This window comes from Bufo bufo, chromosome 2 (genome assembly GCF_905171765.1).
Source record: "Bufo bufo chromosome 2, aBufBuf1.1, whole genome shotgun sequence".
Classification (NCBI taxonomy): domain Eukaryota; kingdom Metazoa; phylum Chordata; class Amphibia; order Anura; family Bufonidae; genus Bufo; species Bufo bufo.
Genome location: NC_053390.1, coordinates 401,545,015 through 401,833,372, shown reverse-complemented (window position 1 = coordinate 401,833,372; position 288,358 = coordinate 401,545,015). Strand labels below are relative to the sequence as shown.

The following is a 288,358-nucleotide window of genomic DNA, read 5'->3' as shown; positions in this document are numbered from 1 at the left end:
GGCGATTGTCTCAGGTAGGGGCTCATTTTTTGCGGGATGAGGTGACAGTTTGGTACTATTTTGGAGGGAAACCGCCTTTTTGATCGCTTGCTGCTACTTTTTGTGATGTAAGGTGTCCAAAAAATGGTTTATTTTGCACAATTTATATTTTTTATTTTTTACGGTGTTCATCTGAGGGGTTAGGTCATGTGATATGTTTATAGATCCGGTCGATACGGATGCGGCGATATCTAATATGTATACTCCCCCCCCCCCCCCCCCCCCCCCCTATTTTTTTGCAATTTTTTAGCAATTTTTTTTTTACTTTATTTGGGGAAAATTACGTTTTTGTTTATTTTTACTTGAAACTTAATTTTTTTTGGGGAAAACTTTATTTTCTCAACTTTTTTTTCCCTTTATTTTTTGTCCCACTTTGGGACTTGAACTTTTGGGGGTCTAATCCTTTACAATGCATTCCAATACTTCTGTATTGGAATGCATTGGCTGTATGAGTAATACTGTGTGTATTACTCATACAGCTTCTGGCCTGTGAGATCCAGGGGGCTGGTTCTCACAGGCTCGTCACCGGAAGGCAGCGCAATGCCTTCCTTAGGCATTGCGCTGCTTTCCATGCCATCGGGTTCCCCTACAGCCGCATGGGGACCGGATGGCACCGCCGCAAACCGCAGGTAAAGCCGCAAACCGCAGGTAAAGCCTCAAACCACAAGTCTGAATTGACCTGCGGTTTTCGGCGATCGCTGACATGGGGGGGGGGGGGTCACGGGACCCCCCCGCTCATTTAGCCAAGGTGCCTGCTCAATGATTTGAGCAGGCACCGGGTTCCGATCACCGCCCGCCTTTACAATGCATTCCAATACTTCTGTATTGGAATGCATTGGCTGTATGAGTAATACTGTGTGTATTACTCATACAGCTTCTGGCCTGTGAGATCCAGGGGGCTGGTTCTCACAGGCTCGTCACCGGAAGGCAGCGCAATGCCTTCCTTAGGCATTGCGCTGCTTTCCATGCCATCGGGTTCCCCTACAGCCGCATGGGGACCGGATGGCACCGCCGCAAACCGCAGGTAAAGCCGCAAACCGCAGGTAAAGCCTCAAACCGCAAGTCTGAATTGACCTGCGGTTTGCGGCGATCGCTGACATGGGGGGGGGGGTCACGGGACCCCCCCGCTCATTTAGCCAAGGTGCCTGCTCAATGATTTGAGCAGGCACCGGGTTCCGATCACCGCCCGCCTTTACAATGCATTCCAATACTTCTGTATTGGAATGCATTGGCTGTATGAGTAATACTGTGTGTATTACTCATACAGCTTCTGGCCTGTGAGATCCAGGGGGCTGGTTCTCACAGGCTCGTCACCGGAAGGCAGCGCAATGCCTTCCTTAGGCATTGCGCTGCTTTCCATGCCATCGGGTTCCCCTACAGCCGCATGGGGACCGGATGGCACCGCCGCAAACCGCAGGTAAAGCCGCAAACCGCAGGTAAAGCCTCAAACCGCAAGTCTGAATTGACCTGCGGTTTGCGGCGATCGCTGACATGGGGGGGGGGGGGGTCACGGGACCCCCCCGCTCATTTAGCCAAGGTGCCTGCTCAATGATTTGAGCAGGCACCGGGTTCCGATCACCGCCCGCCGGGCGGCGGTGATCGGAAATACACAGGACGTACCCGTATGCCCTGTGTCCTTTAAGTACCAGGACATCAGGGCCTACCGGTACGCCCTGTGTCCTGAAGAGGTTAACTTTCATTTTTTACATTATTTGTGGGATACGCCCTTTAAGTCCAGTTATATTAGTACGCCCACGCCACACCCACTTTTTAGACCTGGCTTGAGCGGGGAAAAGTTACAGATTGTGGCACATCTTACCGTTGCGGTGCAATCTGCCTGTGAAATACGGCTAATATAGACGTATTCCAGGATAATAAATAATAATAAATAACCCCTAAATACTTTAGTAATGTGTAATGGCACTGTCATCTTATAGTCATATCCATTATTACAGGATTGCACTTATATTAGTGGACAAGATGAAACAAGAATACATTTGTTGAACAGGCTTTTACTTTGTTCGCATAGCTGCCAGTGTAGACCCAGATTCTTTTCTTCTGATGTAAGCAGTGTAATTTCATCAGGTTTACATGCTTCACAGTCACAGTTCCAGTAATCTACCCTGACAAGCTGTGTGTTGGCACAATTCTAGGTACCACACCTAAACCACACCCCTATTTATGTATTGTTATATAATAATGATATGGGATATCATTGCGTATATGGACATTTGATATTACAGGTAATTTGCATTGCTTTAATGACTGTGACAATATTAAGTCATTTTAAAGAAGACCTGTCACCACTCCTGACTAGTCTGTTTTATTAGCTTCATGCATTTCTCATGTAATAACAATTTTGGAGAATCAATTTTTATGGCTCTGTGTTGTACCATTCCTTTATTATTTCTACTAGACGTTATGAATGAATTGCTAGCAGTCTGCAGTAAGGGTATAGAAGGGTGGTAACAAGTGTGTACCTGCACAGTCTGAAAATGGCAGCACTGATTGGATAGAGTGAGTCTATGCAGGTACACCCCCCTTCCCCCAACTAGTTGCCACCCATCTGTACCCTTAGTGCAGACTGTTAGCAATTCATTTGTGACTTATAGTAGAAAGATTAAAGGAATAGCAGAACATAGTCATAAGACTAGATGTTCCAGAATTGTTATTACATGGGGTATGCATGAAGCTAATTAAACAGGCATGTCAGGAGTGGTGACAGGTCCTCTTTAAGGGTGCCTTCACATGCTGCTGATTTGGTGGCAAAAAAATTGTGCGATGGAAAATAAGTTCCATTCACCTTAATAGTGCTTGCTGAAATCCATGTGCTTGCTGCCCCATTCAAATGAATGGAACTGATTTTCAGTTGCAGAATTTTCTGCCACAAAATCTGATGCAAGTGAAGGCACCCTGAATGTCAGTTTTGCCTAAGCTGAGACTAAGGCTACATGCTCACAACCTGTATGTAGGTGCACATCACTATGGAGAAATACATATACAAACAGAAAATACAAATGTGATAGCACTCTGCATCCAGCATTCTGCCCTGCCTCCATGCTGGATGCAGAGTGCTATCACATTTGTATTTTCCGTTTGTATATGTATTTCGCCATAGTGATGTGCACCTACATACAGGTTGTGCTGACTCAATCCCCCACATTTTTTCTTTGTAGTATATATTGGAGGCGTGGCGATCTCCTTGGAGTCATGCACACCTGACCAGTCAATCTGTCCTGGAGGCTGGTTTTAAAGTCAGTATAAAACTGAGTCTGCTTATATAGAACCTACCAGTAGCCATTTGGCTCCAGGAGAAGTATATGGTGGGCTCAGCGTGCATGTTGGTACTTGCATCCCTGGATCCGATGAAAGCTGTAATGGCACCGGACGGGGTTAAAAGTAGAGTGTGCTTGGCGTGCATGCTGACCTGCATTCCCTGGACTTTGTGTGGCTGTCATGGCCCATAAACAGGTAGGAACTAGTGTTAGGGACCACTCAATAGAGGCGACCTTGACGTGGTGAGTGGCTTATTACGCTTTGGCCAAAATGTACACCAGTGCCTCATCCAGCATGGAGGCAGGGCAGAATGCTGGATGCAGAGTGCTATCACATTTGTATTTTCCGTTTGCATATGTATTTCGCCATAGTGATGTGCACCTACATACAGGTTGTGCTGACTCAATCCCCCACATTTTTTCTTTGTAGTATATATTGGAGGCGTGGCGATCTCCTTGGAGTCATGCACACCTGACCAGTCAATCTGTCCTGGAGGCTGGTTTTAAAGTCAGTATAAAACTGAGTCTGCTTATATAGAACCTACCAGTAGCCATTTGGCTCCAGGAGAAGTATATGGTGGGCTCAGTGTGCATGTTGGTACTTGCATCCCTGGATCCGATGAAAGCTGTAATGGCACCGGACGGGGTTAAAAGCAGAGTGTGCTTGGCGTGCATGCTGACCTGCATTCCCTGGACTTTGTGTGGCTGTCATGGCCCATAAACAGGTAGGAACTAGTGTTAGGGACCACTCAATAGAGGCGACCTTGACGTGGTGAGTGGCTTATTACGCTTTGGCCAAAATGTACACCAGTGCCTCATCCAGCATGGAGGCAGGGCAGAATGCTGGATGCAGAGTGCTATCACATTTGTATTTTCCGTAAGAATAGGCATATCTATCATAGGGCTGGCCGTGTGCAGTCTGCAAAATGTGGAATGCACACGGCCGGTATCCGTGTTTTGCGGATCCATAATTTGCAGACAGTAAAACACATATGGTCATCTGAATGAGCCCTTATATAACAATTATAGTAGATTCTGTCCAAGTAGTCATTTTTAAAACAAAATTTGCCAAAGTTATATAAATTAAGCTCAACAGAGTGTGCCCCAGCCTGACAACTTGGTGGACTCCACTTTTTTAGGAGACTAATGGCGTGTGTTCAGCCTAGATGAAGGATATCTAGACTCCATTATTTCTTTATAAAAAAAAAACTGGCCCTTCCTTTTACTCTCACATTGTGGAGTACATGGGGGCCACTCCTTGGAATTCTTACTGTGTGGCAAGGTGCACGCCACCATCCACATGTGGAGCCACAAATACATTAGAGTACATGTCTTTCACAGCCCACTGGGTAAATGTTTTGCAAAGAGGTGGTCACAATGCACCACTGCTACAAGGTTGCTGCTGACATCTCCACGGTTCTGCAGCTCTGTTCCCACACCAGACGCTTATCCACCACCTCCATTGATAACTTCCTCCCTGAACAGAAACAGGACATAGTGTTGCTTTCACTCTCTTCTTTTACATGTGTAAGGCCTCATGCACACGACCGTTCCGTTTTTTGCGGTCCGCAAATTGCGGATCCGCAAAAACACAGAAGCCGCCCGTGTGCCTTCTGCAATTTGTGGAACGGAACGGGTGGCCCATTGTTGAAATGCTTATTCTTGTCTGCAAAACGGACAAGAATAGGACATGTTATAATTTTTTTTGCGGGGCTACGTAACGGAGCAACGGATGCGGACAGCACACGGAGTCCGGCTCAGATGCGGACCAAAACAACGGTCGTGTGCATGAGGCCTAAGATGAAATGTTGCTATCCAGCCTTTTGACTAATGACCATGGCCAAGAGAATGCTACTGTGCATCAAGCAGAACATTTTCAGTTAGATTTTTCCCTGCCAGCTACAACTGGCACCATAGCCACAATGACATGAATATTGTGGCTGCACTGTATTTGGGAAATAAAACACATGCACCCTGCATGGCACACATAATAAATGTAGTGGTGCTGACCATGTCCCCGAGAGTGTGTGCATATTTCAGCCATTCTTATGTGACTTACAGCAACACAACAGTCTGCCTTTGTGCCACTTGATCTCCAACAAAAATTCTACCTTGCATATGATGGAGCAACTGTATGACCAATATAAAGTTGTCAATAATTCCGTCATACATTAAACCACCACGGCAGGGATGTACTATATGAATTCCTGCTGTCAGGAATTTGCCGAGCCGAGATTGTTTTATGTATTAACCCCTTACATCTACTGATTTAGCTTCTTGCAGTTTACCTGGTATTCTGACTGCGGCATGTTTCTGGATTAACCCCTTGTCCGTTGTTTTTGTACTATCCATCTCTCCTGGTTTTGACTCTGCTTGTCCACTGCTGTTTGCACTCCTGTCATTCTGGCAGGTCTGTTTCTGGCAAGCTTGCACCAGTTTTCTGCTTACTCCGCAGACGTTTCCTGGGTCACTAGAAGCCAAGTCCATCTGATCTTGCAGCAGGTGCTGGTGAAGTATCTAAGGGTAGCTTTCGTTTCCTGCCAACCAGAGTGTTTAAGGAAGACTGGTAGCAGTTTCTAAGTTTGCTGGCTGTGGTTCTAGATGGTGACCATAGTATTTTCAGACAGCGGCAGCTCATCTGGGATCTGTGTTGAGTAATCAGTCTCTTGGAACACACCATCAGATTTGTGAGCAGGGACAACAATGTAAGTAAACATTTACAAGAATAGGTGAACTACTGTGGTGGATGCAATCAACAAAATCTGACTAAACCCTCACTCTGATGTTAAAATGAGACTTTAGCCAATATATCCTTGTATTAAGGACATACCGGAGCCTGCGCACCACGTCAAGGTATCTCAAGTGGCACGGGACCTAACGCTAACCTACCTGTGCCGTATGGGCAGTACCAGGGGCCAGTGGGCGAATTACAGAAGCGTAAGGTCCGACTCACAGCAAACAGCTCCCGGTTGCCTCCAGTGTGAAACCACACATGCAATGGGAGGGGGGAGGAGGCTGTGAGTCCCAACCATGGTTGACTAATATGACGCAGGCCTCACAGGTGTACCTAAAGATGAATGGATGAAAATCAAGGCACATTTAATTTAGAGTTTATACACCTCCAAGCATACATCAAAAAAACTACATAACAAGATAATGTGGTCTTAAGAGGCAGGAAATGCTCAACCCCATATGCAGTTGTGCATCTATACCCGGGGGAGCAAATCCTGCACATGTGGTACATTGCTAATGGCGATCCCCAGAAGAAAAATTCTTACAATGGCGGATGCCCGCAGCGGACCACAACTGCCACAAAGACATCCTACACCAGATGGCAAAATGTGTGGATGTAATTGACTATATAAGTAAACATTTACAAGAATAGGTGCACTACTGTGGTGGATGCAATTAACAAAATCTGACTAAACCCTCACTCTGATATTAAAATGAGACTTTAGCCAATATATCCTTGTATTAAGGACATAGCGGAGCCCGCGCACCACGTCAAGGTATCTCAAGTGGCACGGGACCTAACGCTAACCTAACTGTGCTGTATTGGCAGTACCAAGGGCCAGTGGGCGAATTACAGAAGTGTAAGGGATCGCCATTAGCAACGGACCACATGTGAAAGATTTTCTCCCCGGGTATAGATGCACAACTGCATATGGGGTTGAGCATTTCCTGCCTCTTAAGACCACGTTATCTTGTCATGTAGTTTTTATAGGGAGAACAATGGCATCAATAATGTCAACCCTTTATATTGGAACAAATACTAAGACTAATGCAACAAGGGGTAGTGGAAAAACATCTTCCACATCTTGCTCACTGCCATGTGACTGTTAGTGATCTGCATATGCAGGAAGAAGTGGAGCTAGATCTTGAGGAGGATTAGGAGGAGTTGGTGGTGGAGGGGGACATGGGACATCACAGGCACATCTAGAGAATAATACTGACGCTGTTTGTGGTACAAATGTTGATGATGATCAAGACAATATTGGCTATGACCAACTATTGCAGTATGGGGCAGAGAATGAAACAAATGGGTTCTCAGGCATGATGGCAAGCATGGTAAGCTGCATTTTAGTTGCTGCTGATGAGCATATTGTTAGCATCAAGTAAAGGGATGGCTATTGAATGCCCATGCTTTTAGACAATCATTGTTAAAAGAAAATTGGGAATTTTTTTTCTTGATTCCAAAAAGAAGACTGAACTGGCATATTACTAGTGACGAAAGGCAGGGGCAATATTCGAATTCGCAATATTTTGCGAATATTTGGTACAATATTCGTCATATATTTGAGAATTTGCGAATTCGACAATTATTTTCTTGATCGCGAAAAATCGACAATGTAATATTCGTGTAATGCGCTCAAAATACAGGTGTGGGTCACTATAGCTTCAATTTTCAAGCTGCTAGAAGTTTCCTGAGACTGAAGAAAATGGTTGGCACGGCAGAACATTACAATAGCTTTATATGCAGATAGAGAGCTCCAATAGATTTGCGATTGTGAAATCTGCACCAATGATGTGAATATTTTGGCGCAATACGTGCAACTTCACATTTTAACATGTCTGACTACTTATTAGTGATTAATGCACTAAGTATTGTTGTGAACTTGTGACATGACAGCACTATGTATGTAGCATAAATAAATACATACATACATACAGCACTATGCTTTTAGCATGTATGTATGGACAGCAGAACCTATCAGCTACACTATATCACTATCTAACCTACACTTACTATCTCCTACTAACTATCTATATTATATATATAAACTAACTAACTATCAAATTAATGACACAGGAAAGCACAGAGCACAGCAATGACACTGCTGTCTCTCTCAGATCTGCAAAATACTGCAGAAAATGGCTGCTGGGGAGGTTCTTATATAGTAAAGGGTAGGCAACTTTCCTATTGGTTGCTAGGGATGTTGCTAAGCTCAGACAAAGACATTGCAGCCTTCTCATTGGCCCACAAGCAAGAAGGGAGGTTACTGATGAAAGAAAATCTAGAATATTCAAAATTACGAATATATATCACTATATTCAAAATATTCGCGAATTCTCGAAGTGCTGATATTCGCGAATATTATTCGCTATTCGAATATTCAAGCCCAACACTACATATTACCAGGATATCCTCTGTATCTCAGTTTTCACTGAGAAGATGCCTGCCACATGCATGCCTGGTAGGCCCTTCTCCACCCCTGCTGAGGCACTACCCCACTGTCTCTACCAGTGCCACTGCTTTATCAAGTAGCAGAAGCAGCAGCAACAAGTACAGTTTGATAAACACGATGGAACCGTTTTTTCAACTGCTGCTTCAACAGGCAGCTCATAAGCAAACTGATATTTAGTGTCTGACCAGATTCAGTCATACCTGGGCTGTGCCCTTTCTCTGGCAAATACCCTGATCTCTAACCTTACAGATTTCTCGGTCAGCAGATTGGACCAGTGGCAAGAACAGGCTTAGTTTGTCACTACTATCTGCTTTCCCATAGCCACATACATTGCTGTCACTTTGACATTACTAATACTGCGTTGACCTTAAACAGCTTGAAAGGTATTGGATACAGTCCAAGGAGACCTCAAAGTGACGGACATGACTTTTCAGGGCAATTGTGGCACTTTCAGTTCAGGCCAAATTAAAGTTTTTTTCCGATGTTTTTATATTGATGACCTATCCTCTGTTCAGTATCTGATCAGTGGAGGTCCGACACCCGGGATCCCCACCGATTTAGCTGTTTGAGGAGGCCACGGCCTTCTTTCTGTTTTTCCTAGGCCGGGAGTGACAACACATTCATGTGTGATATGGCCTAGGAGTAGCTCAGCCCCATTCAAGTGAATAGGGCTGAGCGTAATACCAAGCACAGCCACTATACAATGTACTGAGCTGTGCTTGGCAAGCTACAGTACGAGAAGGCAGCGGTGATTACAGCTGATTGGCAAGGGTCCCGGGTTTCATGCCCCAACCGATCAGATACTGATAACCTATCCAGAGGAAAGTTCATCAATTAAAAATCCTGGAAAACCCTTTTAAAATCTTACCACCAAACTGTCAAGATGGTCCCATAAGAGGTGCAACATTCTTTAATGTGCATAACAGTTGTCTAGTTTCCTATTCATGTCATATAATCTAACCCCTAAACTAAGCATAGGTGTAATGACATGTAATCAATATGTTTTATTATTCTTTTTTGTATAGCATGAACTAGAAAACGTATTGAAGCAAAGTGGAAAGAAGCTTGTTGTTGTTGCTTTTACCTCTGATCACTGTGGACCATGCAAAATAACAACTTCCCGCATAGAGGTAACTGGAAGATTGGGGTTTAATACATGTCTTATGTCTAATTTTTTTTTTTTCATGTTTTTTTTTTCACTGTGATTTATATTGTCCCCTGCTAAAAGTAAATTACCTTTCCAGTTTCTTCTTGTAGGCACTGGTAAAAAGGGGTATGGTTTTAGAGTCATGGTTTCACATGGTTAGTAACAGGGCAACAGAATTCCATCAAGCAAGCATGTATTTTCTGCAGTTAGCAATAAGCCCTGAAGTATAGTAAACAGGGATATGTAACTCAGGATCGGTAAAGGATAAGTAATGCAATGTTTGTTTAGGCCTCATTCACATGATCGTATTTTTGGTCCACATTCGATCCACATTTTATGCAGATTGTATGCGGAGTCCGGACCCATTCATTTCAATAGGTCTGCAAAAAGGCTGACAGAACACCATGTGCTGTCCGCGTCCGAATGTCCATTCCGCAGTCCTGCAAAAAAGTTAGAACATGTCCTATTCTTGTCCATTTTGTGGACAAGAATAGGCATTGTTACAATGGTTCAGCAAAAAAATAGGATGCAACAAGAACTTCACACGGGCGTCATCCGTATTTTTAGCAGATCCACATTTTGCGGACCACAAGATACATACGGTCATTTGAATGCACCAATACGGTAACCACACCAGCACAATAGTGAGTGCAGCTCTGGAGTATAATACAGGATGTATCTCAAGGTCAGTACAAGATAAGTAATGTACAGTATGTACACAGTAGCTCCACCTGCAGAATGGTGAGTGCAGCTCTAGAGTAAAATACAACATATATATATATGCAGCACAACTTCTGTATGGTATTTACCTTCTCAGAAATCAGGAGCAGCATTCATCCCCCTCTTGATAAAAAGCTCTACACCTGGATTTACACAAATAGCATCTGCTTTCCCTCTGGGCTGGAGCTCACACTGCGTCTGCCATGCTCCATAACCAGTATTCATTGCAGCTGTAAACTGCTGGTAGAAATCCTGGCACCTGTCTATTAACTAATGATTCCTTAATATGGTATATAAAAACTATTTTAAATAAAACTACATTTTCCAGAAACAGTACCACCTTTGTCCACGGAATGGGTCTGATATTGCAGTTTTGCTTCTCAGACTCATTCACTTGAATAAGCTGAGCTGTAATACCAGACGTGGCTCGTGGACAAGGTGGCGCACTTTTAGGGAAGAAAACCATGTTCCTTGCTTTAACTGCTGATTCTTTCCTCTATTTCAAACTACTTACCTACCTGTTTTCGGACACTAGCTCCCAGCTCCTGCGCTCTATAGCCTCCGCTGCTCCGCTCAGGTCCATGGATTTAAACTTCCACCTTTAAAACTACAACCCCTTTAATAAATTACTAACAGAACACTTTTGTTTCTTTCAGTTGATGAGCAATGAGATGCCTGATGTTGTGTTTGTTTTAATTGATGTTAAAAAAGCAGACGTAAGTAGCAAAATTGAATGGAACAGTAACTGTATAAAATTGTATATTTTTTCCAAAGCTAATGCTGCCCTACTAGAATTATTTTGTGTTTCACTTTTAGGAATTCGTAGAGAGTTATGAGATCGCTGGAGTACCAACGTTTATTTTCTACAGAAATATGCGTCAGGTACAATAGTCTTCTATTTACAAAGTTCTTAGTCAATGACTAGATTTTCTTTCTATTAATAAAGCAGTTGTCATGCCCAAATAAAACAAAAAAATTGCACTTATCTGTCCACAGTTCCACTGTTTGGGCCCCATTAGGACAAGAAGTACAGTAGCTTGGTCATGTGACTGCTGCAGCCATTCACTGGCCTCAGCAGTCACATATGCTAGAACAGAACAGTGGGGCTTTGAACCGGTATATTTCTATCCATGGACACAACGGATCTTTGGGTGCTGCCATTGAGTGCCTCCTTGTGTAATCTCATGGTTCGCTGAAACAAAAAACCTCTGTGTCTCCATTTAAATTAAATGAAATTTTTTTGGGGGGGAAAAACTGTGCTCCAAATAAATAAACCCATGGGACAACAACTGTTGAAAGTACCAGTCCATTCAGCCTACTACCAAGTCATTTCCACCTGGGCACAGACATTAGCCTTGTATGGTTCAGTACATCCACCTGGTGCACAAGTTACTTTAACTTCTGCCCATTTTGCAGCTTCCAAAAAAAAATCTTGTTCTTCTGACCATATAATTGGGTATATTGCACATGTATACTACTTAATATTCCATGACTTTTTTTTTAAACTTTGCAATTTAAAGTAATTTTTTTTCTGGAAAATACTTACGGTAATTTAAGTCCCTGATAGAGCAATTACCAATAGAGACAGAATTTTAATAACTTGTTTGTTCCATTCTAGATGTACAGATTCCAAGGTGGAAATGCTGACTTCCTAAGCAGCAAAGTTGACGAGCTAAGGTTCCATATATAACTTGTTGCAGTTTCAAGTAAATAAAGACATCTTGGAGATAAAAAATATGTAGTCTGTATTTTTTTTTTACCACATATAACCAATATGGTTGACTAATATGATTATGTAAAAAAGATACACCACTATTACCTAACAAAGAGTGAGATAATTACAATATCATATCACAGCATCTGTGGCCCCACATCTCTTCTAATATAAGACTATGGTGGACCATACTATCATTATACATTCTTCATAATGGAAGATGATTGAAGATGGTCTGTAGTGATCCGTGTGTAATCATATTCCAGCTGCATTAAGTGTCTCATTTTAGGCAGCAGTAATGGATCTTGTGCTCACCTAAGAGAAATATGTCTATAGTTCTGCTTGGGCTGAAGCTGTACACAGACATTTAGTTATTTACCGTAAGTTTTTCCTTGCAGGATAATAACATAAAAGGTGCTTCAAAGTAACATGTACATTTCATTTTCAAGTGATTTTCATATTCTTTGGATAAAAGTGACAGTACCTTCTAAAATAACTGAAAAATTCTATTAACCCCATAAAAATTGGAAAAACCCTCCCAAAGATCTCTTTATTGTAGATTTTGAATTTGTCTGAAGTAAATATAGTTGCCGCACAACTGAGGTGAGGGTACATATAGTTATTATTAAATAACTTTTACAATTTTTTATTTTTATTTGGGAGGGGCATTAACAAACAGCAACTTCAACATTTTTTAAGGGATTTTCTTTTACGGCATTACCTGTGTGGTATAGATAACTTGATAACTTTATTCTATGGGTCAGTACGGTTATGATGATACCAAATTGATATTTTTATTATTTTCTACAAGCATAATAACTTGTTTTTACAAAATGATTTGATTTTGTGTCGCGTCGTTCCAAGACACAGAGCATTTTTATTTTTACGATGACGTAACTGCGTAAGGTCATGTTTTTGCGGGCCAATTCATAGTTTTCATTGGTAACATTTTTTTATTGCTTTTTATTCTGTTGTTTATAGTACAGGCCATTATGGATGCAGCCTGTCGAGGGTTGCCACTTTTCCAAGCAAAAAAATACCACCCAAGTTGGCACGGGTAAAAATGCATGTGGTTTGAGGTGGTGGCTTTTGTTCATACTTTGAGTTTTGCAGCATTCTTGTTTATTTTACGTTTTCTGCTGTCATTTTTAAAATAAGATGAAGCCAAAAAATATTGACAAGGTTTCGTGTGTAACAGGCGTTATTGAATAAGCTGTTATGGAGAAGCAAATAATCACAAAGCCATGAAAAATACCCTACACCTCTTTCTGTGGTGCCCCTGTGCCATGCAGAAATGTGCAGGAGGCAAGCTTACTGTGGTTTTCAGAACTAGTTTGCTTTGTAAAACTATATGAAAATAGTTTTTTGGATACAGTCAGTGAGTGAAAATGTATTTTCTGTCAGAAGTCTTTTTCATAGATACCATATTTTTCACTTTATAAGACGCATCAGGTACACATACAGCTCTGATATACACACACAGCACTGCCATACACAGATACAGCTCTGCTACATATAGATACAGCTCTGCTATACACATACAGCCCTTCTACCCATACAGTTCTGCTACACCCATACAGCCCTGCTACACCCATATACACATATACAGTACTACCACACACAGACACCCTTATCTTTAATAAAAACTCATAATTCCCTGCACTACTGCAAGCTGTATAGTTCTTCTGTTCTGACTCCTCCCATTGATGACATAATCAAAGGTCCTTAAGCTGTACTTGAAATTTGTATTTCCTTTCAGTACAGCTGTAAGCCTTTTCTACCCATGTGCTCTCCTGCTGCCACTGATCATACAGATTGGTGTCGGCAGGAAGTGTGTGCAGATGCACAGCTCTCTCAGTGATCGGGAAAAGCACAGCATGTGCACTCTGCCTGATCATTAAGGAAGCAGTAAGGGGGTCTGGTCATGCTGGATCTCCCTGACTGCCGTTTATAAGACACAGGCACTTATTAGCAAGATTTTTTTCTTGCTAAAAAAGTATGTCTTATAAACCGAAAAATACAGTATATAAAACGAAAGAAATATATTACATTCCTCTCTAGTGATAGACATTAGAGATGAGCAAATTTCATATTTTGAAATTTGTTCACGCTTCATTTACTGGTAAAAGGTGAATAGCGTTATGGATTCCGTTACCACGGATCATAACGCAATTCTGTAGAGGAATGCCTTTAGAGGCATTCCGTTATTCATTCCATTATAATAGAAGTCTATGGGCTGCAAAACGGATCAGTTCAGTTTCCGTTATGCAGGGAGTCCTCTCCTGCATAACGGAAACGGGACGGATCCGTTTTGCAGCCCAATATACTTCTATTTAGACGGAATTCCTCTAAAGGCATTCTGTTATGCATTCCGTCGTAGAATTGCGTTATGGTCCGTGGTAACGGAATCCATAATGCAATTCAACTTTTACCAGTAAACGAAGCATGAACGAATTTCATAACCTGAAATTCGCTCATCTCTAATAGTTATTATTACTAATAATGTATCATGGAACAGGTATTGCTAGAGAAGCGGTCTGCATATTATATGGAAAAGATAGGACATGGACAGGATAGGAACAGTATAAAACGTAAACTTGATGGTTCTGTGTGTGGGGGAAGTGCTAGTGTTTGATGTGTGACTTATTTGACACTGTGATCTGTATGTTATTAAGCGCCTGGTTCATGGTGTCAAGATAAAGCCTAATGGGGTGATTAGATGGGTTAGCAATCATATTCTCACTCCTTTCCTGGAAAAAAGACAACCCATATGTGACAGTCAGAGCGAAAGTATGCTCTCTGATTGATGAAGGAGATGGGAACACATAACATGCACAGAAGTCTATGTTACCCTCACCCTGTGGTAATGTACAGTTAGACCGGGGTGAAAGATCATTCTATCCTCCATGCAGCTTATCAGCCCCTCCCACCCCCCCCCCCTTCCACTCTGGCTGTTATTACCGTATTTTTCGCCGTATAAGACGCACTTTTTCTTCCCCAAAACTGGGGGGAAAAAGTTGGTGCGTCTTATACGGCGAATACACATTTTATCTGCATTAAAACTGCCCCTAACTTTGTGTGGTGCTTGCTCGCAGTCCTCTTTTTATGCTGTGTGTGCTGCAGGCTGGATTTGTGGCATGTACTGCGGGCTGTGGAGACTTCTCTGACCCTCCCTGCACGGCCAGGCTCTGTGTGTTCGGGCTTCCCTCTTCCTCCTAAAGCGCGCCTTGTCCCCCCCTCCCGACAGTCTAACCACGTGCTGCCCGGGCACCATGTCAACGCTCTGCTGAGCTGCTTACCTTTCCCTCCATCAGTGCGGGCTGTGCCTCTTCATGTCTCCCCGGGCAGTCTCACTCCTTGCTGGGCAGTGTGGGCACAATCCGCTTCTGGGCATATCTCCCGGGCACTGGGCATATCTCCTGCTGCCCTGAAATGTCTGTACGTCTGCCCCTCCTGTTCCATAAGTTCCGCCTCCTCCGGCCAAGATTTACTGTGTGCTGTCCGTGCTCTGCTCCGCCCTGCTCCTCCTTGATTTCATGCCCGTGATTGATTGATCCGCCAAAGCTCCGCCCCCCGAATCCCGGGGAGAAGACACTGCCCTCCCTACCTCATACTGCTGCTCCTGCTCCGCCCCCACTTTGCCTACTACTCTATTGGATGCCCATGATTGATGGGCAGAAGAATGGCTCCACAAGCTCCGCCCCCGAATCACGGGGAGAAGACACACCCCCCTCCCTACATCATACTGTTGCCAGGCAGCGTGTATGGTGTATGGAGAGAAAGTGTTCAGGCGGACCAACTACAGGGTAAATGAAATGTAAAATGTGCATACACACAGAATATCAGGGCAGCACACCTAGTAAGAGCATAATGAACATTTAAAGCCAAGTATTGGCTGATTTTACTGATTAAAAAAGTTGCAGTATGGCTGTTCCTGTGCCCCCATATGATGATAAAGTCTCCCCATATGTCCCATATGTTGTCAGTGTGATGAATAGCTGTTCCCATGACTCCTGCATGGTCAGTGTAACAGTCTGTAAACCAAGGCTGCAGACTATCCCACAACATTCACTCCAGCAGCATTCACTCAAACTACGGTACTGTAGATGGCATATGAGGGGGTATGAGACCACCAGATGCAATATGGGGGGTTAGAGAGCACCAGATGAAATATGGGGGGTTAGAGAGCACCAGATGAAATATGGCTGGATAAGAAAGCACCAGATGAAATATAAGGGGGGAGGGGAAATGAAGAACATATTGGTAATTTCTGGATTTCTTGTAGAAAATTACGGTACCGTTATCCTTTTCAAGATGTTTAAGCAGAAGAGACTGGCATATAAAGTTGCTTTCAAGCTGGAAGTAATCAAATTTGCTAAGGAGCATGGAAACAGAGCAGCGGAGAGACACTTCGGGCCACCTCCAACTGAGAAAATGATAAGAGAGTGGAGGAAACAGGAGGATCAGCTCCAAAAGTTGGATAAAAGCAAGCACACCTTACGTGGACCAACTGCAAAGTGGCCAGAGTTAGAGGTAGAAGTGAAGGAGTGGATCACCCGTCACCGGCAAAATGGACTTTCTGTCTCAACAAAAATGATAATCTATGAGGCCAAACGCATTGCTGTGGAGAAAGGCATTCAGGATTTCACCGGATCACCATCGTGGTGCTTTAGATTTATGAAGAGATCTGGCCTTTCTATGCGCACCAAAACCAGGATTGCACAAAAAATGCCAAAGGAATATGAATCAAAGATTCTATCTTTTCATAAGTTTGTTATTGATGCGAGGAAGAAGAATAACTTTGAAATTAGCCAGATTGGGAACATGGATGAAGTCCCGCTAACGTTTGATGTGCCATCTAACAGAACCGTAGATAACAAAGGAGCCAAAACCATAACCGTAAAAACCTCAGGGCATGAGAAAACCCACTACACAGTTGTGCTGTCCTGCTGTGCAGATGGTACCAAACTGCCTCCGATGTTGATCTTTAAAAGGAAAACATTACCAAAAGAAATTCCACGGGGAGTCGTCGTGCACGTTCATGATAAAGGGTGGATGGACGAAAATGGCATGAGGCTGTGGATTGACAAAGTGTGGTGCAAACGTCCTGGCGGGCTTATGAAGAAATCTTCCTTGTTGGTGCTTGACCAGTTCAGAGCGCACATTACAGAAACTATTAAAAAGAACTTTAAGGAAGTTAAGACCCAAATAGCTGTGATTCCTGGTGGTCTTACCAGCCAGCTGCAACCTCTGGACGTTTCCATTAACAAACCGTTCAAAGTTCTGATGCGAGAGGAGTGGAACACCTGGATGTCAGCTGGGAACCATGATCTGACGCCTACTGGGCGGATGAAGAGGCCCACTATCACACAAGTGTGTGAATGGGTTAAAAGGTCATGGGACTCCGTGAAGGAGGACATTGTTGTAAAATCCTTCAAAAAGTGTGGCATTAGTAATGCCTTGGATGGAATAGAAGACGACGTCTTATTTGACATCAGTGAGGAAGAAAGTGATGACAATGACTGCGTGGATCTGTCCTTCCACATTTCTGATAGCAGCGAAGAAGAGGAATTCTTGGGGTTCGAATAAAAACATTACAGCCTTATTTTTGTTACTTTCACTGTTTACTGACTTTTCTGACTGTTAATGAGAGTAAAGATAGTTCTTAATATGTTACATGGTTGACATAAAATTGTTCTTAAACTGCTGTTAACTTTATACAGTTGATATAAAATATTTTACTGCAGTATTTGGTTCAGAATCTTTTTTTTTTCTAGATTTTCCTCCTTTAAAATTGGGTGCGTCTTATATGCCGGTGCGTCTTATACGGCGAAAAATACGGTAATATTTCAGGCTACCAGTTACAAATGTGGTCTTTATGTAGCTTTCACTGGGATCCATTTCTGACAGCTATCTTGCACGGTCTTGTTTTACATCTTAGATTGTCAGCTTTGAAACAAAACTAGGTTTACATCTCTATCTGCTACCCAGCCTGAGATACAGTATTAAGAACAGTATTAAAGCACACCGCCCTTTCAGCCTGCTGCTCGAGTTTTGCTCAGGCTGAATTGCTAGTTTCTTTCCACTCGGCCCGAGCAGAGCTCTGACAAAACCAAAAGGGAGTTTATTTCAGCAACTGAAATAAATTTAGCCAGCAAACAGTGAATGGTAGAAAATAATAAAATGTTGATTTAATTTGTAAATACTTTGCTTTACTTATCTTGCATTGCTCCTGATAAGTAATTATAGTCTAGAGGTGCATTAGAAGCAGTTGGTTAGCCTGTTGTCAGACAGTCCAAACAGATCCTATAATGTAGAAGAAGAGCAAGCCTATTCTTCATCAGTTTCGGACAACAGTAAGGGTACATTAAGTAAAGGGTACAGCCACACAAGTTAGGTTTCCTTAAGCAGTTATGGAAGCTAAAACCAAAAGTGACTTTAAAAAACTGCATCAGGAAACCTGATTGTGTGGCAGTAACTTTAGGAAAGGACTGTTTGGAGAGTTAGAATATCATACAATGACTTTGGATGGCAGTAGCTCTTCAGGGCCACTAAGCATGACTGCCGAAGTAGCCACCATTATTTTAACAATCTTAACACATTAATACAACAAAAAGCATTGCAATGATATAACACATCACGTTAAAGTGACCGTCCTGGTGCATGCTACATCTGAATCTGCACTGGCTATTAGATTTAGAAGGCAAGAAGGACCCTTAAAGAAGGAACCTCTCTATTAACTTTAAACATCATAAAATGACATATTAAGAGAACAGCAAAGTATGGTCTTCACATGGTTCCTCTGGTGTTATAGTAAAGCTCAGTATAAAATCATTACAGTAAAAGTCAATGCATTGATATAGGATCTTGCACTATGGAAGAGTTTTCTGGAACTTTAACATTAATCACCTATCCTATCCCCTTCTGATCTGGCTTCTACCTCATGGGTTCTTTTCCCTTTCTGGATCAACTTTGCAGACTGAATTGGATGGACATATGTTTTTTTTCATCCATATAAGCTATGTTACTCTGATTATCATGATGAGGTGCTATGCCTGCTACTGTAGACATTCAATAAGCTAACAAACCGATGTCTACTGAATCTTTATCGTTTTGATTGGACACCAATGCCAAGGTCTGTATTGCACCAACAGATTATCTGACCAAGATCTGTGTGTGTAAATGGGCATCTGACGAATAATTGGTCAGAAAATCTGTCAGATAATCTGTTGGTGTAATACAGCCCTAAATCCTCGGAAAAAAAACAACAATTACTCTTTAATAGATTAGGGAACAGGCACAGTTGATTGGTTAATGACTGAATATTGAAGGGTTTACAAAGTTAAAACTCCTCCCCTCATGAATACTGAGTATCTATGGGATGTGTCTCAAACTATGTGTCCACAAACCATGCAAACAGCTATGAGATGCACTGAACATTAAAGAAATCAGCCAGCACAAATGTGAGTATGCAATGTTATGGGGCTCTGTGGCTTGCACTTTTAGGGAGGCTTTGTAATAAGATCTAATAACCCTTAAGAGAATAGGAACCTTAAAATGTAACTTTTATTATTATTCAGTTAAAATATATGCCCCAGTCTCGGTGGCTGATAATGACACAGACATGGGCAAACCAATTATCCGCCCACCGATTACTGCACATATGGCAGCCACCACAATTGTGACTAATACAACAACAAACAAAAAGGGAAGAGGGTCCTTCAGACAGGGAAACCCCACCATCAGGGGTGGTCCCTGGGCTAAGGTTAGATTAGTTTCTTGCTAGGAAAAGATTTCCCGCAGAGTGAGACACTAGCCTCTACACCTCAACACCTAGTGAAGGACCCTCTTCCCTATTTGTTTGTTGTTGTATTAGTCACAATTGTAGTGATTGCCATATGTGCAGTAATAGTCTGGGCGGCTAATTGGTTTGCCCATGTCTGTGTCATTATCAGCCACCGAGACATGGGCATATATTTTAACTGAATAATAATAAAAGTTACAGTGGTGGAGAGAATAGGGGTAAGGCGGCACTGCTGGACGTCAAAAAATGTATATGTACCCGGTCCTCAACTACCTGTCCCTTTAAATGCATACAGCGGTGCACAGCCTCAACAGCAGGTAATATCACCAAATGAAGAAAAATATAGAAAAGGCGGCACTCACCAGCGTAGATAAAACAATTCTTTATGGATGCAAAAAGATAAAATCTTCGGGCTGGAGCATGCGATGCGTAATACACAGATGGAATCGGCGGCGACGGCAGTTTCGTGCTAACTTGCGCTTCGTCCGGCCAGACTGGCCCGACGAAACGCAAGTTAGCGCGAAATGGCCGTCGCCACCGATTCCATTTGTGTATTACGCATCGCATGCTCCAGCCCGAAGATTTTATCTTTTTGCATCCATAAAGAATCGTTTTATCTACGCTGGTGAGTGCAGCCTTTTCTATATTTTTCTCCATTTGGTAATAATAAAAGTTACATTTTAAGGGTCCAATTCTGTTAAGGGTTATTGTATTTTGATTAAAAGGACTAACTCATTATCTCAAAACATTGTCAGAAAGTGTTAATATTTGTAATCAGATCACTGACTAGTGATCACTGGCCAGATCACTACTTTCATGAGCAACCCCCTTTATTATGTCTATATACTGTACATCTTTCAGATGTGTTGAGTATGATAAGTGTGATAAGTTATTTTTTATTGTCTTCTGGTTTTAATGTCATGCGGCTACTAGATCAGTGTACCATATGCAAGAACAAGAGAAACTGTAGTTTGATTGGACTACACATTGCACAAAAAAAGTTAAGAAAATCGCCTGTATGACATTTTTGTAAACCAATGAATGAAAGCATGTCCCTTATGATAAACCAATCATAAAATACATACCTATGTAAAACACTTAAAAGGCTTGATGTATTAAAACTAGCACAGATGAAAATGCTAAAAAGAACTGGATCACTGGTTTTATTTTCTCAAAGCAATTGAAAAAGGACAGCTAGCTTGATAGCTTCCTATGGACATTTACTTTACTCTTTGAGCTATTACTCATTGAATTGCTAATGCTTATTATATTAGTGAAACAATATTACTTATGATTCAAACCTTTTATTTTATTAACTTTCAAAAGAAATCAAGTCACGTGAAATGGTTATTTAGCAGTTATGATGGCCTTTCCAGTGTTGTCCCCTTTAAGCATCCCAATAAACGCAGCGGGCATGTTGTCAAATCCCCTGGTAATGTGCTCATGGTACTTTAGTTTACCCTGTGAAAAAAAAATCAGTAAATTCTTGATGACTACTATAATCTAAGTTACCTTAATAGTATTTTATTACATAATACAAAGCCACAGTATATACATCATCAACTAGTAGTACTCTGTCACATGTGAGAGGACGAGCTTTAAAAAAATAAAACATTTTGGAAAGGGATAAAAACCTTTTACTTACAGCTAGTAGAACCCTATTTGGATTCACATATAGCCCATATTCGAAAATGGCAGAGAGAATTGAACATAAATATCCCTATGACAAAATGGAAAAAGCTTATCTAACTTCAATACGGAGAACATCATGCGCTGACCATCATGAGGCTTACTCCAAACGTATCTTCAGATGGTATTACACACACAGTGTCGGACTGAGGTACCTAGGGCCCACCAGTAAAATTTATTTGGGGGCCCACCATACGGATACATTCAAATATAATAAATAATTTAACAAGTTTTTTATATGAACATCGGCTGGTTGATGTGCTGTACATTGAATATATGTATGAAATCCAGTAAGTCTACTGTGTTATGTTCAACTTGTGCAGGGGGTGGGAGACTAGGGGCCCACCTTGCTCAGGGGCCCACCGGGGGATTCCCCTGTACCCCTGTGGGCCAGTCCGAGCCTGTACACACACCATATAGGCTCTCTAAAATATATAGAGACTCGCTCCACTTATGTTGCAATAAAGTCCGGTACCCTTTTACATATATTTTGGGAATGTCCAATTATTACGAGTTTTTGGGGAAAAAATAGCACATTTAATCTACTCTACACTTAAGATTAAAATTCAATTCAACCCAGGCACCTTCCTATTGAGACTTGATATTGATAGTTGTTATTCCACTTCCAAAAGAACTGCCACAATTTAACAGCCTTTCTCCAACGTATTGTGCAAAACTGGAAATCTTCTTCAACCTCTCATATTTCTCAAATACTGAGGAAGATGAATATTAATTGTAGCTTTGAGAAAATGAATGCCAGAAGCAACAATACAGCTTGGCTCTCCTCGAGGTACCTCTCATTATTAGACAGCTGATTCAGGTTGTGACGCACTTTTTACATAAGGGACCTAAACAGGTTATCTAAGTTTTCTTCTTTATCTATCTTTCGTTTTATTTCATTTCTATCCTTATCTATCACATTATTATTTTTTCTATACTTTACATACACCATATAATATTTTTCTGTCATAGGAAGTAGACTTCTAGCATCAATAAAACGGTTTCTATATCGTAGTCTAATGAAAAATAGTTGTATTATGACTGTTTGATTATAACAGTACTCTGCTCAACACTGTAACAAATCAAACTGTAATGTATAGTGTTTGTTGGAAACAAAAGAAAATAAATAAAAACTAGTGAAACAAAAAAACATTTGCATTACTCACAACACGTGACAAAGTAGAAGGTTTTCTTTTTTTAAAGCTGATCATCTCACAAAATCTTCTCGAGCCAAGAGAAAAGTTAAGGAAGGAAACATCTGTACATGCTAAGAGCTTATACACACAGCCACATTTTGACTCCTAATAATAGGTTTTCATTTTGAGGCATAAAAAGGTTTCCCTTGTCAGATTCTGTATGAATCCAACAGAAAAAAAAAAACATTTGTGGAATGCATTATTGTCTCCACTTCTGGGGAGAATATCTTAGTATACATGGAGACCCATTAGGGCAGCACATGGTTGTTATATTGGTCCATACTATGGCAGACTTCATACACTCCCAAATGGCTCCATTCCAGTGTGTGCAAGCCCTTAAAACTACTTAACTGACATTAACCACCTGTTATTGATACTATGGGGGGAATTTATCATGAGGGGAATATTTGAAGTCAGTTTTGCTTGAGTCTGGATTTGCGTACGTTGTGCCACATATATCAAATGTTGCATGTTGTGTGATAAACTTATCTTAGGGGTCATTCACATGACTGCATTTTCAGTCCTCATCAGTTCCGCCTTTCCATTCATTTTAGCGGATCCTCAAAGATGATTGTGCGGCCTTGCAAAAAAGATAGAACATGTCCTATTCTTGTTTGTTTTGCGGAATGTGTGGGACCACAAAATGAGGGACGTGCACAGCCAGTATCCATGTTTTGTGAATCTGCAATTTTTAGACCACAAAACGTATACGGTCATGTGAATGGACCCTTAGGGCTCATGCCCACGACATTGTGCCGGCAGGGCCTATGCTGCGGACCGCAAATTGCGGTCTGCAATGCACAGGGCACGACCGTGGAGCAGACGCATGCGGATCACGAACCCATTCACTTGACTGTGGTCCGCGATCCGCATCATACGGTCCGCATCGCAAAAAAGTAGTGCATGCACAACTTTTTTGTGGTGCGGAGGCACGGCCAGAAACACCATGGAAGCATTCCGTAGTGCTTCCGTGGTGGTCCGATCCATGCCTCCGTTCCGCATCTCCGTGATTGCGGACCCATTCAAGTGAATGGGTTCGCGATCTATGGTGCGAGGTGCACACGGCCGATGCCCGTGTATTGCGGATCATCTGTATGCGGGCCGCAATGTGGCTATGGCCGGGCAATGGCCATGTGCATGAGCCCTTATACTTTAACGCTTTTGTCTAGAAAAGCTACTCCACTTTTCCTAATGGAATGAGATTTTTTTTTGCGACTTTTTAAAAAAGTCTCAGTGATAAATCTCAAGTAAAACTCATTAACATAGCTTACCACACCCACTTTCCCACCCAAATTTCAAAATTGGTGTGAGTGGTGTAATAATGCAAAGAGTTGCACAATTTTTGTGGCAAGTTAACCCAGAAATTCGCAAGAGCCCCATTATGCTACTTTTTAAAGCTAGAATTCTGGAGAGAAGGCATGATAATTCAGGGCCTATGTCTAGTATAATATAAATTCTTTATTAATAAAAAAAATAAAATAAAAACTATTATTTTCTAAACAGTGAATATGTTATGACATTGTTTTAGAATAGAATTTTTCTCACACAATAGAAAACGTTGGCTTTAAATAATTGCACCTGATTGCAACAGAGGCCTCTTTCACACGAGCGTGTCAGGATAAGGTCCGGATGCGTTGCGGCAAATTCACGCGAGTAGGTACCCAATTGCAGTCAGTTTTGACTGCGATTGCGTTCCGTTGTTCAATTTTTATTGCGCGTGTGCAATGTGTTTTGCACGCGCGTGATAAAAAACTGACTGTGGTACCCAGACCCGAACTTCTTCATAGAAGTTCAGGTTTGGGTTCAAGGTTGTGTAGATTGTATTATTTCCCCTTATAACATGGTTATAAGGGAAAATATTAGCATTCTGAATACAGAATGTATAGTACAATAGGGCTGGAGGGGTTAAAAAAAATAAAATAAAAATTTAACTCACCTTTTCTGTCTTGTTCTGTGAGGAAAAGGACCTTTGATGACGTCGCTGCGATCATCACATGGTCCATCACATGATCTTTCACCATGGTGATGGATCATGTGACGGACCATGTGATGAACGTAGTGACATCATCAAAGGTCCTATTCCTCACAGAACAAGACAGAAGAGATGCCGGCTGCGCGAACAAGTGGATTAAGGTGAGTTAAATTAAATTATATATATTTTTTTTTAACCCCTCCAGCCCTATTGTACTATGGATTCTGTATTCAGAATGCTATTATTTTCCCTTATAACCATGCCGATCGTCACCTAGCAACCATGCGCGAACATCGCACCGCATCCGCACTTGCTTGCGGATGCTTGCGATTTTCACGCAACCCCGTTCATTTCCATGGGGCCTGCGTTACGTGAAAAACGCACTACTGCTCATGTGCACAGCCCCATAGAAATGAATGGGTCCGGATTCAGTGCGGGTGCAATGCGTTCACCTCACGCATTGCACCCGCGCGGAAATCTCGCCCGTGTGAAAGGGGCCTAAGAAGGCTATGCGCTTTGCTATACTTCTCTGTATGATTTCTTAGAACCCCACATATGATGCCTATGCCAATGACTGCCTATGGCTCTGTAATACAAAGCTGCAGGGATTTCATGTGCCTTTTACAATTGCAAAAAAAAAAAGATTTTAAAGTGATGAAAATAAATATTTTACCTCAACAACCCATTCCATCAGTTTCTTCAAACCCTCATTATATCTGTTTCTCCAGCGTTGAACCGTAAAGCCTTCCATTCGCAGTTCTTGAAAGATTAGAGGAAGGTGGACATATTCTCCTGCAGCAAATCAATGCTATATTAGTTCATACATCCCTCCATACAATTCTTAAACACACTGGGGGAGTTTTATCGAAATAGCAACATAGCAACAAATCAGACTCCACTTATCATTTTCAGAGCTCCTTTGGAAAATGAAAGGTTCAATCTGATTGGTTGCTATTGGCAACTAAGTCAGTTTTCCTTTGCACCAGTTTTGACAACTCTTTCCCATTTTGTTATAAAAATTAAATCAAATTTGAAGGGATATCGGAAGAATGTTGCTCCTGGTATCTGCTATCTGACCTTATACTAAACAGCATTTAAAAGGGGTTTCCTCTCTTAAGACAAGTCAGTGATAGTAGGGACTCATGTTCCAGCACTCAGCACATTTGGTGCAGTAACTCATCCAGGAAACCACAGAAATAAGATAATAATGCACTTAGTAAAGTAGATGCAAACATTATACTTGGACAAAGTCCTCACTCTGATATGATAATATCTGAGACACTTAGTCAATATACACTGCTCAAAAAAATAAAGGGAACACAAAAATAACACATCCTAGATCTGAGTTAATTAAATATTCTTCTGAAATACTTTGTTCTTTACATAGTTGAAGGTGCTGACAACAAAATCACACAAAAATAAAAAAATGGAAATCAAATTTTTCAACCCATGGAGGTCTGGATTTGGAGTCACATTCAAAATTAAAGTGGAAAAACACACTACAGGCTGATCCAACTTTGATGTAATGTCCTTAAAACAAGTCAAAATGAGGCTCAGTAGTGTGTGTGTGGCCTCCACGTGCCTGTATGACCTCCCTACAATGCCTGTGCATGCTCCTGATGAGGTGGCGGACGGTCTCCTGAGGGATCTCCTCCCAGACCTGGACTAAAGCATCTGCCAAATCCTGGACAGTCTGTGGTGCAACGTGACGTTGGTGGATAGAGCGAGACATGATGTCCCAGATGTGCTCAATTGGATTCAGGTCTGGGGAACGGGCGGGACAGTCCATAGCATCAATGCCTTCGTCTTGCAGGAACTGCTGACACACTCCAGCCACATGAGGTCTAGCATTGTCTTGCATTAGGAGGAACCCAGGGCCAACCGCACCAGCATATGGTCTCACAAGGGGTCTGAGGATCTCATCTCGGTACCTAATGGCAGTCAGGCTACCTCTGGCGAGCACATGGAGGGCTGTGCGGCCCTCCAAAGAAATACCACCCCACACCATTACTGCCCAATGCCAAACCGGTCATGCTGGAGGATGTTGCAGGCAGCAGAACGTTCTCCACGGTGTCTCCAGACTCTGTCACGTCTGTCACATGTGCTCAGTGTGAACCTGCTTTCATCTGTGAAGAGCACAGGGCGCCAGTGGCGAATTTGCCAATCTTGGTGTTCTCTGGCAAATGCCAAACGTCCTGCACGGTGTTGGGCTGTAAGCCCAACCCCCACTTGTGGACGTCGGGCCCTCATATCACCCTCATGGAGTCTGTTTTTGACCGTTTGAGCAGACACATGCACATTTGTGGCCTGCTGGAGGTCATTTTGCAGGGCTCTGGCAGTGCTCCTCCTGTTCCTCCTTGCACAAAGGCGGAGGTAGCAGTCCTGCTGCTGGGTTGTTGCCCTCCTACGGCCTCCTCCACGTCTACTGATGTACTGGCCTGTCTACTGGTAGCGCCTCCATGCTCTGGACACTACGCTGACAGACACAGCAAACCTTCTTGCCACAGCTCGCATTGATGTGCCATCCTGGATAAGCTGCACTACCTGAGCCACTTGTGTGGGTTGTAGACTCCGTCTCATGCTACCACTAGAGTGAAAGCACCGCCAGCATTCAAAAGTGACCAAAACATCAGCCAGGAAGCATAGGAACTGAGAAGTGGTCTGTGGTTACCACCTGCAGAACCACTTCTTTATTGGGGGGGTCTTGCTAATTGCCTATAATTTCCACCTGTTGTCTATACCATTTGCACAACAGCATGTGAAATTGATTGTCACTCAGTGTTGCTTCCTAAGTGGACAGTTTGATTTCACAGAAGTGTGATTGACTTGGAGTTCCATTGTGTTTTTTAAGTGTTCCCTTTATTTTTTTGAGCAGTGTATTTTGATCAAAACACATCTAAGCCCGCCTACCGCAGTAACTCATCCAGGCAAATCAACGGGAAACTATGAATGCTTCATATTTCAGGGTTATATATAGCCCACTCATATTTTTGGAAAGATGACAATGCTAATAACATGGCAGCAAGGAATACTCCATTTTTTATCATTCTCTGGATATTGCAGAGAAAGATGTTCTAAGGTTTGTACTACTGTAACAGTGCATAAATCCCCCAATCCTACAAGAAGGAAAACAATTTAGGAATGATATTGTAGAAGAATCATAAAAATTCACAGTACAGATCTAACACCAAATGGTACAGCAAGGCCTCTTTTTCCTTTATACTTAAGACCCATTTTATAGTGATTTGTGGAACAATTGCAATATACTGTACCATAAGACGGCTGTCACGCATTCAGTGTTTGGTCAGTGTTTTATCTGTGAGCCAAATTCTGGTGCAGGCTAAAAACACAGGACAGGTACAAATCTTTCCATTATACCTTATTTCTGTGTAGGCTTCACTCATTGTTTTGGCTCACAATAAGGCCTCTTTCACACGGTCGTGTTCTCCCATGTGGCAATATTGAGGCCCGCATATGGCGGGTCCGCAATACACGGGGCACCGGCCGTGTGCATTCCGCATCACGGATGCAGACCCATTCACTTGAATGGGTCCGCAATGTTGCAGAACTTTTTCTATCTTTTTGCGGAACGGACGGATCGCGGACCCCATTCAAGTTAATGGGTCCGCGATTCGCATGCAGCTGGCCCACGGTCGGTGCACTTGCATTGCGTACCGCAATTTGCACTCCGCAGCACGGGCACGGCCAGCACACGTTCGTGTGCAAGAGGCCTAACTTATGGAAATCACTGATCAAATTTTGCAAATTTTTTTGCGACTTTTTAAATTGTCGCAATAGTAAATCGGTCTAGAGATTCATTTACATAAGAAAACTTTCAGAAAACTGGCGAGCATAGTGCAGAGCCAATAAAAGTTGCTAAATTTTTTTCGTAGTTTAAGCGATTGCGCAAAAATTCACGACTTTTTCACTGCATTATTCTGACTTGAGCTAGCCATATGTGTAAGCAACCTAAAGGAACATTTAACTTTCTGTATATTTGTCGAGTTTCTGAACTTCAGGTAACAAATTATTGAAGTTATATAACCAGGCGGCAACCTTTTTTACAAGGTATGTACATGTAATACTTACAATCAGAACAATTACCTTTTCTAGGTGTTGTATCATTGTACAGGGCAATAGCTCCACAAGCAGCAATTCTTCCATATTTTCTCATCTGAAGTAAGGCCACGTCTGCAAAATGTCCTCCAACCTAAATTACAGATAGGCACAGACACAAGGTCTTCAGTAAGACTTAAGTCATCATGCACACGACCGTTTTCTGGGTCCGCATCCGAGCCGCAGTTTTTGCTGTCCACATCCGTTGCTCCATTCCGAGGCCCCGCAAAAAAATTATAGCATGTCCTATTCTTGTCCGTTTTGCAAATTGCGGAAGGCACACGGGCGGCTTCCGTTTTTTGCTGATCCACGGTTTGTGGACCGCAAAAAACAGCACGGTCGTGTGCATGTAGCCTAATTCACATGGCAGTGTTTTGGTCAGCGATTTCTTTTAGTAATTGTGAGCCAAAACCAGAAGTGGAGCCTACTCAGAGATACGCTATAATGGAAAGATTTGCAGTTTCTGTGTTTGTGACATAAAAACATAGAAACATAGAATGTGTCGGCAGATAAGAACCATTTGGCCCATCTAGTCTGCCCAATATATCTGAATCCTATGAATAGTCCCTGGCCCTATCTTATATGAAGGATGGCCTTATGCCTATCCCATGCATGCTTAAACCCCTTTACTGTATTTGCAGCTACCACTTCTGCAGGAAGGCTATTCCATGCATCCACTATTCTCTCAGTAAAGTAATACTTCCTTATATTACTTTTAAACCTTTGCCCCTCTAATTTAAAACTGTCCTCTTGTGGTAGTTTTTCTTCTTTTAAATATGCTCTCCTCCTTTACCGAGTTGATTCCCTTTATGTATTTAAAAGTTTCTATCATATCCCCTCTGTCTCTTCTTTCTTCCAAGCTATACATGTTAAGGTCCTTTAACCTTTCCTGGTAAGTTTTATCCTGCAATCCATGTACTAGTTTAGTAGCTCTTCTCTGAACTCTCTCTAGAGTATCTATATCCTTCTGGAGATATGGCCTCCAGTACTGCGCACAATACTCCAAGTGAGGTCTCACCAGTGTTCTGTACAGCGGCATAAGCACTTCACTCTTTCTACTGCTTATACCTCTCCCTATACATCCAAGCATTCTGCTGGCATTTCGTGCTGCTCTATTACATTGTCTTCCCACCTTTAAGTCTTCTGAAATAATTACTCCTAAATCCCTTTCCTCAGATACTGAGGTCAGGACTGTGTCAAATATTCTATATTCTGCCCTTGGGTTTTTACGCCCCAGGTGCATTATCTTGCACTTATCCACATTAAATTTCAGTTGCCAGAGTTCTGACCATTCTTCTAGTTTTCCTAAATCCTTTTCCATTTGGCGTTTCCCTCCAGGAACATCAACCCTGTTACATATCTTTGTGTCATCAGCAAAAAGACAAACCTTACCATCGAGGCCTTTTGCAATATCACTTATGAAGATATTAAACAAAATTGGTCCCAGTACAGATCCCTGTGGAACCCCACTGGTAACATGACCTTGTTTTGAATGTTCTCCATTGACTACCACCCTCTGCTGTCTGTCACTCAGCCACTGCCTAATCCACTCAACAATATGGGAGTCCATGCTCAATGACTGCAGTTTATTGATAAGTCTTCTATGTGGGACAGTGTCAAAAGCCTTACTAAAATCTAGACCTGCAGATGGTTTTGGTTTACAATAACTGATGGAAATCACTGACCAAATACTGGCCTAACATGGCATAAGTCGGTAAGGCTCATTTGTTAACATTTCCAAGTAATCACTATAGACTTTTGCCAAGTCAAGTACATTTCTTTATAGTGCAATAATACATTTTACAAAATACATTGTAAAGAAGATCTGTCTTCCTTAAAGGGACTCTGTCACCACTTTCTAACCCCCCCTTTTAAAAGTATTGTTATCTCCATGGCGCCCCTGTGATTACAAAGGTGTTGTTAGAAGATAAATTCGCCGTCTCCTTTTGATAAAAAGAGCTTTTATCTAACCTGTCAATCTTCTTGATAAGGTGCCCAGGGCGTTTCTGTTGGTCTCAAGCTGCCGCCCGCCGCCGCCGCTGTTGGTGCCCAGCTCCTCCCCTGATGCTTTCAGCGCCGCCTGAATGTAATGAAATACGCCTCCGGCTCTCGCTCAGTGCCCCCTCCTCCTTTTCAAAGATCCCGCGCGTGCGCACAGGCCTGTGCCTGATGCGCCCGTGCGGACATTTACAATCAGCCTCATTGAGCGAAGTGCGCATGCGCGCACTTCGCTCAACCTCCTCATCAGACGAGCACTGCAGCATGCGCACTTCGCTCAATGAGGCTGATTGTAAATGTCCGCACGGGCGCATCAGGCACAGGCCTGTGCGCACGCGCGGGATCTTTGAAAAGGAGGAGGGGGCACTGAGCGAGAGCCGGAGGCGTATTTCATTACATTCAGGCGGCGCTGAAAGCATCAGGGGAGGAGCTGGGCACCAACAGCGGCGGCGGCGGGCGGCAGCTTGAGACCAACAGAAACGCCCTGGGCACCTTATCAAGAAGATTGACAGGTTAGATAAAAGCTCTTTTTATCAAAAGGAGACGGCGAATTTATCTTCTAACAACACCTTTGTAATCACAGGGGCGCCATGGAGATAACAATACTTTTAAAAGGGGGGGTTAGAAAGTGGTGACAGAGTCCCTTTAAGTGCCAATGGATCTTGTTGCCATAATTTTTGTCCCCTCCCCTGTTGTCCTTCTATCACCTTCCACCACAATTTGAATTGAAATTAGAAAGTAAATTTTATATTTTGCAAATAATGTTGGATGTCACTAGAGAAGCTAGTCGGACCATGTCCACAATGATTAGACTGAGTGACAGTGGCTAAGGAGCTAGATCTTTTAACACTTGGTAGTTTACATATATAGTTATTTATATGTTAATTAGCATAGCAGGACAATGCGTGACTTTGGGGTTCTTTTATAGTGGATATCACAGGTCCACTTTAAAGAGGACCAGTCACCACTCCTGGACATTCCTCTTTTAATAGCTTTATGCATTCCCTGTGTAATAACAATTCTGGAGCATCTGATCTTATAGCTCTGTTTTTCCATTCCTTTATTATTTCTACTACAGTTATGAATGAACTGTTAGCAGTCTGTAGTAAGGGTACAGAGGGGTGTTAAGGCAGGAATGAAAGAAAATGAAAGATGTTAAGGCCTCCTGTGTGCTGCCCATTGCCGTACTGTGGACCGCATTTGCGGATCCGCAATACACAGGCACCATTCCGTGTGCATTCTGCATCACGGATGCAAACCCATTCACTTCAATGGGTCCGCAAATCCGGAGATGCGGAATGGTGCGGAACGGAAGCAGTGGAACACAACGGAAGCACTTTGGAGTGCTTCGGTGGGGTTTCATCCAGTACTTCCGTTCCGCAAAAAGATATAACATGTCCTATCTTTTTGCGGAACGGCCGGATCGCAGACCCATTAAAGTGAATGGGTCCTCGATCTGCTGCGGCTGCCCCACGGTCGTTGTTTGTACATTGCGGCCCGCATTTTGTGGGCTGCAGCACGGCCACGAGGCACACACGTTCGTGTGCAGGAGGCCTAAGACTCAATTTTGGCAGGAACCTTGTGCTAGGAGAAGCATAGCAGTGGTTCCAAAAATCCAAAGGGTTTGTCCAGCATCATAAATTGGATGTTTTACAAATATACATTTATGAAATCTGTAGTGATATTTCGATTTCAGACCCCTTCTCTTGGTCCTGGAACCTTCACTACGCTCCACTTTTTCATCACAGCTGATGCTGAAACAGAGAAGAAGGGTGCTAGCTTATCTAAGGAACTGAGATGGACCACCAACCTCCAACACAAAGAGTGGAAAGAAGCTCTCTGTATTTGTCGGGAGCAAGTGCAGAAATGGATGTTCTGGGACTATGAGATGGTCTTCGACTGAGACATTACTGGAGATTTCAATTCACATTAGTTAGTTTTAGGCCTCATGCACACGACCGTTGTGTGCATCCGCGGCCGTTGTTCCGTTTTCCGTTTTTTTTCGCAGACCCATTGACTTTCAATGGGTCCGTGGAAAAATCGGAAAATGCACCGTTTGGCGTCCGCGTCCGTTATCCGTTTTTCCAGTCCGTGAAAAAAATATGACCTGTCCTATTTTTTTCACGGACAACGGTTCACGGACCCATTCAAGTCAATGGGTCCGTGAAAAATCACGGATGCACACAAGATAGTCATCCGCGTCCGTGATCCGTGTCCGTGATCCGTGTCCGATTTTCCTATCATTTTCAATGAAAACTTGACTTAGTTTTTTTTTTCACTTTTCATGTTCGTGGATCCTCCAAAAATCAAGGAAGACCCACAGAAGAAAAAACGGTCACGGATCACGGAACAACGGAAATCCGTTTTGCGGACCGCAAAAAAAACCGGTCGTGTGCATGAGGCCTTATTGACTCACAAAACATCCACGCAACATTATTTGGCACTGGAAAACTCCTTTAACTAATAATAAAAATTATAATGATCTTACATTCTCAAAGAAACAGTCATAACCCTCAGGAGATGCTTTTTTTAACGCCTCTTCCAGTGAGCCCACTGTCTTATAGTTGAAAGCTTCATCAAAGCCGATGTCTTTCAGAAACTGAACCTTGTCATCGGAGCCAGCAGAGCCAACCACCTTACAACCCTAAGATAAAACAGCAGATTTCAGTTGACAACATTAACCATTTTTTTGTATTTAATAAGCTTAAAGTGTACCTCTTCCTTTCTGTATACTTTATTTAAATACTATTGTAAATGTCATAAAATAAATTTTTCTAATATACTTAATCTTTTAGCATTTTCCTTTCAATATTGGCATCTGAAATTCAGGTGCCTATTGCCCTTTAGAATCCGCATTCTCAAACACTGCTGTTTATTGGAGTACAGACTCCCCTGTGCCGCACTGAACGCTGTACAGGCTGAAGCATTGCTGCTCCTATCTGCACCAGCTCTGCTTTCCCAAAGCCTTGCATAGATAGTAGGCTATCTCAAGCTTTAGTGGAGCGGGCACAAGCAGAGGAGCAAAGTCTTATGTGAACTCCTTCCCCGCGCTTGCTCTGCCTGCTTACCATATCGGCACAGGTGTACGGGAGTACAGATTCTTAAGTGCAATAGGCACCTGAACTTCAGGTGCCTATTTCCCCGGGAAAACGGCACCTGAACTTCAGGTGCCTATTTCCCCGGGAAAACTTTAAAAATATATATAAAATTTATAAAATTTATATAAAATTATATAAATGTATGATAGTATATTAGAAAAAAATTATTTTAGGACATTTACAATAGTTTTTTAATGAAATATATAGAAAGGTTTATGTACACCTTAAAGGGAGTCTGTCACCACTATATGGGCTTATACAGCACTTACATGGCTCTGTAGAACACCTATACATGATTCTAATGGTACCTTTGTTATTTTCTTTCGGATGTAATTTCGATTATTTATGGTTCTGCTCAATATAAGCCCTTAACCCCTTATGGACCGGGCTCATTTTCACCTTAAAGGGACACTGACAGGCCCAAAAAGCATATTTAGGTATATATATGACAGTACAGGTCTTATAAAGTGTATTAGAATCATCTAAGTATCCCCCCTGTCCACCTTATAACTACAGTAATCTGAAGTTTTATAACCTGCTTGAATCGTCTTCAATCTGCCCAAGGGGCGGCGTTTCATCTCCACTTGCGCCCAGCCAGCCTCGCCACAACTGCCGTTTGAAGCGCCGCCCAGCTCATCAATATTCACTTCGCTGGGCGACTACTAGTGTCCCCGGCCATCTTCAGCGCATGCGCCCGGCACCCTCACCTGCCGGGATCGCATCGCGCCTGCGCACAGTCTGATTCTCAGAGGCAGTTTCAATTTCTCTAGTTCTATAAAACATAGTAATACCTCCAAAAATAGTTATTACTTTATATTCCCCATATGTCTACGTCATGTTTGGATCATTTTGGGAATGCCATTTTATTTTTTGGGGATGTTACAAGGCTTAGAAGTTTAAAAAAAAGACTTAGAAATAAAAAAATAAAAAACTTTTTAAGGACTAGTACAGGTCTTAAGTCACTTTGCGAGGCTTACATAATAGAAACCACCCAAAAATGACCCCATTCTAGAAACTACACCCCTCAAGGTATTTAAAACTGATTTTACAAACATCGTTAACCCTTTAGGTGTTCCACAAGAGTTAATGGCAAATAGAGATTTCAGGATTTCGTTTTTTTTGTTTGTCAAATTTTCCATTTTAATCAATTTTTTCCAGTAACAAAGCAAGGGTTAACAGCCAAACAAAACTCAATATTTATGGCCCTGATTCTGTAGTTTACAGAAACACCCCATATGTGGTCATAAACTGCTGTACGGGCACATGGCAGGGCTCAGAAAGAAAAGGAATGCCATACAGTTTTTGGAAGGCAGATTTTGCTGGACTGTTTTTTTGACACCATGTCCCATTTGAAGCCCCCCTGATGCACCCCTAGAGTAGAAACTCCAAAAAAGTGACCCCATTTTGGAAACTACGGGATAGGGTGGCAGTTTTGTTGGTACTATTTTAGGGTACATATGATTTTTGGTTGCTCTATTTTACACTTTTTGTGAGACAAGGTAACAAGAAATAGCTGTTTTGGCACCGTTTTTTTTAAATGTTATTTACAACATTCATCTGACAGGTTAGATCATGTGGTATTTTTATAGAGCAGGTTATTACAGACGCGGCAATACCTAATATGTCTCCTTTTTTTATTTATGTACGTTTTACACAATTATTTCATTTTTGAAACAAAAAAATCATGTTTTAGTGTCTCAATAGTCTGAGAGCCATAGTTTTTTCAGTTTTTGGGCGATTATCTTGGGTAAGGTATTATTTTTGCGGGATGAGATGATGGTTTGATTGGCACTATATTTGGGTGCGTATTACTTTTTTTCCACAGAAAAATCGCTTGCTATTACACCTTTTGTGATGTAAGGTGACAAAAAAATGGCTTTTTTTACACCGAGGGGTTAGGTCATGTGATATTTTTATATAGCAGGTTATTACGGACGCGGCGATACCTAATATGTGTAGTGCATTTAATTTTTTTTATTTTTACTCAGTGATCAGTTATTTGATCAGTTATTTCCATCAGTTATTTTAAGCCAAAACCAGGTGCGGGTCAAAAACACAGAACAGGTGCAGATCTTTCTATTATAGCTTATCTCTGTGTGGGCTTTAGTACAGGCTTTGGCTCACAATAACTGATGGAAATAACTGATCGAATAACTGAACTGTGAACTCAACCTTACCTGTGTACAACTATCAGTGACTGACAGATATCTATGTATACACACGTACACAGAGAATGCTATCAATTACTCATAACACCTCACCTGTGTACAACTATCAGTGACTGACAGCTATATTTGTATACACACTTACACAGAGAATGCCATCAATCACTGATAACACCCCCCCATGTACAGCTATCAGTGACTGACAGCTATCTATGTGTACACACTTATGCAGAGAATTCTATCAATCACTGATAATACCTCCCCTGTGTACAGCTATCAGTGACTGACATCTATCTATATATACACACTTGCACAGAGAATGCTATCAATCCCTGATTACACCTCCCCCTGTGTACAGCTATCAGTGACTGACATCTATCTATATATACACACTTACACATAGAATGCTATCAATCACTGATAACACCTCCCTGTGTATAGCTATCAGTGACTGACATCTATCTATATATACACACTTACACATAGAATGCTATCAATCACTGATAACACCTCCCTGTGTACAGCTATTAGTGACTGACATCTTTCTGTGTATACACACTCTGTGTGTGAGCTTGATCCTCTGCTCTGGACTTCCAGAAGCGCACGGCATTATCATGATTTATAATGCTGTATGATTCTGCTTGACCTTACTACTACAGGATCATACTGACAGCTTTATGTCACTATTATCCTTAAGAAGTTTGGCCCAGAATGCAGGATCGCACTTACACATAGAGAGTGATTCCTGCAATGGACTCGCTCATGTGAAACAGCCCGTACACAGAGAATGCTATCAATCACTGATAAAAACCTCCCCTAGGGGCAATGTGGCTGCTTGAATGGCCAAATTGAAGTATGGTAGGCAACCAACAAGCATTCAGAAAATAAAATCAGGCTCAGGTTATGTCTATAACCTGCAATAGGATTTGGTGTTTGGGGTTCAGGAGAGATGAGTAGGTTCCCCCTCCACTAACTTAACCCACAGTCAAATTGTTTTTCTGATGTAGAAGAATCCACATGCAATATACTGGTAATTTGAGCGTCATGTAAAACAATCACAGACCTCAAATCATACAGATCCCAACTGAATATTTTTATCTATAATAATAAAACAACAAAACAAACAAGATCTGCAAGAGAAATTACTACGCAGTAATGAGAAATGAAGCAAAATTGCTGAAAATAAGAGCTAGATGGAGCCCAGCACCATATTGTATTATGAATATGTGTGGACTAAGAGGATTGTCGAAAAAAAAGATACCACTTTTATGGTGAGTGCTGGATTTCTACTCTTTTTGCAAGGTATATTGGTCTAAATGTCTCTTTCATTGGCAGCACAGTGGGTCAGTGGTTAGCAGTGGTCCCTTGCAGCACTTGGGTTCTAGGTTAGAATAAAGGACAGTGGAGTCTTCATGGAGTTTGTATGTTCTCCCTATGTATGTGTAGGTTTACCCCATGTACATTGGTTTCTTGCCACGCTACAAAGACTTACTGTACTTCATAGGGAATTTAGATTGTGAGCTCCACTGGAGACAGCATGTGATGTGTATAGTGCTGCCGAATATGTCAGTGCGTGAGTGAGATAAATAAATAACATCTTAGTATAAGAGTGAAAGCAAAACTGTAGCCCAAACCTAAATATCAGAGCCAAAGATGTGTTTACCCCCAGGGTGATGGTACTCACAATGATTTTTGCGATTTGGCCAACTAATGATCCAACAGCCCCAGCAGCTCCATTGACCAAAACTATTTCACTCTTTTTTGCAGAGCAGATCTCTTTTAAGCCAAAATATGCTGTTAAACTGTAAAATAAAAAAACAAAGGGCAGATTTACTAAACCTCTTTAATATTTAGACAGTGGAAACCTTAAGCAGTCTAAAAATGTTTCAGATGTATTAAAAAGAGTGATGCTGGATGCTAAATTTGCTGAGCCTTTAGACTGTCTAGTCCTGTAGCATAACTAGAGTTTTGCAGGCTCCAGAGCAAACCTTGATTATACCCCCTTCCCCTGCACATTATACATTGCCACCTGCCAGTGCCCATCTTTCATACTTTGCTACAGAACACTCAGGTGCCCACAGTTTCAGCACAGTTAGTCTGCTGGCCCAGCTGGCAATCTTTATACAAAACAGCCACTTGGCTTTCATGCAGTAAGTATGTCGGTTGGATATGGTGTTGCATAGTAGGTTACCATGCATAGTAGGCGATCACTGGGTATGTGAGAGGGGTTTACACTCACCTAAAGAATTATTAGGTACACCATACTAATACGGTGTTGGACCCCCTTTTGCATTCAGAACTGCCTTAATTCTACGTGGCTGTCAGGACTCGAACCTGTGGCCAGTCATGTCCCAGGCGGTAGCTCTACCCACTAGGCTACCGTCTCTCCCTGGACTGTTCTCTAGCTAACTTCTAACTACCTCTCTTGTCCTTGCCTTGACCTGCTGATTATTCCAATCTCTTGCACCTGCTACTTCCCTATAAAACCCAGCCCCTGAACACAGCCCTTTGCTGGTTATTGTGCCTCCAAGCCTGTAGCAAGCGTCCTCTCTGCTCCTCCACCGCTATTGCTGATTTACCATCGTTGCCAACCCGGACCGTTTTGACCTCGCTGAATTGCCGCCTGCATTGACTTACTGCTTACCACCGACCACGCCTCCGTCTACTCCTGCTGTTACCTCGCTGCCATCTCTGCTGCTGACCCGGACTGATCGACCGCGCTACCTGCCTCCTGCTTCTGTGGGCCTCTGCCACTGGACTCCATACTTCCAGCTCGGGTGTCCTCAGACTCAGGTGAGCCTCGATTGACACTAACCCCTAACAGAATAACCAGCCCAAAAAAAAAATGGAGTCCGCAGTCGCCACCCTGCGCAAGCAGGTGTCTGAGCTGCAAGAGTTCGGCACCACCTACCAGGAGAAATTTTCGCAAATCCAAGGCCTGGTACAGAGTCAACAGGGGGAGATCATTGAGCTCCAATGGCAACTCCTGGACATACGCGGCGCGGCTGCAGACACCCGCATGCCACTACCCTCGAAATTCAATGGAGATCGTCGCCAGTACCGGGGCTTTCTCAATCAGTGCCGTATCTACTTCCGGATGCATCCGGCCCCCTTTTCCACTGACGAGAAGAAAGTATTGTTCATTGTTAACCTCCTGACGGATGAGGCCCTGGCATGGGCGTCTCCATACGTGGAAACCAATAGCCGTCTGCTGCACGATCTGGATGTTTTCATCACGGCTATGAGCCAGGTCTTTGATGACCCCAATCGCTGTGCGACAGCTGAGGCAAGACTACACAGTCTTCGACAGGGAAGACGCTCTGTCGCCGAGTACGCCGCCGAGTTCCGCCGCTGGGTCTCAGACACCAACTGGAACCCAGCTGCTCAAAGGAGCCAATTTCGGCGAGGTCTATCGGAGGCGATCAAAGATGAACTTGCCAGACTTAAAGCCCCGGATGATTTGGACGACTTCATTCAGGTGTGTGTCCGTATTGATCAGAGGCTCACCGAGAGAAGGAAAGAAAGGCTCTGGTTCCAAGGCGACAGACCCACTTACTCTACTACCCAGCAGGTCGCCCAACCTCCCATCGAGCCGATGATGGTTGACGCAGTGCGCAAAACTCTGTCCGTAGCAGAAAAAGAACGACGACTGGCCGAAGGCCTCTGCCTCTACTGTGGGGAGCCAGGGCACATTGCCATCAAATGCCCCAACAAATCCTGCAGAACCATTGCCGTCACTAAACTGCGAGAGCAGTGGCAGGCCGCAATCCCACCGGTGACGGCAGAGACAACTGAGTTAGCAGCCACCGGGTCCCACTTCACCATTACAATTGTCATTACCATCGGGGATCGACAACTTCTCTGTTCTGCAATGCTCGACTCCGGGGCTGGCGACAATTTTATGGATCAAACTTTTGCTCACGAGAACAACATTCCGCTTGTAACCAAGACAGACCCCATCGATCTGGAAACAGTGGATGGGTCCCCACTCTCCTCGGGACCCGTTACACATCAGACCACAGATTTACAGCTCCACATTAAAACCGACCACCACGAGACGATCCACTTCTCTTTGATTTCCTCCCCCAAGTTTCCGGTGATCTTGGGCATCCCATGGTTAGCCACTCACAACCCTTCGGTGGACTGGGAAACCCGCTGTCTACGGTTCACATCCGAGTTCTGCTCTTCGAACTGTCTGCATGAACCTGCTTCCCCAACACCCAAAGTATCTATCATCTCGGAACCAACGGTCAAGGAGCTGTTGCCTCCACAATATAGTGAGTTTCAGGATGTCTGCGAAAAAAAAAACGCAGACAAGCTGCCCCCGCATCGACCATACGACTGCCCAATTGAATTATTACCTGGGGCTTAAATACCCTTCGGCAGCATCTACTCCCTCTCGGAGCCTGAACTCAAGGCCCTGAAGGACTACTTGGACGAGGACCTAAAGAAGGGCTTCATTCGACCCTCCACCTCCCCCGCGGGAGCACCCTTCTTCGTGGAGAAAAAAGACTCCTCTCTACGCCCTTGCATTGACTATCGCAAGCTGAATGATGTTACGGTAAAAAACCGTTACCCTCTCCCCTTGATTTCGGAACTTCTCGAGAGACTCCGGGCGGCGAAAGTCTTTACGAAACTCGATCTTCGAGGGGCCTATAATCTGGTTCGCATTCGCCCCGGGGATGAATGGAAGACCGCCTTTCGCACACGATATGGACATTTTGAATACTTAGTTATGCCCTTCGGACTTTGCAATGCCCCAGCCACTTTCCAACATTTCATTAATGACGTCCTTAGGGACATGCTGGATCTGTTCGTAGTGGTATACCTGGACGATATTTTAATTTTCTCAGAAAATCTCGATCAACATCGCGAACATGTCCGCAGGGTGTTACAAAGACTTCGCGAGCAGTCCCTTTACATCAAGCTCGAGAAATGCGAGTTCGAACAGACCACCACCCAGTTTCTCGGTTACATCATCTCCCCGGAAGGGCTTAGTATGGATCCTCGGAAAATTCAGGCTGTAATAGATTGGCCTCCCCCTAAGAACGAAAAAGAAATACAGAGGTTTGTCGGCTTCGCCAACTTTTACCGAAAATTCATTCGGAACTTCTCAAAAATCATTTCTCCAATTACCCACTTAACCAAAAAGACTGTGCCCTTTTCCTGGACACCCGAAGCACAGGAAGCCTTCACCAAGCTTAAATCCCTCTTCACGTCTGCTCCAATTCTGATCCATCCTAATCCCGAACTGCCATTCACAATCGAAGTGGACGCTTCCGACACCGCAGTAGGCGCTGTCCTATCACAACGTACGGGAGAAAAGATGCTTTTACACCCTTGCGCCTTCTTCTCTCGCCAAATGTCCCCCGCAGAGAGGAACTATGACATCGGGAATAAGGAGTTACTGGCAATCAAAGATGCCTTCTCGGAGTGGAGACATCTATTGGAGGGGGCCATCAATCCCATAACTGTGTTCACTGACCACCGAAACCTCGAATTCATCCGTTCTGCCAAGAGGCTTTCCGCCAGACAAGCCAGATGGAGTTTTTTTTTTTCTCGATTCAATTTCATTATCACATATCGCCCTGGGTCGAAGAATGGCAAAGCAGATGCCCTTTCCAGGATGTTCTCTGAACCTTCACAGGACAACAAGGGCCAAGCCAGCATTCTACCCGAGAAAAATGTCTTAGGATCTACTTACCCAAAGGAACTCCTGGGGTCAATCAAGAAGGCTTATGAAAAGGACCCCTTCCTCACCCACCCAGCAGAAGACGTCAACCTCACCCTCAAGGGTGGCTTCTGGGTATACCTGGGTCGACAACTGTACGTACCAGAAATGGCACGGCTCGATGTACTAAAATATAACCACAATACCAAGTCGGCTGGCCATCCAGGTACAAGAAAGACCCAGGAACTCCTGTCCCGCTCCTTCTGGTGGCCGACGTATAAGAAAGATACTAAAAGGTTTGTCTCCTCATGCACGGTCTGTGCCCACAACAAGACTCCCCGCTCTTCACCCGTGGGGCTGCTGCGACCACTCCCCATCCCCTCCCGCCCTTGGGGTTCAATTTCTATGGACTTTGTGGTTGACCTACCCCCTTCAAAAGGGATGAACACCATCCTGGTCGTCGTGGACCGCCTTACCAAGATGGCCCATTTCATCCCCTGCAAGGGCCTACCCACCGCCAAACAGACGGCTGACCTAGTATTCCGTGAAATCTTTAGGTTACACGGGGTTCCAGATGATGTGGTCTCTGACCGAGGAGTGCAATTCACCTCTAAATTCTGGAAAGACTTCTGCCTGGCCCTTGGGATCACGGTAAACCTGTCCTCCGCTTTCCATCCCCAGTCTAATGGGCAGACAGAGAGAACAAACCAGACCCCCGAGCAGTACCTACGTTGTTTCATCACTCATTTGCAGGATGACTGGTTGGACCACCTTCCTACGGCCGAGTTTTCCTACAATAATGCGGAACACAGTTCCACCCATTACAGTCCTTTCTACGCCAACACTGGCCTGCATCCAGCTTTCATCCCACGCCTGCCCATCACCTCCACGCTTCCAGCTGTGGCCGAACGCCTGGCAAATTTACAAGAGGCACAAGAGAACATTTCCAATAATCTCCTTGAGGCTCAGAGACGCTTTAAGCGGGCGACAGACAAACGTCGTAGACCCGCTCCGGACTTTCAGATAGGAGATCAAGTGTGGCTCTCCACAAGAAACCTAAGCCTGAAGGTACCTGCTCAGAAATTGGGCCAAAAATACTTGGGGCCTTTCCGGATCTCTGGCCGGATTAATGAAGTCACCTTCCGGCTAGACCTCCCACATTCCATCAGGGTGCACCCAGTCTTCCATTGCTCCCTTCTCAAGCTGTTTGTAGAGAACACCTTCCCTGGCCGCCATCCTCCCCCTCCCCCAACACCAGTAAGGGTACAAGGCGAAGAGGAGTACATTGTCTCAAAGATCCTTGACTCCAGACTCCACCGGGGCAAAATCCAATACTTGATTTCCTGGAAAGGTTATCCTCCAGAAGACAACTCCTGGGAACCGGAGGAGAACATTCATGCCCCCAGACTTGTGAGGGAGTTCCATCTGAGTCACCCAGATAAGCCTTCCCCTGCGGTGCCCGGAGGTCACCTTGGAAGGGGGGGGAGTACTGTCAGGACTCGAACCTGTGGCCAGTCATGTCCCAGGCGGTAGCTCTACCCACTAGGCTACCATCTCTCCCTGGACTGTTCTCTAGCTAACTGCTAACTTCTAACTACCTCACTTGTCCTTGCCTTGACCTGCTGATTATTCCAATCTCTTGCACCTGCTACTTCCCTATAAAACCCAGCCCCTGAACACAGCCCTTTGCTGGTTATTGCGACCACTTATTGCCTCCAAGCCTGTAGCAAGCTTCCTCTCTGCTCCTCCACCGCTATTGCTGATTTACCATCGTTGCCAACCCGGACCGTTTTGACCTCGCTGAATTGCCGCCTGCATTGACTTACTGCTTACCACCGACCACGCCTCCGTCTACTCCTGCTGTTACCTCGCTGCCATCTCTGCTGCCGACCCGGACTGATCGACCGCGCTACCTGCCTCCTGCTTCTGTGGGCCTCTGCCACTGGACTCCATACTTCCAGCTCGGGTGTCCTCAGACTCAGGTGAGCCTCGATTGACACTAACCCCTAACAGTGGCATTGATTCAACAAGGTGCTGATAGCATTCTTTAGAAATGTTGGCCCATATTGATAGGATAGCATCTTGCAGTTGCTGGAGATTTGAGGGATGCACATCCAGGGCACGAAGCTCCCGTTCCACCACATCCCAAAGATGCTCTATTGGGTTGAGATCTGGTGACTGTGGTGGCCATTTTAGTACAGTGAACTCATTGTCATGTTCAAGAAACCAATTTGAAATGATTTGAGCTTTGTGACATGGTGCATTATCCTGCTGGAAGTAGCCATCAGAGGATGGATACATGTTCTCATTCTGTTTACGCCAAATTCGGACTCTACCATTTGAATGTCTCAACAGAAATTGAGACTCATCAGACCAGGCAACATTTTTCCAGTCTTCAATAGTCCAATTTTGGTGAGCTTGTGCAAATTGTAGCCTCTTTTTCCTATTTGCAGTGGAGATGAGTGGTACCCGGTGGGGTCTTCTGCTGTTGTAGCCCATCCGCCTCAAGGTTGTGCGTGTTGTGGCTTCACAAATGCTTTGCTGCATACCTCGGTTGTAACGAGTGGTTATTTCAGTCAACGTTGCTCTTCTATCAGCTTGAATCATTCGGCCCATTCTCCTCTGACCTCTAGCATCCACAAGGCATTTTTGCCCACAGGACTGCCGCATACTGGATGTTTTTCCCTTTTCACACCATTCTTTGTAAACCCTAGAAATGGTTGTGCGTAAAAATCCCAGTAATTGAGCAGATTGTGAAATACTCAGGGCGATATGTGATAATGACCAACAACCATGCCACACTCAAAATTGCTTAAATCACCTTTCTTTCCCATTCTGACATTCAGTTTGGAGTTCAGGAGATTGTCTTGACCAGGACCACCCCCCTAAATGCATTGAAGCAACTGCCATGTGATTGGTTGACTAGATAATTGCATTAATGAGAAATAGAACAGGTGTTCCTAATAATTCTTTAGGTGAGTGTATTTAGACAGGGTAGTCTTTAAATTGCATTTACTCCACCACAGCGGCATAGTTTTGCAGTAACTGCAAAAACCACAGATTGACTGTTCCATTGCCTACAATGAGGACATTTTTCCCCTGTAGTATCTCCCTCTGCTGTGTCTAATTAACTAAAGCCTCCACAGGGGCAGTATCCTCCAATGTCCTTGTTGGCTGTCTGATCTTACAGTCTGTGTCCACTTCTGCTCTGCTACAGTACCTTTCAACTACTGAGTGCCACTCCTGGTACTTCCTTCATTCTTTAACACCACTTTCTGCACTCTTAACAGGCTCTCCTGTCTTGACCCTCACTGGCACTACCAGCCAACTGGCCTCAGATAGGTTGCTGGTAGCTGGGGGAATATACTGTCAGTCATCTCATGTGATGTGGCTGCTGAGTATAGGTGAGCTGTCTTAACAGGCACTCCTGCTGCCCTGGAGGTCAGAGTGATCAGCCAGAGCTATAAAGTAGATGAATCATGATGTGCTGTGTGGAAGCATGCCTTCTTAGGCTACTTTTACACTGGCGTTTTGGTTTCCGTTAGCGAGATCCGTTCAGGCCTCTCACTAGCGGTCCAAAACGGATCAGTTTGGCTCCATTCCGCCTCCATTACTCTTTAGAGGCGGACACCAAAACGCTGCGTGCAGAGTTTTGGTGTCCAGCTGATGAAACTGAGCCAAACGGATCTGTCCTGGCACACAATGTAAGTCAATGGGGACAGATCTGTTTTCACTGACACAATATGGCACAATAGAAAACGGATCCGTCCCCCATTGACTTTCAATGTTGTTCAAGACGGATCCGTTTTGGCTATGTTAAAGATAATACAAACGGATCCGTTCTGAACAGATGCATGCGGTTGTATTATCTGAACGGATGCGTTTGTGCAGATCCATGACGGATCCGCACCAAATGCTAGTGTGAAAGTAGCCTTACCTCCCCACGCTCCTTATCTGTTTTTTTGATTGTTCGTTAAACAACTTTATTAAGAAAAAAATTAGTCATACATTGTACAATACATGACATACCGTGAAAATGCATAGATTGAATATAACATTAAAAAAAAGTATACAGAATCCTAGACTTTGACCTGTAGGTTACTAAATAAACCAAATAAAGTGTTCAGCCCAATCCTGTAAAGTCGTGTTTATCATCCTATGACAACAATTTGTCGTCAATGTCAAAAGGATCCAGTGAACAGAGACATAAAAAACAATACTTACAGTAAGACAACAAAAGTTAGCAAAAGAAAAGAAAAACAGCTAAATCTGTGTCACATAAGTGGTACCATAGAACATTAGCAAATCATAGATTAAAGCACAAGACACCTAGGGGGCTACTGTGTAGTCTAGATTGAGAGAGAAAGAACAACCCAAAGGTATCAATTAGAAACCAATCCCTGTACTCTTTGCGAAATGGGTTCTGAACCATGTGGTATGTTGGAGAGTGAGAGTCACTTCCTGCACCTGGGCTTGGGAGAGGTATGCAGGCATAAATGGATGCCATTTCTTAAATGAGCAGTTTTACACTCCTTGTGTCTCTTCGTCTCCACCTTATCCATCTGTAGATAATATTTCAACTGTTGAGTAATATTGAACATGAAGGGTACTATTTTTTCCAGCCAGTTCCTTAATAAACAACTCTTGGCCACTATCAGGGTGATATGAGCCAAAGGGGATACATTCACAAGCTTACGATCTGTACAATCCAATGGGGTAAATGAGTGAAAAAGAAGAGGCAGTGGGCCAACTGCAATGGTCCCTTCCACAGACATCCCAGATACTCCACCATTGCATGCCAAAAACTTGCACATTGGGGCAAAGCCAAATACCATGATATACATCCGTGCTTGTCGATTGTCATTTAGGACATGCCACTATTCTGTCCAGATAAATGGGAGATATATTGAAACCATATTAGGGTGAGTAAATAAGCTGGAAATGAGTTTCACAATATTTTCAGTGACTATGTGTTTGCGTACCAGAGTCCATCCATCTAAGAGTTGTGAACCCACCTCTGGTATTTTAAAGATTGTGTCCCATTTCGGGAAACCAAACTGCACTTTCACTAAGCTACAAATGTCCCTAATGACCTCATACAGGCTAGACAAAGAACTTTTTTTTGCACTTTTTTTCATAAAGGTGTCAAAAGGTTGGTCTTCAGTCTCTTTAGAATAGTCTTTAAGACAAGAAAGACAGAAAGCTTTCAGCTGCATATACTGGAAGCCTTGGTTAATTGGCAAATGGAAGTTTTGGGTTACTTCATCAATCGTTTTAGGTTAAGACCTGTGCAAAATGTGATGCACCGTTGAGATGCCTGCCGATTGCCATGGAACGAAAAGTTTACTCGGAGTACCTGCTGGAAACTCTGTACGATGCCATAGAAGTAGTTATTTGGAAATCCAGAGTAGTGTTGGAAATGTTTACGGAGTTCCCTCCTTGTGCCTATAGTGTCCCAGATTAGAAGGGTCTGTTTCAGTCTTAAAGGTAAAGCCCCTAAGGTGGTATGAAGCAAACTAAAAGGATCATATAGGCTCGTGAAGGCCTTCTCCAGGTCATAATTGGAATAGTAACATGTATGGTGTATCAAATCTAGAACATGCCTACCCAAGCAGGCAAGGTTGTAGGCATGTACTGTATATTTGGGAAGTTTAGTCCTCCCTGTCTTCTGGATAGCTTGCCCACCCAGAGGAAAGTTTTTCAGACTAGGGCAGCGCTAATGACCTCCCATTAGTGCCAGTGATATCACCGAAACCACTTCTAGGTGGAAGTCTCCACTTATCATCTCCATAATGAGACCCAGTATGTGACCGGATCTAAAGAATGTCTAAATACACTCACCTAAAGAATTATTAGGAACACCTGTTCTATTTGAGAGAAAGAACAACCCAAAGGTATCAATTAGAAACCAATCCCTGTACTCTTTGCGAAATGGGTTCTGAACCATGTGGTATGTTGGAGAGTGAGAGTCACTTCCTGCACCTGGGCTTGGGAGAGGTATGCAGGCATAAATGGATGCCATTTCTTAAATGAGCAGTTTTACACTCCTTGTGTCTCTTCGTCTCCACCTTATCCATCTGTAGATAATATTTCAACTGTTGAGTAATATTGAACATGAAGGGTACTATTTTTTCCAGCCAGTTCCTTAATAAACAACTCTTGGCCACTATCAGGGTGATATGAGCCAAAGGGGATACATTCACAAGCTTACGATCTGTACAATCCAATGGGGTAAATGAGTGAAAAAGAAGAGGCAGTGGGCCAACTGCAATGGTCCCTTCCACAGACATCCCAGATACTCCACCATTGCATGCCAAAAACTTGCACATTTGGGCAAAGCCAAATACCATGATATACATCCGTGCTTGTCGATTGTCATTTAGGACATGCCACTATTCTGTCCAGATAAATGGGAGATATATTGAAACCATATTAGGGTGAGTAAATAAGCTGGAAATGAGTTTCACAATATTTTCAGTGACTATGTGTTTGCGTACCAGAGTCCATCCATCTAAGAGTTGTGAACCCACCTCTGGTATTTTAAAGATTGTGTCCCATTTCGGGAAACCAAACTGCACTTTCACTAAGCTACAAATGTCCCTAATGACCTCATACAGGCTAGACAAAGAACTTTTTTTTGCACTTTTTTTCATAAAGGTGTCAAAAGGTTGGTCTTCAGTCTCTTTAGAATAGTCTTTAAGACAAGAAAGACAGAAAGCTTTCAGCTGCATATACTGGAAGCCTTGGTTAATTGGCAAATGGAAGTTTTGGGTTACTTCATCAATCGTTTTAGGTTAAGACCTGTGCAAAATGTGATGCACCGTTGAGATGCCTGCCGATTGCCATGGAACGAAAAGTTTACTCGGAGTACCTGCTGGAAACTCTGTACGATGCCATAGAAGTAGTTATTTGGAAATCCAGAGTAGTGTTGGAAATGTTTACGGAGTTCCCTCCTTGTGCCTATAGTGTCCCAGATTAGAAGGGTCTGTTTCAGTCTTAAAGGTAAAGCCCCTAAGGTGGTATGAAGCAAACTAAAAGGATCATATAGGCTCGTGAAGGCCTTCTCCAGGTCATAATTGGAATAGTAACATGTATGGTGTATCAAATCTAGAACATGCCTACCCAAGCAGGCAAGGTTGTAGGCATGTACTGTATATTTGGGAAGTTTAGTCCTCCCTGTCTTCTGGATAGCTTGCCCACCCAGAGGAAAGTTTTTCAGACTAGGGCAGCGCTAATGACCTCCCATTAGTGCCAGTGATATCACCGAAACCACTTCTAGGTGGAAGTCTCCACTTATCATCTCCATAATGAGACCCAGTATGTGACCGGATCTAAAGAATAAGCCCTTGTCCTGCGCAATTCAATGCATGGCAAGGGTGAGCATCAGAGCCTAAAATGCTCCGATGCTCCACTCAATCATGCTGAATGAGGAAAGAAAGGGTTTTGTCCGGGTTCAACTCTGAACCCGGACAACCTCTTTAATAGAATGGGAATGGTCTGTAGGGGATAAAGTAACTTCAAGAAGTTGAGTCCTACCCAGAAAATTTATGGGCAAGTGCTCTCTTCACGTTCTTGTTCTATTTTGGTAATCAATAGAGGGATGTTTAATTTAATGAGTCCGTTGTTCTACCATTCCTGATGCCCAAATATTTGATATGAGAAATAGCAATTTCTATTAGTTTGCTTCCTATACCGTTTTAATGCTCTTTTGGTAAACTTTGTCACAATGTTAACCCAGCGCTGTTTCTCTCAGCTCACACCCCTTTCCTGGTAGTCCGTGCCCCCTTGTCAGGTGAGTTGGAAAAGAGTCCAAAACACAATAAATGTGGGCAAAGCACGTTCTTCATATTTTTGGCACAAAATTAAGCTATAATTCTGGTAAATTTTGAGTAGCAACTCTGCCCCACTGTGTTATAGCATTTGTCATAATTTATATTTCTTTTGTCTGTGATATATACATAGCAAAATTCTACACATAATTAAAAACCTCAGGCTTAGCAAAGAAGAAGAGCGTTTGTTTTCTACCCCTCATACAGAAAAGGAATTGAAGCAGAAATCATATACAGAAAAGGATATGGCATCAACTTCTGCATCATGACCATTATCGGCAATAAATACATCTACTGTATATAAAGAAAAAGCTGTTTCTCATGATATGTGTCTCAGAAAATGTTTGTATATGCTTGGAAAATTTTTGCATGTGCTCAAGCAGTACTTACAATGATGCAACAAAGTTCTTCCATGGTTATGTATGCATGTATAAAGTAAGTAGGTCCATTTCCAACAAGTAATGTAATAATAATTAACAATAACTATAGGAACATATTTCAGACTTACTCACCCAGGCATTCCAATTGTTCCAAGAGCCAGGGATTTGGGAATGTGCTTAGGCCAATTTGGTAGTAATGGAGTCAAATCTTTGCCTTGAGTGACTGAATGAGTTGTCCAACCAGCATCTGAAAGAACATGACTGCCAACTGGGAAAGCAGTATCATTACTTTCCAAAACTCTATGGAAATAAAATTATAATTATGAATGTAGTTTGCGTGTATATTGGAATTTCTCGCATCAAAGTGCAATTTCTCTTGAAGGACAGGCTCATCACGGTGGCTATACCCTAAAAACAGCAACTGTTGATTGACTGACATCCCTGAGGCTGGTGTACGTCATCTCATGCCTGCTCTGGCAGCATCTGGTACATGAGTATTATGAAGATTGTGCTGAGGCCAGCACATATCAATTCACTGCGCCTGCACCAGATGATGCCAGGGCAGGCTTAGAGGAGGTATCCTGGTCTCAGTCGAGTGTTTTATGGACACAAATGGTAGTGAGAAGTTCCTTTAAAGGAGTTGCCGAGGATTAGAAAAAGGGCCATTGACTGGGTATTTCCAGAATAGGATCCAGCAGTTCTTGTATCAGGGACCATTAGCTTTAAGTTACGCCACTGTGCTCTGAACTGTAGACTGATGTAGAATGAACACATCTCCCACAATGCAATGTACCAGAGTGCACTGTATTTTAATGATATCAGCCAAAATTTTAGAGTTGTGTCTGCGAGCACCCACATTCATATTCATCAGATAACATTATATTATATGAAGGCAAGCAGGCTGCGCCTTACTGAATGACAAGACAAAAAGGAACATTATGAAACAAAAGCATTAAATGCTGTCAAAAATATACTATTGAAATCGATGGAGACAATATAGAGTTTTACTTTCAAGGTTGTTTGTTTTTTGCTGTAACAAAATAAAACACAAAAAATAGGACACAATAATAGAGACTTAGAAAATGTGGCTTAATAGCTATGATTATTTGCAGTGGGTGGACAACAGCTTTTTGGCAGGAGACATACTTTTGCAAAATATAATCTTTTCTTAATGGAGATCTATAGTTTTCACACATTGCTGCCAATACACCAGACTCAAGAAAGTAAAAATTCTTACTGTACCTCCCAACCTGAGCCCCGATCATGATATCTCCCTCCTTCATGTCTCTCTTACTGTATGGTCTAAAAAAAACAAAACAAAAAAAAAGATATATTTGAACATTGCTCAAAAACCCACTTAAAGGGGTTCTCCTGGAATTAAGAAAATGAAAATACTTAATATTTTTATAATGAAGTAATATTTAACAAATACCTTTCATTAATTATAATTAGTGTTGATCGAGCACCCGAGCACAATGGAAGTCAATGGGAGAACCCAAGCATTAAACCAGACACCCCCTGCTCTGAAGAGGAGAGGGTGTCTGGTTTACAGAAAAAGGTTAGAAATTGATGGAAATCCCACCAAAATGATTTAGAAACATCATGGGGAGGACATCCGGATGCATCTTGGACTCCTATTACCTATGACATACAATAGACAACCACACAAAGGCTATATGCCAAAAGCCGGGTATGTCCAAGCCAACAATCTATCCATGAGACAGATACAGTCAGCACACCTTACAATGGCAGCGTTGTGCACTATGAGACATTCAAAACCAGCTCTCATCTGACTGAGAGCCAGTAAGGGTACTTTCACACTAGCCTTTTCCGGTATTGAGTTCTGTCACAGGGGCTCAATACCGGAGAAAAACTGATTTATTCTAATGCATTCTGAATGGAGAGCATTCCGTTCAGTATGCATCAGTATGCATCAGTTCAGTCCCTCTTACATTTTTTGACTGGAGAAAATACTGCAGCATGCTGAATGCAAAAATCCTGAACACTTGCCGGAATGGCAGATCCAGCATTAAATTCCATTGAAATGTATTAATGCCGGATCCGGTACTAAGTGTTCCAGTAAACCGGATCCAGTTTCCCAATCTGCGCATACCTTTGAAAATGAGAAAAAATAAATAAATACCGGATCCGTTTTTTACGGATGACAACTGGAAAGACGGATCCGCATCCGTTTGCCAGATTCGGCAGGCAGTTCCGGTGATGGAACTGCCTGCCGGAATCGTCTGCCACAAGTGTGAAAGTACCTTAAGCCTCAAAGTTGCTTCATATCTGTTGGATGGCTTGGGTGGACCTGCACACCTAGATCATTATCATTAGGGTGACAAAAAGTTTTCTGATTGTCCTAACATAATATTTAATAACCTTTCTATACAGTTTTGTCATGTAAAATCATTTGCATAAACATGGGCATATGGGGAAGACATGCAAATGAGCAGAATCTGCCTTGTTTTTCAGCTGAAAAACTATTTGCATGGAAAATTTGCGGTAAAAATTTGCAATTACAATATTCGCGATCTACACTACTCATGAACAGCACCATCTATTGGATTCATAGTCTTGTCATAAGACTATGAAACCAATAACATATAAAGCATCATCAATCCTTACATAAAGATGCACTACCATGAGACTACAAGACAATAAATCCACATGAACTCCGAAATGAGACACTGTACACCTCCATGAATACCTATAATAAAAAGAAAACTTTAAACCACATGACCTGTATAGAAGGGGGGAGGGTTAAGGGGAGAAGGAAAATGTTTAGGGAAAGGATTATTGCACTGTTTATTTGTGTTTTATCTTTGTTTTTACTGCACATATCTGTAAAAAAGTACTATAACCTATAATTTGATCCAAAATGTACCTTTGAATGTAAATGTGCATATTATATCAAAACCTAATAAAATGTATTAAACAAAAAAAGACTATGAAACCAATAGATGGCACTGTTCATGAGTCATAAACAGTGCCATCTATTGGATTTATAGTCTTTTCATAAGACTATGAATCCAATAAATGGCACTGTTCATGAGTAGTGTTGATTGCAAATATTCTAATCGTGAATTTTTATCGTGAATTTTCTATGCAAATGGTGTTTCAGCAGAAAAACAAGCAGATTCAGCAAATTTGCATATGCCCACGATTATGCAAATGAGTTCACATGACAAAACTGTATAGAAACTGTATATATATAGTTTACATGACAAAACTGTATATATATTGAATATTATGTTAGGACAATCAGAAAACTTTTTGTCACCCTAATGATAATGATCTAGGTGTGCAGGTCCACCCAAGCCATCCAACAGTTATGAAGCAACTTTGAGGCTTACTGGCTCTCAGTCAGATGAGAGCTGGTTTTGAATGTCTCATAGTGCACAACGCTGCAATTGTAAGGTATGCTGACTGTATCTGTCTCATGGATAGATTGTTGGCTTGTACATACCCGGATTTTGGCATATAGCCTTTGTGAGATTGTCTATTGTATGCCATAGGTAATGGGAGTCCAAGATGCATCCAGACATCCTTCCCATGCTGTTTTCAAACCATTTTGGTGGTGTTTCCATCAATTTCTAACCTTTTTCTGTGAACCAGACACCCTCTTTTGTTCAGAGCAAGGGGGTGCCTGGTTTAATGCTCAGGTCTCCCATTGATTTTCATTGTGTTCAATTGTGCTCGAGCATACACAGTATTCGGCCGAATACTGCGATGTGCCGAGTATAGCGAACTGCTGTTTGGCTGAGCATGCTCGCTCAACACTAGTTATAATGGCTCGTTTTGTCCAGGGAGCAATCATTAGGAAAAATAAAATGGCCGCCATCTTACTAGTCCACACAAAACCTGTCCTAATTATACAGGAAGACAAGTTAAAGAGCTGCTCCATCTTCCTCTCTTACTTGTCAGGGATTATGATCCTGAATACAGTTTAATATGATCTTCTGATGAATCTCTATAGGAATGTGGTTCATTAGGAGACATGAAGTACAGAGAGGATAGTGGGGGTGTAGATAATGAGCAGCAGCACATGTATGTAATCTCCATTACCACAACCTCACATTACCACAGTCTGTCCTGTCCATCCTCTCTGTACTTCATGTCTCCTCATGAACTCCATTCTTACAGAGATTCAGCTGAAGATCCTATCAGCTGTGTTCAGGATCATAACCCCTGAGAAGCAGAGCAGAGAGGAGGATAAGGCAGCTCTTTACCTCAGTGTTGTGAAGTAACTTGTCCTGCTGTTTGATTACGACATCTTTTGCGTGTGCTAATAGGATGGCGGCCATTTTGTTTCTCCTAATGATTGTTACCTAGACAAAATGAACCATTAAAGCTAATAAAATGTATTTGGGAATATATTTATACTAAAGTAATATTTAAGTATTTTAATTTTCTCAGTTCCCGGAGAACCCCTTTAATGAAAGGAAGTGCAGGCGAACACAAATGTTCTCAATACAATCTGAGGATTACCATTAAATCTAGTATGATGTCTAATAGTCAGTCAATGGACCCTCTAGTCCACCAACAGCCAAACCCTGTACAAGTCAGTAATTATAACTGATATTCTTATTAGGCTGAGTTCACACGAGCGTGTCCGGATGCGTTGCGGCAAACCCGCGCGAGTAGGTACCCAATTGCACTCAGTTTTGACTGCGATTGCGTTCCGTTGTTCAGTTTTTATCGCGTGGGTGCAATGCGTTTTGCACGCGCGTGATAAAAAACTGACTGTGGTACCCAGACCCGAACTTCTTCACTGAAGTTCAGGTTTGGGGTCGGTGTTGTGTAGATGTTATTATTTTCCGTTATAACATGGTTATAAGGGAAAATAATAGCATTCTTTAATACAGAATGCTTAGTAGGTGGTCAATTGAGGGTTAAAAAATAAAAAATTATTAACTCACCTTCTCCTCTTGATCGCGTAGCTGCCGGTCTCTTCTTACTTCTTTAATCATGAGCTGCCGGCTAAAGGACCTGTGGTGATGTCAGATCACATGGTCCAATCACATGATCCATCACCACGGTGATGGATCATGTGATTGGACCATGTGATATGACGTCACCACAGGTGATGTGTGCTGATCTATGAGCTGCCATATTACAGGGCTATTCTCCGTAGAAGCTTTGAGTATTACATTGGTAAGACAGAATCTCCTGGAGCATGCTACAATTTTTGAAGGGAACCCAATGAACAAATTCAAAACGAAAAAACTCCAACACTCTATAAAAACTTTACTTCTTTATTGGAAAATCCTTAAAAACGTCTTGTACAAGAATTAAAAACAAGACATGCATTTTGGACATAGTAAGTCTGAAACACGTAGGTCTGTTTTTTTAATTGTTGTACAAGATCTTTTTAAGGATTTTCTAATAAAGAAGTGAAGTTTTTACAGTGCTGGATATTTTTCTTTTTGAATTTGTTAATTGTGGATACACTGAGCACTGACATTTAACAGAGACAAGGCAGTGAGCATAATCAGTTTTCTTCTGTGTCTCACACTAAGGCCTCATGCACACGACCGTATGCATTTTGCGGTCCGCAAAACCAGATCCACAAAAAATACGGATGACGTCCGTGTGCATTCTGTATTTCGAGGAACAGAACAGCTGGCCCCTAATAGAACAGTACTATCCTTGTCCGTAATGCAGACAATAATAGGACATGTTCTATTTTTTGCAGAACGGAAATACGGACAAATGAAAACAGAATGCACATGGAGTAACTTCCGTTTTTTTTTTTTTTCTTGCAAACCCATTGAAGTGAATGGTTTCGCATACTGTTTTTTTTTCCCGGACTGAACGGACAAGGAAAGAAAATATGTTTGTGTGCATGAGCTCTTAGATTCCTACAAAACTCAGAGTTGTGCATTAAGCCTTAATGCTAGATTTTTAATGCATTGTGGCACAATTTGGCACATCTTGGTTGATAGTTTCTGCTCCTAGTACAATAAGGGCTCATGCACACGAATGTATTTTCTTTCCGTGTCTGTTTTTTTTTTTTTCCGGACGTATGCGGAACCATTAATTTCAATGAGTCCGCCAAAAAAAACAGAAGTTACTCCATGTGCATTCTGTTTGTCTGTATTTCCGTTCCGCAAAAAAATAGAACATGTCCTTTATTGTCCGCATTACAGACAAGGATAGTACTGTTCTATTAGGGGCCAGCTGTTCCGTTCCGCAAAATGCACATGGACTTCATCCGTAATTTTTGCGGATCCGTTTTTTGCGGACCGCAAAATACATACGGTCGTGTGCATGAGCCCTAAGGGACATGGCTTAATAGAAAATATGCTTGGGCCTATTATGAGAACAAGCACATGATATGCAAAGCTTTTCACCATACCTGTACCACATATGTGGCGTAAAATTCTATCACAAAGTAAGCCAACCAATAGATGGTATAAAGTTAGACAAAAGTAGCTAGCAGTGCACCAAATTTATCATCCAGCCTAAGGCATTGTGATAAATCGGGTCCAGGTCTAGACAACCTGTCTAAGCTTACACCCTCTTAATGATTAGTAAATCATCCATATTGCAGTACACACCTGTGGGATCAAAATGCTTATTACACCCCTTGTTAAGGCTACTTTCTCACTTGCATTGTTGTTTTCTGGTAATGAGATCCGGCAAAGGATCTCAATACCAGAAAAAAATTCTGTTTAGTCCTCATGCATTCTGAATGGAAAGAGATACGTTCAGGATGCATAAAGCTGTGGTTTTGTGTCCGGTCATAAAAACAATGTAAGTCAATGGTGACGGATGCATTTTTTAGGAACCTAAAAAACTGATCTGTCTCCCATTGACTTTCAATGTATTTAAAGACGGATCAGTTTTTTTTCAGTTTTGATTTCACACAACTGCATCCTAACAGGGTGGATGCATCCTGATGTGAAAAATCAAAACAGATCCATTGAATTCTGGTATTGAGATCCTCTGTTGGATTTCAATACCTGAATTCACAATGCAAGTGTGAAAGTAGCCTAAATTATGTTATGTGTGTAGTTTCTAAAATTGGGTCACTTCTTTATGTGTTTTTTTATTTTATTTCACCGCAGAGTCTCCACATTTGTCAGGCAGTGCTGTATAAATCACCAAACTGGGCCTCAAATACGCATGGTGCTCTTTCTTTTTTTAACCGTACAGTATCGTACTCAGGAAAAGTTTAGTAATACAATTTGGGGTGAGGTTTCTCCACCACTTGTGAAAAATGAAAAATTTGAGGCTAAAACTTCATTTTATTGGAAGAAATTAAATTTTCATTTTCACTACCAAGTTTTTCTAAATTCTATGAAATGCCTGTGAGGTCAAAGCACTTGATAAATTTCTTGAGTGGTACAGTTTCCAAAATTTGGGATTTCCAGTCAGCGTATTTTCAAATGCGATATGGTGCCCAAAAACCATTCTAGCAAAATCTCCCCTCCAAAAATCATATGGTGCTCCTTCCCTTCTGAGCCTCACAGTATGCCCATACAGCAGTTTACAATATAAACATATGTGGGGTTGTACACTTCAGAATCATGGTAATAAATATTTACCACTAACATGAAGTAGTCACGAAAAAAAAAATCTCAGAATTCCATGGATAAGTAAAAGCATTCAAAAGTTATTACCATATAAAGTAACACATCAGGTTTGTAAAATTAGGCTTGGTCAGGAAGGGGGCTAAATGGCATAGTTTGTAAGTGGTTAAAGCTGAAAGCTATGCCAGTTAATAGCTAGTGTAAATTGCAGTTTGGAATGTACAGGGTGAAGATATACCTTATTTATTAAGATGCATGTGCGTCTTATAAATTTGTCATATATTGCTCCAATGGACTTTTGACTAATCTGGCTTATGAAACACCAGCAATCTTAGTACCTTTGCAGCACATTATTAGATGTTAGAACCTGACGGAACACATTTTAAGTCAGTGGGGTTCATCTGGCACTGTTGGTATCTGTTTTGTGATGGTTCTGCACAGCGTTATGGTTTCTGTTGGTTAAACGGAAACCACAGCACAGATGTGAGCTTAGTGATGGGTATGGAGATTTAAGAGAGTAGCTCTACTTTGTCTTAAGTATTCTGTGTGTTAGTCAATATTCAATAACCATATTAATTGATACCTCATGTATGGATCCACACTGAAATACTCAGCTTCCACCAAAACCTCTGTAGAGAAGAAATTCATAATATTAACCTGTGGCACACAATGTTATAAAACAATTCAATGAATTATTCTATACTGTAAGTGAAGGTGACACTATAGTGGCTGCACCTCATTTCTATGGCAATTTTGGTGCAATTTAACATACAATTTGATAAAGCAAGTAAGGCTAAAAGAATAATCCACTGTGCCTCAACCACCGAGCGAGAGAGGCTTAGAAGGAAACGGAAGAACTTGCAAGATAGCGGCATTACTACATATGTCTACATTTTAGGCAGAATTGTTTCATTTATAATAGAGGGAAACCTTTTGTAATGAGCACAAGCATTTATATATGTTGAGATGACATTGTGTGCAGTTTCTCTGTACTATAAATTATAACAGAAACCTCCTAACCTTCTAGACTCCTGACAAAATTTCTGACATGAAAAACTAGGCGTATTTCAGGCACAGATAGCGGAACAAGTTGGCGCAACTAAGCTGGTTAGTTGTGCCACTATCTGCGACTTCACCCCCCTCGTGGCAGGTCTAAAATTGTGGACGTGATGTGGGCGGGGAAGGGGACGAACCAGCAAGCCTGTCTCTTTCACCATTTTCTACGCCTGTTTTAGGCGTAGAAAAAGGTCTAGATGTAAGACTGCTCAGAAGCTGTCTTACATTTAGAACTGGCGCTGGATACACCGAAGTTATGGAGAGGCCTCTTAGTCTTACTCCAGTAGGAGGTTGGCATACAAAAACTGGAGTAAAGCCTCATTCACACAATAGTATTTTCAGTCCGTATCCGATCTTCATTTTTTGTGGATCACTCGCAGACCCATTAATTTCTATGTGGCCGTAAAAAATGTGGGCAGCACACAGATGTCATATGTATGCTATAGCATCTGTGCGCTTGTGTCACAAGTTATACAACATGCCCTACTGTATTCTTGCCTGCTTTGCAGACAAGAATAGGCATTTTGATGATGGGGCCCGTGAAAAGTGCAGGATGTACATGGCAGGTATTTGCATTATGGGGAGCTGCGTTTTGCAGACCGCAAAACGGATGCGGCTGTATGAGTATAGTAACAGCTGTAGACAACAATGTTTTTTTTAAAGATGCACCACATTTATCAAACAACTCCTGTGAACAAGGCAGACATAGCAGAGCTGGAGAGGGTTCAGAGGAGGGCAACAAGTAATAACTGGAACTGGTTTTTCACGTTAGAAAACAGATGACTAAAGGGCGATCTAATAAATATGTATAAATATATCAGGAGATCTATCCTATCATCTATTTATCCCCAGGACTGTGACGAGGGGACATCCTCTGCGTCTGGAGGAAAGAAGGTTTGTACACAAACATAGAAATGGATTCTTTACGGTAAGAGCAGTGCGACTATGGAACTCTCTGCCTGAGGAGGTGGTGATGGTGAGTTCACTAAAGGAATTCAAGAGGGGCCTGGATGTATTTCTGGAGTGTAATAATATTACAGGATATAGCTACTAGAGAGGGGTCGTTGATCCAGGGAGATATTCTGATTGCCTGATTGGAGTCGGGAAGGAATTATTTTTCCCTAAAGTGGGGAAAAATGGCCTCTACCTCACAGTTTTTTTTTTTGCCTTCCTCTGGATCAACTTGCAGGATAACAGGCTGAACTGGATGGACAAATGTCTTTTTTTGGCCATATAATCTATGTTACTATGTTATGGTGTACCTTTCAGGGATTTATCAATTTGGTGCCAACCAAATCAAAAATTCTCCTCATATTCCCTTCAATAAATTCCATTATGTTCACTTACCTCCATTTTTTATCTTTGGTAATTGCACCTCCTTCAATTTGAAGTCTGACAATTTTGGGGCTCCCTCAAAGTGCTTGCTGAGGGTCCAGGCACGAGACAGCACCATTCTGTGTAGGCTGAGAGTCAAAGGAACAAATTCATCTGGTAACAATATTTACTATAAAGTCTTTTATTACTGAAAGGGCAAGAGGGTGGATCTATCAGAATAAATATGTGCTGTTTAATTGGCACAATGAACAATGCTACATTCATTTCACTAAATAACCTTGCCAACAAGCCTATCCCTGTTTACATTTCTCCAAAGCTGATTGGCCATTTTTTGCTTTGTAATGGACTAATAATTAATTCTGTTACTTGGATGATAAACTGATATGTGCAGCATAATAACCTAGTCTGGGAGGGAGCAATGATTTAGCAAATATCATAATAACATATGAATTTTTGCAGTGACTTGGCTCTTCTGTGAATCTTGGGAAACCCCAGGAATTCAACTTAACTTTCATCATGAACATTAGTGTAATTAAAACGTTCTTTTTTCAAGGGGTCGACTGGAAACTTAAAGGGGTATTTCCATCTCAGACAATAGGGGCATATCACTAGTATATGCCCCCATTGTCTGATAGCTGCGGGTCCCACCTCTGGGACCAGCACCTATCTTGTAAACTGAGTCAGCAAAGTGAAGGTGAACGCACTCACGGTCACTCTCCATTCTTTGTATGGGGCTGCCGAAAATAACTGAGCACTGGCTGAACAATATTGAAGTCAATGGAACCTGGGGCCGTGCATGTGCGGTGCGCACTCCTTCACTTTGCAGGCTCAGTTTATGAGATAGGTAAGGGTCCCAGAGGTGGGACCTCCACCCAGTGGCGACTCTAGGAACAATATATAGGGGGGGCACAAAGATACCACAGTCAAAAATGATGGGGGCAAAAACTAAATAAGTATATATAAATAATATTACAAAATACGAGAGAATTGCGGTATGCAGGGATACATTTATAATGAAACAATTTACTTACAAAAGAAGCTATTCAGTCGTCTGCTGTGCCGTCCTCTGCTTGCTTCCGCAGGCGCACTGTTATGGTGGATCTGTGGAAGACACACTGTTATGGGGGCATCTGTTAATGACACATTATGCCTCTCATTAGCCCTCATTATGCCTCTCATCACTCCCATATCAGCCTCCATGCCTCTCATTAGCCCCCATATCAGCCCTTATGCCTCATTAGCCCCCATTATAAGCCCTTATGCCTCATTAGCCCCCATTATTCCTCTTATTAGCCCCCATTATGCCTCTTATCACCCCCATATCAGCCCTTATGCCTCATTAGCCCCCATTATAAGCCCTTATGCCTCATTAGACCCCATTATTCCTCTTATTAGCCCCCATTATGCCTCATTAGCCCCCATTATAAGCCATTATGCCTCTTATTAGCCCACATTATGCCTCTTATTAGCCCCCATATGAGTAATTAGCGCCCATATGCCTCATTAGCCCCCATATGCCTCTAATAGTCTAATTAGCCCCTATTGTCTCTAATTAGCCCCCATTATGCATAATTAGCCCCATATGCCTCCTATTAGCCCCCATATGCCTCCAATTAACCCCCATAGCCCCCATATGCCTCCAATTAGCCCCCATATGCCTCCAATTAGCCCCCATATGCCTCCAATTAGCCCCCATATGCCTCTTATTAGCGTCCATATGCCTCATTAGCCCACATATGCCTCATTAGCCCCCATATGCCTCTAATAGTCTAATTAGCCCCTATTGTGTCTCTAATTAGCCCCCATTATGCATAATTAGCCCCATATGCCTCCTCTTAGCCCCCATATGCCTCCAATTAACCCCCATAGCCCCCATATGCCTCCAATTAGCCCCAATATGCCTCCAATTAGCCCCAATATGCCTCCAATTAGCCCCCATATGCCTTCAATTAGCCCCCATATGCCTCCAATTAGCCCCCATATGCCTTCAATTAGCCCCCATATGCCTTCAATTAGCCCCCATATGCCTCTTATTAGCCCCCATATGCCTCTTATTAGCCCCCATATGCCTCCAATTAACCCCCATATGCCTCCTATTAGCCCCCATATGCCTCCAATTAGCCCCCATATGCCTCCTATTAGCCCCCATATGGCTCCAATTAGCCCCAATTATGCCCCCAGCAGCCACATTTTTTATAAAATAAAAAAAACACTTACCTCTCCTGCTCCTGGACTGATGCCGCCTGCAATTTTCTCCCTCCTCAGTCGACTGTGCTCTAAACTGGCACGCACAGTGTGAGGTCACAGAGCGTCCTCACGCTGTGCGCAGCCCTGCACAGCCGACAGCCGAGGACCAGGAAGTGGTGAGTACAGAGCGTTCACCACTTCCTGGTCCTTCGGTACTAATGAGCGCTTCCATAATGGAAGCGCTCATTAGATAGTATTCACATGGGGGAATCAGCGGGGGGGCAAAGAACAACATAGGGGGGCGATTTCCCCCCCTCGCCCCCCTCTAGCAATGCCACTACCTCCACCTATCAGACAATGGTGGATTATCCTAGAGATATGCCCCCATTGTCTGAGATGGGAATATCCCTGAAAGAGCAATACCATAGTGCAGCATAAAATATTATTCCAGCAGAACTAAATACCCCAGTGCAACACAAAAAACTGCCCAAGCAGAAACAAATACTACCCCACAGCACAAAATATTGCTCCACCAGAACCAAATACCACAGTGCAATGCAAAATGTTTACCTATCAGCACAAAATACCTTTCTAGAAGCCAACTCTCTGTGGTGGCCAGTGCCAGCTACCGTGTTCGGTCCGCATCATCATTTTCTATTTGTCTCTAATTAACAAATGGGAGAGGAGGCTGAGGAGTTGAGACACAGGCCACAACACTGAACTCACCCTACCATCAGCATGCTGACTATTCTTTCAGCACTGCCAAAAGGTACTTTAAAATATACACTATAGACCTATTAAAGCCATTGAGGTCTCAACTAATGTAGAAGTTCTCTTTCCACATCTTCTCTATTTGTCTCAGACTACCATGATTACTTCTTTCAGCCAAGTCTCATCTCTGCAGAGTTTGCCAAACAGACATCTTCAATTCCTCACTTTCCTATCCTCTTTTCCACTTCTCAACACAAACTCCTCACCTTGGTACCCCAACAGTGTCATCCTCCTGCCACCCCCAAAACTGTGCCCACTGTGCTCCCAAATGCCCCAAATACTATACAGCAGATAACTAGTTCCCCCAGTAGTACTAATGCTCCCTATAGTGACTCAAGTAGTAATGTACTGCCACAGAGAGGCTCTATTATAAATAAAGTCCCCTGTAGTGCTTTAGTAATAATAATGCCCCCCTATTATGCCCCTAGTAATAATAATACCTTCATATTGCCTTTAGTATTAAAAATGCCATCCTATTGACAGTGATTAATTATGAGCGGCAGGGGTCTTATTCGAATTCGCGATATTTCGTGAATATTTTATAGAATATTCGTTATTCTACTTTTTTCTTTACTTGAAAAATCGTCAAAGTAAGTATGCGAATATTACACGATCAATACAGGCGTGGGTCCAAAAGGAATATATAGCACTATATTCGATATAGCAAGTAGGGCGGCTACTTGCTGGTAGCAGCCGCATCCTCCGATGGTAATGACGCCCCCTCGGCATGCTGATTGACAGGGCCAGGGAAGGTAATCCTTGGATGGAGCGGTCGAGCAGAGCGGCCGCCTCTCAGTGCGCCTGCGCCGATTGAAGTCCGGTACGGCGCAGGCGCGAGATTTCAAATTCTAACAGCGCCAGCAGAGAAGGATTACCTTCCCTGGCCCTGTCAATCAGCATGCCGAGGGGGCGTCATTACCATCGGAGGATGCGGCTGCTACCAGCAAGTAGCCGCCCTACTTGCTGGTAGCAAGGTAATTAGCATATTTTAAAAATCGTTTTTTAGCAAAATCTACTGAACCAAAATTATTAATTTGAAGAAAAAAAAAAAAAACGGTTTAATGGGGTGACAGAAACCCTTTAAGTTGCTTGTGGGCCAATGATTCATGAGAAAAGTGAAAAGAAAAAAAAATATATATATATATTTTATCCTTCTACATATATACCAATATTATTGATTAATTAATAATACATTAGCTCTTTTCTCATGTTTAATCCCATTGGAGATCTGGTGTTCAGCCTAGAAAACCAGAATGTCTTTCTTTGTAGAATAATTTTTTTTAAATCTCCACCTCTAGGGGGAACACCACTTTTTTTATTGCAAATGTTTGGAAGCTTTTCAAGCTGCGGTCATGTGAGGATATAAAGTGTTTGGCTGCGTTCTATGTACCCAGGCAGGAAGGATTAGTTATATATTTAATATGTTCTAATATTCTAGTTTTACCTTTCATAGAAGAACTGACTACGTACATCAAATCGCAGTCAGCACACCGTATAATATAAACTTATACCCACTGTATTATAGTTAAAGGGGTTGTCCGGGTTCAGAACTGAACCCGGACGTTCCTCCATTTTCAACCAGGCATGCTCTGATGCTCTCATTTTCCCTGCGCTAAATCGTGCAGGGCAAAGGCATTTTCAAGAGTTCCGGTGACGTTCGGGGCTGTCCATGGGGCTGCCAGGAAGCCCGGTGACGCCAGTATAACGGCTAGGGCAGCTCTAAAGCACGCCCATCAGAGCCACTGACGTCACCGAACACACTGCCAGGCGGAAGCTTCCGCCCAGCAGTGTGTTATTGTAAACAAAAGAGCCCGTGTCCTGCGCGATCTAGCGCAGGGCAAGGGAGCGCATCAAAACATGAGATGCTCCGATGCCAACATCAGGGTTGCTGCCTAGGTGAAAATAAGGGTATGTCCGGGTTCAGCTCTGAACCCGGACAACCCCTTTAATGTAACTTTTAATTGGAAACTTCAAGCTATGTTTTAAATCACGAAATATTTGACAGTCACAGTATATTTATATGTTTTACATGGATGACTTCCACATCTTGATAAACCCATGTATTTTAACCATATGTTTGTTTTGGTTTTGGTCACATTAGAAAAGAATGAAGGGGAAAGAGTGTTAGCTAATGTTCGTGAACGTCTTGATACTACCCTGCAACCACTTTTTGATACGTCATATAAAATGCAATCCTCATATAAGATGGGGAGACATTTGAGTATAACATTCTTTATCTAGGAAAATTGTTGACTATAAGTCAATAGAGTTGAGCGGACACCTGGATGTTTGGGTTCGACGGGTTCGGCCGATGTCACGGGGTTCCGAAGGTGCACTCAGTCCCCCATCGCCCGCAGACCTGTTGCTTAGCTTTGGGAATGAGGATCTGTGTTTGACCTCATTCCCAGGGCGGCTTTACTAGCTGGGTGGCTCCCTGCTCCTAAGTCTGCCTTGAGCGCAGAGCTGATCACTCGGTGCTCGACTGGTTGGTCTGTCGGTCATGTGACGCTGGCCACGTCACATGACCCTCACTCCCCACTATAAATACAGGCAGCCTGCTGGCTACAGGTTGCCTGTTAATTTCTATGTTCCTGGCTATCTGTTGGACTGCTGAATACTTACCTGATCCTGTTCCTTGACCATCCTTTTGTCTGATCCTCCTGTACTGCGCATCCGTCCTGGTATTGTGACCTCGGCTCCCACCTGACTACTCTCTTAGGACTCCTCTTGTACTTCTCTGCTCTCCTGGTATTTATGACCCCGGCTTCTCCTGACAATTCTCTGCTTGCTCCATTTGTACTTTGCAGCTTTCCTGGTATTGACTCGGTCCGTTCACGTCCTGTTGTTTGTCTGTCTGTCATCCCTGCACTTACTCCAAGTTAGGGATTGCCGTCCAGTTGTCCCCTGTCATTAGGACTCGCGAGGCAAGTAGGCAGGGCCAGGGGTAAGGGTGGAGCGCAGTGGTCACTTCCCTCCCCCCTGTGTGTGTGTGTACGTGACCGTTACAGCCGAACTTCGGAAAAAAGTTCGAGTTCAGAACCCAAACTTGACCCCGAACCCGAACCCCATTGAAGTCAATGGGGACCTGAACTTTTGAGCACTAAAATGGCTGTAAAAATGTCATGGAAAGGGCTAGAGGGCTGCAAATGTAGTCAAAATGTACAAACCGGATTCCAAAAAAGTTGGGAAACTCTACAAATTGTGAATAAAAACTGAATGCAATGATGTGGAGGTGCCAACTTCTAATATTTTATTCAGAATAGAACATAAATCACGGAACAAAAGTTTAAACTGAGAAAATGTACAAAAAATATGTTGAATCAGAATTTCATGGTGTCAACAAATCCCAAAAAAGTTGGGACAAGGCCATTTTCACCACTGTGTGGCATCTCCCCTTCTTCTTACAACACTCAACAGACGTCTGGGGACCGAGGAGACCAGTTTCTCAAGTTTAGAAATAGGAATGCTCTCCTATTCTTGTCTAATACAGGCCTCTAACTGTTCAATCGTCTTGGGCCTTCTTTGTTGCACCTTCCTCTTTATGATGCGCCAAATGTTCTCTATAGGTGAAAGATCTGGACTGCAGACTGGCCATTTCAGTACCCGGATCCTTCTCCTACGCAGCCATGATGTTGTGATTGGTGTAGAATGTGGTCTGGCATTATCTTGTTGAAAAATCCAGGGTCTTCCCTGAAAGAGATGACGTCTGGATGGGAGCATATGTTGTTCTAGAACCTGAATATATTTTTCTGCATTGATGGTGCCTTTCCAGACATGCAAGCTGCCCATGCCACACACACTCATGCAACCCCATACCATCAGAGATGCAGGCTTCTGAACTGAGCGTTGATAACAACTTGGGTTGTCCTTCTACTCTTTGGTCCGGATGACATGACGTCCCAGATTTCCAAAAAGAACTTCGAATTGTGACTCGTCTGACCACAGAACAGTCTTCCATTTTGCCACACTCCATTTTAAATGATCCCTGGCCCAGTGAAAACGCCTGAGCTTGTGGATCTTGCTTAGAAATGGCTTCTTCTTTGCACTGTAGAGTTTCAGCTGTGGATAGGGAAATGACTTTAAATAACATAAAATACGTAAAAATAAAAAATAATAATCTTGATCTAGGAGGACCAGGTCGATATGGAGTAGGAGGTTGAGGAGGCGGTGGATGTGGCGGTGTAGGTGGAAGTGGCGGTGGAGGAGGAGGTAGCCTACACTGCTTTTTGTTTTAAATTATTATTATTTTTTTTTAAATTAGGGTACACCCCAGAACATTGGGAAATATAACCCTTCAGTCGTGCTAAACACACATTCAAACAATACACCGGCTGCAGGGCAGGCCAGCACCTCCAAGGCGTAAAGGGCAAGCTCAGGCCATGTGCCCAATTTGGAGACCCAGAAGTTGCAGGGGCTGACCCCTGTCAGTTAGTTCGTGTAGGCGTGTGCATACTTACTGCCCCACCATGTCGCACGTCCCCGTGATGTTCACGATCCAATTTGATATCTGCTCTATCAACTTTCGATGTTCTTTTATGCGCCTACCATGGTGATTACGGGTGGCGGGGAATCAGGGTTCCAGGCTGGAGAGGGAGCGTGAGAAAAAGAGACCAAATTTAAGGGAGATAAATTTATATTAAAAAATTGGGATCGAGAAGAAATGTGGGAAAAGCTATTGAGGCGCAAATCTGGGACGAATTACAAAGGCCCAAATGTGGGCAAAAAGAGTCAAGCGGAATTGTGGGAAAAGCTATTGAGGCGCAAATGTTGGCCAAAAGAGTATAGCGGAAATGTGGGACAAAGTATTGAAATTTAAATGTGGTACAACTTGTTTAAGTTTAAGCATTGAATCAAATTAATTAAGGCGAGTGCCCGGGGCAACCAGGTGCTATAAATTGAGCCACTTATACTCTTCAGAGCCTGCTCTTTCTGAGGCTTGCTCTACTAAGTGGCTTCTTATTAAGTGGAGTTAAAAAACAAGGAGTTTAAGAAAAGGAGTTTGGAAACTAAGGTTGGATATAATTTCCTTGTGTGTTGTTGGCTTAATTTTACGTGGTCCTTCAACTACAGCAGACAGGGTCTAAATCTAAATCATTTATACTGTTTTACTTTTTTACTGTTGTAATCCCCATTTAGTATGTGTTGCACAATTTACAACGCAGTCCAGTGCACATCTTGCATGATGTATGCAGTCCTGGAACAGGAGTTCAAGGGTGTATATCTTTGTTCTAGATGTGAGCAAATTACCCGTTTGGAATCGCAGATCGAGTCTCTAAATGGGCAAGTTGCAACACTGAGAGGCATTGATAATTTGAAAAAGAGTTTGCTTCTCACCGAGCAAGCACTCTTTGGGGTAGATGAGGGGGAAGGTGACAGAGAGGAGGCTGAGGAAAGTGAGGTAGCTAGCTGGGTAAAAGTTAGAAAGCGGGGTAGAGGGAAGAGTGCCAGGGAGGCTAGCCCTGATCTGACACACCCCAACAAGTTTGCACGTTTGGCAGATGAGGGGGATGTCAGTCCGGGGACGGCACTGCTGCAGCCAGACACTTCCTCTGCCAGTCAGGGGAATGTCAGCTCCAGTAAGCAGGGAACCAGGAGAGCAGGGCAGGCCAGACAGGTGCTGGTAGTGGGAGACTCCATTATTAGGGGAACAGATAGGGAAATCTGTCACAAAGACCGTGATCGCCGAACAGTGTGCTGTCTTCCTGGCGCTAGAGTTCGACACATCGCGGATCGGGTTGACAGATTACTGGGAGGGGCTGGAGACGATCCAGCGGTCATGGTCCATATCGGAACCAATGACAAAGTTAGAGGTAGGTGGAGAGTCCTTAAAAATGATTTCAGGGATTTAGGTCAAAAGCTGAGGGCAAGGACCTCAAAGGTAGTATTTTCCGAAATACTGCCTGTACCACGAGCCACACAAGAAAGGCAATTGGAGATTAGGGAGATTAACAAGTGGCTCAAGAACTGGTGTAGGAAGGAGGGGTTTGGGTTCCTGGAGAACTGGGCCGATTTTTCTATCGGCTACAGGCTCTATCGTAGGGACGGGCTGCACCTTAATGGGGAAGTGGCAGCTGTGCTGGGGAGAAATATGGCTAGAAGGTTGGAGGAGTGTTTAAACTAGGGACTGGGGGGGAGGGTAATTACGTTATAGGAGGGGAAGATAGTGCAGATAGAGACCGGGGGCAAGGTAATAAGAATGGGGGAGGAATGGAAGGAGGGACTAGAACAGTTCAGAAGGAAAGGTGTAGGGTAAAAAATATACATAAACCTCTCAAATGTATGTATACTAATGCCAGAAGCCTGACTAATAAAACTGGTGAACTGGAATTAGTGATGTGTGAGGAGGACTATGACATAGTGGGAATAACTGAGACATGGCTGGATGATAGCTATGACTGGGCAGTTAATCTACAAGGTTACAGTCTGTTTAGAAAGGATCGTCAAAACCGGAGAGGGGGAGGGGTCTGCCTTTATATAAAGTCCTGTCTAAAGCCCACAGTCCGAGAAGATATAAGTGAGGGACATGAACATGTGGAGTCACTATGGGTAGAGATACATGGAGCTAAAAACAACAATAAATTACTAATAGGAGTTTACTATAAACCACTTAATATACCAGAGTCCACAGAAAATCTACTACTAAACGAGATAGACGAGGCGGCAAATCATAATGAGGTGGTTATTATGGGGGACTTCAACTACCCAGATATAGACTGGGAAACTGAAACTTGTACATCTCATAAAGGAAACAGGTTCTTGGCAATAATCAAAGACAATTACCTCTCCCAACTGGTTCAGGACCCGACTAGAGGGACGGCCATACTGGACTTAGTATTAACCAATAGACCTGACAGAACAACAGACGTGCAGGTCGGGGGACACCTGGGAAATAGTGACCATAAAGTAATAACCTTCCAATTATCATTCAAAAGAGCGTTTCTACAGGGAGGAACAAAAATACCAAACTTCAAAAAAGCTAAATTTAGCCAACTAAGAGAGGCCATAGGCCAAACTAACTGGGACAAAGTCCTCACAAATACAGACACAAAATGGGATATCTTTAAAAACATCCTAAAATCTCATTGTGAGAGGTACATACCGTATGGTAATTAAAGGTTAAGGAACAAAAAGAAACCAATGTGGATAAACAGAACTGTAAAGAAAGCAATAAATGACAAAAAGAAAGCATATAAAACACTAAAACAGGAGGGTTGCACGGAAGCACTGAAAAACTATAAGGAAAAAAATAGAACATGTAAAAAACAAATAAAAGCGGCCAAACTAGAGACCGAGAGATTAATTGCCAAAGAGAGTAAAACTAACCCTAAAATGTTCTTCAATTATATAAATGTTAAAAAGTATAAATCTGAAGGTGTTGGCCCTTTAAAGAGTAATGAGGGGGGAGTCGCAGAGAGCAACGAGGAGAAAGCAAAGCTGTTAAATATTTTTTTCTCCAATGTATTCACTGAGGAAAATAAATTGTCAGATGACATGCAGAATGCAAAAATAAATTCCCCATTAAAAGTGTCCTGTCTGACCCAGGAAGAAGTACATCAGCGACTTAAAAAGATTAAAATAGACAAATCGCCAGGACCGGATGGCATACACCCCCGTATCCTAAAGGAATTAAGTAATGTCATAGCCAGACCCTTATTTCTGATATTTGCAGACTCTATACTGACAGGGAATGTCCCACAGGATTGGCGCGTGGTGCCAATATTCAAAAAGGGGCCAAAAACAGAGCCTGGAAACTATAGGCCGGTAAGTTTAACATCTGTTGTGGGTAAACTGTTTGAAGGTTTTCTGAGAGATGCTATATTAGAGCATCTCAACGGAAATAAGCAAATAACGCCATATCAGCATGGCTTCGTGAGGGATCGGTCATGTCAAACTAATTTAATCAGTTTCTATGAGGAGGCAAGTTCTAGACTTGACAGCGGCGAATCAATGGATATCGTATATCTGGACTTCTCCAAAGCATTTGACACTGTACCGCATAAAAGGTTAGTATATAAAATGAGAATGCTCGGACTGGGAGAAAACATCTGTATGTGGGTAAGTAACTGGCTGAGTGATAGAAAACAGAGGGTGGTTATTAACGGTACACACTCAGATTGGGTCACTGTCACTAGTGGGGTACCTCAGGGGTCAGTATTGGGCCCTATTCTCTTCAATATATTTATTAATGATCTTGTAGAAGGCTTGCATAGTAAAGTATCAATTTTCACAGATGACACTAAACTGTGTAAAGTAATTTACACTGATGAGGACAGTATACTACTACAGAGGGATCTGGATAGATTGGAGGCTTGGGCAGATAAGTGGCAGATGAGGTTTAACACTGATAAATGTAAGGTTATGCACATGGGAAGGAAAAATGCAAGTCACCCGTACATACTAAATGGTAAAACACTCGGTAACACTGACATGGAAAAGGATCTAGGAATTTTAATAAACAGCAAACTAAGCAGCAAAAACCAGTGTCAGGCAGCTGCTGCCAAGGCCAACAAGATAATGGGTTGCATCAAAAGGGGCATAGATTCCCGTGATATGAACATAGTCCTACCACTTTACAAATCGCTAGTCAGACCACACATGGAGTACTGTGTACAGTTCTGGGCTCCTGTAAACAAGGCAGACATAGCAGAGCTAGAGAGGGTTCAGAGGAGGGCAACTAAAGTAATAACTGGAATGGGGCAACTACAGTACCCTGAAAGATTATCAAAATTAGGGTTATTCACTTTAGAAAAAAGACGACTGAGGGGAGATCTAATTAATATGTATAAATATATCAGGGGTCAGTACAGAGATCTATCCCATCAGCTATTTATCCCCAGGACTGTGACTGTGACGAGGGGACATCCTCTGCGTCTGGAGGAAAGAAGGTTTGTACACAAACATAGAAGAGGATTCTTTACGGTAAGAGCAGTGAGACTATGGAACTCTCTGCCTGAGGAGGTGGTGATGGTGAGTACAATAAAGGAATTCAAGAGGGGCCTGGACGTATTTCTGGAGCTTAATAATATTACAGGCTATAGCTACTAGAGAGGGGTCGTTGATCCAGGGAGTTATTCTGATTGCATGATTGGAGTCGGGAAGGAATTTTTTATTCCCCAAAAGTGGAGAAAATTGGCTTCTACCTCACAGGGTTTTTTGCCTTCCTCTGGATCAACTTGCAGGATAACAGGCCGAACTGGATGGACAAATGTCTTTTTTCGGCCTTATGTACTATGTTACTATGTTACTAAAGGAGGTGGCGCGCATCAAATAAAGAAGCGTTTCAGAAATTTTATTCCCTGTCACCTATGAGGAGCAGGGGTTTATTCACGTATAAAATTGTATAATGTCAACCCAAGAATGTAATAGAAAAATTACAGAAATTCATTAACCTGTCTACTTGGTAGAGCAGGGGTCTATAACAGAAAACAATTGTTTATTGTCACCCGAAAATGTGAGAAATTTCTTAAGCTGTCAACTAGGTAGAGGAGGGGTATATAACACCCAAAAATTGGTGAATTTCACCATAAAATGTAACAGACAAATTGTTTTATTGTTTAACCTGTCTACTAGGTATAGCAGTGGTACTTCACACCCAAAATTTTTTTAATTTCAACTGAAAATGTAACTGACAAATACATTTTTTTTTGTTAACCGGCCTACTAGGTATTGCAATGGTACTATACACCCAAAAACTTGTGAATTTCACCTAAAAATGTTAATGACAATTTATTGAATTTTTTTAAACGGCTTACTAGGTATAGCAGTGGTACTATACAGCCAAAAATTGGTGAATTTCACCAGAAAATGTTAAAGGGATTCTGTCACCAGGTTTGACCCCTGTCAGCTAAACATATGCTGATGTTCAGGGCGTCTTCACGATTCCTAATATGGGCTTATAAATGTCATCTGTGGGCTAATTTAGATGCCCGCCGCACCCACCGCCGTTCGTGCCCAGCGCCGCCTTTCCGGACTTCTGCGCCGCCTCCTAATCCTCTGTGCCGCCTCTCGCTCTCCCTCCCTCACTCCCCCCTCCTCCTGCTGTAAGATCTCGCGCATACAGGGGTTGAGCGAAGTGCCGGCGCATGCCGAAAGGGTGAGAATGCCGAAAGGGCGCACAGACTACCCGCACTTTATGCAGCAGCTCTGACATATCGGGGTAATTTTTAAGGAATCTCTGCACCACCAAATTCAACACATGAGCCAGGCAAGGGATGTGCATTAAACCGGCTAGTCCCAGAGCTGCTACGAGATTTTGCCCATTATCACACACCACCAGGCCGGGCTTGAGGCTGACTGGCACAAACCACTCATCGGTCTGTTGTTCAAGGCCCATCCACAGCTCCTGCGGGGTGTGGGGTTTGTCCCCCAAACAGATACGTTTTAAAACTGCCTGTTGTCGTTTACCCCTGGCTGTGCTGAAGTTGGTGGTGAAGGTGTTACGCTGACCGGATGAGGAGCTGGTAGAGGATGAGGAAGCAGAGTAGGAGGAGAAAGCAACAGGAGGCAAACTGAAGTGCCCTGCAATCCTCGGTGGTGGAAGGACATGCGCCAAACAGCTATCCGCCTCAGGCCCAGCCGCCACTGCATTTACCCAGTGTGCTGTTATGGAGATATAACGGCCCTGACCGTGCTTACTAGTCCACGTATCCGTAGTCAGGTGCACCTTGCCACAGATGGTGTTGCGCAGTGCACACCTGATTTTATCCCCTACTTGGTTGTGAAGGGAAGGGATGGCTCGCCTTGAAAAGTAGTGGCGGCTGGGCACGACGAAATGTGGGACAGCCACCGACATAAAGCCTTTAAAAATATCCGTCTACACCAGACGGAATGACAGCATTTCAAAGGCCAGTAATTTAGAAATGCTGACATTCGGGGCTAGGGATCGCGGGTTGGTAGCTGAGCGCTTCCGTGGGACATTGTGAAGATGCTTAGTGACCCAGGTGTTGGCGTTGCTGGCAGATCCTCTGTTTGCGGGGTGGCAGGTGGCATTGTCACTCCAGAGGTGGATGAAGAGGCCGCAACTGCAGAGAAGAGGAAGCAGGAGGAGCCAGCTTTTGAGGTGTCTACTCCACTGCAGCTCGTGCTTTGCACTTAAATGCAAACCACTCACGTCTTGTCGTCAGCACATTGTCTGAAGAACTGCCACGCCAGGGAACTCCTTGGAGCTGGCTTTGGTGTGCTCAGTCCCTTGCTGCGGTGGGCAGTAGGAGGCGTACTGTCTAGAGGATGGCCGCTACGCTTTTGCACCCTGCTCCCTCTTCTGCTGTGCTGGTGGCTCTGTGCGACCACCGCCTCTTCCTCCGAACTACATAGGTCACTCGCATAACCTTGATTCCATGTGGGGTCGAGGACCTCATCGTCCTCCACATCATCTTCCACCCAGTCTTCACCCCTGCCTTCCTTGTTAGTCTGCACACCTTCGAAAGCCCCATCAGTTGGCTCCTGTGTTTCGTCACCATCTGAGACGTGCTAAGATGGTCCTCCCATGTACTCATCTTGAAAAATAAGTGGTTGGGCATCGGTGCACTCAATGTCTTCCACTTCTGGGGCAGGGCTAGGTGGATGGCCATGGGAAACCCTGCTAACAGAGTCATCAAAAAGCAGAAGAGACTGCTGCATGACTTGGGGCTCAGACTGCTTGGCTGATTTGCAAGGGGGTGAGGTGAAAGACTGATGGACATCGGCTGCAGGTGCCAACAGTGGTCTTTCAGCAGGAGACTGGGTGGGAGACAATGTGGAGGAACTGGATCCACTGTCAGCAACCCAATCTACTATCGCCTGTACTTGTTCAGGCCTCACCATTCGTAGAGCAGCATTATGCCTGACCAAATACAGCTGCAGGTTTTGTCGCCTACTCGCACCTGAGGAAGGGGTTTCACTTGTGCGTGTAGCTGGCACAGATCGACCACGTCCTCTCCCTGCAACAGGAGCTCCACCAGCAGCACCACGACCTGGGCCACGTCCCTTATTTGACGCTCTCCTTATATTTTTTGAATTTAGGATCTTGCCCTTAATGGGTGTTTAATTAATAGTAGAATAGATCGACAATATGTAAAGGGTGAATCTCACACGGTCTGAACCAGTGTAGGCCTGAAGTAAATATTTCTTTGCCCAAAATGGCTGTATTTCAAATGGCTATATTTCAAATCCCTGAATCATACCCCTGTATGTAGAGGGAGTATCTTACAGGGCCTGAACCAGTGTAGGCCTGAATTAAATATCTCTATACCCAAAATGGCTGTCTTTTAAATGGCTGTATTTCAAATGCCTGATTCAAACCTCTGTATGTAGAGGGGGTATCTCACACAGTCTGAACCAGTGTAGGCCTGAAGTAAATATTTCTTTGCCCAAAAGGCTGTATTTCAAATCCCTGAATCAAACCCCTGTATGTAGGGGGGTATCCCACATGGTCTGAACCAGTGTATGCCTGAAGTAAATATTTCTTTGCCCAAAATGGCTGTATTTCAAATGGCTGTATTTCAAATCCCTGGTTCAAACCCCTGTATGTAGAGGGGGTATCTCACACGGTCTGAACCAGTGTATGACAGCAGTATATAAGCCTGTAATTTCACACGTGCTGATGCTGCAAGGCCTGAAAATAGTGTTTTTTGTCAAAAAAGTGTGTTTTTCAAACCCCAGAAAATGATGGGTGTATTTCTAGCTCAAATTGCACACTGACTAATACAGATGTTGTAGATTGCCAAAAAAGTGTTTTTTTGGTAACAGAATATGAAAGCTGTATATATTAACCCCTTCACGCAACATCACGTACATGTACGTGGGGGAATGTGGTGCCTCACCGCATCCCCACGTGCATGTACGTGATCGGCTTTCTGTGTCAGCGCAGGGAGCGAAGCGCTGAAGCTTCAGTGAAGCCGGCGTGCTGGGGTTGCTAGGCAACCAGAGAAGCCGGCAGGCACTGTATAGGCGCTCTGACCCGCCCGCGATCGCTGTGATTGGCCCTATACTGCAGAGGGACCAATCGCAGCGCATCGGGGCAGGTAAGGGGGGATTAGGGAGGGACTATGTGCTTCTCCTTCTCTGATCGCCCCAATTCCTGTCAGGGAAGCGATCAGAGAAGGAGATAGTGTGAAAATCTTCCCGACCTATGACGAGTATACTCGTCATGGAGCACTGCTACTTAGCGCGCCATGATGAGTATACACGTCATGGCATTTAACTGTCACCATGTCTGCAGACATGGTGACAGCGCTGAGATCCCGGCTGTCACACACAGCCAGGCACCTTGGGTTAATGCCGAGGTGGGTCCTGTGACCCCCCCCCTATCGGCGATCGCTGCAAACCGCAGTTTTGTAGCGCTTTCTGCAGTTTCTGAAGGGACCGCGGGCATCATAACTTTAGTATGTCCAAAATAAAGCTTTTTCACCCCCCCTTGCACCCCTGAATGATATTATGTGGGCGGGTGGTGCAGGGGGGGTGTCGCAGGCGGTGCGGGAGGTGCGGGAGGCGGGCGGTGCGGCAGGCGGGATCGCGATCCCCCGCCCGCCTCCCCTTGAATGATCGTTGGCGTCTAGTGGTTATACCAGGGTGCCAGCACATTGCTGGCACCCTGGTATAAACGGCTGACATCTGCGATGTGATGTCAGCCGTTTAACCCTTTCCATACAGCGGGCCATACGGACCGCTGTATGGAAAAGGTTAACAGCGCAGGGAGCTCCCTCCCTCTCCCATCGGGGGGCTGCTGTGCCTTTGCAGCCCCCCGATGGGAGAGGGAGAGAGCCCCCAGAGAGCCCCCCTCAGCCCTGTGCTTACCCTTCCCCGTCTGCGCAGTTCTGACCAGAACCGAGCAGACGGGTAAGGTTCCCATGGCAACAGGACGCTGTCTCAGGCGTCCTGCTGTCCATGGTGCTGAACAGATCTGTGCTAAAAGGCATAGATCTGTTCAGTGTAAGTAAAATACAGTGCAGTACAATGTATATTGTACTGTACTGTATTATACAGACATCAGACCCACTGGATCTTCAAGAACCAAGTGAGTCTGGGTCAAAAAAAAAGTTAAAAAAAGTGAAAAAAGTAAAGTTTCAAAAAAACACATTTATCACTGAAAAAAAATAAAAAAAAATACACTACACATATTACGTATCGCCGCGTCCGTAACGACCTGATCTATAAAACGGTCATGTTACTTTCCCCGCACGGTGAACGCCATAAAAATAAAAAAATAAAAATTATGAGGAAATTGAAATTTTGCCCACCTTACTTCCCAAAAAAGGTAATAAGTGATCAAAAAAGTTGCATGTAAGCCAAAAAAGTACCAATCAAACAGTCACCTCATCCCGCAAAAAATGAGCCCTTACATGAGACAATGGCCCAAAAAATAAAAAAAACTATGGGTCTCAGACTATGGAGATACTAAAACATGATTTTTTTTTGTTTCAAAAATGATATTATTGTGTAAAACCCTGATAAATTATAAAAAGGTAGACATATTAGGTATTGCCATGTCCGTAAGAACCTTATCTATAAAAATACCACATGACCTAACCCCTCAGGTGAACACTGTAAAAAAAAAAAAAAAAAAAAACGGTGTCAAAAAAGCTATTTTTTTGTTACCTTACATCACAAAAAGTGTAATAGCAAGCGATCAAAAAGTCATATGCACCCCAAAATAGTACCAATCTAACCGTCATCTCATCCCGCAAAAATGATACCCAACCTGAGACAATCGCCAAAAAACTGAAAAAACTATGGCTCTCAGACTATGGAGACACTAAAACATGTTTTTTTTTGTGTCAAAAATGATATTGTGTAAAACCTAAATAAATAAAAAAGTATACATATTAGGTATTGTCACGTCCGTAAGAACCTGCTCTATAAAAATAGCACATGATCTAACCTGTCAGATGAACGTTGTAAATAAAAAATAAAAACGGTGCCAAAACAGCTATTTTTTGGCAAATTTTCAATTTTAATTCATTTTTTCCCATAACAAAGCAAGGGTTAACAGCCAAACAAAACTCAATATTTATTGCCCTGATTCTTTAGTTTATAGAAATGCCCCATATGTGGTCGTAAACTGCTGTATGGCCACACGGCAGGGTGCAGAAGGAAAGGAGCGCCATATGGTTTTTGGAAGGCAGTTTTTGCTGGACTGGTTTTTTGACACCATGTCCCATTTGAAGCCCCCCCGATGCACCCCTAGAGTATAAACTCCAAAAAATGACCCCATTTTGGAAACTACACCCCTCAAGGTATTCAAAACTGATTTTACAAACTTTGTTAACCCTTTAAGTGTTCCACAAGAGTTAATGGCAAATGGAGATGAAATTTCTGAATTTCTATTTTTTGTTACTTTGCCTCACAAAAAGTGTAATATAGAGCAACCAAAAATCATATGTACCCTAAACTAGTACCAACAAAACTGCCACCTTATCCCGTAGTTTCCAAAATGGGGCCACTTTTTTGGAGTTTCTAACCTAGGGGTGCATCAGGGGGCTTTAAATGGGACATGGTGTCTAAAAACAATCCAGCAAAATCTGCCTTCCAGAAACCATATGGTGTTCCTTTCCTTCTGCGCCCTGCCGTGTGCCCGTACAGCAGTTTACGACCACATATGGGGTGTTTCTGTAAACTACAGAATCAGGGCCATAAATAAAGAGTTTTGTTTTGCTGTTAACCCTTGCTTTGTTACTGGAAAAAAAATATTAAAATGGAAAATCTGCCGAAAAAGTGAAATTTTGAAATTGAATCTCTATTTTCCATTAATTCTTGTGGAACACCTAAAGGGTTAACAATGTTTGTAAAATCAGTTTTGAATACCTTGAGGGGTGTAGTTTCTTAGATGGGGTCACTTTTATGGAGTTTCTACTCTAGAGGTGCATCAGGTGGGCTTCAAATGGGACATGGTGTCAAAAAAAACAGTCCAGCAAAACCTGCCTTCCAAAAAACGTATGGCATTCCTTTCCTTCTGCGCCCTGCCGTGTGCCCGTACAGCGGTTTACGACCACATATGGGGTGCTTCTGTAAACTACAGAATCAGGGCCATAAATAATGAGTTTTGTTTGGCTGTTAACCCTTGCTTTGTAACTGGAAAAAAAATATTAAAATGGAAAATCTGCCAAAAATGTGAAATTTTGAAATTGTGTCTCTATTTTCCATTAAATCTTGTGCAACACCTAAAGGGTTAACAAGGTTTGTAAAATCAGTTTTGAATACCTTGAGGGATGTAGTTTCTTAGATGGGGTCACTTTTATGGAGTTTCTACTCTAGGGGTGCATCAGGGGGCTTCAAATGGGACATGGTGTAAAAAAAACTGTCCAGCAAAATTAGCCCTCCAAAAACCAAACGGCGCACCTTTCACTCTACGCCCCGCTGTGTGGCCATACAGTAGTTTACGGCCACATATGGGGTGGTTCTGTCAACAGCAGAGTCAAGGCAATAAAGATACAGTCTTGTTTGGCTGTTAACCCTTGCTTTGTTAGTGGAAAAAATGGGTTAAAATTGAAAATTAGGCAAAAAAATGAAATTCTCAAATTTCATCTCCATTTGCCAATAACTCTTGTGCAACACCTAAAGGGTTACTGACGTATGTAAAATCAGTTTTGAATACCTTGAGGGGTGTAGTTTCTTAGATGGGGTCACTTTTAGGGAGTTTCTACTCTAGGGGTGCATCAGGGGGCTTCAAATGGGACATGGTGTAAATAAACCAGTCCATAAAAATCAGCCTTCCAAAAACCAAACGGCGCACCTTTCACTCTACGCCCCGCTGTGTGGCCGTACAGTAGTTTACGGACACATATGGGGTGTTTCTGTAAACGGCAGAGTCAGGGAAATAAAGATACAGTCTTGTTTGGCTGTTAACCCTTGCTTTGTTAGTGGAAAAAATGGGTTAAAATGAAAAATTAGACAAAAAAATAAAATTCTCAAATTTCCTCCCCATTTGCCAATAACTCTTGTGCAACACCTAAAGGGTTAACAATGTATGCAAAATCAGTTTTGAATACCTTGAGGGGTGTAGTTTCTTAGATGGGGTCATTTTTGGGTGGTTTCTATTATGTAAGCCTCGCAAAGTGACTTCAGACCTGAACTGGTCCCTAAAAATTGAGTTTTTGTAAATTTCGGAAAAATTTCAAGATTTGCTTCCAAACTTCTAAGCTTTTTAACATCCCCAAAAAATAAAATATCATTCCCAAAATAATTCAAGAATGAAGTAGACATATGGGGAATGTAAAGTCATCACAATTTTTTGGGGTATTACTATGTATTACAGAAGTAGAGAAACTGAAACTTTGAAATTTGCAAATTTTTCCACATTTTTGGTAAATTATGTATTTATTTGTGCAAAAAAAATATTTTTTTTGACTTCATTTTACCAGTGTCATGAAGTACAATATGTGACGAAAAAACTATCTCAGAATGGCCTGGATAAGTCAAAGCGTTTTAAAGTTATTAGCACTTAAAGTGACACTGGTCAGATTTCCAAAAAATGGCCTGGTCCTTAAGGTGAAAATGAGCCCGGTCCTAAAGGGGTTAAACTTTAATTTAACACTTGCAGATCAGGAAAATACTGTTTTTTGGCAAAAAAATTGTGTTTTTAAAACCCCAGAAAATGATGGGTGTATTTCTACCTTAAATTGCACACTGACTAATCCAGATGTTGTAGTTTGCCAAAAAAATGGTGATTTGCAATGTCCCAAAAGCTCAGATGCAGTGCTGGTGCACTGAGCATGCATTAAATGGCCGCCGCCGCCACCTACCTAACTAAAAACGATTGTGCCCTGCACCCACACATCTATTTCTCTGTAGATCGGTGAGTTAGATTTTCTCCTATTCTCTCCCTGAAATCACAAGTCCAGCAGCATCCTCTCTCTACACTTGTAACAGCAGAGTGACGTGCAGCGCTACGTGACTCAAGCTTATATAGAGCCTGGGTCACATGCTGCTCTGGCTAATCACAGCCGTGCCATTAGTAGGCATGGCTGTGATGGATTCTAAGGTCAGACAGTTAACCGCTTGTTGATTGGCTGCTCTGCAGCCTTTCAAAAAGCGCCAAGAAAGCGCCGAACACCGAACCCGAACTTTTATCCTCTATCCTGTAAACGTGAAATAATTTCACCACATTCCCTATTAAAAGAATCATCTGTACTATAATTCCTGCGTGCTCTAATCAGTTCTCCTACAGGAATTGCCTTAATAGTATGCATAGGATGATGACTATTAGCCCTCAGGATCGTATCACCAGTTATTTCCTTCTGATAAGTTTCAGTTTGTATCACATTATCAGGAATGCCAGTCAATGTGAGATCAAGGAAGTTAATAGTATGTGAATCAAAAGAACAAGTAAATTTCAAATTGTATGGGTTATCATTTAGATACATAATGAAGGCCGTTATGGCAGACACATCACCCTCCCATATCAGGAGCAGATCATCGATGTATCTGCCATACCAGCCTATAATCTGAACAAAAGGATTTGCATCATTGTATATGTATCTCTCCTCCCAGTATGACATTACAAGGTTAGCCAGCGACTGAGAAAATCTAGCACCCTTCGACACTCATTTTTTCTTGACATAATACTTATTATCAAACAAAAAATAATTGTGAGTCAATAAAAATCCAGTTATGTCCAGAATATAATCAATCACAACTGTGGAATATTTACTGTATCTATGCAGATGATACTCTAACGCTAAAATGGCCACATTATGTGGAATTGACGGGTACAATGAAACGTCACTGGCTATCCATTTAGATTCAGTACTCCATTTAACATCATAAAAGCATCTCAAAATATCCAAAGAATCTTTTATGTAACCAGGGACTCTTTTTACCAATGGTTGCAATTGGGAAGCCATCAGGGCCAGGGCACTTGTCTTTGGGGGTTGATTTGAGAGCATTTTTAAGCTCTAAGAGTGAAAAAGGTTTGGCCAAAGCGTCATGCTGGGTTTTGGACAAGGTAGGGAGATTTAAAGAGTCTAGAAATGTGGTGATAGAAGGGTCCCTGTCTAGTTCGCCTTCAACTACTTTCTTTTGTGATAGATTATACAGGGCTTCGTAGAACAGTCTGAATTGCTCGGCGATAGCCTCGGATGAAAAGAGTTGATGGCCCAGAGGGGATTTGATGAAAGTTACGTATCTCGCTAGACGTCTACGCCTTATGCGTTGCATCATGAATTCAGATGCTTTATTGCCATGGGCAAAAAAAAATTTGTTGAGAGGATAAGTAATATTTTGCTGATTTTGCATTTAAAAGGTTTTTAAGTTCTGTTCTAAGGGCAGTTAGTTTAGACAGATGTTAGGCTGCTAGGGATCTTTTATAAGGGGATTCTAGATTGTGAATATCGTCTAATAAGGAGGAAATGTGTTTGTCAGATTGTTTCTTTAAAAAGGAGAATTTTCTAAAAAAAATCGTGGCCCCTGATGAACACTTTGTGAGCATCCCATAGGGTTTGAGGGGAAATGTCTGGTGTGTTATTGATGGTGAAATATTCATCTAAGAGAGATGAGAAATGCTTCTTGTGGTCCTCGTTGCTCAGTATGGACTCGTTTAGTCTCCAGATTGGGGGCTTACATGGTACTGATGGAGAACGTAGAATACAAAAAATCGGAGCATGGTCTGAGATTGTGATATTTCCGATTCTCGCCTCAGTACAGAGGTGTATTTGGTCTTTGGGAGTGAAAATGTAGTCAATCCTACTATAGGAATTTCCTGGAGCTGAGTAAAAGGAGTAATCTATGCAGGAGGGATTGAGGCATCGCCATATGTCCACAATACCCAAATCGTAGAGTCTAGAATTAAGTCTTTTCAGGTTTCTTGCTGAGAAAGAAGATCTTTTAGAAGAAGTGTCAACTAGAGGTTGTAAAGCGACATTAAAGTCGCCTGCTAAAATGAGTGTTCCCTCCTGCATAGATTCCACCAAGTTTAGGACGGAAAGTAGCTAGATGGTCTGATCATTATTGGAACCATATATGTTGACAAAGGTATACATCTTTTTTCTGATACTGCCTTTTAAAATAATATATCTGCCCTCTGGGTCTTGTGCATGCGTGAAGTACAAAAAGGGAACATCCTTCCTAAATCCTACACTCACTCCCCTGGAGGCCGCCCCATCAGTCCCACAATGGTACCAGTTTGGGAACTTGGAAAATGATAGATCCGGGTATTTCCCGTGTTTATAATGGGTTTCTTGGAGAAAAACTATGGAACACTTTTCCTTCCACAAGAGGGAAAAGATTTGTGATCTTTTAGAAGGGGACCTAAGTCCCTTTACATTGTATGATGATAATTTGAGGTTTGTCATGGTGAGTAAAGCAGAGAAGTTCTCACGGATATCTGATCTAATCTGTGGAAGGGGTGTCTGATTTTGGAGTAGTGGAGCATCGTGGCAACCTCCAGAAGAGAGAACGTCTGGCCTACATCCTGCCCCATGAATGAAGAGTGATACACATGTGTTCCAGAACTAAGAAAACATAAAAAGAACATAAAATAAATAACAATACTGCAATATAACAGTAAGGAAGCATGTAGCAACAATTTCAACATTTTAAAGCTTGAGAGCTTCTTCGTAGGGGGGTATGGTGGGTTTAACCCTAAGTAAGGTGACTTGCTATATTTTGGACAGAGGAGAGTAAGAAGAATAGACTTCAAGAGAAGAATAATAAAGGAGGGGGTAAGCGGTAGGGTAGTAGGGTAGGGGTAAGGTAAAGGCAGAGTATGAGCAATTTCACCAATACTTTGTTCCCTAGAGGGAAGAAATTAGTAATTAATAAATGGTCCTGGTTATTCTTCTGGGGGTCAGGTTGCTGCTGCGATGTTTCGATCTTTGTCTTTTCGGAGTGGTTGATTTCTCCCATGGGGTCACTTTGGGTAGAACCGGCAGAGTGGCTATATCAGATACTGCGTCCCAATCCACAATGTCCAGCGGAGAGATGTCCATGATGGAGAACGCTTCCATTAGATCCGAATAGGAGGTGATCTTTATCTGTTTGCCAGAATATTTGAATGTTAAACCAAAGGGAAAAGTCCATCTGTAGGGAACTTGTTTGGAGCGAAGATGATCTGTGAGAGGTTTTAGGTTTCTTCTCTTTTTTAATGTGATAGGGGAGAGATCTTGGTATATAGCAACTGAAGATTCGCCAAAGATGATGTGGTTTGAGGCTCTGGCTTCATAGAGGATCTTTTCTTTCTCTGCAAAGCTCAGGAATCGACAAATTACATCTCTGGGTGGTTCAGTGTCTGAAGGTTTTGGTCTGAGAGCTCTGTGAGCTCTTTCTATAATCATCTGGGAGGGTTCATTATTATTCAGGAGAGAATCGGCAATCTGTATGATAGTGTCCTTAAGATCACCATTAGGTACCGAATCAAGTATGCCTCTGAACCGGAGATTATTCCTCCTTCCTCGATTTTCCTGATCTTCCATTGCAGCATGGGGAAGGTTTATGTGGTGCTGACATGAGGCGAGGGAGTTGGAGACCGCTGAGCTGTGTTCTAGGGTGGCCTGTTGTGTGGCCTCCAGGGATTCAACTCTGTGGCCTATATGTTGTATCTCATGTGTTAGCACTGAGATCTCGTGCTTGAGGGGCGACAGGGCCTCTGCTAATGCATGTTTGATACATTTTCTGGATACTGGTAGTGTACGGGAGCATTCTGACTCACCCCCATCGCTGTCGCCTTCGGACCAGCCTTTCTCTGAAATCGCTGCAGCACGTTCGTCTGCCGGCGCCATCTTGGATTCTTTAGTCACAGATGCTGCAGCTTTCTTTTTTAAGTATTTTGCCATCCCTGATCCTGGATTTGGACCTTTGGGGATTACGGCGGGTTCAGTGGGTTTCTGTCCCCCGATTTTTACCATCCTGAAGTCTGGTGGCTAACGTTAGCTTGTCCCTTTAGCAAGGAAGTGTATGGAGCTCAGCCAAGCATGTCTTCACAGCGCGGCTGTTGGCTCCGCCCCCCCCTACTATAGCTCTTTTAAACTGGAACTACTGGCACTGGTGTGGGCCATGACCGAAAGGTTTGCGGAATACCTGACTGGTGCAGAAGTGACTGTGATGACAGACAACAACCCGTTGGCACACCTGGAGAATGCCAAGCTCGGTGCACTCGAGCAAAGATGGTTGGCCCGCCTTTCTAAGTACCAATACCACATCAAGTTCCGGTCCAGTAGGGAGAACGGCAACGCCAATGCACTCTCTCGAGTTCCAGTAGGACAGTCTACTCAGAGAGCCGATGAGTTAGAGGACACTGAAACTCCTGACCTTGGTCGCTTACCTCTGTTACCGGATGTGGCACATTCAAGTGGGGTGGCGTCTGGAATGACCCTGGTGCTTGGAAAAACGTTGGCTGATTGGGAGAGAGTATAGAATGGATGCTGGGATTTGTGGAAAGTGAAAGAATGGGTTCGGAGCAAGATCTGGCCTCGGCCAGAAGAACGAGCCCATCTGACCCCAGAGGGTCAGAAGTTGTTGAGGCACTGGGACAAGCTGACAATTACCCAGGGCCTCCTGTGCTGGACCATATACTTACAGTCAGAGCTCCAGTACCGGCAACAGATTGTCATTCCCATGTCTTTGGGACTGGAGGCCACCAGGGAAGCTCATGAAAAGGGAGCTCATTTCGGGAGCGACAGAACATTCAAGTGGCTCCAACAGCTGGTATACTGTCCAAATCTGTCCGACATGGTGGTCGAGGCATCTCTTAAGTGTCGATCCTGTGGGCTGAGTAAGAGTACTGAATAGCGGGCTCCTGTGCAGACCATCCGCACCTCAGCGCCCCTAGAACTTCTGATGATCGATTATGTACAGATTGCATACTCTACCTCGGGACACTCGTACTGTCTAGTCATGACAGATCACTTCACCAAGTATGCGGTAGCTGTGGCCACCAGAGACCAAACCGCAGACTCGGCCGCCGAAGCTGTGCGTAGCTACCCGAGTTGATTTGGGCCTATAACAACAGGGTACACAGTACAACCGGATACTCTCCACATATGCTCATGTTTGGAAGAGCCGGACGGGAGATTGAAGATCTCCACATGCCTGACCCGATGGAGCCCCCACCGAGAAGTACCACAGCGTGGGTGCAGGAGCACCGCCGTCGGCTGAGACCGGTTCACAGGGTTGTGGAGGAGTGCCTGGGACAGGTGGTACACCCTAACCCAAGACCAGTGCAGAAAAATGGGTATGTCCTGGGTGATCAGGTGATGGTCAAAGCCAAACGGCCGTCTGGGAAGTAGTGATGAGCGGGAGGTGCCATATTCGATTTCAACGAAATTAGCGAATATTCAAAATCGAATATTCATCATTATTCTAGTTATCGCGATTAATATACGATTTAAATAATCGCGTATTGCGATTTTAGCTTAAGGCAGCTTTCCTAATGGTTTGATATCTAGAATTATCGAAGATGACGAAGATAACAAAATATTCTCCATCTTCGTTTTAGCTCCATATTCGTCAACTTCGCTAATTCTAGCAATCAAATAGGAAAGTTGACTATAGAGACAGCTGTGTTTAATTCGCTATGCGATTATATTACTTTGCTTTTTTTAAATAAATAGAATTATAATAATTATCAAGTATTATAATTATTCTATTTATTAAAAAAAAAAGTAAAGTAATATAATCGCATAGCGAATTAAACACAGCTGTCTCTATAGTCAACTTTCCTATTTGATTGCTAGAATTAGCGAAGTTGACGAATATGGAGCTAAAACGAATATGGAGAATATTTTGTTGTCTTCGTTTTGAGGAATATGACGAATACATTCGTCATATTCGTCGTCTTCGCTAATTCTACCAAGCCAACCATAGTAAACCAGGTCTAAGTTGAAATCGCAATGCGATTACTTCAAGTTATATTAATCGCATTGCGATTTCAACTTAGCACTTCTATATTCCATATTCATTAACTTCGTTAATTCTAGCAAGCTGACGCATTAGAAACCCAGCTCTAAGTTGAAATCGCAATGCAATTACTTCAAGTTATATTAATCGCATTGCGATTTCAACTTAATTCTCACATCCGACAGTACATTCTAGTATGGAGGCGTTCCCATGGTGATGGGGACGCTCCATGAGCACGGAAGTCGGCAGAAGCGGCAACGGGCACTGACTGGGGCAGCCAGGAAGCCAGGAATCCTCAGAACAGGTAAGAACTGCTTTTGGGAAGTGGGAAAGAAAAAATATAACAATAAAAAAATAAAAATAAACAAATATTCGAAATAACGAATTTATAGCGCTATATTCGAAATATTCGCAAATTAGCGAAGTGCCGATATTCGCTAAAAAAATTCGCTATTCGAATATTCGCGCTCAACACTACTGGGAAGTTGAATGGACGGTGGGAGGCGGTTCCATACATGGTGAAGAGAAGGGTAGACCCCGCTATTCCGGCCTATGAGGTAGAGCCAGTAGGGACAGGGGGACCCTCACGAAACGTGCACCGTAATATGTTGAGACGTTGCAATTTTGATAAACCGGTGTGCATGGAGGGGGTGCCTCCTCATGCTCAGAGTATGGAGGAAAGTCCCTCAGATGAGGAAGAGGAGGAATGGTGGGTTGTCCCTGCCCAGGTGTCCACAGAGGTTAGGGCCGTGGCAGGTTTGCCACCCAGGTGCAATGCTGAGCAGTCAACAGCTCATCCCTTGTCAAATATGCCTGATGTCCCCAGTATTTCTGAGCCCCTCAATCTGAGAAGGCCAACTAGGCCCAATGCTGGTGTGCCTCCACAGCGCTATGCACAGGATGAGTTCGTATGGGGAGAGTTGCCTAGGACGACGACCTCTAGTGGGGTGGCATGTGAGATTGTGGAACAGCTCTTCCTGTATAATGTTTGTGCATAATTGTATTGGAACTGTCATTTGACATTTTGGACACTAGAGGCCGCTGTTTCCCCACACAGCTAAAGTGACTGCTGGATTTGAATATGCAAAGGAGCTGATGACTCATGCTTATGACTCATGCAGGCTGTTTTCTGAGAAGAACAGGAAGGAGAGAGTCAGACATCTTGGGAGGATGGTGTGTGTGAGACAAGCTGGTCTCATCACGGCATTGGAGTGTCCTGCAGTGATCAGGGTTATAGTAGAGAGGGACTTTATAGTAGAGAGGGAAAAACGGATTTCCGTTGTTCCGTGACCGTTTTTTCTTCCGTGGGTCTTCCTTGATTTTTGGAGGATTCACGGACATGAAAAGTAAAAAAAAAAACTAAGTCAAGTTTCCATTGAAAATGATAGGAAAAACGGACACGGATCACGGACACGGATGACGGACGCGGATGACTATCTTGTGTGCATCAGTGATTTTTCACGGACCCATTTACTTGAATGGGTCCGTGAACCGTTGTCCGTGAAAAAAATAGGACAGGTCCTATTTTTTTCACGGAGTGGAAAAACGGATCACGGACGCGGAAGCCAAACGGTGCATTTTCCGATTTTTCCACGGACCCATTGACAGTCAATGGGTCAGCGAAAAAAAACGGAAAACGGAACAACGGCCGCGGATGCACACAACGGTCGTGTGCATGAGGCCTTAATTTGAGGGTACGGTGTAGGAATTACAACAGTTTGCATATGTGCCTCCCACTTATTAAAGAACCAAAAGTAATGGGACAATTGGCTTCTCAGCTATTCCATGGCCAGGTGTGTGTTAAGTCCCTCTTTAACCCAATTACAATGAGCAGATAAAAGGTCCAGAGTTCATTTCAAGCGTGCTATTTGCATTTGGAATCTGTTGCTGTCAACTATCAAGATGAGATCCAAAGAGCTGTCACTATCAGTGAAGAAAGCCATCATCAGGCTGAAAAAACAAAACAAACCCATCAGAGAGATAGCAAAAACATTAGGCGTGGCCAAAACAACTGTTTGGAACATTCTTAAAAAGAAGGAATGCACCGGTGAGCTCAGCAAGACCAAAAGACCCGGAAGACCAAGGAAAACAACTGTTGTGGATGACCGATGAATTCTTTCCCTGGTGAAGAAAACACCCTTCACAACAGTTGGCCAGATCAAGAACACTCTCCAGGAGGTAGGTGTATGTGTGTCAAAGTCAACAATCAAGAGAAGACTTCACCAGAGTGAATACAGAGGGTTCACCACAAGATGTAAACCATTGGTGAGCCTCAAAAACAGTAAGGCCAGATTAGAGTTTGCCAAACGACATCTAAAAAATCCTTCACAGTTCTGAAACAACATCCTATGGACAGATGAGACCAAGATCAACTAGTAGCAGAGTGATGGGAAGAGAAGAGTATGGAGAAGAAAAGGAACTGCTCATGATCCTAAGCATACCACCTCATCAGTGAAGCATGGTGGTGGTAGTGTCATGGCGTGGGCATGTATGGCTGCCAATGGAACTGGTTATCTTGTATTTATTAATGATGTGACTGCTGACAAAAGCAGCAGGATGAATTCTGAAGTGTTTCGGGCAATATCACTGCTCATATTCAGCCAAATGCTTTAGAACTCATTGGACAGCGCTTCACAGTGTAGATGGACAATGACCCAAAGCATACTGCAAAAGCAACCAAAGAGTTTTTTAAGGGAATGAAGTGGAATATTATGCAATGGCCAAGTCAATCACCTGACCTGTATCCGATTGAGCATGCATTTCACTTGCTGAAGATAAAGCTGAAGGGAAAATGCCCCAAGAATAAGCAGGAACTGAAGTCGCTGTAGAGGCCTGGCAGAGCATCACCAGGGATAAAACCCAGCGTCTGATGATATCTATGCGTTCCAGACTTCATGCTGTAGCAAAGGATTTGCAACCAAGTATTAAAAAGTGAAAGTTTGATTTATGATTATTATTATGTCCTATTACTTTTGGTTCCTTAACAAGTGTGAGGCACATCTGCAAACTGTTTTAATTACTACACCTGATTTGGATGTTAATACCCTCAAATTAAAGCTGACAGTCTGCAGTTAAAGCACATCTTGTTCGTTTCATTTCAAATCCATTGTGGTGGTGTATGGAGCCAAAAATTTTAGAATTGTGTCGATGTCCCAATATTTATGGACATGACTATATATTGTGGGGATTAGCTCTGGTAGGCAGGGTAAGCGGATGCAGTACAGAGGCAAATTATCACTAGTTCTTAGATCAAACTTCAGTGTTTATTCACTCACGAGGCAAGTTCACAAAACAAAACGTCACTTTGCAGTCTTGGTGTTAATTCGCACACAATGGCAAGTTCATACATCAAAAATCACCTTGTAGTTTTTTTGGTGTTGGTTCACACCTTGCTGGCAATTCTGCCTCAAACAGTCCATAGCAGGCTTTAGGGGGCCTATTTCCCCGACACACGGGTCTCATCCCTCCAACCCGGCACAAGCATCAGATCCCAACACAGAGATGGATTGCTGCTGAGCCCAGTTGTCTTTGAAGGACAGCTAAGTGTTGCCTAAACCCGGATCGGCACTTGAGATCCAGTCCGATGTTTGGCCTCCCCTGGCTGTAGATCAGCGCTGCAGCACACGCTAGGAGGAAAATACCTGTCTTCCCAAACCACACCCTACATTGTGTCATATAATCTCTTATATATATAAAAATGAGTTTCTGTCTAGACGTCTGTCTGTCTGTCTGGACATTCTTTATGCGCGGCCAAACGACTGGACCGATCTTCACCATATTTGGCATACAGGTGCATCAGGTGTCCGGGAAGGTTTTAGACCGGATCTCAGCTTTCTAGGACTTGCCTGTTCCTGAGATATTCCCAAAAAATGACCTGCATTATACAATAGAAGCCATCAAGCATTTTACTTAAATCCGAACTGCTATTTACTTGGTCACATGTTCGTTATTAGCAAATAGAAGCTCGCAGGTCCTACTCCAGGTTGCCATAACAACTGATCACAGGTTTTAGCAGTTCGCAGGTCCTTAAATATTCAGTCATATGATGTATGACGGCACAACTACACTGCTACATGCATGGGGGCAGGGGCCACTATTAAAAGGACGGGCGCTGTGAAGTTCACTGTTAAAGGGGCAGGCACTGTGGAGGTCACTGTTAAAGGGGCAGGCACTGCGAAGGTCACTGTTAAGGGGGCAGGCACTGTGGAAGTCACTGTTAAAGGGGAGGTTACTGTGGAGGTCACTGTTAAAGGGCGGCCACTATTAAAGAGACGGGCAATGTGGAGGTCACTGTTAAAGGAACAGGCACTGTGGAGGTCACTGTTAAAGGTGCGGTCACTGTTAAAGGGGCAGGCATTGTGGAGGTCACTGTTAAAGGTGCGGTCACTGTTAAAGGGGCAGGCATTGTGGAGGTCACTGTTAAAGGGGCATATTCTCTGGAGGTCACTGTTAAAGGGGCGGTTACTGTGGAGGTCATTGTTAAAGGGTCGGGCACTGTAAAGGTCCCTGTTAAAGGCATGGGCACTGTGGAGGTCACTGTTAAAGGGGAAGACACTGTGGAGATCACTGTTAAAGGGTCGGGCACTGTTGTGGTCACTGTTAAAGGGGCGGTCACTATTTAAGGGACGGGCAATGTGGAGGTCACTGTTAAAGGGGTGGCCACTGTGAAGGTCTCTGTTAAAGGGGCGGGCACTGTGGAAGTCACTGTTAAAGGGGCGGGTTCTGTGGAGGTCACTGTTAAAGGGGCGGCACACAATGAAGGTCACTGTTAAAGGGGTGGCCACTATGAAGGTCACGGTTAAAGCGGTGGTCAATGTTAAAGGGGTGGGCACTGTGGAGGTCACTCTTAGGTGAGGTCAAGTACCGGACCGAAGTTTAAGTGCCAGTCTTGGTTTTGGCAGCACCTGGCTGTCCTTAAATAGGCAGCTGGGCTCAGCCTAGATGTCTCAGTTTTTTGGGATTTGAGGCTTTGTGCCGTGCTGGAGGGCTGAGAGCCGTACGCTGGGGAAACAGGCCCCCTAAAGCCTGTGGACTACTGGAGGCACATAAGGTGGGCACTGTGTAGGTCACTGTTAAAGGGGCGGGCGTTTTGGAGGTCACTGCTAAAGGGGCGGGCACTGTGGAGGTCACTGTTAAAGAGGCGGGCACTGTGGATGTCACTGTTAAAGGGGCGGGCACTGTGCAGGTTACTGTTAAAGGGGCAGGTGCTGTATAGGTCACTGTTAAAGAGGTGGGCGCTGAGGAGGTCACTATTAAAAGGGCAGGCACTGTGGAGGCCACTGTTAAAAGGGTCAGAGCACTGTGGAGGTCACTGTTAAAAGGGCGGGCGCTGTGAACGTCACTGTTAAAGAGGCTGGCACTGTGGAGGTCACTGTTAAAGGGGCAGGCCTTGTGGAGGTCACTGTTAAAGAGGCGGATAGTGTGGAGGTCACTGTTAAAGGGGTGGGAACTGTGTAGGTCACTGTTAAAGGGGCGAGTGCTGTGGAGGTCACTGTTAAAGGGGCAGGCGCTGTGGAGGTCACTGTTAAAGAGGCGGGCATTGTGGAGGTCACTGTTAAAGAGGTGGGCACTGTGGAGGTCACTGTAAAAGGGGCGGGCGCTGTGTAGGTCACTGTTAAAGGGGTGGGTGCTGTGGAGGTCACTATTAAAGGGGCTCGCACTGTGGAGGTCACTGTTAAAGGGGGATCACTGTGGAGGTCTGTCACGGCTGTGTCATGGTCTGGTGTAGTGGACCATGACACTTTTGCCATGCATGCTTTTTACTGGTGGCAACGTGTTGTTTTGCATGTTTTGACACTTCCCCTTTAAGTTGTGTGTCCCTTCCCATCCTGGTGTGTTCGGGGTTAAGATTTGTCTTCCTTGATGTGGAACTGGGTGTGGTCTCTAGGCTCTATTTATCCTTGTGTTTTGAGCCTGATGTCACGACCATGGTCATGGTCGTGACTCCTTGAGCCGGATGCAGTTGCCCGCGGTCTGGTCTTGTGGTCAATCACAGGTGAGGGCTGTTTGTTTGATGCCTCACGTGTGGTTGCCGCTGGCAACATGATGTTATTTGGCAGTATAGCAGCCTGAGCTGGTTGCTAGGCAGCTTGATGTCAAGTGCATGCGGTTGCACCTGGCAACCTGTCTTTGTAGGTGTGCACTTGGTATGTTTGGTGTGCACGGGATTTTAGTTATGTGTGCATTTCCCCTTTAAGTGACACTTACCTTCTTTGGTGTTGGAAGGGTTAATTCCTTTCCTAGTATGTCTGTGTGGGTGTGGCTACTTCGGCTATTTAGCCTCTGCTGGAAGCCTGTAGTTGAGGGGTACTCCAGGCATGTTATGCTGGAGTCATCCTCCTGATGCCATCTGTCCAGTGAGGGCCACCCTTGTGGTCATAAAACGAATGTATTGATGTTATGCTTATGTTTGTGTGGAGTCTCACTGTAACGGTCGCGTACACACACACACAGGGGGAAGGGAAGTGACCACTGCGCTCCACCCTTACCCCTGTTCCTGCCTACTTGCCTCGCGAGTCCTAATGACAGGGGACAACTGGACGGCAATCCCTAACTTGGAGTAAGTGCAGGGATGACAGACAGACAAACAACAGGACGTGAACGGACCGAGTCAATACCAGGAAAGCTGCAAAGTACAAATGGAGCAAGCAGAGAATTGTCAGGAGAAGCCGGGGTCATAAATACCAGGAGAGCAGAGAAGTACAAGAGGAGTCCTAAGAGAGTAGTCAGGTGGGAGCCGAGGTCACAATACCAGGACGGATGCGCAGTACAGGAGGATCAGGCAAAAGGATGGTCAAGGAACAGGATCAGGTAAGTATTCAGCAGTCCAACAAATACCAGGAACCTAGAAATTAACAGGCAACCTGTAGCCAGCAGGCTGCCTGTATTTATAGTGGGGAGTGAGGGTCATGTGACGTGGCCAGCGTCACATGACCGACAGACCAACCAGTCGAGCACCGAGTGATCAGCTCGGCGCTCAAGGCAGACTTAGGAGCAAGGAGCCAACCAGCTAGTAAAGCCGCCCTGGGAATGAGGTCAAACACAGAACCTCATTCCAAAAGCTAAGCAACAGTTCTGCGGGCAATGGGGGACCGAGTGCACCTTCGGAACCCCGTGACAGTACCCCCCCTTTTACGAGGGGCCACCGGACCCAAGACTTTAGGCGATGGCTTTTCAGGGTGTTCTAAATGAAATTTACGAGCAAATCTAGGAGCATGAACCTCCCTGGCAGGTACCCAAGATCTCTCTTCAGGTCCATACCCCTTCCAGTGAATCAGGTACTGCAAGGAATTACGCACCTTCCTGACATCCACTATTTTAGACACCACATACTCGACAGCATCATTAACAAGAACTGGCGGAGGCGAGGCTTTTGATGGTACTACCGGTTCAAAATATTTTTTAAGCAGAGATTTATGGAACACATTATGAATGTGGAATGACTCAGGCAGCTCCAACCTAAAAGATACCGGGTTAATCACTTCCGTGATCTTATATGGTCCAATAAAACGAGGAGCAAATTTTTTAGAAGTTACCTTGAGAGATAGATTCTTGGAGGACAACCATACTTTATCCCCAACCTGAAAGTTTACCCCCCTTGAACGTCTCCTATCGGCCTTGAGTTTTTGAGAACATTGAGCCTTTTCTAGGTTCGATTGAACCCGGGCCCAAACTGTGCACAGTTCGGAGGAGAGTTTATCAGCTTCAGGGTTAGAGGAGGAGACGGACGACCCAGAATGAAAACGGGGATGAAAACCATGGTTACAAAAGAAAGGGGAGACCCCAGCAGAAGAATTGACACGGTTATTCAGAGCAAATTCAGCCAATGGAAGGAATTTGACCCATAATTGCTGGTCATCAGCAACATACAACCTCAGGAATTGTTCCACAGACAGATTAAGGCGTCTCAGGATGGTAGGCGGAAGAAAAAGACAACGAAATTTTACATCTTTGACAGAAGGCTCTCCAGAATTTGGACACAAACTGCACACCCCTGTCCGAAACAATATTTTCCGGGATACCATGCAATCGAACAATTTCTTTCACAAAAATAGACGCCAGGGTTTTGGCATTCGGGAGTTTAGACAGGGGAATGAAATGGACCATCTTGCTAAACCTATCCACCACTACCCACACTACAGTCTTACCCTCCGCCAGCGGTAGGTCAGTTATAAAGTCCATCGAGATGTGGGACCAGGGTCTACTGGGAATGGGTAGGGGTCATAGGTTACCAGCAGGGCGAGTCCTAGGTGTCTTGGACCTGGCACAAACCTCACAGGCTGACACATAGGACTTGACATCCCTAGTTAGAGTGGGCTACCAATAAGATCTAGAAACCAGATCCTTAGTGTCCTCAACACCCGGATGTCCACAAAAGGCAGAATCATGACACTCACCCAACAGCTGGAGACGAAATTGTACGGGAACAAACAACTTATCTGTTGGGGTGGATACCGGTGCCAGATGTTGTTCCGACCTAATGCGAGCCGAGATATCCTGGGTAAGAGCTGCTAAGAAGATTTTTGCTGGTAGGATGAATTCAGGTGGTACCTCAGTAGGTTGAAAAGCCTGGAAGCTCCGAGATAATGCGTCTGCCTTCACATTTTTACTTCCCGGCCTGAACGTGATGGAAAAATCAAAACGAGTAAAAAACAGAGCCCATCTGGCTTGACGGGGATTCAACCTCTTAGCAGACTCGAGAAACATAAGGTTTTTATGGTCAGTGACAACAGTTACACAATGCCTTGCCCCCTCCAAAAAATGCCTCCACTCCTCAAATGCCCATTTAATGGCCAGCAGCTCCCTATTCCCTATGTCGTAGTTTCTCTCCGTGGGAGAGAATTTCCTGGAGAAGAAGGCACATGGTCTCAGATTAGTGAGGCTGGCAGGACCTTGTGAAAGGACTGCTCCTGCGCCGTCCTCGGACGCATCCACCTCCACAATAAAAGGTTTCTCCTGATCAGGCTGGATCAGAATGGGAGCGCTACTGAATGCCTTTTTTAATTTTTCAAAAGAAGAAATGGCCTCAGTAGACCAATTCTCCAAATCCGCCCCTTTCTTAGTAAGGTCGGTCAACGGTTTAGCAATTACGGAAAAATTCATAATAAATTTACGATAGTAATTGGCGAAACCTAAGAACCGTTGTAAGGCCTTTAAGGATGAAGGTCTTACCCATTCCTTAATTGCTAGTACCTTACTAGGATCCATCTTGAAGGCGTGAGGAGTCAGAACATGCCCTAGAAACAGAATCTCCTGCACACCAAAGACACATTTCTCTTGTTTAGCGGATAGCTGATTCTCCCTCAACACCTCTAATACTTGTCTAACATGAGACACATGGGATTCGAAGTCAGGAGAGAATATCAAAATGTCGTCAAGATAGACAATAACAAATTTACCTAAGAATTCCCTAAGAATGTCATTCATGAAGTTTTGGAACACAGCTGGGGCATTGCTGAGTCCAAAAGGCATCACCTGATATTCAAAGTGTCCTACCGGAGTATTGAACGCTGTCTTCCATTCATCTCCCTCCTTGATTCGGATTAGATTGTATGCCCCTTTCAGGTCAATTTTGGAAAACCAGGTTGCCCCCAGGACCTGGTTAAATAAATCCGGAATCAATGGGAGGGAGTATCTATTCTGGACAGTGATTTTATTTAATCTCCGGTAATCGATACATGGCCTAAGACCACCATCTTTTTTCTTAACAAAGAAAAAGCCCTGCCCCCATAGGAGAGACAGAAGGTCTAATATGCCCTTTACCAAGGCTCTCCTTAATATAATCTTCCATGGCCTTGCGTTCGGGCATAGAAAGATTATAAATTCGTCCTTTAGGAAACTTGGCCCCCTCTACTAGCTCTATGGTACAATCATAAGGTCTATGGGGGGGTAGAACCTCTGGGGTTGGTGATGAGAATACATCAGAATATTTACAGAGGGTAAAGTATCAGACTTTACTGAGACCCCAGCCTGTACCACGGACAGGCACGAGTCACACTTAGGCCCCCATCTCACCAACTCCCCATTGGACCAATCTATAGTGGGGTTTTGTAGTCGGAGCCAAGGCAACCCTAGTACCACCTCAGCAGGTAGGTTCTCCAGGACTAGAAGCGAACATCTCTCTGAGTGGCACACACCCACGGTTAGAGAAATCTCCGAGGTACATAAGCTCACCGTACCACCAATAAGAGGAGTAGCATCAATAGCCATGACATGGATAGGAGTTGGTAAGGCAAACATAGGAATACCCAATCTAACAGCATACGCAGAGTCAATAAAGCTAGCCGCTGAGCCAGAATCAATAAAGGCCTTACCCGCCCATTTATCTACTCCCAGAGAAATCGTAATGGGTACCGAAAGCTTACATTTAGAAAATTCAGGGTGTACCTGGTCTTTAGGTTGCCTTGCCTTAGGAGACTTGACAGAGAGGACCTTCTTAGGACACTGGTTGATACAATGGTCAGAATCTCCACAGTAAAAGCATTCTCCACGTCTGCGGCGAAGATTCCCTCGGGTCATGCCAACCTGCATGGGTTCCTCGGTGGAGACCTCAGCATTGTCTCTGGGATAGGCCTCTGGCTGGACCACCATCTGGGAAGAGAACTGTTGTTCCTGTCGTCTCTCTCTAACCCGTCGGTCAAGTCGGACAACAAGGGTCATCATCTCCTCTAAGGTCTCTGGAAGTTGATAACTGACCAGAAGATCCTTTAATTTATCAGACAGACCTGACCTGAACTGACTCTTCAGGGCTGGTTCGTTCCATCCTGAGGGGACACACCACCTTCTGAATTGGGTGCAATAATCCTCCGCTGGTAAATTGCCCTGAACCAGTGCCTTTAGAGCCGTCTCGGCTACTAGAGCCCTGTCTGGTTCATCATAGAGGGTACCTAGGGCCTGAAAGAACCCCTCCACAGAATATAAACAACTGGCGCCAGCAGGAAAAGAGAACGCCCAGTCCTGGGGATCACCCTGTAATCGGGAAATGATAATGCCCACGCGTTGACTCTCGGGGCCAGAGGACACGGGGCGCAAACGGAAGTAAAGTTTACAACTCTCCTTAAAAGAGAGAAACTTCTTCCGGTCTCCAGAAAAGGTTTCTGGGAGCTTAATCTGGGGCTCAAAATGCGGACTGGAGGCCTGAGGAGTGGAAAAGCCTTGCCCTAACTCAAAAGAGCTGAGTTTTTCCCCTAACTCCTGCACCATTTGCGTCAGATTAGAGACATAGTCAGTCAGGGTCACCAGAGGATTCATAATACAGTGGTTATTGGGCCTGTTAATCTGTAACGGTCGCGTACACACACACACAGGGGGAAGGGAAGTGACCACTGCGCTCCACCCTTACCCCTGGCCCTGCCTACTTGCCTCGCGAGTCCTAATGACAGGGGACAACTGGACGGCAATCCCTAACTTGGAGTAAGTGCAGGGATGACAGACAGACAAACAACAGGACGTGAACGGACCGAGTCAATACCAGGAAAGCTGCAAAGTACAAATGGAGCAAGCAGAGAATTGTCAGGAGAAGCCGGGGTCATAAATACCAGGAGAGCAGAGAAGTACAAGAGGAGTCCTAAGAGAGTAGTCAGGTGGGAGCCGAGGTCACAATACCAGGACGGATGCGCAGTACAGGAGGATCAGTCAAAAGGATGGTCAAGGAACAGGATCAGGTAAGTATTCAGCAGTCCAACAAATACCAGGAACCTAGAAATTAACAGGCAACCTGTAGCCAGCAGGCTGCCTGTATTTATAGTGGGGAGTGAGGGTCATGTGACGTGGCCAGCGTCACATGACCGACAGACCAACCAGTCGAGCACCGAGTGATCAGCTCGGCGCTCAAGGCAGACTTAGGAGCAAGGAGCCACCCAGCAAGTAAAGCCGCCCTGGGAATGAGGTCAAACACAGAACCTCATTCCAAAAGCTAAGCAACAGTTCTGCGGGCAATGGGGGACCGAGTGCACCTTCGGAACCCCGTGACACTCACCTTATTACAGTGATGGATCTGGTTTCCTGTGTGAGTTATGTTGTGTGCTGTGTCCTTTTGTGTTTTGTGTTGGATAACAGCTATTGAGCACGGGTTCCAGTCAGTGTGTCTGTGGCAGGTAGGTGTGGAAGTGGTTTCACTCGCCTGTCATATCCATATGCTGTTGATGTTCCCCTTTCCTTGCAGCTTGGCTAGGGAGATTACTGTTCCTCCGTGTCTAGGAGGAACAGGTCGTCTTACCCTGCTCCTAGTCCAGGGATCTCTTGAGGGCTAGTAGGGACTCGAGGTTCCTGAGTATGAGCCCTTCTACCATCTGGGTTTGCTCATACAGTTAGGAGTCAGGGTCAGAGTTAGGGACACTTTAGGAGGTTACCTGCTCCCTAATTCTGTTGTCCAGGCCTAGCAGCTTCCTTATCCTTAACATCACACAGATGAGGGTTTCCCCCACTCTGGTCCGTGACACCTGAGTTGTAGTTTTGTCTCCAGCCTTGGTGTGTGTGTTGGAGTGTGTATGTTCCTGGATTCCATCTGTCCAGTCTTAGGGCCATCCTAGTTGAACATCTATGTCACCCCCTTGTTTCTATGTTCTATCCCCTTCCCTCACCTGTTGTGTTTGGTGTGGGTTTATGTTATGGGTGTGTGGTGATGGTGAGGTCTTGTTTGGTGTTATGACTGGCATGTTTGGTGTTATGGCTGGCATGGTTGCTAGACATCCCCTTGTCTGTCTATGAATCCAGAAGGGGGCCCCATTGGTTTCCCGGAGGGGTGAACCTAAAGCTTAGAAGAAGCCTTGCCTGGAGCCAGCTTGCATCCGGTGTTTGCAGGAGGTTCCAGGTTGTTTGGTTGTCGTTGTTCCATCTTTGCTGCGGCAGGTAAGTGTTTGTTGTTTTACCTGGTGCTTACCTGCCGTTCAGTTGCAGCTCTATCTATCTTTTCCTTTCTGATACTACGCCACCTAGAGACTCTGGTTCGTCTGTATCCTTGAGGAACCGGTTGTCTCCTATTCCTGACCCCTATGCAAGGGACCATTAGGGTCAGCAGTATCTAGGTTCCAGTGTATGAGCCCTCCCACCTTTAGGGGGTGCTCATACGGTCAGGAGATCAGGGTAAGGATTGGGGCAACTGTAGGAGGTGACCTGCGCCTTTTCCCTGTGTCCAGGCTTAGTATTAGCTCTCTTAATACGGTGGGGAATTTCCCCCACTCCCCACTGTGACAAGGTCACTGTTAAAGGGGTGGGTGCTGTGGAGGTCACTGTTAAAGAGTCGGGGACGGTGGATGTTACTGTTAAAGGGGCATGGCACTGTGGAAGTCACTGTTAAAGGGGCAGACACTGTGGAGGTCACTGTTAAGGGGGCAGGGTCCACTATTAAAGGAGCAACTGCTGTGGAGGTCACTGTTAAGGCAGCAGGGTACTGTGAGGTCACTGCTAAGGCAGCAGGGTAGTTTAAAGGTCGTTGTTAAGGGGGAGGGCCCCTGAGGAGGTCAATGTCAAGGGAGTAGGGTGCTGTGAAACTCACTTTTAAAAGGGCAGACTGCTATGAAGGTCAAAGTTAAAGGGGAAGGGCTGCTGTGGAGTTCCCATTTTAAAGTGGCGGGGCGCTGTGGGGGGGTTAGTGTTAAGGGGTGGGTTACTGTGGAGTTCAATGTTAAAGGGGCGGGGTGCTGTAGAGGTCACTGTTATGGGGGATACTATCGATATCTTTTAACGACACACAGAAATTAAATGAAATAGATGAAATAATAAAATATACCAGTGCAAAGCCGGGTCCTTCTGCTAGTATAAATATATATATATATATATATATATATAATAGAAAAAACCACTGGCAGCACCATCCAAAGGAAAAAAAGGAAAAAAGGCGGGTGCAATGTCCAAGTATGGCAACAGGTGCTTACCCTCTTGTATAGAATAAAAATCGGACTGCACTCCAGAAAGATCTTCAATAAGACAATGTGTTTTATTCACCCATGAAGTGGCAAAGAGCGAAGTTTCGGTTCATACATGGTCAAAAAGGCTTGTATGTATGAGCCGAAACGTCGCTCTTTGCCACTTCATGGGTGAATAAAACACATTGTCTTATTGAAGATCTTTCTGGAGTGCAGTCCGATTTTTATTCTATATACAGTACAGACCAAAAGTTTGGACACACCTTCTCATTCAAAGAGTTTTCTTTATTTCCATGACTATGAAGGCATCAAAACTATGAATTAACACATGTGGAATTATATACATAACAAACAAGTGTGAAACAACTGAAAATATGTCATATTCTAAGTTCTTCAAAGTAGCCACCTTTTGCTTTGATTAGTGCTTTGCACACTGTTGGCATTCTCTTGATGAGCTTCAAGAGGTAGTCCCCTGAAATGGTTTTCACTTCACAGGTGTGCCCTGTCAGGTTTAATAAGTGGGATTTCTTGCCTTATAAATGGGGTTGGGACCATCAGTTGCGTTGAGAAGAAGTCAGGTGGATACACAGCTGATAGTCCTACTGAATAGACTGTTAGAATTTGTATTATGGCAAGAAAAAAGCAGCTAAGTAAAGAAAAACGAGTGGCCATCATTACTTTAAGAAATGAAGGTCAGTCAGTCGAAAAATTGGGAAAACTTTGAAAGTAAGGGCTATTTGACCATGAAGGAGAGTGATGGGGTGCTGCGCCAGATGACCTGGCCTCCACAGTCACCGGACCTGAACCCAATCGAGATGGTTTGGGGTGAGCTGGACCGCAGAGTGAAGGCAAAAGGGCCAAAAAGTGCTAAGCATCTCTGGGAACTCCTTCAAGACTGTTGGAAGACCATTTCAGGGGACTACCTCTTGAAGCTCATCAAGAGAATGCCAAGAGTGTGCAAAGCAGTAATCAAAGCAAAAGGTGGCTACTTTGAAGAACCTAGAATATGACATATTTTCAGTTGTTTCACACTTGTTTGTTATGTATATACTGTAATTCCACATGTGTTAATTCATAGTTTTGATGCCTTAATAGTCATGAAAATAAAGAAAACTCTTTGAATGAGAAGGTGTGTCCAAACTTTTGGTCTGTACTGTATATATATATATATATACACTCACCTAAAGAATTATTAGGAACACCATACTAATACGGTGTTGGACCCCCTTTTGCCTTCAGAACTGCCTTAATTCTACGTGGTATTGATTCAACAAGGTGCTGATAGCATTCTTTAGAAATGTTGGCCCATATTGATAGGATAGCATCTTGCAGTTGATGGAGATTTGAGGGATGCACATCCAGGGCACGAAGCTCCCGTTCCACCACATCCCAAAGATGCTCTATTGGGTTGAGATCTGGTGACTGTGGGGGCCATTTTAGTACAGTGAACTCATTGTCATGTTCAAGAAACCAATTTAAAATGATTCGAGCTTTGTGACATGGTGCATTATCCTGCTGGAAGTAGCCATCAGAGGATGGATACATGTTCTCATTCTGACAAATTCGGACTCTACCATTTGAATGTCTCAACAGAAATCGAGACTCATCAGACCAGGCAACATTTTTCCAGGCTTCAACAGTCCAATTTTGGTGAGCTCGTGCAAATTGTAGCCTCTTTTTCCTATTTGTAGTGGAGATGAGTGGTACCCGGTGGGGTCTTCTGCTGTTGTTGCCCATCTGCCTCAAGGTTGTGCGTGTTGCTGCTTCACAAATGCTTTGCTGCATACCTCTTGTAACGAGTGGTTATTTCAGTCAACGTTGCTCTTCTATCAGCTTGAATCAGTCGGCCCATTCTCCTCTGACCTCTAGCATCCACAAGGCATTTTTGCCCGCAGGACTGCCGCATACTGGATGTTTTTCCCTTTTCACACCATTCTTTGTAAACCCTAGAAATGGTTGTGCGTGAAAATCCCAGTAACTGAGCAGATTGTGAAATACTCAGACCGGCCCGTCTGGCACCAACAACCATGCCATGCTCAAAATTGCTTAAATCTCCTTTCTTTCCCATTCTGACATTCAGTTTGGAGTTCAGGAGATTGTCTTGACCAGGACCACACCCCTAAATGCATTGAAGCAACTGCCATGTGATTGGTTGACTAGATAATTGCATTAATGAGAAATAGAACAGGTGTTCCTAATAATTCTTTAGGTGAGTGTGTGTATATATATATATATATATATATATATATATATTAACAGATAAGGTATGAGTGCTGCAGCAAGTGGACACGATAAACGTGGTGATATATTAGACCACTTGTTGAAACTAAGTCTGACACACAGTAAGTCTATCAAAACCCAAAAATAGAAAAAGGCACCGGGATTTAAAGTATTTGAAACTTTCGTCAATGAATTAAAATACCATACAATTAAAATAACTTCTATAATACTTAAAACTTCTATAGTACTTCTATCTATGTTGTATATCCCCATTATTTATATTAATTGTATGGTAATTCAAATATTTGTAATCCTGATGCTTTTTTTTCTATTTTGGGGTTTTCATATGCAGCAGGTCAACAAGATAAACACGGCGATATATAAGACTGCCTGTTGAGACTAAGGGCTCTTTCACACGCCCTGCGGGTAATCTGCTGCGTGAAAGAGTGCCAAGCCCCATTCCGGACAGCAGAGACATGGAGATTTAACATGATTGATAATGCTCTTTGCCTCTCTGTGATCTTTTTACTACAAAATCACAGTGAGATAAAATTGGCACTGTTTCAAAGAAATCCAAAGATCTCCAACTCAGCATTTAGTCTAGATGGGACCATACTGCCAAAGTCATAGATCCGTCTGGACTCAGCTCTGGACATTCTCTCAATATGTTTTCCTCCTCTCCAATGTTTGTCTATCCTCTCCAATGCCATGAAAGTGAGTCCTCTGGAGTCCTGGTTATGGGCCTCTTTGAAATGCCTTGAAAGTGAGTGTTTTAAATATCCTTTTTTAATATTAGTTAGATTTTTGGATATCCTCACTTTCAAAGTTCTTTTCGTTCTCCCGATGTACTGTTTTGAGCACGGGCATTGGATGAGATAGACAACACTGGTCGAGTTGCAAGCGAGAAAATGTTTGATCTCTAGTGAGAAGGAATTTTGTGTTGAGTGTACCTTTTTTATGCTTTTTGGAACTTTGGTATTTTTACAACCTAAACCCTTAAGGACTTAGGGCGTACCGGTACGCCCTATTTCCCGAATCCTTAAGGACTCAGGGCGTACCGGTATGTCCTAAGTTTAAATCGCGATTGCGGCGCCGCGGGGCTTAATCCGAACAGGATGCCGGCTGAAATCATTCAGCCGGCATCCTGTCACAACGCCAGGGGGGGTCATGTGACCCCCCCGTATCGGCGATCGCCGCAAACCGCAGGTCAATTCAGACCTGCGGTTTGACGCGCTTGCAGCAGTTTCTGATCCCCGCGGTCGATCAGAAACTTTAAAATGCCCAAAATTTTTCACCCCTCCTGCACCCCTGAATGATTTTATGGCGGCGGGTGCTGCAGGGGGGGTGTTGCGGGCGGTGCGGGAGGCGGGCGGTGCGGCAGGCGGGATCGCGATCCCACGCCCGCCTCCTCTTGAATAATCATTGGTGGCCAGTGGGTATACCAGAGTGTCAGCACATTGCTAACACTCTGGTATAAACGGCTGACATCTGTGCAGGTGTCAGCCGTTTAACCCTTTCCATACCATGGAAGAGCAGAGGTTAACAGTCGGGAGCTCCCTCCCTCTCCCATCGGGGGGCTGCTGTGCCTTTGCAGCCCCCAGACAGGATGGGGTGACAGAGGGAGGGAGCCCCCCTCCTTACCCTTCCCTGTCTGCGCAGTTGTGGCCACAACCGAGCAGACGGGTAAGGTTCCCATGGCAACAGGACGCCTTCTCAGGCATCCTGCTGTCCATGGTGCTGAACAGATCTGTGCTAAAGGCATAGATCTGTTCAGACAAAGTCTAAGTAAAATACAGTACAATACACTATATAGTGTACCGTACTGTATTATACAAACATCAGACCCACTGGATCTTCAAGAACCAAGTGGGTCTGGGTCAAAAAAATGTAAAAAAAAGTGAAAAAAGTAAAGATAAAAAAACACTTATCACTGAATAAAAAAAATTAAAAAATAAATACACTACACATATTAGGTATCGCCGCGTCCGTAACTACCTGATCTATAAAACGGTCATGTTACTTTCCCCGGACGAGGAACGCCATAAAAATAAAAAATAAAAACTATGAGAAAATTGAAATTTTGCCCACCTTACTTCCCAAAAAAGGTAATAAAAGTGATCAAAAAAGTCGCATGTACGCCAAAATAGTACCAATCAAACAGTCATCTCATCCCGCAAAAATCATACCCTACCCAAGATAATCGCCCAAAAACTGAAAAAACTATGGCTCTTAGATTATGGAAAAACTAAAACATGATTTTTTTTGTTTCAAAAATGAAATCATTGTGTAAAACTTACATAAATAAAAAAAAAGTATACATATTAGGTATCGCCGCGTCCGTATCGACCGTCTCTATAAAAATATCACATGACCTAACCCCTCAGATGACCACCGTAAAAAAATAAAAACAGTGTAAATAAAGCATCATCTTACGTCACAAAAAGTGTAATAGCAAGCGATCAAAAAGTCACATGCACCCCAAAATAGTGCCAATCAAACCGTCATCTCATCCCACAATGAGACCCTACCTAAGATAATCGCCCAAAAACTGAAAAAACTATGGCTCTCAGACTATGGAGAAACTAAAACATGATTTTTTTTGTTTCAAAAATGAAATCATTGTGTAAAACTTACATAAATAAAAAAATTGTATACATATTAGGTATCGCCGCGTCTGTGACAACCTGCTTTATAAAAATACCACATGATCTAACCTGTCAGATGAATGTTGTAAATAACAAAAAAAAGGTGCCAAAAAAGTTATTTCTTTTTATCTTGCCTCACAAAAAGTGTAATATAGAGCAACCAAAAATCATATGTACCCTAAACTAGTACGAACAAAACTGCCACCCTATCCCGTAGTTTCTAAAATGGGGTCACTTTTTTGGAGTTTCTACTCTAGGGGTGCATCAGGAGGGCTTCAAATGGGACATGGTGTAAAAAAAACAGTGCAGCAAAATCTGCCTTCCAAAAACCGTATGGCATTCCTTTCATTCTGCGCCCTGCCGTGTGCCCGTACAGCAGTTTACGACCACATATGGGGTGTTTCTGTAAACTACAGAATCAGGGCCATAAATAATGAGTTTTGTTTGGTTGTTAACCCTTGCTTTGTAACTGGAAAAAAAATATTAAAATGGAAAATCTGCCAAAAAAGTTAAATTTTTAAATTGTATCATTATTTTCCATTAAATCTTGTGCAACACCTAAAGGGTTAAAAAAGTTTGTAACATCAGTTTTGAATACCTTGAGGGGTGTCGTTTCTTAGATAAGGTCACTTTTATGGAGTTTCTACTCTAGGGGTGCATCAGGGGGGCTTCAAATGGGACATGGTGTAAAAAAAAACAGTCCAGCAAAATCTGCCTTCTAAAAACCATATGGCGCACTTTTCCCTCTACGCCCTACTGTGTGCCCGTACAGTAGTTTACGGCCACATATGGGGTGTTTATGCAAACTACTGAATCGGGGCAATAAACATAGCATTTTGTTTGGCTGTTAACCCTTGCTTTGTTACTGGAAAAAGTGGATTAAAATGGAAAATTTGCCAAATATTTTAACACCATTTGCCATTAACTCTTGTGGAACACCTAAAGGTTTAACAAAGTTTGTAAAATCAGTTTTGAATACCTTGAAGGGTTTAGTTTCTAGAATGGGGTCATTTTTGGGTGGTTTCTGTGACAAACTGCCATTTGCCACTGGGCATTATAGAAAACTTATGGCTAGCCTCCTGCCCTACGACTATGGCCCCGGGACATATTACCCTTCAAGAACAGTGTAACAGAACTATGCCGCATGTCTGCACTGTTAATAGGACGGAACGCGGTCAGCGGTGTATACTAAAGATTCTGTGGAACTAAAATCGGATGCGCAAATACACGAATACCGCTGACCCTTACCTTCTTCCATACTGAACTTTCAGCTCCAGAGACTAAGTCCCGTTCGAAGATGGGACTTAGTCGTTTTTCTGCATGAAATTGACCGACCACACAGCCCAAATCTATGGAACTGTTTTGGGCAGGAAATTGTGCTTGCGGTCGGTCATAAAGGACTTCCACTTAACTTTTGATCCGCTGGAGGGATTTGTGTGATTTTTGGAAGTGTTTATGTTTGATGTATGCTGAGTTTAAATATGTATTTATTATTATTTATTTTTATGGAGATGGAATGTATTGTTTTAAAGTTACAGTGTATGTTTAAAAACTGTATTTTTACTGTCTGTGATAGTTATGTTAATCCATAATTATATCACAGACAGAAGGGAGGATTTTGGATATTTGGGTGGTGATGCCTGCCCTGTTGTTCCCACATGTGTATTGGTGATTTCCCTTTGTCCTGAGAGATAATTGAATTGCTCTTCGGGTGTCTCCAGGGCAGAGAGGAGGAAACCATGATGCATTGTGAGGATGTGTTGTATCCTGAGTGCTACGTGTCTGTCCTGTATCACAGTCCTCCTTCTGGGCCCCTAGGGGCGTGTACACCAGATGGGGACCTGCATAAATACGGGCGGGTAGCCCTCAATAAAGAGTTCAGTTCATGTTTTTCTAACCCTTCAAAATGGAGCCTCGTCTCGTTATTGGAGGGAATTGCTGTATCACGCTGGGGATTGCTATGCTCTGCATATTCCCTGGAGGAGAGATCTTTCCCACACGGTCCTGAATGCTGGAGGTTCATTCAGGGTGGAAGGAAGACGGCGCGGCTCCAGTTAAGCTACGGCGGTTGTGGAGTCCAGTGCGGTGCTTGTGGTCCTCGGCGCAAGCTAGGAAGAGTCCATTAACGGAAGGGGATCCGTTACATTGGTGGCAAGCGGTGGGATGGCTTCCCTAGTGCGAGGAGCAGCATCCTGGGAACACCAAGCAGAGCTGGAATATTGGTATAGTCACGTACGGTTTGACGCTATGCTGAAGAGGCGGTTGGCTATCTACGGGCCCCACCTAACAGAGGAACTTGTACCGGAAGTGAGGAGAGAACTGGCGGAGTATCTGCAGCAGGAAGCAGAATATCGGGCAGAGATAGCAAAGTATTCCGTCCCTGCGCCCCAGCAAAAGCATGAGTTACAGGGGGCCGAAGGTGTCGTCCTTCCCCCCCAGCGGCAGTGTGTACCCCAGGGGGCCGAAGGTGTCATCCTTCCCCCCCAGCGGCAGTGTGAACCCGAGGGAGCTGAAGGTGTCGTCCTCCCTCCCCAGCGGCAGTGTGTGTTACAGGGAGCTGAAGGTGCCCTCCTTCCTCCCCAGCGGCAGTGTGTACCCCAGGCGGCCGAAGGTGTCGTCCTTCCCCCCCAGCGGCAGTGTGAACCCCAGGGAGCTGAAGGTGTCGTCCTTCCTCCCCAGCAGCAGTGTGTGTTACAGGGAGCTGAAGATGCCCTCCTTCCTCCCCAGCGGCAGTGTGTAACCCAGGGGGCCGAAGATGTCGTCCTTCCCCCCCAGCGGCAGTGTGAACCCCAGGGAACTGAAGGTGTCGTCCTTCCTTCCCAGCGGCAGTGGGTGTTACAGGGAGCTGAAGGTGCCCTCCTTCCTCCCCAGCGGCAGTGTGTACCCCAGGGGGCCGAAGGTGTCGTCCTTCCCCCCCAGCGGCAGTGTGTACCCCAGGGAGCTGAAGGTGTCGTCCTTCCTCCCCAGCGGCAGCCTGTGTTTCAGGGAGAGGAGAGGAGCGCAGCACCCTCTCTCCCCAGCGGCAGCTTACCCTAACAAGGGGAGACACCAATCGTACAGACGGCGCAGATGGGACCGTGGTCTCTGCGCCTGACCTACCGGGATGCTGGACTCTGTCCAGATCCCCCACTACCCTCACCAGGACAACAGGAGGAGGGGGTAAGTACAAATTCCCCTCCCCAGTTAACTCCTAACGTGGCCTCAGGGTTAACAGAGGCGATGTTAACCCCTACTGACTCCCATGTTCCTCTGACTACTGAGCCGGACTATGGTCTCAGCACCCCAGCAGAAGAGCTGGCAGCTGGGCAGAGTGCAGTCGGCCTCTGCCTTCCCTCAAGTCCCCACAGCATGTTGCCCCATCACCACAGCAAAATACCCAGGTGCAGTAACTGTTTCTTGTGGATGGGTCACCCTTGTACCTGTTTGTTGTGGGTGGGCTACTCGGGCATTTGGTTACTGTGGGTTGGTGGATCGACTAACGGAGGCACTGACCGACAGAAGGTCAGGTGCCTGGTTAGTCTTCCCCCCAAAGGGGAGATGTGTGACAAATTGCCATTTGCCACTGGGCATTATAGAAAACTTATGGCTAGCCTCTTGCCCTATGACTATGGCCCCGGGACATATTACCCTCAAGAACAGTGTAACAGAACTATGCCGCATGTCTGCACTGTTAATAGGACCGAATGCGGTCAGCGGTGTATACTAAAGATTCTGTGGAACTAAAATCGGATGCGAAAATACACAAATACCGCTGACCCTTACCTTCTTCCATACTGAACTTTCAGCTCCACAGACTAAGTCCCGTTTGAAGATGGGACTTAGTCGTTTTTCTGCATGAAATTGACCGACCGCACAGCCCAAATCTATGGAACTGTTTTGGGCAGGAAATTGTGCTTGCGGTCGGTCATAAAGGACTTCCACTTAACTTTTGATCCGCTGGAGGGATTTGTGTGATTTTTGGAAGTGTTTATGTTTGATGTATGCTGAGTTTAAATATGTATTTTTTATGGAGATGGAATGTATGGTTTTAAAGTTACAGTGTATGTTTAAAAACTGTATTTTTACTGTCTGTGATAGTTATGTTAATCCATAATTATATCACAGACAGAAGGGAGGATTTTGTGTATTTGGGTGGTGATTCCTGCCCTGTTGTTCCCACATGTGTATTGGTGATTTCCCTTTGTCCTGAGTGTCTCCAGGGCAGAGAGGAGGAAACCATGATGCATTGTGAGGATGTGTTGTATCCTGAGTGCTACGTGTCTGTCCTGTATCACAGTCCTCCTTCTGGGCCCCTAGGGGCGTGTACACCAGATGGGGACCTGCATAAATACGGGCAGGTAGCCCTCAATAAAGAGTTCAGTTCATGTTCAGTTCACGCTGGGGATTGCTATGCTCTGCATATTCCCTGGAGGAGAGATCTTTCCCATACGGTCCTGAATGCTGGAGGTTCATTCAGGGTGGAAGGAAGACGGCGCGGCTCCAGTTAAGCTACGGCGGTTGTGGAGTCTGCGGTGGTTGTGGTGTCCAGTGCGGTGCTTGTGGTCCTCGGCGCAAGCTAGGAAGCGTCCATTAACGGAAGCGGATCCGTTACAGTTTCTATTATGTAAGCCTCGCAAAGTGACTTCAGACCTGAACTGGTCCCTAAAAATTGGTTTTTGAAAATTTTACATCCCAAAAAATAAAATATCATTCCCAAAATGATCCAAACATGAAGTAGACATATGGGGAATGTAAAGTAATAACTATTTTTGGAGGTATTACTATGTATTATAGAAGTAGAGAAATTTAAACTTGGAAATTTGCTTTTTTTTTTACTAATTTTGGGTAAATTTGGTATTTTTTTATAAATAAAAATGAATTTTTTTTACTTCATTTTACCAGTGTCATAAAGTACACTATGTGACAAAAAAAACTATCTCCGAATGGCCTGGATAAGTCAAAGCGTTTTAAAGTTATCAGCACTTAAAGTGACACTGGTCAGATTTGCAAAAAATGGCCAAGTCCTTAAAGGGCTTCTGTCAGCCCACTAAACCGTTTTTTTTTTTTTTGCTTAATAATAACCCCTACACTGCGATTTATCCATACATAAGTAAAATAAGAATTTTGGTTCAGTAGAATTTGCTAAAACCCTTTTTTTATAATATGTAAATTACCTTGCTACCAGCAAGTAGGGCGGCTACTTGCTGGTAGCAGCCGCATCCTCCGATGGTAATGACGCCCCCTCTGCTTGTTGATTGACAGGGCCAGCGGACGGGATCTTTCTCCGCTGGCCCTGCCTGTTTTCATTCAATATCTGGCGCCTGCGCCGCGGCCGTACCTATCTTCAATCGGCGCAGGCGCACTGAGAGGCGGCCACTCACTCGGCTGCTTCATCCTCAATGCGCCTGCGCCGATGACGTCACATCTACACCCGGCGCAGGTGCATTGAGGATGAAGTGGCCGAGTGAGTGGCCGCCTCTCAGTGCGCCTGCGCCGATTGAAGATAGGTACGGCCACGGCGCAGGCGCCAGATATTGAATGAAAACAGGCAGGGCCAGCGGAGAAAGATCCCGTCCGCTGGCCCTGTCAATCAACAAGCAGAGGGGGCGTCATTACCATCGGAGGATGCGGCTGCTACCAGCAAGTAGCCGCCCTACTTGCTGGTAGCAAGGTAATTTACATATTATAAAAATAGGGTTTTAGCAAATTCTACTGAACCAAAATTCTTATTTTACTTATGTATGGATAAATCGCAGTGTAGGGGTTATTATTAAGCAAAAAAAACAAAAACGGTTTAGTGGGCTGACAGAAGCCCTTTAAGGTGAAATAGGGCTGAGTCCGTAAGGGGCTAAGCACTGGCCACATCTGTAAAAACCTTTAAGGTTTATCCAATTTGTTATTCCCAGAGTTTTATTGGGTTTTGATTTGATTGATGGAGCAATTTTTCATGCCCAAATTGGGTGCTTTCGTGTATGTAATTTGCGGTGTAGATGGTATTAATGTACCTATTGTTTTGTCTTGTAACAAGTGATGCCAGTTTCGTTTTACTATCTCTTCCATCTCCCTATGTTGTGTGGTATATGGCAGAATAAGTCTAAATTGGGATTCCACTTGTATTTTCTGTCCCGATTTTGATGTAAAAAAGGAACTCCTAGTAAACTCCTCACATTCTCTAATGCTCCATCTAGCAATGAACTTGGATATTGTTTCATCAAAAAATTGTTTTTTAAGGTCAATGCTTCGGCTTCAAACTGAGAGTTCTCGGAACAGTTTTGTTTTAATCGACGGAACTGTCCAAATGGGACGTTCAATAGCCAATTGGGTAAATGACTACTTGAATGTAGAATGAAGGAGTTCTTGGCTGTCGGTTTTTGATAGGTTTTACATATATATCTATTCTCTTTTTTCATAATTAACAGATCCAAGAACTCTACTTCTGCATTAATATTAGCGGTAAATAACAAGTTAAGATCATTGGAATTCAATTTGGCTATGAAGGACCGCAGGTCTTCTTCTTCTCCCTTCCAAATAAAAAAAACATCATCTATATACCTGAGCCAGAGCACCAGTACGCCCCCCCCCCCGATGTGGGTCAATGCACACCTGCTCCCATTGGGCCAGGAACAGGTTTGCATAACTGGGGGCGAACCTGGTGCCCATGGCGGTCCCTTTAGTCTGCAAGTAAAAATTTCCCTCAAAATAAAAACAATTGTCAAGTGTAAAGTAACAAAATTCCCTAAAAAAACGACTGAAATTAAGTCATCACAAAATAATTTCTCTATGACCATCAGTGGGAAGGGAAGCAGAGCTCCCGAAACGCGTCTGGACTGGATCGCTGTTATAAAGAAGAAAATACCTCCGCAATAATCTGCATGGCCATGCGAGATATTTAATAACTTGGAAAAGACCGTTACTTTGTTTATGCTGTTACGTTGGATACAGATCACGTGATCGGACTAACCCGGAAGAGAACCTCAAATCCCGCGAGAAGTGGGTGAGTTCACGAAGCAGCGTGCAGAGCCAGGCTAGCTGCGTCCTGCGGCACCCGCACCGGATGAGAGGAAAGTTTGGGACAGATACGAGGAAGGTAAGATCCTGCTACCCCTGCAATCTGTCCCTATACCGGTAAGGCCGGCACTATATTGGAGACCAGACACGAGGGAGGTAAGACTCTGTTACCTCCGCAATCTGCTCTTATACCGGTTAGGCCGGCACTATATTGGAAACCAGCAAACGCCAAATCAAACTAATTTGCATGACATTGAATGACGTCACTGGAGGTGCCTTTATCTATTATCCAGCACAAATTGCTGTAAGAGACAATTGAATAGGATCACTTATTGAGGACATTGAGTGAACAAATATATATCAACTCATTATTACTGGAGCTGTATCAACTGATTATCCAACTGTTTCAAGAAACAGCTGAATGGGATCACCTATTCAGGCTATTGATTGAACCAACCTATATCAAAAGTCATGTATACTGAATAGGTCTAATGTATATTTATGCATATTTATGCGAATTATGAACACATGTGAATTGTTTATATATGAAATTGTCTATACCGTTTTATCCTTCATCTAGCAGTATATTATTTTATTATATTTTAGTGTTTAATTAAACTTTTAATCTCCAAGTGCCATTTGTCGAGTGCTCACCCTTATTCATTCTATATGTTAGATAGTGTGAGGTAAGTATAGATCAGTGAGAAAACCAACCATGGCTGTGGTGCATGGTGTGCTGACCAGAATAGTAATGCAGAAATTGTGTAAAGTCAGCAGAACAATAAATAAAAGCCAAGTAAGGAATCTCAACATCGGCAGCACAGAGCCGTGGGAGGGAGACTATGATCTAAAACTAGCGCCATCCTGGTTCTCTTGTCCACACTTGGTCCACCTTTGGTAAGTTTTAGATCATAGTTAATTGTTATTTTTGGTACTTTGAGCTTCTTTCCTTCTTCCTTTGTCAGGTGTCTATGTACCTGGATAAGTTAGCTGTTAGAGAACCTATCCCTGATATTATGGGGCGGCCTGGAGGGTTTTCCGAATCCTTGTGAACCTTAGGGAGGCAATAAAAGACCGGAAGTCTTCCAGGCGTCCCCATAATAAAATTTAATTCCTGCTTGGACAAGATGCCTTAACTGGGATCCCTTGCGACAATATTTGAGTAATATCTCTGAAAAAGTTGTCGTTGGATCACATTCTAGTTTCTTGTATGTTGTTTTATCTGAAAGTTGTCTAGAACATTCCTGTATGTATTTAGTTGTTTCTAAAATAACAATTGCGCCTCCTTTGTCTGCAGGACGAATAGTTATATTGTCATTCTTTTGTAATTCTTTGATAGCCATTATTTATTTATTTGATAGATTCTTCCTATAGAATTTTTTCTCTTTCATTTTCCTTAGATCTGAATCTACATTCTTTTGAAAACTGCTTATTTCAGGGCCTATTTTACTCCTCGGGAATTTTTATGATTAGTTTTTTTAGATCTGTGTGTCTAAAACCATTATCTTTTTGTGGGCTTATTAGGATCGGGTTTTTTAAGAAATATTTCTTGAGACAAATGTTTTTGATACATTTTTGGATCCCTATATAGGTGTCAAACTTATTAAGTTGAGCAGTGGGTGCAAATTTCAGTCCTTTGTTTAACAAAGAAATCTGTGCCTGTGTCAAAACTGTACTGCTTAAATTGATAATATTACTTTGTTCTGAATTTAATAGTGTTGTCTGTGATTTCTTCTTCTTCCTTCCCCTTCATGTTTTCTTATTCCTGTTTGGTGATTGTGATATGGTAGGTCTTGTGTTTCCCTTTGGTTGTGTATTGGTGACGTGATCTGATGAATCCTCTGTCTCGAGGTGCGTGTGTGGTTGGGTGAGTGTTGTTGTTGCTGCTCCTGTCTCGGTTGTGGGTTGTTGTATCTCAGATTGTATTGATGTCTCTGTGGAGTTTGTAATCTCTGTGGAGTTTGTGATCACCAACCACAGTACTGTTGTGGTCTGGTGATCGTGACTGTCTGTGTTTAAGTCTTGGTGAATGGTGAGGTGGGGTTCTGTCTAAAAAAGGTTGCTGGGCAAGTGTCTTAAATCTATTTCTTGTCAGTATTTTGTGCCTTAGGTGTTCAGTAGGAGTGTTAATTAAAGTGTCTCTGTTACCAGAATAATTCAAATTTTTCTTCTGTGGTTTAGGAACATTATTATATTTCTTGCTTTTTTTAAAAATGATTTCTAACTTAGTTTTGTCTAGGCTTTTACATATTCTTTCTTGCCACAGATTGAAAGTATTGTCTTTAGGTAATTGTTCTATTATTGTCTTCATTTGGTTAATACTATCTGTGAGGGACTCCAAAATTTGTACTCTTCTTTTAATGATAAGTTCCACAAGTATTCGTGATTGTGCATGGAGGAGGTTATCCCACTCCAGGTTAAATTCTTCCCCACATAAATCTTGTGCAGGTGTTTTAGTTAATTGAAGACCTTTGGGGATTTTATCTTGTTCTAGGTATTGCCGTAATTATCTAATTTCCCAGTGCTGTTTTAATTGTTTTAATACCAGACCCTCTAGTTCCCTAAATATGTCATGAGTAGATTTAGCTTCAAATGATGTTGTTCCAGCTGTCTATGATGTATCAAATAGGAAAGTGTCTACATTTTGTTTTTTCAATTCCATATGGTTCCACATATCCATACTGAAAATGGGATGAGCTAAATCCACACAGTGGGTGATGGCATACTATTACTGTTATCCAGTATTATGTTTGTCAAAACTATCGCTATAGGCATGAACCACTGTAATCTTATGTGACTCATTTTTTGGATCCATTTAGTGTTTTATACTATTTTATTTGTTTTATATTTGTATTTTATATCTTTTATTGAGACTATCTCACAGATTATATATCCAATAAACTGTCATTGTTCCATATGGTACACATATGCTTGAGTGCCAGTCTTATTTTTGTCATTTTGCTAATCTGTTCCTTCTGAAAGGGTGATCAGTTTAGACTAGAGCACCTACTCCACACTGAGAAGGCAGTGAGCTATTCACACTAACTACACTCTATATTAGGGCTTATTTATCTCCCTTGGGACTAAAATCAAGAGAGACAGGGAAAAGGAGATACCTGGGCTTGTCCACCCTGACCAGATGGGTTTTGTGAGGTGCCGAAAGGGCAAACATAATTCAATAAGACTAATGAACTTGATACATTATGCCAAGCTTATGCATACTCCTTTGCTGCTCCTAGTTACTAAGGCCGAGAAGACTTTCAATGGGGTAGCTTGGGAATATATGCACCCCCTTCCCTCATTGAAGCCAAATTTCCCGTTTCCAAAGCCCCTACGGCTACAATAGCCAATGGGACCATACAGGGATGTCCTCTATGCCTCTCGCTATTCATCTTAGTCATGGAGACCCTACTGTTGAGCCTGCGGAGGGACAAGCTATTGCGTGGCCTTGTTGTGGGTTACTCCCCTCATTTGGCCGCTGCATTTGCCGATGGTTTACTTTTAATATTGACAAAACCTCATACTCCACCAATTCAAGCTTTTTGTACCCCTCTCTAATTTCAAAGTCAATTACTATAAATTGAAGATTTTAAATGTTTCTATACCAGAGGACCAGGTAGGACTTATTGAACCCTCCACACTCTTTAAGTGGCTTCAATCTTCAATCATCTACTTGGGCATTCAGCTTCCAGGAGACTTCCTGGATTTACTTCACTTTATACCGAAAACCTTCTCCCTCTTACATTGCTTATATCTCCTGGATGGGATGCAAGAATCTCCTCCAAACTTATGTAATGCCCTATTTATTCTACATTATGCAGATGGTTCCCATCCATTTACCAAAACACTTTTTCTTGTCCATCCAAAGGTGATTTTTCTCCTTCCTATGGAAACAGAGGAGATTACAGCTTCCCCTCTGCCTCCTAATGCAAAAGAAAACCGTTGTTGGCCTTGGGCTACCAGATTTGGAAGGCTATTATCAAGCTATACATCTTCAAAGATGTTTGGATATTGTCTCTTGGGCACCTTCTATATTGGGAGATAAACTAGAATTTCCTTTTTTTTTAAGGTTGGATCTCTTGAATATCCTTTGGTTACATAAGCAGCTTGATGTCACCCTACTCACAAACTCCTTCCGCAGAGGCACCTTAGATGTCTGGTCCCGCTTGGAGAAATTGCAGACCTTATTCCCACCATCCTCGCATTTGACTCCTGCTTCCTCGTATGGTGGTTGTGGACACTTAGTGAGCAGGTGAATTATGGATTCTCCTTTCCACTCATACATTATCAGATCTCACTCTCTCTAATAATATGGCTACTGCAGACCTGGTAAGTATGCTCACTGGCTCTCCCTCCATTTCCTTATTACATATCAACCACTCTTGCAGACATTTATTGGGAAAGCACACAGTTCTCAGGGACTTACAATGGTTTGAAAAACTAATACTCATTAGTCCTCCAGGCACAGGCTTTCAACACTTTATGCCCGATTCACGGTGCCTCCCCTTCACCTCACTTCCTTAGACTTTGGGAGGAGGAGTTGGGGATCAGCAGAGCAGAAGACACTAGTTCTTAGTAACTATGTTACTTCTCTAGATGCATCAAACTTTAGGCAAGTCATTATAAGTTTATGTTTAGAAGGTATATGACACCAGGACTATTGTATCAACTTGGCTTCTCTGACAGTCAATTATGCTGGAGATGTGGCTTGGAAGTGGGGTTCTTGTATCATATCTGGTGTACGCTCATTACCTCTTTTTGGAAAGATGTAGGCTCTCACATTAGGAATATGTGTTCACCTACCTTCAACATATCCACAGAGATAACAATAGGATTCCCGACCACCATATTTCGCCCTTCCATGTGCAACTTAATTAGGCACCTCCTGCCTGGAGCCAAATGTTTTATCCCATTGTTGTGCCTACAGAAGCAACCGACTTTGATTGCTCTATGGATAGAAAAGATTAACCAGATCTAACGCCTGGAGGAATTGACTAGCTGGCAGACACAAACCTATTAGTCTTTTGTACTTATTAGGGGGCCCTGGCAGCAATTTATCTTTATAAAATGATGATATACGCTTTCACAGGCGTGCCCTTTCTCAGGTGACAGTTGGCCAGCCTGGTACATGCCTTTAGGAGTGATATACAGTTGTGTTTAAAATAATAGCAGTCAGACATCACTAACCTGATCAATCACTGTTTTTGGTAGAAATGATATTTTTACATGGCAAATAATTTACTAGCAGGTGTAGTAGAGTAATAGAAATCCAACAGACCCAACAGTCATTACATGCATGCTGCTGATTCTTTGTAATTGAATCACTAATTGAAAGGGGCATGTTCAAAATAATAGCAGTGTGGTGTTCAATTAGTGAGGTCATCCATTCTCTAAAAAAACAGGTGACAATTACAAACCGGATTCCAAAAAAGTTGGGACACTATACAAATCGTGAATAAAAACTGAATGCAATGATGTGGAGGTGCCAACTTCTAATATTTTATTTAGAATAGAACATAAATCACGGAACAAAAGTTTAAACTGAGAAAATGTACCATTTTAAGGGAAAAATATGTTGAATCAGAATTTCATGGTGTCAACAAATCCCCAAAAAGTTGGGACAAGGCTATTTTCACCACTGTGTGGCATCTCCCCTTCTTCTTACAACACTCAACAGACGTCTGGGGACCAAGGAGACCAGTTTCTCAAGTTTAGAAATAGGAATGCTCTCCCATTCTTGTCTAATACAGGCCTCTAATTGTTCAATCGTCTTGGGCCTTCTTTGTTGCACCTTCCTCTTTATGATGCGCCAAATGTTCTCTATAGGTGAAAGATCTGGACTGCAGACTGGCCATTTCAGTACCCGGATCCTTCTCCTACGCAGCCATGATGTTGTGATTGATGCAGAATGTGGTCTGGCATTATTTTGTTGAAAAATGCATGGTCTTCCCTGAAAGAGATGACGTCTGAAAGGGAACCTGAATATATTTTTCTGCATTGATGGTGCCTTTCCAGACATGCAAGCTGCCCATGCCACACGCACTCATGCAACCCCATACCATCAGAGATGCAGGCTTCTGAACTGAGCGTTGATAACAACTTGGGTTGTCCTTGTCCTCTTTGGTCTGGATGACATGGTGTCCCAGATTTCCAAAAAGAACTTTGAATCGTGACTCGTCTGACCACAGAACAGTCTTCCATTTTGCCACACTCCATTTTAAATGATCCCTGGCCCAGTGAAAACGCATGAGCTTGTGGATCTTGCTTAGAAATGGCTTCTTCTTTGCACTGTAGAGTTTCAGCTGGCAACGGCGGATGGCACGGTGGATTGTGTTCACTGACAATGGTTTCTGGAAGTATTCCTGAGCCCATTCTGTGATTTCCTTTACAGCAGCATTCCTGTTTGTGGTGCAGTGTCGTTTAAGGGCCCGGAGATCACGGGCATCCAGTATGGTTTTACGGCCTTGACCCTTGCGCACAGAGATTGTTCCAGATTCTCTGAATCTTCGGATGATGTTATGCACAGTTGATGATGATAGATGCAAAGTCTTTGCAATTTTTCGCTGGGTAACACCTTTCTGATATTGCTCCACTATCTTTCTGCGCAACATTGTGGGAATTGGTGATCCTCTACCCATCTTGGCTTCTGAGAGACACTGCCACTCTGAGAAGCTCTTTTTATACCCAATCATGTTGCTAATTGACCTAATTAGTCTTCCAGCTCTTCGTTATGCTCAAATTTCCTTTTTCCAGCCTCTTATTGCTACTTGTCTCAACTTTTTTGGGATTTGTTGACACCGTGAAATTTTGAATCCACGTATTTTTCCTTTAAAATGATACATTTACTTGGATTAAACGTTTGATCTGTCATCTACGTTCTATTACAAATAAAATATTGACATTTGCCATCTCCACATCATTGCATTCAGTTTTTATTCACAATTTGTTTAGTGTCCCAACTTTTTTGGAATCCGGTTTGTATTTCCCTTATTTAAGGAAGGAAGGCAGCAAATGTTGTACATGCTTGTTACAGTGCATTTTTCTCTGAAATGGGTCGTTCCAGACATTGTTCAGAAGAACAGTGTACCTTGATTAAAAAGTTGATTGGAGGGGGAAAACATATAAAGTGCAGAAAATGATAGGCTGCTCAGCTAAAATGATCGCAAATGCTTTAAAATGGCAACCAAAACCTGAAAGACGTGGAAGAAAGCTAAAAACTACCATTCAAATGGATAGAAGAATAGCCAAAACGGCAAGGACTCAGCCAACAATCAGCTCCAAGAAGATCAAAGAAGGTCTAAAGTTACCTGTGAGTACTGTTACAATTAGAAGACGCCTATGTGAAGCCAAGCTATCTGCAAGAAGCCCCCACAATTTTCCACTGTTTAAAAAAACACATGTGCTGAAGAGGTTACAATTTGCCAAAGAGCACATTAACTGGCCTAAAGAGAAATGGCGCAACATTTTGTGGACTGATAAAAGTAAGATTGTTCCTTTTGGGTCTAGTGGCCAGAGACAGTTTGTCAGACGACCCCCAAACACTGAATTCAAGCCACAGTACACTGTAAAGACAGTGAAGCTTGGTGGCGCAAGCATCATGATATGGGGATGTTTCTCATACTAAGCTGCTGGGCCTATTTATCGCATACCAGGGATCATGGATCAGTTTGAATACATCAGAATACTTGAAGAGGTAATGCTGCCTTATGCTGAAGAGGAAATGCCCTTGAAATGGGTGTTCCAACAAGACAACGACCCCAAACAGACCAGTAAACGTGCAGCATCTTGGTTCCAGACCAATAAGGTTATGGAGTGGCCAGCTCAATCTCCAGAACTTAACCCCTTAAGGACTCATGACGTACATTTACGTCATTTCTTTCCGGGACTTAAAAACCTGTGACGTACATGTACTTCATGGGGATTGGGCGGGTGCAGGAGCTGTGCCCGCCAGATCTGCAGCAGGTGTCCGGCAGTGACTGATAGCCGGTCCCCTGCTGTATGCAGGTGCATTAGCCCTTCATGTGCCGCTGTCAGCGCTGACCGCGGCACGTGCGATGTCGGGCGGGGATCGGTGCTGCCATTGGGTCCCCGTGCTGCTGTGATGGGGACCTGATGGCATGGAAGGCAGCGCGATGCCTTCCTTAGGCATTAGGGCTGCCTTCCGGTGGAGAGCCTGTGAGATCCAGTCCCCTGGATCTCACAGGCAGAAGGCATACACATACAGCCAATGCATTCCAAAACAGAAGTATTGGAATTCATTGTAAAGGGGATCAGACCCCCAAAAGTTAAATACCAAAGTGAGACAAAAAATAAAGTGAAAAAAGTTGAAAAAATAAAGTTTTCCCCAAAAAAAATTTAAAGTTTCAAGTAAAATAAAAAATAAACGTCATTTTCCCCAAATAAAGTAAATATTTTTTTTAAAAAATAGGGAAAAAAAGAAAAGTAGACATATTAAGTATCGCCGCGTCCATATCGACCGGATCTATAAACTTATCACATGACCTAACCCCTCAGATAAACACAGTAAAAAATAAAGAATAAAAACAATTTTTTTGTCACCTTACATCACTAAAAGTACACCACCAAGCGATCAAAAAGGCGTATGCCCGCCAAAGTCAACTCATCCAGCCAATATTTAGCCCCTACCTAAGACAATCGCCCATCGTCATATTTGGTATTGTCGCATCCGTAACATCCTGCTTTATAAAAATACCACATGATCTAACCTGTCTGATGAATGTTGTAAATAACAAAAAATAAAAACGGTGCCAAAACAGCTATTTCTTGTTACCTTGCCTCACAAAAAGTGTAATATAGAGCAACCAAAAATCATACGTACCCTAAAACAGTACCAACAATACTGCCATCTTATCCCGTAGTTTCCAAAATGGGGTCACTTTTTTGGAGTTTCTACTGGGTGCATCAGGGGGGCTTCAAATGGGACATGGTATCAAAAAACCGGTCCAGCAAAATCTGCCTTCCAAAAACCGTATGGCGTTCCTTTCGTCCTGCACAATGCTGTGTGCCCGTACAGCAGTTAATGACCACATATGGGGTGTTTCTGTAAACTACAGAATCATGGCCATAAATATTGAGTTTTGTTTGGCTGTTAACCCTTGCTTTGTAACTGGAAAAAATGGATTAAAATGGAAAATCTGCCAAGAAAGATAAATTCTGAATTTTCATCTTTATTTTCCATTAATTCTTGTGGAACACCTAAAGGGTTAACAGAGTTTGTAAAATCAGTTATGTATACCTTGAGGGGTGTAGTTTCTAAAATGGGGTCACTTTTTTGTAGTTTCTACTCTAGGGGTTCATCAGGGGGTCTTTAAATATGACATGGCAGCTTAAAATTATCCCAGTGAAATCTGCTTTCCAAAAACCATATGGCATTCCTTTAATTCTGCGCAATGCTGTGTGCCTGTTCAGCAGTTTACGACCACATATGGGGTGTTTCTGTAATCTACAGAATCAGGGCCATAAATATAAAGTTTTGTTTGGCTGTTAACCCTTGCTTTGTAACTGGAAAAAATTGTTTCAAATGGAAAATCTGCCCAAAAGAGTGAAATTTTGAAATGTTATCTCTATTTTCCATTAATTCTTGTGGAACACCTAAAGGGTTAACAAAGTTTGTAAAATTAGTTTTGAATACCTTGAGGGGTGTAGTTTCTAAAATGTGGTCATTTCTGGGTGGTTTCTATTATGTAAGCTTCACAAAGTGACTTCAGACCTGAACTGGTCCTGAAAAAGTGGGTTTTAGAAATTTTCTCGCGGACAAGAATAGGCAGTTCTATGGGGGTGCCAGCTGGGTGTATTGCGGATCCGCAATACACTATGGGCGTGTGAATGGACCCCTATATGCTTAAATTGTTTGTTATACACTGGAGAGGACTTCTCTAACACCTGTTTGTTTAACTCATAGTATTGCGATGTATGTTATGTACTTTCTTATATTTATTTTAAATTAAAAAAGGGTTTCTGACTTTTTTATACTGATAACCTATCCTGAGGATCATCAGTATCTGATCAGTGGGGATCCAACACCCAGGACGCTTGCCAATCAGCTGTTTGAGAAGACTGCAGCACACAGTTGAGCGCCGCTGCTTCCTCACAGCACCTCACATTGTAAAGTGGCTGTGCTTGGCATCGCAACTCAGCCCTATTCACTTAACTGGGACTGAGCTAAGCCTAGGCCATGTGATCGATGTGGCCTAGTGTAAAAGAGGTTATCAGTATAAAAAAGTCAGAAGCACCCTTTTAATAAATCTGCCCCTGTATATACACATCATGTGTTGGTTCTTGCAATCAGTTCCAAAGTGAAACCATTCTGATAATAATTCTAAGAATGCTTTGCCTGTTTTTATACCAGTCAAAATTTAGCTGACAAGTACATACAGTTCTACGAGTTAATATTTTTAGCCCTGCGTAGAATAAGTGCTTTATATTAGTAGTGTTAGTGACTTTGTAATTGTAATGGAGAAAGTTGGCATTGGCATACCAGGCAAGGTGTCCCAGGTAGTGGTAGAATAAAATGCTTGCATTCCATTGGTAATTATTCTGCATTTCACAGTTTTAGCATTTAGATATTCTTATTTACATTTAGCAGTTATTTCCCTTTTTTTCTGACTAGAAGACATACTTTCCCCCCCAAAAGGGAGGATAAAGTGGCAGTGCATCTTATAGTCCAAATGCTAATGAGCATGTGCATTATGGAAGTGGTCATCAGCATGCAGGAGGCAGGGGGAGCCGGGAGGCTGCGCAGTACTCGCCTACTCTGGTCTTCTTCTGCATTGTGTCCTGACGGCGTACTGGTCATCGTGTGTTCCTACGTGCACTATGACCTGATGCTGTGCAATGTTAGGTCACAGTGCAGAGCGAACCAGAAGAAAAACAGGGAGCGGTGAGTGATTGACAGCGCCCACTGGAGCAAGTGAGAAGTTTATTTTTAAATTATTTATTTTTTACCATCCAATCTGAGGCCTGACGGGGGTCCGATCTGAGGCCTGAAATATATTTTTTCTTATTTTTCTCCTCCAAATCCTAGGTGCGTTTTATAGTCAAAAAAATATGGTACACTGAACAATTCTTTGTTATAAAAATAAACTACATTGAAAGCAAAGTAAGCTGATTGTTATGGCAAGGGAGAATGCCAGTAGGGGAGAGTATGCCCCATATTTTTTGCAGATTAAAAGACAATTTTCAACAATTTCATTCTCTCTTGTGTTATTTTTGGTCACTCCATACCAAGAGTATGCTCCATTTGTAAAATAAATGCCATGGATAAAAAAAAATAAAAAATAAAAAAACAATATGCAAAATACCTCCTGCATAAAATGACATCAGAACACAACACATTGATTCAGCATAAGGAAGGTCAAAAAGTTGTATTTGTTTAGTGTATAACTTTCTTCATGATCACGTAAGTAACATTCAGAAAATCATGGTATCTTCGAAATGTACATATATTTGCTGAGTTTTTATTCTGATAATAACGTGTGATGTAGGTATAAAATTCTACAAGCAGTATTCATCTTAACAGATGGCAAGCCATAGTAATAATGTAAACTGTATACAGAGATTTTTAAACTTGTATAATTGCTTTGCCGGTATTCTCTCCACGAAGCATTCCTATGAATCCAGCCGGCATGTTCTTGAAACCTTTGGTGATGTGTTCATGATATTTCACCTTACCCTAAAAGAAAATAATGAATGTTACTATATGTAATACATTTTGTAGTTTTATGTGGAAATTTCAGATCCTAAAATACAATTTTTTTGTTTTGTTTGTTAATACGTTAAATTTACATTGATAATACCCATATAGAATATCACAGGTAGGGATGACCGAAGCGAGCTTTGGATCCTAGATCTGAAGTCGCTTCGCTCAAAACTTGGTTTTTAATGCCGTACGGAGATCAGTCTCTGTACAGCATTAAAATGTATGGGCTCATGAGACTTCCGTGAATAACTTAGGCATTTGATTATTCAACTTGAAAACCATTTTAAAACAGGTATTCAAAGTCGGCTTCAGTACCGACACCAACCTTGGAATCAAGTTTTAAAATGGTTTTCAAGTTGAAAAATCTAATCCCGAAGTTATTCACCATATTCTATAATATTAATTAAAGCTGGCCATTTCTGGTACTGCAAGCCCAGTGCTATTGAAGCTAGTATTACATGCTGGCTATTTAAAGGGAATCTGTCACCACAAAATGCAGTGCAATCTGCAGGCAGCATGATATAGAGCAGGAGGAGCTGAGCGGATTGATCTATAGTTTTGAAGGAAAAGATTCAGTATAACTTGTAATTTATACATCTAAACCTCTGCATTTTCTGACTTCAGTTGCATACAGGGGAGATGTTATCAGTGATAGCATACTCTGTGTAAGTGTGTATACATATATAGCTGTCAGTCACTGATAGATGTACACAGGAGAGGTGTTATCAGTGACTGATAGTATTCTCTGTGTAAGTGTGTATACATAGATAGCTGTCAGTCACTGATAGTGGTACACGGGGGAGGTATTATCAGTGATTGATAGCATTCTCTGTGTAAATATACACAGATAGATGTCAGTCACTGATAGCTGTACACGAAGGAGGTGTTATCAGTGATTGATAGCATTCTCTGTGTAAGTGTGTATACAAATATAGCTGTCAGTCACTGATAGTGGTACACGGGGAAGTATTATTAGTGATTGATAGCATTCTATGTTCAAGTGTGTATATATAGATAGCTGTCAATCACTGATAGCTGTACACAGCGCATTTTCTCTAGCGTATATGCACACTATCTACCAGAGCACACTACTCCTTGTTTTCAATCTACATCTCTAAGCGGCAACAGTTTGAAAAAGGCCTGATGGTTGAAAAGTCATGATTTGTACAGCCGCCTTCCAATAAGGGCTTGCTTCCGTAGTGTTCCGTTCCGCATCTCCAGATTTGCGGACCCATTGAAGTGAATGGGTCCACATCCGTGATGCAGAATGCACACATAACGGCGCCCGTGTATTGCGGATCCTCAAATGCTGTCCGCAATACGCAATGAGCCCTAAGTATCACTTTGAATTGCACATGTTCTATTTCATGCTGGAGTTCTTTTTATTGCATAGCTGTACACGGAAGCAGTCTTAAAGGGGTATTCCTATCACATACAATGGGGGCATAACGCTAGGATATTCCCCCATTGTCTGATAGGTGCGGGTCCCACCTCTGGGACCCGCACCTACAACAAGAATGGAGCGGGGAGAGCTGTGGCTGGAGGACCCCGGATTTCCCGGGGTCCGTCCACCACCAAGCGCTTCTCCCATAGAAGTGAATGGGAGCGCACCAAATGAATTAGTCATTCATTTGCCCCTGCTTCCATTTATTTCTATAGGGCAGACAGAAATTTTCGGCGGCTGCATAGAAATGAATAGAGGGCAGCTGCGCATGCGAAGTGCGCCCTCAGTTCAATTAGTACGGTTTCAATAGTCATAAGACTATAATTTCTGTTTCTGGCCGTTTCTCTATTTTTAAAATATAACTTTTATTTCTCTTTTAATAAACAATATAGCCACAAAAACATAAATTTAAAACAACATATGGAGGGCGAAATGCTGTTGGGGGACTATAGGTTTAGCAACCACTGCTTATCTATAGGTGGGCTGAGATCTTTATTTATCTCTTGCAGTAGGATGCAAAGTGCGTGTCTGTAATGTCAGACGACATCAGACACCTTGCAACTGACGCTCTTAGGATTGTTACCCTACCTACAGTGCTGTATTTGTACGTGTCCGATATTTTATCAGGCACTCATAGCGGCTCCTACCGCCCACACTTGTAGCTATTATCTGCCCCTATAATATGCGTATATATGCGGTGTCTGCAGATCGCCGTTCAATTAGTCATTCATTTGCCCTGCCATATTCATTAAAAACTACTGAGTAGAAACCTGAAGTCCCGACGCAAGCGCACATAATAGTTACAACAAAAAGATACTAAGTACCGAACGCAAGCGCATAAGAAACAATGTGATTAGCTGATAACCAGACCATCGTGACTGATGAAACCGCATATGGATTGGCCCGTTTGTATGCTCATCAACACGAGATATAACCTTACTGGACATCATGGATATATAAGATCTCACAAACGAGTGAGTCAGTAGCTCCTTACCCCCCCTGAAGAAGCCGCATCTCGCGGTGAAACATGTCGGGGGAGCTGCACCAGTAGTTTTTAATGAATATGGCAGGGCAAATGAATGACTAATTGAACGGCGATCTGCAGACGCCGCATATATACGCATATTATAGGGGCAAATAATAGGTACAAGTACAATAAAAAAAAAAAGAGGCAGCATTCCTGCCTGCAAAATAATTTGGACTGACATTTTCTTTTCTGTCTGATCCTGTCCCCCTTTATTTTTTATTTATTAATATTTATTAGTAATATTACTTATTAATTAATAATGACATTAATAATGTTGCTTAGTTGTAGAGAGGTGTGTGATGTTAATCAAGTCACTCCAGGATGTCTGCTGTTGTCCTGGTTATAGGGGGAACTCTAGCCACCCCTATATATATATATATATATATATATATATATATATGCACTTTATCATTATATTCAAAAAATATGCGCACTATATCATTAGCACAGGATTGTCCCCTACGAGAAAGGCTAGCTGCCAAATAACAGGAACTGCTATATGCCATTCCTGTAATTTGGCAGGTAGCCTTTTTTGTAGTGGACAATTCAGTGCAGTTAGTAATATAATATAACATGCATATCTATATATATGTAGGAATGGCTCAAGTTCGGCCATTCATATAATTTCATAGATAGCCGTTCTTGTGGTGGACAAATCTGTGCACTTAATATTATATATTTATACCTATTTTATTACTGTCTACTACACTATAATTATGAAATAGAAATATATTATATATAATTATATTATATAATATATTATATATATTACAAAAAGTCTACCTGCCAAATAACATGAATGGCATATTAAACAATACCATACATAATACAATAAGGAAATACAAGGAATCTCTAGCGCTCCCTCCAGAGTCCTTGCTCTGGACTTTGTATCATGCACTCTGGGTTTGTATAGAAAAATCACAGCTCTCACTAAACCTCCAACTGCCGAAATAGGGATTTCTGCTCTCAAGTCCATTTATAACAAATAGGCTTCTTTACTTTTAAGTCTCCTTATGTTCCCAAGTGAACTAATTAACAAAGCCTATTGTTTTTGTATTCCAATTTCCCCACCATCTTTGTATTTGTGGGGGAAGGTGAGTAGAAGGTAGTACTGAGCAGCTGAGGATGTATGACTTTTGGCACTACACATGCTATATTACGTAAATGTTTTGAGGTGGAATAAAATAATACACCAGGGGGCACCACAACAAATATGTAACAGCTCATTTAAAAAAATGATACTAGATACTAGAGTGGTGGTCTAAATACGTTGTTGCAGGTATGGACACTGACTGTCTATGAATTTTATGATATTGTGCGGTCAGCTGCGGAGTCTCATCGTTCTAGTATTACTCCTAAGGATGTGCTGCTATGATCCCAGCACAGAAATATGTTGAGTATTGTCATCATGTGTAGTTAGCAGGGGACCTGTTTCCTTACAGAGCCAGTTCAGTGTATTAGCGAACTGTAAAGCACAAGTGCTTGAATGTATGTCTGAATGTTCTGTAACGATATTTGTAGTACATACCATTCTATCAGCAGCTCGTTGACCACTAGTTAAGGGGAAAGTGGTATATATCATTATTTATTAATATGCTCTTTCTTTATGTGATCCCAACTAGCTCAGTCAGTTAGGTGCACAAATATTGTGCAGGGAAGTGTAGCACCTACCAATTTTAGAAACATCATTTAATAATGATTATTTATTCTGTGGAGACACAGAATTACCAGAGGAGCTAGATTATTTACAATACAATGGGAGAATAAAATATTCTGAATGAAATGGCCCCAAGGTTAGTGGGTAGCAGCAGTGACCTGTACCACTAAAATAAAAAAAGCAATATGGGCTTTCCGAGGTCGGAAACTAATCCAGCCAGGAACAGCAGCCTCCAGTTATATCACTAATACAATAAGAAGCTGGAATCAATGTGGAAAAAGCACACTAATGGAGAAAGAAATGTTCCCAATATTCTCTAAGTAGAAATAATGGAATTCATTTGTAAAAATCAACTCGTCTCATCAAGCAGAGTTCTGCAACTGCGACAGGGTATCCCCAAAGCTGAGGATGCTTCCCCTGCCGCTTGATTGAGAAGTCCAAACATCTCAATGACAATGTGAATCTCGTACCTATGCTTCTGTTCCAAGTAGTGGTGCAAGTACTGAGGCTCTGCTTCTACTAATGGAGCAGCGACTTTGCCAGCTCTGCACCCGTGCTGCTTCTCAGTGCGAGATTGTCATGGCCGGCTCAGCCCGGGCCTGTCAATGAAGAGGCAAGGGTAGTGTCCTTAGTTTAGGGACACCCCGTAACAGGTGCAGAATTCTGCTTGATGAAACAAATCAATTCTTATGAATAAATTCGCTCATCTCTAGTCCAAAATCAGAACCCAAAATTGGTTGGCCAGATTTGATAGAAGACTTAATTTTTTCCCTGTCACTATATCCAATATATTGATATGAATAGAAATCTGTCTCGCCATCTAAAGTCAAGTGACATATACTGGCCTTAGGGCACCATGGACCTGATGACAGATTGTTTGATCTTGCTCCAGAGATAGTTGAGAGTGAGCTTATGGAATGTCCTCTTAAACACAATAGTCATGTCTGTGACCATCTCTGGAATTTTCAAAAGTACGAATAATGTATGCATTATTCATCACCTCAACGAATCAACACTGCACCAGCACCACTCCTCTGCAACAGGATTATCCCTTAATAACAATCCAGAATTTCCCGGACAGTCACACAGCCTTTCTGTGGTGCTCGCCTCCAAAATCAAACATTTATCTTCCATAGAATACATAAAGCTGCACTCGCCGGTCCTGTTTCGACAGCTTTATTCAATCTATGCCAAATTACAGATAAACATGGGGAGACAAAAAATAATCATTGGCCCGGCTGTTTCGCGTTATGTGACGCTTCTTCGGGGCTGACATCACATTAAAGATCCCCTGAGGAACCGTCACATCATGTGAAACGGTCAGGCCAACAATTTTTTGTCCTCCCTTGTTTATCTGTAATAACGGAACACCACAACCATGGCAATGTTTTAACATAGCGGGTAAGGCTACAATGTGCTTTTCTATGTAACTAATTGCATTCACATAGTTGAAAATACCATACCAAATGTTACTAAGTATCGTGACTGCACAAAGAAGAATCCGTACTGTCTAACAACAAACATACAGTGCAAAGAACAAGATCCCTGAAATCACACTGCAGCCATAGACCATATACTTGCCCATAAGCAGGAGGATTTCTTGCCAAACATCAGACACTGCTCCCAAGCAGACAAACAGGAGGGAATGAAAGCATCGATGCAGGCAACACTATAGCCCCTTTCACTCACCTTAATCCACTTGCTCGCGCAGCTCGGCTTCTCTTCTGATTTCATTTTTGCTGTGCACAGGAAAAGGACCTGTGATGACGTCACTGCGGTCATCACATGGTCCGTCACATGATCACCATGGTAATGGATCGTGTGATGGGCCATGTGATGAGCGCAGTGAAGTCATCAAAGGTCCTATTCCTCAAAGAAGAAGACAGAAGAGATGCCGGCTGCGCGAGCAAGTGGATTAAGGTGAGTGAAATTATTTTTTTTTTAACCCCTCCAGCGCTATTGTACTAAGCATTCTGTATTAAGAATGCTATTATTTTCTCTTATAACCATGTTATAAGGGAAAATAATAAAATCTACACAACACCTAACCCAAACCCGAACTTCTGTGAAGAAGTCCAGGTTCAGGTTCGGGTTTGGGTACCAAACATGGCAATTTTTCTCACGCGCATGCAAAACGCATTACAATGTTTTGCACTCACGTGGAAAAATCGTAATAATAATAATAATAATAATAATGTGTATGATGTGTACTATGTGTTTGTAAAATTATAACATGTGTGATGTGTACTATGTAATGCAGCTTCCAGGTTGTTTTAGAAGGGGGATGGAGAAATAAGCTGTTTTATTTATTAAAAAAAAAAAAGTTCATTTCATTTAATTTTTTAATGGTATCTTTCATAGTGTATATAGTATGTATATTGTATGCATATAATAGTGTGTATATATATATATATATATATATATATATATATATATAATTATTCCTATTATGAAATTTTATTATATGGGTACTACAGAAAGATATAGGGTAACACAACCACATGAAAGATACCATGAATAAATAAAATGAATAAATAAAATAATTATCTAGAGAGAAAACGGCAGTCTTCATAAGGATCAGTCTGTCAGCGCTGCAATACAAGGGGGATGGAGAAATAAACCCCCCATAAATACATACAGGAGGAAGCGTTCCTGTTAGTTGTGTATGTGGGGGAAGGGGAACAAAAAAAATAGGCTTGTTAATGCCCATATTACCAAACCAATACACCTACAGTACACATCACATACATGATTAGACACATTCTACACATCATTTTATATATATTTATATATACACAGCCGGTGGTATTTTTTCATAGACGCAGGAAGATGAGTTACAAACTTGATGTTACCGCACAAGACCTTCCAAGAGCAGCAAACAGACAAGTACAAAATGCCAGAAAAGAAGGGTCTCCCCTGAACAAAGCATGCGCCCACAGAGCCCACAGGGAGGAGGGTCCCCACAGTGTCACCGGAGCTCTATAGTCCTTGTACAGTCCTGAGGCTGCACTAATGTCTCAGAATCCATAACATACACCCATATTCCTAACCCAAAATCCACCAATCAACACACTAATCAGGCTAGTGGTGGCATTAATCTGCACCTCAGTATCCAAGTACCAGATGTGAGGAACATGGGGGTATTTTATGGATTCTAAGACATTAGTTGTTAACAAATATGAACAAGGCAATTAACCTTAATTGCCTGTGAACTTGTCTCTGGCTCACATGAGCATGGGAAAATTACTCTCATTCGCTGGCAAAGCTGTATTTTTTTAATGAAACCTATTATGCATTAATAAATGAGTCATTTTTATACATAGTTCCGCATGGCCACAGATTTGAGTGCCGGTCCACTTACTCATTTATAATATTTGTGCATCGAAACCATAGGATATCATAAGAATAACAGCGTAGCCATGAGGGTAGCCAGTTAGTTTGCAGAGGAGTATCAGGCGTAGTGGATTGTGTAGTGTAATTACCAACTTTAGGTAAACACTGCCATCTACTGGGGTTGTGGTGTATTGCAGTTACAGTGGTTGTTTCTTTCATAGCGAAGGATGAGAACTCGCGCTTCAGCAGTAACGTTATGAAGAAAAAAGGAGCGCTAGCGATGACACAGCTGTACAACATAAAACATAAACAAAACATATGTGTCAATACATTAAACATAATACAACAGCCTCACTACATCAGTGAGAGTACTCACAGACAATTCCATCATAAGTCCAGGAATAGATCAAGAGCTCCTCTGCATGCAGCCTGCTAGATCCAGGAGCAGTCATGAAATGAAGGAAATATAGTTCCAGGTTAAAGGTTACTGCCTCTGACTCTGGGAAAAATACACTTCCTGTAAAGTTCTGGCAAAGTAGTAACTAACTTTGACCACTAGATGGCAGCAACGTCAAACATTACATTGCAGTATAATCTTTTCAGCACATTACATACATTTACTATGCACAAAATGGGCAGAACACTCCCTGTCTGGCATAATTTATTATGTCACTACCTAAATAACTACTGCTATGCAGAAAAAACATATAAACAGGAAATGGAATCTTAGCTAATCTGAAACTAAAACTATGATGTCAGTTATAGGTTTAAGATAAATTTTGGAAGTCCCATTTTTTACAATCTTGACCCCCACCTTCCTAACCTTGGCATGCCTGCTTGGTAGAGCATTGACAATTGCAGCGTACTCAAGTTAGGTTTAGAAATGTTCCTGGGTGTTGTAGTGCAATAGACACTAACCTGAGACGGCTGACTCTCTGCAAGGGCAGGTGATGATGAGAAATGTTCGTGACGCCAGTGCCAATTAAACGGTGGCACGCCGTTTGCTGATAGCAGGAATAACTGAGGAACCACGTGATGTTAAAACAGAATTCAAACTTTAGTAGTCATCATATAGGGACATTGACGGAAGCGCAGTTCCTTTGAAGACAGTTGATTTTCAATACAGTTGATGCAGGCAATATATATATAGCAAGGTGACTTTAGAGTGTTAAACACAGGACTTGCAGTACAGGCAGCTTGCACTCTATTCCTGACTGATCCTGGAACATAGAAACTCTTCTCCAAGGTCCAATGCCCTAGCTCTGGCGTATATCCTTGGTTTTATCTCTATCAAGTACCTCCTCTGTAGTCTTGAGTACCTCTTGCTTTTCTTGACATGCCTCTGTCTCTCTCAGTTTCCTCAGGCTCTAAAAACTTCTGAACCCCCTTCCTGGCTAGGCCCTAGCCTATTTATACTGAACTGGGGGGCTCCCTCTGCTGGCTGGAATAAAGATTGCCTGCACCAGGCCTAACTGGCTTAAAGGGAAACACGCATTACATTCTAGCAGTGTCGGGTAACCTACCCGTATGCTGCACACCCCCAGACTTTAACGTGAGTAAGGCCTCGTACTCACACACCTTCCTGAACCGGCATAACATGGTACATAACATATGCATTCCATTATAAATACAATAAATAATTATTTAACATTTGTAACTCAATGAACAAATGACACAAGGGAAAGGGGCGTCTTCTTGCTTCTTAGGCACGGCCGCTGACCTGGCACAGCGGACTTAGGTTAGTCCATTGTCTTTGGTGACAGTATAATAACAGAACTACCCAGGAGTTTCTTGTGGGTGTATCACAGGCAAGGGCTCACGTGGGGGAGTCCATTCTTGCGCACAAATGTCCAGCAAGGCATTACCAGTAGCAACTGTTTGGGAGGAGACACCACCAGAATAGTCTCCTAAACGGACTGGCGGGCGTCCCCTGGTCATCCGGGTAGACCTTCTCAATATAGGGGTCTCTTCTTCCCTTAGCAACGAGGTAGAAGAGAGAGAAACAACAGGAGGGTCTCCATCAGTGAGATCTTGGTCAGGAACAACAGGAACAACAATATCCACTACAGGGGGAACTGGATCCGGGGCATCTCGAACCGGCTCTTCTGGAGGTGAAGATACAGTAGGTGCTGGAGCGGGCACCAACAAGTTCAGCCACGGTGTCAGAAGCCAATGCATGGGATCAGCGTCATATCTTAGATTACTGACAGCCTGCATAGGATCCTCGGGCTGTATTGCTGACTCTGACACAGGATATTCAGATCCAGAACTCTCGGCACTGGGTTCTGGTGTCAGGCAGAGCTTTAACCGGTTTCGGTGTACAATTTGGGATCCCTTGCCTTCCCGGGTGATCTCATAAGTGTGAGTTCCAACATTTGGGATTGCAGTGACAACATAGGGACTTCGCTCCCATTTACTGTCTAGTTTACTGGTACGGCGGTTATTCTTTAACCATACCACGGCCCCTATTGTCAAGGGTTCTGCATGGGCTGCTTGATCATAGTCTCTCTGCTGTCGGTCCCTAGCATAGTCCATACGTTCCTGAACAATGGCTTTGGCTGTATTCAATCGCCTTTGATGTTCAGCAACCCAGTCGGTGTTAGGTAATGGGGTAATGCAATCAGGTACGTGTATGTCCAATGAATGATCAGCAGGCAATGTCCCTTGGCGCCCAAACATCAAGTAAAAAGGGGTATACCCGGTGGAACAATGTATGGTATGATTGTATGTGAACATGAGCTGTGGCAACAGATTAGGCCAATCTCCTCTGTTTTCAGGAGGCACGGCCCTCAGCATCTCTATCAAGGTCTGATTCATTTTTTCACATAATCCATTACCTTGAGGATGGTAGGCCGTTGTCCGGATCTTCTTACAGTTGTGTAAGCGGCACAGTTCATGGAACAGATGGGACTCAAAAGCAGGTCCTTGATCGGTGAGGATCTTTTCTGGACATCCGTAGGGCAGGAGGAAGTGCTTCCAGAACAGTTCGGCTGTAGTCTTGGCTGTCTGGTCTCTCACAGGCACCGCTACAACAAACTTAGTGAAATGGTCAATAATAGTCATGGCATAAGCATACCCTGAGCGACTAGGCTCCAGTTTCACATGGTCGATGGCGACAAGTTCAAGAGGACGAGTACTTACAATGGGTCTCAGTGGTGCCCTCTGATCATGGTGCTCACTTCGTTTTAAGGCACAGGCTACACACTCCCGACACCACTTCTCCATGTCTTCTCTCATGCCCACCCAGTAAAACCGCTGGCGGATAGTAGCCTCAGTCTTTTGGACCCTAAAGTGACCGGATTGATTGTGGTACATCTCCAACACCATACCTGCATCTCGTCGGGGTATGAGAATCTGGTGCACTCTCTCGTTGGACACTGGGTCTAGGCTTCTCCGTAGCAATAGACCCTTTTGTATGAAGAGTTGATGGCGCTGTCTCCACAGTTTGATGAGTTCAGGATCTGCACTCTTACGCCGAATCCTCTCAGGGGCTCTGCCACTAGTAATGAAGTCCAACAACTCACCCAGCACTCTACTTTCAGACTGTAGTTTCACCCACCTTTCTTCTTTAGGATCAGGCCTACTGGAGGGTGAAGGAACTGCAGCTCTGTCATTGGTAGCTCGAGCCTGATCCTGTTGAGCAAATTTGTTATAGAAAGCCGGCATCTCTACATCTTCCCAAGCATCTCGCACATCATCAGGAGCTGTCTCTGTGGGAAGCCTGGATAAAGCATCAGCATTATCATTAGTACGTCCAGCACGATATTTTACAGAGAAATCATAGTTGGCGAGGCGAGAGGCCCATCTCTGCTCCAAGGCCCCTAATTTAGCTGTATTTAGATGTGCCAGAGGGTTATTGTCAGTGAATGCAATGAACGGGGTGGCGGCTAGATAATCCTTGAATTTTTCTGTCACTGCCCACACTAATGCCAGGAACTCTAGTTTGAAGGAACTATAATTCTGGTCATTTTTCTCAGCTCCTTTCAGGGAGCGGCTTGCATAAGCTATCACTCTTTCTTTTCCCTCTTGGATCTGGGCTAACACAGCTCCCAGGCCTCGCTTGCTAGCATCAGTATACAGATGGAAGGGCTTGCTGTAGTCTGGATAACCTAACACAGGAGGCTCGGTCAGTTTCTTTTTTAGCAATTGGAACGCTATCTCTCTTTCCTCATTCCACTCAATGGGCACAGGAGTTCTAGGACTTTTCTTGGGTTGCCCCCTCAAGAGCTCCTGGATAGGATCAGCTATTTGAGCAAAATGGGGGATAAAACGTCTATAGTAGCTGGCAAAACCAAGGAAACCCCTCACTTCCTTGACGGTAGTAGGAACCGGCCAATTACGGACAGCCGCTAGCTTATCAGGGTCAGGTTGCACGCCCTCTCCGCTGACCACATGCCCCAGGTATCTTACTGCAGGTTTGAGCAGGTGACACTTGGATGGCTTTACCTTCAAGCCATATTTGATAAGGATTTCAAATACTTCTGCCAAATGTTTCAGATGGTCTTCATATGTTTTTGAGTACACAATGACGTCATCTAGATACAGCAGCACTGTTTCGAAGTTTTTGTGACCCAAACACCGTTCCATTAGTCTCTGGAAAGTTCCTGGGGCATTACATAGCCCGAACGGCATACAATTGAATTCGAACAGGCCCATGGGAGTAGTGAAAGCAGTCTTTTCCCTATCTGCAGGGGCCATGGGTACTTGCCAATAGCCACTGGTCAAGTCCAAGGTGGAGAAATAGGCGGAGGAGCCCAGAGCAGTTAGTGACTCCTCAATGCGGGGCAGTGGGTATGCATCTTTGTGGGTTATTTGATTAATTTTCCTATAATCCACACAGAAACGGATACCACCATCCTTTTTCTTTACAAGGACCAGGGGTGCAGCCCACGGACTACGGCTGTCCCGGATTACATTAGAGTCTTTCATCTCTTGGATCATTTCTTTTACAGTCTGATATGAAGTAGGCGGTAAGGGTCTGTATCTCTCCTTGATAGGAGGATGAGAGCCAGTAGGTATGGTGTGTTGTATGGCACTCACCTCTCCATAATCAGTAGCATGCTTACTGAAGGCCTGGTGGTACTCTTTGACCAGCTGTAGGATCCCTTCTTGTTGATGTTGGGGGGTAGTCTCGTCCCCTACATGGAGCTCTTCCCACCAGGGCACTTGTGGCTGGGTCACTGACGGGCGTCCACTGTCTGCAGCTGGCGGCTTTTCTGTCACTGGAAGACGAATGATGTCTTGGAAGGACACCTGGGACAGCTGGGCAACACGGCAATGCTTAGTAAGCGCAACAGGATGATCACTCTGGTTAATCAGACGGACAGGTACTTTACCTTGGGAGACGTTCACCAGGCACTTGGCAGCTCTCACATAAGGGTAATCCTCCATCTGGATTGGTTCTACCAGGGCTGGATAATCTCGGCCTTGGACTCCCAGGACAGCACGACACCATAAAAGAGTTTGAGAATTAGGAGGCAAAGTCACAGGCTTAATATCACTAATCCTGGCAGTACAAATTTCTCCTTTCCCATTAGCAAACCTCTGCTGGGCACTTAACACCGTAATAGTCTTTTGAATAACCCTCTTGGATGCAGAGGAAGCAGTGGGTAAAGTCTGGTGTAATACGGCAAGTATTTCTGAATAACAGTTTTTGAAGACATTGGTGCCTAGAATGACAGGATGTCCTCCTCTGTCGCCGGCCTGTACTACTATCACCCCCTGTTGTGGTAAGGTTACTTCTCCCACCTGCAGGGTGGGTTCCCAGTATCCATGAATATTTACTGGTTTGCCATTGCTGGCGATAATTTCCACCCAGGATTCAGGCGGCTGGGTCAATTGGTTGGTGTCCCAGAATCTTTCAAAGGCGGGCAGCTGAATAGTAGTGACCTGAGACCCAGTATCTAATAGGGCTTCAAAGGGGACCCCGTTGATCTCTATATTAATTTTAGGATGGGATCCTACATAACGTGGCATCCTATTTGGATCCTCTGGACCTAGTGTTCTACCTCCCGAGGGGTGGTCCTCAGCCTCAGGGGTTGCCCGTTTAACTGCCAGCACGTGGATTCTGTGTGTCCCAGCTTTTTGCAGTATGTACACACGGGCCTCTTGCGACCTCTATTACGCCTCCCAGGATCCCTGGGGTGAGTCTCTTGGTATGGAGGTGGGAACGGCCTAGGAGGTGACAGGAACTCTTCTTCTGACATTATGGGTTTTTCCCATTCCTCTATTTTTCTGCACACTCTCTCTAGACTTTTAGTGAGGTGATTTACTTGTTCTGTCAGCATGGCGATAGTATCGGTAGCTGAAGCTTGAACAGCTTGACCGGCCTGAGCTTGGTTAGTGATAAGCGGTTTTGGCCTGCAGGCTGGTGATTCAGGTAGGGTGCTCAACTCCGGAGATACTGCTGACCCCAGAATTTTTATAGCCAGTTCTTTAAAGTCCAGAAAGGTACTGTTAGGGTGCTGGGCAGACAGCATCTTTAGTTGGGTCCTTATTTGCTCACTAGACACCCCATTGATAAATTGTTCCCTCAAGGTCTGGTCCTGATTATCAGCCTCTTTGGGATCTATCTGAATTACAGCCCCTAAAGCCTCCTGAATTGATAGGGCATAGTCACGGAGGGACTCACCGGACTTCTGTTTCTTGCCAAAGAAGTGCATCTTTATCTCTGAGGCAGTCCTAGTTTCAAAAGTGGCCCTGAGGCGGGTGAATATCTGTTCTAGAGTACTCCGCTCAGTAGCAGGCCAGGATAATACCTCCCTGCGGGCAGCTCCCTCCAGTTGCGCTAGCAGGATTTTCATTTGCTGATCGGCATTTATGGGGTACAGTTTGAATAATGCCAGCAACTTTTCTTTAAAGTCTCTTAGGGTATGGGTCTCTCCTTTATAGCGGGGAAACCATGGGGCCCCGAAATAGTAAGGCATAGTAAAGGGCATCATGCTGGGGGCTATAGAATGATTAGGAGCCGCAAGCTCTCCCGGGGCCGGCTGCTCGGGAACTCCCGGTTCTGACATGTTAGCTTATTGCGATGTGGCCGCTGGTGACTAAAGGGGCCGGAACAATCCCCTTCCCTCCGCTTACAAGTTCTTACCGGTATCGCCGGGCTTGCGCAGGCCAAGTCTCGAGAGATTCCGGACGTCCTGAGTACGCGATGACGTAGAAGAAACCGGGCCGCGGCGGTGCAATGATGACGAGGGGCGGGATTTTCTGTGTCTTTGAAGGGATCCGCCCACGAAGGTCCTCAGCAGCGCGGGAAACTTTACTCCAGGCGGCCGGTGGCCATCTTTTAGCAAGAAACGCTGTCTATTCACTGACAGCAAGCAGGATGGTAAAAAGTCCATAAAACCACACTCCGATGTGGCGATTTCTTTCCTCTTGATAGCGCAACACTGCACAGCGCTTTTTGGAGGTTTTAGGGACACTTTTAGTATGTTTTTCAGTCCACAAAGTCCACTTTAATAAAACAGGCAATTTGTCACTTTGGTCACAGGGCAACTGTATAAGGCACAAAGTTCACGCTTCTTGCACTAGAAAGCGTGCGTATCCTGTTCGTGACGCCAAAAGAGAGGTGCAGCGTACTCAAGTTAGGTTTAGAAATGTTCCTGGGTGTTGTAGTGCAATAGACACTAACCTGAGACGGCTGACTCTCTGCAAGGGCAGGTGATGATGAGAAATGTTCGTGACGCCAGTGCCAATTAAACGGTGGCACGCCGTTTGCTGATAGCAGGAATAACTGAGGAACCACGTGATGTTAAAACAGAATTCAAACTTTAGTAGTCATCATATAGGGACATTGACGGAAGCGCAGTTCCTTTGAAGACAGTTGATTTTCAATACAGTTGATGCAGGCAATATATATATATATATATATAGCAAGGTGACTTTAGAGTGTTAAACACAGGACTTGCAGTACAGGCAGCTTGCACTCTATTCTTGACTGATCCTGGAACATAGAAACTCTTCTCCAAGGTCCAATGCCCTAGCTCTGGCGTATATCCTTGGTTTTATCTCTATCAAGTACCTCCTCTGTAGTCTTGAGTACCTCTTGCTTTTCTTGACATGCCTCTGTCTCTCTCTAAGTTTCCTCAGGCTCTAGAAACTTCTGAACCCCCTTCCTGGCTAGGCCCTAGCCTATTTATACTGAACTGGGGGGCTCCCTCTGCTGGCTGGAATAAAGATTGCCTGCACCAGGCCTAACTGGCTTAAAGGGAAACACACATTACATTCTAGCAGTGTCGGGTAACCTACCCGTATGCTGCACAATAAGTCCTATGGGCCACTCGTTCCTGCTCTCTTGGCTGTCCTTCAACAGAACAACATCACCCACTTTTACATTTGGGCGATCCTCAGTCCATTTCCTACGGCGTTGCAGATTTGACAGATACTCTCTCTTCCATCTTTTCCAAAAGGTGTCTGCCAAGCATTGTACTTGCTTCCATTGTTTAGCATGAATTTGTGTTGTACTTATGGTTCCAGATGGAGCAGACAAAGAGTTCACCTTTTGAGTCAACAACATTGCTGGGGTTAGGACCATAGGTGTATCTGGGTCTGAGGACACAGGAACTATAGGCCTGGCATTCATAATAGCTGTAAACTCTGCCATAAAGGTGCTTAAAGTCTCATGGGTCAAGTGAGCAGTTTTAGTTTGTAGCAACATAGCGTCCAAGATTTGCCTGGCAATATCTATAAGTCTCTCCCAGACACCACCCATGTGTGAAGAGTGTGGAGGATTAAAGACCCATGTACATCCTCTGTCTTGGAGAAAGTCTTGCAATTGTGATTCGCTGGCACAAATGTTAAGTTCCTTGCAGGCTCCTACAAAGTTTGTTCCTCTGTCAGAATGGAGCAGTTTTGCTGGGCCACGAATTGAGAAGAATCTCCTCAAGGCATTAATAAAGCTTGATGTTGACATGGTTTCAAGTAGCTCTATGTGTACAGCTCGGGTGGACAAACAAGTGAAAAGCACTGCCCATCGTTTTCTGTCTGCGCTGCCTCGTCTAGTCTGGCGGGTTAAAACAGACCACGGACCAAATACATCTAAGCCCACATTGGTGAAAGGTTGTTGAGCAATTACTCTGTCCTCTGGTAGCTGTGCCATCTTTGACTTTGTAACCTTCCTCTCAGCTTGCGACAGATGACACATTTGTGTATAACAGCTGATACCAAGCATTTGCCACCAAGAATCCAGAAACCTGCGGACCTAATTGCACCCTCTGTGATGTGTCACCCTTGTTGAACTATTTGTTCATGATAGTACCTAACAAGCAGTGTCGCAATGTGGTGATCATAAGGTATAATGACAGGCTGTTTCTCTTCCTCTGAAAGTTCTGCAAGAGACAAATGTCCACCTACTCTCAACAACCCATTTTTGTCTAAAAAGGGGCTAAGCTTCCTAAGACGGCTTTGTTTTGGGAATGTCTTTTGTTTTTTGATGCAGTCAATTTCCTTCTGGAAATGTTTGTTTTGAACAGAAGAAATTATAACAGACTTTGCCTGAGCAAGTTCTTCTAGACTGACTTGTTCATGGAAACTTTTCCACCTTCTGACCCGATTGCTGCTGGTTTCCCTCCAGAAGGTTTTAGCGACATGGATGAGTCTGGCTAGGGTCTTAACTAATATCTTCCAGCAAGAAAATCTATCAAAGCAATGTGAGTGAAGTGTGGCTTCAGAAGCTTTGGTACTGAAACTTGTAATTTCCGATCTGATTTCAGGGTCAGCTTCAGGCTCTATGAGTGGATATACATTAGCAGTGTCTATCTGCTCACAGTGTGGTTGGTGCAGAAAGGATGGACCTGAGAACCATATAGAGTTCTGAACGCATGCTGCTTGAGTAGGCCTAGTGGCGTAATCTGCAGGGTTTTGCTCTGTAGATACATAGAACCACTGATCTGGGTGTGTAGATTGCCTGATTCTATTCACTCTGTTGGAGACATACAGTTAGAACCTCCTAGTGGTGTTGCAAATGTACCTTAGGACAGTCTTGCTATCAGTGAAGAATTTTACAGCATCAAAGTCAGTGTCTAGTTCATCTGTGATTAGCTCAGACATTTCGACTGCAAGTACGGCAGCACACAACTCTAAACTAGGAATCGTGTGGGCTGGTTTTGGGCTTAATTTAGACTTTCCCATGACAAATCCAACATGACACACTTCTCAGACGCACCTATAGCTGTGGTGGATGCGTCTGAGAAGATGCAAAGTTCTTTCCTGCAAGCTGATGACAGAGATACGGGCACATAGCATCTGTCTATCTTTAGGTGCTCTAACGCTTGCAAGGATTCTGTCCATTGAACCTACTCACTTAGTCTCTCTTGTGGAAGCAATGCATCCCATTCACTTTTCCCAGTTCACAAACTAAGGCCTTACCTCTTATTGTCACAGGTGATACAAACCCTAGGGGATCATAGAGGCTATTTACGGTTGATAGAATGCCTCTACGTGTAAAAGGCTTTTCCTCTGAGGAAACTCTGAAAACAAAACTATCTGTTTCTAGATCCCAACTCAGGCCTAGGCTTTTCTGCAGGGAAAGGGTGTCTGTACCTAGGCAAAGATCTTTAAAGGGTTTCTACCACCAGAAATACTGTTATGTAGCTGACTGACATTAGCGATGCGCTAATGTCAGCACTACATAACAGTATGTTTCTAACGTTAGTCCCTGCAGCCGTTTTTGTTAAAAAAGCACTTTTATTATATGCTAATGAGCCTCTAGGTGCTATGTGGGCGTAAAATCAGCACCTAGAGGCTCCGTCCACTCACCCATTATCCCGCCCAGGTCCAGTGTTGTGCCCGCCCAGCTCCTCTTGATTGATGGCACGGTCTGCCGCATCGCTGCCAAAATCCCGCGCCTGCGCCGTTCACTTCTGTCTTCGGCGCATGCGCAGTAAGTGAATGATGCGATCCTGGTGCCGGATTCCTCACTGCGCCTGCGCCGACTACGTCACAGTAAGGAAGCCGGCATCAGGAGAGCGGCCTTCACTCACTGCGCCTGCGCCGAAGACAGAAGTGAACGGCGCAGGTGCGGGATTTCGGCAGCGATGCGGCGGACCGTGCCATCAATCAAGAGGAGCTGGGCGGGCAGAACTCTGGACCTGGGCGGGATAATGGGTGAGTGGACGGAGCCTCTAGGTGCTGATTTTACGCCCACATAGCACCTAGAGGCTCATTAGCATATACTAAAAGTGCTTTTTTAACAAAAACGGCTGCAGGGACTAACGTTAGAAACATACTGTTATGTAGTGCTGACATTAGCGCATCGCTAATGTCAGTCAGCTACATAACAGTATTTCTGGTGGTAGAAACCCTTTAAGGTCCTTAGCTCTGTCTGCTACAGGGAAGGCTTCCATTACTTTTTGGCTGTTGGAAGCGATTTTATGAAGACACAGGTTGGATTCTGCCAGCATTTGCTTTGCTTTACTGAGGATGGAAATTGCATCTTCAGGTGTGCCAACAGAAGCAAGTCCATCATCTACATAGAAATGTCTCAATACAAAGTGTTTGGCTTCTTGTCCATAGCACTCTGCATTTTTCTGGGCAGCCTTTTGCATGCAGTATATAGCGACAGCAGGAGAGGGGCTATTGCCAAATACGTGCACTTTCATTCTGTACTCGACAATAGAGATGTCCCGAACTATTCGCCAGCGAACAGTTCCCGGCGTACATCGATTGTTCGCGTTCGCCGCGGCGGTCGAACATATGCGATGTTCGGTCCGCCCCCTATACATCATCATTGAGCAAACTTTGACCCTGTACTTTACAGTCAGCAGACACATTCCAGCCAATCAGCAGCATACCCTCCCTCCCAGACCCTCCCACCTCATAGCAAAAAGCAAGGACAGCATCCATCTTAGATTAATTCGGAAGCTGCAGTCTTAGGCCTCATGCACACGACCGTTTTTTTTAACGGTCCGCAAAAACGGGGTCTGTTGGTCCGTGATCCGTGACCGTTTTTTCGTCCGTGGGTCTTCCTTGATTTTTGGAGGATCCACGGACATGAAAAAACAGTCGTTTTGGTGTCCGCCTGGCCGTGCGGAGCCAAACGGATCCGTCCTGAATTACAATGCAAGTCAATGGGGACGGATCCGTTTGACGTTGACACAATATGGTGCAATTTCAAACGGATCCGTCCCCCATTGACTTTCAATGTAAAGTCAGGAGTTAATATACCATAGGATCGGAGTTTTCTCCAATCCGATGGTATATTTTAACTTGAAGCGTCCCCATCACCATGGGAACGCCTCTATGTTAGACTATACTGTCGGATATGAGGTTACATCGTGAAACTCATATCCGACAGTATATTCTAACACAGAGGCGTTCCCATAGTGATGGGGACGCTTCTAGTTAGAATATACTACAAACTGTGTACATGACTGCCCCCTGCTGCCTGGCAGCACCCGATCTTTTACAGGGGGCTGTGATCAGCACAATTAACCCTTCAGGTGCCGCACTGGGACTCCGATCGGAATCTCCGCTGCCACCAATGATCGGGCGGGGGGGGGGGGGGGGGACAGGGGAGGCCGCACACTGGCCACCAATGAAATTACAATAGAGGGGGGGAGGGGGGCCGATGGAGGGGGGGGGCTATGGAAGGGAGGCCGCACACTGGCCACCAATGATATTAATACAATAGAGGGAGGGGGGGCCGCACACTGGCCACCAATGATATTACAATAGAGGGGGGGGGGCGGGGGAGGGGAGGCCACACACTGGCCACCAATGATATTAATACAATAGAGGGGGGCCGCACACTGGCCACCAATGATATTACAATAGAGGGGGGGGGCGGGGGAGGGGAGGCCGCACACTGGCCACCAATGATATTAATACAATAGAGGGGGGGCCGGGGGGGGGGGGGAGGCCGCACACTGGCCACCAATGATATTACAATAGGGGGGGGGGGGGGGGGGGCGCACACTGGCCACCAATGATATTCAAACTGGGGAGGGAGGGGGGTTTGCCCCCTGCTGCCTGGCAGCCCCTGATCTCTTATAGGGGGCTATGATATGCACAATTAACCCCTTCAGGTGCAGCACAGCCCCCTGTAAGAGATCGGGTGCTGCCAGGCAGCAGGGGGCAGTCATGTACACAGTTCTCAGTATATTCTAACTAGAAGCGTCCCCATCACTATGGGAACGCCTCTGTGTTAGAATATACTGTCGGATTTGAGTTTTCACAAAGTGAAAACTCATCTCTGAAAAAGCTTTTATGCAGACGGATCTTCGGATCAGTCTGTATAAAAAGTAACCTACGGCCACGGATCACGGACGCGGGTGCCAATCTTGTGTGCATCCGTGTTCTTTCACGGACCCATTGACTTGAATGGGTCCGTGAACCGTTGTCCATCAAAAAAATAGGACAGGTCATATTTTTTGGACGGACAGGAAACACGGATCACGGATGCGGCTGCAAAACGGTGCATTTTCCGATTCATGCACACAACGGTCGTGTGCATGAGGCCTTAGTGAGAGGAGGGACAGTGCAGCTGCTGCTGATTTAATAGGGAAATCGATAGCTAGGCCAGTGTATTCTGTGTCCACTCCAGTCCTGAAAGACTCATCTGATCTGCTGTAAGGACAGCGTCCTGACAGCACCCCAAAAAGCCCTTTTTAGGGCTAGTACATCAGTCTGCTTTTTTTTCCCCTCTGTAATCTAATTGCAGTTGCCTGCCAGCGTGTGTTTCAGGCCCACAGCGTATACTGTGCCCACTTGCCCAGTGCCACTACTCATATCTGGTGTCACAGTAGCTTGCATTAAAAAATATATATATAATTTTCACTGTAATATAATTGCAGTTGCCTGCAAGCGTGTGTGTCAGGCCAACAGCGTGTACTGTGCCAACTACTGCCAGTGCACAGTGCCACCACTCATATCTGGTGTCACAGTAGATTACATTTAAAAAATAAAAATAAAAAATTTGACTGTAATATAATTGCAGTTAGTTGCCTGCAAGCGTGTGTGTCAGGCCTACAGCGTGCACTGTGCCAACTACTGCCAGTGCACAGTGCCACCACTCATATCTGGTGTCACAGTAGATTACATTTAAAAAAAAAAACTATTTTTTGACTGTAATATAATTGCAGTTGCCTGCAAGCGTGTGTGTCAGGCCTACAGCGTGTACTGTGCCCACTACTGCCAGTGCCTAGTTGCACCACTTATATCTCGTGTCACAGTAGCTTGCACGCATAGTACAATTAATCGAAAAAAAATTACAGGCAGAGGCAGGCCACCCCGCACGGGCCGTTGTGGTTGTGGTACTGTGACTTCCTTTGGCCCTAGAATAATGCCCAGTGTTCAGAGGCCACGTACCCTGAACTCGAAAAGTTCTGAGGACATAGTTGACTGGCTAACACAGGACACCCAATCTTCTACAGCTTCCGCTCGGAACCTTGACGCAGCATCCTCCTTCAGCTCTCAAGTTACCACTCGCCCGCCTGCCGCCACCACCAACACTAACACCACAGCTGCTTCACTCGATCTGTCAGAGGAGTAATTTACACATCAGTTGGAAGAAATGAGTGATGCGCAACCATTATTGCCAGAGGATGTAGATCACAGGGATATGTCTCAGTCAGGCAGTATTACACACATGGACGTACGGTGTGATGATGATGATGATGTTGTACCCGCTGCTGTTTCCTTTGCTGAGTTGTCAGATACAAGTGAAGCGGTTGATGATGACGATGTGTCCGTGGATGTCACGTGGGTGCCCGCTCGAAGAGAAGAAGAATAGGGGGAAAGTTCAGATGGGGAGACAGAGAGGAGGAGGACACGAGTTGGAAGCAGGGGGAGGTCGTCGCAAGGAGCTAGTGGCACAGTCAGACAGCATGTATCGGAACCCGGGGTCAGCCAGACAGCACGCCAATCAACGCATGCTGTTGCCACCACCAGAATGTCGTCATTACAAAGCTCAGCAGTGTGGCATTTTTTTTGTGTGTCTGCCTCTGATAACAGCGATGCCATTTGCAACCTGTGCCAAAAGAAACTGAGTCGTGGGAAGTCCAACACCCACCTAGGAACAACTGCTTTGCGAAGGCACATGATCTCAAATCACAAACGCCTATGGGATCAACACATGATGAGTACAAGCAGCACACAAGCTCAAGTCCACCATCCTCCTCCTGGTCCAGCATCTTCAGCCACGTCATCCACTGCTGTCCTCCTTGCCCTCTCTCAACCATCCGCCACTCCGCCTCTCGCCTTCAGCAGTTCCTGCTAATCTGCCCACAGTCAGGTGTCTGTCAAGGAAATGTTTGAGCGTAAGAAGCCAATGTCACAGAGTCACCCCCTTGCCCGGCGTCTGACAGCTGGCTTGTCGGAACTCTTAGCCCGCCAGCTTTTACCATACAAGCTGGTGGAGTCTGAGGCCTTCAAAAAATTTGTACCTATTGGGAAACTGCAGTGGGTGCTAGGACAGCCTCTGCGGAGCTGGGTATTTTTTTGCCACGTTACTGGACGCCCATGCGCAATGCCTGTAGGCTCATGCGTCCTTTTGAGGAGGTGAAAAACCTAGTCAGTTGCACCGAAGGCACCATCAGCGACATCATCCCATTTGTTTTCTTCTACAGCAGCGGCTGCAACAATACCTGATTTTTCAGGCATGTGTACATGCCTAATTTTTCTGGCCTTTGGTGCTGCACTGTGGCTGCAAAAACAAAACAAAAAAAAGGCACCTTGTTGTGGTGAAGGGGCTTGCGTATCACAATGAAGCGATCACCTCTATGAGTGTGTTGGCAATGGCAATGTTGGCACACCCCAGATGAGATAAGGTCGTTGCTTCATTGTGAACAGACCAAATGTGATCGGCTGGATAATTTTGCATAGAAAAAACATTAATTTTCTTTGTGATCATCTAAGGTGATCATTAAAGCCTACTAGGCCAACAATGGGCCCACACTTCAGAATCATTGTTTTCTGGGTCACTTAACTGTCACTGAATTCCCTCAGCACGACCAAAGGCTTTGAAAAACCGCCATCGACTGCAATCTCCCAAACGTGCGCACGAGCACAGTCATCACTACACCAAGATTGACGTATAGAGGAATAAAATTTATGTCATGAGTGTGTCAACTATTGACAACTCTTTGCGGTTGTCTAAACTCTATTCCATACACGTCCCCTGATAGGGGACGTAACAGGGATTAAACTGATAGGAATAGTACTACTTAACATACCACTCATATTGGGATTGCATAGTACATTGCACGGCGCACGCGCAGTGCCCCAAATTGGAAGTAAGAGGACCAACCAAGCATCTTTTTCCATCTCCCGGTTCCTAAAATCTATTCCATACACCGGCCCCTGATAGGGGACGTAACAGGGATTAAACTGATAGGAATAGTACTACTTAACATACCACTCATATCTGGTAGCACAGTAAATTGCACGGCGCACGCGCAGTGCCCCAAATTGGAAGTAAGAGGACCAACCAAGCATCTTTTTCCATCTCCCGGTTCCTAAAATCTATTCCATACACCGGCCCCTGATAGGGGACGTAACAGGGATTAAACTGATAGGAATAGTACTACTTAACATACCACTCATATCTGGTAGCACAGTAAATTGCACGGCGCACGCGCAGTGCCCCAAATTGGAAGCAAGAGGAACGACCAAGCATCTTTTTCCATCTCCCGGTTCCTAAAATCTATTCCATACACGTCCCCTGATAGGGGACGTAACAGGGATTAAACTGATAGGAATAGTACTACTTAACATACCACTCATATCGGGTAGCACAGTACATTGCACGCGCAGTGCCCCAAATTGGAAGTAAGAGGACCAACCAAGCATCTTTTTCCATCTCCCGATTCCTAAAATCTATTCCATACACCACACCGGCCCCTGATAGGGGACAAAACAGAGATTAAACTGGTAAGAACAGATTTTTTTAATAAAAAAAAAAAAAGAGGACAGCCTCTGCGGAGCTAGGTATTTATGCCCTTTATGGATTAAAACCCGAATCTGCGTCAACCACGTAATTTTCCATGGGAGTTTTGCCATGGATCCCCCTCCGGCATGCCACAGTCCAGGTGTTAGTCCCCTTGAAACAAGTTTTCCATCACTATTGTGGCCAGAAAGAGTCCCTGTGGGTTTTAAAATTCGCCTGCCTATTGAAGTCTATGGCGGTTCGCCCGTTCGCGAACATTTGCGGAAATTCGCGTTCGCTTTTCGTGAACGGAAAATTTTATGTTCGCGACATCTCTACTCGACAATTTCTTTGTCTATGTCATTGTCTTTGTACCAGAGAAAACTTAGAAAGTCTCTGTGGTCTTCTCTGACAAGAAAGCAATAAAACATTTGTTGCACATCTGCTGTGAAAGCAACGGGCTCTTTTCTGAAGCGCATGAGGACACCTAGCAAAGTATTGTTTAGGTCAGGGCCACTCAACAGTACGTCATTTAAAGAGACTACTTTATACTCTGCGCTGGAATCAAAAACTTTTCTGATTTGGTTAGGTTTGTGTGGATGGTAAACACCAAACATTGGTAGATACCAGTATTCCCTGTCTGTCTCAAGTGGTCCTGCAACTTCAGCGTGATCATTGTCTAGAATCTCCTTAATTAATTCAGTGAAATCTCTTTTCACTTCTGGCTTTCTCTGCAGTGTTTTGCTGAGCGAATGCAAACGCTTCATGGCTTGCTCCCTGTTACTAGGCAAAACATGTCTGGGTGTGCGAAAGGGGAGAGGGGCCACCCAACTGTGATTGTCATCTTGGTAAGCCTCTCTATCCATAATCTGCAAGAAGATCTGAACCTCTATAGAGAGGGTCTGTTTATCATCATCTTTAGTTTTCTGGAACACTGTTATCCCTAGATTGTCTATCTCAATGTTGGAATTGACTTCTTCTTTACCATATAGTGTAGAAGAGTCACAGTGTTGTGTTGACCTGCCAAAGCTTTCCTTGACAACGAAGCTGTTGTGACAGGGACTGAGAAGGGATGTGCGTCCATTTGTTAACACAGACGTCTTCAAAGTGTTGATGTTGTCAGGCTGGTGCACTGTCCCCAGCCAAACTTCTCCTACAATGTCCCACCCCAGGTCCAGTCTCTGTGCATAGGGGGCATTATAAGGTCCATTGATTTGCTGGCGCACCTTGTGTACCTGAAGGATGTCTCTCCCAAGAAGTAGAAGGATAGAAACATCTGGCTCAACAGCTGGGATAAGGTGAGCAATTGAGCGGAGGTGAGGGTGGTGATGGGCTACTTCTGGAGAGGGAATCTCAGTTTTGTCGTCAGGTATCATGCCACACTCTATTAGGGTAGGAAGTGGGAACTGCACTTTCTTATTGAAGGATTCATTGGTAAAGTCAGTAGCTCTTCTCCCTGTGGTTTCAATTGTCCCCGCACATGTCCTTAGAGTGTATGGATCTGCATTTGCCTTAAGGTTAAAGATATCAAAGAAATCTGACTTCATCTAGCACTGCATACATTTTCACTGCCCTTTCTCTCTTGCCAGTGGGATACACAGTCACTTAGAGCATGATCGAGCACTCTTGCCTTGTCCACATACTTCAGTGCAATTAGACATTACAGAGGAGAGTGGTGTCTCTTGTTGCTCCCTGTCCTGATCTTTCCTGGGTTCTATAGTCTCTAGTGGGGCAGGAGCAGGGGCAGGAGCAGGGCCAGGGTGCAAAGCTGCAATATGTCTCTCACTGCCACATTCTGTACATTCTACTGGTATTTTGCAGTCTTTGGCAATGTGATAAGTAGATCCACAGCACTTGAAACAGATGCCGTTTTGATTAAGGAAGGACATCCGCTCTGCAATGGGTTTGCTTCTAAAGCCTTTGCATTTCTTTAGTGGATGTATTTTTTTGTGTATTGGGCAATGTCTATCAGGGTTTTCTAGGGTGTGTACCTTGTGGGTGCTTTGGTAGTCTGTGACTTCTGAAGGTACAGCTGTTTTGTGTGTGGATACAGAGGTCCTACCGTGAGGTCTGTGAGGTCTCTCAGGTCTGTGTGATTGATTGCCGCTGGTGGTGAAGGCGAAACTGGGATCACTTCGGATTTTCGCTTGCTGTCGGACAAACCTAGAAAACAGAGAAAGGGGGAAAAGCGACTCCATAATCTTCTTTGAATTTACCTCCCACAGACATCCACTTGTCTTGCAGATTTGAGGGTAGTTTCTCTACTATGGGATTAGTGCCTCTAGCTGTATCTAGAAACGAAAGTCCTTGCAAGTAGCCATCCTCTTTGGCATATTCTATCTCTAGTAGAAGATCACTTAGTTCTTGTAGCCGCACATTGTCTCTGTAGCCCACCTTGGGAAAGACTTCAAGTTTTTTCAACAGTGCTCCTTCTATTACCTCTGGGGATCCATACGTTTTTTCTAGTCTTCTCCAGGTCATGTTGAGTCCTGCTGCAGGGTTGAACAGGTTTGCTCTTCTCATCCTCTTAGCATGCTCTGCTGACTCAGTACCAAGCCATTTTATCATTAAATTAAGCATTTCTGTTGGAGATAAGTTCAGACCTTCAGTGGCATGCAGAAAGGAAGATTTCCATGCCCAATAGTTTTCAGGACAGTCATCAAATTGGAAAAAGCCTGAGCTAACCATTTCTTTGCGGATGAGATATTTGGTGACATCCACTGCACATTGTTATTCGCTCGTGTAATCTATAGGTTTAGGTGATGGGAACACTTGTTTTTTGTTCTTAGGGGTTTCTGGTGCTTCATTCTTGGTTTGCTGGCAGTCGCTAACCTCATGAGGTTGATTGGGCCTGCTCAGGGGGTATGTTGATCTCGGCCTGAATTCTTTTGCTTCAGGTTTAAAAGACTGTTCCTTTGTATGCATATCAGTAAGGTTCTGGATGTACTCACTTGTATGATCTGCAGGGAATAGAGGTTTTTCTAGAACCTCTAACTCTTTATATGATTTTTCACTTCCTGACCGACTTGTTCCCATGTAGGTAGCGGCCTTTGCTTCAGCAACTGCAGCTGCAGTCTGTCGCTGCAGGATGAGCAATTTTGATTCTAATTCCGCTTCTTCTTGTGCTATGGCAGCTTCCCTAGCTGCTGTCTCTTGTGCTATGGCAGCTTCCCTAGCTGCTGTCTCTTGTGCTATGGCAGCTTCCCTAGCCTCTTCCTTAGCTCTCTCTTGTGCTAGGGCAACTTCCCTAGCTGCTCTCTCTTGTGCTAGGGCAGCTTTCTTTGCTGCTAACTCCTGCATCATAATGGCTTCTTTTTCTGCGTACTGTAGCTGGACGCAGGCAGCTTCTGCTTCGGCACGAGCTCTAAGTGCTGAGGAACTTGCTGAGGACATCTTGCTAGCCCGTGAAGATCTGGACAAATGCGACCGTGCATCGTCTTGCTGGGCACTGGGAATGTTCTCCCTGCCTTGCTGTGTTGGCGGTAGCATGTCATCAGCCTGGTACTGTCACGGATGGTGTACAGGAAACAAGACAATGCAATACAATAATGACTCACTGGATCCACAACTAAGGAACAAAAGGGAGACCCCTACATGAGACCTGCCACTCTCCCTAATTGCTGAGCCTATGCGAACACCCCAAAGGTGGATGGGCGCATATCGGCGTACCTCGGCTATCTAATACCTGAAGACCCTACAATAGTGAGAGTCAGGGTCACCTGAAAATCCAGCAGACAGAAAATCACAAATAAAGGAACAGCACTTATCTTGCACAGGACTGGGAAATAGAAACAGCAAGCACACACACTGCAGGAAGTTGTATAAGCCGCAACCTAATGCATCATGGGGAGGAACTTAAAGGGAAGCAATCAGTCCAACTGCATGACAGCTGAGATAGACTAACGAGATGAGGAACTTAACCAAAACAAAGAAACTCAAGGAGGAGGATCTGGAAAGCTCCTGTCAGAGCTTCTCAACTGTCTGGTTGTGACAGGTACTTTGTCCCTGATCTTAGACTCATGCTGCAGTAATGGCATCTCAATTTATTCCAGACCGCCACGTGGGTTGTCTTTTTACTGTTCTGCTTCGCGTTATTGACTGTTCTATAACACTAGTCAGACAGCTTAACAATAATTCAGAAGTCAAGAAACGTGAGACATCAGATCTGTATGTATTCTCTTTTCTGAATAACTTTGTAAAACTACAACATAAACATAAACAAAACATATGTGTCAGTACATTAAACATAATACAACAGCCTCACTCCATCAGTGAGAGTACTCACAGACAATTCCATCATAAGTCCAGGAATATATCAAGAGCTCCTCTGTATGCAGCCTGCTAGATCCAGGAGCAGTCATGAAATGGAGGAAATACAGTTTCAGGTTGAAGGTTACTGCCTCTGACTCTGGGAAAAATACACGTCCTGTAAAGTTCTGGCAAAGTAGTAACTAACTTTGACCACTAGATAGCAGCAACGTCAAACATAACATTGCAGTATAATCTTTTCAGCACATTACATACATTTACTATGCACAAAATGGGCAGAACAAAGGTATTAAATTCCTAAATTAATACGTTTTACTGAATCTTTTCCCATAAAATTATATATCAATCTGATAAGTTTCTCCTGTTCTTTAACATGTTGTCTGCAAATTGCACTGCATTTTGTGGTTACAAGTTCTCTTTAAAGGGGTTGTGAGACGAAAAATATTCTGCAGTTTTCAAACCAGCACCTGGATCTGAATATAATTATATGCAATTACAAAAGTAATTTAGTGCAGCCACTGATTTATTCAATAAAATGTACCTGTAATAGTGACACCTGCTGTTTGCTTTTTCATTTCTCTGTCCACCTCGCTTAGCTGGACGCACATGCTTAGTTTCACCCTACAACTGCCTTTGAAACTGTGAGAGGGAGAGAGTTGCAACAGAAGGTACATTCTCCCTGAGCTGCCAGCTTGATATAAATCCTGCAGCGTCACTAGAACAATGAATGGGGAGAGCTCGGGATCCATGGGAGGTACATGGCTGGTTCTAGCTTTGTCATGTACTATATGTCTGGTTTTTATTTTTCACATTAACCATGGGATAACTCCTTAAAAGAGGTTATCTGGCTAGGGTAACTGATCCTGTGAATAGGTCATCAGCATCTGATCAGTAGGTATCTGACACCAAGGACACCCTCAGATTAGCTGCTTACCATAGGCAAGTGACATCATGACCATCAGTCACGTGGCTGGTCTCAGCTCAGCACCAATCAGATGCTGATAAACTATCCAGAAGTTATCAGTTACAGATAGCTGGATAAACCATTTAAGTGACTGGCCACAAGCAGTGCCACTCTTTATTAGCATCACTTAACTCTAGATCATATTGTCATAGTGTATGTTACCATGGAATAACATTATTTTAAATTACTATATATAACATTACCATATACCGTACGTATAACATTACCTCTAAAACCCATTGCAGGAGCTGTTTTTGTCCTTCTTGAAATTTGTCTGACCAGCGCAGCACAAGGAAACCTTCCATTCGGAGTTGTTTGAAGAGAATGGTGGGTTGTATATAAGGTCCTATAAAAGACATGCAAAACAAATTGAAACTAAAGATTAAAAGTAAAAAGTTATCTGCAGAGAAATTACACATTTATATAAGAATATATACTGTATTTATCATGGTGACTGCCATATAGCGTATGGACACTGCTATGCTTGACATACTATTCACTGTGTTTCTATGTGCTGTTAATATGACCTTAAATTATTTTAACCCCTTCACCCATATCTATTAGGCACCTTAGTGACTAAGCAGTTATTTAACTTTTTGACCGTCGCATTCCAAGAGCTATAACTTTTTTTTTTTATGTCTATGTAGCCGCATGGGAGCTTGTTTTTTGTTTTTCAGAACAAATTGTAGTTTTTAATGGTACACTTTGGGATATAAATATATATATATATATATATATATATATATATATATATATACAGGGAGTGCAGAATTATTAGGCAAGTTGTATTTTTGACGATTAATTTTATTATTGAACAACAACCATGTTCTCAATGAACCCAAAAAACTCATTAATATCAAAGCTGAATATTTTTGGAAGTAGTTTTTAGTTTGTTTTTAGTTTTAGCTATTTTAGGGGGATATCTGTGTGTGCAGGTGACTATTACTGTGCATCATTATTAGGCAACTTAACAAAAAACAAATATATACCCATTTCAATTATTTATTTTTACTAGTGAAACCAATATAACATCTCAACATTCACAAATATACATTTCTGACATTCAAAAACAAAACAAAAACAAATCAGTGACCAATATAGCCACCTTTCTTTGCAAGGACACTCAAAAGCCTGCCATCCATGGATTCTGTCAGTGTTTTGATCTGTTCACCATCAACATTGCGTGCAGCAGCAACCACAGCCTCCCAGACACTGTTCAGAGAGGTGTACTGTTTTCCCTCCTTGTAAATCTCACATTTGATGATGGACCACAGGTTCTCAATGGGGTTCAGATCAGGTGAACAAGGAGGCCATGTCATTAGATTTTCTTCTTTTATACCCTTTCTTGCCAGCCACGCTGTGGAGTACTTGGACGCGTGTGATGGAGCATTGTCCTGCATGAAAATCATGTTTTTCTTGAAGGATGCAGACTTCTTCCTGTACCACTGCTTGAAGAAGGTGTCTTCCAGAAACTGGCAGTAGGACTGGGAGTTGAGCTTGACTCCATCCTCAACCCGAAAAGCCCCACAAGCTCATCTTTCATGATACCAGCCCAAACCAGTACTCCACCTCCACCTTGCTGGCATCTGAGTCGGACTGGAGCTCTCTGCCCTTTACCAATCCAGCCACGGGCCCATCCATCTGGCCCATCAAGACTCACTCTCATTTCATCAGTCCATAAAACCTTAGAAAAATCAGTCTTGAGATATTTCTTGGCCCAGTCTTGACATTTCAGCTTGTGTGTCTTGTTCAGTGGTGGTCGTCTTTCAGCCTTTCTTACCTTGGCCATGTCTCTGAGTATTGCACACCTTGTGCTTTTGGGCACTCCAGGGATGTTGCAGCTCTGAAATATGGCCAAACTGGTGGCAAGTGGCATCTTGGCAGCTGCACGCTTGACTTTTCTCAGTTCATGGGCAGTTATTTTGCGCCTTGGTTTTTCCACACGCTTCTTGCGACCCTGTTGACTATTTTGAATGAAACGCTTAATTGTTCGATGATCACGCTTCAGAAGCTTTGCAATGTTAAGAGTGCTGCATCCCTCTGCAAGATATCTCACTATTTTTGACTTTTCTGAGCCTGTCAAGTCCTTCTTTTGACCCATTTTGCCAAAGGAAAGGAAGTTGCCTAATAATTATGCACACCTGATATAGGGTGTTGATGTCATTAGTCCACACCCCTTCTCATTACAGAGATGCACATCACCTAATATGCTTAATTGGTAGTAGGCTTTCGAGCCTATACAGCTTGGAGTAAGACAACATGCATAAAGAGGATGATGTGGTCAAAATACTCATTTGCCTAATAATTCTGCACTCCCTGTATACACTGCGTGCAGAATTATTAGGCAAATGAGTATTTTGACCACATCATCCTCTTTATGCATGTTGTCTTACTCCAAGCTGTATAGGCTCGAAAGCCTACTACTAATTAAGCATATTAGGTGATGTGCATCTCTGTAATGAGAAGGGGTGTGGTCTAATGACATCAACACCCTATATTAGGTGTGCATAATTATTAGGCAACTTCCTTTCCTTTGGCAAAATGGGTCAAAAGAAGGACTTGACAGGCTCAGAAAATTCAAAAATAGTGAGATATCTTGCAGAGGGATGCAGCACTCTTAAAATTGCAAAGCTTCTGAAGCGTGATCATCGAACAATCAAGCGTTTCATTCAAAATAGTCAACAGGGTCGCAAGAAGCGTGTGGAAAAACCAAGGCGCAAAATAACTGCCCATGAACTGAGAAAAGTCAAGCGTGCAGCTGCCAAGATGCCACTTGCCACCAGTTTGGCCATATTTCAGAGCTGCAACATCACTGGAGTGCCCAAAAGCACAAGGTGTGCAATACTCAGAGACATGGCCAAGGTAAGAAAGGCTGAAAGACGACCACCACTGAACAAGACACACAAGCTGAAACATCAAGACTGGGCCAAGAAATATCTCAAGACTGATTTTTCTAAGGTTTTATGGACTGATGAAATGAGAGTGAGTCTTGATGGGCCAGATGGATGGGCCCGTGGCTGGATTGGTAAAGGGCAGAGAGCTCCAGTCCGACTCAGACGCCAGCAAGGTGGAGGTGGAGTACTGGTTTGGGCTGGTATCATCAAAGATGAGCTTGTGGGGCCTTTTCGGGTTGAGGATGGAGTCAAGCTCAACTCCCAGTCCTACTGCCAGTTTCTGGAAGACACCTTCTTCAAGCAGTGGTACAGGAAGAAGTCTGCATCCTTCAAGAAAAACATGATTTTCATGCAGGACAATGCTCCATCACACGCGTCCAAGTACTCCACAGCGTGGCTGGCAAGAAAGGGTATAAAAGAAGAAAATCTAATGACATGGCCTCCTTGTTCACCTGATCTGAACCCCATTGAGAACCTGTGGTCCATCATCAAATGTGAGATTTACAAGGAGGGAAAACAGTACACCTCTCTGAACAGTGTCTGGGAGGCTGTGGTTGCTGCTGCACGCAATGTTGATGGTGAACAGATCAAAACACTGACAGAATCCATGGATGGCAGGCTTTTGAGTGTCCTTGCAAAGAAAGGTGGCTATATTGGTCACTGATTTGTTTTTGTTTTGTTTTTGAATGTCAGAAATGTATATTTGTGAATGTTGAGATGTTATATTGGTTTCACTGGTAAAAATAAATAATTGAAATGGGTATATATTTGTTTTTTGTTAAGTTGCCTAATAATGATGCACAGTAATAGTCACCTGCACACACAGATATCCCCCTAAAATAGCTAAAACTAAAAACAAACTAAAAACTACTTCCAAAAATATTCAGCTTTGATATTAATGAGTTTTTTGGGTTCATTGAGAACATGGTTGTTGTTCAATAATAAAATTAATCGTCAAAAATACAACTTGCCTAATAATTCTGCACTCCCTGTAGTACAGACCAAAAGTTTGGACACACCTCATTCAAAGAGTTTTCTTTATTTTCATGACTATGAAAATTGTAGATTCACATTGAAGGCATCAAAACTATGAATTAACACATGTGGAATTATATTCATAACAAACAAGTGTGAAACAACTGAAAATATGTCATATTCTAGGTTCTTCAAAGTAGCCACCTTTTGCTTTGATTACTGCTTTGCACACTCTTGGCATTCTCTTGATGATCTTCAAGAGGTAGTCCCCTGAAATGGTTTTCACTTCATAGGTGTGCCCTGTCAGGTTTAATAAGTGGTATTTCTTGCCTTATAAATGGGGTTGGGACCATCAGTTGCGTTGAGGAGAAGTCAGGTGGATACACAGCTGATAGTCCTACTGAATAGACTGTTAGAATTTGTATTATGGCAAGAAAAAAGCAGCTAAGTAAAGAAAAATGAGTGGCCATCATTACTTTAAGAAATAAAGGTCAGTCAGTCAGCCGAAAAATTAGGAAAACTTTGAAAGTAAGGGCTATTTGACCATGAAGGAGAGTGATGGGGTGCTGCGCCAGATGACCTGGCCTCCACATTCACCGGACCTGAACCCAATCGAGATGGTTTGGGGTAAGCTGGACTGCAGAGTGAAGGCAAAAGGGCCAACAAGTGCTAAGCATCTCTGGGAACTCCTTCAAGACTGTTGGAAGACCATTTCAGGGGACTACTTCTTGAAGCTCATCAAGAGAATGCCAAGAATGTGCAAAGCAGTAATCAAAGCAAAAGGTGGCTACTTTGAAGAACCTAGAATATGACATATTTTCAGTTGTTTCACACTTGTTTGCTATGTATATAATTCCACATGTGTTAATTCATAGTTTTGATGCCTTCATAGTCATGAAAATAAAGAAAACTCTTTGAATGAGAAGATGTGTCCAAACTTTTGGTCTGTACTGTATGTACACACACACACACGTAACAATCACTGATTACTTGTAACTCTTTAAGGGGAGGAATGGAAGAAAAACAGCAATACTGCCTTTGCCTTTTTACATTGTAAATTTTACAACATTCTTTTGCGTCATATACTGTAGGTCTTTTTTAAGTTTTATCACCTTTGCACGATAAAACCTTTTTAAAAATGATTTTGCATCTCTAGATTCCAAGACCAAGATCCTTTTTCTTTTTCTTTATAAGGAACTGTGTGAGGGCTTGATTTTTGTGTCTTGTAATTTTCACTGGTATCATTTTGGTGTACATAAGAGATACTGATAGCTTGTAATTGATCACTTTTTTTTGGTGGTGGATATGCTAAAAATTCTGGCTTCTTTTTTTTATTTAATAATCCTAAAGATAGCATAAACGTAGGCAGACTGTCTAGACCTGGACCAGGTTTATCACAATGGCTCAGGCTGGATGATAAATCTGGTGCAGTGAAAGAATTTTTTTTCTGACTCTATACCAACTATTGGTTGGCTAACTTTGAGGTAGATTTTTACGCCAGATGCGTGCTCAATTGTGATGCAAAATGGTACATATAAGGCCCTTTACCCTTTCCCATGAATCTCCGTCCCTGTCCACTAAGCCCTCCCCCCTTGTCATGTATTTGGAAAAAAGTGTAGAAACATAGATGCACTAATCTTTGCAGACAGATTTCTCTAACAGACATTAATAAATCTGGGCCATTGTGCCTCTTAAAGTGGTGGTAACAAATACATCTATTTTCAGTTGAATTTACTAAAGTTGAAAAGCTTGACATTCATTAGGTCTGCAGATTTCTTTTGTTAAATTGAAGGAAACATGCCACATGTTACGTATGTAAATATGCCTTTCATTTTCAGTAACTACTACCACGGTAGAGCCATGGATAGCTTGACCCTAACCATACTAACCCAGCAATTTTATTAGGTGACTTAAATGTTAGCTGAATATACCGTACAAGTTTTAATTTAAAGGTGATCTCCCACATTTGGGTTTTTCCAACAAGTAGAGAGAATGAATTACATTAATGTGTCTTAGATGTTATTATGGGACTCTCTATAGGACCTTTGCTAGGTAGCTGGAATGCTTTCAGGATCATTAAAGATGAATTTAGCATGCAAGCTGAAATTGGATGATATAACTCTGACTCCGAATGCCGAAGTTCATTTTATTCAAGTAATTATGAAAAAAATATGTGCAGCAGTATCTTGGGTAATAAACCGCCTCAAATTCAGTAGTGTAGCCTAGTCCTTAAATGGAATGTGCAAGAATATTTTTTTTTAGTCAACCCCTCCACTTGGCTGGACCTGTAAAAGTTGTGCCACTGGGCTCCCTTTCTGTAAACATCCGGTTTGACATTGCCTGCAGCCAATCACTGGCCATGGCAATGTCAAAGTAAATGTTTTCAGCAAGGGAGCCCAGGAGAGCAGGAAGAGAAGGAGCAGGGAGCTAGCACCAGGGAGCAGGTAAGTAAGCTTCTCTTTACAGGTCCGGCCAAGAGGTTGCCAAAACCCTCCCCATTTTTGCACAACCCATTTAATACATTAATTAAAATTATTACTAGCCATAGAAATTTACCTGATGGAGGCACTGCATCATTATACATGGATATCACACCACAGACAGCAATTCTTCCAAAATCCTTCATCTGTGGTAGTACAGCATCGGAAAATTTCCCACCAACCTACAGAGCAAAGAACAAAATGTGTTTGTTTAATATATTGTATATTTCTATTCACATCTATTGTTCGTCCCACATCAATTTCTTGACATTGCTACTTCATTCTTCAATGTTTTTGGTTATTCAAAACTAATCTAATTCATCCATAAGGTCTCACTGATATATGCACCCTCGGACATAGGAGATGATAGCTACAGATTAGAACTCCCAGAACAGTACAGACATGATTCAGCAACTAACAGTAATGGTTATTAGTGATGAGTGGCATACGCAATATTCAAATTCGCAATATTTTGCAAATTTTTGGCTGAATATTCGCTATAATTCCACAAATTTGAGAATTCGTGATTGCAAAAATCGGCAATGTAGTATGCACGTATTGCACACACAATTTCATTACCTACAGTCATGTGAAAAAATTAGGACACCCTTTGAAAGCATGTGGTTTTTTGTAACATTTTTAATAAATGGTTATTTCATCTCCGTTTCAACAATACAGAGAGATTAAAGTAATCCAACTAAACAAAGAAAACTGAAGAAAAGTCTTTTCAAGATCTTCTGTAAATGTCATTCTACAAAAATGCCTATTCTAACTGAGGAAAAAGATAGGACACCCTCACATGTATTCCCTCTTAAATTGGCTCAGATCTCACACAGGTATATCACACCAGGTGCACATAATTAGTAGATCGTTACTCTGCATGTTGAATGAGGCTTGCCCTATTTAAACGTCAGACATTTAGTTTGGTGTGCTCCTGACTGTTGAAGTGAGAGTGAGCACCATGGTGAGAGCAAAAGAGCTGTCAGAGGACTTCAGAAAAAAGATTGTAGCAGCCTATGAGTCTGGGAAGGGATTTAAAAAGATCTCAAAAGATCTCAAAAGATTTTGAAATCAGCCATTCCACTGTCCGGAAGATAGTCTACAAGTGGAGGGCTTTCAAAACAACTGCCAACATGCCCAGGACTGGACGCCCCAGCAAGTTCACCCCAAGAGCAGACCGCAAGATGCTAAAAGAGGTATCCAAAAACCCTAAAGTGTCATCTCGAGAACTACAGCAGGCTCTGGCTACTGTTGATGTAGAAGTACATGCCTCTACAATCAGAAAGAGACTGTACAAGTTTAACTTGCATGGGAGGTGTGCAAGGAGGAAACCTTTGCTTTCCAAGAGAAACATCGAGGCCAGACTGACATTTGCCAGCGATAAAGTTGACAAAGACCAGGACTTCTGGAATAATGTTCTTTGGACAGATGAGTCCAAAATTGAATTATTTGGACACAACAGCAGAGGACATGTTTGGCGTAAACCAAACACAGCATTCCAAGAAAAGAACCTCATACCAACTGTGAAGCATGGAGGTGGAAGTGTCATGGTTTGGGGCTGCTTTGCTGCAGCAGGACCTGGTCAGCTCACCATCATAGAATCCACGATGAATTCTACTGTGTATCAGAAGGTGCTTGAAGAACATGTGAGACCATCAGTTAGAAAATTAAAGCTGAAGCGGAACTGGACCATGCAACATGACAATGACCCAAAACATACTAGTAAATCAACCAAAGATTGGCTGAAAAAGAAGAAATGGAGAGTCCTGGAATGGCCAAGTCAAAGTCCAGATTTGAATCCCATTGAGATGCTGTGGGGTGACTTGAAAAGGGCTGTACGTGCAAGAAACCCCTCAAACATCTCACAGCTGAAAAAGTTCTGCATTGAGGAGTGGGGTAAAATTTCCTCAGACCGATGTCGAAGACTGGTAGATGGCTACAAGAACCGTCTCACTGCAGTTATTTCAGCCAAAGGAGGTAACACTCGCTATTAGGGGCAAGGGTGTCCTATCTTTTTCCTCAGTTAGAATAGGCATTTTTGTAGAATGACATTTACAGAAGATCTTGAAAAGACTTTTCTTCAGTTTTCTTTGTTTAGTCGGATTACTTTAATCTCTCTGTATTGTTGAAACAGAGATGAAATAACCATTTATTAAAAATGTTACAAAAAACCACATGCTTTCAAAGGGTGTCCTAATTTTTTCACATGACTGTATAACATATAACAAACAATCACACAAAAGCTGTAAGCCAAAAGCCGGGCATGTGCAAGCCAACAACCTATCCATGAGATAGGTACAGTCAGCATACCTTACAATGGCAGCCTTGTGCACTATGATACATACAAAAGCAGCTTTTTTGATTGAAAATCATTATAAAACACATTATACTGCGACGCAGCGCAGGCTGAAACACAGTACAATAAATACTTACACGGAAAACAATTTGTGCATTGGTGTAGAGCACAGTGCAAGCACAGATCCTGTGCTGAACACCACACACAGCACCACACTAACATTTTAATATCACATGTCAATCAATAAGCATTGGACGAGAGGTAGGGGAGGGGAGTCACAGGCCCAAAGCTTTATTGAAAGACAGACACACTGGGGGGAAAGGAGGAAATGAGAGGGTTTTAATCCTCTTCTTCGTCGACGTCCGGACCGTCCATGATGGAGTAGTCTCTGAGCAGGCTGAGGACCAGCCTGCGGCAGTCCTGAATGGAAATCCTCTCCCAGTTCATCACTAGGCAAGCCACACAGCGTTCTTAAGACCTAAAAAAGCGTCTCAAAGAGAGGGGTTATCCAGAGGGACCACTGAATGAGGATATGAGAAAGGTTGAGAAGGATTGTTCCCAGGAGAGTCTACTTAAGAGGGGCACTGGGAAGAATAAACAGGGGAGTATAGATGCCACATTCACAAGGTTTGCATTCTCATTTAAATACAGTCCCATGGCAGAGCGCATTCGCTCTGTCATTTTTAAGAATTGGGACGTATTGAGGAGAGATGCAACCCTATATGAACTCACTGAGCGTAAACCATTGATTTCCTTCAGGAGGGCTCACACCGTAAAAGACCGAGTGGTCAGAAGCAGGTTCAAGCCCAGTAAGAGTGAGAATTGGCTGAAAAGCAATTTACCTAAAGGGAATTTCAGGTGTGGCAACTGTTCATTTTGTCACCATAACTCCCTCAAAAAATGGATTGAATTTGCGGGTGTCCAACACAAAGTGAGCACCTTTATTAACTGCAGGAGCACATACGTAGTTTATCTGCTGTTGTGCCCCTGCGGACGATTTTATATCAGCAAAACTATTAGGTGCCTTTTCGAGAGGTTCAGGGAGCATCTTAACTCGGTAAAAACAGGGAAGGGATGCCCCAGGTTCATCCAGCACGTTAGAGAAGTCCACAATGGGGATGTGAATTGCATTTCATTCTCCGGCCTAGAGATAGTACCCACCCCTCTGCAGGGAGGGGATAGACACAGCCTCCTCCTGCAGAGGGAAGCTAGGTGGATTCTCCGTACACAAGCACTAGGAGAACTTGGGCTGAATGATAGAAACGACCTCAGCCCGTTTCTCTAAATAAGTTTCTTTAAATTGTTTATTTTGGCTATTGTCTAGTCATAACACGTACTGTGTATCCATGATTGTCCCTGAGTATGTGCTTGTTCATTGTTTTGCATTTTGTTTGTATGTACCTCCCCCTATCCAGGTGCGGTCTGATTCGTCTCCTTCCATGACGGCAATCCGCATCAGGGGTTCAAAAGGAGCGCTGACACAAGCACGCATTTGACGCACAGCCTGATGAAGCGCAGATAGCGCAAAACGGCCGCCGCTGTTAGTTGCATGCTTGGATTGTCTGCCTCCTGCCTTAGTTCGTCTATGAAATAAAAGCTGCTGACGCACACCGGTGAGTGCCGCTGTTTCATTTCTTACTTACCAGAGTACACAGCGTTCTTAAAACAGTACATAAGGCTACAGCCTGGAAAGCCTCAACCGAATGGGTCCCATGTAGGGATGAGCGAACCCGAACTGTATAGTTCGGGTTCGTACCGAATTTTGGGGTGTCCGTGACACGGACCTGAACCCGAACATTTTCGTAAAAGTCCGGGTTCGGGTTCGGTGTTCGGCTCTTTCTTGGCGCTTTTTGAAAGGCTGCAAAGCAGCCAATCAACAAGCGTCATACTACTTGCCCCAAGAGGCCATCACAGCCATGCATACTATTGGCATGGCTGTGATTGGCCAGTGCAGCATGTGACCCAGCCTCTATTTAAGCTGGAGTCACGTAGCGCCGCACGTCACTCTGCTATGATCAGTATAGGGAGAGGTTGCAGCTGCGACGTTAGGGCGAGATTAGGCAGATTAACTCCTCCAAAAGACTTCATTCTGTGATCGATCTGCAGCTGTGGATCATTGAAGTGCTATTATTGACTTGCTCACTTTTTTGAGGCTGCCCAGAGCGTTTTTAGATCACTTTTTTTCTGGGGTGATCGGCGGCCATTTTGTGACTTGTGGTGCGCCAGCACAAGCTATCACCAAGTGTATTTAACCATCGATAGTGTGGTTATTTAGTGCTATATCCTACATCAGCTGCAGGCTGAGCCTGTGTCACTGAAGTGCATTTAACCATCAACAGTCTGGTTATTTTTTGGCCATATACTACATCAGCTGCAGGCTGAGCCTGTGTCACCGAAGTGCATTTAACCATCGACAGTCTGATTATTTTTTGGCCATATACTACATCTGGTGCAGGCTGAGCCTGTGTCACCCAAGTGCATTTAACCATCAACAGTGTGGTTATTTTTTGGCCATATATTACATCAGGGGCAAGTTGAGCCTGTCACCCAGCGCCTAAAAAATAGACCTGACATTTCTATTCAACCAAATCTGTACTGTTTTAGCTGGTCAAGTTATTTGTAGTGACCGTAAAAGCACACTTTTTTTTCTGGGTTGAAAAACCATTCCCAAATTTGCCATTCTCAAAATAACTAGTTTCTGGTATTTGAGGCCTACTTGAAATCTATCCCAAAAAGAATATCTTACATTGAAGCTAGTGATAGTGTCATTCAGAAAAACCTAAGACACACGCTAGCGTGCTGATAGAAATCTGATTCTGTGATTAAACCTATACCTGTCACACAGCGCAAAAAAAAACAGGCCTCACATCTCTATTTAACCAAATCTCTACTGTTTTAGCTGGTCAAGTTATTTGTAGTGACCGTAAAAGCACACTTTTTTTTCTGGGTTGAAAAACCATTCCCAAATTTGCCATTCTCAAAATAACTAGTTTCTGGTATTTGAGGCCTACTTGAAATCTATCCCAAACAGAATATCTTACATTGAAGCTAGTGATAGTGTCATTCAGAAAAACCTAAGACACACGCTAGCGTGCTGATAGAAATCTGATTCTGTGATTAATCCTATACCTGTCACACAGCGCAAAAAAAAAACAGGCCTCACATCTCTATTTAACCAAATCTCTACTGTTTTAGCTGGTCAAGTTATTTGTAGTGACCGTAAAAGCACACTTTTTTTTCTGGGTTGAAAAACCATTCCCAAATTTGCCATTCTCAAAATAACTAGTTTCTGGTATTTGAGGCCTACTTGAAATCTATCCCAAACAGAATATCTTACATTGAAGCTAGTGATAGTGTCATTCAGAAAAACCTAAGACACACGCTAGCGTGCTGATAGAAATCTGATTCTGTGATTAAACCTATACCTGTCACACAGCGCAAAAAAAAACAGGCCTCACATCTCTATTTAAAGGGTTTCTGTCACCCTGCAAAACTCTTTTTTTTTTTTTTGGATAGTTAGATTGCTCATAGTGCGATATAGCAGAATATAATGCTCTTACTTACTTTCATGCGGCCGATTCTTTATAAAACGAACTTTTATAATATGTAAATGAGGGCTCTACCAGCAAGTAGGGCGTCTACTTGCTGGTAGCTGCTGCAGAAATCCGCCCCCTCGCCGTGTTGATTGACAGGGCCAGCCATGATCTCCTCCTCCGGCCGGCCCTGTCAGTAATTCAAAAATCGCGCGCCTCGCGTCATTCGGCGCAGGCGCTCTGAGATGAGGAGGCTCGTATCCTCAGCACTCCCTCAGTGCGCCTGCGCCGATGACATCACCGAAAGAGAAGACGTCATCGGCGCAGGCGCACTGAGGGAGTGCTGAGGAGACGAGCCTCCTCATCTCAGAGCGCCTGCGCCGAATGACGCGAGGCGCGCGATTTTTGAATTACTGACAGGGCCGGCCGGAGGAGGAGATCACAGCTGGCCCTGTCAATCAACACGGCGAGGGGGCGGATTTCTGCAGCAGCTACCAGCAAGTAGACGCCCTACTTGCTGGTAGAGCCCTCATTTACATATTAGAAAAGTTCGTTTTATAAAGAATCGGCCGCATGAAAGTAAGTAAGAGCATTATATTCTGCTATATCGCACTATGAGCAATCTAACTATCCAAAAAAAAAAAAAAGAGTTTTGCAGGGTGACAGAAACCCTTTAACCAAATCTGTACTGTTTTAGCTGGTCAAGTTATTTGTAGTGACCGTAAAAGCACACTTTTTTTTCTGGGTTGAAAAACCATTCCCAAATTTGCCATTCTCAAAATAACTAGTTTCTGGTATTTGAGGCCTACTTGAAATCTATCCCAAAAAGAATATCTTACATTGAAGCTAGTGATAGTGTCATTCAGAAAAACCTAAGACACACGCTAGCGTGCTGATAGAAATCTGATTCTGTGATTAAACCTATACCTGTCACACAGCGCAAAAAAAAACAGGCCTCACATCTCTATTTAACCAAATCTCTACTGTTTTAGCTGGTCAAGTTATTTGTAGTGACCGTAAAAGCACACTTTTTTTTCTGGGTTGAAAAACCATTCCCAAATTTGCCATTCTCAAAATTGTGGTGAACGGGAACAATGAGGAAAACATCTAATAAGGGACGCGGACGTGGACATGGTCGTGGTGGTGTTAGTGGACCCTCTGGTGCTGGGAGAGGACGTGGCCGTTCTGCCACAGCCACACGTCCTAGTGAACCAACTACCTCAGGTCCCAGTAGCCAGCAGAATTTACAGCGATATTTGGTGGGGCCCAATGCCGTTCTAAGGATGGTAAGGCCTGAGCAGGTGCAGGCATTAGTCAATTGGGTGGCCGACAGTGGATCCAGCACGTTCACATTATCTCCCACCCAGTCTTCTGCAGAAAGCGCACAGATGGCGCATGAAAACCAAGCCCATCGGTCTGTCACATCACCCCCATGCATATCAGGGTAACTGTCTGAGCCTCAAGTTATGCAGCAGTCTCTTATGCTGTTTGAAGACTCTGCTGCCAGGGTTTCCCAAGGGCATCCACCTAGCCCTTCCCCAGGGGTGGAAGAGATAGAATGCACTAACGCACAACCACTTATTTTTCCTGATGATGAGGACATGGGAATACCACCTCAGCACGTCTCTGATGATGATGAAACACAGGTGCCAACTGCTGCGTCTTTCTGCAGTGTGCAGACTGAACAGGAGGTCAGGGATCAAGACTGGGTGGAAGACGATGCAGGGGACGATGAGGTCCTAGACCCCACATGGAATGAAGGTCGTGCCACTGACTTTCACAGTTCGGAGGAAGAGGCAGTGGTGAGACCGAGCCAACAGCGTAGCAAAAGAGGGAGCAGTGGGCAAAATCAGAACACCCGCCGCCAAGAGACTCCGCCTGCTACTGACCGCCGCCATCTGGGACCGAGCACCCCAAAGGCAGCTTCAAGGAGTTCCCTGGCATGGCACTTCTTCAAACAATGTGCTGACGACAAGACCCGAGTGGTTTGCACGCTGTGCCATCAGAGCCTGAAGCGAGGCATTAACGTTCTGAACCTTAGCACAACCTGCATGACCAGGCACCTGCATGCAAAGCATGAACTGCAGTGGAGTAAACACCTTAAAAACTAAAAAGTCACTCAGGCTCCCCCTGCTACCTCTTCTGCTGCTGCTGCCGCCGCCTCGGCCTCTTCCTCCGCCTCTGGAGGAACGTTGGCACCTGCCGCCCAGCAAACATGGGATGTACCACCAACACCACCACCTGCGTCACCAAGCATCTCAACCATGTCACACGGCAGCGTTCAGCTCCCCATCTCACAAACATTTGAGAGAAAGCGTAAATTCCCACCTAGCCACCCTCGATCCCTGGCCCTGAATGCCAGCATTTCTAAACTACTGGCATATGAAATGCTGTCATTTAGGCTGGTGGACACACACAGCTTCAAACAGCTCATGTCACTTGCTGTCCCACAGTATGTTGTTCCCAGCCGCCACTACTTCTCCAAGAGAGCCGTGCCTTCCCTGCACCAACAAGTGTCCGATAAAATCAAGTGTGCACTGCGCAACGTCATCTGTGGCAAGGTCCACCTAACCACAGATACGTGGACTAGTAAGCACGGCCAGGGACGCTATATCTCCCTAACTGCACACTGGGTAAATGTAGTGGCGGCTGGGCCCCAGGCGGAGAGCTGTTTGGCGCACGTCCTTCCGCCGCCAAGGATCGCAGGGCAACATTCTTTGCCTCTTGTCTCCTCCTCCTCCTACTCAGCTTCCTCCTCCTCTTCTTCCACCTGCTCATTCAGTCAGCCACACACCTTCACCACCAACTTCAGCACAGCCCGGGGTAAACGTCAGCAGGCCATTCTGAAACTCATATGTTTGGGGGACAGGCCCCACACCGCACAGGAGTTGTGGCGGGGTATAGAACAACAGACCGACGAGTGGTTGCTGCCGGTGAGCCTCAAGCCCGGCCTGGTGGTGTGCGATAATGGGCGAAATCTCGTTGCAGCTCTGGGACTAGCCGGTTTGACGCACATCCCTTGCCTGGCGCATGTGCTGAATTTGGTGGTGCAGAAGTTCATTCGCAACTACCCCGACATGTCAGAGCTGCTGCATAAAGTGCGGGCCGTCTGTTCGCGCTTCCGGCGTTCACACCCTGCCGCTGCTCGCCTGTCTGCGCTACAGCGTAACTTCGGCCTTCCCGCTCACCGCCTCATATGCGACGTACCCACCAGGTGGAACTCCACCTTGCATATGCTGGACAGACTGTGCGAGCAGCAGCAGGCCATAGTGGAGTTTCAGCTGCAGCACGCACGGGTCAGTTGCACTGCGGATCAGACACACTTCACCACCAATGACTGGGCCTCCATGCGAGACCTGTGTGCCCTGTTGCGCTGTTTCGAGTACTCCACCAACATGGCCAGTGGCGATGACGCCGTTATCAGCGTTACAATACCACTTCTATGTCTCCTTGAGAAAACACTTAGGGCGATGATGGAAGAGGAGGTGGCTTAGGAGGAAGAGGAGGAAGAGGGGTCATTTTTAGCACTTTCAGGCCAGTCTCTTCAAAGTGACTCAGAGGGAGGTTTTTTGCAACACCAGAGGCCAGGTACAAATGTGGCCAGACAGGGCCCACTACTGGAGGACGAGGAGGACGAGGATGAGGTGGAGGAGGATGAGGATGAAGCATGTTCACAGCGGGGTGGCACCCAAAGCAGCTCGGGCCCATCACTGGTGCGTGGCTGGGGGGAAACACAGGACAATGACGATACGCCTCCCACAGAGGACAGCTTGTCCTTACCTCTGGGCAGCCTGGCACACATGAGCGACTACATGCTGCAGTGCCTGCGCAACGACAGCAGAGTTGCCCACATTTTAACGTGTGCGGAATACTGGGTTGCCACCCTGCTGGATCCCCGGTACAAAGACAATGTGCCCACCTTACTTCCTACACTGGAGCGTGATAGGAAGATGCGCGAGTACAAGCGCACGTTGGTAGACGCGCTACTGAGAGCATTCCCAAATGTCACAGGGGAACCAGTGGAAGCCCAAGGCGAAGGCAGAGGAGGAGCAAGAGGTCGCCAACGCAGCTGTGTCACGGCCAGCTCCTCTGAGGGCAGGGTTAGCATGGCAGAGATGTGGAAAAGTTTTGTCACCACGCCACAGCTAACTGCACCACCACCTGATACGGAACGTGTTAGCAGGAGGCAACATTTCACTAACATGGTGGAACAGTACCTGTGCACACCCCTCCACGTACTGACTGATGGTTCGGCCCCATTGAACTTCTGGGTCTCCAAATTGTCCACGTGGCCAGAGCTAGCCTTTTATTCCTTGGAGGTGCTGGCCTGCCCGGCGGCCAGCGTTTTGTCTAAACGTGTATTCAGCACGGCAGGGGGCGTCATTACAGACAAACGCAGCCGCCTGTCTACAGCCAATGTGGACAAGCTGACGTTCATAAAAATGAACCAGGCATGGATCCCACAGGACCTGTCCATCCCTTGTGCAGATTAGATATTAACTACCTCCCCTTAACAATATATTATTCTACTCCAGGGCACTTCCTCATTCAATACTATTTTTAATTTAATTTTACCATTATATTGCGGGGCAACCCAAAGTTGAATGAACCTCTCCTCTGTCTGGGTGCCGGGGCCTAAATGTGTGACAGTGGCCTGTTCCAGTGGTGGGTGACGTGAAGCCTGATTCTCTGCTATGACATGAAGACAGATTCTGCGCTGACATAAGGCCAGATTCTCTGTTACGGGACCTCTCTCCTCTGCCTGGGTGCCTGGGCCTAAATGTGTGACAGTGGCCTGTTCCAGTGGTGGGTGACGTGAAGCCTGATTCTCTGCTATGACATGAAGACAGATTCTGCGCTGACATAAGGCCAGATTCTCTGTTACGGGACCTCTCTCCTCTGCCTGGGTGCCTGGGCCTAAATGTGTGACAGTGGCCTGTTCCAGTGGTGGGTGACGTGAAGCCTGATTCTCTGCTATGACATGAAGACAGATTCTGCGCTGACATAAGGCCAGATTCTCTGTTACGGGACCTCTCTCCTCTGTCTGGGTGCCTGGGCCTAAATGTGTGACAGTGGCCTGTTCCAGTGGTGGGTGATGTGAAGCCTGATTCTCTGCTATGACATGAAGACAGATTCTGCGCTGACATAAGGCCAGATTCTCTGTTACGGGACCGCTCTCCTCTGTCTGGGTGCCGGGGCCTAAATGTGTGACAGTGGCCTGTTCCAGTGGTGGGTGACGTGAAGCCTGATTCTCTGCTATGACATGAAGACAGATTCTGTGCTGACATCAGGCCAGATTCTCTGTTACGGGACCTCTCTCCTCTGCCTGGGTGCCGGGGCCTAAATGTGTGACAGTGGCCTGTTCCAGTGGTGGGTGACGTGAAGCCTGATTCTCTGCTATGACATGAAGACTGATTCTGCGCTGACATGAAGCCAGATTCTCTGCTATGACATGAAGACTGATTCTCTGCTGACGTGAAACCAGATTCTCTGCTATGGGACCTCTGTCCAATTGATATTGGTTCATTTTTATTTTTTTAATTTTTATTTTAATTCATTTCCCTATCCACATTTGTTTGCAGGGGATTTACCTACATGTTGCTGCCTTTTGCAGCCCTCTAGCTCTTTCCTGGGCTGTTTTACAGCCTTTTTAGTGCCCAAAAGTTCGGGTCCCCATTGACTTCAATGGGGTTCGGGTTCGGGACGAAGTTCGGATCGGGTTCGGATCCCGAACATTTCCGGGAAGTTCGGCCGAACTTCTCGAACCCGAACATCCAGGTGTTCGCTCAACTCTAGTCCCATGGAATAGTTCGTAAAGCACGGCGGTGTACTTCAGGATGCTTCTGGGAATAATGTCCACGAGTTCATTTTCCAGGGCCTCCAACAGGGCCTGTGCAAATGAGCACTGCCAAAAGAGGTGCAATGGTGTTTCTTCCTGGAAAAGGCACCTAGGGAAGTACCTGGTGTTGCATAGTCCACGGGCATGGATAAACGTTCTCAGGGACAGTCCTCCCTGAATGGCCATCCATGCCAGGTCTTTGTGTCCATTGGTTAATCTGCTAAAAGCCACGTTCTTCCAAACAGTCTCAACAGTGGCAGCAGGGAGCCCTGGAATAGACTCCATTAAGTCCTTTGTTCGGATCAGCTTGTGGATAGTCTTTGGTTTCCACAAGTCGGGCTTCAGTCCCTGCAGCTCGTGTTCCCTTACAAACTTGAGAAGGTCCTGTTAATACCAGGGGATATCCCAGTTGTAGGGGTAGGAGCTGTCCCAAACCAGCCTCCTCCAGAGAGGCAGGAGAAAGAACCGAGACACGGACCGGCCCGCCGAGCCATCGTCTTTCGCTGTCAAAGTCCTGCGGATGCTGTTGCACACACAGGCCGCCTGCAGCAGAGTCGGGATGTCTGAAACTCCTTTAACACCCTTACGGGGCTCTTTGTCCATTTTACTCTGTCCATTTTGGAGCCCCAGATGAAGCGGAAGACAGTCCTCGCAATGGCCTGCCACACGGTAATGTGAGAAGGCAGGCTTGTGCCATGTACTGAAGAACCGGCAGGATCTCATTCCGCAGCACAAGAGTCTGCCCTTCAATGGTGAGTTGCCTGAGGCCCCACAGTCTGATATTTTGATTGACCTTTGCCAAACAATCTTGCCAGGACTTCAGGGCTGCTCCTTCCTTCCCAAACTAGACTCCCAGGATCTTGATGAAGTCCGGCTGGATGTAGAAGGGGAAGGGGCAGAGGAAGTCAGGGCCTGCCCCTCGAACAGCATGGCTTCCAACTTCCCGCAGTGGACCTTTTCTCCCAAAGCCCAGTCGAATTCCTCGCAGGTCTGGACGAGCGCCATCACCGAATGCCTGTCAGCGCAGAAGACAGTCATGTCGTCCATGTACAGTGAGCACTTTCGTCGGTCTGGTCCTGGTGCGGTGATTCCTCTGACTTCTGGATTTTGCCAGATAGACTCTGAGAACAGCTCTATAACACAGTATATCAAATGGTAGGGGGCACTCAACTACCTAGTACCAGATGGAAAAATGTGATATGACACAAACAAAAAGAAGAGGTGAAAGAGGGCAGCCTTTTCTGACCCCAGATAGGACCGGAAAGGGGTCAGGTCTTCCAGCCGTTCACCAGCACCGAGCTGAAAATGTCAATGTACATCAGGTTAACATAGAAGCAGAAAATTTCCTCCAGCCCGAACCTTCGCAGGACCTTGCCCATAAAGACATCTTAAACACGATCAAATGCCTTTTCCTGGTCGAGGCTGACCAATGCCGCGGACATGTGGCGGGCTTTGACGTATTGCGCGGTGTCTCTAATGAGGGGCGAGGCTATTTGCGATCCTGCGGCCAGTAATGCCGCAGGTCTGGTCTGGGTGGATGATCCGTCCGATGACAGCCTTCAGCCGGTTGGCTAGTACCTTGGCAAGCATCTTGTAGTCCACGTTCAGAAGAGAGATGGGACGCCAGTTGTTAAGATCCCGTCTCTCCCCCTTCCGCTTATACAAGATCGTGATCATTTCCTCCCTCAATGACATAGGCATTCTGCCCTTTACCACCATCTCCTCATACAGCGCCAACAGATCCGGGCCAATCAGGTCCCACAGCGCTACGTAAAGCTCTGCTGACAGACCGTCACTGCCCAGGGTCCTGCCAGGCCTGAAGGATGTAGCGGCAGAGCTCAGCTCCTCCACCGTCAAGGGAGCATCCATCGCCGCCGCGCCTGCAGGATCAAGGGTGTTAGCGATACCTGACAGGAACTTATCTGTGGCATGCGAGTCGGTGGTCTTTGGGGAGTAGAGGTTGCTGTAGTAGTCGCGGACGACTCCCATCACTCCCTCCTTCCCCGTGGTGATGTTTCCGGTCTCATCTCGCAGCTCGGTCAGGGGTGTGGAGCTGGGGTGGAGCTTCCTGAAAAAGAAAGAGTTACATTCCTCACCCTTCTGCAGGTGCTCTGCTTTGGAACGGAAGATGATGCGCCTGGATTCCTCCTCAAAGTGTCTTTTCAGGCCCTTCTTGGTCTCCTCCAGCTCATTCCTGACGTCCCAGCCGCACTGGTGGAGGTCCTGCAAGGATCGCAGCTGTCTCCTGAAGTCCCTCTTCCGCTCACACACTTGTTGATGGCCTTTCGCCTAAAAGAAACTGCAAAACTTGCCTTTAACATACTCCCACCATTCAGTAGCATCCTCAAACAGGCATTTGTTGTTCCTCCACCCAATGTAGGCAGTCCTCAGTTCCTCCATCACCTCCTCTCTTTGTAGCAGGGCACAGTTAAGCTGGGGCCAGGAGGGAAACCGTTGCCCAAAGTAACCTGCAGACTAATGGCCCTGTGGTCAGAGAAGAAGCAGGGGACCATGGAATGCCCAAGGTGTTTCACAGCCTGAGACGAGAACACAAAGTTCATGTGAGACCGCTGTGAGCCATCGGGGTGGCTCCAACTGTAGTTGACAGAGCCGGCCACCATGGAGCCCCACAGTGTTCCGCAAGGACGTCTGAGTCACCATCTGGATGAGCAGTTTGAGGAAAAGTCCAAGTAGGTTCATGCCGAGGTGCGCCCATCTTCTTCGATGGGGCAGTTGAAGTCTCCACCCAGCACTACTGCCCTAGTGGTGACAAGCTGGGTCCGCAGGAGCAGGAAAAGCTCCAAGCGCTTGCTCCCGACCAGGGGGGCGTACATGCTGATGAGCCTAACTGGCTCCTCCGCCCATGAGCCGTCTGTGACCAGAAGCCTGCCGCAGACGAGCTCATGGATGGAATCAAGAGTGAAACCGCTCCCCCTGATAAGGATAGCAACTCCTGTGGCACCCGTGCTTCCCCCACCAGACAAGTAGGAGGGTCTGTGAGACCACTGCCTGGCCAGATGGTTGTAGGACCTGAAATAAGGCAAGGCACATTCCTGCAGCATGTAAATGCCACATCCCTGTGAAGGCAAAAAGGTTAGCACAGTCTGCAGTCTAGACCTATCCCTGATACTTCTCACATTGATGTTAAAGATGTTGAGATTTGACATACTGCAAGAGAAAAGGGGGCTCCGGCTCCGGGAGCTGTAGCATGCCCTCATCCTGTGGTCAGTCGAGCAGGGAAGGCTCTCGGGAGTCCAGGAGTTCTTTGGATTCTGGTTCGGAAACCAGGTCCACCACCAGATGCTCCATCTCTTCTTCTGGCAGAAGGTCCTTGGTGACCTCCACCACCTTCTTCTTGGAGGACTCAGCACTCGGGCTGTCCCTCCCTTTCCTCTTCCTCTGCTGGGTACCTGCAGAGACAATAGGGGGAAAATCCTCCAGGGAGAGGGCCACAGCAGTGTTCGGAGGGGGATTTAGCACTGCTGCGGGAGAGTGGGGCAGCTGGGTGGGGCAGGGGGCCAGAAACAGGACCGCTGAGGCAGGGCTAGGGAAGGTGAAGAAGGTTGCCTCAGTGGGGGTGGTGGGGAGACTCCGAACCTTGGAAAGAGGGAAGGAGGAACAGGGAGGGCTGGGGGCACGGGCCAGGAAAGGGGTCGATGTCCTCTTACCCTCCTTCTTGTTAGCTGCTGGGTCTGGAGCCTGTGCTTGCTTCACCGGACCCTTGGCTGCCACCAATGCGTAGGTCCTGGCCCTCTTGGGACAGTCTTTGTACAGATGGGCTGCTGTTTGCAAAAGTTGCAGGCAGTCCTCTTCGGACAGTCCTTAGATTCGTGCCCTGCAACACAACAAATGCTGCAGGCGGCCTCTTTACAGTTTTTCATACTGTGGCCCTTCTATCTGGTAAAATCCAGAGGTCAGAGGGATCCCTGCACATGGTTGACGTGACCGTTTTCTGCGCTGATAGGTGTTCGGTGACGGTGCACGTCCAGACCTGCGAGGATTTTGTCTGGGCTTCGGGAGCAACGGACCACTGCGGGAAGTCAGAAGCCATGCTGTTCGAGTTGCAGGCCATGACTTCCTCTGCCCCCTTCTGCTTCTGCATCCAGCCGGACTTTATCACGATCCTGGGAGTCTGGTTTGGGAAGGAATGAGCAGCCCTGGAGTCCTGGCAAGATTGTTTGGCAAAGGTCAATTAAAAGATCGAACTGTGGGGCCTCAGGCCACTCACCATCGAATGGAAGACTCTTGTGCTGCGAAACGAGATCCTGCCGCTTCTTCAGTACATGGCGCAAGCCTGGCCTCCTCACATCACCGTGCGGCAGGCCATTACGAGGACTGTTTTCATCTGGGGCTCCAAAATGGACAGAGTAAAATGGACGGTCATGTTCAAAGAGCCCCGCAAGGGTGTGAAAAGAATTCCAGACATCAAGACTCTGCTGTGGGCGGCATTTGTGTGCAACAGCATCCGCAGCGAAAGACGATGGCTCGGCGGGCTGGTCCATGTCCCGGTTCTTTCTCCTGCCTCTCTGGAGGAGGCTGGGTTGGGACAAGTGGGACAGCTCCTACCCCTACAACTGGGATATTCCCTGGTATTACCAGGACCTTCTCAAGTTTGTGATGGAACACCAGCTGGAGGGACTGAAGCCCGACTTGTGGAAACCAAAGACTATCCACAAGCTGATCCAAGCAAAGGACTTAATGGAGTCTATTTTAGGGCTCCCTGCTGCCACTGCTTACACTGTTAGGAAGAACGTGGCTTCTAGCAGGTTAAACAACGGGCACAAAGACCTGGCATGGATGGCCATTCAGGGAGGCCTGTCCCTGAGAACTTTCATGCATGCCCATGGACTATGCAACACCAGGTACTGCCCCAGGTGCCCTTTCCAGGAAGAAACACATTTGCACCTCTTTTGGCAGTACCTGTTTGCACAGGCCCTGTTGGAAAATGATCTCATAGACATTATTCCCAGGAACAGCCTGAAGCACACCGCCATGCTTTACAGACTATTCCATGGGACCCATTCGGTTGAGGCTATCCTGGAGGCCTGGCGCCTTATGAACTGTTTTAAGGAAGCTGTGTGGCTTGCCAGGAAATGCCTAGTGATGAACTTGGAGAGGATGTCTGTCCAGGACTGCCGCAGGCTGGTTCTCTGCCTGCTCAGAGACTACTCCATCATGGACTGTCCGGACTTTGATGAGGAAGAGGATTAAAATTCCTCTCCTCCTCCTCCCCCCACGGTGCGTCTGTCTTTCAATAAAGCTTCAGGCCTGTGACTCCCCTCATATTGAGATAGACTCCCTAGTGATAAAAAAAAAAATCTAGACTATTCGCAAATACGAAGATATAGCACTATATTCTAGATCTTCGCGAATTCTCGAAGTGCCGATATTCGCGATAAAAATTTGTGATTGCTTTTGCGTGATTCTGAGTGAAACAGAATTATGGAGCCAAATTTGTTATCTCTAGGGGTATTATATAGGGAGCAGCTAGTGTAATCCCCCAGAGGTGCATTACCACTTCTGCACCCCGCTACTATCTCTAATGGGCTAGTATAATGTCATTCTATTTCTTAATTTCCAAATCCTGCAAAAATGTGTATTCATAATAATGTTATGTAACTGTTAAAGTGTAATATGCCTGGTTGCCCAGCAGATGGCAGCATATATGGCAGAGCTACCTTGCCTAGAATGGAACCTTCTTTCCATTCTATTCTCTGCCTCTAGGGAGGAGTTTAGCTAGTTAGAAGTGAGAATAGAGTACCCCTGCTGGAAGGCTGTGTCCAAGCCAGCCAGAGCACCTTCAGCTCTGCTGAATACAGAGGCCAAAGCTGCAAGCCTCAAAAGCCAAGAAGAAGAGAAAGCTGCTAAAATATGCCAGATAAAAGTCATACTATGGTCAGATATAGCATTATCACTCATATACACATATGCACATTTTATTCAAAATTTGAGTGGCTTTGTTTTCCCCCTGCCTGCCCAATACAAGAGAGCGCAAAACTCACATTCTCAAAATAGCAGTCATAGCCTTCTGGAGATGCCTTCTTCAGGGCTTCTTCCAAAGAACTCACTGTCTTATAGTTAAAAGCTTCATCAAAGCCAATTTCTTTTAAATATTGGATTTTGTCATCTGAACCAGCAGATCCCACTACCTTACAGCCCTAAGGAGAAATACAAAATTGGCATATGACATTTTGATATGGGACGGGCCCACACTCCACTATTAGACAACCTTCAGAATAAAGGAACAAAATACTTTGGAGAAGATTTATCAAACTGGTGTAAAGTACAACAGGTTTAGTTGACCATAGCAACCAATCAGATTCCACCTTTCAATTTCCAAATAAGCTGTGAAAACTGAAAGGTGGAATCTGATTGGTTGGTATGGGCAACTAAGCCAGTTGTACTTTACACCAGTTTAATAAATCTCCCCCTTTTTTATGGTGTTATAATGAACACAGCTTAGGACTAAAACATTCACACAAATCTGTCTAAAAAGTGGCACAAGTTGCTGCAATTTGGAGCATGTAGGGCTGCTACACATTTTTAATTTTTTTTTATTTTTATTTTTTAATTTTTTTTTTACACTCACGACAAGGAGATGAGACTTAGTGGAAAAGGGTGGATCTTTGTGGGAAAGGGCAGGGCTTAACCTCTTGGGGACATATGATGTACCGGTACGGCATGATGTCCCGGTACTTAACCACCTCAGCCCCCAGTGCTTAAACACCCTGAAAGACCAGGCCACTTTTTACACTTCTGACCTACACTACTTTCACCGTTTATTGCTCGGTCATGCAACTTACCACCCAAATGAATTTTACCTCCTTTTCTTCTCACTAATAGAGCTTTCATTTGGTGGTATTTCATTGCTGCTGACATTTTTACTTTTTTTGTTATTAATCGAAATTTAACGATTTTTTTGCAAAAAAATGACATTTTTCACTTTCAGTTGTAAAATTTTGCAAAAAAAACGACATCCATATATAAATTTTGCTCTAAATTTATTGTTCTACATGTCTTTGATAAAAAAAAAATGTTTGGGTAAAAAAAAAAAATGGTTTGGGTAAAAGTTATAGCGTTTACAAACTATGGTACAAAAATGTGAATTTCCGCTTTTTGAAGCAGCTCTGACTTTCTGAGCACCCGTCATGTTTCCTGAGGTCCTACAATGCCCAGACAGTACAAACACCCCACAAATGACCCCATTTCGGAAAGTACACACCCTAAGGTATTCGCTGATGGGCATAGTGAGTTCATAGAACTTTTTATTTTTTGTCACAAGTTAGCGGAAAATGATGATTTTTTTTTTTTTTCTTACAAAGTCTCATATTCCACTAACTTGTGACAAAAAATAAAAAGTTCTATGAACTCACTATGCCCATCACGAAATACCTTGGGGTCTCTTCTTTCCAAAATGGGGTCACTTGTGGGGTAGTTATACTGCCCTGGCATTCTAGGGGCCCAAATGTGTGGTAAGGAGTTTGAAATCAAATTCTGTAAAAAATGACGAGTGAAATCCGAAAGGTGCTCTTTGGAATATGGGGCCCTTTGCCCAGCTAGGCTGCAAAAAAGTGTTACACATCTGGTATCTCCGTATTCAGTAGAAGTTGGGGAATGTGTTTTGGGGTGTCTTTTTACATATACCCATGCTGGGTGAGATAAATATCTTGGTCAAATGCCAACTTTGTATAAAAAAATGGGAAAAGTTGTCTTTTGCCAAGATATTTCTCTCACCCAGCATGGGTATATGTAAAATGACACCCCAAAACACATTTCCCAACTTCTCCTGAGTATGGCGATACCAGATGTGTGACACTTTTTTGCAGCCTAGGTGGGCAAAGGGGCCCATATTCCAAAGAGCACCTTTCGGATTTCACTGGTCATTTTTTACAGAATTTGATTTCAAACTCCTTACCACACATTTGGGCCCCTAGAATGCCAGGGCAGTATAACTACCCCACAAGTGACCCCATTTTGAAAAGAAGAGACCCCAAGGTATTCGCTGATGGGCATAGTGAGTTCATGGAAGTTTTTATTTTTTTCACAAGTTAGTGGAATATGAGACTTTGTATGGAAAAAAAAATAAAAAAAAAATCATCATTTTCCACTAACTTGTGACAAAAAATAAAAAATTCTAGGAACTCGCCATGCCCCTCACGGAATACCTTGGGGTGTCTTCTTTCCAAAATGGGGTCACTTGTGGGGTAGTTATACTGCCCTGGAATTTTCCAGGGGCCCTAATGTGTGGTAAGTAGGTAAATGACCTGTGAAATCCTAAAGGTGCTCTTTGGAATATGGGCCCCTTTGCCCACCTAGGCTGCAAAAAAGTGTCACACATGTGGTATCGCCGTATTCAGGAGAAGTTGGGGAATGTGTTTTTGGGTGTCATTTTACATATACCCATGCTGGGTGAGATAAATATCTTGGCAAAAGACAGCTTTTCCCATTTTTTTATACAAAGTTGGCATTTGACCAAGATATTTCTCTCACCCAGCATGGGTATATGTAAAATGACACCCCAAAACACATTCCCTAACTTCTCCTGAGTACGGCGATACCAGATGTGTGACACTTTTTTGCAGCCTAGGTGGGCAAAGGGGCCCATATTCCAAAGAGCACCTTTCGGATTTCACTGGTCATTTTTTACAGAATTTGATTTCAAACTCCTTACCACACATTTTGGCCCCTAGAATGCCAGGGCAGTATAACTACCCCACAAGTGACCCCATTTTGGAAAGAAGAGACCCCAAGGTATTCGCTGATGGGCATAGTGAGTTCATGGAAGTTTTTATTTTTTGTCACAAGTTAGTGGATTATGAGACTTTGTATGAAAAAAAATAAAAATAAAATAAAAATCATCATTTTCCTCTAACTTGTGACAAAAAATAAAAAATTCTAGGAACTCGCCATGCCCCTCACGGAATACCTTGGGGTGTCTTCTTTCCAAAATGGGGTCACTTGTGGGGTAGTTATACTGCACTGGCATTTTCCAGGGGCCCTAATGTGTGGTAAGTAGGTAAATGACCTGTGAAATCCTAAAGGTGCTCTTTGGAATATGGGCCCCTTTGCCCACCTAGGCTGCAAAAAAGTGTCACACATGTGGTATCGCAGTATTCAGGAGAAGTTGGGGAATGTGTTTTGGGGTGTCATTTTACATATACCCATGCTGGGTGAGAGAAATATCTTGGCAAAAGACAACTTTTCCCATTTTTTTATACAAAGTTGGCATTTGACCAAGATATTTCTCTCACCCAGCGAGGGTATATGTAAAATGACACCCCAAAACACATTCCCCAACTTCTCCCGATTACGGCGATACCAGATGTGTGACACTTTTTTGCAGCCTAGATGCGCAAAGGTGCCCAAATTCTATTTAGGAGGGCATTTTTAGACATTTGGATACCAGACTTCTTCTCACGCTTTGGGGCTCCTAGAATGCCAGGGCAGTATAAATACCCCACATGTGACCCCATTTTGGAAAGAAGAGACCCCAAGGTATTCAATGAGGGGCATGGCGAGTTCATAGAAATTTTTTTTTTTTGGCACAAGTTAGCGGAAATTGATATTTTTTATTTTTTTTCTCACAAAGTCTCCCGTTCCGCTTACTTGGGACAAAAATTTCAATCTTTCATGGACTCAATATGCCCCTCACGGAATACCTGGGGGTGTCTTCTTTCCGAAATGGGGTTACATGTGGGGTATTTATACTGCCCTGGCATTCTAGGGGCCCTAAAGCGTGAGAAGAAGTCTGGAATATAAATGTCTAAAAAAATTTACGCATTTGGATTCCGTGAGGGGTATGGTGAGTTCATGTGAGATTTTATTTTTTGACACAAGTTAGTGGAATATGAGACTTTGTAAGAAAAAAAAATAATAATTCCGCTAACTTGGGCCAAAAAAATGTCTGAATGGAGCCTTACAGAGGGTGATCAATGACAGGGGGGTGATCAATGACAGGGGGGGGGTGATCAATGACAGGGGGGTGATCAGGGAGTCTGAATGGGGTGATCACCCCCCCTAGAAGGCTCCAGGGAGACGCCTGTATGTGTTTTGCGGATCCGATCCATCTATCAGTGGATCCGTAAAAATCATGCGGACATCTGAATGGAGCTTTACAGGGGGTTGATCAATGACAGGGGTGTAATCAATGACAGGGGGGTGATCAGGGAGTCTATATGGGGTGATGACCACAGTCATTGATCATGCCCCTGTAATGCTTCATTTAGACGTCCGTATGCGTTTTGCGGATCCGATCCATCTATCAGTGGATCCGTAAAAATCATGCGGACATCTGAATGGAGCTTTACAGGGGGTTGATCAATGACAGGGGTGTAATCAATGACAGGGGGGTGATCAGGGAGTCTATATGGGGTGATAACCACAGTCATTGATCACGCCCCTGTAAGGCTTCATTCAGACGTCCGTATGCATTTTGCGGATCCGATCCATCTATCAGTGGATCCGTAAAAATCATGCGGACATCTGAATGGAGCTTTACAGGGGGTTGATCAATGACAGGGGGGTGATCAGGGAGTCTATATGGGGTGATCACCACAGTCATTGATCACGCCCCTGTAAGGCTTCATTCAGACGTCCGTATGCGTTTTGCGGATCCGATCCATCTATCAGTGGATCCGTAAAAATCATGCGGACATCTGAATGGAGCTTTACAGGGGGTTGATCAATGACAGGGGTGTAATCAATGACAGGGGGGTGATCAGGGAGTCTATATGGGGGGATAACCACAGTCATTGATCACGCCCCTGTAAGGCTTCATTCAGACGTCCGTATGCGTTTTGCGGATCCGATCCATGTATCAGTGGATCCGTAAAAATCATGCGGACATCTGAATGGCGCTTTACAGGGGGTTGATCAATGACAGGGGGGTAATCAATGACAGGGGGGTGATCAGGGAGTCTATATGGGGTGATCAGGGGTGATCAGGGGCTAATAAGGGGTTAATAAGTGACGGGGGGGTGTAGTGTAGTGTAGTGGTGCTTGGTGGTACTTTACTGAGCTACCTGTGTCCTCTGGTGGTCGATCCAAACAAAGGGGACCACCAGAGGACCAGGTAGCAGGTATATTAGACGCTGTTATCAAAACAGCGTCTAATATACCTGTTAGGGGTTAAAAAAAACACATCTCCAGCCTGCCAGCGAACGATCGCCGCTGGCAGGCTGGAGATCAACTCTCTTACCTTCCGTTCCTGTGAGCTCGCGCGCCTGTGTGCGCGCGTTCACAGGAAGTCTCGGCTCGCGCGAGATGACGCGTATATGTGTGACTCTGCGCAGGGCTGCCACCTCCGGAACGCGAATCTGCGTTAGGCGGTCCGGAGGTGGTTAGGGACACATGACGTACCGGTACGTCATGTGTAGTTCCGATCACCGCCGCGCGGCGGGTGGTGATCGGAACTGGGTGCCTGCTAAAATTGATCAGCAGGCACCCTGAGACAATGCACGGTAGGGTCCCGTGACCCCCCGTATCGGCGATCGCTGCAAACCGCAGGTCAATTCAGACCTGTGGTTTGCGGCGTTTATGGGTGGTTTTGGCGGTAATGGGGACCCGATAGCATGGAAGGAAGCGTGATGCCTTCCTTAGGCATCGACGCTGCCTTCCGGTGAAGAGCCTGTGATATACAGCCCCCTGGATCTCACAGGCAGGAAGCTGTATGAGTAATACACACTATTACTCATTCCAATACAGAAGTGCATTCCAATACAGAAGTGGATGTGGATTAGACCCCCAAAAGTTGAAGTCACAAAGTGGGACAAAAAATTAAGTGAAAAAAAAGGTTGAAAAAATAAAGTTTCCCCCCCAAAAATTAAAAGTTTCAAGTAAAAAACAAAACAAAAACGTCATTTCCCCCACGGAATCCAAATGCGTAAAATTTTTTAGACATTTATATTCCAGACTTCTTCTCTTCTGAGTACGGCGATACCACATGTGTGAAACTTTTTTGCAGCCTAGGTGTGCAAAGGGGCCCAAATTCCAATGAGAATCTTTACGATTTCACAGGGCATTTTTTACGCATTTGGATTCCAAACTACTTCTCACGCTTTAGGGCCCCTAAAATGCAAGGGCAGTATAAATACCCAACAAGTGACCCCAGGGCAGTATAAATACCCCACATGTGACCCCATTTTGGAAAGAAGACACCCCAAGGTATTTCGTGAGGGGCATGGCGAGTTTATGTAATATTTTATATTTTGTCACAAGTTAGTGGAATATGAGACTTTGTAAGAGAAAAAAAATAAATAAAAATCATTTTCCGCTAACTTGTGCCAAAAAAAAATATTCTAAGAACTTGCCATGCCCCTCACAAAATACCTTGGGGTGTCTTCTTTCCAAAATGGGGTCACTTGTGGGGTATTTATACTGCCCTGGCATTTTAGGGGACCTAAAGCTTGAGAAGTAGTTTGGAATCCAAACGCGTAAAAAATGCCCTGTGAAATCCTAAAAGTACTCATTGGAATTTGGGCCCCTTTGCGCACCTAGGCTGCAAAAAAGTGTCACACATGTGGTATCGTCGTACTCAGGAGAAGTAGGGCAATGTGTTTTGGGGTGTATTTTTACATATACTCATGATGGGTGAGAGAAATATCTCTGTTAAATGACAACTTTTTAATTTTTTTTTATACAAAGTTGTCAATTTACAGAGATATTTCTCTCACCCAGCATGGGTATATGTAAAAATACACCCCAAAACACATTGCCCTACTTCTCCTGAGTACGGCGATATCACATGTGTGACACTTTTTTGCAGCCTAGGTGCGTAAAGGGGCCGAAAGTCCAGGCTTTACAGGGTTGCTCACAATTTAGCCCCGCCCAAAATGCCAGAACAGTAAACACACCCCACAAATGACCCCATTTCGGAAAGTAGACACCCCAAGGTATTCGCTGAGGGGCATATTGAGCCCATGAAAGATTGAACTTTTTGTCACAAGTTAGCGGAAAGGGAGACTTTGTGAGAAAAAAAAAAATAAATCAATTTCCGATAACTTCTATGAACTCGCCATGCCCCTCACGGAATACCTTGGGGTGTCTTCTTTCCAAAATGGGGTCACATGTGGGGTATTTATACTGCCCTGGCATTTTAGGGGCCCTAAAGTCTGGAATCCAAATGCCTAAAAATGCCCTCCTAAAAGGTACTCATTGGAATTTGGGCCCCTTTGCGCACCTAGGCTGCAAAAAAGTGTCACACATGTGGTATCGCCGTACTCAGAAGAAGTAGGGCAATGTGTTTTGGCGTGTATTTTTACATATACCCATGCTGGGTGAGAGAAATATCTCTGTAAAATGACAACTTTGTATAAAAAAAATGGGAAAAGTTGTCTTTTACAGAGATATTTATCTCACCCAGCATGGGTATATGTAAAAATACACCCCAAAACACATTGCCCTACTTTTCTGAGTACGGCGATACCACATGTGTGAAACTTTTTTGCAGCCTAGGTGCGCAAAGGGGCCCAAATTCCAATGAGAATCTTTACGATTTCACAGGGCATTTTTTACGCATTTGGATTCCAAACTACTTCTCACGCTTTAGGGCCCCTAAAATGCAAGGGCAGTATAAATACCCAACAAGTGACCCCATTTTAGAAAGAAGACACCCCAAGGTATTCTGTGAGGGGTATGGTGAGTTCATGTGAAATTTAATTTTTTGTCACAAGTTAGTGGAATATGAGACTTTGTAAGAAAAAAAAAAAATAATCATTTTCCGCTAACTTGTGACAAAAAATAAAAACTTCCATGAACTCACTATGCCCATCAGCAAATACCTTAGGGTGTCAAATTTCCAAAATGGGGTCATTTGTGGAGTGTTTCTACTGTCTGGGCATTGTAGAACCTCACAGAACATGACAGGTGCTCAGAAAGTCAAAGTGCGTAAATTCACATTTTTGCACCATAGTTTGTAAATGCTATAACTTTTACCCAAAACAATAAATATACACTTATTGCATTTTTTTTTATCAAAGACATGTAGAACACTAAATTTAGAGAAAAATTTATATAGAAATGTAGTTATATTTGAAAAATTTTACAACAGAAAGTGAAAAATTTCATTTTTTTGCAAAAATTTCAGTCAATTTCGATTAATATCAAAAAAAGTAAAAATGTCAGCAGCAATGAAATACCACCAAATGAAAGCTCTATTAGTGAGAAGAAAAGGAGGTAAAATTCATTTGGGTGGTAAGTTGCATGACCGAGCAATAAACCGTGATAGTAGTGTAGTGCAGAATTGTAAAAACCGGACTGGTCATTAAGGGGGTTTAAGCTAGGGGAGCTGAGGTGGTTAAAAAGTAGTGATGAGCGGCAGGGGTCATATTCAAATTCGCGATATTTTGCGAATATTTTGTAGAATATTAGTCGAAAATTCGAAAATTCACGATTTTTTTTTTTACTCCAAAAATCAGAAAGGCAATGATTGTGCAATATGCGAATTTTTGGAATTCAGATTCGAATTTTTTATTGAGAATTTTTCAACTTACAACTATTAGACGATTAGAAGATTATATCACTATATTAGCTAAATTGCTCTATTCGATTTTTTTTTAGAATATTCTCTATATTGCTATAACTTTGTTTTTTCGAATATTCGTAATATTCTAAAACAAAAATATATAGCAATATAGCGAATATTCAAAAAAAACGAATATAGAGCAAAATTCGCAAACACTACTACTCCTAAAGTCAAGTATATTGCAGCCTTCTTATTGGCCCACAAGCTAGAAGCAGTGAGGGATCATGTGTACTGATAAAAAAATAAAAAAAATAAAAAATAAAAAAGATTATCTGAAAAAATTTGAATATTCGAAATTTCTAATATATATAACTATATTCGAAATTTTCGGGAATTTTCGAAGTACCTATATTCGCGATAAAAATTCGAAATTCGAATATTCGTGATCAACACTATTAAAAAGTGGGTTTTTGAAAATTTTTGAAAAATTTCAAGATTTGCTTCTAAACTTCTAAGCCTTGTAACATCCCCAAAAAATGAAATGTCATTCCCAAAATGATCCAAACATGAACTAAACATATGGGGAATGTAAAGTAATAACTATTTTTGTAGGTATTACTATGTATTATAGAAGTCCCTAAGGGGTTAAGATGCACAATTTTGCATAAAAATCTGTCTGAAAAGCCAACCATTAGTTGATATAGAGTCAGAGTGACTGTCCTTGCACCACATTTATCATCCTGCTGGAGCCCCTGTGATAAATCTTGTGCAGGGTAAGACAGCCTGTCTAAGCTTACGCCATCTTTAGGATTAGTAAATCTGGCCACTGTGCGAGATCCCAAGCTGTCCAGAATATAGCACCAAGCCAGAAAGAAATAAAGGCTCTGACTTACGATTCTAGCACAGCCAGTACACTTTAAGGACTTTTTTTAGCTGATGGCCTATCCTTTGGATTGGCTATCAGTATCTGATCATTGGGGATCCAACACTCTGGACCCCTGTCGATCAGCCGTTTGAAGAGACACTAGCACTCGCAGTAGTCCCACCACATTCTCACAGATTTGTCTAGGCCATGTGACGTCACGTTCATTGGTCACATGGCCAAGGTGCTGCTTAGCCTCATTAAAATGAATGTGGCTGAGCTGCGATACCAATCACAGCCACTATACAATGTGTGGTGCTGTGCTTGTTGAACTGAGAGAAGGCATCAGCGCTACTGGGAGCACCGCTGCCTTCTCATGTAACAGATCTGTGGGGGTTCTGGGTGTCAGACCCCCACCGATCAGATACTAATGACCTATCCAGAGGATAGGTCATTAGTAAAATAAAAAAAGTCTTGTAAAACACTTTTAATCAATGTGCTTGCCCTTGGATGACATTACTATAATGACTTATTTTTTTAGGCTGGCCACTTCCATACCTCAACCTTTTTGAAGATGGCGCTGCTGCAGAAGAAGTCAGGACTCGGTTGATAGGTAAAAAGGATCTTTATTACTAGTATGGTCTACGCGTTTCAGGGGCGAACGGCCCCCTTCATCAGGACAATAGTGGTCTGTCTATACCTATATACCTATAGACAGACCACTATTGTCCTGATGAAGGGGGCCGTTCGCTCCTGAAACGCGTAGACCATACTAGTAATAAAGATCATTTTTACCTATCAACCGAGTCCTGACTTCTTCTGCAGCAGCGCCGTCTTCAAAAAGGTCCAGCTTTTCTCTTCATCCATTATTCTCCAGATCCCTGAAACCGTATCCCACGGCAACGGGCAAGGACCTGGGCAGCAGCAGCAGAAACCCCCGCAAGCTGGACGGGTTAATACCAGCATAAGCGATTCAAAGGAGTTGTGACTCATCACAACCCAATACGGTAAGCACAATCAGTGTATTTTTGCTGTCAAATTGCAAAACGGTCCTACACATGAGGCGCTGCCTCCTGTCTCTTTTTTTCCTTTTTACTTATACACTTCCATACCTCAGCCTGTTCACCACCCTGAGGTTTAAATCCTCTATTAGTTAAATATGCCATGCAACATGTAACACTTTCTTCACCTCAATTCTATTTTTTATATTTTTTTTTTTCATTGTTAATCATTAACCTCTCTACAGAACACAGAATCCAACATTTCAAACAGGTGATATCACAGATCCAGAGTCAATTAAGAAAAAAAAAACACACAAGAACAAAGGTGATACATCCCTCTCTAATTGCATAAACTTAATTTCTTACAATTAAAGAAGAGTTTTTAGGGCGTTAATATAACACTAAACATATAAGGATGTTCTGACAAATAGCCCTTCCAGAATCCATAAACTATTTGGGACATAATAATGTGCCATCGATAGTGACATTACATGATCGTGGCAACTTATTGCTGCCAGTTATGGTGACTTTCATCAAAAGAGGTCAAGCAACAGTGTTTGGTCACAACAATGTAACAGTAAGTTGTCTGTGATGCTTGCAATGTGAATCAAAATAGCATTAAAGGGTAGTCCATCTCACTCTTTGGTGGCATATCACTAGGATATGCCACCAATGTCCAATAGATGTGTGTCCTACCTCTGGGACCAGCACCTATCTCTAGAATGGGGCCTGCAAAGTGAAGGAGAGTGCACTGCACATATGCAACATGCTCTCCATTCACTTTTATGGAAGTTCTAAAAAGAACCGAGTATTCTTGGCTATTTCTGGAACTCCCATAGAAGTGAATGGAGAGTGCACAGTGCAGACACTGCCACCTCTCCAAGAGTTCCGGAAATAACCGAGCTGGCGGTTGGCTATTTTTGGTACTCCCATAGAAGTGAATGGTGGCCGCGCTTGTGCAATGCACCCTCCTTCCCATTGGCGGCCCTGTTAATGTCACGGATGTTGTAGGGGAGAACACCAAAAGACAACAAGACGGAAGGGAAAAGACACTAGGCCTCACCACTAGGGAAGGAAAAGGGTCACCACCTATGAAACCCTGCTCCTGGCCCTAACTCCTATCCGTATGGGCACCTCTCGATGGTAGAGATGCCCATACACAGGAACCTAGAAAACCATGGTGGCCCTCAGATGCCCTAGACTTATGACAGGGCAGAGACAACCCGCTCCTTCCCTGGTGAAGGAACCAGCGTCTCACTGAGGCCTAGTAAACAACAGAGGGGGGGGGGGAGGAATACAAAACACAACAAGCGGAACACTTAACTTCTAAGGATGATGGATGATGGATGATCAGGACTTCAACTAGAACCACACTCCAGCTCTTCCAACACCAAATGAAGCTATCCAGAGCAAGGAGTGATGGGTGGAGTCAAACTAAATAGGGGAAGGTAAAGGTCACATGATCCACACCTGAACAGGAGGTGTGGACATACAAGCAACACACAGACAAAGTGAAACCAAAAGATGCTGTCAGATCACTAATGAGCAGATAATCTTTCAGATCTTCTCAAACCTGTCACCGATGTGACAGTACACCTCCTTCTACGGGTGACCTCCGGGCACCCAGGACCAACCTTATCAGGATGAGCTCTGTGGAATGCTCTCACCAGACGACTAGCATTAACATCGGTCGCTGGAACCCACATCCTCTCCTCTGGTCCGTACCCTCTCCAATGAACGAGATACTCGAGGGATCTCTGGAGAACTCGGGAGTCCACAATCCTGCTGATCTGAAATTCCAAATTGCCGTCCACCATGACATGAGCGGGAGGCAAGGAGGACGACTCAACAGGTTCAACACATTTCTTTAACAACGATTTATGAAATACGTTATGGATAGGGATGAGCGAACCCGAACTGTATAGTTCGGGTTCGTACCGAATTTTGGGGTGTCCGTGACACGGACCCGAACATTTTCGTAAAAGTCCGGGTTCGGGTTCGGTGTTCGGCGCTTTCTTGGCGCTTTTTGAAAGACTGCAAAGCAGCCAATCAACATACGTCATACTACTTGCCCCAAGAGGCCATCACAGCCATGCCTACTATTGGCATGGCTGTGATTGGCCAGTGCAGCATGTGACCCAGCCTCTATATAAGCTTGGGTCACGTAGCGCTGCACGTCACTCTGCTGATTCAAGCATAGGGAGAGGTTGCAGCTGTGACGTTAGGGCGAGATTAGGCAGATTAACTCCTCCAAAAGACTTCATTCTGTGATCGATCTGCAGCTGTGGATCATTGAAGTGCTAATATCGACTTGCTCACTTTTTTGAGGCTGCCCAGAGCGTTTTTAGATCACTTTTTCTGGGGTGATCGGCGGCCATTTTGTGACTTGTGGTGCGCCAGCACAAGCTATCACCAAGTGTATTTAACCATCAATAGTGTGGTTATTTTGTGCTATATCCTACATCAGCTGCAGGCTGAGCCTGTGTCACCGAAGTGCATTTAACCATCAACAGTCTGGTTATTTTTTGGCCATATACTACATCAGCTGCAGGCTGAGCCTGTATCACCGAAGTGCATTTAACCATCAACAGTCTGGTTATTTTTTGGCCATATACTACATCTGGTGCAGGCTGAGCCTGTGTCACCCAAGTGCATTTAACCATCAATAGTGTGGTTATTTTTTGGCCATATACTGCATCAGGGGCAAGTTGAGCCTGTCACCCAGTGCCTAAAAAATAGACCTGACATTTCTATTCAACCAAATCTGTACTGTTTTAGCTGGTCAAGTTATTTGTAGTGACCGTAAAAGCACATTTTTTGTTCTGGGTTGAAAAACTATTCCCAAATTTGCCATTCTCAAAATAACTAGTTTCTGCTATATGAGGCCTACTTGAAATCTATCCCAAAAAGGATATCTTACATTGAAGGTGCTGATAGTGTCATTCAGAAAAACCTAAGACACACGCTACCGTGCAGATAGAAGTCTGATTCTGTGATTTAAACCTATACCTGTCACACAGCGCAAAAAAAAACCACAGGCCTGACATTTCTATTCAACCAAATCTGTACTGTTATAGCTGGTCAAGTTATTTGTAGTGACCGTAAAAGCACACTTTTTGTTCTGGGTTGAAAAACTATTCCCAAATTTGCCATTCTCAAAATAACTAGTTTCTGCTATATGAGGCCTACTTGAAATCTATCCCAAAAAGGATATCTTACATTGAAGGTGCTGATAGTGTCATTCAGAAAAACCTAAGATACACGCTACCGTGCAGATAGAAGTCTGATTCTGTGATTAAACCTATACCTGTCACACAGCGCAAAAAAAAAACAGGCCTGACATTTCTATTCAACCAAATCTGTACTGTTTCAGCTGGTCAAGTTATTTGTAGTGACCGTAAAAGCACATTTTTTGTTCTGGGTTGAAAAACTATTCCCAAATTTGCCATTCTCAAAATAACTAGTTTCTGCTATATGAGGCCTACTTGAAATCTATCCCAAAAAGGATATCTTACATTGAAGGTGCTGATAGTGTCATTCAGAAAAACCTAAGACACACGCTACCGTTCAGATAGAAGTCTGATTCTGTGATTAAACCTATACCTGTCACACAGCGCAAAAAAAAAACAGGCCTCACATTTCTATTCAACCAAATCTGTACTGTTTTAGCTGGTCAAGTTATTTGTAGTGACCGTAAAAGCACACTTTTTGTTCTGGGTTGAAAAACTATTCCCAAATTTGCCATTCTCAAAATTGTGGTGAACGGGAACAATGAGGAAAACATCTAATAAGGGACGCGGACGTGGACATGGTCGTGGTGGTGTTAGTGGACCCTCTGGTGCTGGGAGAGGACGTGGCCGTTCTGCCACAGCCACACGTCCTAGTGAACCAACTACCTCAGGTCCCAGTAGCCAGCAGAATTTACAGCGATATTTGGTGGGGCCCAATGCCGTTCTAAGGATGGTAAGGCCTGAGCAGGTACAGGCATTAGTCAATTGGGTGGCCGACAGTGGATCCAGCACGTTCACATTATCTCCCACCCAGTCTTCTGCAGAAAGCGCACAGATGGCGCATGAAAACCAAGCCCATCAGTCTGTCACATCACCCCCATGCATATCAGGGAAACTGTCTGAGCCTCAAGTTATGCAGCAGTCTCCTATGCTGTTTGAAGACTCTGCTGGCAGGGTTTCCCAAGGGCATCCACCTAGCCCTTCCCCAGGGGTGGAAGAGATGGAATGCACTAACGCACAACCACTTATTTTTCCTGATGATGAGGACATGGGAATACCACCTCAGCACGTCTCTGATGATGATGAAACACAGGTGCCAACTGCTGCGTCTTTCTTCAGTGTGCAGACTGAACAGGAGGTCAGGGATCAAGACTGGGTGGAAGACGATGCAGGGGACGATGAGGTCCTAGACCCCACATGGAATGAAGGTCGTGCCACTGACTTTCACAGTTCGGAGGAAGAGGCAGTGGTGAGACCGAGCCAACAGCGTAGCAAAAGAGGGAGCAGTGGGCAAAATCAGAACACCCGCCGCCAAGAGACTCCGCCTGCTACTGACCGCCGCCATCTGGGACCGAGCACCCCAAAGGCAGCTTCAAGGAGTTCCCTGGCATGGCACTTCTTCAAACAATGTGCTGACGACAAGACCCGAGTGGTTTGCACGCTGTGCCATCAGAGCCTGATGCGAGGCATTAACGTTCTGAACCTTAGCACAACCTGCATGACCAGGCATCTGCATGCAAAGCATGAACTGCAGTGGAGTAAACACCTTAAAAACAAGGAAGTCACTCAGGCTCCCCCTGCTACCTCTTCTGCTGCTGCCGCCTCGGCCTCTTCTGCTGCTGCTGCCGCCGCCTTGGCCTCATCCTCTGCCTCTGGAGGAACGTTGGCACCTGCCGCCCAGCAAACAAGGGATGTACCACCAACACCACCACCTGCGTCACCAAGCATCTCAACCATGTCACACGGCAGCGTTCAGCTCTCCATCTCACAAACATTTGAGAGAAAGCGTAAATTCCCACCTAGCCACCCTCGATCCCTGGCCCTGAATGCCAGCATTTCTAAACTACTGGCATATGAAATGCTGTCATTTAGGCTGGTGGACACACACAGCTTCAAACAGCTCATGTCACTTGCTGTCCCACAGTATGTTGTTCCCAGCCGCCACTACTTCTCCAAGAGAGCCGTGCCTTCCCTGCACAAACAAGTGTCCGATAAAATCAAGTGTGCACTGCGCAACGCCATCTGTGGCAAGGTCCACCTAACCACAGATACGTGGACCAGTAAGCACGGCCAGAGACGCTATATCTCCCTAACTGCACACTGGGTAAATGTAGTGGTGGCTGGGCCCCAGGCGGAGAGCTGTTTGGCGCACGTCCTTCCGCCGCCAAGGATCGCAGGGCAACATTCTTTGCCTCCTGTCTCCTCCTCCTCCTTCTACTCAGCTTACTCCTCCTCTTCTTCCACCTGCTCATCCAGTCAGCCACACACCTTCACCACCAACTTCAGCACAGCCCGGGGTAAATGTCAGCAGGCCATTCTGAAACTCATATGTTTGGGGGACAGGCCCCACACCGCACAGGAGTTGTGGCGGGGTATAGAACAACAGACCGACGAGTGGTTGCTGCCGGTGAGCCTCAAGCCCGGCCTGGTGGTGTGCGATAATGGCGAAATCTCGTTGCAGCTCTGGGACTAGCCGGTTTGACGCACATCCCTTGCCTGGCGCATGTGCTGAATTTGGTGGTGCAGAAGTTCATTCGCAACTACCCCGACATGTCAGAGCTGCTGCATAAAGTGCGGGCCGTCTGTTCGCGCTTCCGGCGTTCACACCCTGCCGCTGCTCGCCTGTCTGCGCTACAGCGTAACTTCGGCCTTCCCGCTCACCGCCTCATATGCGACGTACCCACCAGGTGGAACTCCACCTTGCATATGCTGGACAGACTGTGCGAGCAGCAGCAGGCCATAGTGGAGTTTCAGCTGCAGCACGCACGGGTCAGTCGCACTGCGGATCAGACACACTTCACCACCAATGACTGGGCCTCCATGCGAGACCTGTGTGCCCTGTTGCGTTGTTTCGAGTACTCCACCAACATGGCCAGTGGCGATGACGCCGTTATCAGCGTTACAATACCACTTCTATGTCTTCTTGAGAAAACACTTAGGGCGATGATGGAAGAGGAGGTGGCCCAGGAGGAAGAGGAGGAAGAGGGGTCATTTTTAGCACTTTCAGGCCAGTCTCTTCGAAGTGACTCAGAGGGAGGTTTTTTGCGACACCAGAGGCCAGGTACAAATGTGGCCAGACAGGGCCCACTACTGGAGGATGAGGAGGACGAGGATGAGGAGGAGGTGAAAGAGGATGAGGATGAAGCATGTTCACAGCGGGGTGGCACCCAAAGCAGCTCGGGCCCATCACTGGTGCGTGGCTGGGGGGAAACACAGGACGATGACGATACGCCTCCCACAGAGGACAGCTTGTCCTTACCTCTGGGCAGCCTGGCACACATGAGCGACTACATGCTGCAGTGCCTGCACAACGACAGCAGAGTTGCCCACATTTTAACGTGTGCGGACTACTGGGTTGCCACCCTGCTGGATCCCCGGTACAAAGACAATGTGCCACCTTACTTCCTACACTTGAGCGTGATAGGAAGATGCGTGAGTACAAGCGCACGTTGGTAGACGCGCTACTGAGAGCATTCCCAAATGTCACAGGGGAACAAGTGGAAGCCCAAGGCGAAGGCAGAGGAGGAGCAAGAGGTCGCCAATGCAGCTGTGTCACGGCCAGCTCCTCTGAGGGCAGGGTTAGCATGGCAGAGATGTGGAAAAGTTTTGTCACCACGCCACAGCTAACTGCACCACCACCTGATACGGAACGTGTAAGCAGGAGGCAACATTTCACTAACATGGTGGAACAGTACCTGTGCACACCCCTCCACGTACTGACTGATGGTTCGGCCCCATTCAACTTCTGGGTCTCGAAAATTGTCCACATGGCCAGAGCTAGCCTTTTATGCCTTGGAGGTGCTGGCCTGCCCGGCGGCCAGCGTTTTGTCTGAAAGTGTATTCAGCACGGCAGGGGGCGTCATTACAGACAAACGCAGCCGCCTGTCTACAGCCAATGTGGACAAGCTGACATTCATAAAAATGAACCAGGCATGGATCCCACAGGACCTGTCCATCCCTTGTGCAGATTAGATATTAACTACCTCCCCTTAACAATATATTATTCTACTCCAGGGCACTTCCTCATTCAATCCTATTTTTATTTTCATTTTACCATTATATTGCGGGGCAACCCAAAGTTGAATGAACCTCTCCTCTGTCTGGGTGCCTGGGCCTAAATGTGTGACAGTGGCCTGTTCCAGTGGTGGGTGACGTGAAGCCTGATTCTCTGCTATGACATGAAGACAGATTCTGTGCTGACATAAGGCCAGATTCTCTGTTACGGGACCTCTCTCCTCTGCCTGGGTGCCTGGGCCTAAATATGTGACAGTGGCCTGTTCCAGTGGTGGGTGACGTGAAGCCTGATTCTCTGCTATGACATGAAGACTGATTCTGCGCTGACATAAGGCCAGATTCTCTGTTACGGGACCTCTCTCCTCTGCCTGGATCTAAATGTGTGACAGTGGCCTGTTCCAGTGGTGGGTGACGTGAAGCCTGATTCTCTGCTATGACATGAAGACAGATTCTGTGCTGACATAAGGCCAGATTCACTGTTACGGGACCTCTCTCCTCTGCCTGGGTGCCTGGGCCTAAATATGTGACAGTGGCCTGTTCCAGTGGTGGGTGACGTGAAGCCTGATTCTCTGCTATGACATGAAGACAGATTCTGTGCTGACATAAGGCCAGATTCTCTGTTACGGGACCTCTCTCCTCTGACTGGGTGCCTGGGCCTAAATATGTGACAGTGGCCTGTTCCAGTGGTGGGTGACGTGAAGCCTGATTCTCTGCTATGACATGAAGATAGATTCTGTGCTGACATAAGGCCAGATTCTCTGTTACGGGACCTCTCTCCTCTGCCTGGGCCTAAATATGTGACAGTGGCCTGTTCCAGTGGTGGGTGACGTGAAGCCTGATTCTCTGCTATGACATGAAGACTGATCTGCGCTGACATAAGGCCAGATTCTCTGTTACGGGACCTCTCTCCTCTGCCTGGGTGCCTGGGCCTAAATATGTGACAGTGGCCTGTTCCAGTGGTGGGTGACGTCAAGCCTGATTCTCTGATATGACATGAAGACAGATTCTGTGCTGACATAAGGCCAGATTCTCTGTTACGGGACCTCTCTCCTCTGCCTGGGTGCCTGGGCCTAAATATGTGACAGTGGCCTGTTCCAGTGGTGGGTGACGTGAAGCCTGATTCTCTGCTATGACATGAAGACTGATTCTGCGCTGACATAAGGCCAGATTCTCTGTTACGGGACCTCTCTCCTCTGCCTGGGTGCCTGGGCCTAAATATGTGACAGTGGCCTGTTCCAGTGGTGGGTGACGTCAAGCCTGATTCTCTGCTATGACATGAAGACAGATTCTGCGCTGACATAAGGCCAGATTCTCTGTTACGGGACCTCTCTCCTCTGCCTAGGTGCCTGGGCCTAAATATGTGACAGTGGCCTGTTCCAGTGGTGGGTGACGTGAAGCCGGATTCTCTGCTATGACATGAAGATAGATTCTGTGCTGACATAAGGCCAGATTCTCTGTTACGGGACCTCTCTTCTCTGCCTGGGTGCCTTGGCTTAAATATGTGACAGTGGCCTGTTCCAGTGGTGGGTGACGTGAAGCCTGATTCTCTGCTATGACATGAAGACTGATCTGCGCTGACATAAGGCCAGATTCTCTGTTACGGGACCTCTCTCCTCTGCCTGGGTGCCTGGGCCTAAATATGTGACAGTGGCCTGTTCCAGTGGTGGGTGACGTGAAGCCTGATTCTCTGCTATGACATGAAGACCGATTCTGTGCTGACATAAGGCCATATTCTCTGTTACGGGACCTCTCTCCTCTGCCTGGGTGCCTGGGCCTAAATATGTGACAGTGGCCTGTTCCAGTGGTGGGTGACGTCAAGCCTGATTCTCTGCTATGACATGAAGACAGATTCTGTGCTGACATAAGGCCAGATTCTCTGTTACGGGACCTCTCTCCTCTGCCTAGGTGCCTGGGCCTAAATATGTGACAGTGGCCTGTTCCAGTGGTGGGTGACGTGAAGCCTGATTCTCTGCTATGACATGAAGACTGATCTGCGCTGACATAAGGCCAGATTCTCTGTTACGGGACCTCTCTCCTCTGCCTGGGTGCCTGGGCCTAAATATGTGACAGTGGCCTGTTCCAGTGGTGGGTGACGTCAAGCCTGATTCTCTGATATGACATGAAGACAGATTCTGTGCTGACATAAGGCCAGATTCTCTGTTACGGGACCTCTCTCCTCTGCCTGGGTGCCTGGGCCTAAATATGTGACAGTGGCCTGTTCCAGTGGTGGGTGACGTGAAGCCTGATTCTCTGCTATAACATGAAGACTGATTCTGCGCTGACATAAGGCCAGATTCTCTGTTACGGGACCTCTCTCCTCTGCCTGGGTGCCTGGGCCTAAATATGTGACAGTGGCCTGTTCCAGTGGTGGGTGACGTCAAGCCTGATTCTCTGCTATGACATGAAGACAGATTCTGTGCTGACATAAGGCCAGATTCTCTGTTACGGGACCTCTCTCCTCTGCCTAGGTGCCTGGGCCTAAATATGTGACAGTGGCCTGTTCCAGTGGTGGGTGACGTGAAGCCGGATTCTCTGCTATGACATGAAGATAGATTCTGTGCTGACATAAGGCCAGATTCTCTGTTACGGGACCTCTCTTCTCTGCCTGGGTGCCTTGGCTTAAATATGTGACAGTGGCCTGTTCCAGTGGTGGGTGACGTGAAGCCTGATTCTCTGCTATGACATGAAGACTGATCTGCGCTGACATAAGGCCAGATTCTCTGTTACGGGACCTCTCTCCTCTGCCTGGGTGCCTGGGCCTAAATATGTGACAGTGGCCTGTTCCAGTGGTGGGTGACGTGAAGCCTGATTCTCTGCTATGACATGAAGACCGATTCTGTGCTGACATAAGGCCATATTCTCTGTTACGGGACCTCTCTCCTCTGCCTGGGTGCCTGGGCCTAAATATGTGACAGTGGCCTGTTCCAGTGGTGGGTGACGTCAAGCCTGATTCTCTGCTATGACATGAAGACAGATTCTGTGCTGACATAAGGCCAGATTCTCTGTTACGGGACCTCTCTCCTCTGCCTAGGTGCCTGGGCCTAAATATGTGACAGTGGCCTGTTCCAGTGGTGGGTGACGTGAAGCCGGATTCTCTGCTATGACATGAAGATAGATTCTGTGCTGACATAAGGCCAGATTCTCTGTTACGGGACCTCTCTCCTTTGCCTGGGTGCCTGGGCCTAAATATGTGACAGTGGCCTGTTCCAGTGGTGGGTGACGTGAAGCCTGATTCTCTGCTATGACATGAAGACAGATTCTGTGCTGACATAAGGCCAGATTCTCTGTTACGGGACCTCTCTCCTCTGCCTGGGTGCCTGGGCCTAAATATGTGACAGTGGCCTGTTCCAGTGGTGGGTGACGTGAAGCCTGATTCTCTGCTATGACATGAAGATAGATTCTGTGCTGACATAAGGCCAGATTCTCTGTTACGGGACCTCTCTCCTCTGCCTGGGCCTAAATATGTGACAGTGGCCTGTTCCAGTGGTGGGTGACGTGAAGCCTGATTCTCTGCTATGACATGAAGACTGATCTGCGCTGACATAAGGCCAGATTCTCTGTTACGGGACCTCTCTCCTCTGCCTGGGTGCCTGGGCCTAAATATGTGACAGTGGCCTGTTCCAGTGGTGGGTGACGTGAAGCCTGATTCTCTGATATGACATGAAGACAGATTCTGTGCTGACATAAGGCCAGATTCTCTGTTACGGGACCTCTCTCCTCTGCCTGGGTGCCTGGGCCTAAATATGTGACAGTGGCCTGTTCCAGTGGTGGGTGACGTGAAGCCTGATTCTCTGCTATAACATGAAGACTGATTCTGCGCTGACATAAGGCCAGATTCTCTGTTACGGGACCTCTCTCCTCTGCCTGGGTGCCTGGGCCTAAATATGTGACAGTGGCCTGTTCCAGTGGTGGGTGACGTCAAGCCTGATTCTCTGCTATGACATGAAGACAGATTCTGTGCTGACATAAGGCCAGATTCTCTGTTACGGGACCTCTCTCCTCTGCCTAGGTGCCTGGGCCTAAATATGTGACAGTGGCCTGTTCCAGTGGTGGGTGACGTGAAGCCGGATTCTCTGCTATGACATGAAGATAGATTCTGTGCTGACATAAGGCCAGATTCTCTGTTACGGGACCTCTCTTCTCTGCCTGGGTGCCTTGGCTTAAATATGTGACAGTGGCCTGTTCCAGTGGTGGGTGACGTGAAGCCTGATTCTCTGCTATGACATGAAGACTGATCTGCGCTGACATAAGGCCAGATTCTCTGTTACGGGACCTCTCTCCTCTGCCTGGGTGCCTGGGCCTAAATATGTGACAGTGGCCTGTTCCAGTGGTGGGTGACGTGAAGCCTGATTCTCTGCTATGACATGAAGACAGATTCTGTGCTGACATAAGGCCATATTCTCTGTTACGGGACCTCTCTCCACTGCCTGGGTGCCTGGGCCTAAATATGTGACAGTGGCCTGTTCCAGTGGTGGGTGACGTCAAGCCTGATTCTCTGCTATGACATGAAGACAGATTCTGTGCTGACATAAGGCCAGATTCTCTGTTACGGGACCTCTCTCCTCTGCCTAGGTGCCTGGGCCTAAATATGTGACAGTGGCCTGTTCCAGTGGTGGGTGACGTGAAGCCGGATTCTCTGCTATGACATGAAGATAGATTCTGTGCTGACATAAGGCCAGATTCTCTGTTACGGGACCTCTCTCCTCTGCCTGGGTGCCTGGGCCTAAATATGTGACAGTGGCCTGTTCCAGTGGTGGGTGACGTGAAGCCTGATTCTCTGCTATGACATGAAGACTGATCTGCGCTGACATAAGGCCAGATTCTCTGTTACGGGACCTCTCTCCTCTGCCTGGGTGCCTGGGCCTAAATATGTGACAGTGGCCTGTTCCAGTGGTGGGTGACGTGAAGCCTGATTCTCTGCTATGACATGAAGACAGATTCTGTGCTGACATAAGGCCAGATTCTCTGTTACGGGACCTCTCTCCTCTGTCTGGGTGCCGGGGCCTAAATATGTGACAGTGGCCTGTTCCAGTGGTGGGTGACATGAAGCCAGATTCTCTGCTATGGCATGAAGAGAATGATTCTCTGCTGACATGAAGCCAGATTCTTTGCTATGGCATGAAGAGACTGATTCTCTGCTGACGTGAAGCCAGATTCTCTGAGTACAGAACGCTTTCCAGAATCTGGAAACAAACTGAGTCCCTCTATCGGACACCACATCAGAGGGAATGTCATGTAGTTTCACAATGTTGTCGACAAACACCTGCGCAAGAGTTTTAGCATTGGGTAGACTAGGTAATGCAATAAAGTGTGCAATTTTACTAAAACGATCGACAACCACCAAAATCACGGTCTTTCCTGAAGAATTCGGTAAATCCATGATAAAATCCATGGACAAATGGGTCCAAGGTCTGGACGGGATGGGCAATGGAAGCAGAGATCCGGAAGGCCGAGTATGTGTCACCTTAGCACGTGCACAGGTACCACAGGCTGACACATAGTCCTCAATACACTTACGCAACCCCGGCCACCAGAATCTGCGAGAGATGAGATCGATAGTCGATCTGCTCCCAGGGTGCCCAGCAAGCACCGTACAGTGATGTTCCTTGAACACCTTGTGACGTAATTCGGGGGGAAAAAACAGGACAAGAGGACAAGACCTGAGGACAAGAGTCCGGAGCATCCTCCTGTGCCTCCAACACCCTGGCCTCGAGATCAGGATAAAGAGCGGAAATAACTACCCCTTCAGATAAAATGGGACTAGGGTCATTAAACTCACCCCCCCCCAGGAAAGCTATGTGACAAAGCATCATCCGCCTTGACGTTCTTAACCCCAGGGCGGTAAGTGACGATGAAGTTAAATCTGGTGAAAAACAATGACCATCTGGCCTGCCTTGGGTTCAGTCGCTTAGCCGACTCCAAGTAGGCCAGATTCTTGTGATCCGTAATTACCGTAATATGATGAATTGCTCCTTCTAACCAATGCCATCATTCCTCAAACGCCAACTTAATGGCCAACAATTCCCTATTCCCCACATCATAATTCCTTTCAACTGTTGAAAGTTTTTTAGAGAAAAATGCACATGCGCGCCATTTACTGGGTGAAGGACCCTGCGACAATATTGCTCCTACCCCAACCTCTGACACGTCAACCTCAACAATAAATAGCTGAGACACGTCCGGTTGCACCAGAATAGGGGCCGAAGCAAAACATTCTTTCACAGCAGAAAAGGCCTGTAATGCCGCATCAGACCAGATAGAAATATCAGCACCTTTCCTAGTCATGTCTGTTAAAGGTTTAACCACCGATAAATAGTTCAAGATAAATTTACGGTAGTAGTTGGTAAACCCCAAAAACCGCATAAGCGCTTTCAGATTTTCGGGTCGATCCCAGTCCAACACGGCACTGACCTTCTCGGGATCCATACGAAAACCTGAGGATGAGAGCAGGTAACCCAGAAATTGCACTTCCTGTACAGCAAATACACACTTTTCCATCTTAGCATACAACTTATTCTCTCTTAGGATCTGTAACACCTGTTTCACATGATCCTGATGATTCTCCATATTAGGCGAATAAATTAGTATGTCATCAAGGTATACCATGACAAACCTCCCCACCAGATGATGAAAGATGTCATTGACAAAGTGTTGAAAAACCACAGGAGCATTGGTTAACCCAAAGGGCATGACCAGGTTTTCAAAATCCTCAGGGGTATTAAAAGCGGTCTTCCATTCATCCCCCTCCTTGATCCTTACCAGATTATATGCCCCCCTCAGATCCAATTTAGAGAACACCTTGGCACCAACAATCTGACTAAACAAATCCGGAATCAAAGGAAGGGGGTAAGGATCACGGACGGTAATACGATTGAGCTCACAGAAGTCCAGACATGGTCTCAGGGTACCATCCTTTTTCTTTACAAATAAAATTCCAGCAGCCACTGGGGACTTGGATGGTCTAATATGTCCCTTTGCCAAACTCTCGGTGATATACTCTCGCATAGCCTTTCTTTCGGGTTCCGAAAGATTATACAACCGAGATTTGGGCAATTTAGCTCCGGGAATAAGATTGACAGGACAGTCATACTCCCGGTGCGGAGGCAACTCCTGATTACGATTCTCAGAAAATACATCAGAAAATTCAGAAATGAACGAGGGTACAGTTTTAGTGGTAACCATAGAGAACGATGCATTAAGACAGTTGTCCATGCAAAAATTACTCCACTCGAGAATCTGTCTCGCCTGCCAATCGATGTTAGGGTTATGTTTGCTTAACCATGGTAAGCCCAACACCAACGGAGCTGGCAGACCCTCCAACACATAACAGGAGATAGATTCCTGATGCAAATCACCCACTCTTAAATGAATGTCATTCACTACCTGCGACAGGCATTTTTGGGCGAGAGGTGCTGAGTCAATTGCAAAGACAGAAATACTATTCTCTAATGCATTAGTAGTCAACCCGTGAATGCGTACAAACTGTCCATCAATCAAGTTAACTCCTGCCCCACTGTCGATAAAAGCTTTGATTTTCACAGTTTTGGACTCTAGCGCCACCTCGGCTGACAGGAGAAAACGGGTACTACCAGTAAAAGACAAAAGTAGATTTTCTTGCTGCCCACCCACACTTCCAATAGTAATTTGGGGATTAAACTTTTTTTTTCTTTGGTTTATACTAGGGTTGTCCCGATACCACTTTTTTAGGACCGAGTACAAGTACCGATACTTTTTTTCAAGTAGTCACCGATACCGAATACCGATACTTTTTTTAAATGTCATGTGACCGTTTTGGGGGATCTGTGGATCTGTGGATGACGCACTGTCATGTGGGGGATCTGTGGATGGCACTGTTATGGGGGACCTGTGGATGGCACTGTTATGGGGGATCTGTGGATGGCACTGTTATGGGGGATCTGTGGATGGCACTGTTATGGGGGATCTGTGGATGGCACTGTTATGGGGGATCTGTGGATGGCGCTGTTATGGGGATCTGTGGATGGTGCTGTTATGGGGGATCTGTGGATGGCACTGTTATGGGGATCTGTGGATGGCACTGTTATGGGGATCTGTGGATGGCACTGTTATGGGGGATCTGTGGATGGCACTGTTATGGGGGATCTGTGGATGGCACTGTTATGGGGATCTGTGGATGGTGCTGTTATGGGGGATCTGTGGATGGCACTGTTATGGGGATCTGTGGATGGCACTGTTATGGGGATCTGTGGATGGCACTGTTATGGGGATCTGTGGATGGCACTGTTATGGGGGATCTGTGGATGGCACTGTTATGGGGGATCTGTGGATGGCACTGTTATGGGGATCTGTGGATGGTACTGCTATGGGGTGGGATATCTGTGGATGGCATTGTTATGGGGTGGGGGGATCTGAGGATGGCATTGTTATTTGGTGGGGGATCTGTGGATGGAACTGTTATGGGGAGGATCTGTGGATGACACTGCTATATGTCATCCACAGATCCCCCTCATAACAGTGTCCCCCAATACACCGGGCCCCGCCGCTCACCGAAGTATTTATAAACGTGAATCCTTATCCTGTTGTTAAGTTGAACTAACGCTGCCCTCTCCCATGTTCCCCTGTATCCCCCTGTATCCCCACAGCACTTACTTAAGCTTCCATAGCAGGCAGAGCGGACGGCACCAGTAACGTCACTCACTGACGTCGCGCGCCTGCTCCGCCTGCTTCACTCATAAAGTGGGCGGAGCAGGCGCTCTACGTCAGTGAGTGACGTTACTGCTGCCGTCTGCTCTGCCTGCTATGGAAGCTTAAGTAAGTGCTGTGGGGATACAGGGGAACATGGGAGAGGGCAGCGTTAGTTCAACTTAACAACAGGATAAGGATTCACGTTTATAAATACTTCGGTGAGCGGCGGGGCCCGGTGTAAGAGTACAGTGACTGCACCGGGCCCCGCCCATAGTTACGCCCATAGTATTCTATTTATGTATCGGGGCGGGGTATCGGCGGCTGAGTACCGCCGAGAAAACTCGGAATCGGTCCCGATACCGATACTAGTATCGGTATCGGGACAACCCTAGTTTATACCTTGATGCTGCAAGTACGGACAAATATTCACAAAATGTCCCTTCTTGCCACAACAAAAGCAGACTCCTTTCACACGACCCAAGCTTTTGCCAGTAGTTCCAGGAGTAGCTCCTCCTAACTGCATAGGCTCATCACAAGGCACAACCACCCGAGTCTCTCCACCATAAGTGTCAAAGGAAGCAGTACCCTTATTGGACAGTTGAGGACCCCTAGATCTCGCCCTCAGGCGTCTATCAAGACGTACAGCAAGGGACATAGCTGCTTCCAATGACTCAGGATTTTCATGAAAAGCCAATGCGTCCTGCAGTCTCTCAGAGAGACCCTGGCAGAATTGGCTACGGAGAGCAGAATCGTTCCACTCTGTATCCGTAGCCCATCTCCTAAATTCAGAGCAAAAGGTCTCCGCAGAACGTTCTCCCTGCCGCAAACCCCGTAACTTGGTCTCGGCCTGAGAGATCCGATCCGGGTCATCATAGATTAGACCCAAGGCTCTAAAGAATTCATCCACCGACCGGAGGGACGGTGATCCGGTCGGCAGAGAAAAAGCCCAAGAGTATGGACGAAGCCTAAAGTATAATTTACATGACTCCCTGAACCGGATGAAATTGTCACCACCCCCGGAAAACCTGTCCGGGAGAACCACCTTCGGTTCAGGGCAGGCCTGGAACCCACCACCGGAACCAGCAGCCTGTGGGCTCTGAATTTGCAAAACCATCGCACGGAGGTCTGCTACCTCCAAAGTCAGATTCTGCATCTGTTCGACCAGTACAGTCATAGCATCCATAGCTGCACAGATCAGAACAAAAAATCGCGGTATTGGCTCTGGATAATGTCACGGATGTTGTAGGGGAGAACACCAAAAGACAACAAGACGGAAGGGAAAAGACACTAGGCCTCACCGCTAGGGAAGGAAAAGGGTCACCACCTATGAAACCCTGCTCCTGGCCCTAACTCCTATCCGTATGGGCACCTCTCGATGGTAGAGATGTCCATACACAGGAACCTAGAAAACCCTGGTGGCCCTCAGATGCCCTAGACTTATGACAGGGCAGAGACAACCCGCTCCTTCCCTGGTGAAGGAACCAGCGTCTCACTGAGGCCTAGTAAACAACAGAGGGGGGGGGGGAGGAATACAAAACACAACAATCGGAATACTTAACTTCTAAGGATGATGGATGATGGATGATCAGGACTTCAACTAAAACCACACTCCAGCTCTTCCAACACCAAATGAAGCTATCCAGAGCAAGGAGTGATGGGTGGAGTCAAACTAAATAGGGGAAGGTAAAGGTCACATGATCCACACCTGAACAGGAGGTGTGGACATACAAGCAACACACAGACAAAGTTAAACCAAAAGATGCTGTCAGATCACTAATGAGCAGATAATCTTTCAGATCTTCTCAAACCTGTCACCAGTGTGACAGTTCTAGAGAAAGATGCAGGTCCCAGAGGTGGGACCCGCACCAATCGGACATTGGTGACAAATCCTACTGATATGCCATCAAAATGTGAGATCGCCCAACGCCTTTGACTATTAACTACAGGACAGTAAAACAAAATGCTATCTTAATTTTACCAGGTTTGGAAGAAAGTCATCTGAAATGCACTATGAAATAAATTAAGTTTTAATGAAAAACAGTGGGTTAGCTTTCACATTTACTTACTTTTAACTTGGCGATCTGTCCTACAACTGATCCGACTGCTCCAGCAGCACTATTGACAAGAACTACATCTCCTTCCTTAGGATTGCAGATTTCCAAAAGGCCAAAATATGCAGTTAAACTAATAAAATACAGAATAGTGCTGATAAATCACAAAGTCTAAAACACACCAGTGACACAGTCAGGGGCGGACTGAGAACTTAAAGTGGCCCTGGAAAAAATACTAAAAGTGGCACCGTTTTGGAGTTTGGTCCAAATTGATGGAAGGCAGAGCCAGCAATACCATATTATACCACCCCAACAGAGCCAAATACCATAGTCCATCACAAAATACATCCCCAAAAACTTCCACTGGCTGGCCATGAGGAGGACTCAGGCGGCCCCCTAAGCATCAGCCCACCAGGAAATTTCCCTGTAAAGTCTATGGCCAATCTACCCCTAGGCACAGTACAAGCAGCGTGGGTGGGGAGTGTTATATGTGGAGAGTTGCAAGCAAAGTACTGGCATATAACACTAACTAGCTATAAACTTGACATATACGGTACACTACCTATTCTTTTATCACATGCCCCATTGATATTTAATTTAATATGGCCTATGCCCTCTACACTGTTACAGATAAAATCTATAAGTCTCAAATAGTATTATATAAGAGCTGCTGCTGCTGACTGACCACTGATGATCGAGCATGCTCGGCTGAACACCAGTTCCGCTCGAGCATCTCGTTGCTCGTCACATGGCGGTATTCGGCCGAATACCGCATTTGCTTGAGCACAATGTTCGAGTCTCCGCCCCACACGTTTCTTGGCTGCTACACAGCCAATAAACATGCAGGTAAGTACTGCCCTCACTGTAATGCCATGTTGGCTGCTGGCATTACAGTGATTGGCTGGCCGGAACGCGTCATCGGGTGCTACATAGCACCCGATGATGCATGTTCGGCTCATTCTTAGTCAGGGAGAGCTGTGCTGAGGAAGGGACAGAGAGTGTAGTGAGTGATATAAAAATATTTTTACCACCAAAACTTTTCAGAGACCTAAAAGTCCTTTTAAAGATTATTGTGTGTGGCAGCAATATCTTTTTTTAGCGCAAACTGTGCTAAATAGTGTACAATAGTTAGGCAGCTGCAGACAGCGACATTAGCTGCGCCACATCTCCTGTGTAAATTGTGCACATCCAAAAAAATCTGTAACATCTAGTGTACTTTTTCCGTAGACTGTGTCCTCTGCGGACAGTGACATTAGCTGCGCCACATCTCAAGTGTAAAGTGTGCGCATCCAAAAAATATCTGTGACATCCAGTGTACTTTTTCAATAGACTGTGTCCGCTTCTGACAGTGACATTACCAGCGCCACATATGCAGTATAATGTGTGAGCTGAAATAAATTCATCTGTGACATCCAGTGTACTTTTTCAATAGACGGTGACTGCTGCGGACAGTGACATTAGCTGCGCCACACCTCCAGTGTAACGTGTGCGCTGAAAAAATGTATCTGTGACATCTAGTGTATTTTTTACGTAGACGCTTTGGACAGTGACATTACCGGTGGTAAGTCTCCTGTATAACGTTTCCTCATCCCAAATACCTGTGACATTCCCTGTAATTTTTTATTAGCCGCTGGTGACAGCATTGAAATTATCTGCGGGTTATCTCCTGTGTGACGTTTCCACATCCCAAATACCTTTTTACATTTTTTTGTGCATACACTTCCAAATCCTACGCTACTGTACGTGTGATATACTTTCAAGCATATACAGTTGCAAGAAAAAGTATGTGAACCCTTTGGAATGATATGGATTTCTGCACAAATTGGTCATAAAATGTGATCTAATCTTCATCTAAGTCACAAGAATAGACAATCACAGTCTGCTTAAACTAATAACACACAAAGAATTAAAGGGAACCTGTCATGTGGATATTTGATTATAATCTAACTAATTATATACAATCATTAACTACTAAAAAGTGCCTTAGATGTATTCACTTACTGATGTGACAGATGGTTACCTCATAATATACACACAAAGATGCCGCATGCCGCATGCTAATGAGCTGATTGGAGTCCAGCGTGATGTCATTGAGTTTAGCGTATATTTAATTCAGAGCTATAGCCACTCCCCTGCCCACCTACTGCTGATTCCTATGGAAACAAACTGTCATTCAGCAGCAGGTGGGCGGGGAGAGTCAGGAACTCATAAATATTCATGACTCATCATTATCAGCTGGAGCTTTTCAATACAAGATGTTGGCAGATTGACTGGGTCAATTAAAGAAAATGACCCAGCATTGTGCTAAGAGAATCAGTCACTTATTTATGTTGCCCTTAGTTAGGACACCATAAAACTGGTGACAGGTTCCCTTTAAATGTTACCATGTTTTTATTGAACACACCATGTAAACATTCACAGTGGAGGTGGAAAAATTATGTGAACCCTTGGATTTAATAACTGGTTGAACCTCCTTTGGCAGCAATAACTTCAACAAAACATTTCCTGCAGTTGCAGATCAGACGTGCACAACGGTCAGGAGTAATTCTTGACCATTCCTCTTTACAGAACTGTTTCAGTTCAGCAATATTCTTGGGATGTCTGGTGTGAATTGATTTCTTGAGGTCATGCCACAGCATCTCAAACGGGTTGAGGTCAGGACTCTGATTGGGCCACTCCAGAAGGCGTATTTTCTTCTGGTTAAGCCATTCTGTTGTTGATTTACTTCCATGCTTTGGGTCGTTGTCCTGTTGCAACATCCATCTTCTGTTGAGCTTCAGCTGGTGGACAGATGGCCTTAAGTTCTCCTGCAAAATGTCTTGATAAACTGGGAATTCATTTTTCCTTCGATGATAACAATCCGTCCAGGCCCTGACTCAGCAAAGCAGCCCCAAACCATAATGCCCCCACCACCATACTTCACAGTTGGGATGAGGTTTTGATGTTGGTGTGCTGTGCCTCTTTTTCTCCACACATAGTGTTGTGTGTTTCTTCCAAACAACTCAACTTTGGTTTCATCTGTCCACAGAATATTTTGCAGTACTGCTGTGGAACATCCAGGTGCTCTTGTGCAAACTGTAAACGTGCAGCAATGTTTTTTTTGGACAGCAGTGGCTTCCTCTGTGGTATCCTCCCATGAAATCTATTCTTGTTTAGTCTTTTACGTATCGTAGATTCGCTAACAGGGATGTTAGCATATGCCAGAGACTTTTGTAAGACTTTAGCTGACACTCTAGGATTCTTCTTCACCTCATTGAGCAGTCTGCGCTGTGCTCTTGCAGTCATCTTTACAGGACGGCCACTCCTAGGGAGAGTAGCAGCAGTGCTGAACTTTCTCCATTTATAGACAATTTGTCTTACCGTGGACTGATGAACAGCAAGGCTTTTGGAGATACTTTTATAACCCTTTCCAGCAAGTCAACAATTCTTAATCATAGGTCTTCTGAGAGCTCTTTTGTGCGAGGCATCATTCACATCAGGCAATGCTTCTTGTGGAAAGCAAACCCAGAACAGGTGTGTGTTTTTTATAGGGCAGCTGTAACCAACACCTCCAATCTCATCTCATTGATTGGACTCCAGTTGGCTGACACCTCACTCCAATTAGCTCTTGGAAATGTCATTAGTCTAGGGGTTCACATACTTTTTCCACCTGCACTGTGAATGTTTACATGGTGTGTTCAATAAAAACATGGTAACATTAAATTTTGTGTGTGTTATTAGTTTAAGCAGACTGTGATTCTCTATTGTTGTGACTTAGATGAAGATCAGATCACATTTTATGACCAATTTGTGCAGAAATCTATATCATTCCAAAGGGTTCACATACTTTTTCTTGCAACTGTATAACATTTTATATGAAGAAGCCAAGCAGTAAGTGATGTCGAAGTGGCTGTGATGCTGATGGTGCACGCAGAGGCCGTGGCCCTGGGCTCATTGAAACTGTGCCTACTGCCAGAGTGCAAGAAAAAAAATCATCCACGATACCTAGCTTCATGTCCCAGTTTGCAGGGCGGCGAGGACACCACTCTTGAAGTCAGACAATTGCGACCAGGTGGTCTGTTGGATTGCAGCAGATAATGCTTCCAGTCGGTTAAGCACCACTCTGTCTTCCACCATGTCCCGTCTTGATACTCCTTCCACCATGGAGAGTCTGGCCAAACAAGTGATCCCACACTCAGATATTCCGAGGACCTCTTTTCATTGCCATTCCTTGATTTGGCCCTCTTGCCAAGCACGCTTGAAGAGGGACAGATCTTGTGCCCTGATTCCCAAACTCTTGAGCATCCACAGTCACAAGAAGATGACGTTGGGGAACGGCAATTACTGTTTAATGAGGTAGATGATGATGAGACACAGTTGCCAATAAGTGCACGGCAATTAGTGTTTTAAGAGGTTGATGAAGAGGATGAGACACAGTTGTCAATCACTGAAGTTGTGGTTAGGTCAACAAGTCAGGAGGATGAGCAGAGTGAGGAAGTGGAAGATGAGGTGGTGGACAATGAAGTCACTGACCCAACCTGGGAAGGTGAAAAGCCGAGCGAGGACAGCAGTACAGAGGGGGAGGGATCTGCAGCACCGCAACAGGCTGGAAGAGGCAGTGGGGTGGCAAAAGGGAGAAGTAGTACCACACCAAACAGGGCCGCAACTGTTCTATGAGCACCTCCTTGCGGAAATCTCCCTTGCCAAGGGGTAGGTGTTCCACAGTATGGCGCTTTTTTGAGGAAAGTGTGGACGACAAAAGAATAGTAGTTTGTAACCTGTGCAGTACCAAAATGAGCCGGGGCATGAACACTAGCAACCTCACCACCATCAGCATGATCCGCTACATGGCATCCAAGCACAGTAATAAGTGGGCCGAACGCCTAGGTCCACAATCTGTGTCTGCGAATTACACCACTGCCTCCTCTTCCCCTATGTTACGTGCTGGCCAATCCCCTGTCGAAGGCACAGGCCCGGATGCCTCTCTCCCTGCACCTGGATCTTCGGAAGCACCATCAGCGACCACAACCACTTCCGTCTAACAGTGCAGCGTCCAAATGTCCTTACCCCAGGCTTTTGAAAGCAAGCGAAAATACCTAGCCACCTACCCACAGGCCATAGCACTAAATGCGCAGCTTTCCTTTACTGGCCTTGGAAATGTTGCCATTTAGGCTTGTGGACACTGAGACATTCCGCAGTCTGATTTCGGCGGCCGTCCTGCGTTACACAGTCCCCAGCCGCCACTATTTTTCAAGGTGTGCCATGCCCGCCTTACACCAACATGTGTCTACTTAACCACAGACAGATGGACAAGTGCATTCGGCCAGGGATGCTACTGTACATTTCCCTGACGGCACACTGGGTGAATGTGGTGGAGGCCGGGAGCGATTCGTACCCCGAGATGGAACAGGTGCTACCGACGCCAAGGATTGCAGGCCCTACGTTGATTAGGGTTTTCGCCAGCACCTACGTTAGTGGCTTCAACCCCCACTTCTCTTCCTCCTCCACCTCCTCCTCCACTTCCACCTCCGAATTATCCGCCTGCAGCACCAGTCAGCCATCAGTCAGTAGCTGGAAGCAGTGTAGCTCTGCAGTGGGGAAGCAGCAACAGGCCCCTCTAAAGCTGATATGCTTACGGGACAAACAGCACACCGCCGCAGAGCTGTAGCAGGGGATAAGAGACCAGACTGAGCTGTGGCTCTCTCCACTCAACCTACAACCAGGCATGGTTGTGTCTGATAATGGCCATAACTTGGTGGAGGCTTTGGAGCTCGGCAAGCTGACACACATCCCATGCCGAGCCCACGTCTTAAACTTAGTGGTTTAGCGGTTTCTCAAAACCTACCCCAATTTGACTGAGCTACTGGTAAAAGGTACACCGCGGGTGTGTACATTTCCACAAGTCATCGACATCTTCAGCCGGTCTGTCAACTCTGAATCAGTGCTTGAAATTGCCAGCTCACCGGCTGTTGTGCGATGTGAGCACGCGCTGGAACTCGACGTTCCACATGTTGGCCAGGCTTTGTGAGCAGCAGAGGGCAGTAGTGGAATACCAGCTGCAACATGGTCGTTGCCTTTCCAGCCAGCTTCTGCTATTTACAAGCGAGGAGTGGGCATGGATGTCTGACGTCTGTGAGGTTTTAAGAAACTTTGAGGAATGAACACAGATGGTGAGCGGTGATAATGCTATTATCAGCGTAACCATTTCACTTCTGTGTCTACTCAAACGCTCGCTGCTCACAATTAAGGACGACGCTTTGCATGTGAAAGAGGTGGAAATGGGGGAAGACATTACACAGGGTGATAGCCAGACCACCCTCAGTTCGTCTTCTCAGCGTGAATTGGATGATGATGAAGAGGAGGAGGAGGAGCAGGAGATGGTTGCCTCCGCCACAGAGAGTAGTACCCATAGAAGGTGCAATACTAGAAGGTCCTTGTTAAAAAATTGCTCCAAAAAATGTCCATCTGACAACACTGGCGGCAGAGTCCGTAGTTCCTTTGGCAACCGAGGAGGGGAGACAAGGTGAACACACAGCAGTTCCAACAGAGGCAAGGCAACACTGTCCAAAGCCTGGGACAGTTTCATGACACCCCGCCAGCACCCTCACCCTGATGCGCGGCTTACTGTCACAAGGAGGGAAACATTTTGGAAGATGGTGGAGTACATAGCAAACTGTGTCAGCGTCCTCAATGATCCCTCAGTGCCTTACAACTACTGGGTGTCCAAGCTGGACACGTGGCATGAACTGGCGCTCTACGCCTTGGAGGTGCTGGCCTGCCCTGCCACCAGCATTTTGTCTGAGCGGGTATTTAGTGCTACTGGTGGCATTATAACAGATAAGCGTATCCGCCTGTCAACTGAAAATGCTGACAGGTTGACACTTATAAAAATGAACAAGGCCTGGATTGCCCCTGACTTCTCTACTACACCAGAGGAAAGTGGCAGAACATAAAGGCTCTTTAAATATGTTGTTTATAATGTACTGAATGCACTGTATTCCCATGCACCCCTTCCACCACAAAAAAGGGGATATGGTTGAATATTCCTTTTCTCATCCTCCTCCTCCTCCTCTTCCATCATATAAACATGCTTATTCGTCACATATAATTCCCTCGCATCTAATGTTTTACAGGGTCAGCTCACCGGCAGGCCCTCGCATATAATGTTTTACAGGGTCAGCTCGCCAGCAGGCCCTCAACTATAATCTTTTACAGGGTCAGCTCGCCAGCAGATTCTCACCTATAATCTTTTACAGGGTCAGCTCACCTGCAGGCCCACGCATATAATGTTTTACAGGGTCAGCTCACCTGCAGGTCCTGGCATATAATTTTTTAGAGGGTCAGCTCACCTGCAGGCCCTCAACTACAATCTTTTACAGAGTCAGCTCACCTGCAGGCCCTCTCATATAATGTTTTACAGGGTCAGCTCTCCTGCAGGCCCTGGCATATAATTTTTTAGAGGGTCAGCTCACCAGCAGGCCCCCACCTACAAGTCCAGTCTCACTATCCAAGAGTCTGGTCAACACAATCCTCACCACCGGGAGCCGCGTAACTAGTTATCACGGAGGAGTCTCGTTCATTATCAGAATTAACCAGACAAATCGCTCCACCAACCAAGAACGTCCATGCACCACCACCCACAGAATCGAGAAAGTGCTATCAATCTGTTAATCCTTTCCGTGTTTGGGCTGGGTGAGGTTTCCTGTGTTGAGTCAAATTAAGACGCAGGTTCCACTCGTGGTGGAGCCCTTCTGTCAATTCCTTTAAGTTTCAGCTTTGCACCCATACTCCTCCCGGAAACCAAAGGCTTTGGTTTCCCGGAAGCTGCTCGGCGGGTCATGGGAATAACGCTGCCGGATAGCCGGTCGGCATCGTTTATGGTCGGAACTATGACGGTATCTGATCGTCTTAAAACCTCCGACTTTAGTTTTTTGATTAATGAAAATATTCTTGGCAAATACTTTCACTTTGGTTAGTCTTGCGCCGGTCCAATAATTTCACCTCTAGTGGCGCAATACAGATGTCCCCGGCCGTCCCTGCTAATCATGGTCCCAGTTCCGAAAACCAACAAAATAGAACCGGAGTCCTTTTCCATTATTCCTAGCTTAAGTATTCAGGCAACCCAGCCTGCTTTGAACACTACAATTTTCAATGGTCAGCTTAACAACAGGCACTTTCCCATAATTTTTTAAATGGTCAGCTTAACAGCAGGCCCTCAAACAAAATGTTTGAGAGGGTCAGCTCGGCAGCATGCCCTAAACCATAATTTTTTTGATGGTCAGCTCAGCAGCAGGCCCTCGCCCTTAATGTTTAAGATGGTCAGATCAGAAGGCCCTTGCTCTAAATGTTTTATAGGGTCAACAGCAGGAAAGAATGTTTCCTAACAATTTCCTCTAAAATCGATTTTATCTTTGGCTTTGTGCGTATTATTGTCAGTCTGTAAAAGTGGCGTACTACTCGGACAACATCATTCCCAGCAGCGACCTAGGAATCCAAGATGCATCCAGACATCCTCCCAATGCTGTTCCAGAACCATTTTAGTGGTGTTTCCATCAATTTCTGACCTTTTCCTATGAACCAGGGGGTGCCTGGTTTAATGCTCGGGTTCTCCCATTGACTCCCATTATGCTCAGGTGCTCGGTAGAGCACCCGAGCATCCCGATGTGTTCAGCCAGAGCACCCGAGCACTTTGGTGCTCGATCAACACTAAAGTCAACATGTCTGTCACTACTTTATTCCGTCTTTAGAAAGGCTAGCACAAATAACCTGTCAGGTTCCCTTTAAAATTCCCTCAAAATCAAAACTGCCCTGTGTAAACCAGATTGAATTAACATTAAATAAAAGCTTACCCAGGCAGGCCTACTGTTCCAAGAGCCAGTGATCTGGGCAGAGATCCAGGCCATTCAGAAGGCAGTGGACGCAGATCTTTGCCGTTAGATATAAAGTGTGTTGTCCAGCCAGAGTTTCCAACATAATATTCACCCACTGTGAATGCTGAATTTTTGCTTTCTATTATCCTAAATGACAAAAAAGTTTTTTTACAATTTTATTAATGACTGCTACTGTATAAAACTGTTTCTAAATATGTTGGGTAGAAAAGATGAGGCAGACAAAGTACATTTATGATTACTTTAATGTTACAGGTCTTTAAACATGAACAACCATGTCTAGAAAGATGCATATGTCGTATGATTCATAGTTAGCCAGTTTCAATACTACTACTACTACTACTACTACTACTACTACTAATAATAATAATAATAATAATAATAATAATAATAATAATAATTCAGCTATGGATAGTAAAAGTATAATCTATTGTACGGTATATTCAGATTAGTTATCTTCCAAGAGAGCTGTCTCTGTGGTTCCACCTAGTGCAGACAGATGCCCTAGTTAATGTCCAAAATTTAGCAGGCCTTGCAAGACAAAAAAATATTACACCAGGAGCCTTCTTCAAAAGGAAAAAAAAGGACCAATCAGTAAATAACTGTTTCAGTGTTGTTGCCTCTTGTCAGTACAGAGTAACAGAACCGGGTGCTTGATTAGCCTGCTGTGAGGTCTTTGACATAAGGTAGGTCTTGAGAGTACTAGTGTTCTCCTTGTGAAGAACACCAGAAGTAGGATTGCAAGTTTTATAGGCCATGCATTGGAAGAGCACAAATTAGCTCTCCTCCTAAGAAATTAAACATTCTGACTAGCCTGTGGGTAACTACCCTGTAAGTCAACATCTGACCTATAAAAGAGCCGTGAAACGTGACTTTGGATATCAGGCAAGCCAAAAATCTCCTGCAAAATAGCACTGTTTCAGAGTTCCTGTTCCCCAGTATAAAGCAAGCTACTGATTGGCCAGGTGATAGGCCTCTTTGATGTTGCTCTGCTCTGTTGATGAGGACAAGAACTCCAAAACAGCTGATTCCAACCAAAAACTCATTAGTCCATTTTTTGACTTTTTATTTTTATTTTTTATTAGTCCCAATTTGGCAAAAAAAGAAAATGACTGAGAAGGTCCTGCAGCAGTGAAATTATTTAAAATGACCCTCTGGTTCATTACAGGAGTTATCCATGTAAAGATAATGATAACCTATTCCCAGGGTTATTATACGTGCAGATCGCGAGATGTGATATACATGATTCAGAGCCCTTGTAGTTTAATCTATATTGGGGAGACTACTATGGAAATTAGAGAGAGGATCAATAAACATAAAAGTACCATCAGAAAAAAAGATGATGGATAAACCAGTTGCAAAACACTTTGTAGATTGTGGGCATTCTATCAATCAGTTGAGCACCCGAGCACAATGGAAGTCAACAGGAAAACCCCTGGCACCCCTTGCTCGGAAGAGAAGAGGGTGTCTGGTTCACAAAAAAAAAGTTAAAAATTGATGGAAACCCCACTAAAATAATTTGGAAACAGCATTGGGAGGATGTCTGGATCTATCTTGGACTCCCATTACCTATGACATACAATAGACAACCATACAAAGGCTATATGCCAAAAGCCAGGTATGTGCAAGCCAACAATCTATCCATGTGACAGATACAGTCAGTATACCTTACAATGGCAGCCTTGTGCACTATGAGACATTCCAAACCAGCTCTCATCTGACTGAGTAAGCCTCAAAGTTGTTTCATATCTGTTGGATGGCTTGGGTGGACCTGCGCACCTAGATCAATATCATTAGGGTGACAAAGTTTTCTGATTGTTCTAACATAATATTCAATAACCTTTCTATACAGTTTTGTCATGTAAACTCATTTGCATAAACATGGGCATATGGGACATGCAAAAGACATGCAAATGAGCAGAATCTGCCTTGTTTTTCAGCTGAAAAACTATTTGCATGGAAAATTCGTGATTAGAATATTCGCGATCTACACTACTCATGAACAGCGCCATCTATTAGATTCATAGTCTTGTCATGAGTCATGAACAGCACCATCTATTGGTTTCATAGTCTTATGACAAGACTATTAGACTATGAGTCTTATGACAAGACTATTAGTCTTGTCATAAGACTATGAAACCAATAGATGGCGCTGTTAATCTTGTTGGGGCGCTATAAGTGGGGCACCCTGCTCAAAAGAGTCCACACACAGTGTAGCACTCAGCCTTTTACATGGAAAATTTGAAATAAAAATTTGCAAATAGAATATTCACGATCTACACTACTCATGAACAGCGCCATCTATTAGTTTCATAATGTAACAGATCTTCTAGCACCCCGACTGGGTACCTCCGTTGATGGATGCTCCTAGTTCTTCCCGAGGGCTCCAAGCACTCTGCTCGACACCGTAACCACCACAGACCCCACAATCCACCGCAGCTTCATTGGGGTCTCGCTGTCCTCCACCCATGCTGGACCCAATACCGGGCTTCAGCTTACAGTGGGTGAACATCTCCTAAATCCAGAGAGCAGGAACCAGGAGCTTATACTCAGGGGAGTATTGCGATATAGCAATCCCCAAGAGTGTAGTTATCCCATCCCCCAAACATGAGCCAAGACTTCATGAACGGGTAAAGCAGATCTCTTTAATTAGCACAAAGGCATTTCTTATATACAGTTTTCCTCACAAGTTTACCACCCACGTGGCCCTTGTGTAGCACAGAACACAAAGTCACACCAGCCAATCAACACAGTATTGATACTCCCAGCTAATGTACACAACCACCCCCTCTGCCTGTGATACAATTAACAAAATACAATTGGTATTGTCTGTGACGCAATCAACAAAATACAATGGGCATTTCCTGGGACACAATTACCAAACACAATTAACTTAATCACTCACAGGCAGAAAACACACATTTTTCCCAAAACACAGAAAACATCTCAAAACCCCACATATCGACATTATACATCCATGGATAGCTCTGAAGTGGGCGAACAACATATCCCAAAAATCACCAAGATCTGAGCAGGGGTTCCCGAATTCCATGGAAGTCACATTTGACCGACTGCAAGCATGGCTTCCCTGCCCAAAACAATTCCACTGATTTAGGCTGTGCGGGCGGTCTATCTTCTCCTTCATAGTTAGTATATGGGCCATAATCCTGAGGCAAGAGGCTGGCAAACAGGCCCCTCCAAAACCCAGTGGCGAGGTTATTTTTGCCACACATAGTCTTATGACAAGACTATGAATCCAATAGATGGCGCTGTAATGAGTAGTGTAGATCGCGAATATTCTAATCACAAATTATTCTCGTGAATTTTCCATGCAAATTATTTTTCAGCTGAAAAACGAGGCAGATTCTGCTCATTTGCATGTCTTTCCCATATGCCCAAGTTTATGCAAATTAGTTTACATGACAAAACTGTATAGAAAGTTTATTGAATATTATGTTAGGACAATCAGAAAACTCTTTGCCACCCTAATGATATTGATCTAGGTGCTCAGGTCCACCCAAGCCATCCAACAGATATGAAGCAACTTTGAGGCTTACTGGCTCTCAGTCAGATGAGAGCTGGTTTGGAATGTCTCATAGTGCACAAGGCTGCCATTGTAAGGTATGCTGACTGTTATCTGTCTCATGGATAGATTGTTGGCTTGCACATACCTGGCTTTTGGCATATAGCCTTTGTGTGGTTGTCTATTGTATGTCATAGGTAATGGAAGTCCAAGATGCATCCAGCTATCCTCCTAATGCTGTTTACAAACCATTTTGATGGGGTTTCCATCAACTTCTAACCTTTTTTGTGAACCAGACACCCTCTCCTTCAGAGCAGGGGGTGCCTGGTTTGATGCTCGGGTCTCCCATTGACTTTCATTGTATTAAATTGTACTCGAGCACATGCAGTATTCGGCCGAACACTGTGATGTGCCGAGCATAGCAATGTTCGAGCCAAACAGCAGTTCGGTCAACACTACTGAGATGGATATTTACCTTGAGGTCATTACAACCCTATGAATTAACCATAGAATTCAATGTAAGTGGTATTGAATAGGTCTATATGTATGCTACTTCGGTATTGTTATTGGTTTTAAATTTAGTTTTTTAATTTCACTTATTTGTATTTTTTATAGGTGGCGTATGGTGGATACGGGATTCACACCATGCATGTGGGTGGAAAGTCGGCTGCTAACCATTGCGTGATTGAGATACAGTCTAAATATGATTGTTATAGGCATTGATAGCATATGGATTAACATAATACATTGACCGATCAGCGGGATGCGCCTCTGATGATTAAGATGTTTTGGTACATTGTATTATATCACATGACAGAGCGGGTCTCCATAGATAATCCTGTGTATGCGGGCCTGATTGAGTCATGTGACTGGTCACGTGAGGTGAGGATGGTCACATGATATTGTGACGTCCGTTACCCGTGATTGGCTGAGAAGTAATGACGTGTTTTCATGCGCATAGAGAAGGAATGAACGCCAACGTAAAATCGGGTGCATTGAGTGAATATCCCAGTAACCACCTATCACCACGAGGTAACGCTCATGTCACTAATTTTGGCAGGCATATTATTGTTAGGCGATATATCCCATTGGATAATAGTAAATTAGTGGGTGTTGCATCAATATGAAATTTAATTATATTGGTCCCCTTTGATTAGGGGTGGTATTATTTGCACTATATATGTCTGGAACCAATGTTTGATATTATGCTTGATAAAGGCTACTATGTAGCCGAAACGTCGCACTTTTTTGTACATTGTTTCATGGATGTTCGGTGAATAAAGGACCCTCATTTGGATATGCTGCTGTCATCTTCTATTTCTTCACTGATCTGTTGACCATTGAGGAGCGGTGGTCTGGACAAGCTGTTGCATTCCGAGGGAGTCATACAAGGTGCATTGGTGCTGCTCTAAACTATTACTGCACTATGCCCAGGATAGGTCATCATTATCACATCGTCAGGGGTCCGAGTTCCGGCACCTCGGCTGACTAGTTTATTCAGGGAGCCGCTGTGCTCACTGGAGCTTTGGTGAGCAAGTCCGGCTCCCGGCATCTTTCCAAGCACCGCTAAGTACATTGTACAGCGTCTTTTCTTGGCGTTGCACCTCAGCCCTATTCGCATCAATGGGGCTGAGCCGCAATTAGGCTGATGTTACAGATCACATGGCCTCTTCTAGCGGCTGATCAGCAGGGGTTCCCAACTGTCGGACTCCTGCCGATCTGATATTGATGACCTATCCTGAGGATAGGTCATCAATATAAAATTACCAGACAACCCCTTTTGGATGACAGTAGAGGAGCTTGAGAACTAGCAGGATCTGCAACTAAAAAGATGAAAAGGAGAGCACCACGAAATTATTATTTTTGTTACCCAGTGCATGTGATTTTTTTTTCTTGAAATAGAAGGGTTTCTTTAATAACTTTTTTACTGTACAGTATCAAACATATTAAACGTATATTATCCTTAGTTAACAGAAGTGAAAAATGAATAGAAATCTGGTAACCTGCTGTCTGACAACCCAAGACCCATCTGTCCTGAAAGGCATGGATTATATATATTACCTGGCAACTTGGTATCCTATCATTACATCCCCTTCTTTCATAATCCAGCTACTATACGGCCTGTAAAATATGAACGAATTAGGTTAGTGCTGCTTGCATGTCATCATGAGTATTCACTAAATATTGTTTATCCCTTCAAAAATGCCAATTTCTGTGGTATTTAACAATAAAATCTGACAAAAAGAAAATATGTATTACCAGTTTCTTCAGACTTAATTTTCACTGCCAATCAAATGTACCCAATAAATGGCACTCTGTGGCCTTCTGCTGCAAGTATTGAAAAGTGGGTGAGAATCCGAGACTGGGATTTCTAAGCTTTGATTGTCACCATATTTACAGTAATGTTTTCAGGACTTAGGGCAGCTTCTTAAAGGGAACCCGTCACTAGAGTTTTTGAGGATTTTCATTGTGGATTGTATTGCAAAGGGTGAATTCCAGGGCAAATCCGCAACTAACACATGCAGATTTTGCTGCGGATTCATTACGGAATGGCAGTGAAATCCATTCTGCTTGGAAAATAAGTCTCGAAATTAATCATATGGGTGAAACCATTTTTGTGACAGTTTTGACCCAAAGCCAGAAATAGATCCAGCAATGAAGTATAAGTCTGTCTTTTATCTTTCTCATTCATTTGGAATCTATTCCTGGTTTTAGCAAAAAAAAAAACTGCACCAAAAACTGCTGTGTCTTAAACAACCCTTAACCCCTTCAATCCAGGTAATCCCCCATATTACCATATTCTAACCCCCACAACTTTACTTTTATGTCTATGGAGCTGTTTGAGGGCTCATTTTCTGCTGAATGATCTGTACTTTTCAATTATGGCATTGGGTTGTGTAGGACTTTTTGATCACTTTTTATTCAATTATTTGGGGAGGTGAAGCAATGAAAACAACGGCCAGTTTGAGTTTTTTTTTAATATGTATTTTAATAGTACATGTGTATTCGTACACACTGATGACTATGATGTTTATTTTTTATATTGTTCATTTATTTTACTTTTGGGGAAAGGGGGTTAATTTGAATATTTTTTTTTTTATATTTTTAAAGCATATTATTTTTTTTTTACTTTGTTTTGTCACCCTAGATGACTCTAACCTACAATCATATTGCCATTTGTATTTTGTAATGGATTTTTATCCATTACAGAATTCAGTATACTGCATTACAAGGCAGTGCTGCCAGCATTGGAATATACTAGTAATAAGCATGGAAGCCTTGTACAGGCTCAGGCCTATTACTACTATGAAATACCTTCCCCGATCTCAACCAGGGGAAGACGTCCTGGGCCGGAAGCATTGGGCTTCCGGTTTTAGTGCTCTCAGATGCTGTGTTCACGTTTTACCATGGCGTCTGAGGGTTAAATGTCTCCATCAGCATTATCACTGAATGCAGACATTAGACCCGGGTGTCTGCTGTTGAAAATAGCAGGCACCCGGTGGCTATGGGGCCTGCTGCGCTCAAAAATGGGTGCCATCTTTAAAAACACCCACATCTGCTGTATATGGTGCTGTGAGAGAAGGGAGTTAAAGGGGTTATACCACAACTTTAGAGTTAGTCACATACAGCACGTAATTAAAGCATATTTTATATTAGGACACATTAAATATGTTATGTGAACGGATATTTCATTGATAAGCACTACCCAGCGGTTCAGGCCCCCCCCCCCCCTCCCTTCCCCGTACGGAATAAACCTATGAGTTCAGATGTGGATAAGTATATGCAATTTGTAATCTTTAGGAGTGGGGTGATGCCTGCTGCGGGGAAGGCTGTCCCATAATCTGCATTGTCTTCTGTGCTTGTCAGAGGAAAAGAACGTCATTTTCTTTTCCTCTGCTTGTGAGTAGAGATGCTGAACATGCACAGTGACATTCTCCTCTTCTGACAAGCAGAGAAGGCTTAAAGGGGTTGTCCAGCATTAGATAAACATGGCTGCTTTCTTCCAAAACCACCCGTCCATAGGTTGTGTCCGGTATTGCAGCATACCTCCGTAGGAGTAAATGGAGCAGAGCTACAATACTGCACACAACCTGTGGACAGCGGTGGTGCTGTTTTTGGAAGACAGCAGCTATGTTTTTCTAATCATGGACAACCCCTTTAATCTCAGGGATCCTTCCACACCAAAGATGGAGAAATAGAGCACAGAAACAGATCATGTATGTCCATCTCTGAACATGTAGAAAAGAGGGTGTTCTATGGGGCTGTACTGCTAGGTGACGCTATTATACTGTATGTCTTAAATGTAATCTCTAAATATACATCACTACAAAAGATGCTCAGAATTACGGGGGATATTTATCAAAAGTGTTGTAAAGGAGCTCTGAAAAATGAAAGGTGGAATCTGATTGGTTGCTATGGGCAAATAAGCTAGTTCTACTTCACACCAGTTTTTTTTTAATCTCCCACATTGTGTTTTATTTTGCTAAACATAAAATTATTGAGCTAACCCCTTTAAAATATAGCTTACCATATTAATCATGGGTCTGCCTCTTCCACTATTGACTTCGATGGGAAAAACATTATTTAACAACCACATGATCATGGTTTTACACAAGGTATTGCAACATGGTTTTCCATAAAAGCAGTACTAAGAATATTTTCCTTGGACTGCCCATGTAGAAAAACCGCAGTAGCAAAACCATGGTTTGAATCCGACCAAGGACAACATCTGCCTGGAGTTTGTTTGTTCTCCCTATGTTTGTGTAGGTTTTCTCCTGGTACTCCGGTTTTCTCCCACACTCCAAAGACATAATGATAGGGAGGGACCTTAGATTGTGAGCCCCATTGGGGACAGTTAGATGCTAATGTCTGTAGTGCTGCGGAATATAGTAGCGCTATATAAGTGCATAAAATAAATAAATAAATATTAACATGTGGTACTGGCCATTGTTCCTTTAATGCTTTCTGCCATAGTTAGTGCTGTATTTCTGTTTTTTGCACCATTTTTTTTGTGTTCTAGTTTCTTTCTTTTAAGCTCTGGTGTTTTCATTCCATTCTCTATAGGGGAAAAATGCTAGTGGTAAGACACATTGGGGAGACATTTATTAAGACCAACATTTTAGACGCCAGTCTTAATAAAGCCCTAAACTGGCGGTGGATCCGGCGAAGTTAAGAAGTTAAAGGCGCCGGCCTCTCCATAACTTCGACAGATCCTCCGACAGTTCTAAATGTAAGACAGCTTTCGAACTGTCTTACATTTAGACCTTTTTCTACCCCTAAAACGGGTGTAGAAAATGGGCCTAACAGCCCATCCCCTTCCCATGCAAAATTTTAGACCTGGCCTGAGCAGGGAGAAGTCGCAGATTGCAGCTCAACTAACCGTTGTGCTGCAATCTGCGCCTGAAATACACCTAATTTAGGCATATTTCAGATTGAAATATGCCTAAAAAAAAAGAGGGGGAAAATGATCATTGCTGACATATTCATGTATGTAGAGAAGCTAATATACAGTGGGATGCGAAAGTTTGGGCAACCTTGTTAATCGTCATGATTTTCCTGTATAAATCGTTGGTTGTTACGATAAAAAATGTCAGTTAAATATATCATATAGGAGACACACACAGTGATATTTGAGAAGTGAAATTAAGTTTATTGGATTTACAGAAAGTGTGCTATAATTGTTTAAACAAAATTAGGCAGGTGCATAAATTTGGGCACTGTTGTCATTTTATTGATTCCAAAACTTTTAGAACTAATTATTGGAACTCAAATTGGCTTGGTAAGGTCAGTGACCCCTGACCTACATACACAGGTGAATCCAATTATGAGAAAGAGTATTTAAGGGGGTCAATTGTAAGTTTCCCTCCTCTTTTAATTTTCTCTGAAGAGTAGCAACATGGGGGTCTCAAAACAACTCTCAAATGACCTGAAGACAAAGATTGTTCACCATCATGGTTTAGGGGAAGGATACAGAAAGCTGTCTCAGAGATTTCAGCTGTCTGTTTCCACAGTTAGGAACATATTAAGGAAATGGAAGACCACAGGCTCAGTTCAAGTTAAGGCTCGAAGTGGCAGACCAAGAAAAATCTCGGATAGACAGAAGCGACGAATGGTGAGAACAGTCAGAGTCAACCCACAGATCAGCACCAAAGACCTACAACATCATCTTGCTGTAGATGGAGTCACTGTGCATCGTTCAACCATTCGGCGCACTTTACACAAGGAGATGCTGTATGCGAGAATGATGCAGAGGAAGCCTTTTCTCCACCCACAGCATAAAAAGTGCCGCTTGAGGTGGGCTAAAGCACATTTGGACAAGCCAGCTTCATTTTGGAATAAGGTGCTGTGGACTGATGAAACTAAAATTGAGTTATTTGGCCATAACAAGGGGCGTTATGCATGGAGGAAAAATAACACAGCATTCCAAGACCTGCTACCTACAGTAAAATATGGTGGTGGTTCCATCATGCTGTGGGGCTGTGTGGCCAGTGCAGGGACTGGGAATCTTGTCAAAGTTGAGGGACGCATGGATTCCACTCAGTATCAGCAGATTCTGGAGACCAATGTCTAGGAATCAGTGACAAAGCTGAATCTTTCAACAAGACAACGACCCTAAACACTGCTCAAAATCCACTATGGCATTTATGCAGAGGAACAAGTACAATGTTCTGGAATGGCCATCTCAGTCCCCAGACCTGAATATAATTGAAAATCTGTGGTGTGACTTAAAGAGAGCTGTCCATGCTCGGAAGCCATCAAACCTGAATGAACTAAAGATGTTTTGTAAAGAGGAATGGTCCAAAATACCTTCAACCAGAATCCAGACTCTCATTGGAACCTACAGGAAGCGTTTAGAGGCTGTAATTTCTGCAAAAGGAGGATCTACTAAATATTGATTTCATTTCTTTTTTGTGGTGCCCAAATTTATGCACCTGCCTAATTTTGTTTAAACAATTATAGCACACTTTCTGTAAATCCAATAAACTTCCTTTCACTTCTCAAATATCACTGTGTGTGTCTCCTATATGATATATTTAACTGACATTTTTTATCGTAACAACCAATTATTTATACAGGAAAATCATGACGATTAACAAGGTTGCCCAAACTTTCGCATCCCACTGTATATATATATATATATTCACTTTCATATTATTTGTTCTGGGCCGTTGTGCCATTTTAGCGGCTTCTCACCTAGTACTCTACTCAGCATTTAGTGGTACACCAACAACCCAACAATCAAATTGACCAACAAAGTATAAGTTAGGGCTCATGCACACAAACGTATTTTCTTTCTGTGTCCGTTCAGTTTTTTACCGTATACAAAAGCATTCATTTCAATTGGTCTGCAAAAAAAATGGAAGTTACTCCGTATGAATTGCGTTTCCAGATGTCCGTATTTCCGTTACGCAAATAAATATAACATGTCCTATTTTTGTCCGTATAACGGACAAGTACAGTACTGTTCTATTAGGGGCCAGCTGTTCCATTCCGCAAAATACGTAATGCAGACAAACGTCATCCGTGTTTTTTGTGGACCGCAAAATACATACGGTCGTGTGCATGAGGCCTTACTATGATTATAATTAATCTAATTTACCTTATATATGGGTCCACACTTAAAAAGACCGATTCCAGCAAAATTTCTGAAAATATATACATGTAAAAAAAATGTTATTATGAATTCAGGTGGAAAATATATCCAGTAAAAAAAATAACAAATAAAATAGGTACCTCACCTCTCCAACCCCATCGTGGCCATTCTGATGGTGCCTAAGTCTCCACTGTCATCTATTACCTGCCAAGATCCTCACACAGCAGGAAATGGCTGGGAATGTTGCTCAGCCAATCACTGGGTGAGGCACATTGTGGCCCAAGTCACATAGTCATTAACCAACCTTAATAAATAAACACACAGACACCCTCTAAGTGGAAATATATGCCCGCTATGTTAATTAAGGATTACCTTAAAAAGAAATAAGTTAGCATAATACATTACCATAATAAATAATAATTTCTATAAATTTATTTAAATTCATTTCAATTAAATCAACCATTAAACTCTAAAAAAACATAGTTACATAGTTAATACGGTTGAAAAAAGACATATGTTCAACCAAGGGATAGGTGGGGACGCGAATCCCAGAAGGAAGTGAGTCTCAGATTTCTACACATTTTCATAAGCATTAATGTTTTTTACTTTTGAGAATTCATCTAAACCCTTTTTGAAAGTGTCCACTGTTCCTGCTATGACCAGTCCACGTCCTGAGAAAGTCTATTCCACAGCTTCACAGTTCTTACAGTAAAGAAGCTTTGACGCTTCTGGAGACTGAACTTTTTCCTCTCCAGTCGGAGGCAGTGCCCCCTTGTCTTTTGAGCACATTTTACATTGAACAGTTTTTCGCCGTATTTTTTGTATGGCCCATTTATATACTTGTATAGGTTAATCATGTCCCCCCTTAGACGTCTCTCAGAGGCGTACATAGAAATCACTGGGCCCCATAGCAAAAATCTGAATTGGGCCCCTTAACCCCGCCCACTACCCACCATGGCCCCTCCCACTTCCTGACCTGGCTCCTCCCGTGCCACACCCCCATTAAATAAATTTATACATGACCTACAGAAACTGTTAGGGTCCATTCACACGTCCGCAAAATGGATCCGCATCCGTTCCGCAATTTTGCGGAATGGGTGCAGACCCATTCATTTTCAATGGGGCCGGAATGTGCTGTCCGCATCCACATTTGCGGATCCGCACTTCCGAATCCGTGCTTCCGTTTCCGCCAAAAAATAGAACATGTCCTATTCTTGTCCGCATTTGCGGACAAGAACAGGCATATTCTATTAGTGCCGGCAATGTACGGTCCGCAAAATGCGGAACGCACATTGTCGCTTTCCGTGTTTTGCGGATCCGTGGCTCCGTGTATCCGCAAAACACATTGCGGACGTGTGAATGGAGCCTTAGGGGTTTCCTGGGGGTGACCTGTCACATGGGATATCTGCTGCAGCCTGCAGGTCTCCTTATTTGGGGTGCCCTGTTAATCGGGACATCTGCTAGATTTTTGGGACCTGTCACATGGGACATCAGCCATGATGGTTGGGGGCCGGGGCACTATTTCTGGGGTTCCATGAGTCAGTAGTGGTAAATATCTCTGTGTACATTGTGCTATAATATATTTGGAATTCGGACTAGTCGGCCGGGCCAGGCACTGCTGCAGGGAGTGCCACCGGCAGTGACACGGCAGGGACGAACGAACGGTACTTCACTTGAGTCTGAGACGAGTGACTTACTTCAAGACTCAAGTTCAGGCCAGCCAGCCAGGGACACAACCGGTGCACTGCTCAGTGCGCACTCACAGTACTACTCACTGCTTCAGAGTTCAGAATCTTCCTCCGGACTCCCTCTCTCTCCTCAGCTCAGGGCAGGCACACTGACTCGTCTCTGGTGAAGGGCCGACGGCGAAGTTCGAGCCGATTCTCCCGCCCGCCCCCTTGCGCCACTGGCCAATCAGCAGCTGCCTCAACAGAGTTGCCTTGTGCTGATTGGCCAGCGGCACGAGCGCCACATTCAGGCTGGTGTTTGATCCTGATTCCGGCAGACGGTTAGGAGGAGGTCAGGTCAGAGGGGGAGGGGGGGTGCGTTGAGGCGATTGCGGAAGATGAGTTGATGTTGGGGCTGGGCCCTGGGGAGAAAAGCAGCCGCATAGCCGGCTGCAGCAGGTCATGAGTGGGTGGGGCCAAATAGTGTGGACGGGGCCTTCTCTGCGCTACGGGCCCCCCAGTGCCGCGGGCCCCATAGCAGTGGCGTGGTCTGCCTCTATGGGCGGTACGCCACTGACGTCTCTTCTCAAGACTAAATAAATTAAATTCTTTTAATCTTTCTTCATAACTAAGACCCTCCATGCCTCTTATCATTTTAAATCCACAGGATTTACTTTATGCTGTTAAAGATAAAACAGGGCGCACCATAGGGTAATACCGTTTGAAAACAGGTAAAATAAATAATTCCAATACAAGGCTCACCTTTGGTGGTTGTGCTACCTGTAGGCACAACTCTAGTGAAAGCTTTTCAAGACGTATACCGGAATCACGATTTGATTATGGATCTGCAGCCGTATAGGGATGACTTCTTGTCGGAGATACCTGAGGTCTCCAAGAAGTGATGAGATACAAAAGTTTGTATATAGGATATCCCAGGGCGCAAAAATCCAATCCAGTAGGTGATGGTAAAAAGATACTTTTATTGCAGGAGTACAACGCGTTTCGGGGAATGATTCCCCTTCATCAGGTACATAGCACAGCATATAATATACACACAGATTTAAATACATACAGAAAACTGCCAAAAACACAAAGTAGGCGGGGCTAAAGGAGGGGGTGGTTAATAGGGAGAAGCAAATGTGTACTGATGGTAATAATAAAAAAAATAATAATAAAGTTTTGAACATGTTGCAGACATCGTTGGTGGCATGGTGAGGCCAGGGTAATATGAAAAATCTATACCGATCGAGAAAAAAACATGCTCCTAGGCACGGAGCGCTCATACCAAAGGGAAGATCACATGATTGGAGTCAGATCACGTGATTGCGACTCACCGGCAACACACAGCGAGCCTGGTTGCTAAGTAACCACGCTCTGATGTACTGCGAACACTAGCGCAGCAATGAAGGAACAAGAAAAGCTCCAGGGGAGGGGGGTGAGGGGGAGACTGCCGGGAAGGGAAGTGTGTGGGATAATGATGACAAAAAGGGACAGGTCAGAGGCTAGGGGAGATGCGATGATGATAATGCTGATGCAAACCAGGGATTAACAATAATGATGCAGAAAGAATTGGTTATGAATAGATAAATAGTGTGGAAGGGATATAAAAAATAAAAAAGGACTGATTAACAATTAATCAGGGGGACACAATAGTAATAATAATGAAATAATGAGAAACAATAAAAGCAATGATCATAGGTGAAGTGATGATACATAAGCAAGATAGATAATGAATAAATAGTGGGGAATATATATACATATACATACATAAATACATATATAAAAAATATATATACATATATATATATATATATATATATATACACACACACACACACACACACACACACTATATATATGGCACTTGACCAATTAAGACAGGACCCTTCTTTGACAATTAAACCTGCGGATAAGGGTGGCGCAGTGGTCGTCATGGACACCAGCAAATATGTGAGTGAGATTCAACGTCAGCTGGATGACAAGGATGTTTACTCTGTCCTTCAGACTGACCCTAAATTTGGGATAGCCAGACTCATCAGGGAATGTTTGGCTGATGCCATGTTGGCAGGCACTATTGATGATGACTTTTCACGTTTCTCACTGTAGATCATCCGGTTACGCCGGTTCTGTATATACTTCCTAAAGTGCACAAGTCGCTTAAGGATCCGCCCGGATGCCCTATTGTGTCCGGTTCGGACTCCATCTTTAGTTGCATTGCCATCTTCCTGGATAAGGTTTTACATGACTTTGCTACAGGGGCTGAGTCGTATATACAAGATACGACTTATTTCCTGTGCAAGTTGGACAAGATTGATTTTGCTGGGGTCCATGAGATCCGTCTGGCATCTTTTGATGTCACCTCTTTGTATACCTCGATTGATCACGATATAGGTATAGGTGCCATTGAACGTATGCTGGGTTCCTCAACCTATTCTACAGCTGCTAGGCAGTTTATTATTGATTTACTGCAGATTATTTTAAGACACAACAATTTCCTGTTTCAGGATACGTTTTTTCAACAAAAAAGGGGCGTGGCGATGGGGTCTAATGTAGCACCCACCTACGCAAATATCTTCATGAGGTGCTTTGAGGAAGATGTCGTCCATGTGTCACACCACCGCAGCCATTTGCTGCGGTGGTGGAGATACATTGACGACATCTTCCTCATATGGACGGGTAGTGTGGCCCAACTTGATGAGTTTCATTTGTTCCTCAACAGTGTCAATAAGGACCTCCAATTCACCTTGGTCCATTCTGGTACTGAACTACAGTTCTTAGATACCACAGTCATCTACAATCAGGGCAAGCTGCATACACAGCTATACACCAAGCCCACAGATAAGAACACTCTCCTTTGCTTTAATAGTGGTCACCCACGTAGTATGCTAAAGTATCTACCCTTTTCCCAGTTCCTTAGGGTCAAATGCATAGTTTCTGAACCTAAACAGGTTGATCTGGCTTTGGACAACATGGCCAGGAAATTCCAAAAAAGGAGGTATCCTATCCAACTTCTTGATTCCCACAAACATAAGGTCGGCAGCCTAGATAGGAGCAGCATTCTGGAGAGGGGGACGTCCGATAGGTCCACTACTCGGATTCCCTTTATCTCCAAATACACTGAACAAAGTGAGGAAATCAATCGCATCATTAAGCGACATTGGGGGATCCTGGGTGGCTGCCATAGTGAGATCTTAGAATTTAGATCCCCTCCCCTCTTTTCTTACTGCGTGACCAACTCGTCAGACCAGATATTGGACCTAGGTCCAAGTCCGTTCAAACTTCCTTAACTATACATGGCAAGGGCAGCTTCCCCTGTCTTGGTTGTATTGACTGCAAATATATGGGCAAGGGTAGTGCTTTTGTCCATCCTATCACTGGAGTCTCATACCCAATTCGATTTCACCTTACATGTAATTCCAATTACGTAATTTATGTCTTGATTTGTCCGTGCAAATTATTATATGTGGGTGAAACGTCGACGGATCTCAAAACGCGGTTGAACAATCATAGATTGTCTATACGCAAAAAAAGAAAGGACCTCCCTATTGCCAAACATTTTACGGAGCTTCAACACTCCAAAAAAGATCTTAAATGTTGGGCTATTGACCATGTACCCATGCCAAGACGTGGGGGCAACAGGGTGTTGATCCTTAGAAAAAGAGAGCTTTTTTGGATCTATACCCTCAATAGTTTGAGACCTAATGGGCTCAATGTGGATTACAATCCGGGGATATATGTTTAGAGGAGTAGTTTGCCCTACATTGTTGTTTATGCGATATGTGACTCTCTTCTGGTGTTGCATAGTGTACTATGAACACTATTAAGCCATTTTTCAATTTTCTGTTTTCTTTATCTTCACAGACAAGAATGATGCTGCGGGTTGGAGAAGTGAGACGTACCCGATGTGTTCCGTATTTGTCTACATGCCTCCATTCAGTGTACATGATGGTTTTTGCTTCGTCTACACTTTTTAAGTTATGCCTGCTACATTATGCCACCCATTGTGTGTCCTATATTGAATGTGTCCCCATTGGGGATTGTTGGCCTTTCTGTGGTATGCCCGCAGCGTACTCCGCTGCGTGCATTGCTACATTTTGTCCATCTGTGAGGTGAGCTGTATCTTTATTTAGCTGCATTCTCTCCTCTGTCCCTCATGGGCACACGATTAGGTACACGGCACTATTTCCGTGTTGCGCTGTCCTGTCTATTACTAGGCTATGCGCATGCACACTAGTTGGTATTTTCTATTCTTTATTCTTTTCCCTTTTCATGATGGTTGATTTAGTGTTTTTTTTTCTTTTTTCGTCTTGTGCATACTCTCGCTATTATATGTGAGGACAATACACAATATCGCATCGTCGATGCGGTTTAGTGTCTGCGCTTTTTTCCATTTGAAAGTTTCTGTACCTCTTTCAAGGTATGTCATCGCTCCCCCCTCCCTTTGGCAGCATCATTTCTTCTCGCCCCTCCCACTATTTGTGCACTTGTTTTTTAGTTATTGATTAATACACTTTTATGTCATATTGGATTCACTTTACAATGTATTTTGTACACATTAGTGATGTATTTTGTCGCTGATGTATATGACACTGTTATACATACATTCAGATTTTTTATATATGCACTATTTGCACTTTATTGTATATGTTTGCTAATTGATTATATTGTGATGTCATAGGGGTTGGACTATATATACCCCACTTTGCACTGTGTTCATTGCTTGAAAAAGGCTCTTGTATGAGCTGAAACGTTGCCATCCACATGGGTGAATAAACACCACTAGCTTTTACTTGGAGTGCTGTCCGTTTTTCATCTCCATCAGACGGGGTAAGCTGCTACATCCCTGGACTTAGCACCCTCCTTGTGTTTTTCCAGTGCCGCCATTATTTTCCATATATATATATATATATATATATATATATATATATATAGCAGAAAAAAACACTGGCAGCACCACCCTAGATAGTATAGAAAAATAGACGGGTGCAATGTCCAAGTACGGTAAAAAGGTGCTTACCCACTTTAGAAGACAAAAAATCGGACTGCACTCCAAGCATTTCTTCAAAGAAGTTAGTTTTTATTCACCCATAAGGTGGCAAAGCGACGTTTCGGCTCAAGCATGAGCCTTTCTCAAGCATGAGAAAGGCTCATGCCTGAGCCGAAACGTCGCTTTGCCACCTTATGGGTGAATAAAAACTAACTTCTTTGAAGAAATGCTTGGAGTGCAGTCCGATTTTTTGTCTTCTATATATATATATATATATATATATATATATATATACACACACACTGCTCAAAAAAATAAAGGGAACACAAAAATAACACATCCTAGATCTGAATTAATTAAATATTCTTCTGAAATACTTTGTTCTTTACATAGTTGAATGTGCTGACAACAAAATCACACAAAAATAAAAAAATGGAAATCAATTTTTCAACCCATGGAGGTCTGGATTTGGAGTCACCCTCAAAATTAAAGTGGAAAAACACACTACAGGCTGATCCAACTTTGATGTAATGTCCTTAAAACAAGTCAAAATGAGGCTCAGTAATGTGTGTGGCCCCCACGTGCCTGTATCACCTCCCTACAACGCCTGTGCATGCTCCTGATGAGGTGGCGGACGGTCTCCTGAGGGATCTCCTCCCAGACCTGGATTAAAGCATCTGCCAACTCCTGGACAGTCTGTGGTGCAACGTGACGTAGGTGGATATAGCGAGACATGATGTCCCAGATGTGCTCAATTGGATTCAGGTCTGGGGAACGGGCGGGCCAGCCCATAGCATTAATGCCTTCGTCTTGCAGGAATTGCTGACACACTCCAGCCACATGAGGTCTAGCATTGTCTTGCATTAGGAGGAACCCAGGGCCAACCGCACCAGCATATGGTCTCACAAGAGGTCTGAGGATCTCATCTCGGTACCTAATGGCAGTCAGGCTACCTCTGTCGAGCACATGGAGGGCTGTGCGGCCCTCCAAAGAAATGCCACCCCACACCATTACTGACCCAATGCCAAACCGGTCATGCTGGAGGATGTTGCAGGCAGCAGAACGTTCTCCACGGCGTCTCAAGACTCTGTCACGTCTGTCACATGTGCTCAGTGTGAACCTGCTTTCATCTGTGAAGAGCACAGGGCGCCAGTGGCGAATTTGCCAATCTTGGTGTTTTCTGGCAAATGCCAAACGTCCTGCACGGTGTTGGGCTGTAAGCACAACCCCCACCTGTCGACGTCGGGCCCTCATATCACCCTCATGGAGTCTGTTTCTGACCGTTTGAGCAGACACATGCACATTTGTGGCCTGCTGGAGGTCATTTTGCCGGGCTCTGGCAGTGCTCCTCCTGTTCCTCCTTGCACAAAGGCGGAGGTAGCGGTCCTGCTGCTGGGTTGTTGCCCTCCTACGGCCTCCTCCACGTCTCTCGATGTACTGGCCTGTCTCCTGGTAGCGCCTCCATGCTCTGGCCACTACGCTGACAGACACAGCAAACCTTCTTGCCACAGCTCGCATTGATGTGCCATCCTGGATAAGCTGCACTACCTGAGCCACTTGTGTGGGTTGTAGACTCCGTTTCATGCTACCACTAGAGTGAAAGCACCGCCAGCATTCAAAAGTGACCAAAACATCAGCCAGGAAGCATAGGAACTGAGAAGTGGTCTGTGATCACCACCTGCAGAACCACTCCTTTATTGGGGGTGTCTTGCTAATTGCCTATAATTTCCACCTGTTGTCTATCCCATTTGCACAACAGCATGTGAAATTGATTGTCACTCAGTGTTGCTTCCTAAGTGGACAGTTTGATTTCACAGAAGTGTGATTGACTTGGAGTTACATAGTGTTGTTTAAGTGTTCCCTTTATTTTTTTGAGCAGTGTATATATATATATATATATATATATATATATATATATACACATATATATATACACACACACACAAAAAAACACAAATAAAAATGAATATGAAAATAAAATTAGTTATCAACTAAGCAATCAATCATGAGCTGATAGTTCAATAGGCGGCTATAGTGGAATACAATTGAATACAACCACAAGAGGTAATAATTTATGGGGAATGAATATAAAAAATATTTGATTAATAGACAAATTGATTTCTAATAGATAAATAATTAATGATGATAAATGATTGAAAAATAAATATGCAAAAATATGAGAAAATATGAGGCTCCAAACTAGATGTGTATACTAATCCAAATGACGGTGGTATATACTTGTTAAAATAATGTATTACAATAAAACTCAAAAACTTGGAGCAACTGAGGTTGTTTGAAATAGGGAACGGCACACTAAGCTCGGGGTATTTCAGAGGTTTATTTCAAAGGCCTCGTTAAGACGAAATGGGTTGAGACAGTTAAGTTTGTATATCCAAAACATCTCGCTCCTTTTTATCGTCTGCATAACATTATGGCAATCAGAACCGATTTGTTCAATGTGCATAAGGGAAAAACCAGTGGCAAGGCCCTCATGGCAAATGGTTGCGTGTAGGGATGAGCGAACCCGAACTGTATAGTTCGGGTTCGTACCGAATTTTTGGGGTGTCTGTGACACGGACCCGAACATTTTCGTAAAAGTCCGGGTTCGGGTTCGGTGTTCGGCGCTTTCTTGGCGCTTTTTGAAAGGCTGCAAAGCCAATCAACAAGCGTCATACTACTTGCCCCAAGAGGCCATCACAGCCATGCCTACTATTGGCATGGCTGTGATTGGCCAGTGCAGCATGTGACCCAGCCTCTATTTAAGCTGGAGTCACGTAGCGCCGCACGTCACTCTGCTCTGATCAGTGTAGGGATAGGATGCAGCTGCTGCTGTTAGGGCGAGATTAGGCAGGGATTTATTTACTGTGTATCATACAACCTCTGCTATTCAATTGCTCACTGTTTTAAGGCTGCCCAGAGCGTTTTTCAGTCTCTTTTTTCTGGGGTGATCGGCGGCCATTTTGTGTCTTGTGGAGCGCCAGCGCAAGCTGCCACCAAGTCCATTTTTAACCATCAATAGTGTGTTGTTGTTTTTTGCTATATCCTACATCAGGGGCTTGGCTGTGCTTGCTATTTTATTGAGGGGTAAAAATACAATTGCCAAAATAGCAGTACCCTAAATCTGGTGTTTCAGCTGTGGCTAGCCAATTGTAATACTGTCTGCTGTCTGCCGAAGCACAGTTTTTGTTCTGGGTTGAATACAATTCCCAACTTAGCAATTCCCTAAATCAGTGGTTTCTGATCAGATCAGGCCAAGGTTAAATCTATCCATAAAAGGGTATATTAGATTGAAGGTGCGGATAGGGTCATCCTCTGCGGAATCATTAAATTTAGCCAAAGTATTGAAATAAACTACTACATTTCTCAGGAAACCTTTCACCTAAAACTGACGCATAAATGCAATAACCCTGTAACCAATTATTAATGTACATAGAGACACTGCGCTTCCTATCTTCATCCTTATCGTCCTTTTTATCCACCTTTAAACACTCTTTGGTGGATGGTAATAACGACAAAATGTCGATAAATTCCAAACGGCAAATGCGTTCTTTAATAACGGAAGCCAAGTGATAACCTAACAAAGAAACCTCACAAGTAAATTGCTTCCCTAACACATGTCTCAACTACACCTAAACCTTTGTCAAATCTAGGTAACCCACCAACTGACTGTTGTCCAGAACTAGCCCCAGCGGCGGGCATAGACGCGTCACTACCGCCAGGACCCCCAGCAGCCGAAGGGTTAACATATTTTAACAAACTCAGAAAACATTTTGATAAAATCAAAAACTGAATGAGGAACAGACTGTACGTTCATGTTATAACCACTAGGGGTCGCCTCCTGGCTTCTTCCAGAGGAACAGTGTGCACTGTGCAGGCTCTTCACCTACCACAGCAGCAGGACTGGGGATCGCAGAAGAAGAGGACTTCTGGCTGAAAGAGGTAGGTAAATCTTCACCCAGTCCTCTGGGCAGCTACAGGGGGAAGGGGGGGGGGGGGGTGGACACCAGCTGCCGCAGACTCTCCCTCAGCTTAGGATCCCTTTGCCTGCTACCACTGCTCCTCTGTGTCACCTCGCCTCTTGAAAAAGGATGCCGTTCCACACTGCCAGCAGCACTGTGCTCCCCAGCAGGTACAGGATAGGGAATCGCCTCCCGGGAATGGCCTCTGGCTCCAGACGACGGGGTACGTCCACCGCTGCTCTTCCTCCTGCTGCCTGCATCTGAAGGGGGGGCATAAACTTCTCTGGCCTTCCTGGAGCACTTGACCGGCGTCACGCTGCGTTCCTCTTCAGCTGACATATCCTGAGCTCCGCTGACAGGACCGGACTTCTGCGCTGCATCCTCTTCTCCTGACTCTCCCAGTGCTGAATTTGGGCGCTCCAGACATGACCGCAGCCACTGCTCACCACCCTTTGATTCAGCTCTCAGTATCAGCTCCCTCAGCAAGTCTTCCATGGTAAAGCACTCCAGCGCTGATCCAGGTCTTCTTTCTTCTTACAGGAACGAACCCCAGCGGAGCACTCCAATATAAAGTAGAATTTTCCCGCCGTTTACCTCTTGGACCAATCAAAATCACAGAATTTTCCTGCGTCAGAACTGGACAGGACCAGAAATGACGACTCATGCCAAGCACAGTTGACCTCAAGATGACCCGGCCGGTAAGTGCCACTAAAACACAAGAGGGGCAGACACACAAAAAGGGGGAGACACAACACCAGCCATAAAGAACACACAGCCATATAGACCGAACCATTATAATCTTAATTAAAATGACAGTGACTAGGCGTGTATAAGTGGAAAAGAAATAAGGGCCTGTTTGCCATTCAGCGGTGCAGTTATATGTTCTAAAGCCCTTTTTGGTGTGTAAAAGTGGCAAAAGTAAAATATATTTGCCATTTAGCGGTGCCGTTATATGTTCTAAAGCCCTTTTTAGCATGTATTAGTGGTAAAAGTAAAATATATTTGCCGTTCAGCAGTGCAGTTATGTTCTAAAGCCCTTTTGTGTGTGTATTAGTGGGAAAAAGGGCTTATTAGCCATTGTGTGGTGAAGTGAGAAAATTATAGACTTTTTTGGGGGTGTTTTAATTTCCTTTTTTAAAATTTATTTGATCTAACAGTATGTCAGACAGAGAAGTGCCAGGCCCTGCACAGGGGAGTGGCAGAGGCCTAAATGTTTCTGGCACAGGCAAAGGTCGCAGCAGAGTAAGGGGCCGTGGCAGCAGGGTTCACTTCGAGAGGGCTGAGCTCCCAGTGTCAGCTAGCGGTCGTGTCGTGACCAGCAACCCAGCGGTTCTTAAATGGTTTACTCGATCTTCTAATTCTTCGGAAGTGGCATCAGACACCATCAGCCAAGAGTCAGTGGGTTTGTCATACACAACCCTTAGTTGACATGGCCCGGGAGCAGTCAGCAGCTACTGGCAAGCCAAGATGTGGAGGAGACATCCGCCGCTTCCTCCACTAGGCAGGCAAGTAGTTATGAGGAGAGTGGGAGCTTGTGTTGCAAGCGGTCAGGCTCCGGTCAGGCTCATGACCCAGAGACGGTAGAGGACGACATCAGTAACATGCAAACAGTACTGGATGATGATGATGCAGCTGATTGCACTTGCGAGCCGAGTGACGAAGGAGCTTCATCATCATTGGCAGAAGAGGGTGGCAGCTTGTCTGTGAGGCAGTGGCGGAGCCAGCAAGTCGCTAGTGTGGCCAGGAGTCAGCAGGGTGGCAGCAGAGGGATGTTGGGAACCAAACGTGCCCGGTGTAGACCACCCGCTTCGCAGGAGCCTATCTGCCCGGGAAGTAACAGTGCACAGGTTCACGGCGGTAGTAGTCAGTCAGTGCATAGTGTTGGTGGGTAAAAATCACCTACTCGGCGGTGTGGCAGTTTTTTGTTAAGCCGCTGGAGGAGGTGAACATGGCCATATGTAGAATCTGTGGGCAGAAAGTGAGGCGTGGCCAGGGTGCCAATGTTGGCACCTCAGCCCTGCGTCAACATATGCTGTATCACCATAAATTGGCCTGGGAGAAGCGTGGCTCCGATGTGGTGGTCTAGCCTACTGCAGCAACCTCTGCATCACCCAGTGTCACGCACCCGATTTAAGGCAGTCAAGGCTCCACCACCAAAGCCGAAGGGAGCTGCCTGTGCTTCCCATCATCTGCTGGTCCTGATGCTCCTGCTCGTCGCTCTCCTACTCCTCATCAGTCACTATGTCAGCAATCGATCACTGAAGAGATTGCCAAGAGACAACAGTATGGGTGCAATCATCCAATTGCGCAGAAGCTGTATGTGCTCCTGTCCAAGTTGCTGGTGCTGCAGTTCCTCCCTTTACAATTAGTGGACTCTGCACCTTTCAGAGAACTGATGGTTTGTGCCGAGCAGAGGTGGAGAGTCTCAAGCCATCATTTCTTTGCCAAAAAGGCAGTACCAGTCCAGTCCTGTAGAACAGAAGGTGGTCCAGTACTTGAGCCTGTCGGTGTCTGCCAAAGTGCACGGCAGCGCCGACGTTTGGTGCTGTAACTACGGTCAGGGACAATACATGTCCTTTACGGCCCACTGGGTAAATGTGGTTCCTGCACAGCCACACCAGCAACTTGGCCAGGTGATGTCTCTTCCACTCCCACGTTCTCACACAGTTGGTCCTGCAACAATGTCCGCCTCTGCCTCCTCATCCTCCACAGTGTCATCAGCCTCCACTGCAGGGACAATTCACAGTGCTCCTCCAGCATACCACATGTGCAGGGCACGGCAGTGTCACGCTGTTCTGCACCTCGTTTGCCTGGGCGAACGGAGTCACACAGGGGAGGAACTGCTCAGTGTCCATCAATAAATCGAATCCTGGCTTTCTCCGCGACAACTCAAAATCACAACCATGGTGACTGACAATGGGAAAAACATAGTGTCGGCGCTGCATCAAGGAGGGCTGAGTCATGTGCCCTGCATGGCACACGTGTTCAATCTGGTTGTCATGCAGTTCCTGAAGTCTTCCAACCATCTGCAAGACATCCTAAAAATGGCCAGGAAACTTTGCATGTACTTCAGCCACTCGTACACCACAAAGCACACCCACCTTGAGCTGCAGCAGCAGAACAGCATCCCCCAATATAGGCTGATATGCAACGTTTCCACCCTTTGGAATTCCACCCTCCATATGTTGGCCCGACTATACGAACAGAGAAAGGCCATAAACTATTTCTTGATAATCCAAGAGGACAGGAGTACTGCCCTGTGTAACTTCGATGTCATCCATTGGCAGCTCATGTGTGACACCTGCCGTTTTCTCAGGCCCCTTGAGGAGACCACGTTATTTGTCAGTCGCCAGGACTACGGGATGAACGCAATCATTCCACTGCTTCATGTCCTGGAAGAGATGCTGGTAAATCTGGATGGCCAGGGGACTGGAGACATGGCGCCTAGATCTCATGGCCACATGAGCCCTGTGGGGGCTGAACTGGAGAAGGAGGACATTGGAGCACAAGCAATGTGTAGCGAAATAGGTGTTTTTTTTTACACAGGTGACAGGAGAGGAGGAGCAGGAGGCCCACTGGCTCCTGGTATTGCCCATATGGCACAGGTAGGTGAGTGTTAGCTCCCGAGCTACTTGAGAAACCATTGCACGGTGCTCGGGCTCAGACATGTCCTCCACAGTAGGGTAGGTTGGCTAATCTCTCAATTTTAACATCAGTATGTTGGTTTAGTAAGACCGCAGAGTGCACCAGCCTTTGCAAATGTTATTTTATTATTATATTGGTTATCACATCCACATAATTGCTATCTTGTGTAGGATGTCTATTGTGGTACTTGTGGTCCCCTGCGGGCATCCTCCACTGTATGCATTTTTGCTGGGGATTGCCATTAGCAATGCGCTACAAGTGCAGGATTTGCTCCCCTTTATACACATGCACAACTTCATATGGGTTTGAGCTCTTCCTGCCTGTTTAACACCACGCCATTTTTTCAGTTGGCAGGAGGAGCAGGACCAGCCAGAGGAGCTACAGGGCGATGAGAAAGATGAGGCAGACGACTCGGACACACCGTGGCAGTATGCAGTGGAGATGGAGGCAGGTAGTCCTTCCGAGTCACTTGCACAAATGGCCCGATGCATGCTCACTTGCTTGCTTAGTGACAGCCAAATTGTCACCATTCGGCAGAAGGATGACTTCTATCTCTACAGCTTGTTGGACCCTCACTACCGGTCTAAAATGGGGGTCTTTTTTTAAACCTGCTGAGGGGGAGGACAAACTGAACTACTATAGAGACATCCTATGTAGTGAGTTGGCCGCTGCCTATCTGCACCATCATCCATCCTCTCGCAGGTCTGACCGGGGGGCCCTCTGCACTCATGTTCCTCTGCCATTGCTGCTGTGGCAGGGTGGGGGGGGGGGTAGGAGCAGCTCCTTCAGAAGCCTAAGTCTAGAGTCGCTGATGAGCAGCTTTCTTCACCCGCCTAGTGAAGAAACTACTTACCAGCAGCAGCGGCAGCTAGACCTGGAGCAGGACCTGAACCAGCAGGTGGTGGCATACTTGGACAGCACCCTGCCAACCCACAATGAAGATCCGCTAGACTACTGGGCAGCCAAACTGGATTTGTGGCCGCAATTGGCAGAGTTTGCCCTGGAAAAGCTGTCCTGCCCGTCCAGTAGTGTGGCATTAGAGCGGGTGTTTAGTGCGGCGGGGGCCATAGCTACCCCAAGAAGAACTCGCCTGTCCACCCAAAATGTAGAGACTGACCTTTGTCAAGATGAATCAGGCGTGCATCAGGCAGGATTTCCACCCACCAATGCCTGATGCATCAGACTAGATCATCCATGGTGCCACACCAACACAGACAAAAGAGACAAGTTTCTTTTGGCTACCTGCCACCAGCCTGATGCCACACATTTGATGCCAAGTGCTCCTTCTTACACCCACCATCAACATCGGGTACTGTTATTGCTACCCACCTCCCCACTCTGTCACCGGGTCACTCTGTGGTCTCCTGATGCTGCTGCCACCTCCACACTATGTCACCTTGCCACTGTGTGGCCTCCTGATGCTGCTGCCACCTCCACACTGTCACCTTGCTTCTCTGTGGCCTCCTGATGCTGCTGCCACCTCCACACTAAAAAATACCTATAAAGAACTACCAGACCGCATGAAAAGATATATATTGTATTTTATTAACAATTCACAAGAAAGTGACAATAAAACAAGTGAAGGGATAAGGCAAGATCAAGCAGAGAGAGGCACACTGGTACCAATTCATACTGCCCCAGAATAATAAAACAATATAAAGTGCAAGTGCAAACAATGCATAAATTACAAAAGGAAGAATAAATTACCCATAATGTGCAATCCCATATAAATTACCCATAATGTGCTATCCCTTGTGGTAGCAAAGACGGGAGAAGGTGGGTCGTTCATCAGGAGACAGAGAGGGGCCTCAGCCAAAAGCTGCATACACAGTGTTTCCTTGTAATAAAGTAATTTGACCTCTCTATCAACATGAGGAAAATTTTCCCACATTTTGCTTTGATAGCGAGGGTCTAAAAGCATGGCTATCCAGTAATCATCAAATTGCTTGATGGAAAGTATGCAGCTGTCTTTACCTAGGCAAACAAGAATACAGCTTGCCATTCTGGCTTCCACTGAGATAATTGGTCATGGCCAGTGTCAACATCTACAGCCTCTTGCTCTACCTCTACCACGACACCACTCCTCCTCCTCCAGTGGTAGCTACTCATTCTTTATGGGACTCTCTCTGTGTGGGTCCCCAATAGCTACAAGACAGCCAGCAAAATGTGTAAATTTTTCTTCTTCTGCTTCAAGATAAATATCAGGGGGATGACATCATTGATGCTGCAGTTGTCCATAGTGACAAATCTAGTGGTCTCTTCAAAGGGACCAAGTATGCAAAACGAGTCTCTGATGAGCTGACACTGCCTGACCTCAAAACAGATGCTCCCTGCTGAGGTGGTATGGTGCATAACAGAAACATTCACCAGTCTAGACTGGTCATACAGAAGCTCTAGCATATGCAAGGTGGATTTCCATCAATTTGGAATGTCGCAAATCAAGTGGTGCAATGGCAGACCGTTCTATAGGAAGGGCATTCCTTTCCCTATAAGACGGGCTGAAATGCAAGAACAAAGTATGGAGGGTGGCAGTAGTGGCAGTGACAGGGACAGTATTGGCCCCATAACATAGTGGGGGCAGAAAGTGGCAGTAAGGCACTGTTCAAATCACGGTTTATTTTTCTGTTTTTCTTAAGCATTAGAAGAACAGAAAACTAAAAAAAAGAAAAAGAATCTTGTATTTTGAGCATCTATAAAGCCTCTTTCAGATGGTCAGTATTTAACCAGTAATTGTAAGCTTTTGGTTTACAAATTCTAATCAAATACTGATGCAAAATAATGATCATGAGAGACCTCATGCTCAATTTACATCAATTTTGCCATTTATGTCTGAAATCAGTTTTTTTTTTAACAAGGAAAAAAAGCCTTTTTACATGGTCAATATTTTGCATCAGTATTTGATCTGTATTTGTAAGCCAAAAATATAATTGGGTCCAAAACAGGAGACAAAAAGTAATGGAAATATTTGCCTCTCATCTGTGTTTTGAACCCACTCCTGCTTACACTTACAAATCCTAATAAAATACTGACCAAATACTGCCAGTGTGAAAGAGGCCTTAGGCTACTTTAACACTAGCGTTAACATTTTCCGGTATTGAGATCAGTCATAGGGTCTCAATACCGGAAAAAAATGCTTCCGTTTTGTCCCCATTCATTGTCAATAGGGACAAAACGTAAGTGAACAGAACAGAATGCAATAAAATGCATTCCGTTCCGTTCTTATACCGGAGAGGAAACCGCAGCATGCTGCGGTTTGCTTTCCGTCCTGGGATGCGGAGCAAAACGGATCCATCATGACGCAGTAGAAAACTGATCCGTCCCCCATTGACTTTCAATGGAGTTCATAACGGATCAGTCTTGGCTATGTTATAGATAATACAACCGGATCCATTCATAACGGATGAAGATGGTTGTATTATCCGGTTCGGAAGCGTTTTTGCTGAACCCTGCCGGATCCAGCAAAACTGCTAGTGTGAAAGTAGCCTAACAGAAGTTTAAATTAAACAATCCTTTTTTTCTTTTCTGATGGATAAGAAGAACGGAAAAATAAACAGTGATGTCAACACAGAGCATCAGGCACCAGTATCTGGAAGTCTGGGTTGATCCACGCCTGATTCATCTTTACGAAGGTTAGTCTCTCAACATTTTGGAGGAAAGGATAGTTCTCTTAGGGGTAACTATGCCCCCTGCCGCACTGAACACCCGCTCTGATGCCACACTACTGGCCAGACAGGAAAGCATGGTCATAGCAAACTCAGCCAGTTGTAGCTACAATTCAAGTTGGCATGCCCAGTAGTAGTGTTGAGCGATGCGAGCTTGCTGTACAGAAATTTGTCTCCATACAGCATTCAAATGTATGTGCTCCAGCGAGGCAAAGTGAGTTATCACCGAAGTCCCATGGAACTTCCGTGAATAACTTCGGGATTTGATTTTTTTTTTAAACTTTAAAATTATTTTTAAACATGGATCCGAAGTTAGCTTTGGTACCAAGGTCCCAGTCTTTACCGAAGTTTACTTCGGATCCATGTTTTAAAATGATTTAAAAAGTTTAAAAATCGTTAGCTGTAGTTATTCATAGAGATGTCCCGAACTATTCGCCGGCGAACAGTTCCGGGCGAACATATGCGATGTTCGGTCCGCCCCCTAAACGTCATCATTGAGCAAACTTTGACCCTGTACCTCACAGTCAGCAGACACATTTCATAAGGAAATCGATAGCTAGGCCAGTGTATTCAGTGTCCACTCCAGTCCTCAAAGACTCATCTGATCTGCCTACAGCATGTACTGTGCCCACTACTGCCAGTGCCCAGTTGCACCACTCATATCTGGTGTCACAGTAGCTTGCATTTAAAAAATAAATAAATTTCACTGTAATATAATTGCAGTTGCCTGCAAGCGTGTGTGTCAGGCCTACAGCGTGTACTGTGCCAACTACTGCCAGTGCACAGTGCCACCAGTCCCACTAATATCTGGTGTCACAGTAGCTTGCACGCATAGCACAACTAATCGAAAAAATATGACAAGCGGAGGCAGGCCACCCCGCAGGGGCCGTCGTGGTCGTGGTGCTGTGATTTCCATTGGCCCTAGAATAATGCCCAGTGTTCAGAGGCCACGTACCCTGAATCTTCTCCAGCTTCTGCTCGGAACCTTGACGCACCATCCTCCTCGAGCTCAGCTTCGGGCACCTCTCAAGTTACCACTTGCCCGCCTGCCGCCACCACCAACACTAGCACCACAGCTGCTTCACTTGATCTGTCAGAGGAGTTATTTACACATCAGTTTGAAGAAATGAGTGATGCGCAACCATTATTGCCAGAGGATGTACACTCACCTAAAGAATTATTAGGAACACCTGTTCTATTTCTCATTAATGCAATTATCTAGTCAACCAATCACATGGCAGTTGCTTCAATGCATTTAGGGGGATGGTCCTGGTCAAGACAATCTCCTGAACTCCAAACTGAATGTCAGAATGGGAAAGAAAGGTGATTTAAGCAATTTTGAGCGTGGCATGGTTGTTGGTGCCAGACGGGCCGGTCTGAGCATTTCACAATCTGCTCAGTTACTGGGATTTTCACGCACAACCATTTCTAGGGTTTACAAAGAATGGTGTGAAAAGGGAAAAACATCCAGTATGCGGCAGTCCTGTGGGCGAAAATGCCTTGTGGATGCTAGAGGTCAGAGGAGAATGGGCCGACTGATTCAAGCTGATAGAAGAGCAACGTTGACTAAAAATAACCACTCGTTACAACCGAGGTATGCAGCAAAGCAATTGTGAAGCCACAACACGCACAACCTTGAGGCGGATGGGCTACAACAGCAGAAGACCCCACCGGGTACCACTCATCTCCACTACAAATAGGAAAAAGAGGCTACAATTTGCACGAGCTCACCAAAATTGGACTGTTGAAGACTGGAAAAATGTTGCCTGGTCTGATGAGTCTTGATTTCTGTTGAGACATTCAAATGGTAGAGTCCGAATTTGGCGTAAACAGAATGAGAACATGTATCCATCCTCTGATGGCTACTTCCAGCAGGATAATGCACCATGTCACAAAGCTCGAATCATTTCAAATTGGTTTCTTGAACATGACATTGAGTTCACTGTACTAAAATGGCCCCCACAGTCACCAGATCTCAACCCAATAGAGCATCTTTGGGATGTGGTGGAACGGGAGCTTCGTGCCCTGGATGTGCATCCCTCAAATCTCCATCAACTGCAAGATGCTATCCTATCAATATGGGCCAACATTTCTAAAGAATGCTATCAGCACCTTGTTGAATCAATGCTACGTAGAATTAAGGCAGTTCTGAAGGCAAAAGGGGGTCCAACACCGTAATAGTATGGTGTTCCTAATAATTCTTTAGGTGAGTGTAGATAACAGGGATATGTCTCAGTCAGGCAGCATTACACACATGGACGTACGGTGTGATGATGATGATGTTGTACCCGCTGCTGCTTCCTTTGCTGAGTTGTCAGATACAAGTGAAGAGGTTGATGATGACGATGTGTCCGTGGCTGTCACGTGGGTGCCCGCTCGAAGAGAAGAAGAACAGGGGAAAAGTTCAGATGGGGAGACGAGTTGGAAGCAGGGGGAGGTCGTCGCAAGGAGCTAGTGGCACAGTCAGACAGCATGTATCGGCACCCAGGTTCAGCCAGACAGCACACCAATCAACGCATGCTGTTGCCACCACCAGAATGCCGCCATTGCAAAGCTCAGCAGTGTGGCATTTTTTTTGTGTGTCTGCCTCTGATAACAGCGATGCAATTTGCAACCTGTGCCAAAAGAAACTGAGTCGTGGGAAGTCCAACACCCACCTAGGTACAACTGCTTTGCGAAGGCACATGATCTCACATCACAAACGCCTATGAAATTAACACATGATAAGTACAAGCAGCACACAAACTCAAAGCCACCATCCTCCTCCTGGTCCAGCATCTTCAGCCACGTCAATCACTACTGTCCTCCTTGCCCCCTCTCAACCATCCGCCACTCCGCCTCTCACCTTTAGCAGTTCCTGCTCATCTGCCCACAGTCAGGTGTCGGTCAAGGAAATGTTTGAGCGTAAGAAGCCAATGTCACAGAGTTTCAAATACTATGCTTTCCCTTTAAGTGCAAGGATATGGTGTGTTATGCAACAATTCATTACTACTAATGCCCATTAGGACTGGATTACACCTATTGATCCTGCACCTACCAATAACTAAGACTTAACTTTTATTGATAATACTAATAATACTTAAGTGAATATCTAAATCATTAAAACTTCCAGCATTCACTGGCCTTTCAATATCAATTTGAAATGCCCTGTCAGGATGTCACCTGACCGGGTTGTCAGCTACTATGTAGTTGCACACTAGTGCCTGACTGGCTGCGCGCTGCCAGTGTAACATGTGGACACTGTGTAGTTTCTTAACGCTATAATAATAGGCTGCAGCGATATGCTGTATTAAAATTAGAGCCTCACGCTGCCCCCCTATTATTACAGCGTTAAGAAACTACACAGTGTCCACATGTTACACTGGCAGCGCGCAGCCAGTCAGGCACTAGTGTGCAACTACATAGTAGCAGACAACCCGGTCAGGTGATATCCTGACAGGGCATTTCAAATTGATATTGAAAGGCCAGTGAATGCTGGAAGTTTTAATGATTTAGATATTCACTTAAGTATTATTAGTATTATCAATAAAAGTTAAGTCTTAGTTATTGGTAGGTGCAGGATCAATAGGTGTAATGTCACAGAGTCACCCCCTTGCCCGGCGTCTGACAGCTGGATTGTCGGAACTCTTAGCCCGCCAGCTTTTACCTTACAAGCTGGTGGAGTCTGAGGCCTTCAAAAAATTTGTAGCTATTGGGACACCGCAGTGGGAAGGTACCCGGACAAAATTTCTTTTCACAAAAGGCAATCCCCAACCTGTACTCTATTGTGGAAAAGGAAGTCATGGCATGTTTGTCACACAGTGTTGGGGCAAGGGTCCATCTGACCACTGATACCTGGTCTGCAAAGCACGGTCAGGGCAGGTATATTACGTACACTGCGCATTGGGTAAACCTGCTGACGGCTGCCAAGCATGGAATGCGTGGTTCTGCAGAGGAGTTGGTGACACCGCCACGACTTGCAGGCAGGCCTGCTGCCACCTCCTCTACTACTCCTACTCCATCCTCTTCCATAACCTCCTCGGCTGAGTCCTCTTCTGCTGCTGTGTCTTGCTCCACATCAACTGCACTCCCCCAGCTCCCCAGGGGCTATTCCTGTTGTGCCTTTTCATAGGTAAATACATTCATATCCAATTCATTATTGTCAAGATGGATGTTCATTACCTTTAACCACTTAAGGACCACAGGTTTATACCCCCCTAGTGACCAGGCCCTTTTTTCCAAATCGGCACTCCACAACTTTACCGGTTTATTGCTCGGTCATGCAACTTACCACCCAAATGAATTTTACCTCCTTTTCTTCTCACAAATAGAGCTTTCATTTGGTGGTATTTCATTGCTGCTGACATTTTTACTTTTTTTGTTATTAATCGAAATTTAATGATTTTTTTGCAAAAAAATTACATTTTTCACTTTCAGTTGTAAAATTTTGCAAAAAAAACGACATCCATATATAAATTTTTCTCTAAATTTATTGTTCTACATGTCTTTGATAAAAAAAAAATGTTTGGGTAAAAAAAAAATGGTTTGGGTAAAAGTTATAGCATTTACAAACTATGGTACAAAAATGTGAATTTCCGCTTTTTGAAGCAGCTCTGACTTTCTGAGCACCTGTCATGTTTCCTGAGGTTCTACAATGGCCAGACAGTACAAACACCCCCCAAATGACCCCATTTCGGAAAGTAGACACCCTAAGGTATTCGCTGATGGGCATAGTGAGTTCATAGAACTTTTTATTTTTTGTCACAAGTTAGCGGAAAATGATGATTTTTTTTTTTTTTCTTACAAAGTCTCATATTCCACTAACTTGTGACAAAAAATAAAAACTTCCATGAACTCACTATGCCCATCACAAAATACCTGGGGGTGTCTTCTTTCCAAAATGGGGTCACTTGTGGGGTAGTTATACTGCCCTGGAATTTTAGGGGCCCGAATGCGTGAGAAGTAGTTTGAAATCAAAATCTATAAAAAATGGCCGGTGAAATCTGAAAGGTGCTCTTTGGAATGTGGGCCCCTTTGCCCACCTAGGCTGCAAAAAAGTGTCACACATCTGGTATCCCCGTACTCAGGAGAAGTTGGGCAATGTGTTTTGGGGTGTCTTTTTACATATACCCATGCTGGGTGAGATAAATATGTCGGTCAAATGCCAACTTTGTATAAAAAAATGGGAAAAGTTGTCTTTTGCCAAGATGTAAAATGACACCCCAAAACACATTGCCCAACTTCTCCTGAGTACGGTGATACCAGATGTGTGACACTTTTTTGCAGCCTAGGTGGGCAAACGGGCCCACATTCCAAAGAGCACCTTTCGGATTTCACCGGCCATTTTTTACAGATTTTGATTTCAAACCACTTCTCACGCATTCGGGCCCCAAAAATGCCAGGGCAGTATAACTACCCCACAAGTGACCCCATTTTGGAAAGAAGACACCCCAAGGTATTTCGTGATGGGCATAGTGAGTTCATGGAAGTTTTTATTTTTTGTCACAAGTTAGTGGAATATGAGAATTTGTAAGAAAATTTTTTTTTTTTTTTAAAAATCATAATTTTCCGCTAACTTGTGACAAAAAAAATAAAATTCTAGGAACTCGCCATGCCCCTCACGGAATACCTTGGGGTGTCTTATTTTCAAAATGGGGTCACTTGTGGGGTAGTTATACTGCCCTGGCATTCTAGGGACCCTAATGTGTGGTAAGTAGGTAAATGACCTGTGAAATCCTAAAGGTGCTTTTTGGAATGTGGGCCCCTTTGCCCACCTAGGCTGCAAAAAAGTGTCAAACATGTGGTATCGCCGTATTCAGGAGAAGTTGGGCAATGTGTTTTGGGGTGTCTTTTTACATATACTCATGCTGGGTGAGAGAAATATCTCGACAAAAGACAACTTTTCCCATTTTTTATACAAAGTTGGCATTTGACCAAGATATTTATCTCACCCAGCATGGGTATATGTAAAATGACACTTCAAAACACATTGCCCGACTTCTCCTGAGTACGGCGATACCAGATGTGTGACACTTTTTTGCAGCCTAGATGCGCAAAGAGGCCCACATTCCTTTTATGAGGGCATTTTTAGACATTTGGATCCCAGACTTCTTCTCACGCTTTAGGGCCCCTAAAATGCCAGGGCAGTATAACTACCCCACATGTGACCCCATTTTGGAAAGAAGACACACCAAGGTATTCAATGAGGGGCATGGCGAGTTCATCAAATTTTTTTTTTTTTGGCACAAGTTAGCGGAAATTGATTTTTTTTTTTTCTCACAAAGTCTCCCTTTCCGCTAACTTGGGACAAAAATTTCAATCTTTCATGGACTCAATATGCCCCTCACGGAATACCTTGGGGTGTCTTCTTTCCGAAATGGGGTCACATGTGGGGTATTTATACTGCCCTGGCATTCTAGGGGCCCTAAAGCGTGAGAAGAAGTCTGGAATATAAATGTCTAAAAATTTTTACGCATTTGGATTCCGTGAGGGGTATAGTGAGTTCATGTGAATTTTATTTTTTGACACAAGTTAGTGGAATATGAGACTTTGTAAGAAAAAAAAAAATAATTTCAGCTAACTTGGGCCAAAAAAATGTGTGAATGGAGCCTTACAGGGGGGTGATCAATGACAGGGGGGTGATTAATGACAGGGGGGTGATCAGGGAGTCTATATGGGGTGATCACCCCCCTGTCATTGATCACCCCCTATAAGGCTCCATTCAGATGTCCGTATGTGTTTTGCGGATCCGATCCATGTATCCGTGGATCCGTAAAAAACATACGGACATCTGAATGCAGCCTTACAGAGGGGTGATCAATGACAGGGGGGTGATCAATGACAGGGGGGTGATCAGGGAGTCTATATGGGGTGATCACCCCCCTGTAAGGCTCCATTCAGACGTCTGTATGTGTTTTGCGGATCCGATCCATGTATCCGTGGATCCGTAAAAAACATACGGACATCTGAATGCAGCCTTACAGGGGAGTGATCAATGACAGGGGGGTGATCAATGACAGGGGGGTGATCAGGGAGTCTATATGGGGTGATCACCCCCCTGTAAGGCTCCATTCAGACGTCTGTATGTGTTTTGCGGATCCGATCCATGTATCCGTGGATCCGTAAAAAACATACGGACATCTGAATGCAGCCTTACAGGGGAGTGATCAATGACAGGGGGGTGATCAATGACAGGGGGGTGATCAGGGAGTCTATATGGGGTGATCACCCCCCTGTCATTGATCACCCCCCTATTAGGCTCCATTCAGATGTCCGTATGTGTTTTGCGGATCCGATCCATGTATCCGTGGATCCGTAAAAAACATACGGACATCTGAATGGAGCCTTACAGGGGGGTGATCAATGACAGGGGGTGATCAGGGAGTCTATATGGGGTGATCACCCCCCTGTAAGGCTCAATTCAGACGTCTGTATGTGTTTTGCGGATCCGATCCAACCACAAGGGGGTGATCAATGACAGGGGGGTGATCAATGACAGGGGGGTGATCAGGGAGTCTATATGGGGTGATCAGGGGTGATCAGGGGTGAATAAGGGGTTAATAAGTGACGGGGGGGGGGGGGGGGTGTAGTGTAGTGTGGTGTTTGGTGCTACATATTACTGAGCTACCTGTGTCCTCTGGTGGTCGATCCAAACAAAAGGGACCACCAGAGGACCAGGTAGCAGGTATATTAGACGCTGTTATCAAAACAGCATCTAATATACCTGTTAGGGGTTAAAAAAAAATCGCATCTCCAGCCTGCCAGCGAATGATCGCCGCTGGCAGGCTGGAGATCCACTCGCTTGCCTTCCTGTGTGCGCGCGTTCACAGGAAATCTCGGCTCACGCGAGATGACGCCAATCGGCGTTAGTGTGGCCTGGGAGAGCCGCCGCGATGATGCCTTTCGGCGTTAGCGTGGCGGCAAGTGGTTAAGAGCCATACTCGACTATAGTTGCAATTTTGTACACTGCGTGCAGAATTATTAGGCAAATGAGTATTTTGACCACATCATCCTCTTTATGCATGTTGTCTTACTCCAAGCTGTATAGGCTCGAAAGCCTACTACCAATTAAGCATATTAGGTGATGTGCATCTCTGTAATGAGAAGAGGTGTGGTCTAATGACATCAACACCCTATATCAGGTGTGCATAATTATTAGGCAACTTCCTTTCCTTTGGCAAAATGGGTCAAAAGAAGGACTTGACAGGCTCAGAAAAGTCAAAAATAGTGAGATATCTTGCAGAGGGATGCAGCACTCTTAAAATTGCAAAGCTTCTGAAGCGTGATCATCGAACAATCAATCGTTTCATTCAAAATAGTCAACAGGGTCGCAAGAAGCGTGTGGAAAAACCAAGGCGCAAAATAACTGCCCATGAACTGAGAAAAGTCAAGCGTGCAGCTGCCAAGATGCCACTTGCCACCAGTTTGGCCAAATTTCAGAGCTGCAACATCACTGGAGTGCCCAAAAGACCAAGGTGTGCAATACTCAGAGACATGGCCAAGGTAAGAAAGGCTGAAAGACGACCACCACTGAACAAGACACACAAGCTGAAACGTCAAGACTGGGCCAAGAAATATCTCAAGACTGATTTTTCTAAGGTTTTATGGACTGATGAAATGAGAGTGAGTCTTGATGGGCCAGATGGATGGGCCCGTGGCTGGATTGGTAAAGGGCAGAGAGCTCCAGTCCGACTCAGACGCCAGCAAGGTGGAGGTGGAGTACTGGCTTGGGCTGGTATCATCAAAGATGAGCTTGTGGGGCCTTTTCGGGTTGAGGATGGAGTCAAGCTCAACTCCCAGTCCTACTGCCAGTTTCTGAAAGACACCTTCTTCAAGCAGTGGTACAGGAAGAAGTCTGCATCCTTCAAGAAAAACATGATTTTCATGCAGGACAATGCTCCATCACACGCGTCCAAGTACTCCACAGCGTGGCTGGCAAGAAAGGGTATAAAAGAAGAAACTCTAATGACATTGCCTCCTTGTTCACCTGATCTGAACCCCATTGAGAACCTGTGGTCCATCATCAAATGTGAGATTTACAAGGAGGGAAAACAGTACACCTCTCTGAACAGTGTCTGGGAGGCTGTGGTTGCTGCTGCACGCAATGTTGATGGTGAACAGATCTAAACAATGACAGAATCCATGGATGGCAGGCTTTTGAGTGTCCTTGCAAAGAAAGGTGGCTATATTGGTCACTGATTTGTTTTTGTTTTGTTTTTGAATGTCAGAAATGTATATTTGTGAATGTTGAGATGTTATATTGGTTTCAATGGTAAAAATAAATAATTGAAATGGGTATATATTTGTTTTTTGTTAAGTTGCCTAATAATTATGCACAGTAATAGTCACCTGCACACACAGATATCCCCCTAAAATAGCTAAAACTAAAAACAAACTAAAAACTACTTCCAAAAATATTCAGCTTTGATATTAATGAGTTTTTTGGGTTCATTGAGAACATGGTTGTTGTTCAATAATAAAATTAATCCTCAAAAATACAACTTGCCTAATAATTCTGCACTCCCTGTATGTCTTGAGTAGGCCAAATTAAGGTCACACAAAGGTTTAGTGTTATTCTTCTAATGAATGTACCAGTCTGAGAAGGCATGCCACAGTCCAGGTGTTAGTCCCATTGAAACAACTTTTCCATCACTATTGTGGCCAGAAAGAGTCCCTGTGGGTTTTAAAATTCGCCTGCCTATTTAAGTCTATGGCGGTTCGCCCGGTTCGCCAACATTTGCGGAAACTCGCGTTTGCCGTTCGCAAACGGAAAATTTTATGTTCGCGACATCTCTAGTAATTCACTGAAGTCTCACGAGACTTTGGTAATGACTCACTATGTCTTACCAGAGCCCATAAATTTTAACAGCATTAAACCGTCTCCGTACAGCGTTTAAACTAAATTTGGAGGAAATCGAATTCAGATCTAGGATCCGACGCTCGATTTGCTCAACACTACCCAGTAGTCCAAGGAATCTTGGATCATGGATGACAGGGTGCAGTCCAAGTATGCCACCATGTGCTGGTTGAGGTTCTGCTGCTGCTGGGTGGTTTATTCAGTATGCGGCTAAAGAAAAGTGCTCATCAGAGACTCCAGACTGAAGTTGCTGCATATGGAGGTGCTGCTCCTGCACATCTTTTGTCCCCTCGCCAATCAGGTTTGTTAGCATCCCCTCCAGAACGTGAATAGGTGAAATGACTTAATTCATCCCGTAGTTCTGCTGACTGACAAATAAATGATCCTAAACAGCATGTGTCATGCAACCGCTGCCACTGGCTAACATGGAAGTTACACCGGGGAGTACTCCTGTCCACCTTCTGTATTAAGCAATAGTTGACTGCTTTCCTCTGCTTGTACAGGCGATCTAACATATGGAGCAAGGAGTTCCAACGGGTGGAAACATGGCATATCAGGCGATGTTAGGGAAGAGCACTCTGCCTTTGGAGCTCAAAGAGAGTGTTTTTTTTCCATTGCAACAGTGGCTAAAGTGCATGCACAGTTTCCTGGATATTTTAAACAGCTCTTGCAGTTCAGTGGAAGACTTGATTAATCGGGTGACAACGAGATTAAATATGTGTGCACGTGAGTCAGCCCTCCTTGACGTATGTAGTGTACGGGGACTGTAATACCCGTCACTACCAAAGTGTCACTTGGTGTGCTGTCGTCCCTCCTAATTATGGGGAAGTTGTTATATGTCAGTTTTATAAAATGTCATGTAATGTATGTATTTTCTTGTTACTGAAACATGCATGTACAGGCTTGCTAGGGGTGTCATTTCAGCTTCTAGTCATTAGAGGGAGCCCTAGTTTATATAAGGCCCAGACAGGGAAGTGCAAGGCAGACGGAGTCTAGTGTCTGTAATCTACAGTTGGAGATTAGACAATGTCTGAGACAAGTCCAGGCCTGAAGCCTGCTGTCCAGGAGAAGATTCCCTCCTGAATTCCCATATGCAGAAACAGGAATATGTTAGATCAAGAACCTGAGGAAGTTTCCAGCAGCTGAGAGAGACAGAGGCAAAGATCAGGAAAGCCAGAGGTACTCAGAAAGACAGAGGAGGTACTTATAGAAGCCATAGCCAAGGATATAAAGCCAGAATTAGGTTAATGGGCCTTGGTGAAGAATTGCTGTATTCCAGGATCAGACAGAATTAGAGTGCAAGCTCCTGTGCTGCAAGTCCTGTGTTCAACACTCTGTAATTACCCTGCTATAACTGAATTGCCTGCATCGACCGAATTGCAAAATCGACTGTATGCTTAGGAACTGCATTTCCAATATTGTCTCTGCTTGAAAACTACTAAAGTTGGAGTTCTGTTTTAAGACCACGTTTCCTCAATTTATTCCTGCATCCGCAAACGGCGTGCCACCGTTTACTTGGCACTGGCGTCACGAACTATTTCTACCTATACCTGCCCTTGCAGAGAGTCAGCTGTACCAGGTTAGTGTATATTGCACTACATCACCCAGAAACACCTATTGCACACAACTTGAGTACGCTGCACCTTCTCTTTTGGCGTCACGAACAGGATACGCACGCTTTCTAGTGCAAGAAGCGTGAACTTTGTGCCTTATACCGCTGCCCTGTGACCAAAGTGACAAATTTGCCTGTTTATTGCAAGTGGACTTTGTGGACTGAAAATCGTACCCAAAGTGTACCAAAAACCTCTAAAAAGCGCTGTGCAGGATTGCGCTACCCAGAGGAAGAAAATCGCCGCATTGGAGTGTGGTTTTGTGGACTTTTTACAATCCTGCTTGCTGTCAGTGAATAGACAGCGTTTGTACCTAAAGATGGCCGCTGAGCTGGCTGAATTTACTGCTGCGTCACCTTCATCCCGAAAAGGCGGGAAAAACTGGCGCCTTTCTGAGGAAAAAGCGGGAAGAAGGTCAAGGGCAGGCGCCACGGCTTATCTGGACATTTGCATGTCTGCCAGCATGGACACCGCCTTCCATATACTGGAATACCTGGGGGGCGGCTCCCCAGTGCAATGGGAGGAGCTGGCTACTCTAATTGACGCGACCCTATCGCTCTCCTCAGAAGGATCGAGCATGTTGGATTGTGAGCAGAGTGTTGCTGCAGCGTCCGCACCTGAAATTGAAAAGATGACTGACATCGGTGTAGAGCCAGAGGAGGCTCCACCGGCCTACGCTCCGGGACCGGAGCAACCCGCCTGCCGTCCAAGGGAGAAAGAACCCGAGTCCTACTATGGCTCGTGGAGGGACTTTTTCCAGCCATCTTTCAAATGGTCCTCCCTGATGGCGGAGATCCGAGAGGCCGCTATAAAGCGGAATACAAAGACTAAAATCGTCTATGAGGAACTAACCAAGACCATACATGAGAAACATACGCACACCCAACCCCGCCTGGAAAGGAGAAAGGGAGTGGTGCTTTCATTTGACAAATCCCGTGGCTACGGGTTTATTCAGGACTATCTAACTGGCAGAGACCTCTATGTTAACCGAAGGTCTGTCAAAAGAGACTACCTCCCTTCGTACCAGCACAGCCTCCGCGAGGGAGAGGAAGTGGAGTACACCCCTGCCGAGAGCCTACGAGGCCCTTATGCAACTGCCGTGACCCGTCCCAAGCGAGCTCCTGAGGACTGGGAGGCAGAAGAAGGAGAAGACTACTCTGGCTGCGAGCGGGAACCGGAACGCTCTCCAGAGCCGGCCCATCACGCCTTTCAGGAGCGGAGCTCCTTCATTGGGCCAAACGTCTTCTGGCAGCCAACCGTGTTGGAAAAATGGGTGAGCCCCTATCCTTTCCCCGAGCTGCCTCGTCGGGAGAAGACAATATCAGAGCTGGAACAGTTAAAAGGACTTAGTGCTACCTTTCAGAACATCCGGATGGGACGGAGACCAGACGCATCGCCAGAACCTGCAGAGGCCGAGTCCGCGCCATCGGTGACTGTACCTGCGCCGGCGGCGCCAGCAGATGACAGCGACTCCGACACAGAGAGCATCGGTGAGCAGATCGTCCGGCTGGAGGAGAAGCTGCGGGAGTTGCGCAAGAGGTACACCGCCAGGATCCAGACACCGCCGAGGAAGGATGAGGTAAGGGTGCCTGTCACCACCCGTAGACCACCTTCTGTTGCCACCGCTCCGTCAGTGCCCCAGACCGGACCCGCGATTGCCGTAAACTGCTGCACACAGAGCACCGGACCGCTTGCTGCGGCGGTGCCAAGCACGTTACACCCTGCAGTGATCATGTCAGGACCGGCAAGGTCCACCAGAGGGTTCACCCCTAGGCCTAATGGGGCAATACCTATTAGGGGCCCCTTTACCCTACAGCTGCCCCCTGACACTGTTATGTGGGCACACCCGCCTGTAGAAGAGTACTACAGACGATACCTGCCAGCGGAGCCAAGTGGATATGATATGCCACTGTAATCAGCCTGCTAGGCCTTTGATTTACTTCACTGCAGAAGTTTGATGTTAACCCTTCCAGGACAGGAGTCCTACGTTTCTGGTCCTTTGTTGCGGCTGCCAGTTTGTCCACGGCTCAGTGGTAGGTGTTGACCACTGAAATCACAAAGTCAGCAAGGCCACGTTTGTTTCCAGGATCTCCTGCCTGCTTTTGTACCCCACGCCAAGTTGTGCCTGTTCCTTTAGTTGCACCTTTTACCCTTCACCCCCTTTTCAGGTTGATCAGGGGTATTACAGCACTTGTCTTTGCTGTCCTTTTATTGTGCAACCTCATACTAAGGAACCGTGCCCGGAGACAGACTCAAAAGTACCTGAGCCTCTGAGATTCTTACTCTTTTAAAAGTAATGTGCCCAGAGATGGACTCCACTGCATGAGAGCCTCTGTGATTAATATGAAAATAACCTGGGTACGGACTCATGTTTGTTCTTTGAGCCTCCAAGAACTTTTATACCGTTTTCTACTGTTCTATCATGGACTTATTCATTGTCATGGACTATCCTGGTTATAATGTTACGCTGTGCCAGGTCAGCGCCCCAGTTCCATTCACTATCCTGAGAGAAGAGAACGACGCCCCTTGTCACTACCCTTCACCTTTGCCAATTGGACCTGATGTAAATGTAAATGCAGATGAATTAAATATATGTATGCCTGCATGTCTCTATTTTCTATTTCAGGTAGAGATTCCAGTTGGGCGACCCATGATGGAGTACGAGGTCGTACTCAGCTTAAAGCAGTGGGGTATGTAGTGTACGGGGACTACCAAAGTGTCGTTTGGTGTGCTGTCGTCCCTCCTAATTATGGGGAAGTTGTTATATGTCAGTTTTATAAAATGTCATGTAATGTATGTATTTTCTTGTTACTGAAACTTGCATGTACAGGCTTGCTAGGGGTGTCATTTCAGCTTCTAGTCATTAGAGGGAGCTAGGGAGCCCTAGTTTATATAAGGCCCAGACAGGGAAGTGCAAGGCAGACGGAGTCTAGTGTCTGTAATCTACAGTTGGAGATTAGACAATGTCTGAGACAAGTCCAGGCCTGAAGCCTGCTGTCCAGGAGAAGATTCCCTCCTGAATTCCCATATGCAGAAACAGGAATATGTTAGATCAAGAACCTGAGGAAGTTTCCAGCAGCTGAGAGAGACAGAGGCAAAGATCAGGAAAGCCAGAGGTACTCAGAAAGACAGAGGAGGTACTTATAGAAGCCATAGCCAAGGATATAAAGCCAGAATTAGGTTAATGGGCCTTGGTGAAGAATTGCTGTATTCCAGGATCAGACAGAATTAGAGTGCAAGCTCCTGTGCTGCAAGTCCTGTGTTCAACACTCTGTAATTACCCTGCTATAACTGAATTGCCTGCATCGACCGAATTGCAAAATCGACTGTATGCCAAGGAACTGCATTTCCATTATTGTCTCTGCTTGCAAAACTACTAAAGTTGGAGTTCTGTTTTAAGTCTACGTTTCCTCAATTTATTCCTGCATCCGCAAACGGCGTGCCACCGTTTACTTGGCACTGGCGTCACGAACTATTTCTACCTATACCTGCCCTTGCAGAGAGTCAGCTGTACCAGGTTAGTGTATATTGCACTACATCACCCAGAAACACCTATTGCACACAACTTGAGTACGCTGCACGTAGTGCAGACAAAATGTTTTTCTCGGTATCAGTAACCACTAACAATGATTCCTATCTCCAGTTGGCTAGGAGACAGCCAGTGTTCGATTTCTTTATTGATGACTCCAAGCAGTTCCTTCCAGGTGTGGCTCTGTTCACCAAGACTGACCAGGTGCAGAACTGAGTGACAACACCTAGCTTTGCATGGGTGATATGCTGGAAGACCACTGTGAACTGTGCTTATAGGGGAGGGTAAAGACATACTTGTGCAGGGTTGGTACAGCTCTTTTGGAAAAGTAATGTTGGCTTGGGACTCTCCACCTTGGGTGGGCACAAGCCATCAGTTCTCTCAAATGTGCAGAGTCGACTATATGGAAAAGGAGGTACTGAAGTACCAACAACTTTAATCAGTGCATGCATACTGTTGTCTTTTTGAAATCGCCTCTGTGATCAATTGCTGTAGAAACAAGTGATGAGGAGGAGCATCAGATGGAGAAATAGATGACATTGAAGTCGATGAGAAGGAACGACAGCTTCCTTCTACTGACGTTGTCGAGACCTTACTGCTGGAGAGGGGGTACAGGCCTGACCTGAGTGTCCGTCCTCCATCAATCATATCATCCAATGATAATCCCTCCCGAGTCCTGGGCCCCTCCCCCTTCTAGGCACACAGTCACACACAGACAGTCTGGCACGCCCACCGACTCCTGACCAGAGTAAGCAGCAGGCGGGCGGGAGAAAAGCTGAGCGACAAGAGGAGCAGCAAGTTAGCAACACAGAGGAGGAGTGGCACAGCAGCGCAGAACGGCAGCTGCCAGCGCACATCAGTGAGAGGAGAGGAGTGACGAGACGACTCACTGGGCTTTTCAGAGGTAGTAATAGTATGTGTGCTGGGTGCCCGCTTGCTGTCTGCCCCCCTTGCCCATGTGTGCCCTCTGCACACTGCCTGTTGCCTTTGTTCCCCCCTGGGGCCCTTGCCCAAGTTTTCCTTCCTGGCCCCAGTGACTGTGCCTCCCTAGGCTCCCTCCCTGGTTGGCTCTTCAGTAGATCAGTGGCTGAGGCTGACCATTCTGTGTGCCCTGGGCCCTGTGGGCTTCCTTTGTCTGTGCCCGCACTGGCCTGTGCCAGCTGCCTGTGTTCCCCCCCTTGCCCAAGTTGCCCTCGTCAGCGCAGCTGCGCAGCACTGCCTGGCCCCTGTAACTGTGCCTTGCTGGTTGGCTCTTTCAGGAGAGAAGTGGCTGACTATTATGTGTGCCTATGTGGCCCTTGTCTGTGCCCAACGTGGCCCAGTCCTCAGGCCACTGTCTGCGCCTTCCTGGCCCTTATCTGTGCCCCGTCCCTGGCCCTTATCTGTGCCCCGTCAATGGCGATTGTCTGCGCACCCTTCCCCCCCCCCACCCCCGGCCCTTCTCTGCGCCCCCTCCCCAGCCCTCGTCTGCGCCCCCCCCGACCCCTGTCTGCACCACCATGCTTGCTGTTCTGCCATCTACTACTGCTTAGGGCTCATTCACACAAACATATGCTGCCCGTTGCGGATCCACAATACACGGGCAACGAACTTCCATGTGCATTCCGCATCATGGATGCGGACCCATTCACTTAAATGGGTCTTCAAATCTGGAGATGCCATACGGAACACTGCGGTAGCACTACAGAGTGCTTCCTGGGGTTCCGTTCCATGCCTCCGCACCGCAAAAAGTACTTGAATGGGTCTGCGATCCCCATGTGGCTGGGTCACGGTCGGTGCCTGTGAATTGCGGACCGCAATTTGTGGTCCACAGCACGGGCTTCACACGGTCGTGCGAACAAGCCCTTATTTTGTTACTTATATACGCAGGGGGTGTGCACTCATATGTGCCATAATAAGCACTAGTACATGGCGGAACAGCGGGCAGAAAGGGGAGGCTGCCATGTACTACAATACTACATGCTATAGACCGTATCACCCCCCTTCTTTATGTTTTATATAAAGATAAGTAAACAAAAAAAAAGTCTAAATTATTAAAATATAAAAAAACTAAATACACGGTTTTGGTGATCAACTGCTACCTTCCCCCTCCCCCTTTCCCACAACACAACACACATGCACCAAACAAAAATTAAATTGTAAAAGGGCCCATGCACACAACTGTATGCTCTCCCAGACATACAGTCCGTGAGCGGGCAATATGTCCCGGAGCGGCATTGATCATGTGCATCATAGATTACTAAAACGTATGATTATGGGACAGTAGTGTCGCGCGCAGCCCAACGTGCAAATAACTTATGATGCTGTGCGCTCCTGTGCACACGATCAATGCCACTCCGGGACATTAAACTGGTACATGGATTGCAGGATAAAACTTACCAGGAAAGATTAAAGGAACTTAACATGTATAGCTTGGAAGAAAGACGAGACAGAGGGGATATGATAGAAACTTTTAAATACATAAAGGGAATCAACAAAGTAAAAGAGGAGAGAATATTTAAAAGAAGAAAAACTGCTACAAGAGGACATAGTTTTAAATTAGAGGGGCAAAGGTTTAAAAGTAATATCAGGAAGTATTACTTTACTGAGAGAGTAGTGGATGCATGGAATAGCCTTCCTGCAGAAGTGGTAGCTGCAAATACAGTGGAGGAGTTTAAGCATGCATGGGATAGGCATAAGGCCATCCTTCATATAAGATAGGGCCAGGGGCTATCCATAGTATTTAGTATATTGGGCAGACTGGATGGGCCAAATGGTTCTTATCTGCCGACACATTCTATGTTTCTATGTTTCTATGTTTCTATGTTTCTATGTCTCGAAGGGCATACGGTTGTGTGCATGGGCCCTAAATATAGGAAAAGGATGGCGTGGCAGCCTGGTCTGGTCTAGATCGTGACTAGCCAAAGGTTTACACAGGAGGGAGTTGCAAAGCGCGCCGGGGGGGGGGCAGCCCATTCAAAAATTTGCTGTGGGGCCCAGTCACTTCGTCACTTCTAGTTACGCCCCTGGTAGCAGACTGTGTACTCCTCCTGCATTTGGCTGCAGATTTGACCTTTTTAGAATCTGGGAGAACTGTGGCCCACTACTACTATTGGATGGATGGTTGGCGTTGCTAATACTGCTACTATCTACATTCTGACTCTGGGAGGCCGAGGCCTAGGTCTTTCATTTTGCACTAATCCATTTATTTTAGTATGAGGCTGTAGGGGGATCATTCTCACAGATATCTTCAGGACACCAAGTTTAACCACCTCAGCCCCCAGTGCTTAAACACCCTGAAAGACCAGGCCACTTTTTACACTTCTGACCTACACTACTTTCACCGTTTATTGCTCGGTCATGCAACTTACCACCCAAATGAGTTTTACCTCCTTTTCTTCTCACTAATAGAGCTTTCATTTGGTGGTATTTCTTTGCTGCTGACATTTTTACTTTTTTTGTTATTAATCGAAATTTAACGATTTTTTTGCAAAAAAATGACATTTTTCACTTTCAGTTGTAAAATTTTGCAAAAAAAACGACATCCATATATAAATTTTGCTCTAAATTTATTGTTATACATGTCTTTGTTAAATAAAAAATGTTTGGGTAAAAAAAAAATGGTTTGGGTAAAAGTTATAGTGTTTACAAACTATGGTACAAAAATGTGAATTTCCGCTTTTTGAAGCAGCTCTGACTTTCTGAGCACCTGTCATGTTTCCTGAGGTTCTACAATGCCCAGACAGTACAAACACCCCACAAATGACCCCATTTCGGAAAGTAGACACCCTAAGGTATTCGCTGATGGGCATAGTGAGTTCATAGAACTTTTTATTTTTTGTCACAAGTTAGCAGAAAATGATGATTTTTTTTTTTTTTTTTCTAACAAAGTCTCATATTCCACTAACTTGTGACAAAAAATAAAAAGTTCTATGAACTCACTATGCCCATCAGTGAATACCTTGGGGTGTCTTATTTCCAAAGTGGGGTCACTTGTGGGGTAGTTATACTGCCCTGGCATTCTAGGGGCCCAAATGTGTGGTAAGGAGTTTAAAATCAAATTCTGTAAAAATTAGCCGGTGAAATCCGAAAGGTGCTCTTTGGAATATGGGCCCCTTTGCCCACCTAGGCTGCAAAAAAGTGTCACACATCTGGTATCTCCGTATTCAGGAGAAGTTGGGGAATGTGTTTTGGGGTGTCGTTTTACATATAACCATGCTGGGTGAGATAAATATCTTGGTCAAATGCCAACTTTGTATAAAAAAATGGGAAACGTTGTCTTTTGCCAAGATATTTATCTCACCCAGCATGGCTATATGTAAAATGACACCCCAAAACACATTCCCCAACTTCTCCTGAATACGGGGATACCAGATGTGTAACACTTTTTTGCAGCCTAGGTGGGCAAAGGGGCCCATATTCCAAAGAGCACCTTTCGGATTTCACTGGTCATTTTTTACAGAATTTGATTTCAAACTCCTTACCACACATTTGGGCCCCTAGAATGCCAGGGCAGTATAACTACCCCATAAGTGACCACATTTTGGAAAGAAGACACCCCAAGGTATTCGCTGATGGGCATAGTGAGTTCATGGAAGTTTTTATTTTTTGTCACAAGTTAGTGGAATATGAGACTTTGTAAGGAAAAAAAAAAAAAGAAAAAAATCATCATTTTCCACTAACTTGTGACAAAAAATAAAAAATTCTAGGAACTCGCCATGCCCCTCACGGAATACCTTGGGGTGTCTTCTTTCCAAAATGGGGTCACTTGTGGGGTAAATATACTGCCCTGGCATTTTCCAGGGGCCCTAATGTGTGGTAAGTAGGTAAATGACCTGTGAAATCCGAAAGGTGCTCTTTGGAATGTGGGCCCCTTTGCCCACCTAGGCTGTAAAAAAGTGCCACACATGTGGTATCGCCGTACTCAGGAGAAGTTGGGGAATGTGTTTTGGGGTGTCATTTTACATATACCCATGCTGGGTGAGATAAATATCTTGGTCAAATGCCAACTTTGTATAAAAAAATGGGAAAAGTTGTCTTTTGCCAATATATTTCTCTCACCCAGCATGGGTATATGTAAAATGACACCCCAAAACACATTCCCCAACTTCTCATGAGTACGGCAATACCACATGTGTGACACTTTTTTGCAGCCTAGATGCGCAAAGGGGCCCACATTCCTTTTATGAGGGCATTTTTAGACATTTGGATCCCAGACTTCTTCTCACGCTTTAGGGCCCCTAGAATGCCAGGGCAGTATAAATACCCCACATGTGACCCCATTTTGGAAAGAATACACCCCAAGGTATTCAACGAGGGGCATGGCGAGTTCATAGATATTTTTTTTTTTGGCACAAGTTAGCGGAAATTGATTTTATTTATTTTTTTCTCACAAAGTCTCCCTTTCCGCTAACTTGGGACAAAAATTTCAATCTTTCATGGACTCAATATGCCCCTCACGGAATACCTTGGGATGTCTTCTTTCCAAAATGGGGTCACATGTGGGGTATTTATACTGCCCTGGCATTCTAGGGGCCCTAAAGCGTGAGAAGAAGTCTGGAATATAAATGTCTAAACATTTTTACGCATTTGGATTCCGTGAGGGGTATGGTGAGTTCATGTGAGATTTTATTTTTTGACACAAGTTAGTGGAATATGAGACTTTGTAAGAAAAAAAAAAAAAATTTCCGCTAACTTGGGCCAAAAAAATGTCTGAATGGAGCCTTACAGGGGGGGGGATCAATGACAGGGGGGTGATCAATGACAGGGGGGTGATCAATGACAGGGGGGTGATCAGGGAGTCTATATGGGGTGATCACCACAGTCATTGATCACCCCCCTGTCATTGATCACCCCCCTGTAAAGCTCCATTCAGACGTCCGCATGATTTTTACGGATCCGATCAGTCTATCAGTGGATCCGTAAAAATCATGCGGACATCTGAATGGAGATTTACAGGGGGGTGATTAATGACAGGGGGGTGATCAGGGAGTCTATATGGGGTGATCACCACAGTCATTGATCACTCCCCTGTAAGGCTCCATTCAAACGTCCGTATGATTTTTACGGATCCGATCAGTCTATCAGTGGATCCGTAAAAATCATGCGGACATCTGAATGGAGCTTTACAGGGGGGTGATCAATGACAGGGGGGTAATCAATGACAGGGGGGTAATCAATGACAGGGGGGTAATCAATGACAGGGGGGTGATCAGGGAGTCTATATGGGGTGATCACCACAGTCATTGATCACTCCCCTGTAAGGCTCCATTCAAACGTCCGTATGATTTTTACGGATCCGATCAGTCTATCAGTGGATCCGTAAAAATCATGCGGACATCTGAATGGAGCTTTACAGGGGGGTGATCAATGACAGGGGGTAATCAATGACAGGGGGGTGATCAGGGAGTCTATATGGGGTGATCACCACAGTCATTGATCACTCCCCTGTAAGGCTCCATTCAGACGTCCGTATGATTTTTACGGATCCGATCAGTCTATCAGTGGATCCGTAAAAATCATGCAGACATCTGAATGGAGCTTTACAGGGGGGTGATCAATGACAGGGGGGTAATCAATGACAGGGGGGTGATCAGGGAGTCTATATGGGGTGATCAGGGGTGATCAAGGGTGATCAAGGGTGAATAAGGGGTTAATAAGTGACAGGGGGGGGTGTAGTGTAGTGTAGTGGTGCTTGGTGCAACATATTACTGAGCTACCTGTGTCCTCTGGTGGTCGATCCAAACAAAGGGGACCACCAGAGGACCAGGTAGCAGGCATATTAGACGCTGTTATCAAAACAGCGTCTAATATACCTGTTAGGGGTTAAAAAAAATCACATCTCCAGCCTGCCAGCGAACGATCGCCGCTGGCAGGCTGGAGATCCACTCGCTTACCTTCCGATCCTGTGAACGCGCGCGCCTGTGTGCGCGCGTTCACAGGAAATCTCGCGTCTCGCGAGATGACGCATAGATGCGTGACTGTGCGCAGGGCTGCCACCTCCGGAACGCGAATCTGCGTTAGGCGGTCCGGAGGTGGTTAAAGAGGACCTTTCACCGATTATTACACTATGAACTAACTATACAGACATGTAGAGCGGCGCCCGGGGATCTCACTGCACTTACTATTATCCCTGGGCGCCGCTCCGTTCTCCTGCTATGCCCTCCGGTATCTCCGTTCCCTAAGTTATGGTAGGCGGAGTCTGACCTTGTTCTTCTGTAGCGCTGGCCAATCGGATTGCAGAGCTCACAGCCTGGGAGAAAATAACCTCCCAGGCTGTGAGCTCTGCGCTGCGATTGGCCAGCGCTAGAGCAGAACAAGGGCAGACTCCGCCTACCATAACTTAGTGACTGGAATCTCCGCCTACTATAACTTAGTGAGCGGAGATACCGGAGGGCATAGCAGGAGAACGGAGCGGCGCCCAGGGATAATAGTAAGTGCAGTGAGATCCCCGGGCGCCGCTCTACATGTCTGTATAGTTAGTTCATAGTGTAATAATCGGTGAAAGGTCCTCTTTAAGGTCCAAACACGCTGCTTTATTGCGGCACATCCGCATAAACATCAACAATAATACAAAATAATAAACACTCGCCCGGCTGGGCTCTAACTAAACAAACAGATCCCTGACTCACTTAAGTCCCTGTTCACACCCTGTGAACACGTGCCAATGTCCCACAGCCTCCTGGCTGTACAGAGCACAGTACGCCCACTGTCTCCAGTCCAGTGTCTCTTGGGGAATCGTGGTCTCTCAGCCCTCCTGGCTTGGACCACACAGACAGAGCCTCCAGGCCTCTGTCCACAGGTAACACACTCCCCCCTTGCTGACACCCTGGGAGGTGCCTTATGCCAGCCTGATTACCTCCAGCTGGTCTCGCCTGTGGTGGAATAGGGGTGTGGACCGAACTATCCACCCCTTCCTTGCCTCTACCCTGCGTGAGACCTGTCACTGTCTCACAAGGCCTATACATGAAAAGCTACAAGTTCCCTATTAATGAAAAATCATAGGTTTGATACAAGCAGATTATTAAATGGTAGTAGTAAAATTGCAAGTGGGTTTTCTGTCATTGAAACAGAGGCACAATTAAATGTCCCTCCCCTTCTACAAACACACTGTTGAATGTATTTGCGCTATGCTAAAATGTCCATACTAAAATGTCCATGAAACACATGGTCTGCTGCAATAATGAGTCCGCTAACAAAGAAATAACAATGCAGTATTTGCAGTGAAATGTCTTTCAAATATGCATTCATTAACATGGGTAAAACATGGCGTTAATGCCATAAAATGCTTCAGCTATAATAGAATGCATTTAAAAGCATGGATATAATGCACGTGCACTGAACAATGTACAATTACTAGCTTTTGCAGTAGAATGCTATTGGGGTGTTGTCCTGGCAACATAGAAAATTGAGGTTATGAAAAAAAATGTTTTTTAAAAATAGTCCCCCTTCATATACAGAATTTTTTTCTATTTTTTTTCTTTTGCAGGCCAGGGGGTTTTGTAATGCAGAACCGAGCTGTTGCAACAGCACGCTGCTGTATTATTCCAGTGTGACCAGCCCTTTACTCCCTCAAAGCTTTCCCTAAAATCGACATAAATTATCTCTCTCTCCCTATAGTATTTATATCACAGTACATTAGTGGCTTGTGTTTCTAATCATTTTTATCAGACACACACTCCTTCTAGGTCACAGAATGATTCTTCTGTCTCAGCAGAAGAATCTGCCTGCTGCCCCCTGATTGGCTGATTAGACTGTCTTTCCACCTCTAAGTCAATCAGGGCAAGCCCCCCCCCCCCCTCCACTTCCTTCCAGTGTCATGGGATCCTCAGTCTTCTTCCTCCCTTGTGGTTCTAACTGCCCATATTAACAGTACAATGCACAGTTTTATGCAATTCGTCCAAAGAGAATCCCAAAAGCTTCGCATTAGTTTGGCGGATGATTTTTTTATGAAATTTGTAACAAATGTGATTTGCTTAGTATTGATTCTCTCATCTCTACATTAGTTGACAGATAGTAGACTTTAGCCCATATTCTGGAAAATGTATGAGAAGCATAAGTTATATTATTAGTGTGTTTTAGCCTAGTAGCAATATTAATGAATATAGGGTTTGAAGGTTCTGAGAAGTGAAACAGGTGTTTGAAACAGGGCTCCATTACCTCCTTCTTGCAGTGATGGCAGCTCTTTTTCTATAAGTTTGAAGTCCTCAGGTTTTGGTGCACCAACAAAGTGCTTCACCATTGTCCATGACTTAGACACAACCATTTTCGTTAACCTGTAAAGCAGGGGAAAAAAAAAAATACATTAAATGGAAATGTTTGTGGGTATACTTCAGGATCACATCTCACTGTACTGTATGCCGAGATAGCCAAATGCCTTCTCAACCACACTGTAACCACTGTACCAAGGACACCTCTGAGCGGAGCTTTCACAGTGGACACAAAGGAGTTAACACAGATCAGGTTATTTAATTTGTAATGCCATACATATGAGTTCTAGATATTGTATTTCCCAGCATTTTTATATGAAAAAAGGAATTACTAAATGGGTTGTGCAAGTTATAAAAAAATAGTGCCCTGACTTGCCATAAAATAGAAGAACATACTGTATATACTCACCTATTTCACATGCCCCAGCACCACATTCTGATGCTTGTTGTCATACAGCCATGACATCATCTTCTTAGCTACAGCAATGACATGCCCCAGCGCAGAGGATAAAATAAGTGAGTGCAGTACCCCAGGCCTCGGGGTACTACAGTCGTGGCCAAAAGTTTTGAGAATGACACAAATATTAGTTTTCACAAAGTTTGCTGCTAAACTGCTTTTAGATCTTTGTTTCAGTTGTTTCTGTGATGTAGTGAAATATAATTACACGCACTTCATACGTTTCAAAGGCTTTTATCGACAATTACATGACATTTATGCAAAGAGTCAGTATTTGCAGTGTTGGCCCTTCTTTTTCAGGACCTCTGCAATTCGACTGGGCATGCTCTCAATCAACTTCTGGGCCAATTCCTGACTGATAGCAACCCATTCTTTCATAATCACTTCTTGGAGTTTGTCAGAATTAGTGGGTTTTGTTTTGTCCACCCGCCTCTTGAGGATTGACCACAAGTTCTCAATGGGATTAAGATCTGGGGAGTTTCCAGGCCATGGACCCAAAATGTCAACGTTTTGGTCCCCGAGCCACTTAGTTATCACTTTTGCCTTATGGCACGGTGCTCCATCGTGCTGGAAAATGCATTGTTCTTCACCAAACTGTTGTTGGATTGTTGGAAGAAGTTGCTGTTGGAGGGTGTTTTGGTACAATTCTTTATTCATGGCTGTGTTTTTGGGCAAAATTGTGAGTGAGCCCACTCCCTTGGATGAGAAGCAACCCCACACATGAATGGTCTCAGGATGCTTTACTGTTGACATGACACAGGACTGATGGTAGCGCTGCTACGCTGAACGTCAAGATATCCATGGCAAATTGTGTCAGCTCTGGTCACAGGTCAAGCCTGCACACCCAGTAGTCCAGGGGTTCCTCGCTTATTAAGCCGATGTAGTCGGACACCTGTTGGTCTAGGCGTCCCCTGAGGCTGGATCCGGAGGGCGGCTGCCGATGGGTTGCTTGCAAGAATGATCTCATATCCAAAGTGACCAACACATCTGCAACGTGCTAGTCTGCAGGGGTAGAACAGGTGAGGTGCACGGTGGGCCGAAGTGTACAAACAGTTCATCGGTTACTCACGGTTTAGCAGACGCCTCCTTGGGCCAGCAGTGCAGTTAAGGGGAGAACAGCACTGGATTCTCTGGGGAAAACTCTATAACAAGGGACACCGGCCAGGTGGTGATTGAGGTGCCCTTGATGGTGATTTGGTTTCTGCGTGCTTGTGTGGCTGGGCCCCTGACTTAGGTAGTGTCGTGACGCCAGCACCTTGATGGTGCAAAATGTTGAGAGTGGTAGTAGTATGAAGTTAGAATAATGAGGCAGGTTTTAATCCAACTGAGAACTTTACTATAACCAGGTTCTTGAGAACAGTTTACATCCAGAAATAAAGCAGCCTCTGATACACATGCAAGATGGATGTGATGAATCCCAGTAACAGGCTGTACTTGTAGTTATGTCTCAGGCTAGTGTAGTTAGTTATGTACTCACTGATATTCAGCTCTTAATCTGGTTCTGTATCTCTAGCTTATTAATGGTGAGGCTGCTGGAAGCTAATAGATCATTCACCTTGAATCCAAAGGTCCTTAAAGCCTGGTAAAATGGCTGTTGTCCTTTGTGTCGTTATCCACTCTTTCTCGCTTGAACTGTCTTTCACTAAACACAGCTAGCAGCTGCACTCTCACTCCTTCAACTCCTACCCCTCTTCTCAACTGACTAACTAGGCCTGAACTGAGGTATATATATCCTAGTGCTATCCCCATCTAGTGGTGGAATGTATGTAGTGCACCTGACAGCCTGGTAACAGGGATTTCACATAGAAAGAAATACAGCATGATGTAACATATGATACAATAAGCTTTTGCAGTGCCCATGCACACTAGTAGAACACTGCATAACCCCTTTGTTTAATATGTGTCGGCCTCGACACATTCTTGACGAAGTCTCCTGAAAGATATACAGGGAAAAACATGCAGACAAGCATACATATACAAATAACAAACAATATGAGAATTCACATTATAGAAATACATCAAAGTATAATCTAGGTGACAAGGGGCCATCGTTCTCCTCCAAGACTGGTGATCTGGGGCGCTGACCTGGCATAGCAAACAGTGAAAACCAGGATAGTCCATTATGAAATCCAACAATAAATCTGTCCGTCCCTGAGAAAAATGTCAATAGTGGAATATCACGGAGGCTAAGGTATGTTAAAGTCTATCTCCGGGCACAGGGCTTAAACGTTGCAACAAACAAGTAGAATCAGGTTTGTAGAGAGTCCTTAGGGTAAGGCAAAACAATCAAAGTAATAAGACTCTCACCCGGCTTTGTAGCTTCAAATGGTAAGGAAAGGGGATTACTGTTAAACAGGCAGGGCTGTAAGTCTTCTCCTCGGCTGCGGCTGCAGAAATTCTCTGTAATGAGCAGGCGGTTGTCCCTTAGTAGTCCGGTCGGATCTCCGAAGTGGTAGTGACTCCATAGACCTTGGTGCAAGAGAACTGGGTACATCAGGGATTTCCGAGGATCCTCCATGAGGTGGTTCTTCTGGCTGATGTGGAACTGCATTTACCTTTGCGGGTACTGGAATGTTAAGCCACGGCATAAGGAACCACTGTAGAGGATCTGATTTCAGTAACAATTTCTCAATTGTCTGCATTGGTCCTTCTGGATCAGCTGATTTTTCAGGCAATTGTACTGTGGATGGAATTTCCTCTTGAACAGCTCTTTTTAAACACAACTTAAGACGGTTGCGATGCACTATTTGTGGTGCTCTGATTTCTTTAGTGATTTCATAAACATACATGAAGGCCGATATTTAGTGGATTCTCATCTTTAAGATGAGAATATCGGGCCGGTCAGGGGTTTAATTGATACAGGATCACAGGCCACTATCTTATCACATGGTTATTTCCAACAGGTTCTGGATTTAACAGCAAAGAGACCGAGATTGAAATTGTTCGATGGCTCTCTGATAAGTGTAGGTGGAGACGCCTTGCAGGTAAAAGGTGCATCATGGTTGACATTCAAAATTGTCAAGACGACAATTAGACACCCCACACTGATTATGGACCTTCCATATGATCGGCTGATCATAGGAATTGACCTTCTGAAAAGGTTGAGTTCCATAATAGACTTCATTAATGAAGCAGTTTGCACTCAGGTAAAGGCACCCATTGCCTATGATTATTCTTGCAATGCACAAACCCAAGGTGGTTGTCATGTGATTGAAGAGAGGTCTAACTCTGTTGAAGTTCATTTTAGGAACAGTCAAACGCCGGATGTCACGATCCTGAAAAATGGTAAGCCCGAGGAAGCTGTCAACGGTGCCGCTCATATCATTACCATCCAGAAGGATAGAATCGAGAAGATAACCTTGGATGAGGATGTATTGACTATTTCCCTTGAAGAGGGAAGTCACGAAGTCGCGGACCTGGCCAAGTATACTCAATCCATGGTACGGATTGAAAAGGTCAATGACAAATTATTGATTCCCATACAGGTGAACAATATAGCCCGGGTGAAATATGCCAAGTTGGAGCTGAAATCCGAAGCCAGCTACATAAGCCTAGGACTATTATAACAGGTCGCCAACCCTAAAATGATTAAAAATTCCTCTCCACAGGAACAATGGGTTCATGATCTGGATGGAGATTCCCAGAGTCATAATGTGGTTGCAAGATGTCTTTTGTCTATCTCCATAGGAAGTAAGAATACAGAACACGTTTTCATCGTGTTGAATGAACCACAGCATCAGATGTATATGGGTAATGACCTTCTGCACCGATTTGCTGTGCAGATTGATCTGGTAAATAATACCCACTGGTCCAGATTACCGGGAGACCCAGAGGGATTCCAGGATGTGAAGCAAGCCTTGAGATGAGGACAACAGATGTCCTATGCCGAGAGTATCATGGTTGCTGAGGAGGTTAAAATCCCTGAAGGATGTAAACCATTTCTTCTTCCCATTCAAGTGAAGAAGGGACAAACTCTGAAGAATGCAGATGCTTTGATCTGTTTGTCCAACCGGATGCAGCAACTCGGCCTAAAGGTAAAACCCACTCCTATAATTAACATCCATCAGGATTTATTGCACATGATAATCCATAACATGGCTCTTCATAGCATATCCCTGCAGAAGAACACTGTAATTGGTCTAGCTATGGATTTGGAATACTATACTTTTGGATTCCAGAATGATGTTATTGGACTTATTCCTGATGAATACCTAACAGAAGAACCGGTAGTGGAACAACATTTTTCCTCAACACCTGAGGGGTTATTTAATATTCATTCTGTTTATCCTTTCAGTTCTGAAGAAGATACATGCCACATTGAAGAGTCATCATTGGTTTTCAACCAGATCATCGATGAAAAGGAGTACGAGTCATGCCAACAAGGAAAGGATAAGGTGGTACGCTACACCCAAAATGATTTAACTAGTGAGCTTGAAGAAACTTCCGAGTTAAGTCAGCCTGAAATATTTCCAGAATTTCAGGAACGGGTGGAAGAGCAAATCTCTATAGCTGACGCATGCTCCAATGAGTCAGAGCGTCAACAGCTAAAGGAGCTCTTCACAGAATTCCAGTTTGCCAAGGATTACTATGATTGTGGGGAAACAGACCTGCATATAGCAATAATCTAGACAGATCCTGATGCACCCTTTGTCTTTGTCAAACAATACCGACTTCCGCTGGCTTACGAGTCGCTATCGGAAATCGTCAAAAACCTGGAGAGGAGAGGCTTCATCCGTCCGATACATAGCTCGTTCAACCATCCTATACTTGGAGTCCTCAAACCCAATGGTCAATTTTGTCTCTGCTCATACCTAAGACAATTAAACAAACGTGTTTACATGTCCGGATGGCCAATGCCATACATTGACCAGTGTTTGGAGCAAATTCAAGGAACCAAAATTTTCACCGCCCTTGACTGTGCACAAGGATATTGGACGATTAAAGTGGACGAAAGGGATCAGTACAAACTGACCTTCACATTTGGAAAGCAACAATATGCATGGACCCGACTACCCTTCGGGTACATAAATGCAGGCTATAAATTTGCTGTGTTCATGCATAAGGCATAGCCTGATGCCACTGAACGAGGTACCTTATCCTATGTGGATGACATTCTGATTAGAATGTCATCCACATAGGATAAGGTACCTCGTTCAGTGGCATCAGGCTATTCCTTATGCATGAACACAGCAAATTCATAGCCTGCATTTATGTACCCGAAGGGTAGTCGGGTCAATGCATATTGTTGCTTTCCAAATGTGAAGGCCAGTTTGTACTGATCCCATTTGAGGAACACATTGTAGAACTGAGGTATGTACTAACCCAACTGAGAAAAGCTGGTGTGAAACTTTCTTTGCAGAAAGCTCAATGGTGTCATGCCAAGGTTAATTTCTTAGGTCACGACATCACTGCTGATGGAATCAACCCGCAGAAGAAGAAGGTGGATGCAGTGATCAACACAAAGTCACCTACAAATCTCAAGGAGTTGAGATCTTTCTTGGGCATGATGAACTATTCCCGTAAGTTTATAGATAATTATGCCGAAATTACAAAACCTCTTTTTCAGTTGCTGAAGAAAATAGTGAAATGGGAATGGAGCGAGCGTCATGAGCAAGCTGTGAATGAACTCAAGGCCAAGCTTGTCCAGGCCCCATGCCTTGCCTATCCAGAAGGTGGAAAACCTTTCTTTGTGGAAACAGGTTTCACCGACAAAAGCGTGAGTGCAGTCCTTTTACAGAAAAAGGAAAACCTGAGCAAGATCATTGCCTATGCCAGCAAATCCTCATCACCTCATTACCATATGTATGTGTATACGGCTGTTCTTTCCACACGGATGTAGGAAATGAGCCTACACTGGTTGCAGGTGTCAGAATTGTATGGAATAATATATTCCCGGATATGTACGTCGGATACAAAATCGGTCCCAAAAGTAGCCAAGTCACCGAACTCACCGCTGTGTACAAAGCCGTACAAATGGCTATCGATTATGATATTAAAGAGTTTTCCATAATCACAGATTCTGATTATATTAGTAATAGCTTTGTGGAGTATTTCCCCGGATGGAAAAGATCCGACATGATGAGAAGCGACAACAAGCCAGTCAAGCATGGTAAGAAGTTTTGCAAGATCGACGAGATGGTTATTACCAACAGTCTTACAATTTACTGGAAAAAGGTAAAGGGTCATTTAAAGAATCCAGGTATGGATAAGAAAGGAAATGATCTAGAAGACTCCCTCACTAAACAAGCAGCCATTAATGGAGAAGTTTTGGATGTGGATGATCTCATGGGAACTGTCCAAGTGGATGCAACAACAAGAAGTCAGGCCCAAAAGGGAACTGAAGCCAATGTGTTGCAATGGAGCCAAGATTCCCCTAGTGAGGATCTCATCGCGAGACAAAAGGGGGATCCAGTTATTGGTACTTTTTATAAACACATTGAAGATCCACAGAATTGTCCCATAAATACGGAAGACTGCAATGGCAAAGAGGAGTTACAGATTTTGGTGAAGGGTAAGTCTCAATTCTCGTTACAGGATGGATTGTTGATTAGGACCTTGAAGAATGGTATCACGCAATGGGTAGTACCCGTAACATACCGAGATTTGATGCTACAACACGCCCATGATGCACCAACAGCTGGTCATCGAGGTGAAAAGTTGACGTACGAATTGTTACGGGACTATGCTTATTGGCCACATATGTTGCAAGATGTTCACACGTATTGTCAAGGATGTCTAATCTGCCCTCAATTCCAGCCACAGGCACTCACTCATCGAGCGCCACTGATGAAAAGGGGGATGTCCATGCCATGTTCAGACATCCAAATTGATTTCATCGGACCAGTAATAACCTCATCAAAAGGCAACAGATACATGTTAACTGTGACTTGCTTGTTCACAAAATGGGTGGAATGTTTGCCTTGTAAAACATGCAGTTCAAGCGTATGTGCATCTCTTCTCATTAACCACATAGGTCTGGTCTTCCCTAACGCATCGAGTCCGATCGTGGAAGTTATTTCACTAGTGAGGTGATGACAAAGATGTGGGAGATACTGGGGGTAAAAAGGAAGCTGCATATAGCTTATCGGCCTCTAGTGGTGGAGTGGAACGCTACAACCAATCCATTGTGAACATTTAAAAAAAAGTTTGTCAATGAATCCAGTAAGTACTGGTATGTCAAATTGCCTTTGGTTCTTATGGCCATCAGAGCCACCCCAAGCGCAGCAACCAAACTTTCTCCCTTCGAAATGATCACAGGCAGGAAGATGGTGTTACCCCAACATTTGCTATACCGGACCACAATTTAATAAATGCTACAACATCTCATCAATACGTGGAAAATCTACGCAAGCACTTTCAGCGTGATTTTGCGTTTGCCCAGAAGAATATAGAGAAAGCCGCAATAAGTGCTAAGACATACTACGATCTGAAGACTACACAAAAGCAGTATCAAATTTCCGATCAGGTTTATCTCTATAATTTCGCTCGGGATCAAGTGAAGGAGAGAAAGTTCTTACCTTCCTGGAAAGGACCTTATGTCATCACTAACAAGTTGTCACCTGTGGTCTACAAGATAAAAATCCCTAAGGGGGATGAATTTGTAGAAAAATGGGTGCACATTAACTAATTACATGTTTGTCATCCTAGCTCACGACTTCGCGAGATAGAAGGAGTTGGATGAAGAGAGGTAGAGAGATTTTACGGTTCCAGCTAAAAACAGAAACCAGGATTGGTATCGTATGAACAAGCATGTGTACTAACCATCCTCATGTGTGTTTCCTCCGTAACTAAACATCTCTTAACTTACCTCTAAAACTGAGAACTTGCTCTGTTCAAGTAAAGAACCTATGGCAATCGAAGATACATGATAGCATTAACTCTTTCCTTGCAGGATAAAAAGTGAAAGATGTATGTACTCATATGTCATGCAATTTTATAGGTGCAAGATGCCGACTAAGATGATTGCCGTCATTTATGAAATCCTAATCTTGGGAAAGGAGTTCCACGCCGAGCCGATTGATGTGCCAGGTCCTTCAACCGGAATCATGCTGCAGGACACCGCGGGATTCATACTGACGAACAAGAGGATTCTATCCCAGAAGATTTACATCAGCCTGGATCCACGCGTCTTCATCGAAAGATCATGTCGCCGGAAATCCAAGCCTGGTACCAGACACACATCGGATATTCCCAAGAACGGATTACGCAAATCCTGGAGCAAGCAAGAAAGACCTTGACCAGAGAGCAGTTTTCTACAAACCAAAGCGATTCATTTCTGCAATCGTAATCGCCATATTCTTTGGCGTAGTGGGCACTGTTATTGCTACCTATGTGACAGTTGCCAAGTCCATCTCTATCAAGACATTGGAAATCGAAGTTGGTTCATTGAAAAGGAACCTAATAAATATTCATGCGGAGATGGAGAATCAAAACAAACATTTATCGAACTTATATACTGTTTTGCAGGATCCTGGGATGGTTGAGTTTGTTGACTATCCAAGATAAGTTCATGGCAAGTTCAGTTTATAAAAAAAAATATATAATTGTGAATATGAACGGACATTATATTTTAAAAGTTATTGCTAAAGATATGGGTTTATCTATGGGGAGTACACTAGGTTCCTCAGACATGTCTGTCTAAAGGGAACAAGGTTGTTTCATGGATAAGCCATGACGAGATAAGAATTCATATCCTTGAGGCACACTTGCTGTATGAGGTTCAATTCATATATTCATAATTATATTATATATATATATATATATATATATACACTGCTCAAAAAAAATAAAGGGAACACTTAAACAACACAATGTAACTCCAAGTCAATCACACTTCTGTGAAATCATACTGTCCACTTGGGAAGCAACACTGAGTGACAATCAATTTCACATGCTGTTGTGCAAATGGGATAGACAACAGGTGGAAATTATAGGCAATTAGCAAGACACCCCCAATAAAGGAGTGGTTCTGCAGGTGGTGATCACAGACCACTTCTCAGTTCCTATGCTTCCTGGCTGATGTTTTGGTCACTTTTGAATGCTGGCGGTGTTTTCACTCTAGTGGTAGCATGAGACGGAGTCTACAACCCACACAAGTGGCTCAGGTAGTGCAGCTTATCCAGGATGGCACATCAATGCGAGCTGTGGCAAGAAGGTTTGCTGTGTCTGTCAGTGTAGTGTCCAGAGCATGGAGGCACTACCAGGAGACAGGCCAGTACATCAGGAGACGTGGAGGAGGCCGTAGGAGGGCAACAACCCAGCAGCAGGACCGCTACCTCCGCCTTTGTGCAAGGAGGAACAGGAGGAGCACTGCCAGAGACCTGCAAAATGACCTCCAGCAGGCCACAAATGTGCATGTGTCTGCTCAAACGGTCAGAAACAGACTCCATGAGGGTGATATGAGGGCCCGACGTCCACAGGTGGGGGTTGTGCTTACAGCCCAACACCGTGCAGGACGTTTAGCATTTGCCAGAGAACACCAAGATTGGCAAATTCGCCACTGGCGCCCTGTGATGAAAGCAGGTTCACACTGAGCACATGTGACAGACTGACAGAGTCTTGAGACGCCGTGGAGAACATTCTGCTGCCTGCAACATCCTCCAGCATGACCGGTTTGGCATTGGGTCAGTAATGGTGTGGGGTGACATTTCTTTGGAGGGCCTGACTGCCATTAGGTACCGAGATGAGATCCTCAGACCCCTTGTGAGACCATATGCTGGTGCGGTTGGCCCTGGGTTCCTCCTAATGCAAGACAATGCTAGACCTCATGTGGCTGGAGTGTGTCAGCAGTTCCTGCAAGACGAAGGCATTGATGCTATGGACTGGCCCGCCCGTTTCCCAGACCTTAATCCAATTGAGCACATCTGGGACTTCATGTCTCGCTCTATCCACCAACGTCACGTTGCACCACAGACTGTCCAGGAGTTGGCAGATGCTTTAGTCCAGGTCTGGGAGGAGATCCCTCAGGAGACCGTCCGCCACCTCATCAGGAGCATGCACAGGCGTTGTAGGGAGGACATACAGGCACGTGGAGGCCACACACACTACTGAGCTTCATTTTGACTTGTTTTAAGGACATTACATCAAAGTTGGATCAGCCTGTAGTGTGTTTTTACACTTTAATTTTGAGTGTGACTCCAAATCCAGACCTCCATGGGTTGAAAAATGTGATTTCCATTTTTTTATTTTTGTGTGATTTTGTTGTCAGCACATTCAACTATGTAAAGAACAAAGTATTTCAGAAGAATATTTATTTAATTCAGATCTAGGATGTGTTATTTATGTGTTCCCTTTATTTTTTTTGAGCAGTGTATATATATATATATATATATATATATATATATATATATATGTTACCATGTATGTGTCATTTAGAATGTATCCTGTAGAAGATACAGAAACACTGAAGTAAGTTTCTGGTAATTGGATTTCTAAGAAGAGTTAAATGTTATTTCACCCGTGTAGATAAGTAAATATACAAGTCCCGATGCCGAGTATCAAAGTTGTTATATATTGTTATCAAGTTAACATATATTCAAAAAGATAGGAGAAGACAGTGACTCCAACAAGTCTAGGTTATAGCTAATTAAAAGTGTCAGGAAAAGACCTTCCTCCATGATGTATATTAAAAAGGTTAAGAAGGTCATGTGAATGTATTATTAGGTATTTAGAATTAATATTTAAGGTTGTAATATTCATCTGCAGTACCACAGTGCCATCTGGAGGCAGATGGACAATGTTATATTATTTTATCATTTGTTTTATATCATGTCAAGGGTTAATATGACATCATTGTGTTATTAGCATGCGAATACACCCACCTTACCTGATTGGAAATCCCTAATCTAAAAGGGGATGATTCTTAGATAAGGTGGGAAAAAATTACTCATGTGCAGAACATCAAAGGGAGATCCATCCATAGATCCATCCATCCATTCATTCAATCAAGACCAAAAGAAAAACTCAAAAAGAATACTATACCACTTGGATTATTAATTTTTTTGGACTACTAGGAAAGTTCTTGAGAACTGGTCCCATCTGAACTCTGTCTACCTTTGACCCGGTAACGTTTTTTTTTTTTAGTAGTCTTTATTAGTCATTATTTAATACAGATATAACAAACGTTATATATTTTTTTTCTTTTTTCCATCTTTTTTCTTCGGTACAGTATTAACAATCAACATACATACACAATTACATTCCTGCATAACCCACTGTCCTTCCCTGTTGGTTGGTCCTCTCCTCCCAGAGTCCACATCAGCCGAACCCGTTTATTCAGCCATTTCTGCCACTTTTTAGCAAATATGTATTATTATTTTTTTACTTGATATCAAATGATATTCCTCTCTGGCCAACGAGAGTCTAGTCAAATTCTCCCATTCATTAACTGTTGGTATTGTTCTGACCCCCCAATGTGCTAGAATACATTTCCTTGCAAAAAATAGAAGTTTAGATACTACTTCTCGATCTTTAACAATATCTGTTTTATCCATCACTTCCAAAACACAAACCTCAAGGCAGGCCAGAACTTTAACCAAATGATACCTCTCTATTTTTTCGTTCACCATCCTCCAAAATTGCTGAGTTTTAATACATGTCCACATTATATGGACATCGAACGGAGCAGGCAGGCTACTTCAGGCGGGCGGCTACTTCAACAGCGTACACCGCAGGATCCACATTCAAAAGTCGCAGGTCAGTCATCCACAGCGGCGGCGTCTCACATGCTGGATTGGGCGTTCACCATTCGGAAAGGAGGGAGGTGCGCGTGTCACCTGCGTGCGCCCGCAAACATGCTGCCGTGCACTCTCCTGGTGCCTAAAGGGGATGATTCTTAGATAAGGTGGGGAATAATTATTCGTGTGCAGAACATCAAAGGGAGAGCCATCCATTATTTGAAAGGAGGACTAAACCCTTGGAAAGTTATTTTTCCATAGTCTGATTGCCGAGCTGAATATTTTATCATATTAATATCATATATTTTTGATTGGTCATAGGAAAACAGAGTCAAGGGATAACATTTATTTTCCTGTATATCCGTAATTTTATTACTATAGCCTTTTGATAAACAGAAGATCCTAAGTTTATCTTGGTATATGAATCTGTTTGTTAAAGGTATGACACTGGTTACATAAATCACTAAGTTATACTGTGCTGGTGAGATAGGGGTGTGTTAGCACCACCGTGTGGCGTGTTTGGGTATTATTTTGTAACTTCATCATTCGTTTTGCAATTGTATTGATTTTATATTCTTTGTTTTATAATAAACGATATATATATTTTGCATATACAATTGGCCCTTTGTTTCACTGCTTTCACAAATCAAATTAAGATACTCGATATAAAGAACTTAGAGGCGTTTATGTCCGCCCTAAGGATCATATAATTTTTTTTGATACATACATATTTTTTTTGATCCTCTCTTTTATATGAAGATTCTTTTTATATAGAAGATATATGACAACGTGCAGAGGGCGACAACCAGTGGGGGTATCCAGTCTAATTTTACACCACCTATAAGTTGGCATAGTTTCACAGATAAGGGTTATTTTGTATCACTTGTGTAGAAGATCAAGACTGGAACTACCTCAACTGAGACTGAAGCAGGGAAAGGAGCTGAAGGGCACCTCAATCACCACCTGGCCGGTGTCCCCTGTTATAGTGTGTGCCCTGGAGAATCCAGTGCTGTTCTCCCCTTCACTGCACAGCTGGCCCAGGGAGGCGTCTGCTAAACCGTGAGTAACCGATGAACTGTTTGTACATTCCGGCCCACCGTGAACCTCACGTGTTCTACCCCTGCGGACTGGCACGTTGCAGTAACACAAACAGATTTTGGTGTGGAAACGTGCAGAAATACACACAAAAATCCATGCAGAATTTCTGTTTTGAAATCTGCACTTATGAGCAGGTGCCCTAAGGCTACCTGCACACGGATGCGGGCTGTCTTGCAGAAATTCCACACAAATTTAGTGTGTAAGTAGCCTAAGGCCTCCGTTCGCACTTCACTGCACCACGGACGTGTGTTGTCCATGTTCTCCACGATGTACCCATTGATTTTTAATGCGTTTATTTACACATCAGTGGTTCCATCACATGAGCATGCGCCACTTTGGTCCCTGACGTGAACCTAACACGCCCATTGAAGTCTATAGGTTTGTGAAAAACCACTGACAATTTGATTTTGCAGAATGAAACATCTTGCCCTCAATACACCAGTCCTTTCCTTGTCCGTGATATAGACAAAAATAGGACATGTTCTATTTTTTTTGCGGGGCTGCGGAACGGAAGTACGGATGAAGATTTCACATGGAGTGCTGTCCGCATCTTTTGCTGCCCCGTTGAAGTGAATGGGCCCAAACAACGTTCGTGTGCATGAGGCCTTATAGTCATCTTCTATCCTATTGATAGATAATGTCTAAAAACTAGAATACCCCTTTAAAGGGGTTTACCGGGCCTGTATGAAAAACATCTCTTTTAGCTAACCGGTGAGGGGAGGACACATTGATCATTACATACACTTCTGTCGCTCCACCGATTCTGCAATCCTAACTGAGATCATGTGACCACGCGACTGTTTGTGGGCTCCTCCTCTGATGTCACAACAAGATGACCCCTCTTTCTCTCTGTTCAGCTACATCTACATTATGCAGCTGAATAGGCAGGCACACATTTAGTTGCAATGTCAAAGGAAGAGCCCTCAGCCAGTTACATGATCCCAGCCGTGATCAAAGAATCAGCATGGTGTCATATAACCCAAATATGACCTATCCCTGTTTGTCAGTAAGTAATAAATTAGACACATCTTTAATAAATATTAATATTTATTTATTAGTGGAATATAATTGGCCACGGTGCCTAATGTTACCTGTATTTATTACATAAAACGCCATTGTTAAAACCAACCAATTAATATATATGAATAACCTACAACAATTAGCCCGCCCCCGAAGGTGACTTTACCCCATAATAACCAACAATTATTTCCCCCCCTTCCCCGAAGGCGACTTTACCCCATAATAACCAACAATTATTTCCCCCCCTTCCCCGAGGGTGACTTTACTCCATAATAACCATAACCATAACCAACCATAACCAACAACAATTAGTCCGCACAAGAGCGACTTTACCTCATACTTAGCACCGTGACATTTTTTAAGGGATATAATAAAAGGGGGGGATTTGGGAGTGGGTTTCTTCACTGCCACTTACTTGAGTGAGCAATAAGTGCCTGTGCCGGGAGCCTGTCTGAAATCAAATGCGTTCACCGGGAGCAGGCAGTTCCGAGAACAGCCGCCGGGGCCTTCATCGGGCTGTACTCGGAACTGCCTGCTCCCGGTGAACGCATTTGATTTCAGACCGGCTCCCGGCACAGGCACAGGTAAGGACTTACCTGTGCATCGCTGGATGGGTGAGTCAAGATGGCAGCCCGCATGTGTTCGTTGGCGAACACTGCAAACTGACCATCACTGCTGGCCGAAGTCCGTCAGTGACCGGAACAGAGTGGCGGAGTTCACAACACAGATGTGAACCCAGCCTAAAAGAGGGCCCAGAGAACCCTTTTAATAACATTTGGGGTGGGTAGACCAGATGTGTGCAGGCATATTGGCCACTTTTGTGAATAAGGAGAAGCAGATGGACACATGCAGAATCTGCTAGATCCCGATGATGTTATGTTATCCCACAAAAAGCATTACTATGCAGTTAATTAGGCATTTCAAATGAAATATTGCAATACACCTGAAATAAAAACATTGTAAGGTTGTTTACGTACATACTATTTTCTTCTCTGGTAGCGCCCCCTGCTGTTTATTCTTCTGATCCACCTTCTCCTGCATTTAGTGGTGGAGTAACATGCTCAGTAGCTTCCCTGCTCCCCTTCTCACTGCTAGCATAGTGATCTCATATGAAGCAAGTGTTGTAGCCTAGACAATATTAATTTATTCATCTCTCCTTCTAAATTCAGAGAAATATCTCGCTCTCTCTCTCTCTCTCTAAACAGAGGAGGAGAAAATTATGGGGGCATTACATACCCTATGTATCTCTGGGGTTATATATGAGGGACTATTTTCTATGCAGGGGAGGACGGGGTTAACAGGAGCTAACTGCAATGAATCCTGGGAGCTGCAGGAAAGGGGAGTCCTCCAAATATGTGTGTAAAAAAACTTGTAGATGTGTGTCAGACTCGTAACCCCTTTAACTCTGCATTGGGCCATGACACACACACAAGCATTATGGACGTAATATTCATCCGGAATGCAATTGTGTGAATAGCCTTCAGGATAAGTTTACACACGGCAGCTTTGTGAATATCTTACATCCATATGAACGGGGTTATTTTTGCAGCATGCGTATGGATTTCTGCAAGGTCCACCTCAAATAAACAGAACAACATCAGAAAGTTCAGGTACAAATTTGCCATATGTGAAAATGTCCTAAAGGCGAAATCTCTGAAACGTCACCACCTAAATTCATACTGAAACGTTACCTGTCCTGTACATATTCAACAGACCCCATGGTTGCTATTGATTACAGCACCTCCTATAATATGAAGGTGCAGTGTGTAGCCCACAGTTGAATGGAGAAGGTGCTGGTCTCTGTCTAGCATTCTCATCAGTGGTCTCCAAGTATCTGTAGATTTACCTGCAGGATGTGAAGGCCACGTGCTCAAATCCTTCTGTAAGCCTTGTGCTGCTGAAGTGTCACCACAGACTGTTCAATATCCAAGAAGAAAGAGCTTTTTACAACTTCCCTTCCTGGTGTGCTGCCCCTCCTCAAATTTGTAATCAGTTTATCAGGGGCCGCCCTCTCCCATACTGAAGGCAGCAGGCTCCAGTCATGAGTAATGCTCACACTAGGGTTTGAGCAGTTCTTCTGTATCATAAAAAAGTTACATACAATTTTCATTCAAAATGCAGCATTTATTTTCAGGAAGAGGTTACATGACAACGTCACATGTGAAGGTCTTTTTGCAATAAAACCCATGAAAGGCTGGGCTACACCAGGGCCAATTCTAGCCATTAAATCAAAGCTTAGTAAAACAAGTAGCCAACTGAATGTAACCCACACATAAGGGTACATCTACACGGCAACCCTGGTCGCATCCAGGATCGCAGAGTGGCAGAGATGTCATAGAAATGTATATGATAGCAGCGCGAATCACAAAAAATCCAACACTGCTGAATTTGTTTGCGATTCGCTCTGCTATCACATACATTTCCATGGGATCACCACCGATCCTGGCTGTGACAGCTGTCGTACGACCAGTATCGCCGTGTAGCCGTACCCTAAGGCTTATTGCACACAAACGTGTGCGCCCCGTGGCCGTATTGCAGAGCGCATTCACTTCAATGGGTCTGCAAATCCGGAGATGTGGAATGCTTCCGTTCCGCAAAAAGATAGAACATGTCCTATCTTTTTGCGGAACGGCTGGATCGCGGACCTATTAAAGTGAATGGGTCCGCGATCCGCTGTGCAAGAGGCCTAAATATATACAAGCAGTGAAAATACTGCACACACTTATATACTATATATCAGCAGTAAATATACTGCACACATAAATATATACCAGCATTAAAAATATCACACACAAATATACACTCACCTAAAGAATTATTAGGAACACGTGTTCTATTTCTCATTAATGCAATTATCTAGTCAACCAATCACATGGCAGTTGCTTCAATGCATTTAGGGGGGTGGTCCTGGTCAAGACAATGTCCTGAACTCCAAACTGAATGTCAGAATGGGAAAGAAAGGTGATTTAAGCAATTTTGAGCGTGGCATGGTTGTTGGTGCCTGACGGGCCGGTCTGAGTATTTCACAATCTGCTCAGTTACTGGGATTTTCACGCACAACCATTTCTAGGGTTTACAAAGAATGGTGTGAAAAGGGAAAAACATCCAGTATGCGGCAGTCCTGTGGGCAAAAATGCCTTGTGGATGCTAGAGGTCAGAGGAGAATGGGCCGACTGATTCAAGCTGATAGAAGAGCAACGTTGACTGAAATAACCACTCGTTACAACCGAGGTATGCAGCAAAGCATTTGTGAAGTCACAACACGCACAACCTTGAGGCGGATGGGCTACAACAGCAGAAGACCCCACCGGGTACCACTCATCTCCACTACAAATAGGAAAAAAAGGCTACAATTTGCACGAGCTCACCAAAATTGGACTGTTGAAGCCTGGAAAAATGTTGCCTGGTCTGATGAGTCTCGATTTCTGTTGAGACATTCAAATGGTAGAGTCCGGATTTGGCGTAAACAGAATGAGAACATGTATCCATCCTCTGATGGCTACTTCCAGCAGGATAATGCACCATGTCACAAAGCTCGAATCATTTCAAATTGGTTTCTTGAACATGACAATGAGTTCACTGTACTAAAATGGCCCCCACAGTCACCAGATCTCAACCCAATAGAGCATCTTTGGGATGTGGTGGAACGGGAGCTTCGTGCCCTGGATGTGCATCCCTCAAATCTCCATCAACTGCAAGATGCTATCCTATCAATATGGGCCAACATTTCTAAAGAATGCTATCAGCACCTTGTTGAATCAATGCCACATAGAATTAAGGCAGTTCTGAAGGCAAAAGGGGGTCCAACAACGTATTAGTATGGTGTTCCTAATAATTCTTTAGGTGAGTGTATACTAGCAGTAAAAATATCGCACACATAAGTATATACCAGCAGGGGTGTAGCTAAAGGCACATGGGCCCTGGTGCAAGAGTTCAGCTTGGGCCCCCCTTCCCTCAGTGCTTGTTGGCAAGGGGTAGGGAAGCACATAGCCTTCCTGCTGCCTGAGGCAAACATTGAAAGGGGACCCCCTCATGCCAAATTCTTGACCTAACCCCTTCCCTCCAGCCAGAGGTGTAAATTGACCAGCATGCACTTTCTATAATGCCAGTGTCTTATGTGGCACAAGGGTCTTTGGGCCCCCTCAGGCTCCTGGGCCCCGTAGCAACTGCTACTTCTGCACCCCCTATAGCTACGCCCCTGTACACCAGCAGTGAAAATATATTGCACACGTTGGTAAGGCTGATTAGTCAGCCTGCATTTGTGGGAGAGCCACAGCCTCACTCACAGGTGCGGGTTCTCAGGTGCACAGCTGCTGCTGGGTGTCATTAGCAAACTAGCTTCTCTGGTGGTAGGATTCTTTCTTATTATTTTGCTCTCTGCTACCATAGCATGCACGCGCCATACTACGTAAGTAGGTTGGGCGGGGGCCGTCTCCTGGCCGGTCGGAACCGATTTTGCTAGTGAACGGGAGGCTTCGCCTCAGAATCTGCTACCTCAGGTTTGCTCGTTGGGGCTAAATACTTTTATTTCTTTTCAACTTTGTTTGTTGGTAATAGGAGCTAGTTCCTATAAATCTTACAAGTTTTACTTTGCTTTGTTCATCTCGTATGAAAAGTTACTTCAGCCGGTTTGCTGTAAAGGAAGAGTTACCCGGGCTGCACGTGACGTCCTGTTTGGAGATCGGACGCAGCGTTTATTGTTTAGGCCTCTTGCTGTAGCTGTTCCTTTCCACGTGTCTCCCCCTCCCCCCGCTACCACCATCTTCAAACTTCACGTATTTCACTGCTCCATGTACTTAAAAACCCAGCTGCACTTTTATGCTCTGCTGTTATCCTGAGCGGCATTTACACTTTCGGCTTTTATTTTATGTCTTATGCTGCATCTGCACGTCTTTACTGTCCAGCACTTTCCTACTCTTGGTTCGTATTCACTCAGATTGGTCTCACATTCAAGCTGCGGTCACCGGTTGGCTGTTACATCTCATTCCGTACCCAGCCGACAGCCAGATCCGTATTACATGCCTGTTATTACATGTTGTGTATTCGGCTTACAGCTGCTACTGTTACTCCATTTTTATTCTCGGGACGCACCACCCTGGTGTTCACACCTTGCTCCACTCACAACCAGAGCTGCGTTCATGCGTCGACTGGTATACCATGTTTGCTCTGCTCACTGTGAGAGCTGTGTTTACACGTCCGCTGTCACAACATGTTCATACTAGGCTTGTTTCAGAGCTGCATTCACTTTCACTGTTACATCATGTTTATGCTCCACTCACATTTCGAGCTGCTATTCTACCAATTTCATTCTGGGCCACACCCAGAGGTGCATTCACACTACGCTGTCAAATCATTTTTTGCACTCTACCCACGACCAGAGTTGCATTCATACGTCTATCGGTATATCAGGTTTACTCTACTCGCACCCAGAGCTTCGTTCACACGTCCTATGCTACTACAGGTTCTTTCCAGGCCCATTTCAAGAACTGCATTCACGTTGCTGTTACATCTATGTTATGCTCCGTTCACAACCAGAGCTGCTGTTATACCAAATTTCATGCTCTGCTTATACCCAGAGTTGTGTTCACACTTCTACTGCTACACCAGGTCGTATACCCCATTCACCAAAGCCGCTTTCCATGTCTGCTGTCACATCAAGTTAATATCCCGTTCACATCCAAAGCTGCGTCCGCATGTCTGCTTTTACATCTTGTCCTATGCTCCATTCACTACTAGAGCTGAGTCTGCTTTCGCATCATGTCAATACTCTGCTCACTTTCAGATTGCATTCATACGTCTGCTTCATACCATGCTTTTCATGTGCTACCCTTCTTTGAGCTGCGCCCATACCATGTTTTTTAGGTACTACTCACATCCAAAGCTCCATTCACCCATTTGTTGTTACATCATGTGTTGTACTCTGCTTCCACTCAAAGCTGTATTCTCCTGTTCATTGCTACGTCATGGTTTTACTCAAAAATCTCACCGGGGCAGTCTGCACCCACCGCTCTGGTACCTCTCTCCCGACAAACATAACTGCGTTCTTTTCAGGCTTAC

General features: G+C 44.4%; 3 protein-coding genes across 5 annotated transcripts in view; 1 reads left to right on the top strand and 2 right to left on the bottom strand.

The window, feature by feature from the left end:
- LOC120989270 (thioredoxin-like) overlaps positions 1–12,102 on the top strand; it is a 21,680-nt gene extending 9,578 nt beyond the window's left edge. Inside the window, exons 2-5 of the mRNA XM_040417262.1 lie at positions 9,526–9,630; positions 11,024–11,083; positions 11,184–11,249; positions 11,986–12,102. Of these exons, the coding sequence (XP_040273196.1) occupies positions 9,526–9,630; positions 11,024–11,083; positions 11,184–11,249; positions 11,986–12,057 (303 nt within the window). The 3' untranslated portion in view covers positions 12,058–12,102. The remainder of the gene's footprint in view (positions 1–9,525; positions 9,631–11,023; positions 11,084–11,183; positions 11,250–11,985) is intronic.
- Positions 12,103–21,173: 9,071 nt separating this feature from the next.
- Positions 21,174–60,058, bottom strand: LOC120989269 (prostaglandin reductase 1-like). The gene is made up of 9 exons (XM_040417261.1): positions 59,941–60,058; positions 58,121–58,166; positions 51,242–51,301; positions 50,132–50,299; positions 37,804–37,921; positions 33,345–33,500; positions 28,847–28,952; positions 25,416–25,534; positions 21,174–21,346 (listed from the first exon to the last, which is right to left on the bottom strand). Exons 1-9 carry the CDS (start codon positions 60,044–60,046, stop codon positions 21,233–21,235), a joined length of 993 nt encoding a protein of 330 aa, XP_040273195.1. The 5' UTR covers positions 60,047–60,058; the 3' UTR covers positions 21,174–21,232.
- A 42,685-nt stretch (positions 60,059–102,743) lies between these two features.
- LOC120989268 (prostaglandin reductase 1-like) lies at positions 102,744–284,284 on the bottom strand. Of its 3 annotated transcripts, none has more exons than XM_040417258.1 (11): positions 284,148–284,284; positions 268,002–268,117; positions 225,976–226,021; positions 220,437–220,496; positions 214,814–214,981; positions 206,001–206,118; positions 177,705–177,860; positions 160,111–160,216; positions 153,913–154,031; positions 123,988–124,100; positions 102,744–102,773 (listed from the first exon to the last, which is right to left on the bottom strand). In XM_040417258.1, exons 2-10 carry the CDS (start codon positions 268,105–268,107, stop codon positions 123,990–123,992), a joined length of 990 nt encoding a protein of 329 aa, XP_040273192.1. In that variant the 5' UTR covers positions 268,108–268,117; positions 284,148–284,284; the 3' UTR covers positions 102,744–102,773; positions 123,988–123,989. The 3 variants fall into 3 exon arrangements, with proteins under 3 accessions (XP_040273192.1, XP_040273193.1, XP_040273194.1); XM_040417259.1 differs by lacking the exon at positions 284,148–284,284 and adding an exon at positions 283,801–283,889; XM_040417260.1 differs by lacking the exons at positions 268,002–268,117; positions 284,148–284,284 and adding an exon at positions 231,175–231,185.
- Between the last annotated feature and the right edge of the window lie 4,074 nt (positions 284,285–288,358).

Bases quoted from the DNA above. Each gene is read 5' to 3' on its own strand.
- LOC120989269 (XM_040417261.1), bottom strand. From the start codon at position 60,046: ATGGTGCTGTCTCGTGCCTGGACCCTCAGCAAGCACTTTGAGGGAGCC. The intron at 58,167-59,940 runs GTAAGTGAACAT...TCTTCTCTACAG, and splicing joins ACCAAAGATAAAAAATGGAG to AGGTTTTGGTGGAAGCTGAG. The intron at 37,922-50,131 runs GTGAGTAAGTCT...TTTATTTTACAG, and splicing joins GGAACAATTGGAATGCCTGG to TTTAACAGCATATTTTGGCT.
- LOC120989268 (XM_040417258.1), bottom strand. From the start codon at position 268,107: ATGGTTGTGTCTAAGTCATGGACAATGGTGAAGCACTTTGTTGGTGCA. The intron at 214,982-220,436 runs GTAATATATATA...TTTGTCATTTAG, and splicing joins ATAGGATACCAAGTTGCCAG to GATAATAGAAAGCAAAAATT. The intron at 124,101-153,912 runs GTAATGTTATAC...ATTTTCTTTTAG, and splicing joins TCCTGCAATGGGTTTTAGAG to GGTAAGGTGAAATATCATGA.